Source organism: Epinephelus fuscoguttatus, linkage group LG1, assembly GCF_011397635.1.
Source record: "Epinephelus fuscoguttatus linkage group LG1, E.fuscoguttatus.final_Chr_v1".
NCBI classification, from domain to species: domain Eukaryota; kingdom Metazoa; phylum Chordata; class Actinopteri; order Perciformes; family Serranidae; genus Epinephelus; species Epinephelus fuscoguttatus.
The window spans coordinates 42962477-43250834 of record NC_064752.1 but is presented as its reverse complement, the minus strand read 5'-3'; the positions used below and the strand labels follow the sequence as shown (position 1 = coordinate 43250834).

At 40.6% G+C, this 288358-nt stretch overlaps 6 protein-coding genes and 1 long non-coding RNA gene across 12 annotated transcripts; 3 read left to right on the top strand and 4 right to left on the bottom strand.

Moving 5' to 3' along the window:
• Positions 1–116915: 116915 nt before the first annotated feature.
• On the bottom strand, positions 116916–121914 carry avpr2b.1 (arginine vasopressin receptor 2b, tandem duplicate, 1). Its single transcript, XM_049578783.1, has 2 exons — positions 121048–121914; positions 116916–120060 (listed from the first exon to the last, which is right to left on the bottom strand). Exons 1-2 carry the CDS (start codon positions 121910–121912, stop codon positions 119852–119854), a joined length of 1074 nt encoding a protein of 357 aa, XP_049434740.1. The 5' UTR covers positions 121913–121914; the 3' UTR covers positions 116916–119851.
• Positions 121915–121954: 40 nt separating this feature from the next.
• On the bottom strand, positions 121955–138119 carry trnt1 (tRNA nucleotidyl transferase, CCA-adding, 1). The gene is made up of 8 exons (XM_049578769.1): positions 138000–138119; positions 137675–137804; positions 133661–133854; positions 129540–129678; positions 129253–129379; positions 128941–129134; positions 125428–125681; positions 121955–122862 (listed from the first exon to the last, which is right to left on the bottom strand). The coding sequence occupies exons 2-8, from the start codon at positions 137802–137804 to the stop codon at positions 122617–122619; spliced, it is 1284 nt and encodes a 427-aa protein (XP_049434726.1). The 5' UTR covers positions 138000–138119; the 3' UTR covers positions 121955–122616.
• Positions 138120–138197: 78 nt separating this feature from the next.
• On the top strand, positions 138198–143047 carry arl6ip5a (ADP-ribosylation factor-like 6 interacting protein 5a). Its single transcript, XM_049578796.1, has 3 exons — positions 138198–138443; positions 141863–142080; positions 142452–143047. Exons 1-3 carry the CDS (start codon positions 138265–138267, stop codon positions 142625–142627), a joined length of 573 nt encoding a protein of 190 aa, XP_049434753.1. The 5' UTR covers positions 138198–138264; the 3' UTR covers positions 142628–143047.
• Positions 143048–151569: 8522 nt separating this feature from the next.
• On the bottom strand, positions 151570–212901 carry frmd4ba (FERM domain containing 4Ba). 5 transcript variants are annotated; one of them, XM_049587337.1, is made up of 24 exons: positions 212675–212901; positions 184000–184065; positions 177893–177987; positions 177588–177680; positions 177166–177250; positions 175796–175852; positions 175368–175390; positions 170349–170432; positions 169523–169588; positions 168934–168991; positions 168213–168299; positions 161675–161751; positions 160969–161107; positions 158901–159042; positions 158663–158796; positions 158456–158572; positions 157810–158038; positions 157574–157630; positions 157330–157465; positions 156583–156747; positions 155224–155978; positions 154989–155124; positions 154369–154617; positions 151570–152748 (listed from the first exon to the last, which is right to left on the bottom strand). In XM_049587337.1, coding segments are annotated over exons 2-24 (3051 nt in total). In that variant the 5' UTR covers positions 212675–212901; the 3' UTR covers positions 151570–152747. The 5 variants fall into 5 exon arrangements, with proteins under 5 accessions (XP_049443294.1, XP_049443263.1, XP_049443273.1 ...); XM_049587306.1 differs by lacking the exon at positions 212675–212901 and adding an exon at positions 190364–190614; XM_049587316.1 differs by lacking the exon at positions 212675–212901 and adding an exon at positions 190364–190614 and having other exon boundaries at positions 154379–154617.
• On the top strand, positions 210200–229533 carry LOC125895553 (uncharacterized). The gene is made up of 3 exons (XR_007450186.1): positions 210200–210370; positions 226524–226611; positions 229230–229533. It is a non-coding gene; the product is annotated as an uncharacterized LOC125895553 (long non-coding RNA).
• Positions 229534–241501: 11968 nt separating this feature from the next.
• Positions 241502–277611, top strand: mitfa (melanocyte inducing transcription factor a). Its single transcript, XM_049587455.1, has 10 exons — positions 241502–241629; positions 247991–248240; positions 271090–271302; positions 271392–271487; positions 271642–271750; positions 272154–272237; positions 272625–272681; positions 273176–273251; positions 273474–273621; positions 276321–277611. Exons 1-10 carry the CDS (start codon positions 241616–241618, stop codon positions 276720–276722), a joined length of 1449 nt encoding a protein of 482 aa, XP_049443412.1. The 5' UTR covers positions 241502–241615; the 3' UTR covers positions 276723–277611.
• A 5099-nt stretch (positions 277612–282710) lies between these two features.
• On the bottom strand, positions 282711–287891 carry eevs (2-epi-5-epi-valiolone synthase). Of its 2 annotated transcripts, none has more exons than XM_049587467.1 (5): positions 287692–287891; positions 285027–285660; positions 283996–284235; positions 283505–283757; positions 282711–283285 (listed from the first exon to the last, which is right to left on the bottom strand). In XM_049587467.1, exons 1-5 carry the CDS (start codon positions 287832–287834, stop codon positions 283188–283190), a joined length of 1368 nt encoding a protein of 455 aa, XP_049443424.1. In that variant the 5' UTR covers positions 287835–287891; the 3' UTR covers positions 282711–283187. The 2 variants fall into 2 exon arrangements, with proteins under 2 accessions (XP_049443424.1, XP_049443433.1); XM_049587476.1 differs by having other exon boundaries at positions 283505–283754.
• Positions 287892–288358: the final 467 nt, after the last annotated feature.

Below are 288358 nucleotides of genomic sequence, written 5' to 3'. Positions count from 1 at the left end.
AAGGCACAGTGACATGCCATTTTGTAATGACACGGCGGGGGAATGAATGATATACAGCAAAACATGTCAGCCAATAGATTTCCACATTATATGTTGACAACATTCATCCAGTGCTACCAGTATTAATTTTGTAAATGGAGACTTCTTTTTTTTTCAGGAGTGAATCTAGAAAAATGTCCATAGTTTTTGTTGTCTAAAACAAGACTAAAAAGACACAAATCGAATTACTAAAATTGTACTAAAACTAATAATAATAAAAAAAAAAACCCCTCAAAATCAGACGCCAAAATTAAGACGGAAGTGGTGGGTTTTGTTTCAAAATATTACAATACACTACCAATACCAATACCTGGACCCTTAAAGTTATACAGAGACCAGATAGATAGTTACTTTTATTTTTCCTTGAGGGGAAACTGGTTGCAATAGAGTACTTAATTCGATATCCATAATCTGAATAAAGTGGTGTGTGGTTAAGCCATACTTTCAACAGTTTTGGTTGCATCTTAGCCCGCTGAACTGCCAACTCCATTAATACATCACACTCGCCTCCACCACACCACACACTGTAAGGGTTGTATCTGCTGCTGCAGGAGTGTAGGCCTAAGTGCTGTGGTAGGGACAGAAGTCGACATGGTCTGGAATAACACCCCTGGCGCAAAAAAAGATCAAATGCAGGTATTGTTTGAGTTGAGATGTTTTTGAACTACTTGGTACTGAATTATTTATGTCAACATCTTAAAATGTATCAAGTACTGATACCAGCCCCGCTGAATGCCAAAGTTTCCCACGCAGCAGTTATGCAGCCAGGGACTGGGTTTCACCAGATATTCATAAGTCCATTATTATGTTTGTGTGTAGTGTCCTTCCTAGGTTCTTACTTGTTGGTTTCAGACTAGTGATTCGCTAAATGAGGTTGCAGTGTTAAAACTTGAACTATCTCTTAGTTAGATAAGCTAAGCCTAGCCTAGCCTAGCAATGAACTAAATAAGGAGTTGCCGGCATCACAAGCTGTTGCATAACTTCCTACATTTACAATTTTAGGGTGGCAAACCATACGCTGCCGAGGCTTTGTAAATGTAGGCATGATGGCATAAAGAAATCAAATATTTTGTTGAGAGTTTGTCGTATTCAAGCTGTTTAAAATGAGTAGGATAGGCTATATCCAGTCAGAAGTTATTAAGTCATTTAGCATAACATTTTAATTTGAGCAATGTTGTGTTATTTATGTGTAAAATCTTCCCAGTTTCCATTATTAAACAGTGTTGGGTCAGATATGTTCACCACATTTCATATTATCTCTATTACTCTTTAAATGGGTCACATAAGCAACTAACGTTAGTTGGGTCAGTTTGCTACACAACATTTACACCTGGCAGTTATTAAATATGTAGCAGCATATAATCTCTATGTAAGAGCTAGCTTTAGTGGTGCAATACTCACATACTGACTAGAAAAGGCTTGATTCTACAACGAGCTGACACAATCTCTAACTAGTTCAGACTTATGAAGAGCACCAGCTCTAGGCTAAAGGGAAATAAAGACATAGCCTAATAAAACTCTTGTCCCTGACGATTATTGTACAGATTCTTTACATAGTGCTCCAGAGGTCTGCAGTGATTAATGAAGACCTATAGCATACCTCAGAGAGAATCATATGGGATATAAGCTCCCCTTCTGATTCCTACAGTTAACTTTATTTAACTGCTGCAGTATATCACTTTTTTGACTGCACCATATTTGTCAGTATTCCCAGCGCAGACCCCAACAACACATTAGTCACTGTAGGGATTCCCATGTGGAAGGAGGGAGTATTTCTGCTCAGACTGTGCATGTATGCGTGCATCCTTCTGCGGAGGAGAGCTGGCTGTAAAAACGAGGGCATGGTGCCATTGTGATGCACAGCAAAACAAGAAGTTTGCCTCACAGCCAGAGCGGGGGAAAGTTCTCTGTGGAGAGAGCTGGAGTGTGTCTCCTTGAAAACTCATGTTGCTGAGGCAAGCAGAACAAAGAGACAGCAAACACAAGCTGGGAGATGACACTGAGCATTGTGTGCGTGTGCATACATGAGAGCAGACAAAGGATAGTACTGTCATTTACACACCTGATAGGATCAGTCTTGCAGAGTGCTTCTGCTCGGCACATATTAGCTCACTCGACTCACAGTATTGAGTCTGGACAGGCTGTCTTGTGGAATATCAAAACTGGCGACAGACAACGCATTCCGCGACAATTAATGTAGCTGGTGATATACTGGGATCCCAAATACCATTTCATTCCTGGAATTACATTGTTTACCGTAATCATCTAATTCAATTTTCTACCAGCACAAGCCTTATTAACTAAAGCCCCCACACAATTCTGTGACAAATAGGATTGTCAGTGTCTGCAGGTGGTCTGAATATCTGTGTGTGCTCCATTCTCTCAGCACAGTCGGGGTGCTTCAGTCTCATCATGCTTGTGTCGTCACCACAGCCCACAGGAGTCTGGCTCGTGAAGCTCATCTCTCACCACTGTCTCAGGTGTCTCTCCATAATGAAAATATAATAGTGTAAATAAAAAAATCAGAAGGGGTACATGATAGGTTTCACTTACTGGCATAATTGAATTGTTTAAAGGCGCTGCCTGTCAAAAATTCAATTAAAAGAGCAATCAAATTAAACTATTATGACAGTGATCCTGAGATGGTAACACAGCTGCTAACACAGGTGTAAGACCAGTGTCTGCAGTACATTTTATATTTTGTACTATATGGTCATGTAAATGTAAATGGTAGACGTGGCAGGGAATTAGCTGCAAAAAAAGGGAGATTCTGTACCAGACGGTAAACCAAAATAATGATATACAGATAAAAAAACACACCTCTTAAAATATTTATCCCCTTTAACAAGAAATAAGGCACTTAGCAAATTTTCTTTCTCTAGAAAACAGTAAGATATGTGGATTATCCAGAGTAAGTAGGACACAACTACAATGTATAGACTAAATCACAATGCTGGTGTACAATAACTAAACCCCTGCATCAATTACATAAAATAAAATGGTGCTGGGCTCACACTGCCTCAATAGATTGTTTGCAGTCATGTGAATATTATGATGCACAAAATTCATATAGAGAGCAGGAAGTGATAAATCCATTTACTGCATGATGTGGAAGTAGAGGAAAGTGACAAAAAACGGTTAGATGAACCAGCAGGCAGCAGGTTTCATCATATAATTGAAACTCATGTTGGTTATGATCTGTACAAAACGAATCAAAGTGATTTTCCCACAATTTGGCAGATTTGCCTAGTGTGGACACGATCATTGTTAGAAATAACTCCTAATGTTATCAGCGTTACATGACGAGCAGATGAAAGCGTAAGAGTCTAATGGAATATAACTAATTTGTGTGCGGTGTGATCCACGAGTGAAATGAGTGCCAAGTGAGTAAATGTGCTTGAGTATAACATCATAGTATTTTACATTTCAGCTCTGTATATGGATGCACCGCTGTCTGGCTAATGTTAGGCTACTGGGCAACATTAACTCTATGTTCTACTTTTTCAAAACTTAAAGTGGCCCTTGTTTTTCCCCAATTTGATCGATTGGAACAACTGTAAAGAGCTCAAGTCATAGACATTTGTGCAGTGTTTGTAGTCTTTGCCTCCAGTTGCCTGCCCTCCATCTGGACAGCGCACTGATGTATGATGTCACATGCAGTGGTGTAAGGCAGTTATGATGGGCCACAGTGCACGCTATTATGACAGTCCCTTGTGCATCCTAGTTACTAGTTATGAAGCAGTCATGAAGAGTTTTATGCGTTTACATATTTTACCAAAAGTGTGTCTTACTGACGCTTTTATTTCACATCCACTTGCAGATGTGTCCAGCTTGTCAGTCTAGAGAGATTTTACACCTAAACTAGCTACTGTAAACCATATCGTCTTGTTACATGATTAAACAGAGACTCAATAATGGACTACATCAACATCTTCTTTGTACATGGGCATATTACCAGGTACCAATCTCTCTCCTGTACCTCACAGGCCCCATCTCTGACAAAGAAAAACTGCAAAGAAAATACTGATTCGTTTTAAGCCACCTATCAATATCAGTGTGATTGTACGCTATGTTTAGAAATATTTTTACCACTTTATCTTGTCCTCAGACAGCCCTTTCTGACAGGGTACTCATGCCCAAAAATAGTCATTTTACTTTGTAAAATGCGAGAATTCCTGGTCTATGACTGCCTCGATTGTGAGTAAGTACAGCAGAGAAAATATTTCAAATATAGCATACACTTAAACTGGCATGGATTTTATAGGTGGATCTTTTTAGGTGGCTAAAACACATTTTGCTGTGGCCTCTGTCCACAGCAGTACATTGTTTAGCTTCTGTACCGGTAGATTTGGTATATCAAAGATGGTAACAAAGCAGCACAGTGCATAAAATAAACACAGCAGAGACATCAGATAGGTCGGACCACATTGTTTAACTACATATCTTAATTAAAAAATACAGGTATGGCTGAAAATGACAAAAGAAATAAACAAGTTTGCTGATTTCACATTTCTACACAATTAAAATCAGTTGCCAGGTGATTGCTGTTGTTGGCGTGACATGATGTTACTTCAGTCTAATAGTGTGGAAATTTATCAAAACTTGGCCATAAAACGAAAGCTATCTGCATGGTCAGGTTTGTCAAGTAAGAAAAAATCTTTTCTTTTTGTAATATGTGTGAACTGAGCCTTTAAATTCCAATAGACTTAGAGCATGAAGTATATGGTGTGGATTTACAGCACATAAGGGCCAACCTGCTGTTCATTTTTACATTCAGTAATATGAGCAGTAATTGCACTCCTCTTATCTGGGTCATGATGTCACACGCACAGCATATACTGTAAAGATGGCAAGGACACCGTGCAGACTGAAGAGCTGCATTAACACCAAGGATAGCAATCACTCCATCATAGAGAGAAGCTCAGTAAGCCCAATGATAATCAATACTATCACTGTCAGCTCCTCCTTACCTGAGGGAAGGACATACTGTAACTGCAGCTCATCTGTTGACTGTCCTACTTTCCACATCCAAAGTCACGAATTTTTCCCTTTAGGAACCAAACTGTTGTAGTTTTTAACAGACTGGCTGAGCAAAGTGAAATCACCAGTGAACCGAAATGAAGATTAGAAGGTTGATTATTAACGTGGTTTGTGACAGCACAAACTCCCTCCTTTGGAATATTTATTAATTTGGTTAATGTTTCATTCTCAGAGAGAAGCAGGCCACTGACAGACAAGCTGCTGCAGTTCCTCCTTCCCTTTGAGCAGTCACAGGTGTGAAATATCTCCAGCCCGTGTGCTGCCACAATCACACAAATAATGGCCGTAAGAAATGCAAATAGCATCCATCAGTGCAGGTGGCCTTGGAGTGATACAGCGTGACCAAAGGAAACAAATGATCAGAGCAAAAAATACCCTCTAATTAGCCTTGTGCAGACCTGAGCAGATGTCCTTCATATTTCCTCTTTCAAGGGATTACAATGAGAAATATTTTCAGAGAGTCAAACCACCCACCAGATCCACATCTCTACAAACACTGACTATTCATGCAACGTGGTGCCTTTCACCTGCCATACTTTTCTTTAATATGACTCTATTTGGATGCTAAATACACCACACTAACACTGAGAGCTGAGCTTAAAGCTGTCTGTATTCCAAAGAATCTGGAAGCCGACTCATCTAAGGCCATCATTTTCTACTATTTCATTCTGTAGAAAGAAAAAAAAAGTTCCAGTGATGGCTCTTACGCCTCATTTTATTGGTCCTAAAATAGCTAACACGTACTGTACCTACACCAAATAAGACTACATCTGTTAAAGCCTAGTTTCATCATCCTATGACCCGAGGCCTTTTATTTCCCAGGAGACCTAAATCCACCTCACAACCAGGGATTTGCTTCCACCATTCAAATACTTTCCTCCTAGCAACTAATGAAATGCTGATGTTACGTTATCTACTTTAAAGGGACACCACTATGTATCTATTCACAACCCAGATCGCATAAATTAATAAATCTGCATACAACATGTAAGATGACACCGGCCTTTTGAAATTTTAATATCAAAGAGGTTATCATTTGCATATGAAGTGCTGGTGTTTCTACTACTGATACTGAAAGAAAATCAAAGATGAATGAAGCTCCCCCCCCCCCCAACCTATTAATCATAACCTGCACTGACAGTATTTACAGTATGAACGCACTATCATCCATCATAAGGGAGTAGATAAAATAAGTGTATACTTGATCTTGTCTGACCTGAAGTAACTGTCACACTTCCTTGCCAATGTTTTCAATGTGAATATGTGTCTCATCTTTGTCTGGATGCAATGTTCATTTTGGCATCTGACATTAATCTTATTTGAGTGTTGTCACAAAATCTATTTGTAAATGTCACAGTTTAGTTTTGTTTATTGTTAGGATAGATGAAAATAAAGATATCTAGTCTGGTTTTTGTTCCAAAATCCAATCAGATATTTATTTATTTTTTGTCTCTGTAGCATTCTTAGTTGTTGCCATCTTTGATGAATGTGATTATAATGGGTGGAGGTTTTCTTGTTTATTGTGCTGTTAGCAGTAAACCTGCCTATACCATGCTGTAGTGGTTTCTGTACAACACTCTCTCATACCTAAACAACAGAACTGGTCAATTTCCACTGACTTCCAAATCGACATATACCTTATATATACATATATACGACAATATTTTCTAACTTAAGTACAATTTTGAAAGCAGCCCCTTCTCATTCGCTGGTCTTCAAATACCTAACCTATCATTCCTCTTGGCATGTGATATCAATGCCAAAGGTCTTTATGGGATGCCCCAGACTTTCAGCTACCTCGAATGTAAACCCATCCATGATATATGATGTAGTATAAAGACTGAGAAGGTCCGCATAGACGGATGCAGGGCTGTGCCTGACCAATTTGGCACCCTAGACAAGATATTTGCTGGCGCCCCCCCAACTCACGGTTCGGTTTAAACCTTGGTTTTCAAAAACTACTGAAGAAACATTTCAAAAACTTCCTGAAAAAATGTCTGGATTTTTTTAATTATTAAACAAATGTTGCATTGCAATAAACATGAACATTACTTAAGTTATATTAACTTACAGTTCACAATAAATAAATAAAAATTTGTTAATCTCTTAACAGTCTACATTCTCTAAATAATCTTATTTCTCCACTGGCAGTTTGTGTGTGGGAGGGAGATGCACTTGAGGCTGCATCACTTGGTGCTGAGGTGGCTGCAGTTACATTAGTGGGCCCAGGATTTGCAGAGGTGGGGGACAAATACTTCAGAAGTGCATCTAAAAAGAGGAGATACATATATTTGACAAACTGGGCTTTTACAATATATTAATCAAATAGCTGTTGATTGTGAAACCATCATGGAATAACCATAATAGCACCTAACATTACAGCCTGCCTTGATCTAATGACATTTTAAACACAGCAAACAACCAAAATATAAAAAATGCAACTGTAACATCACAAATTGCACAAATCTGAAAATTGGAAAACATAAATATACAGTATATGAATATATGCCTGGTTGGCAAACAGTGAGTGGTTTGTGCAGCAGCACACTAAACATTAAAAGAAAAGATAGGCCAATATATTCAATTATGTTGCTTATTCCTTCCATCAAACACTTTGAGTCTTTCTTTCCAACTTTCTCTAAGATGGGAGCAACATTAACTGACATTAACTCTAGCTGAATGCTGAAAGTATTCCTAAAACAAGTGGCTAATGAAGTCGCAGTACCATTGACGTTACGTAGTAGTAGCCTAACCGCTAATTATTAGCGGCTAATGAGCTGACGTTAGCTTGCAAGTGCTTAAGTAACTGTAACTTACGTTGTGTTTCTACCATTTTAAGTGAAGTGCTCATCACATCACATCATTACCTCGGTCTCGTTCACGTTTCTCCTCCTCTTCTTTTCTTTGTTTTTGTACTGCGCCCCAGAGGGCTTTTGCCTCTTCATGACGACGGCAGCCTACAGAAGACGGCAGGTAGCCGTCTTCTGTAGGCTAGGGACCGTGGCGAAATTGATGCTGCCTGCCAGAGAGGCAGGAGGATGCCAAGCAGGCAGAAATTTAAATTAGAAATATTATTTCATTATTATTTAAAGACGTATGGCTGTATGTACTGTTGTTGTTTTGTAGTGTATTCTTGACTAATTTTTCGAATGGAATGGGGAAGAAAAAAACCCCAAAACACCTCACTACCTGGCACCCTCTGACATGCTGGCACCTATAGCATTTGCCTAACCTGCCCTATGGGCGACACGGCCCTGGACGGATGAGTCAAACAAAACTAGACTTTCACTCAGGAAACCACAGTTTGTGTCCATAGTGAAACCAGAAGTCCGTGTTGTTTTTAACACTGGTTGTAGCGCACTGTCGCCAATCTTGTTAAATATTTACGTCATGTATTTATATCACATTATGTTACAAACGTACATATTTTACCTCAAACATGTTCTTTTTTCTAAACTTATCCAAGCTTTGCTGCCTAAACCTAGACATGCTAAAGAGTGCCCACTTTATCACTATTAGATGCAGAGGGGCACGACAAAGTGTCAGCGTTTGATGACCTGGGAAAGAGAACGGGCTGACTTTTTTACACTATGGTATTGCTTTTACATTAGTGAGTATTTCTCTGACCCCTTTCATCATAGTTTTGATTTTGTTTTCAAATGGTTTTCATTTAGTTTGTGTCTTGTTATTAAAATGTATAAATGTTGCTAATAAGTCTTTACCAGAATACCTTTTGTTGAAGAAAAAAGCTGGATATTTTATGTGAGCTTGGATAGCCATATTCAGGCATATTTAATTTGTGTTTCAACTCTATTTTTAGGCTTGGCATGCTCTGATGGCTCTGAAGGCTCTTTTCATGTGTCTTTGATTCCTGTAGAGGTGGCTCTTTGTCCCGGCCAATAAATGATGGTGGCCAATCAGCAGCAGACTGTGGTTGGTCACTAGTTCCACTCTCTGCTGTTAATGGGTGGATATAATGAGGAGAAATGGCAGTACAAGAGGACACACAGTGCTCTATTATGATAGTGCTGGATTTGGGATCGAAGTTAGCGGCTCTGTGGATCTCTGTGGCCTGATAGAGCACAACACAGCTGCTACTTGTGCTGCTTTCTGGCCTCTGGCCTGCCACCGTCTCTGATAAGCATTTAGTATTCAGCTGGGGCTCATGGACTGTTGCCCATAAACAGAGAAGCACTCAGAAGCAAAGACTGCTCTCTGACTACTTGCACCAAACCAAAAGCTGGTTGCTTCACATGAAATAGAATATTCATCATATCTTTTTAATCTGCCTTGGCTCTCAATATCAAAAATTATGCAGCTGTTGAAGGTCTCTTTCCTTACTGACAGGTGGGGTGTGAAAAAAGTCCTCTTAACAGCAGACACCAAGGTTTATATGTGAAATGGGGAGTCCCCTCACGTCCGCGGTTTTGTGATTCTTGAAATACTGCTTTCAAAGTCATCAGGGTGGAGATGTTAAGAGATGAAATGGTGGTGCTTCCAAAATGATTATCTGCTCTCCCCCAGATGGGCGCAGGACGCTGAGCAAGTTAGATGAGTTACAGCTTTGAGAGAATGAAAAGTTCATTGAAATTAAACAGTAAATTAGATTTAGGATGATATGATGAGAGCTGCAGCGAGGAGGAACTCATCGCTTAATACCAGTTGTCTGAATCATCAGCAGCTGTTCACTCCTCCCTAACCCCCACCAAGAGATCTCACCAGGCAGTCTGGTTTTATCAGTGCTGAATGATCACCCCAATAACTGCTACCTCATTAACATCGAGGCACAGACGTCTGCAGGTGGAGAGGGAGAGAAAGAAGGGGGGGTTACAAAGTTGAAGTTGGAAGGGAAAAAAAGTGGTTGAGACGTGTTGACAGGGCCTTGGCTGTGATGGAGGGACCCCATCACTCCTCTTCCCCGTCTTGTCACGCACTCCTCCCATCATAGCGGGGCTTACCGTCAGGTGCAAAGCAAGGCAGTGTGGGTGAGTGATGGCTGCTGTGTCATTCCTCCCCTCCTCTGGTCCTGTAGATTGATTCCCCTGACAGGAGCCCCCCCAGGAGTAGAAGGAGAGAATGATGACAGGGATACAAAGTAAGTGTCTCAAGCAACTTTGGTCTGAAGTATAACAACGAAAATCAGTTCAGACTTTAAAATTTGGAGAAATATCCATAAGGTAAACAGGTTAGTCAGAATATCATCTCAAATATTAGTATACTGTGGTTCATTAAGTCTGCATGCTGCTGCTGGTTGGGCTGAGTACCTAAAGAGTCTCTGAAGCTCTCCATTTGACATTTAGAAAACACCAACGCATGCAGGGCAGAATTTACTTGATTGACTTGAAGGTAATGGTGTTTGAAGTGTTCTTCACAACATAGTGCTGTAAATTAATTTTGAGGCTGGTACACACTGGTTATGAAAATACACAACAGAGGAATGAAGTCTAAATAGCTTCATCTGTGCACTGCTCATTAGGCTCAAAGCTGCTTCTTTTTTGTTCCACAGGATGTTTCTTGTATTAAATTGTGACAGCCATCACAGCTGTAATGGAAATGTGGATGCAAATTCACAGCTTCATCAGACTAAACTCTCAGAAACAACTAATTAGAGTGAAGTGGAGAATTAAACACTAATTATACGAGCAAACAATTTGTAGCAAACACAATGTTTTGAAATTTCATCGCACCTCAGTGTATCTATATTCAGTTTTACCTGTCCTATTATGTCTTAAACATTTTAGCAAACATTTTAAAGTAACTAAAATGTGCTTCAAATGAAGAGTTTGTCAGATTGTCTAACCTCTTCCTCTGCACCTTTCTGATGCAGGAATTGAGGAGTTTTCTTGGACAGTTTATGTGACTTTCTGAAACCTTTAACCCAAGTAGCACATTGTGCAGTGAATGCTACATTCTGTGAAGGTAAATAATGGACAAAGTCATCCTGACATCACAATTGGTTTGTGGACTCTTGTTTTGATGCCTGGTGTTTGGCATTCTGGCCGTCTCCATCTTGGATTTTTGGAGCCAGAAGTGGCCATATAGAATGCTCCAGGGATGACATCTTCTGTACGCAGACGCAGAAGTTAGCATAGCACGGGTTCCCTCATCAAAAAGCCTTTTCCATTGAATTTTGAAATATTACAGAAAATAAGCTCTGTGGCAAACAGGCGTTTACCTACATGTTTTGTTCAGCAAGATAACCAGAGACGGCTGGTATAAATGGGCTAGTAGGGCTAAGCCCTGCCTATCTTTTACAATAAAGACGAGAAAATGATTACATTTAGGAAAATATTAAAATATTAGTTTATTGAACCTTAGAACTGATTGTATTTGGTGGAACCTATAGCAGCAACAGCACTAAAATAGTCACAAAAACCCAGGATTTATCTAAATGGGCTGATTTTTTATAGCCCAGGCCACTGACTTTTGGCCAATGACAGTGCGTGGAAGTACAGTGAGGGCCTGCCCGCTGTTACTGTGGTGGGAGAGTGAGCGTTGAGTCTTGCAAATTGAGTTAGCATCATGCTGAACAGGTGGATTATTTTAAATGTCTATCGAGCGGGACCTCATCCAAAAACATCGGACTTAAATGACTTGGTGACTAACCTGTTTGCATCCCAGAAAGGCCGTCGATGTGAGCTTCTCTTCAAATAAGGTAGACCCAAGTAGGACTGGGGGTATTTGCGGTGACGGTAACTTACCGCAGTAAACATGGGGTCTGTACTGCTTTTGTGGTTACCTTCATACCGCAGTACTCCGGCTACGGCGGCAGAGCGGGGCCGGTGGCCGGCACCTCCCTCGCTACGTGATGGAGGTGGCCTGGCCGACCGCACCAAACCCAGGCCCGGGGGAGAAGGGGGCCCTCCCTCCTCTCTAACATTTATACATACTATAAAGTTTTATACACAATAACAGATGGATTAGCAACCTTCTGACGATTAAATAGTTTCCATCCTAGACTTGTATGGCTTTTTAAATTGTTTTATTTAAGTTTAAAAAAAAAAGAAAGACGATACTGCGATATCATACCGTCACCGCATCCCCCCCAAAATAATACAGTGATATTGATTTTAGGCCATACTGCCCAGCCCTAGGCCCAAGCCCTAACCTCTTATTAAAGGAATATTACTACTTTTCTTTCTTTACCATTCCTGTCTGTGTGTACAGTGGAAATGTGTGTGTGTGTGTGTGTGTGTGTGTGTGTGTGAGAGAGAGAGAAAGAGAGAGAGAGAGAGAGCTTTTGGCATCAGAACATTTTTGTAGTTAGCCTAATTTCTAGTTTTGTTGTGGTGCATTGTTGCTGTAACCTGGTACTGTATCTCAGTGTGATGTTACTGTTACTGCAGCTGAACTATTCATCAGTATAGGCCATAGGCCTAATGCGTGAGCCCTCCCACCCAATTTCACCACGATCCGCTACTGAAGATAATCTTCATAAATGAACACCACTTTCAAGATTTTTGAATCTTTAATGTAAAAAGCTAATGTTAAGCTATAAGCAAATACACTACAGTCGCATGACCTAATGTCACCATCATAACAAGACTGTTAAGCCATGTTCGGCGTAGTTCAGTGTGATGACGTTCTGTAATCTCATTTAGCCACTTGTTAGCTACCACCATTTTTAAGACAAGTAGAAGCTTCAAATTTCAATTTGAAACTTCAATTTACCAGTGGGGTATTGACTGATGTATTTTATGTCATAGAACAAAACACAAAAGTCACTTAAGCTTGTGTTAACCACAGACCTTATTTCAAACATCTAACAAAAAACCCATTCAAAAAACCCACGGACTTTGAGACGAGGGAACCGTGAGTGGTAAAATGCTAACTCATTTCTGGGGTTTAGGACTCATTCCTGGGCTACTCTATTTGGACAAGTGCATGAAAATAACCCCAACGCTAGCTGCTAGCTTGGTTAACACAGTGCATTTACAGCTATGGTTTATTGTGACAATACTAATAGTAATGCTAATCTTCACTAGCAACAAACAGGCTTAAAACAAAATGTCCTGTCTTTTAGTGCAACTAAATGCTGCTTTTTTTTAGGTGACCAAAATGTCACAATTAACTTTACTGCAACGAAAACACACTAAAATAGCAACAGCTACAGCCACACTGTGTGCATCTGGGCCTACACCATGGCTATGTGACCTAGCCAATGTTGTCACCATGGTAGTGACTTGTGGTAATGGTCCCCTTACCCCTGTACAGTATAGAATGAAATTAGTCATAGAAGCCAAAGTTTTTTGTACATTTTTTGCACCAGGCTGTAAACATTTCTGCTGTAAAGTTGGGCATTTTAACATGGGGTCTATGGGGACTGACTCACTCTTGGAGCCAGCTTCAAGTAGGCAAGTCACTCGAGGAACTTCAGGTTTTGGCACTGATTCTTCATTTTTCAGCCCTGGAGGTTGCAGCTTGCTTCTGTGGCTCCAGAGGGAGCTGCATGAAATCTGGGATGTCACTTGAATCAGGGTCAATTGGGGCTGAAGACCACAAGTTTGTGACTGAAAAAAATCTGGGGGTTTGGAGTTGGAAAGAAGTGAAATTACCAGACCTCTGTAGCCTGCTCCTCATCTCTGCTTGAAGCTACATTAGCTGCTATTACCATAACACACCCAAATTGCAGACCAAACTGTCGGTGCTTGAGTTGCATTATGGGTAATATAAGTGCCAGGTTTTGAGAAAGAAGAGGATTATGTGGAACAAAAAACAATTCTGGCTCTACTCTACTTTTTGGGTAACTGTCTATTGGGAATTTGACAGTATTACAGGAGTGCAATGCTAAATCAGTGTAGTACTCTTAATTTGTGGCTACAGGTATCCATCCTAGCATGTAGTCAACCAGGTTACAGGTACATTATCATAAGCCAAACATACTTTAAACAGTTTGATACTTAAACCAAATGAAAGTTAAGTATCACAGTAACAAACCGTTTTTTTTTTACCAGGTTTTAAGTGGTGACAGTGGCTCTGACACAAGACCAAGGGAGGCACATGACTGGATCATGTATGGCAGATCCAGGATCAGTTTGCTGCAATACCTTACTGACATAGTTTGATTATAATGAAAAAGTCAAAATTGTTGTACATTTAGGGGTTTATGGAACTGACCCTACATTAAATAAAAGGCAGCATTATTGTACAAATTAGAACATTATTGTACTCGTAGTACTCTGAATTCAAACGTCACTGTCAGGCTCTCTTTTTTCATCATTCATGCAACTAATTCCATCAATATTATGTGTAACACCACGTGGTAAGTGAACACTAAAAATGTGAGTCCCTATTCCCATTTATATGATTCATTGTGTAGAGACTATGACACACAAAAGCCAGAATTCTTGGAGAGAGATCAGGGAGGCAGTGGGGTACAGGCAGGAGAAGGCTATATCCTGTCTTTGAGCGTGGCCATTCAAAATGACTATAAACACATTTGCCTTTAGATATGGTCAGATGACACACTGAAACCTTTAGCTGTTACAGCAGTCAGAAGTATTTACGACTGCTACAAAATGACAAGTGTTTATTTACCTTTGCATCTACCTTGTGCCTTTTTTGTTTCACTGCTCTGATATCATATTTAATTTAACACACACTCTTAGATACAGGGTAAAGAGAAACAGAGAGGCAACACACTGGAATGAAAACATCCTTGTAGAAACAGATTAGTGGTGTGATCCGAAAGTTTGTGGCCGCTAAAACAAAACATTTGCCCATGTTCTCATCATCTGGACCAAAGCCCAAACTCGCAGATGAAGATCTGGAGGGTGATGAGGACATCTGATCCCAACAGTCTATCAAGACAACTCTCCTCCAACAGGGACTGGTGATACTAGGCAGCCATAAATGCTCTTTTATGGGATCATTTGGCGCATGGAACCCACAACGGTCCGTAAAGACTGCATTGTCTCCATGGTGATGTAATGGGGACGGGCCCTGTAAATCAAAGTGAGTAAAAATGGAAGCTGATTCACATTAGTGATGGCTAATTAGCTCATAGCAATGACGGCTGGAAGCTGTCTGCTGCTCGCTGAGGCCGTATGTCTCCCGAACAGAATCTCGGGAGGCTCAGGAGAAGCTCCAGCTTTGTGTCTTCATGGGTCATTTTACGTGTCCCTGGGGTGCAATGAAATGACACAGTTTAAGATCTGTTTTTGCAAAACAGAAGAAATACACTGATGTGAGTGAAGAGCACAAATGAGAACAAGATGACCTCATGCTGTTCGTCCCATAAAAACACATGCTTGGTTCTTGTCAAAAAGGCAGCTAGCAGGGTGGGAGGGTTTCAGCTCTTTTATCAAGTCTGGCTATGACTTCCTGCTCTCTCAAACCACCTCCTCGGCTGTTCGCCTCGCCGGCAGAGGAAGCAGCATCCAGGAGGACTCTCAGCGTGGATGATTAATTCTGAAGGCACTTTCTTGTCAAGAGGACCTTTACTCAGCTGATAGAGGCAATGTGCTCTGTCAGGCCTTTGAAATTCAAATGATGTCTTCCACTTTGTGTCCCACTGACGGCTTTGAAAGTTCTCATAAAAGGAGAGCAACAGAGATGGGACCGACACGAACTGGAGGAGAACAGAAAGGCAAAATCAACTTCATCCCAAAAATAGATGACAGCGCCAAACCAAAAAGACGCAAATAGATAATCAAAAAGCGACTTGACTAAAGCATGTCTAAGGTTTTGAAATGTATAGAAACATGATTATTTTTGTACTGACACTAACATACAGTGTTGTCTACCACCGGCCTATTTTACAGTTGTTAAGAGAAATGACTGAAAAATGAAAAATGAATATTTCAGTATGTTTTTTCATATCATTTCATTTGGGCATGTGATTAGGATGCCCCTTGGGCGCTTCTTGTTAGAGGTGTTTCAGGCACGTCACACTGGTAGAAGGCCACGGGTTAGACCCAGAACACGCTGGAGGGATTACATATTTCATCTGGCCTGGGAACACCTTGGGGTCCCCCAGGAGGAACTAGAAAGCGTTGCAGGGGAGAGGGACGTCTGAGGTGCTTTGCTCGGCCTGCAGCCCCCATGACCCTGGATAGGCAGATGGAAATGGATGGATGGATTTCGTACCAAGGTACCAAGGCCCCCCAGATTACAGTTAAATTTTCTTTTATGTCAGTGTCAGTGACAGTGTCATTGAAACTCACTGGGACTACTGTATTGGGATGAGGTCAGATACAGCAGGTTGAAAAAAAAACAGTGCATCAGAAAGGCATAGCCTTAGCTTCTTCCAAGGGTTTAGGTTTTGTTTCATCATTTGGAGGAGACACATAAGAAGCGCTGGATGTGTTAAGTGTCAAACACTTCATTTCTGGCATTTTAGTGTTTTTTATGCACCAATTTATGGTGAAAAAACAAATTGCAGGCAGCAGTGAACAATTCAAAATATGAAAATATAAAGAAATGTGATGCAGTTAGGCTCTCTGGGATTCTGTATTGCTTTCAAATATTTTATTTCTCATGTAGTGTTATCTCTGCTCAGTCAACACACATGTCGGCATGATTTACTCTACTCCTCTTTTGTTTGGGAACCTAACCTCTTGAAATGTGCATGTAGCACCCATTCACCTCATTGACACATTAATTCACTTTAATTACTTTAAAAACCCCTGGACTTAAATAGGTCATATGTGTTTTCATCTTCATGAAGAGAGAGAATAGAGCACCTGGGAAAGAAGAAATGATCAATCAATTAGCATTTTACAATCAGTAGGCAAAGGGGGTATTCTTTTTTCTTTTTGAGCATATGTTAGCTTTTTTTGGACAATACACATTTGTTTCTTCTATATTTAATAAACCTTTTTCAAAAGTCATATCTGTTGACATGTTTTGGTGCAAGCTATTTTTTAGAATATTTTTAATAAATTAAGCTTTTAAAAGTGATGGGGACAAAATCAGCAATTTCAAACTAAAACTATGAGTTTAACTAAATTAAACTGAAAAAAGTCTATTTTCAGTTTGCAGGCTACTTTCAGAACATATGTGTCTGTCCATAAGACTTTCCCAATGCTAGGCTAGGCTAGGCTAGTATATGTGACACAATGAAGCTGTGTGTGTGATAAATATAGAATGAATAAATATAACAGACTGCTTATATATGAGGTACGTGGATATAGCGTGCTTGGGTTATGTTTGATAGACAATTACATGTTAGTGTTTAAACAACGTATCCTAATACGGTATACATGATATTCTGCAAATTTGTCCCCCATGAATGACGTTACATCCTTAACATAAGTTTATGTAATTATCAGAAAGTTACGAAGGTTAGGTTTAGGCATGTAAAGTTACTGTGGTGAAGTAGAGGTTTACATTTTGAGGACGTACTTCAAAATGACTCAAAGTTTACCTTGAGTTTATACGGTGCAGAACACCTGTCTCCTGAGGGAAAGTCCTGTGTTTTGTGACCCATCCACCGCCCTTACCTTACCTACTTACCTGACCACTCAGGACCACTGCCTTCTTTACACCTGTCAGTGCATTAGTCACGTAATTGCAGCCGTCCAAAATACGTGGGTTTCATCCAAATTACCTGCTCACCAGTACATGGGATATGTATGAATTCTGGTGCATTACTTTTTGTAGAAAAATGTGCAAATGTGCATGAGAACAGCCTGATTTGAACTATAAACATATATAATTTACCGGTAAAGTGGAGGCTTGGTGTTCCAGTGTTACTCCACAGGTATTGCTCCTGACACTGGACTGTTCATCATAGTGGCGGCCTGTGGAAAGAAACTGTCTGGTTGTCTTGGTGCACAATGTTCTGTAGCACCTACCAGAGGGGAGAAGTTGGAACAGGTTGTGTCCAGGGTGTGATGGTCTGCAGTGATGCTACCTGCACATTTCCTGACTGTATAAATGCTGGATGGAGGGTAGGCTGGCATCTATGATTCTTTCTGCAGCCCTGACTGTCCCTTATAGTCTGTTCCTGTCAAAGCCATTATAACCCCAGCCTGCATTCAGGATGGTCCTTGGTGCTAGATTTGAATGGCAGTCTTGATCTTCCTCTGGCTGTCCACTGACTCTTCAATGACTCTAGCTTTGTCTCAGTGCGATGTGCCTGGTGGTCCCTGTTGAGGTAGTAGTGTCAGTCCTGGTCATAAGTTGGAGTAAGATTCTCATCATCCACTCAGACATGCTGCATCTCCCTCTCTCCATATTCCTCTTCACTAACATATTCAGCTCTGTGTAGAAGGTTTCTCACCATTGATATTTAATGTGGTAAGTGGTGGTTAGAATTAAAATTGAGATATTGCTCTGTGTCATGGGTTTTCTGTACACTGTAGACTATATTCCCCTGTCAGTTGTCACATGAACACAGCTGTCGAGGAATGAAAGCTTCCCAAAGGTCAAAAATGAACTTCCATGCCCAAGTTACATAATGGCTTCATGTTTAATGAAGCTTTATGTGCTTTAGAATGCTTTGGATGATTAATATTAGATGTCTGGCTCTAGGGTGATTTAAACGTTTTAATTCACATTACATTTTTTTTCCGTTTAGTTCAGGGTCAAACTCTCATCTTCTAATATTTTAAAGCTTCTCTGAGAGATTTTGAAAAATAATCTGCAGAACTGATTATCCTCCTCTTACATCATGGAGTACACACATCCAAGGAGATAGTGTCTTGTGAAGAAGAAACTGTGATACATTTACTAATCATATTTATACCGACAAAAAGTAACTAATTTATATATAACCATCATAACTGTGAGCCAGGAGGCTGTGATCATGTGACCTCTGCGCTGCAGGTGTTGGGAGCAAAGGAGAAAGTCAGGTGACATAATGTTAATGGTGACCAGGTCCATGTAGGGAGGCAGTTGGGGTAATGGACAAGTCAAACAAACACAGAACTTTGACCAAGGAGATTGTGTCTTGTGTGAAACCAAACGTCAACATTATTAAAGTTATTTTACGCCATGTACTGTACATATGTAATGCCATGTAGTCACTCAACGTCATGCCATGCCACGCCATGCCAGCCATGCCACGCCACGTCACGTCACGTCACGTAATGTCACGTCACGTCACGTCAGGTCACGTCACGTCACGTCAGGCCTAGGGTGATTTAAACATTTCAATTCACATTACAATTTTTTTCTGTTTAGTAGGGCGTCAAACTCTCATCTTCTAAAATTTTAAAGGTACTCTGAGAGATTGTGAAAATGAATCTGCAAAACTAAATATCTCCCCTCTCTAACATCATGGAGTGCACACATTCACACATTTGTATTTCATTTTAAACTATGACACAGAGTAAGAATCTGAGATACAGAATGCTTACCAAACCAATATGCAGTTTCTGTGCTGTTCCTGTCCACAAATGACACCCCCAGTACTAAATCAGAGATGGGGAGTTAAGCGTCAACGTACTAAGAATGAAAAGTGTTAATGTTTGTTAATTCAGGAAACGAAGGGAAATACACTGATTCATGGCAAACTTTTAAATAACATACTTTATAATCATTAAGCTTGGGGGACGGTATCAGTTATTGTCAGGTCAAAAAGCTCAAGCCCAAGGGAAGTCACAAGTCATCGGCATGAAAGTCCAAGACGAGTCGCAAGTCTTTTTTGATCTTGTCAAGCCCAGTCTAAAGTTCTTAAATTTAGAACACGAGCCTGACTCAAGACCAGGTCATGTGACTTACTGTAAGTCCTCTCCTCTGCTAAATACTCGACAATAGTTTGAGAAGTATAAATAAAGCCACATTGTGAATGTATTTTTAATCTCTGCAGCTTGGTTGAAAAGCTGTATGTCATAAATCAAGTCCTCATAGAGTTGTTCAATGTCAAGTCTTTGTAGTTACCTGAAAATATGTACAGTACACAGCAGAGGCAAGAAAAGGCAGTTAGGGAGCTTGAACATGAAGATACATATCCAAAACAAGTGGAGTCAGTGAACTGCTAATGGCTTCACTTCATCATCTGGAGTCAGCAGAGCTGTAACAGGGCTCCTGCTAACAATGTACTGTTCAGACCATGGAGACAACTACTGTAAAGGGGTAGTAGACAGACAAGCTGGGAGTAACATGTCATATACACTCTGTCTGGTGCTCTTCATTTTTACTTTCATTCGCAAATGAAGAAAAATTCTGGCTCTTAGTTGCTTGCTTGGCTTTACAGCTAGAAGACAGCAACTCGTTGCTGTAAGTGGAAGATGTTGATGAGCGCAGAGGGACAGAGGCAGCATGTGTCTTAAAAGCTCCCTTATGGTGGCTGGTAATGGTACATAGTTTGTCAAGCAGACCACACGGTCGTATTCCTGGAAAAGCTTAAATATCCCTTTTAGAATACACTCGGGCAATTTTAGAAGCCATTAACATCAAAAAGAAGAAAACTCTGTGGCTTTATGGATCCTAAATGACTAACAATTAGACCAAGCCCAATTCATATGACTCGTGCAGAATATAGCCCCACTGAGCAATCAACACATACTGAAGAGGCCTTTTTCATATCAGTCAAGCTGTGAAAGAAAAGCAGGATAAAGCCTCCGATCTGTGAAAAGGGAACTGAATGATATCCTCTGTGCTAACAGATTCCACCAAACAATCCAGTGGCTTTAAACACTCCGCAATCCATATGCGCTTTTCAAGAGCTGCGTGTAATTATTGACAGCCTCCACACACATCACCAAGTACACAATGACTGTCATTTGTTTGGTGTGTTTGATTTCAGCTCTGCATGGAATCTTGCTTACTGATACAGTTTATACAATAAGTCTCCTTCTCCAGTGGGTTTCATTATAGAGGAGAACATAACCGCAACAGCGATTTAATTTGCAGTTTCATAAGCACAAACAGCCTTAATGCAGTAAAAGAGAGGATGTCAGGTGTTTGAACGTAGACATATAACATCACAGTATTCCTGTATGCATGAGTCACATGGTCAATCATTTCTGACTAGCATTGAGAACTGGAAGATGGGTCTCATGACAGAATGAGCATGAATAATCAGTGTGTTTCTAGCAGATTCACCAGTGGTGTTAGCGACTGCTTCAGGCTGTATCATTTACTGTTCATATTTATACAGACAGAAAGTAACTAATTTATATATAACTATCATATCTGTGAGCCAGGAGGCTGTGATCATGTGACCTCTGAGCTGCAGGTGTTGGGGGCAAAGAAGGAAGTCAGGTGACATAGTGTAAATGGCGACCAAGTCCACGTAGGGAGGCAGTTGGGGTAATGGACAAGTCAAACAAACACAGGACTTTGACCAAGGAGATTGTGTCTTGTGAAAGCAAACATCAGCATGGAGTTATTTAAAGTCATGTACATATGTAACGGCACACAACATCATGCCATGTCACAAAACGTCATGCCACGTCATGTCACACGATGCCATGTTGTTACATTATGTTAAGTACGTAATGTGGTCCTAACCCCTAACACTAACCCTACAACCCAACAAATTCAGCATGGTTAACATATCCTTGCCTGATGGGAGGACTTTGGGCATCGCCCCCTGAATAAATATTACGCATAAATTATTGCCTTGACTACCGCCAAACTAAGAAAGCCATGTCTTTCAGGGCATTGCCCTGTTTGGAGCTCATAGATAATTTAACATACACGATAGAGAATGTCAGCCGCTCAAGATCACGACTGGGCATGCCGTGTACATGGGTAAGACTGACACTTTTCCCTATGTCATTGACCCTGCTCAATTTTTTGACAGTGTAGCAATACATAATCTGCTTAACCCTATGGGCCCTAGGCGTTTTGGGGGTATTTTTACTGCCTTTACTTTAAAGCTCATATCACAGTCATTATAAAGGCTACATACACATGCTATATCTTGTTTTGTTTTTTCAGAACAATGTGGGCTATCCAGATTTGCCATCATTTCATGTCCTTCTATGTGCCTGTATTTTATATTAATGTTTATATCAATGGAAAAAACAAATCCATGTTACTAAATTCTTACATTTTTACATGTATCTCACCATAGCAAGTTGGAAGTTGACATATTCTGCCATATATGAAGAGGGGAGACTCTCTGGAATCTGGCAATATAAGAACCATGATGGTGGGACATTCTGTCACTTGACAGCTGTCCAAAATGTGTGGACATGTTTGCCAGTATTTTTTCATTATTGCAAGAAATTCCATTGACTCATTCACAAGTCAAAAATGTGTTTTATCTGAAAGAAACATGCAATCTTTACATCTAAGATAACAGAAAAATAGTCAACCAAGTGCAATGATGTCCTCCAAGATAATATTTGTCACTTTGTTTTCAGTAAACAAAGTTTGTTGTTGTTTTTCAGTTTCAGTTATATATTGGAGGGGCATTTTGGGCATTGGGGGGGACACATGTCCCCATCAATGTATATGGTGACTACAGTCCTGTCATGCATGCATAATTAGGCTACAGTTGTCTGGGTGTGCAAAGGTGAAGTATGCTTGTCTTGTCATACAAAGTTTGATGGAGTGTCAACTGGACAATATGGAGATATTTGCATCTTGAAAGCCGGACTACAAATGTGAATAGACAGGGAGAAACACAGGCAAGCCTAAGACGTGGTAAGATACGATATTCCTTACTATATGAAGTGACTGATAACAAGATCTGTATAATGGATTGTAAAGAAATTCGTCAGGTTTTTATTTTGTAGACAATCAATCTGTATTTATAGCGTGATGGGATGACAGTACAATGATGTGTGTGGTATCACTGGAAAGCTCTGCTCCTGCGCCTTCATGTGATATGTGTGGCATTTCTGTGCGAGCCTGCATTCGAGAGTAATCCATCCAAGAGTAATGTGTGTGCAAAGCTGTATGAAAGCTCTGTTATACATCATTTTAGTCTAACTTTATCATTCTTTTTTGCTGTGAAAACACTTTTACTTACTACAATTCCACTGTTTCACGTGATATGCATGGCTTCTCGCTATGATGCACGGTCGCGGAGAAAATCAATAGAGAAAAACAGGTGTGAATTTGGACGCACTATGCGTCGTTCGGGTCCATAGGGTTAAAGCAAAACCTGTGGTCTTGTCAGTTGTGGAGAATTGAGAGTGGGGCCTGGTAAAGACCATGCAGTACCTCACCACCATTCTGAAAAAGTATTTGGCATCCAAAAAGTAGATGGGAGGCTATGCAGCTTCCTGGAAGGCCTACCAGGCTGAACTGGCCTTGGAGCACCTACTGAATGACCACCCTCTCTCTCCCATGGATCTCCACTTCAGTGCATCCTTGGGGACATGCTCAGCAAACCCCAACAGCCTCACTCACTGTCATTGGTTTCGGGGTTTGCCTTTCTGCAACAGGCCTCTGTAGCAGAAGATCCTCCACCAGTTTAGAACTGGACAAAGGATAATGTCCTTAAAAGGAACATCATGCAGGCCGTACAGAGAACTTGGGTGCAGAACCATCACTGGTTGATCACTGCTCTCCAAGAGGACCTGTGAAAAGCTCCAAAAAATGCAGTTTCTTCTGTGGTAATGAGGGCTTCAAAAGAGACCAGAAGGATGGATCCAGAAGGGATCCATGACTATAGAAGTGAACCAATTGAGAGATGCCTCTCCTTATCCACTTACCTTTGGTAAGCTAGGGAAATAGCCAACAGGCCATGATGTGGCTTCTTGTCTGCAATCAAGTTCCAAGACTACAAAAAAACAAAACACAACACAACAAGAGAAAAACAAGAGGGTCAAGATAAAGGGCAATGAATTTGTCAGGCCCTGATCACACAGAAAGCATTTTAGCAGCTGGAGGCAGCTTTTTTGATTGATTTTAAAGCGACTGAAGCTTTTTGCCTGGGGTTTTTGCATTGCGGCGCACCTCGTGTTTCTGCACTCTAGGCGCCTGGGGGTTTTGCCAGAGCACTCTGAATTCAAGTTAAAAAAACTTCAACTCATAAAAGCATAAAAACTCCCCACGTCATCTCTTTTTTCATCATGGTCATGACAACAAGTTTACCATTGGTAATCAAAAAAAAAAAAAAAAACTGGTGTTAGAGGTTGCTGGATACCCAAAGCTATACGGCTAGACAATAGACAGAAACTCAAATTTTGCCTCACATTTTGCACCGCCTTCTGTGCAGTCTCAAGCCGATTCAATCATAGGAGGCATGTACTGTAAATAAAGAGGTACGGCTTGGAGTACCCGTGTACCCTGGCAAGGTCCAAGGACAAGCCACTGCTCCAGTCCATACTCCAGAAGCATTTGATCGTGGAAAGGTTTCTATTACCTCAGGTCTTTGGCCTGAATTTTTGAATGTTTCATCATTCAGTCCCAAACAGGATGGACCCTAAACCAACCACCACAGGACCAAAACCTTCAACAACCATCCAAAAGATCTTCAATTACCTGAGCAACAGCCTGAGGATGTACAGCTTATTGACCAGTACACATGCAATCAGTAGGCAGGACACAAACATTAACCAAAATCACATGGGCTAGTAAGCTTTAAGGAGAGTCTCAACTCAACCTGTCAGCTCTATTCGTCAGGACTGTTGTCATCCCTTACATAGCAAAGTCCAGCTCCTTTGCTCTTGCCATCGGCTTACAGCGCCTAGATGCAGAGCAAAACGATACAGAAATACTTTAATATCTGCAGCTATTGCACTACTGAACAAAGCTAGTACAGGATGCACTCCACACTTTAAGCTTTGAAGTGAGTGGGTAAGTGTTTGTGTGTATGTAGAAGCACTTTGTCATGACATTTTTCTTACACTTTGATATTATTTTGGTACTAGATTTAATGTACTTTTGTTTTAATATCCTTTAATGTCTTCTTGTTTTGAAATGCTTAATTTCTTAATTTTAAAAGTGTCTGTGTTTTTGACTGATGCCCCCTTGGCAGGGCAACAGAGAGACTTCGTAAACAAATGTAAATAAGTGTGCTGGAAACTGTAACTTACAAGCTAAGGACAGCCAATACCTGTTGAAGCTCCATTAAAAGTAAGGAACACAGCATTTAGCATGTAAACTGTCTGTTTGTAACATTGGAGGACATTGCTGTGGCAGCATGCTAAAGTGCACAGGGCTTGACGCTAACTTTTTTCCCAAGGAGCACATGTGCTCCTAAGTTGAAAAAGTAAGGAGCGCACAAAGAACTTTAGGGGCACAATGTAAATTGATCAAATAATGTGTTTTCCGTAATAAACGTGATGCAAATAGACATTTACAAGCAAAATTATTTAATAAATTTGTATACAACATGTACTGTAAGTTTTCCAATAAAACCTCTCTGAATCCACTGGAGCTTATGGCTGACGCGTGTTATCCAAAAAGTGTGTCCTCCACAGTATTATGTCTTTTATAATTTTATTGACAAAAATGCAAAAGGAAAAGCTTACATGTTCCACGGGCCTCACTGGTATAAACACACAAAAAAAAAAACGTAACACGGTCAGGAAAACCGTGAGCTCCTGCCGTCTCTCCTCGTACATCAGCCTTGAACATCACCTCTTAAAGATACAGGCGCTAAATTTTATCTGCCTCTCTGAACATAATATCACCATTTTTAAATGCAATTAATTATTAAACTATTATGAAATCCATAACATATTCCATTGGGAACTGACATGACAATGAACTATTTCATTCTGTAATACGGCACCTACATGTACAGAAAGGTAAAATCATCAAGTTTTGAAAAAGTATTGCAATTTAATTTTGTCTTTAATGTTATTATCTTTGCAATATGATTATCTTATATAATGTTATTACTATCCTAAAACATTCTCCAGGTCCTCTGAAACTCTGCAGGACTTAAGCCTCTTTCATACAGAGCTTTCGTGGCGCCCACCGTGGGGTAGGGCGCAGAGGACAGGATTTGGGGGAGTACAGGCTCATTCAGGAGCTACAGCTCCATGGTGACCGCTTTTGGGTCTACTTCAGACTCTTCTCTGCTATTGGACGCGCTAAGGTGTCGTCACAGCGCGTTGCGGTGAAATTAAAAAATGTTCAACTCGAGCCCAGGCTGGCAGCATGCAGACGCCGTGGTATGCGCCCTCTCGCGTGCCGCCTAGCTCGGCGGTGCTCTTGCGCCACGGTAGCACATACACAATGAATGGGTTCGTCGGCGGAGGTCTGCGCTTTGCATGCTCTGTGTGAAAAGGGTTTGACAAAGCCGCACCGCTACCCTTGGCGTCGTGCACGATATTCATTGTGCCGACAGTGGCTTGGAAAACCGCCCATAACCGTGTCACACGGGGAAGAGGTAAGGCGGCTGGAGTTCCTCCAACATTTAAGGTTAGATTATCATATTTTTTTATTGACAAAAATATAGGCTGCTTCGGCTGATTTTTTTATGTGCACATGTGCCCCTAAATATTTCTTACAGTTCGCACACACCTATTTTTAGTTGCAAATGCCAGTGAAATGCTCGCACTGTCGAGCCCTGGTGCATCTGTGTCAGAGTGCTTTTCGCAAGTATACTGTTTACAGTTTAAAGTTGATTGGTTGTATGAAAACAAGTTCTTATTCTATGCTGACAGAGATAGAAAATATACATTTCTCACTAACTAATTTTCAAAGACGAAAATGGGACATGTGACATACAGATCAGCTATAGCTGCAGCAGGAAAACAAGCAGTGTGATTTCTGTTGGACTGACTGTTAAAAAATACACCAGCACACTTAATAAGATTTATCACAGAAAATGTTTAGAAACCCAGGACATGTTTTTGTATATGATAAATGCATTCAGATGCACATTATCCACTACACAGACTGACTGGCCTGCAGCAGCTTATCATAAACGGTCTGATTAGGGCAGCCATGAAAATAGATTCTGTTCCTTTAGAAGTATTTTACTGTATCATAAACCATACAACAACAGATCAAATCACTCTCGAGGCTTGGCAAGTCTCCAATGTGATTAAGTAGAGGCTGCTTGAGCCAACAAATTACACATACAGTGTCACTTGCTGAATCATCGGGATAATATTTCACCCAAAACACCACACACGCATACACACAGTCTCTCTTTAAATAGGAATGTGACTCAGAATAAAGAGCTTCTAGTGTCACACATTTGGATTAGAGCCAGGCAGCTTTAAATGCAGTCCATAATAGACAAATATGGCTCTATAAAGCACTTTACTGCAGTGCCACAGCTGTTTTAGTGACTGGTAGAGAAAACAGGCAGACTTGTAAGCACTTGTACAATAAGGGCTGATGGCACTGCAGTTATAACACCTCTGTAAGCACACTTCACAGGTAGTATCTTTAATGAAGACTTTGGAAAGTGCAGAAATGGACTGTGAACATACATGTGTGAGAAGCTGTCAGCTGCCTGGCAGTTTTCCCCTCCAGCTCCTGTTCATCTCAAAATGCAACGCTGCAACACACTGACACCTTCCCACTGAGAAACCCTAACACTGACACAGACACACACACACTCAAAAAACACCCATAATATTTTATTCATTCATTCATTCAGTAACACTCATACAGCGCATGCACAAAAACAAACAACTAACTGTGACAAGCAGCTGTGCCACTGCACTGTAAGCCTTCTCAACTTTAACCCTGTGGTCACTCTTCTGCACAGCTTTGTCTTGTCCTGTCTGTGCTGCTGTCCATCAACACAGGGGCCTTACAAAGACACAATAATCTGTATTTAGCACACACATGGAGGAAAAACAGGGCAGTATTGCTTGTCTGGTTATTGAAAGTTGCAATCTGGTTGACAAGTCTAAAAACAACAAACGCTGAAGTGCTTTTGATCAGTCGATGAAACACACATTGAGCATTTTACAGATATAATGTGGTAGCTATAATATTCCACAAAAACTGACTGCGATTCAGTCAGGCTGCTCTCATGAGTTTTTGTACATTTTCCTACAAAAAGTAATCGCCCAAAATTCATACATATCCCACATAATCATGAGCCAGTAATTCGTGCATAACCCACACATTTTTGAAGGCTGTGATCACGTGACCAGTTGGCTGACAAGAGTAAAAAAGGGAGCAGTCCCAAGTGGTCTTGTAAGGAAGCAGGTTGGGGTGGTGGCTGACTTTCCCCTGGGACTTTTCCTCAGGAGACGAGTTCAGAACCATGTGAACTTTGAGTGAACTTTAAGGCGGCAATAAGCGGAAATTCATCATTTCTAGATTGAAGGAATTAAAAAATTGCTATGTGAAGAACTAGAGGTGTAATTTCATCTGGAGTATAGCATGACATCACACACCCTCGTTCTGTGTTGATCTCCAGCCCATTATTTACAAGCCGGTCCGGCTGCGCGTTCATGTACGTTCATGTGAATCGCCGCCTCCTCCCCCCTGTTGGAGCCCTTGGCCCTCCCTCCCTATAAAAGGCTACAGCCAGTGAGTAATGGCAGTGTGTATTTTCGAAGGGAAAAGGCAGAGAGCGGAACGTCCACCTGAAGACGACTAGGATCTGACATTACCTCTAAAGAAACAATGGTCGTTGGCGAAGAAGTTGTCGGATAAAGAAAGGGACAGAACCTGGATTAACATTGGCCTTGCAAAGAGCTAAAGGAGCTACAATCTGACTCAGAGCTAGCTCTTCTTCTCCTGGACAGGTACAACATAAAGTCAAATGTCTGTTTTAATTAGTGTTACAGTAAGGTTGGGCACATGTCACTATGTCGATTCAATTAAATTTAATGTTACAGTCGTAGCATGGGTTAATGTCCGGAGCTTGAGTTATTAGTGGCTCGGTCCCAGCAATGGGTCAGGTGTTACGGTTGTGTTAGGTGAGTAGCCCGGCAGCCCAGCTAACATTTGCAATAAGCATTGTAAAACATAGCCTAAAGGCTAAAACATCGCTCTCATTCACGGAGAAGAGTAGGAACGTTAGCATTAGCTTCCAGTATTAGCACTAGCCGGGATCCGGCGATGGCTCTAGCCGAGTCGGCTGCCACTGGCTACTGGAGTAACTTACAGCTATGGAGCGCTTCTACCAGCTCCTCTAGTCACTGAGCCTCGCCTCCATCTCAGCAAATATATTACATTTATTACAGGTACCATCATCATTGAAGCAGGCAGGGGTAATAGCTAAACACAGCAGAGACCGTGAGTGAGTGAAAGACCTCGCTAACTGCTAAACTAAGTTTAGACGAGGCGAGTGGGGGGTGGAGAGCAGAGGTAGAGGGAGGTGTGGCTCATGACACACTTTGTTTTGGTCTACAGGCAGTGCACAACAGCAAACCTATCAGTGAAACAATTTGGCTTTTTGCCCCTTTAAGTGATTTTAAGGTTCATCTGCACCCTATTTCTTTTCCTAAACCCAACCTCCGTAACTTTACATTAAGGACATCATGTCATGTGTGGGGCACTAATTGACAGGATATCATACAAACCATTCTATGATTATACATTGATTCAGTCTCATAAAAATATATTTATATACTACCAATCTGTAAATTTGAGGCAGGAAGCTGGTGAAAGATAGAGGAAGAGGACAACGAAATGGGTTGCACAAGTTGTAGTCCCTTTATGCTACACAAAGAAAAAAAGTATTGTTTATGGTAGAGTATGGAGGCTGGGTTGAGACATGTGATAACATCCCATGTTTCATAACCCTATGCCCAGTTCACAGTACAAGGGTAGTGTTTCCCCTGGGCAGACTTTTTCATCGTGGTGTTATCAACTGCACATTCCCAGTCACAAATGTACATTTCCTAGGATATCAGGGCATGACCTGCAGAACTTTCCCTCTGATTGGCTAGTACTTGTTGCTTTCATTGGTTGTGTTGATTAGGACTAGGGAATAGGAGTAAGATTGGTTAAGGTTAGGGTTGGAATGTCAAGGTAAGCCAGTCAATGGCATAGTAAAGGCCTTGGCACACTGAGTCTGTTTTTTTTTTTTCTTTCATCCGAAACTGTTGTAGTGTGGAGACACTCTGGAGACAGAGAGGGAGGACAGCCCAGCCCCTTCAAGGAGCTGTGGTGTCTAATCCAAGACACGGGGAGAGAGTGACAACAGCCCAAACAGGTAACTCCAGTGAAGCGAAGCAAGTGATGTCTTTTCATTTTGTCTCGTACAGTGAATTTTCGCAACAGATAGAACAATAAAACACACCAGACTCAGTGTGAAAGCTTTCTGTGTGTAACATTTTTCTTTTTTTTTTTTTGGATGAAGAAACAGACAGATTCAGCTAATTGCTAATGACAACAGTGACTCCTTTCAACACATATTAATTTCAAGTAATCATAGAGGACATCCACTGTTGAATTTCTGAGTCATATAAAGTCTAAAAACCCCCACTGCTGTTCCATGTTGGATTTCACTGTTTCTGAAAGAAGTACGAGTTCCCCGGAGCTCTTGTTAAAAAGCTGCAATGGTAAAGAAGCGCAGGCATTCAAAGCAAGTTTCTAGATCACAACATTCTCTTGATATTCTAAAAATAGTAAGTAGTGAAATATACTTTGATGTCACATGCAACATTGTCGACCTTAGGACACACAATACCAAAATTGCCTCCTAACTTAACATATGACCGATTGCTGACAAGCAATCTAGAATTTAAAAGGCTATTTTTTTTTAAACAGACTACAGTTCATATTACTAACTCCACATAAAACACGATATTACATCACTTTAGGCAAACTTCATGGACCAATGAAATTAAATTTTAAATGAATATTCTCTGGTTGAGTTCAGCCATCTACATCATTCACTTTACCTCTCCAACTGACTCTACTTTTGATAACAGACACTCGACTGTCCTGCTGTTATTACAGACGTAAGGTAATCACAGACACTTGCCTTGTTCATGGACTCACTTCAGTGCACCAAGGACCCTCAAGACCTCTGGGATTGTAGGCAAAACACTGAGGACTTCGACCGTGACTTTCCACTTGCCAACAGTTTTTGGAGCTCCTCAGCAAAAGCCCCACATCAACGCTTGCAAATCAGCTTTCAAGCGCTATGTCTGAACTTTTCAAAGACACTGCACGTTCATCACAGACATATTCTAGATAAAGTGGGCTAAATATCTACCTGCCAGGGACCTCAAGGTAAAGCCAATGAGAGCACAAGACGTGGGTTGAGGACAGGACTCTCCAAGGTGTGTTTGTGTGTTAAGAGGGACAGAGAAGGTGGTATATTGCACTCAGTGGGTCCCATTCATGAAACGTTAGCAAATCTGTGAGTAGATCTGCACATAAACCTACACTGCATTCATGAACGCCGCAGAGAACTCAGATTTGATCGTAGGCACGTGTGTATGTTCATGAATGCCAAACAATCATAAACTTACAGCGCACTCCCACTAGTCTGAAATTAGCATACATCCCGCCCATGAATAGCCAGTGACCAACATATATGGAGGTGATAATGACTATGGATAGGTACATCCTGTCGACCTGTGGATATGGAGGAAAGAAATAAAGAGAGAGAGAAAAAAAGAAAAACATTTCTGAAGCTGAGACTTGTTTTTTTGAGTGAAGTAGGGTTGAGAAAAAATATTTTATTATCTTATGTTAGTAGTGGTGTAGCTAGTGTTGGGCTTGTTACTCTCACACACCCAGCCACAAGCTTCAGCACTTCTTTGTAGCCTGCAGCTGTCCACGATTGAAGTCTAGTTTTGGTTGTTTGGCCAGCACAGGTGGGGTGTATTTCCTGGAGTTTCACGTTGTTGTGTTTTCGGTCGTAGTAGCCAAGGTGTTTCAGACCAGAGGTTTGAGGATATGTTTTTCACATTGGAAAGAGTTTTAGTCTGGCTACCTGCAGCAACAGTGTTTTTGTCATCTTTCCTCCTCCTGACAAAATCAAAGTCATGGGAATATTTCCAGCTGTTAAGGTAAGCATTTTCAACTAGCTTGTGTCTGCAGCATGATTACTAACCTGAGTCCCCTGATGTGATCGTTGTAGTTCAAGTAAGCAATAAAGTAATGTTGTAACAAGTTGTTTGGTTTTGGAGTAATTGTAATATTATTGCTGAAATGTCATTAATAATTAGTTACACTACTCATTACTGGAAAAAGTAATATTATTACGGTAATGCGTTCCTGACAGAAAAAATCCAGGAAAATCCAAGGCCTGGAAGAGGTAATTGATGCCGTTAACTCCCTGTCATCTGTTGTAAGAACAATTCAAAAAGTTAAACTAAAACGGTAAATTATGAAATTTGCTGCAAGAAAAAAAAAGCATAAGTACACACAACAAAAACCACAACAGCTACAGGAGGCTTTTCCCAGTCATAGCTCTCTGCTGCAGACGAGTGCATTGCTTGCATCATTGGAGAGACCTCTCTGTCTAGGGAGACAGCAACATGCCTCCACTGGAGCAGTCAACAGCAAACTCAGAAGGTATGGTGATGGCACGTGCAGAGATGGACCCCAGGTGATGCTCAAGTACCTGCCCTTTTGCCCTCTGCTAAGATAAGTGCCCTTTTTGCAAGCCATGTTTATTTATAATTTCTTTTTAATAAGCTGATCCAGTTTTTAAATTTGGCCCATGGCATCAGTTCTCAATTAAAAATGTGTTGTTTGCCTGACAATGGCATTCGAGTCAGGCCCCTGCCCCTCCCTCTTCAGCTTCCCTTTTGGCAGCTGCATGCAAATCAAGCACCCTGCAGAGCAGCATCACGTCTCCCTAATCTGCCGTCATGGACAGCCAGGTAACGATAGTGTTTGCTCTGAGCCTCTGCATTGTTTGTCACTGTTGTGAAATGAAACCATCATTAAAACATCTTAATACAGGCAGTCTAATGTGGGCAATAACCCACCATTAAGTTTAGTCACACTGTCTCCCTCCAACTCTCTGGTATGTTTGGCTTCACCAACTGCCCGGTGTGAGCGGAGACAGATGCTGAATTGCTCTCCACAAGTCTTTTCAAGCCAAAACTCAATTTGAAATTATGTTTACATCTCCCACGCAAGACTTTTTCGTCGCCGGTCATTTTGACCGGCAGGGTCATAAAAATCCGGTCATAATCTATTTTTATTGGTCATTTTAATTTTCCTTTAAGATATTCAGAGATATTTAGTTTTCATTTGTTCGTTTTTAATAAATCCTACAAGCAAGTTATAAAGTGTGCATTAATAAGGACATGAACGAAAAGATGAACAGACATCCACACACCTGTGCCATTCTGGACACACTGGACGCAGAACCGAAGCGCAGCGCCCAGCAGTGGAGGCAGTTTTCAATTGGTGCCCATGTTAACCTATCTGACTGTCCACACAGGCCGCTGAGCAGAGCGGAGTGCCTGTGGAGGCAGCGTTTCAGTTCGACGTCTGGTCTATTTTTCATGCGAGCAGTAAAATACCGTGTTTATAATTTAAAATAACACAACAGTGCGTAACCGAACACATTTTTCAATACCCTAATCACTTCATTACAATTTTAATTTTGTGTCACCGAGCCTACAGACATAACTACATAAATAAAATGGTCAATAACAATATGCCCAGTGTTTATCCAGCACGCTCAATACATGGACATGCAATGACAAATTGTAATTACCGTAAAACTTGGTGTATAAGTCGCACTTTTTTTCCGCCTTTTTTTTCATCTAAAAAGTTGGGTGCGGGTTATAGACCGGTGCGACCTATAGACCAAGGTAAATGCTGACATAGGTAATTTGACCCACAAGATGGCGCTACGTTAGGCTGACCAAACGTCCTCTTTTGCCTAGACATGTCCACTTTTCACCTCCCGTCCAGGGCGTCTGGGGGTTTTTTATAAACTGATGATAATGTCTTGTTTTCCGTGTGTTTGTGTGTATGTGTGTTAGAGCGCGGCACGGGCCGCATATTTCTGTCCGAACCCGAACCGAGCCCGACATTATTTAATGACCAAAGCACTGAGTTTGTGTCACACAGTGGTTACAGGCTATTTAACAGGCCGGGCGTGCGCCGTGGGTGCTCAGCTGCGGAGAGGGAGACCTCCGTGTTTGAGACGGGAGCGGGAGGCGGGAGGTCCGACGCTTCTAGCGAGAGGAGAGGGGGACATAAAACAAAATAAGATAAAATAGGAAAAACCTGTCTCCCTCTTTTATTTTATTTTCAGCGTTTAATCAAGGCTGAGGCGGGCGGCTGGAGGTCTGAGACTTCCAGCGAGGGGAGAGGTAGAAACAAACAGCCAATGTGTGTCTGTGTGTGTTGTGTTCAGGTGTTGTCACGTAAATAACAGTGCCCAAGCAATAAACAGGACAGACAATAGGATTTTATTTATTCTTACACTATTTTTTCACTGAAAGCTGACCGATGTTGTTATACCGTAATTTTATTTCCTGAAGAGGTTGTTTGGAAAATTGCAATCTGAAAAGTATCCAAAGCTGCTTAAGAGGTTATTGTGTTTTGAATGTGTTTCAAATTAAAAATAAAGGGAAACAGTGTAGGAATAACTTGTATAACGTTTTTATTAACAAATAGTAATATAAAACCTTGTTTTCCCTGTTTGAGACCTTAAAAAATAGACTGCGACTTATATGCCAGTGCGACTTATATTCCGAGTTTTACGGTAACTTATTATGTTATAAAAAACGATGAAAATATGGACTTACCCATGTTTAAAATGACCTGTTGAAGTGAAAAACAAGTACTGACGGGAACAGACGAGTGGAGTCGATGTTTAACTGGCGCGGAGAGCGCAGGAGAAATGCGCTGCCTGTGTGGACAGTCAAGCGCCTGCGAGTACACTCGCAGGACTTCCGCGGCACTACGCGTCCGGTGTGTCCAGGGCTCAACAACGCTACATGAAGCAGATGAATGACTTTTTCTCTGCAGTGTGAAAATGGCAGCCACTAGCTGTGTACTCGGCCGCCATGTGGGCAGGGGTGGTAATTGCAACCGGTCAAAATGACTGACGGCCTTCAGATTTTCCGGTCATTGCTGTAAAAAACCGGTCAACGACCGAGAATATCCGGTTAACGCGACCCCTGCTTCCACGTCGCATTTCTGATAATGAAATTAAACAAAAATGACATACAGTTTGAGGCTCTGTAAAGAGGGCAGAGAAAGAGAAAGAGTACATTGGTTCATTATTTTATTAATTCAGAGAACAGAATTTTCTAATTTTGTATTACATTGGTACGTTTTTAAGAAACCTAATCTGAGGCTTAAATTGGCTAAATGCCAACTAATTTAGCTAAATGTGTACATTTCAAATCTCTTGGCATGTTTAAATTACATGCTTCAAAGGCATATTGTAATTTCTAAAGATGACAAGCAATATTTCTGTGCAATCATTATTTACAGAGGCACTACAATTAGTCAGATGCAGGTGTGGATTTTGTTAGTAAATAGTAAAAGATAGGCTACTAACATATTGATAAATGCCGAAATACATGAAAATTTCCTTCTGCGAACAGTAAACACAAATTTGTTCTACTCATGTTTCATGAATGACACCCATTGTTTCTATACGTTAGTAACTTACTTGTGATTCTGCTTTGTCACTCTCAACTGCCTGTCCCAACCTGTGACATATTCCCGTAAGCTTACTCGGACCCGCAGGTTATGAATCTACCTGTGTATCACATACTCGTCAGGGATGCCTCCTGTAGCCGGTCAGTCATGTAGTGTGAAAACCATGACTTTAAGACTCCTGATTGCAAGATGGCAAGTTTTGTAGTTTGAACAGTAAGCCTAGAGTGATCTGATGACTTAGTGTGAACTTAGCACTATTTGGCCCGCTCTCATTCAGTGATCATATCTGTGGCTACAGCAGTGATGTAACTCCCCATCCGGGAGGTGGCCTGTAGGGCTCTTTGTTGTTGAAACTTGGAAATGTAAAACACCTCCAGCCGCTGCAGGGAAGCAGGAACCCTGAGGTACCCCAGAAGATAACAATCCCCCTCTCAATTATTCAACACAGAGAAGAACTGAAAGTATATGAAGCATGTGATCAATTATTAACCCAGCTCCATGCATTATTGACTTGGCAAGCTGGAACATTTATTGGGACTTTGTTTTCCATGTTTGTCAGATGAAAACAAGAAAAACCTGCAGCTATTGCTCTTGTATTTCTTTGGATGGACCTCACCTTTGTGGAGATAATTTTTAGAGGAGTCAAGTGTTTGATGGAGTGTTTGTGTGTGAATGAGTGTGCGAGTTCAAGCTTTGATCGCCTTCAATTGCTACACGTTTTGTCGAGCTAATTTGTTTTCCTCCCCGCATTGATTACCACTTGCTCTGGGGCAGATCCAGCACATGGGACAGCCTATCATCTCCATCATCAATATGCATGTCTGACTCTCCTGACCTTGAAAGGGTAAACAGACGAGACGAGAGGAAAACAACTTCCTGAGCACACTTCCTCATTTGTTTCCTAAGGGCGCGAAGTGATAAATAGCTCTTCCCCTGCGCGCAGTAGGTGAACTCATACAGTAACTGTGTGGGGTTGCATCACCAGGGATTCTGCCATGCTCGGCTAATGCGATTTGAGGCTGTGAGTTTAAGGAATTTCTAATGAGAGGAGCGTCTTCACAGCAAATCAGTGTAAGCTTCAGGCACATCAAAAGGGGCGTCGGATTTGAGGCGAACTGATGAATATTCTGCATGGCAACTGCGACTTTGACAAAGGCAAAAAAAAGTGCCTTTTCAAGTAAGTTGTGCCCGCTGCACCTCAACTTCACAGCAAAGCACATTCTCTATTCATTACCAAAGAAGACAGGAGTTTGGGCCCGCTGGAACAGCAACTCATACATTTTAGAGAGGATGTGCTGCTGAATTAATATTTGTCTAACTTTTCATTTGTCTGTTCTTTTAACTTTCTCCCATCATCATTATAATTGCAAGGTAGTGATACAGAGCAGAGGAAAAGCTGTTTGCTAAACCCCTCCTCCTAACAGCGATTGTCCAATCATAGCTTCACAAGAGTAAAAAATGCGTTTATCTTACGGTGATCATATATTCAAACCCACACACTGGGACCCTTAGGTGTACTGCACATTGATGCACACACATATACATGTATGCAATTCTACAAACACCATAGGTGTTTCAGCATTTAGCACATCTGCAGAGCGCATCTTTCAACACCATGGATAGTGCCTCAACGAAGCAATGAGATTGGCAAGAATAGTATGTTAAAATGGATCCTAAGAATCTCTCTCCTCTCAAACATGCACCAGATTGGATCTGTCATATCTCAGGACAAAACATGTTGTGTAAATATATTCTTAAAATTATCAGATCCAATCGGATCTTGAAATGAGCACTGAGGTCTGTTAGGGCTCGGAACCGTCATCTTGGCCTGTCAAGATCTGCGCCTATTCAATGTACTCTCATACAACGGTTTGAATGATATCCTACGAATCAGCGCCCCATGAATTACGTCGCATACATAACTCTAAGTTACGTAATTCACATAAAGTCATGGAGGTAAGGGTTAGGCAATTAAAATTACTGTAGTTAGGTTGAAGAAAAGAAATATAATGAGGACATACATCAGAAAGTACCTTTTAAACCCTAAGCCTCTTTTATAGGCCTCTGCTCGAAAATTGCTTACCCATAACGAAATGAAATATCTCTGCCACCACAAGGTCTATTTGAATACTTTTGGTGTCATGGTAAAGGGAACACTTGTGAGATTTGTTAAGTTGTGTAAATATCAGTATATGTGTTATATGTGAAGAGTAAATGAAGATGGCACACAGCACAAATGAAAAAGCTGAGGTTCCCCTAAAAAAAAAAGAAGCATTTTCAGGATGAGTATGCCTTTGGAATGATGCAGCTGCAGCTCTAAACCTCTATCACATCATAGTACAATATGTGAACATTAGCTCTGCAAAGGTTGATTCTGATAAAGTGAAGAAGAACAATATTAGAGAGGTTTTAGTACAGAAAATTCAGGTGAGCTCTCCAAAATTGCACCATGTTTGCATGTGATTTTTGTCATGTACAATCCTATATCTTTCATGTTTTGTTTCTGTAATTCCCTGCTGTCAGTTTCAGATGGCTGTCACCTGCCTTTGCTCCACTGAAGGTAAGGGGTCGCACACATGCCGATTTTATTGTGCCCTCAAATTCATTGTTTTTTAATGTAGATGCACATAAGGTGTGCAGATAACGTTACATTGTGTTTATCTCATAACGGCATTGTTTACATATGGAATGTGCTCTGTCTGTTGACCTGTAATTTCTCCGAAATCAAAAATATTTCCACATTGCTGATTTATCCCTGAGTTAATATCTTATACTCATCGTCTTTCTCTTGGCTGTTTGCCATCTGCCTGCTCCTGTTTGATGGTGACATGGATTACCCTAAAGATGATACAGGTATATTTTCACTTTGAAGAAACTGGATCGTCAATCATTAAATTGATACATTGATCCCGATCGATGGATTGTTTCACCCCTATAATGTTGTAAACCATCTTGTTTTGGATTTGGGGATGTATAGCCTGCACCCCAGCAGCTCCAGCCAAAGTAACCCAGGATAGTTACTTTACAAAACACACTGGTTAATCCTCATTCTAAATGTCTTTTCTCGTATAATGTTAAAAGTGTGCTGCAGTTCCTAGCAGCTATAGCTAGCTAGCTAAATAGGTAGCTACTAGGGATGTGCCATCTAAGGTACCTCACGATTTGATTCATCGATTCAGGGTGCTACGATTCTGCGATGATAACAACTGGAGTGAGTGGGTAATTTTTTTCACCACTGGGTGGTGCTATTGCATTATACCAGTAAAGCCCCAGTTATCTGAATACCAACCGAACAGGCCATTTAACTAACGCGCCGTTTTAATAGAACGGAGGACGCAGGCTACTGACCTGTTGCCAAACCTGGTCTCACACCATTTCTTGTCATATTCACAGTTGTTACCGGCCAGCCCTTCGCTTTAGAACGGTGGCTGTGTGGGTGTGACGTAGAAGATGTTGTGGGAAGTAAAGCGGCGTATAGAGTGTACAGCTGGGAATGCACCTTGAAAATAGTAATAGGCTCCAGTTACAGCATAGTCTCTGTGAGAAGGCCCCTGCGTTATGTTATGTTTTTCTGTCGTAGAGGAGAAATAAATGTTTTCTTCAAGCAGAGTTGGTCCGGACTCCTAGAGCTAGTTACCAGCAACGAGCCAAGTTGTAAAGATAATCTACAGAAAACCAGTGTCTCCCAACTACGGTTCGGAGCGCAGACTGGAGAAGGTAACACAGTCTATCAGTTAGTCAACAATTTGTATCATCCCCCTCCCTCCTAAAAAAAACCCAAAACGTTTTTCGTGTACTAATTTTTCATAACCATTTATTATCTCAGGACTCACCCCTAACACACACACACACACACACACACACACACACACACACACAAAATGATGTTTCCATACACTGGCTTGTAATCCCGGAGGCGAGTGAATTGCTCTTTCCTTGCTTTTTCCAGTGCAGTCATCATTTGAGTCTCACCTGTGCTTCTGGTGGTCCGCTTGCAACTGGCTAAATTGTCCAGGTGGCGGCGCGCTCCTTTTTTTTTTTGTTCCGGGCGCTGCGCGTGCTACTTTTGGGTGCTGTGGCTGTGTTGTATTCAGTAATTAAAGAATCGACGTTAATGAATTGATGTCGAATCGTCACGTGTCGCATCGCGATGCATCGCAGAATCGATGAATCGTGCACACCCCTAGTAGCTACAGCTGCTGAATGGTGCCTGCAGCAGTTAACAACTGCCACCTGAAATGACAAGTCTGCTTTTGTCTACCGCTGTCTGAAATTAAAGATGAACTGATTAAACCATTAACTGAGAATTTTAAATTGTAAATCTGGGAATGGTCAAGTTTCCTCTGGCAGAGAAGGACAGTTTTTACCCGGTAAGTTGACTTAGAAGAGCACAGTACTGCACATTACAAAAAACTATTCTTACAGTTTGGTTAAATAGTCAGCATTGCTGCAGAATTATAGTTGAACATCTCAAAGTGTTAAGACAAATAACCATCCGTGCCCTGAACACACAGTCTAAACTATATCAATCACATTTGAGACTGAATGACTTTCATTATCATCACTCACTCTGCTTTTACTAGGTTTTCACTGGAGATTTCAACAGTCTCCATCAATGTACATTCACCTTCCTCATCTGGCATACAGCCGAGGGTTCTGAAACAGCAGTGTCCCGTGGGAGGTAATCTCTGCTGGGAGCCCAGTCAGAAATCACACTGTCAATTTTACACATGTCGCGTGGGCCACATTGAATCACACCAGGCAATTTCAGAGTTGACTTCCTTGTAACCAGTGTTTCAGTGGCAGTAATTGGATAAGCTGTCAGCCAGGGCTTCACGAAAAGAGCTGGGTCTTACTGTACTTGTTGGTGTGTGTTATGTGTGCGTTGCAGTGCTGATTTCTTTGTGTACAGTATGTGCATTTGAGCAGAGTCAAATGTTAGTACACTACACATTATCTACACTCATTATTGTCATCACTCTGCACGAGTTATAAGTTATTTTGTTTTGTTCACAAGGATTAGAGCAGTTTTTGTTAATAATTGTTTGCTCTGTTCATGCAGTTCTGTCTGCATGTTTTACTTACTTTTTAGTAAGCTGGCAGAAGTGGGTCAAATCATATGTTACAACTCAACACATCTAGATATTCATTTAAAAAAATTTGTAAAATATTTCTTGTCTGTCTTTCTTGCTGTCACACATTGGCTTTTGTACAAATCAAACAAATGATGTAACTTATCGATTAGCAGTAAGCTTTAGAGGTGCTGGTAGGTGGATTTTGTTTCCCCTGGACAGAACCAGGCTAGCTGATTTCCCCTGTTTCCAGTCTTTGTGCTCAGCTAAGCTAACATATTAGCATATTAGCTAACATACATAAACTTATATATTTGCACACAGACGTGAGAGAGGCATTGATCTTCTAATGTACCTCCATGGGGGTCTATGGGGATTGACTCATCTTTGGAGACAGCTTCAAGTGGCTGTTCTAGGAACTGCAGTTTTTTCATCCTTGAAGGTTGCCGCTTTTGTAACTCTATGCAACAAAGGAAAAAGGTGATAAAACAGTTTAATGAAGGCCTTACTTACATTTGTATCGTCCTCAACCTTGCCACTCATCATTTTATACATTTTGAGTATGATACGTGTTCCCAGCAGGCTTCTTCCTTTACGGAGAATGTACATGGTAGTCAGTTTGGATTCATGTAGATTACAACATAAGGAGGTTTTACCAAGCTAAATATCAAAACAAAGTTGCCATACCCCTCCTGCAGCATAATCCATGACTCTGTTCTCCAGACTTTTATCATATTTGTATTAAAATATGGCTCATTAATGCTGTTTCTGTCTCAATCCTTTTGGAACCTCTAAAATGAAGACTTTTGAAAACGCTGTTGTGCCTGTTGTAGCTTGACAGACATTCACGTTTGCTTCCCGATTGGGTCTTATCAGTAACAACATGTTGAGCCAAAATGAAGCTAGGTCTACATACCTTTTGTGATTTGTCCCTTCTTGTGTGGGTACTCCTTTCCCATCGCCATGACTTCCTCCGGCGATGGATAATGCTCCCAGTACCTCCCAGTCACCATATTTGCTTTGAAATGAGACTCAATCTGTTTTCCGTTGCCTTGACTGCCTTATACTTGTGTTACCTTTAGTAACAGTTCCACTTCGTTGTTGGTCCAAGTAAAGAGATCTGTGGGCTTCATCCCCATAGTATACTCTGTAATTAAGCAATTAACTGCAGAGTAGACAGTCTGCTTTCTGTGTACACCCACATACGCATACTCAGTCTACATGAATGGTCATTTGATACATGCTTTCAGGCATGTTATATGGACTGAGATTATTTCAGAAACGTTGTTAAATGCTTGTGTGTATGGAGATCTTTCTAAAATGCTGTTTTAAAATAACGTGTTTATGTGGATGTGACCATAAAAGTGTACTTAAAAAAAAAAAAAAGACGTTTCTCCAGAGAAAGGCTCTCTGACCTCTACCTATGCACCTAATAGCCCAAATCTGAGAGATGTAAATTTTGAATGTGAGGTTTTATTATAAAGTTTTCAGCAGATGTGCTTCTGTGTCTGATTTCTTTATTAACATTTATCTCAGTGGAAGAATTGTGGGAATATTCATACTCAGATGAAGATAATGAATAAATTCAGCAGATGCGATTCATGTTGGAAATTCTCATCTTTGCGTGGTGCTGAGCTGCTGAAGTGTGAGAGCATTTTTTGTTACAAGTTTTAATGAGATTTCAGTGGGTTGTTTTGAAATTGTATCCCCATACAGTAATGTGAATTTGATAGTCCATAGTCAGTGTTCACCAGCTGAAAATATCTTCATTAAAACTCAGAGGGTAATTATTACGATCTTGTGAATGCTATTTTAAAAACAGATTTTTGACATGTGTCTTCAGAGAGCTGTGTTTTTCTCTCCAAAGATGTGAAAATGAAACACCAATCTTTCTATAATTAGAAGTGATATATACACAGGGTTATACTCTGCTCTTACCTTCCGTGACTGATTTAGTTAAACTGCAAACTTAAGAAACCATCAAGAGCTCTTTAAGATCAATCCACAAAGGGGTTTTGAATTTCTTCTTATTTTGTTCTAATAGGTGTTGAATTAACTGTGCCAGGACATCTGATACATCTCTGCACAATTCAGTGATCAAAAAGAACACATTACTTTCAACACAATGCCAGTTGTTGCCAAATGAAAGTAAGATTTTCTGACAGCAAGGCGAAAAAAAGTGGAGCACACAAATAAAAATGTCAGCATCCAAAAAATGAATCCATCACAGCACTGCTTTAGTTTCTCTTTCTCTGTCACTTTTCTCATGTTTTGTAGCATGTGCAGACGCAGGGAAATGAAGTCATCGGTTTAGGCTAGAACTTTCTTTTCTGTTGTAAATCTGTCAGAGCAGCACAGACATCTTGGTGAGTTATTTAAGAGGGTACGTAGGTAGGTAGGTTTTAATAATCACAGCTAGGAAAAGCTGTAAAATAATATTCAAAAGTTATAAACAGTAACTAAAATAAAATTGGGGGACTTTACATGTGAGGTGTGGGCGGCACAGTGGTGTGGTGGTTAGCACTCTCGCCTCACAGCAAGAGGGTTGCCGGTTTGATCCCGGGCGTGGGAGCCCTTCTGTGCGGAGTTTGCATGTTCTCCCCATCTCAGCGTGGGTTCTCTCCGGGCACTCCGGCTTCCTCCCACAGTCCAAAGACATGCAGATTGGGGACTAGGTTAATTGATAACTCTAAATTGTCCATAGGTGTGAATGTGAGTGTGAATGGTTGTTTGTCTCTATGTGTCAGCCGTGCGATAGTCTGGCAACCTGTCAAGGGTGTACCCTGCCTCTCGCCCGATGTCAGCTGGGATAGGCTCCAGCCCCCCTGCGACCCTCAAGAGGATGAAGCGGTTAAAAGATGAAAGAAGAAGATGAATACATGTGAGGTAGACATAGTGTGTGTAGTGCAAATTAAATAGATCAAATGGCTGGATCAGATAATTTCATTTTAAAGATGATGAAAAAGTGTATGCGTCCAGGGTGACGGTGTCTGTGGCAGGCCTAGTCTACACGTACAATGGCATGCAAAAGTTTGCGCACCCCTGGTCAAAATTTCACTGACTGTGAATAGTTAAGTCAGTAGAAAATGAACTGATCTCCAAAAGGCATGAAGTTAAAGATGACACATGCTTTTCAACATTTTAAGCAAGATGTATTATTATTGTTTTGTACAATTTTAGAGTGAAAAAAGTAAAGGAGCAACATGCAGAAGTTTGGGCATCCCAAAACATATTCTGACTAACTAATATTCTGACTGCTGACACCTCATCCTGTCAACCAGCAGCCATGGGCTCCTGAAAACTAAGATAACTGATGCCCACAAAGCAGGAGAAGACTATTAGAAGACAGCAAAGTTCAAGTTCAAAGTAATTCATGTCCAGTGTAAACATTAAGTGCAGTGCAAAAAGGTACGTGCCTGTGATGTAGCAAGGCATGAAGTGAGAATATGGATGTTGGGGTGGTGGATGGGAATGTAGCGTATCCATATTGCACAGACCTACAATTAATGTAGAAAATTCATTATATATATGCTGTATATATATGTTACATTTTGAGAAATTTCCTTTGAGAATGAAATAACGCAGTGGGTTTCTTCATACCTTGCAGCAAAATAAATTGTCAGCCACCCCCCGGCCCCTCAAGCAAATCACATGAGCATCAAAACAGAGCCCTGAGTCTGAGTCACGTACCCCTGGGCTCTCTTATTGCACCCAACCCAAATGACATCCCACAGTGCATGGAGACAGTAATCGGATTAGCTGTGGTCTTGAGAAGACAAACATAACATGTTGTGCTCTATCCCAAGTCTTCCCCTTTAGCCATCATCAGGTGCCATTGTCCCTTATCTCCTTCCCTCAGTGCCTGTCCTCCAGCTCTGCTCTGAGGCCACAACACTCGCAGCCAAACCAATTTACCCACATCCAACAATCCAATCACTTCCACAATGTACCTATGTCAGTGTCAGAGACAGGGGAGACTGCTGTCCAATGATCTTTGAAATGCAATGCATAGCTTGGAGGCAATAATTGAATTGCACACTATAAGTGGCTAATCTGACTGATGGCAGTCAGCAGCAGTGAAATGATCCCTTGATCACCTGCTCAGAACTAAAAATTAAGATACAGCTTTGTAAAACCACTGCCTCAATGATTCCCAAACATCTGTTTTACTCAGCTCATCCTCCCTGTATTGCTTTTGAAACCCACTAAAACCCTGCAGGGGAGAGACCGTATTGATTGCTATGATGGCTGCCTGAGGAGTACTAGGTTGTAATAACAGCTTGAAGGCATGTCCCAGCCTGACTCCGCTACCCCTGCAATGCCATACTGCGATGAGCAGGGCACAGGGCAGGAAGCACATAAATAATTCACTGTGATCTCACTCTGGCCCACATGTAATTTAACTTGTATCCCCGATGGCTACACCAAAAGACAGAAAGCGTTCTGTTTTACTCATCCAAAGGGAGCCCTCCGCTGTGATAGGAAGCTGTGGTACCTTCCTCCAGACTAAAGGTGGGTTAGAGCAAGAAAAAGGTGAGAAAACTACTGGACTCATCAAAATGCATGCAATACATGAGGCAGTGCTGCAGGAGGGGGGAATCACAGCATGGCTTAACAATTAAAGCATTTGTAGCAGGAAATCATGCCAGGAAACCAAATCAGCCTTCTCTAAACTACTGCAATGCTAACTATCACTACATGTAGCCTAGATCTATTACAAGTTTTGTCTTTTACTTTCTTAAGTTCATTTAATGTATGTTGCTTTTCTACCAAAGTGTAACACATTTACTTAAGAAAAAAAAATATTTTCCCCGTTTTTCAAAATTATCTCTTAATTATTAAACAAAGAAAAATTATGAGAATATTTTTTTTAAAAAAAAAATCTGCTCTTGGTTTTTGGGGTTATGGATGTAATCATTTTGTTAATTAAAAAAAAAACTCAAGTGACTTCAGTAGGCTTCTGTGCTTTTCAGTATGAGTTAAACACATGAACCATTTCACATACTGTATTACAATTGTTACAGTTTTTAGGGGAAAGGCAATTTGCATATTTGGCTGGTCAAAAAAACCCCAAAACAGTTGTAAGCTACATGTTAACTTAGCTCTTTCTCTGTGGTATCAATTAATAGGTAGTCCCCATGTGTTTTTTTTCCCCCTAACCCTAACCTACGTAACTTTAAATTGTTATACTTAACTTTACATTAAGCACATAACATGATTTGTGGGGCACTATTTCATTAATTAAAACACTGAGTGTGCGTTTTTGTAGGCTATCATACAAACTGTGGTATGTAGATATGTTGCCGCTGATATTGGTGACAGCATCAGCTAAAAGAATTAATATCAAAACAAACATTTTACATGGTAAAGGTTGGTAAATATGTATAATTTTGTGACAGCTAGCACAAAGCTTGTACATGGTTGGAGGGAGACTGAACCATTGTTCCGGATGACCCAAATACAGAAAGTGACTTTTGCTCCTCAAGACTTAAAAAGGTGATTTTAGTCAAGGATTGGACTTTACTGTGAAACCACCTCTTAAGCGAGATTAATACTTGTGCGTCAAAATCTAACAATTACAATACAATACATTATTATTCATCTAAGTATCCAAAACTAAAAGCTCCACCTAAACAGACTTTATGTAAATTCTATTATATTGTGATGATGATATCTCTCCTGAATGCAGGACTTTTAACTTGTTTGTACCATTAATAATTTTACTTAAAAAAAAGTTTTAAATAGGCTACTTATTCTATCACTGCCGGTAGCCTTCCAACATTCCTAGGTAGAAGGTGAAAATATAGCAATACAGCACAGAATGGCTGGAAAAAAGGAGAGACAGAGCGATGCGTCCTCGTTTGAATAAGTGTTTTTCCACTTGCTGAACATTTCAATCAGCAGAGACTGTATTTATTTACATGTGCACATAAGTATGACAAATGTGATAATTCTTTGGCAATTAGACCCCATTGTGATGTCATCTATTGCAGGAGGGTAAAGACATAGTAGATTAGGGAACCCCCGCTATGGAGTCTAGACGTTGGTGGTGATGAGATGAAGAGGTATCTGAGATTCTGGATGTGAAGTAGAGGTGGGGGAAAAAATCGCAATATTGTCCCGATACACGCATGCCTAGTATCGATCATTATTTTTTGAAAATACACATTTTAATACTACTTTTGGTACTAGAATAATAAAATTAATTGCTTTTTTGATCCACTAGATGTTGCTGATGTTTTTTTTCCTGGTGAGGAACGAAAGATGGAGGCACCTGAGAATGAATTCAGAAATGCACCATCAGCATTTAAATCAAATGTCTGGACTTGGAAGGAAAAAATGATTTGGATATGACCAGTGGTGGAAATGGTGGGGAATGTGCTGGAACAGCATTCCAGAGCACTATTCAATGTATTTATAGGGGAAATCACTATAGCTGTTTACAGTGTTTCTAAACTGCACGCTCCTTTTGCTGAAAGCACCTAAGCGCATCCATCTGCAGCCCGTACAGCCAATGGGAATTCATCCCTGCCAGCGCGAGACAGCTGCATTTTTTCCAAAGTGCGTTGTCTGAGGAGAACTTGACAGACTGACAGACGAACAGCAACAGTAACGTTAGCTAACAGCAGGTAAGTTATGAAGCTGTTGATGGTGGGAGTTAGCTTGAATTTCCTCAAACACTGGTGGTGTCTTTGACATATCTAGTCTTGTATGTAGCCTGGTCATAAAATGAGGAGACCTGACACAGAAACTACTTTTTGTGGGTCTTTTACTCCCCGACTGCCAGAACTCAGCAGCTTTAATTTATTTAATTTTGAGACAACAGACAAAATAAAAAGAATAGCTTTAGGCTTGCTTTTCTAGAATAAAGCAAATATGTCTCACCACACTTTCCCTTACAAGAGCTTAATGCTGTCTCTTAACTCTAAACAGTATTAACAACAGTGTCAGCATCATCAAAAAGTGCTATCAAGGCAACAATGGTATCCAAAAACAACAGTAGTGGCTCAGTCCTGAAAATAAAAATAAAAAATAAAAATAAAAAAAATAAACACAAATAAATACACTTCTTGAGCCACATAACACACAGTCACCTTACATGAAAAAGTATTAATTCACAGCCAATTTATGTTCATGAACAACTGGAATATTTTTTACATGAACTCCAACAAATTGTTTAAATCATGAAATCAAACTCACTCTCACTCCGGTGTGCTGCTTGCGCGCCAAACACACCCGGAAGCAAATCACGTATTTCTTCTGTACCTTTTCTCCCCTCTAATTCGGTCAGGAACATACACAATACACAGTCGGTTGAAATAATCAGCATACTATGACATGACCTCATCTACTGTATATGTGTACATTAATAGCACTCACGCTGTCCCGCTGTTCAGTTTTCCCTCAGCACAGTGGGGTTCACACACATTTAGGACACATTCAACAGAACTACAGACATCAGCAAAAATACAAGATCAACCCCTGTCAGTTTTAGCTTACTGCATAGTTACACTCTTGTCTATGGGCACCAGTGACATTTATGTATCTTAGCAGTGTTTACCTGGATATTTCCTTATAAAAGTGCAGGAACACACACTCCAAACTACCGGTAACCTCCCGACTTCCTTTTTTCTAAAGTCCGCGACAGCTAGGCCTAGTGTGGGATCTGCCAGGAAGAAGCTCTTAAAGCGACAGCGTCACCTCAGCAAGGTAACCAGTTTCCAACATATGAAATGATGTGACAGATAACATAGTATGAAAACAAAAATAAATACTCACTATAATACTGATCCTCCAGGCAAATCATGTGTGCGTATCAGTTATACTACTGGGGCAGCTCAAAAACACTGTCTGCCTCTAGTTCACCTGGCTACATGTAAAATAACGTTAATCTTGACTGTTTGATGATTCTGTGTTTATTGTAGCATATGGCCCGCGGCATAGTGTACTGTGTGTAAAGCTAGCTAGCTAACATGCTTGCTAGCTTGTTAGTAATCAGGGCTCGACAGTGCGAGCGAGCCCATTTGTGACTAAAAATAGGTGTGTGCGAACTGTAAAAAATATTTAGGGGCACATGTGCGCATAAAAAATCAGCCAAAGCAGCCTATATTTTTGTCAATAAGAAAATATGATAATCTAACCACAAATGTTGGAGGAACTCCAGCCACCTTCCCTCTTCCCCGTGTGACACAGTTATGGGCGGTTTTCCAAGCCTCTGTCGGCACAATGAATATCGTGTGCGACTCCAAGGGTAGCGGTGCCGCTTTGTCAGGCGTTGCTGCCCTCTCCATAGACAAACAATGGGACAGCCAGCGCAAAGTGGTTTTACAGCTGATCATGTGTAGAGGGAGGCCTTTAGGGACCGTTTGCCACGGTACTGCTGCTGGGCAGGGTGGAACCTCCACTGATGAACCCATTCATTGTGTATGTGCTACCGCGGTGCAAGAGCGCACTGCTCTGCCGCCGAGCTGAGCGGCGTGTGCCGCCAGCCTGTGCTCGAATTGAAATTTTTTTAATTTCACTGCAACACGCTGTGACAGGAGGTACGGTGGTGTGGTGGTTAGCACTCTCACCTCACAGCAAGAGGGTTGCCGGTTCGATCCCGGGTGTGGGATCCCTTCTGTGCGGAGTTTGCATGTTCTCCCCGTGTCAGCGTGGGTTCTCTCCGGGCACTCCGGCTTCCTCCCACAGTCCAAAGACATGCAGATTGGGGACTAGGTTAATTGATAACTCTAAATTGTCCATAGGTGTGAATGTGAGCATGAATGGCTGTCTGTCTCTATGTGTCAGCCCTGTGATAGTCTGGTGACCTGTCCAGGGTGTACCCTGCCTCTCGCCCGATGTAAGCTGGGATAGGCTCCAGCCCCCCGTGACCCTCAAGAGGATGACATGGTTAGAAGGTGAATGAACGCGCTGTGTAGTAGACCCGAAAGCGGTCACCATGGAGCTGTAGCTCCTGAACGAGCCTGTACTCCCCCAAATCCTGTCCTCTGCGCCCTACCCCACGGTGGGTGCCATGAAAGCTCTGTGTGAAAGAGGCTTAAGTCCTGCAGAGTTTCAGAGGACCTGGAGAATGTTTTAGCATAGTAATAACATTAAGATATATAAGATTATTGCAAAGATAATATATATAAGATAATAACATTAAAGACAAAATTAAATTGCAATACTTTTTCAAAACTTGATGATTTTACCTTTCTGTACATTTTGTATACAAATTCATTAAATAATTTTGCTTGTAAATGTCTATTTGCATCACGTTTATTACGGAAAACACATTATTTAATTTACATTGTGCCCCTAAAGTTCTTTGTGCGCTCCTTACTTTTTCGACTTAGGAGCACATGTGCTCCTTGGGAAAAAAGCCCTGGTAATGTTAACGTTAGCTTACCAGCTAGCATGGGTAACAGCCTGATATGGCAGCCAATATACCAGCCAAGGTGTTAGCTAGCCGTTATAGACATAGAGTAGCAAGCCTTGCTGGTTTAATTAGTCAGAGATATTTAGCCACTTACTCTATGTGAAGGTTTTACATGAGATGGGCTAACTTATCTGCTGATAGAGGACTGAAAGCTTTCGACTAGCTAACGTTACCTAATGTTATTTTCATTTGCTAGCTTGTTCCTTCATGTCTGTATGCACGGTCTATTATATAGTGAATAGGGAAGGCTGCAGATAATTACAGGAATAGTTTCACTGTTGATAGGTAAGTTACTAGTTAATTACAGTTACTGATGTTTAGTCAGCCTGCAAATAGTTTATTAATATCAACTATTTTTTGTATTTGTTTGTCATTTGTCTTTTACAGTGAAGAGAGAACAATGCAGTGGGGAGCAGAGCAGTGGAGAGAACTGAGGGGACTGAATGAGTAGAGCAGTGGAAAGGATGCAGTGTCAGCCCTCTGTTTTTAAGAGGTAAATTACATTTATTTCATGATGAGAATTGCAGTACATATGAAGAGTTTATTTGGTAGCCAAACTATGATTTCCCATTGTCATTTGTCTTTTACAGAGAGGAGAGAACTGAGGAGATGTATAAAGCTAACTGAAGTCATCACTGTCATCAATGTGATTCCCCTAAATCAAGTAGGAACGTTTGTTGTTTCCATGTGCCCTGGGGGAGTGTTTTAGCTTCGTACCTTTTGGGCGCGTGTTCACTGTATTCATGAGTTGAATGTGGGTGTAAATAAATTGCACACGTTGTTGTAGCTGCCTGAGAGAAGTTGTTTCGACTCGTCCATTTAGTGACTCCTTTACAATATAATAATAGTTAATAAAATAAGGGAGACATAATCAGTAGATCTTGGTAATCTTTTTTTAAGTGTAGCTTTCATGGTAATGCGTAAAAATCAACTGAGGAGACTGAATGCAGAGTAGAGCAGTGGAGAGTTAATTTGAACAAAGAATATCCTACATTATTGTGCAATGCAAGAAAGCATCATTTGTTTAATGATTATCTTAATTTTCCGAACGTGGGGATGCGGGTAGGGTCCGCGTCCGCTGTCCGGAGCCCATCCACCCATATCCAAGAGTCTGGCCATTTCCACCACTGGATATGACACATGCCATTTGCAAGCAGTGTCATATGAGAATACTCTGGGAGTACTACGAACATGAGGGCTCACCCCACACTCCACCATCCAGAGATAGCGTTAGCCGGTGATGGCCAAGCTAACGCTAAACCTGCTCTGCCGGAAAATCAACCAACACTGGACACTTAGCTTGACCAAACGGGAGCGTTGTATGTTTCCTAGGTTTCCTAGGTGAAGCTCCCACAACCTTCAGTCTGACATGGCTTCCATTGAAGGCGATTTACAAGGGGGAGGGAATTTGATTTTTTCCCTAACCAATCAGTAGAGATCATCGACTCACCCAGAATCTGACGTCATTAGTATCCATGCCTCGGGGGTGCTGAAAACAAGTGAGCATTGCCCGTTTAAAATGTCTCCGTTGTCGTGCACGCCCAGCTGCATCGCTGTTAAATCCAGTTTGGTCCTCCATTAACATGAGTAGTGGCGGAATACCTCGATAGCAATGTTAATGTGGTCTGTAGGATCTGTAGCGGTCGCCATCGTTGCTATCCTCACCAGTTACCCACCAGCTTGACATCAGCGTGGCGCTGATTGGCTAATCGCTAGACCCGCCCCCACCCTCGGCGTTCATTGGTCCGTCCAGCGTTTGGATGAGATAAATCACAAATTCATTAAAGTATGCCAGACCAGAGATGCAAGCCTACTCAGTTGAGTGGGCGAGGTCTATGGTCTGGAACCAGGCTACTAGGTTCTATGTTTCCCAGGTTCTATGTTCCCCACTCAACCAAGCGGGAAACATAGAACCCTTTTTGGTTGAGCGGGGAACATAGAACCCGGGAAACATAGAACTCTGGAAACATAGGGATGTCCCCGACAAAACTACCATCCAACTAGAAGACAGCAAAGAAAATAACACAGTCCATTACCTACTTCATGTACAAAGATCTGCATTCATACAGCCTTGTTGAAAACGAAGGCTTTTGTTACATGCTAAAAACACTCCACTGGTATGTGACTCCATCCCAACGTTTTTTTCATCGACACAGCTGTCCCAAAGCTCTACAGGGAAGTGAAGCATAAAGTTGAGGAATCAGAGTACAGCAGGAAGGGTGGCATTAGCTTGTGATGCCTAGACTTCAAGGTCAGTGGATTCATATGCGACGGCACATTATCTCACAGAGGACTGGTGACTGTTCTATCACATTCTCCAAACGAGAGCAGTACACGAAAGTCACACCGGAGCAAACATTGCAGACCTCCTGCAAAATGCAGCACAAGACTGGGGGATTGTGGTTGTAACAGACAACACTTCTAACATGTCTGTTTCATTCAGTTAGCGGATACCTGCATGTGAAGTGTTAAACTCATTAACACAATCTGGCCTCACTGAGAGTGTTTAATCTGCCAACAGTTCAGTTTGTCAGGTGTATGTGGCATTTCTGGCAGGTTTTATGATGGTGCTGGTCAGTCAGTCTGCTTTGCATCACATTTTGCTACAATAAAAATTATTAAAGTCAGATGAATGGACTGGAAACTTTATCTCATTAGGTAAAATTGAAGTTGACAAAGTTTTCTTTGGGGAAATAATTTGCAGTTGTAAATAAAGGTAATAAATTGCGATACATCGCAATGTATTTTGTCGCAATACTCAGCACTTGTGTGTTTCCCTGCCTGTTTTATGTCACACCTGTCTCATTAGTCAGGTTCCAAGAGTCATCCATTCACACCTGTTCTGTTTTAGTCTCGTTTGCTCCACCTTAGTGTTCCCCTCCAGACCCTTGTTGTTAGCCAATCTCCATTTCCCTCCTTTTGCCATGTCTTCCTATCCAGCTGTGTGTCATTCTTGTGATTAGTCTTCTGTACCTGTGTGTTTCCCTTTGTCCTTTGTCAGTTTGTTTCATTTCATCCTTTGTTCATCCCTGTGTTGATTCCTGTGCTCACCCCTGTGTTCTTGGTGTCATTACCTGCTCCATTTCCTGCCTGTTGTTCTGTTTGAATTTTGGATTCGAGTTCATCTGGTTGGTTTTTAGCTTAGTTTTGCTTCTGTTTTAATTTGGACTTTTAGTTACCTGCCTGTGCTGGATGTTTTCTACCAGCTGCATTAAAGCTCACTTTTTATTAAAAAAGCAACCTGTCTGTTAGTCTGCATTTGGGTCCTCTTTGAACTGATACGTGACAGGGACTGTGTGATGATAAATTTATTGTTAGAGAAAAACAGTGGCATCTGCTCCAGTTGTGCCATTGCTCAGGCACCTGTGTAGTGGTATCTTTTGAAACTTTACAACCTAAAGCATCCATTGGTACCAGTCATGCCATTCTAGGTTGGTGGGAAAGGAGCAAAGTAACGCTTCAAAATTAGGCTCCATTTTGGCAAGGGAAATACTGGCATGGTGATTTTCAAAGGAGTCCAATGAAGTCTCACCTCAAGACATCTGAATGAAAATGGGTTCTGTGAAATAAGAAACCAATGTACATCAGTATGTGATCCTTAAAGGGATAGTGCACCCAAAAATGAAAATTCAGCCATTATCTACTCACCCATATGCCGAGGGAGGCTCTGGTGAAGAGTCCTCACAACACTTACGGAAATCCGAGGGAGAAGTGGCTAGCAGCACAACTGCACACCTAATGGCTGACGGTGACCCAGATTAAAACGTCCAAGAATTGAAACCATAAAATATCTCCATACTGCTTGTCTGTAGTGATCCAAGTGTCCTGAAGCCCCGACATAAAAAGTTGTTTGGATTAGTAGATGATGACTGAATTTTCATTTTTGGGTGCACTATCCCTTTAACTCTATATATTCACATAGTTTTCAACAGCATAATGGAATTCATTTATGGCTTTCAGTTTTGATGCATCACCCCAATATTTTAGGGGCCCCATCTGGCCACACCACTGCCAAAACACACTGCAAAAGTGTTTAATATGTCAATTACTTCAGCCTGAATTCCATTCCGCTAAATCAGGCTGAGTATGTTTCTGAGGAAACTATCCTGTGTGTTTAAGGCTGATACTGTAAGACATGTACATTTTTTATGAATGCCTCACCTCAGGATGTCTGGGTTAGGGACTGACATATGCAAGTACCCACAGTCAGTTTTCCCGTGGCAATCAGCAGCTCTACTGGGAACATAGTAAAGTCGTTTAGTAACCATCCGCAACAGCCTCAAATCTAATCAGCAGAGCCCGACAGAATGTTGTTCTTTCAACCTCGGCCGCTCAATTTGTCAGATTCAATCTTTGTCCAATTTTACTCATCTTTCATTGAAAGTCAGGGGTGCTGCTAGGAAACTGTAATCCTGTCAGTGCTGCTCACCTCCAACAATTACTTGGATCTGAATGTGTAATCCTGGTGTTTTTGTTACATCTACCATCACACAATTCCAGGAAAGTTTTGCTGTGACACGTGTATGACAGCAAAAAATAAAGATACAGTAACTACAACTCTAATTTTTCCACCATGTTTACTCTTGGATTAATAGACAACATACTTGTTATCCTTTGTCTTATGTTGATATCTCTCTCCTACATTCAGTTGCACAGTTGTGTGTGCTGTTTGAGAAATTATTTTAATATAAAGAGTGCTTGTATAAATTTAGGGTTTTGTGAGAAGAGAAAACCAGTCCTAATAAAGTCTTAAGGTACAGTACAGATCTGATTGTGCAGAGGAGCTCATTATATGAGCTGCAAGAATATTTTGTACTCTGAGCAAATGGAACTTCAGATTCAATGAGGAGGGCATGTGTGGGTCTAAAAGTTTGTACATTTTCCCATGTCTTCTCCAGTAAATAGCCTGGTAACAGATATCGGATATTCTTGAGTGTGTAACGTACAGATTGTCAATTTTATTTCTACTGAATATGTTGACATTTCTGCACACAATAATTTTTCTAAAGCTACATAAAAGTTTTGTGATATACTTTGGGGGCAGCAGAAAAAGCTGTAAACACAACTAAAATACAGTATTATCACCTAGTAAAGCTGATAAGGCGAATGTGTTGGAAAACAGTTGCCTGTTTAGATATCCTTCAGACAGGGAGCAACTGTAACATTCATCTGAAGTCAGTGAATAAGTCCAATATTTACTCTGTGTCAGCTCTGTTTTGGTCTCTACCATCTGCTGGAGATAATTTTTTTTTTTTTTTTTTAACTGCCAAGTACTCCACGATCTCAAGTCTGGTCGGACTTGTCAGAGACTTTACAGAGACCCAACAATTCAAACAAATTTCCACTGAAAGCAAGCACATTCCTTTATAACAGGCAGAAACATTGAGCAGAAGACTTTATAGTGGAACGCCATCTGCTACAGGTGGGTTGAGAAAGAAAATGACAGATGCACAGCAACAATAATAATAACTGTAGTAATAATAGAGATATGATTAATGATATTAACTATAGCAATGGATATAATAAAACACTGTTAATAGTGGACCAGCCTAACTAGGGAATGGTTTAAAGCAAGCCTGAGCCAGCTCTAACTATAAGCTTTATTGGAAAAAAAAGAAATAACTATTATAGTGTAATATTAACAGCAATGATAGCAGTAATGGTAATAGAAGTATGACTAATTATAACAGTAGCAGTGGGTGTCAAGCAGGAATAACAGCCAGTGCTTCCACGATCCAAGAAACCCGCAAAGTGAGAAAGCACCAAAGCTCCAGGGAAAGGCCAAATTAGTAACATGTAACATCGATAGGACGTGAATGCATGCAGACAGAGATAGAGAGAGAAGGAGGAGAGAGAAGCTTAGTGTATAGGAAGTCGCTCAGCAGTCTATGCTTAAATAGTAATGGTCATGTTTGAAGCCACGCCTGAGCCAGCCCTAACTGTAAGCTTTATCAAAGAGGAAAGTCTTAAGCCTACTTTTAAATGTGAAGATGGTGCCTGCGTCCTGGATAGAAACTGGAGGATGGTTGCACAGGAGAGGAGCTTGACAGCTGAAAGTTCTGGCTCCAATTCTGCTTTGAGGGACTCAGTAACCACAAGTACCCTGCATTTTTTGAGCGCAGTGTTCTAGTGTGAAGATCCACCGTGTTCACAAACTAGTCGCTAACTTGATTTTTGGCAGATAATGTCTAGTGAACACCAGAATTTTAACGTTGATTCCTTGTTGAAAGTTGGTTGATTTTTGGTGTAAGGGTCTAAGACCTCTTTTTGCTGTCTTTTCAACCAGCTACAATATTGTTAAAATATCAACATGTCACAAAAAAAAAAGTTTGATTATGTTGATAATATGTTAAGTTGTGGGTTACAAGAGAGATGATATTGATAAGTATGCAGGTATTTCTCCAAATTTATATTGCACTGGTGGGTTAAATGTGGTTTACAAGAAGACCTAATTTCAACACATATGATATTTAATATAAAATGTTATACATATGGGACTATGTTGCCTGCTGTAAAAGCTGCTAGAGAGAAGCTTTCAGGGCATTTTCAGTTTCATATCTGGACATTCTGTACAGTCAGTAATGTACAATAATAACTTGCGCTTACTGCTGTAATGTGCATGAGCACATACTTAGCCGAGCTTTGATCATTGCAAATGTACAGACGTTTTGTGGCCCACCAGGACTCTTGAACCGAGGAGAAGGAGCTTATGAAATAAACGTGAGTCTTCACGCTAACTTTATACTAAGTACCTGTGTTACTCTATTTCAATACCAGAAATGAGCACTATCAGTTTTATTTTCATGCCACTCACGATTCGGCCTAGGCAGCTGTTCTGGCATGCTAGCTTGGTGTTAGCGTGTTAGCTTGTAGCGTGATGCGGTGTGGACCAACAGAAAACATGTTGCCAGACTATTTTCACTGTGCGTGTGTAATGTTGGCTTGCTCCTGTAATTGGCTTTATGGACTGTAGGGCTGCCAAAAGCACCATGAAATTGAGTTTGAATATTTTCGAATTAATTTAGTAGAGTTCGAATAATATTTGAATTTATTATTATTATTTTTATTTATTTATTTATTTATTTTTTTACAAAAAATCCACAAAAAATAAAATGCTTATTGCTGGCGCAATATGAACATGACACTCGCATAAAAACACGCGTTCTGACCTCACTGAAGTGCCAGGTATGACCAACTTCTGCCTCGCTATTTGAGCAATGTTCGGATACTTCAGTGCGTAGTTTTCCACCACAAGAATGGATCCTGATCGACTCGTGGTGGTGTTTCATTCTGGTAACGTTTCATCTCTTCTTCAAAAAGGGTAGGCAGGGAAGCAGCAGGTCACACATTGCGGAGAGCGCAGTGGGTGGTGTTGGCGCAGCTGGCTTCTCCGTCGGCGCCTCTCCCCCCGTTGCTGTATCCCTCTCTGGCCCGGCTTGTGCACGAGCCATCTCTGCCCGAACGGGATTCGCTGTGATATACAACATTATTAATAGTATTAATTAATTATTAATGATATACGAATTATCAAATTTAGGTTCGAACTTATAAAAAAAATATATATATATATATTCAAATATATTTCGAACTTCAGTTTTGTTTTTTTTTGACAGCCCTAATGGACTGTTGCTGTAGCCTGTAAAATTGAATGTTATTGGGGGGGAGCAGATGGGAAAGAGAGTTAATAATGTTACAGTAAAGTGATGTGCAAACAAGAGGGCCAAAACATTTGGCTTACAGCAACATACAAACGGGTCCATGTCATCGGTCCAACATCCCATTAGTTCGACAGTCCGCGGTGCTGAACGGCTCCCGGCGGGCGTATTTCTGCCTTGATGGTGCACCGCGACCTGCTCTGGGTCAGCTGGGAAAGGCTTGAGGCGAAGCAGGCTCACGGCTTATGTGTTTGTCACTTTCTTTTTCATTTTAACCTACATCATGATCTTTTCCTGACCCTAACCAAGTGTTTTTTGTGCCTAAACCTAACCAGAGTTTAACCACAGGGCATCATGATGATTTCGGAACAATGGGACTTCGGAACAATCGGTTTAATATGGTCAGAACAATGGGATGTCGGACCAATGGGCTGTCAGACCAATGGGCAGTTCCCCATACAAACAACATAGAGAATAGTACTGTGCAATATAATATTTTATTCTTAGCTGTGCATTTCTGCAATTACAGTGTGGTGGTGTGTCACTCTGCAGTTACACCATCCAAAATTGGCGGTGGAGGACTGTGTTTAAGTGCTGTAAAGTTTAGTTGACTCAAAACACACATTGAACATGGCTTAATAGGGACAATTTAAACCACAAGTACACAGATTGGCTTCACCATAAATCGCAGAATTGACAGACAAACATTCGTCTTTATCTGGACCACCAATACAACATGCTAATGATATTAGCGCCAGCCTTTGGCATTTTACATTGTATACATCAGCCTAGCAACGAGCGGAGATTTCCTCTGCTCATATGAAGCCAGGATAAATCCCGAAGTATAAATCCCTGAAGGATAAATCACACACAAGACTTAAAATGTTATTTTAGTGGAGGCTTTACTGTCTTCACAATTTATTGTTTCTTATCTTATCCCTCCATCCACTGAGGGATATGGTGTCAGAAACTGACAGGTTTGCGTCACCGTGACGCTGAGCGTAGGGTGGGCGAGTTCAACTTTCTGTCAATAACACAGGTAACTTAGCCTGTCCCCCCCAGCGCAGGAAATAGTGGATTAATCCTGAAAAGCTGTTGATGTAGCACTTTCCTCCTTATGAAAGTAACACGGCGATTATTCGACCAATGAGAATTTGGTCGGACAAGAGCATATTGACCAAATAATCGACTAGTCGACCAGGACACTACAGCCCTAGTTCAATCAATGTCTTAAAATAGCCAGTAAAAAAAAATCACTTATGAAACAGTTCTGAACATCTTTTCACTGGTGATTGTAGTCGTTTTTTTAAACATCTTTTCGATGGAAAAATGCTCACCGGGTGGGTTTACCTGATGGGTTGCTGAACACAGCTGGCTGCTGCAGCTTGAAACAAGACTGATGAGAGCCATGAGACTGAACCAAATAGTAAAGTAGCAGGATATAAAACCAAAACAATGAGCTCAAAGAGGCTAAAATGTTCTGCAGAGCTGAGGGGAGCTGAAGAATTGGGGATTAGTGTCTGTGATCATCACGGGCACACCTTTTCCATTAGACCACCATTTAATCCATTGTTAACACAAACATTGATCAGTGCAGCTTTAATTGTTACTGTGTTTATTCAGGTTAGTTCCACTACAAAGCTTTCATTGGGAACTCGGCTCAGGCACCTTCATCAAACTGACATCAGTATTGTTAAATGAATTTCCCAAAGATCCATTCAGACTCTTTCAATTAATTATATTGATAATACTGTCAGCAATAATCCTATGTTCTTAATCTGCATGTCACATCAGCATTCACCTTGCAGAATAAAAATGAACATGTTAACATAATAAAATCATAGTTCTGAGTCAGAAATCAAATCAGATTATCAGATCATCATGTAATTGGCTGTAATAATGGCCCATCAGTAGCTAAGAATGATAGCATTGCTGGAGCTGATCTACCACACGTAGCGAATGTTGGCACAAGTGTGTGTGTTTCTGTGTTACTGTAAAGGAGGAAGGGAAATCATACTTTATGAATAAACAAGTCTAATCTGAGCTCTGCGGCAGATTGTTACACAACCGCTTTGAAAATCCTGGAAATCAGTTTATTCATGCGGTTTCGCAGCGGGGAGGGATGCTTGACATGTTCACTGGAGGAGAGCAAACTTCTGAAATATTTTTATCTGATCAGCTTTGTTGTGGTAAAATCCCCTGTAATTGATGACAGAGACATGTTCTCTCCGGCAAATCAGTTTAAAAGGAGATGACGGATGGAGACAGAGGTTGGTGGGAAAAAGCAGCTCATCAGTCTTCGCTCTGCCAGGGTGATGGGGGCATGAAGCTGTCATTTTCATTCGCTCTGCTACTTGCTCTTCTCCTCCGCTCACAACTCAATCCACACCAGCCTGCTCCGCTCCAGTGTAATGCTGGATTTGTGTCCTGATCTGCAGTTTTGAAATATGTATGTGATTCCTGCACTGCAATCTTTTTTTTTTTTTTGTCATATTTATTTATGCTGTGAGACCATTGTCATGTCTGTACAGTTAATTTCAAGCTGGAGACAGTTAGTTATTTTTTTTCTTTTAGAGTTAAACAGCATGACATTTTCCCAAATTGTCCATTTACAGAAGCCTTTCACAAACCCCCTAACTCTGTTGTTACTGTTGGACAAAGCTTTGCAACTGAATTCCTGCTGGGTTTTTTTTTTTTGTTTTTTTTTTTTGGTTACTTGTTTTTTCATGCTCCTGAAGCATCAGCGCTCCTCTCATGCTCTAATTTGCCCTCCAGTCTTTACACGCCCTCTGTGGCTGGGGAATGGTATTGAAAGCCTAATATGTTGATATTAGGCCATTTAACTTGATAAGAACTTAATGCTCCTGGACCCATACTTGGTTTTATGGGAGTTTATCAGAATCCTGCCCAAAAATCCCAGAGCGTTGCAGTGAAAATGTGATGTGAACCCTACACTGTCTGCCTCAACACACTTATCTTAGTTCTCAGTGTATTATACCTGCATGTTGTTGGAGATATACATTTATGTTAAGGTCTTTAGGAATTTGGGACAGTGGTAAAGTGACAGTAATTGACAGCTGATGCCACAGGAGAGATGACAACAGAGGCTGGAGATGTACACTACATCCTTTTAAAAACATTGATATGATTTATATGGAACATGCAAATGTTAGTGGTTTGCAATATTTTCAAACCTGGTCCAGACGCCCAAGAATCACCACATCATGTAGGGCGTTTTTCTGTGACCAGTCATGTCTGTATAAATCTTACCTCTTCCACAAAGATAGAAATATATCAAACCCAGATTTTTTCATATGTTTTTGACTCTTAGATTTTGCAGTGATGTAGTAAAAAAGAAAACACAATCTGTGGCATATTTGGGTTAAGACACTGATCCCAAGCTTTTCTTTACTGGCTTTGTTTGCATGTATTGTGAATTTGGCTCGGTCAGCAGAGGATCAGCACAAGTTTCCTTACTCGCGTCTGTTGCTGGCTGAATGCAGCCCTGTGAATAATCTGGATAAATAATGTACACTAAGTGGCAGCCCCGGCCTGCCAGCTGCAGCAGAGCCTCCTCTGCATCCATCACAGGAGCTGATTATTCTGGTCCTCTCTATCCTGCTCCACCAGCCTAACATGCTGGCTAAGATAATAATATAGCTAATAATATTTGCTTTAGATTTAAGTAAGTGTACTTCTTTGTCTGTCAGCTACAATACATCATTGCAGTGGGATAAATGTGCATCTGATGGAGACACACTGGTGGTGCTGCCTGTTGACAAAATGCTGAATCATGTGTAGTATTGACAACCTGGGCGCTGACCTTGGGAGGTGTCTACCGCTGCCTGATTGATGGCAGATAGATGCCAAGCACAACAAAGATAGAGTGATCGATCTGGCCAGGACTCACCAAGCCCTCACTGATCTCTGCTGAGGCCAAGACCCACAAAGTAAAGAGGAAGTGTTATGTCACATTAGCTTGTCTTGTTATGCTGCATTATTAGTGTGTTTTGCTCTGTTATTAGAATTCAAACATCAAGTATTTTATTTTACTTGGCACGCAGTGATTGCACCTGAAAACTCATTGCAAAGATGATCAGTGACATTTTGTCACATTCAAGAAAAAAAACAATTATGTGATTAAAAAGTACAGTGCCTAAAGTACAAAAGGCAGATGACTGATATTACATTAAATTTGTTCAGTTGTTTCTGTATCCTTTGTTGTTTTCAAGATCATGACAAAAGCTCGGGAGGAGGGATTATCTTTCTCACTGATCCATTTATCCACAGCACCCATTCAGAGGATCTGTGCCTCTGTTTCCTTGTTCTAAATGACAGCACTGACATCTCCTGGATGAAGAGAAAACCTGTAGGACTGAAGATACAGCAGGCTATATACACCACAGTGTTAACTGTAGTTAAATCAGATGGCATAAAAATCTATGAATAAAAGTTTATGGCCCTGTCATGATTACTGCAATTACAGCTCCATCTTCAAGAAAGTTTTTCAGTATTTTAACCACCCCCTGATATACAAGATCATTCCAAAAGCCCAGTGCAGACTGTTGGTTGAGCTGGTCATATGTAGAGGTGTGGACAAGCACTCTCCCCTAGAGGGCACTCTTATCTATTCTTTCACAGACCAGTAAATTATACAGTTTATAGAGTTTAGTCACTTCAGCAAACATACAATATCATCTGATCACAGGACACCAAGATTTTGTTGATCAGTACATCTGAACCTTATCTAAAATTAACTTTATATACTAAAGCAACACTTGCCCTTAAAGAACCATACGTGCTTTTGAATCTGTATTTTATATACTGCTGAAGACAAGACGTGTTGTATTTTTTCTGATTTTAGAATTTGTTTTTTAAATCGCTAAAGCTGCCTCTGTCACCTTCACAGATTTCTATACTGCAGGACCATTATCGGCAGTATCAGTGCAACCCACTTGCCAGAAAAAATGTTGGCATCGTATGTTTCGGCAAACCACAGATACATGACATCTGTACATTATTATGTAGTGGGTACACTGAAAGTTTACATTTCTTTACTTTTCAGCAATGCTGCACTTTTAACGTCCTGCAATTTCCACATGTGCATTTGGTTATGGTTATGTGCTGGAAAGGCAGCAATGTCTCAGTAAAAAAAAATGAACAGCTTTTTGTTGCACTATCACGCCAAGAAATTCCAAGCTGCAGACCACTGTTTGAGACCAACAAATATGTGAACCAGTACTTTATGAGCAAGTCAATGCTGCTTTTCCGCTGACTATTGAATGGTAAATTGACTGCACTTGAAAAGCATTTTTCTGGTCTTCTGACCACTCAAAGCGTTTTTTACACAAAATGTCACATTCACCCATTCACACACTGGCTGTGGCTACTATGCATTGTGCCAGCTGCTACTCAGTATCCATTCACACATGCTCACACACAAATGGAACAATCATCAGAAGCAATTTGGGGCCCAGTATCTTGCCTGAGGATACTTTGACATGTGGGCTGGAGGAGCCAGGGATTGAACTGAAGATCTTCTGATGGGTGGACAACCCGCTCTACCTCTGAGTCACAGCTGCCTCATTTTCAGACCCTGAATGTGTTTTTTTAGCAGGGATAGTGACACTATTTTTTCCTGAGACATTGCTGTGTTTCCTGTCAGGCTAGTGTCACAAAAAAGGTTGTTTTTTACAGAGACATTGCTGCTTTTACAGCGGGCATTCTGCCCCCAAAACTGGGTATTTTTATTTTGCTTTTCAGCTCCTCCTGGGAGACCCCGAAGCGTTCCCAGGGCAGATGAGATATGTAATCCTTCCAGCTTGTTCTGGGTCTGCCCTGGAGCCTCCTACCAGCCCATGGCCATAGGTGAGGGTTGAGATGTAGATCGAAGGCTTTTTCTTTCGGCTCAGCTCTCTCTTCACCACGACAGCCCAGCACCACTGTTATCCAGCAGAGAACCATGGACTTATACTTGGAGGTACTGACTCTCATCCTGACCACTTAACACTCAGCTGCAAACCACCCCAGTGCATGCTGGAGGTCACCATGCGATGAAGCCAACAGAACCACATCATCTGCAAAAAAAAGCAGAGATGCAATTATGAGGTCACCAAACTGGGCCGCTTTTACCCTCCAGCTGAGCCTTGAGATCCTGTCCTGGTTTGTGTGTGTGTGTGTGTGTGCGTGTGTGTGTGTACACTTGCAAATAGCCCATCGACATTTCCAGTTAGAAAAAGGGGGTAAAGTAAATCAAGACGTTTGCCTGGGGTCCCCAAATCACTAAATCTTCCCTGAAAAATACACCCAAGTTGCATCTACTTGCTGTCAGAATAACAGGTGAAGTACACTAAGTGGATGTATTGTGTTCACACTGAACATGATGCAACTGTTTTGCATGGCGAGATTAAATACAAAGTTCACGATAATACAAGAATACACACAAATTTGCACAGTTCATTTTTACAGATGCTCTTCGGATTTTTAAAACTGGATTGTTGATTACTCACTTGAGCTAACATTAGTTAGCTGTTTAGATCATGTATACAAATATAAATGTTTACACTTTTGCCAATACAGAGATGCTACACATTATTAGCACAGGGCACAGGGACGTGATCAGCTCTCCTGCTCTGGGTAAGACCTGCCTTGTCCATGCCACAAAGCTGACACACCAGCTCCACCATGAAGTCTTTGTGTGCCATTGGCTGGACCTGCTTGGCACTGCTCATCTCAGTGTGCTAGATGATGGCAATGTCCAGGAAGTGCAGCAGCATGGTCCTGTACCAGCGAGCAGTTTTTCTGTGGGTGGAGTAGTATTGAATGAGCTGGTCTGACAGGTCAACCTCACCCATATTCTTGCTGTAGGCCATGATTGGTGTGGGACAGAGAATGTCTCTCACAGCCCAGCGTCCATCTCCATCCTTCACCCTTCTCCGCACTGCAGGATGGATGGTGGAGCACACAGACACTTTATGTGTGTCCATCCACTTCACAGAAACGAGTGGGTCTGATCCATCTCACAGATCCTCTTCCGCATTTTTTGGTGAGAGCATTTGCCCTCCCTCTGGGGCATCCTTTTCTGCTCTCCCTATAGATGCCACATGCTCCAAACCTCATGCTGGCCATGTCCATTAACAGTTTGGGACTGGTGTAAAAATTGTCCATGTAAATATGGTACCCAGTGCCAAGAAAGGATGGCTGAATAAGGTTCATGACCATATCATAAGGCAGCCCATGCTCACTTGCAGTTACAGTCTTGCCAGTGAACATGCTGAACCTGATGGTGTAGCCACTGCTTGACCAATACAAACATTTCCCATTTAGTTGGCTTGTCCTTCATATATTGTGTCATGCCCGTTTTTGCTTTTGTCACCACCATCCTTTCATCCACTGCCAGCTCCCTCTTTGGGTGTTAAAAAGCCTGGCAGGCACTGAGGATGTCATCATAAAGAGGCCTGACTCTAAACAGTTTGTCATGGCCTGGGGTTCCCTTCTTTCTGTCATTGTGTACATCCTCCTCAGGATCACTGAGGTGGATGTTCCAAAATATGGATTAGAACCTGTCTCTTGTCATCACTTTGGCTGGAAGGGGCAAAGACAAAATGTGGTTCTGTCTCCAGTAGTCTTGGAGACTTGGCAGCGACACCAACGACATGTACATCAGGAGACCAAAAAACTTGTATAGATCTTCCATCTCTATGTCAGTCCATTTGTTTTTCTTCCCTAATTCCTTGTTTTTTGCAGCATTTTTGTTGGTGTTGCTGCAGACTGTCCTGACTGTGTCAGTGGCAAAAAACAATAGAAAAAGGTCTTTTGGACTATGAGGGGGAAAGTGTCTCTACCTTGACTCCTGGTGTTCTCTGTGGCTGGAACCTACTTACTGCTGGGGCAGTGTCAGCATTCTCCTCGGTCTCCCAGGGCTCAGAGCTGAGGCATGGCTCTGCCGCCTGAGCTACCGGAGATCTGGGCCTGGTGGGCGTGCCACACCATCCCTTCCTCTGTGCAGACCTCCAAGTAGCACTCTGTAGCACGTCCGAGGCTCCTCTTCCTATCTCTCCTCTTCCAAAACAAAATATGTATTATCCACTTCATCATCAAAGTCCTCACTGTCTGGCTCAGACTCTGGCTCCGCCCTCAGCTCCTTCCAGCTCAAAGAGCTGCAGTGCCTCACATTCAGTAGTCGCTTCATTGTTTTGACACACAAAACAAAAAATTCTTACACTACATATTAAACACACTACATTACACGCTAAATGTCACATGTCTCTCAAATCTCAAAGCCCACTGTCGCTGTCTCTCTTTCACCACCGTCACTCCCACAAATGTTGTTCTTCCTCAGCAACCAAATGCTGCACGTTGCCATTTATTTTATTTTATTTTTAAAATAAGATAAGATATTTTTTGGGCATTTTTGCCTTTAATTGATAGGTCAGCTAAGTGTGAAGGGGGAGAGAGGGAATGACATGCAGCAAAGGGCCACAGGCTGGAGTCGAACACGGGCCGCTGTGGCAACAGCCTTGTACATGGGGCGCCTGCTCTATCCACTAAGCCACCGACGCCCCAGTTTTTTTATTTATTTATTTTATTTTTTGATTGGTTGATGTGGTGCATTTTTCCACCAATAGGAAAGGGGGTGTCATGTTTTTTTATTGCTTGCAAGGACTTTCTGCTCGCTAGCACTTTCCTTAGAGTAGCCCATTTTTACTGTTTCTTCCTGCACCAAATGCGCTCCAAACGTGACGACAATATTCAGGAAAAAGCATGGCCTTAATTATTTATCATAAGTCTGGTTTTACTTGGCCTGTCAACACAATTTAAAAACTGGTATATAGTTTGAAGTTCGCAGTTTCAACACAAGTTGAAACAGAGGCTGCCTCTTGCTGCTACTTCTTTTTTCTTTTTTTTTCCAAAGTAACGGAAAACACATCAGTGCAGCAGAACACATTCTCTTGAACAATTGCTTTTTCTACCTTTTCCATTTTGAAGTGACAATTCCCTTACAAATTTCAAATGTTTCTAAGGGTAACATACGATTTATCATTGATGTTGTACATGTCCAGGGACTGAAAGTCCCATTTGACTGCCTTTTAGTAAATATACTTTCTATATATTACTTTCTGTATACTCTGTGTATATTTTCTGAAAAACCCAGTAACCACTGTTACTGTGATGTTACAAAAAACAGCTTTCTGCTCTACCCATTACCTGTGCAATTTTATACAAAAGCACAAAAACTCAAACTGAAGATACATTTTCTACAAAAGCACTTAAATGTACTGACCACAATTTGTATTTGATTATTTACATTCACTATAAATTAAAATAAAACAGAAGTTCACCTGGTAAATCTTTTGCCAGCATTTCCTCTCTTGCTTCAGCGTTTATTTTGGCCAGTGGGGATTTCTCTTGTGCTTGACCACCTTGAAACTGTCTTTCCAGCGCCGGCACAAGTTCTCCGCAGGGACTAAGGCTCTTCCTCAATCCCTCAGTGCACATTTATTCTATAAACAGTTTAAACATGGTTTCTAAGGTGTAGCTGGTGGACGGACTATTGAAACTGTTATTCATCGGATGTGCAGTCCACCACCATCAAATTATTAAAGATGAGTGTCCACACTTACACCATCTGTGTTAACATGGGCAGATTGAAAACTGCATAAAATTGGTAACAAAGGACTAAATTGTACCCCCAAAACTCCAAGCACATGGACAACGTCTCATCATCTCAGTCCTCCACCTGAAAAAACATAAATGGCCCATTTAGGAGGACTACATTCCTACTTCTTCATATTTGTTCAGGATGATTGTCTGCTCCTCACTTGTAAGGTACGCTGCTCTGTGGCACTTTGCCATGGCTCCAACTGGCGACATGCTGCAAACACATCCCCTTTTACATTAATGCTTTTATAACTAGTAAGCAGAAATCCCTCTGCACAGCCAGTCTGTGCTGGTCGGCCGCAGGAGCATCTCAAATCTTAACATAAATCACCGCACACTGAACTGAGTTACTGTGATAATAAGATCACACTAACTCAGTTCAGTGTGTGGGGATTTATGTTAAGTGTTTATAACTAGATTTGGAAAAATTGGGTTGATTTACCAAGTTGATAACCACCGCTGTGTGACCTTAACTTGATTACAATTGTTAGGGTTGGTTGAGCCAGATAATGAAAAGATATCTTTGGTTAGTTTAACCGGCTTCGTACTACAGGCCTCCGATCTGAGTCACTTTGGTGTCACTGCCTGAAACTCTTTCCACACTGGTCACAGTGGTAAGGCTTCTCTCCACTGTGGATAAGCTGGTGAACCTTCAAGTGCCCTAATTGCCTGAAACCCTCTCCACACTGGTGACAAAGGTAAAGCTTCTCTCCAGTGTGGATATGTAGCAGAGCAAAACAAAATACTGCTATAAATAAAATATGTCCATATAAAAAAATGTATGCCTGTCCAGGGGTTACAACTTAATTCAAATTGGTAAATACTGTAAAAGGAAAAGGGAAAATAGTCAATTAGTAAAATTCATTACCCCTGAAATAAAATGTACTGTTTTACCTAGGTGTCTCACCCTCTTGTTTGCATGTAAACATATACATCTCTTAAAAAAAACAAAAAAAACAAACCGTACATAAAATAACAAGCTCATTTTCATGTTAGGCTACTCATCTAATGCAGTCCTTCCTTAAAACATTATAATGTCCTAAAACACACTCCACACTGGTCACTGAGGTAAGGCTTTTCTTCAGTGTAGATTTGCTGGTGAATCTTCAAGATTACATCAGAAAGATAAACTTACTGAACAAGTGCGAGTTCAGCCCAGAAACTTTTAGCACTTCAGATCATTACATCAGAAAATAACCAGCAGCATAATATCAAAACTAACAAATTTTGTGACTCCCGTAGCTGTTTCCCTCCAGATCCTAAAGGAGAGGATACTTCACAAAAAGTGCTTTAACTACTTGCACATATTCTGCATTAGTGGGATATCTGTGAGAAAGATAAAATTATGAATAAAGCTAATTATACTCTACCAACAAACTGCCATTTAAAAGACAACTGTGACAACACTGACTTACAGTACATTGTGGACTGCTTCATAGAGAACATGAATGATCCTATGTCGATCTCTAGACGACTTCTGACATGCTTCTTTGTTATAGAGTCGGGTCTGAAGACCAGCAGGCAGTCTCCCTCTTGCCTTGTGGGGAAGGGAAGGAATGAGAAACTTGTATTAACAGTAGTAGGCAGATCAATCTTAAAATAGCACATAATTATAATTAGCAACCAAGGCATCAATATAGTCAGTGTTATACTCCATAACACTGTGTAATATCTACTGAGACATGTTCGTAATTCTCTATAATGTAAAACTTGCCTGTCTGTAGTTAAAGGCTGCTCAAAGTCTTCTTCTGGCACAGGTGCAGCACTTTATGGACCCCATTGTTAATCCCCGTCATGACAGAGGCATTGTCAGTCCCCATCTTTTCTCTTTTTTAACACAACACTTCTCAGGATAGCCACAACAGCATGGGCTATGGATCTGGCATCTCCTCCATCCAACTCAACAAGCCCCAGAAATGTTGACATTAATTGTCTGCTTTATCACAACCCAACGCTTACATCCGTGGACTCATGGAGGAGGAGGCTGAAACGCTGGTCACTCACATCTGCGACCAACTTTATCAGAAAGTATGACGCTAGAACACTAACTCACTCATTAATAATTTCTGTGCACTTTGACCTGTGCATTTTGAAGTGGGTAGCAGCTGTGGAGTCTGAGAAAGCAGCTCTACATGCTTTTCCAATATGATCACATCCCAGCATGAAACAGTGAGCCATGGTGGCCTCAGCGTTTTTGCAGAGTCAGTTTTTTTAACCATAAATGGCAGCTTGTTTGGAGTGGAACTGTTATAAGGAGTTGTCATGTTTTTTTTTTTTGTTTGTTTGTGTTTTTTTTACATCACTAAGTTTGGCATAGAAATCAGCCTTACAATACAGGCAGGCAGTATGCCCATGTATCATCTCCAATAACCAGCTTCAACCAGCCTTTGAATTCAGGGTTTGATTCCCACTCCTTTCTGTATTTTTGAGTGTATAGTTGAGACTGAGATATGATGAGCTAGCCAGCTAGATGTTTAGCTTATGTCATAGAGAGGCACACACACGCGTGTCTGAAGCTGTGTGAGTCAAATGCAGGGATTTATTTTAGACAAAGAAAATTTTCCATTTACATCCAGCCCTGACTATAAGCCAGAGCGGGATCAGCCAGCGGCGGCTTCAGGCATGCGTGATTCATTTGCAGTCTGGACACGGAGGGGTGCTCCTGCTCTGACTGCAGCTGGGAGGGACTGCTGCGCTCAGGGGCACCGCCAGGAATTTTGAGCCCCATGAAAAAAAATCACACTGGGCCCCCCCTGTGCAGCTGTTGTCACCACATCTCTAGGACCTAACTGACCCATTAAAAGCTTTACATAACTCTAACCCTGAAGGCTTGCAACTGTCTTGCTTCTTGTAGTTCAGTACTACCAGTATAATATTTACTGCTAGTGAGTTGTACTGTACATGCAACAGTCTGCATACAGTATGCAATTCACTGTTTCATGCAACATTACAAGCCGCCATAAAAAAATGTGCTAAAGGCCATCTTTTACAGTCTAAATGTAATTTTTATTGTAAAATCCCAAAATGGAAAATTTTCTTAACATTAATGAAAGACTTAAACAAAAAAAACTTGAATATACATTAACTTTTCAATCAAAATAAATTAAGATCATCATCTCAAAGTAATGAAAACAGCAGATTTTTGAACTGAGCTGTTTTTTCGCCACTGACCGGTTCGGATTGCCAGTGCTATCTCTGTAAATAGCATGCTAACTTAGCCTTTCCCTTACCTCTGGGCTGTGTGATGTCACGAGCTTTGCTCCACTGTGTCTGTAGCTCTCTCAACTCGTGGGGCAGCCATTTTCTTGAGAAAGAGGTGTTTCAGGATTGGATGTCTTCTCTTCTTCAGCTGGCAGTAGTCATCTTAGGAGAAGTGAGCACTGCAGACCCGATGGTCTGCAAGGCGCAGTGTCTGGAGAGGAGTGTTAGCATCCATTTGTAGCACAACTAGCCACAACTTCAGCATCTCGTCGTCCGACAAAGGCAGCCTGTGAAAGCTGTAACTCACGGGGTGTTGCGTGACATCCTGTTCTTGTGTTTGGGAAAAAGGCCCGTTTATTTGAGCACTCCAAAAACTCCAGTAACACTCCAGGGGGTAGCACGTATAAGACTCTGACTCTTCTAGCGTAACACACACTTCACACACACATACTCATTGACAATACCGAGCAGGGACACATCCGCCTCTCTGCTCCAACACTGACTGACAGCTGACTCCACTCATTCACACTCACCACTGCCCCAGGACCGCTACAGTATGCTATCTACAGAGATAGCACTAGTGATCTGAACCGGTCAGTGGCGAAAAAAAGCACGTTTATACAGGACGCGTTTGCCCCCATTACCGTTTTAGCTTGTTCCACGGCTCAATACTGAACCAATTTTAGAACGAGTGGTACCCATGAATCACACACACACATACACATGGGGAAATAGAGCCCAGGTTGAAAAATACCGAAGTTGTCCTTTAATGTTTCCAACTGTCAGGCATCCAGTACAGACAGTTGTAGGCTGGTTTCATAATAATCATTATGTGGAAAAATAATTTGTTTGAATTTCTGTCATTATTTATTTATTTATTTATTTTGTAATGGTAAAAAAGAGCAAGAGAGAGAGAGAAATTCCCACAGACTCCCTGCAATGATGCTAACTGGCATGTCATTCAACACAATGTTGCTTACCTTCTTCAATGGGATGGGGATGGGTAAGGTTATGGGGAGACAGGACTGCTGCTTCTGACTCATCTGATGTTGAGTCTGGTAAAAGGGGCAGGGACAACTGATTTAATATGAATACTTTGCTAAACATTTACCTGCACTGATTAAATGTAGGTAAAAAGGAGTGAAATGTGGGCTAACACTAGTCTGTAGCTAGCTTATTTCACTATGGACATTAAGCTAACAGGTTCATTTCTACCACTCAGACTATAGGCTACCCACCTTTCTTGGAGAAGAACTGGCTCACATATTGACACCCTTTCTTTTGCCTCTCTCTCCTTTCTCTCTTTCCTTTTGTGAAAACCGAATTTTCTTTTAGTACTCAGTAGCATGATGATGACCATAGTGTTCTAGCACAACTGCTGACTGCTACTAGGCACTGTCACCGTCAGTGCGCTAAGGTAGGACCAAACAATTTCATGCAGATACAGGGGGGTGGTCAGTCCAGTCAACATGGATGTTTACTTTTTGGTCAATGGGGATATTCAACTTTTACTGCCAAAAACAAATATAAACAAAGACATCATTAATTTTGTTACTATATATATATATATATATATATACATTCTGAATGATGATGGTTTAATAATTTTAATTATCCTAGAGGGCAACATGTCATAATCTGAAAGCCACGCCCTCAAAGGGGAAATGAGGCCCGCTTTCCCCTCTGCTTCTTCAATCATTCACTGTCAGTCTGCCTCCGCAGCCGCGCCTTCAAGTCTCCACGACTGAATTGCTAGCTAGCTAAAATTATTAGCTATAGCTAGCTAATAATTAGCTAAAAATAAGATGGCAAAACACTTTACAATAAGGTACACAAAAATAGAGTAGTTACTGAGGAACTAATAAGGAACGAATGAGTAGTTACTGAGGAACTAATGAGGAACGAATGAATAGTTACTGAGGGACTAAGGTACACAAAATTAGAGTGGTTACTGGGGAACTAATGAGGAACAAATGAGGAACTAATGAGTAGTTACTGAGGAACTAAGGTACACAAAATTAGAGTAGTTACCTCAAACAACTGTACTGTGAACAACGGTGTGATCAGTATACAGTACTTTACACGCAGTCCCCATGATAAATTCTTTAAGCTTAGCCTACCTAAAATGTGACACACTATCATATTTATTTCTAAGGCATCATCGTACAGAATAACATGGATGGTCATATTAATGTGTATGTGGTCTGAAAATAATGAATAAAACTCTTCTCAAGAATCCTGCTGTCTGATTATTTTTGTTAAGGAACTAATTGTAAAGATGATGATGAAGTAATGAAAGACTACTCATTATGTGTCACTTTACTTTAGGACATAAAAAGGTTAACTAATGGACAGGTTATTGAGTCATGATTCTGTACTGATGAAGTAACTAGTTCACTAATTATTAAGTCGTGATTAGTCTCGCTCACCAGACCTTTCTCAAGAAAAGAAAGGTCTGGCTGGGTCGACTCTCACTTTAAGATTGGAGAAAAAATGCCCCGGTTGCTTGTATTTCTTTCAACCAATCACAATCGTTCTGGGCGGTGCCACAGCAACGGTGGCTTGCAAAAATATTGCCGGGGGGAAACAGATTTTGGTGTAACACGCCCACAAAAGGACGCGAACCATGGCAGAAAAATGGCTACATCCCCGCAGGATCAAACGCCGCAAAAGTTAGTAAAGGATGTTTGTTGACTATGAGAACCGGAGGTGGTAGGGCGGGACTTCAGCAGGTGGCTCGTTCCGTCCAGTGAGAGGCTGATCTCTGCAGCGAACTTCCGCCCACTCAGACTAAGTCGTGATTAACTCCTCTATGAAATTTGATCATGAGTTAATGAAGAACTGACCATTAACTAATACTTAGTTCCTCATTAGTTCCTCAGTAACTGCTCCTCTGAAATTTGATCATGAGTTAATGAAGAACTGACCATTAACTAATAGTTAGTTCATCATTAGTTCCTCATTGGTTCCTCAGTAACTACTCTAATTTTGTTTACCTTAGTTCCTCAGTAACTACTCATTCGTTCCTCATTAGTTCCTCATTTGTTCCTCATCTGCTCGTCATTAGTTCCTCAGTAACTTCTCTAATTTTGTGTACCTTAGTTCCTCAGTAACCAGGGCCGGACTGGGACAAAAATTCAGGCCGGGAGTCATATATCCACCCAGGCCACCCAATCCACACATTACATGCGCACACACATGCACACGGACACACGTATGGGCTAAGTAATCACCAAAAATCACCAAAAATCACACAACAACTCTATTAAACACAACTGTAACAGCAACCCTACTCATAGTCCTCCAGTCCAGTGCTTTTCTCTTCCCTACCCTCACCAAATGTGCCCCTCAATAAACCAAGACTCCTATATGAATGGGTATTATGCTGAACTAAACAACATGATTATATTATTTTGTCTGTAAGTTTATGACATTTGGCCGTCTCCTCCTAAATGGCCCTTTTTTTTTTATCTCTCTCCCATTCAGCTCCACCTGTCCTCTTTTCGTGGTCCACTGTAACGGCGCTGCTGAGCTGCAGAACTCCTACTGCACAGTCTGCACACACAGGCACACATACACACCCTCTGTTCTCAGCTCCACCTGACTCTCCACAACCAAGCTGCTTTCAGTTTACAGGCGCGCTGATTTGGGGGCGGGTGTGGGCGGAAAGCGAAACAAACTAATCACGCCTTCAATCTACAAAAAAAATACCCTTTTGACCCATTGCTGTGACAAATGCTGACAAGCACCTATCATTTCTGACAGCGGACGGGCTCTCTGCCAGCCGGCATGGCCACCTGCGCTGCGCTGCAGAGCGCACCTTAAAAAAAACAACAAAAAAAAAAAAACAGACAGGCAGGCCAGAGCAGACCACTTGCGGGCCAGGCCACCGGCTTCTCCCGTGGGCCAGTCGGGGCCTGTCAGTTACCACTCAATAGTTCGTCAGTAACTACTCTAATTTTGTGTACCTTATTGTAAAGTGTTACCAAACCACAGAATATAAAAACCAAAACAATGAGCTCAAAGAGGCTAAAATGTTCTGCAGAGCTGAGGGGAGCTGAAGAATTGGGGATTAGTGTCTGTGATCATCACGGGCACACCTTTTCCATTAGACCACCATTTAATCCATTGTTAACACAAACATTGATCAGTGCAGCTTTAATTGTTACTGTGTTTATTCAGGTTAGTTCCACTACAAAGCTTTCATTGGGAACTCGGCTCAGGCACCTTCATCAAACTGACATCAGTATTGTTAAATGAATTTCCCAAAGATCCATTCAGACTCTTTCAATTAATTATATTGATAATACCGTCAGCAATAATCCTATGTTCTTAATCTGCATGTCACATCAGCATTCACCTTGCAGAATAAAAATGAACATGTTAACATAATAAAATCATAGTTCTGAGTCAGAAATCAAATCAGATTATCAGATCATCATGTAATTGGCTGTAATAATGGCCCATCAGTAGCTAAGAATGATAGCATTGCTGGAGCTGATCTACCACACGTAGCTAATGTTGGCACAAGTGTGTGTGTCTGTGTTACTGTAAAGGAGGGAGGGAAATCATACTTTATGAATAAACAAGTCTAATCTGAGCTCTGCGGCAGATTGTTACACAACCGCTTTGAAAATCCTGGAAATCAGTTTATTCATGCGGTTTCGCAGCGGGGAGGGATGCTTGACATGTTCACTGGAGGAGAGCAAACTTCTGAAATATTTTTATCTGATCAGCTTTGTTGTGGTAAAATCCCCTGTAATTGATGACAGAGACATGTTCTCTCCGGCAAATCAGTTTAAAAGGAGATGACGGATGGAGACAGAGGTTGGTGGGAAAAAGCAGCTCATCAGTCTTCGCTCTGCCAGGGTGATGGGGGCATGAAGCTGTCATTTTCATTCGCTCTGCTACTTGCTCTTCTCCTCCGCTCACAACTCAATCCACACCAGCCTGCTCTGCTCCAGTGTAATGCTGGATTTGTGTCCTGATTTGCAGTTTTGAAATTCATATTATATGTATGTGATTCCTGCACTGCAGTTTTTTTTTGTCATATTTATTTATGCTGTGAGACCATTGTCATGTCTGTACAGTAAATATGACCCTGCAGTTAGAGTCAAAAGTAGTAGCGCCCCTTTCTGTGACCAGTCATGTCTGTATAAATCTTACCTCTTCCACAAAGATAGAAATATATCAAACCCAGATTTTTTCATATGTTTTTGACTCTTAGATTTTGCAGTGATGTAGTAAAAAAGGAAAACACAATCTGTGGCATATTTGCAAAAAGATATTATCAGCGCCACATTCTCCAAACAGAATCACTTAATGACTGCTTGATCCGAAGCTTTTCTTTACTGGCTTTGTTTGCATGTATTGTGATTTTGGCTCGGTCAGCAGAGGATCAGCACAAGTTTCCTTACTCGCGTCTGTTGCTGGCTGAATGCAGCCCTGTGAATAATCTGGATAAATAATGTACACTAAGTGGCAGCCCCGGCCTGCCAGCTGCAGCAGAGCCTCCTCTGCATCCATCACAGGAGCTGATTATTCTGGTCCTCTCTATCCTGCTCCACCAGCCTAACATGCTGGCTAAGATAATAATATAGCTAATAATATTTGCTTTAGATTTAAGTAAGTGTACTTCTTTGTCTGTCAGCTACAATACATCATTGCAGTGGGATGAATGTGCATCTGATGGAGACACACTGGTGGTGATGCCTGTTGACAAAGTGCTGAATTATGTGTAGTATTGACCTAGCGCTGACCTTGGGAGGTGTCTACTGCTGCCTGATTGATGGCAGATAGATGCCAAGCACAACAAAGATAGAGTGATCAAAAGTGATTTACATTGAAAGACAACAGATAAAAGAAAATAATATAACATAGGTCGCATAAACATATAAAAATAAAGTATGAGCATTAGTCATCAACATGAGCATAATAATATGGAGAACACAAAATCATCAACACGATCAAGCGTGAGTATACACACGCACACAGACACATGCACACACAGACACACTAATTAACCATAAGCCTGTAAGAAAAAGTAAGTTAACCCTAAGCCTATTTTTCTCTGCTCAAAAATTGCATACCCATAACGAAATGAAATATCTCTGCAGCTACAAGGTCTATTTGAATACTTTTGTTGTCATGGTAAAGGGAACACTTGTGAGATTTGTTAAGATGTGTAAATATCAGTATATGTGTTATATGTGAAGAGTAAATGAAGATGGCACACAGCACAAATGAAACATTTTGAGGTTTGCCTAAAAAAAAAAGAAGCATTTTCAGGATGAGTATCCCTTTGGAATGATGCAGCTGCAGCTCTAAACCTCTATCACATCATAGTACAATATGTGAACATTAACTCTGCAAAGGTTGATTCTGATAAAGTGAAGCAGGTGCGGGTCCATGTCATTGGTCTGACATCCCATTAGTCCGACGTCCTGTTGTTCCGATATGTGATTATACTAGGCTATACTGTATTTGTGTACCATAGAGAATCAGCAAACGCAACAAAAGTAGGCTACTGGTCAAGAGATAGTGTTTGTTGTGGTGGTTTCATTCTCTCCTCTCATAGAGAGGAGAGAATGAATCACCATAACCTCCTGTTATTAACTCTGGGGTCTGGGTTGTGTGGGGAGCTCTCCGCAGTGCTGAACAGCTCCCGGCGGGCGTATTTCTGCCTTGATGGTGCGCCGCGACCTGCTCTGGGTCAGCTGGGAAAGGCTTGAGGCGGAGCAGGCTCACGGCTTATGTGTTTGCCACTTTCTTTTTCATTTTAACCCACACCATGATCTTTTCCAAACCCTAACCAAGTGGTTTTTGTGCCCAAACCTAACCAGACCTTAACCACAGGGCATCATGATGATTTCGGAACAACGGGACTTCGGAACAATGAGTTTAATATGGTCAGAACAATGGGCTGTCAGATCAATGGGCAGACCCCGAGAGATTTTAGTACAGAAAATTCAGGCGAGCTCTCCAAAATTGCACCATGTTTGCATTTGATTTTTGTCGTGTACAATCCAATGTCCTTCATTTTTTGTTTCTTTTTTGTTTGTTTGTAAATCCCTAATGATGTTTAGGATATACACATACAACTGTCCAATTTTTTTCATCTATTTCCCACTCCAAACTGACCAATACACACCTACTACATTTGAAACTGATTTTCTATTCTGAGCTTTAGAGGCCCACATCTCTGTGACGGCTTGGTTGATTTGAGTAATTGACACCTGGTTTGATTCGTTAGAGCCAATAGAATGACGCTATACCCACCAAAACGAGATTGACAGCACTGTAAACCAATCAGAGTCAGTGGAACGCATTGTGGGGGAGATGCTGGCTGCTGTGAGTGGTCATTGTTATGCTTATCCCCTGAACCTGAAGGCCGTCGAGTTTTTCACCTGGATTCATTTTAATGATGGACAACATGTTGGTCAACGGGAATGAAGCGTGATTTAACGGCAGAATGAACTTTTCATGGCAAAAACAACAACATTAAGAGAAATATTACAACTAAAGCTCAGCGAAACGATTTCTGTTGTTCTTTGGCCTCTATCTCTCTGATGCTTTGGTGTAGAGTGCTTTGGCGCATATGTGTGGAAACAATGGAGTCTCAGCTTTCATTTGAGATGAATGGTGTGTGTTTTGAATAACATGTGGTCAAGTTAGAGCCCAAAATATACCGAGTGGGTCGGGATATCGGTGTTGTACTGTTGTTGTTTATTTAGTTGTTGAGCTGTGATGGGGCATGTAAAAATGTTTTTTACAGCCTTGTAGCCCAGGCTCTGCTGTTTAATTTGATGTGCAACATCACTATATTCTTTGTGATCAGTGCATTGTTTCACACTGTGTTTGCAAAGTCGCTCTCAAAGTCCCCCAACTGGGGGACTTTCAGTTTTAAGTTTGCTTTTAAATGTGATAGGTGAGCTGGACCTGAAGTCAGCAGGCAGTTTGTTTCAGAGAATAGGACCACAGTAACTGAAGGCACACTCACCAGAACTAGATCTAATTCTGGGTACAGCTAAGCCCTGTTTCCACTGAGCAGTAGCCTACGGTACAGTTCAGTTCCGTAGACGTTTTTTTCCTGTTTCCACTGTGAAAAGGCTGCAATACCTTAACACCTTAAATTTCAGTGTGACAACTTTGACCATTCCATTAGTTTTTATTGTCTCTCTTGGATGACATACAGTTTCAGTAATGAGTGGATCTTCAAGTATTTAAAAAATGTATTATATATTCTAATAAAATAAAAATAAAAACATTGTGGAGTGTCGTTGCTGTGGGCTCCAGCAACACTAAACCTCTGCACTTGCCTGAGAAGGACTAAATGCACAAACCCACTATTTTTAAATATCTCATCAAGATAGACTCTCACTCCAGCCTGTTCTATTTTGTTTTGAAAATGTTGTCGTGTGTCTCCATTCTGTGGACAATACATTTGGTGCAGACCTCCCTCTGTGTCACCGGTGAAGAGCCAGTGAGTGCTGGATGGAGCAGTGACTGACAACCACCCCGCCCACAATTAAGTTTTAGTTCTGTTTGCAGTGGAAATGCTACATGGACCTAGGTTCTGGGTACAATGTCTGAAGGTTTACTTTTGGTTCCAAAGGTACTATACTGAAGGTGTTTGGTGGAAATGGGTTTCTAGAAAACCTCTGCCTGATGACCTGAGAGGCCTGACTGGGTTATAATCAGTGAGCATGTACTGGAGAGCCAAACCGTCAAGTGCTGTTCACAGGATTTGGAGGGGACTCATTGTATTGTCACTGTATTACTGGGAGTCAATGAAGTGATGTTAGTACCAGAGTAATATGTTCAAATTTTCTTGTAGGTATAAGGTCTCTGGCTGTTGCATTTTGAATGAGTTGGAGCTGTCTGACTGTCACAGTCTACTCTGCTCTTCTGCTGCTGTGGGAGTTTCTACTCACCCTGCCTCCATCTCTCTCACCACCTCGCCACACCTTCTCTTCAGCAGTATCACTCACCTCTGTTGCTCCCAGCTGGTTCTCATCACCAACCCAGTATATAAGCAGCCCTGGTTCACTCACCCATTGCCGAATTGTCTTTGCGTATGCTTGACTCTCCAGCACTCATCTGTGGATCAACTTCTGGTTTCAGCTCAGCCTGCTTCTGACCACCTCTCCTCGTCTCTGCCCTAAGTAAACACAACAGCCCTCCGTCCCTGACTTCGAGATTTGCCTGTGTGTTTCTTGGTTTTCGTCTGCCTATGGCTATGTGGCAATTCACCACGCTGGCTTCCTCGAGAGAGATCTCCTGTCCACCTCCCATCATTAAAGCTTTTCGCCAAGTGAAACATCTTTCCGGTGTGAGTGCCTTGGGCTTCTCCTGTCATGTTGGTTTATTGATCCTCCGCCTGTCCACGACAACTCTTCTGCCTGCCTTCCCTGGGTTTGTCTGCTCTGCTGCCGGCCTGCCTGTTACCGACTCTGCCTCCGCATCGACCATGAGTCCTGCTTATTCCTCAACGGTGCCGTAGCCTTTTGCTCAGAGTTATAAGTGTGTTTACTACTTACCTGAAACGTTTACTTACCTGCCAGCTCGCTGTTCCCTGGATTCCCCATTGAACTCTGAACTGTTAATAGTGAGTTTTGCTCATAGGCTCACTTTTCCTGCTCACACATTCGTTAACAAACCATATCCTGTGAGCGTGAGTTCACCTAAGCCAGCCCACAAACTCAGCTCAACTCAAGGACTTAAGACTGTGCATACCCATCTGAACCAAGTCCATACTTACTTGTTATCTGTTGATCTTTACCTGTGCACCATTCAACCTGCAGAGAGTTTTCATTAAAAGACATTACAAACTGTTATTTGTGAGATTGTGCTGCATTCGGGTCCTACCACTCCCCCTGACAGATTGATTGTTTGGATAATTCTGCAAATAGTCTAACCTGCTTGAGATGAACACATGAACCAGTTTCTGAGAGTCAGTTTGAGATATAAATGCTCTTAGTTTTGATATATTTTTTAAACAGTAATACGCTATTCTTGTGATATTAGTAATGTCATTTTTCAGTAATGCCAAGGTTTCTGATTTGCTTATTCCAGAGACAACAAGTCCAAGTGTGATTAAGTTTTCTGTCTCTGAATTTAAGGACCAACTACAAGTATATCAGTCTTGTTTTTATTCAGCTGTAAAATATTCAGCAATTAATATTATCAATGCAGTTTACTAGTTTGTTAAAAAGACTGAGATCATCAGAGAAAAGTGATATGTACAACTGTGCATCATCGGCATATGGATGGCAAGATATGTTGTGTTTCTTAACATAATGATACCAAACTGGAGTATGTATAAATTGAAGAGTAGGGGCCCAAGGACTGACCCTTGTGGAGCCCCAGAGCAAATTTTTGTTTGTGCAAGAACAGGACCTGCTAAGCCAACTGAAACATGGAGCCTTTGAATTGAGATATCATGATCCACAGTGTCAAAAGCAGCAGTGAGATCAAGCAATGCTAAAATTTGAGGTTCTCTGTGAGTTACTGCTGATCTTAAGGTCATTGATTACTTTTATGAGAGCTGTTTCAGTGCTATGATTGCCTCCGAAACCTGATTTGATATGTATCAAAAATATTGTGAGTTTAAACATCGTCATTTGTATACAACTTTTTCAAATATTTTACTAAGAAAAGGAATATTGGACATTGGTGTGTAATTATATGCTAGATTATTTTTCTTTAATAGAAGTGAGATTACAGCATGTTTGAAAGAAGCAGGGACAATGCCAGTCTACAGGGAACTATTAATAATGTTTTCTATGTTGTTACAGTACAGATTGGAATATTTTGGTAGGGATGGGATCAAGAGAACAGACTGAAGCCTTTAGGTGCTGAATTACTTCCTCCAGATATTTGGAGCTGACAGGTGAGATAAGGATGGTCAAAAATGAACAAACAAATCTTTTTGAACGACTCTTAAGTGTCTGATGGTATCGGGTCAGCCTGTCGAACGTCCGAGTGCTCATGAATCCCTCCTCCTACTCACAGTTACTGTAGTGTACTGCTCACACTACCTGTGAGTGAACAAGATGTGATTGTATCAGACACCATTTCAGGCAGCCTGGCAGCTACACTCATTGAACGAGACGGAGTGAAACATTCTCTCGAGGTGGGACATATTCTGTTTGCACGAGAAGAACAACAAATCGATGCAGTCAGATCATATTTCTGCAACATCTGTAGGGCTTATATGGCCTACATACTTACAATCACGGGCTCATTACTTACATTATACATTATATAATATAGATAACTTAACAAAAGTTGAAAGATATAAATTGGTGAGGGGGTGAAATGGGGCTAGATGTATGAGAGACATTTCTCTGAAAGAAGACAGCAACAGTAGTCCTGTCTGACAGATTTCATGTCTCTGTTGTAGCAGTAAAGTGCATTTTTAGAGATCTCAAAATCAACCTGTAATTTATTTTTTTCTCCATTAACATTGAGCTCTCCCGCAAATTATTTTTTTAATCCTTACTTTTTCACTGTTTTTCCAAGGTGCTTTTGGCGGTGCATGTATCTTTATAGTTTTGGCAGGAGTAGCATGATCAGTAAGACAAAACATTATAAAATTATCCACTATCGCATCACATGATGGTAAGGTGGGTAATACATACTCTAAAAATTCATGAATAAATATATCAGCTGTAATGTTTATTAATTAATCTTTCAGTGCTCATCCTTTCAAATAAGCATATTGCATCAGAAAATATGCTATAATGGTCGGAAACTGCAACATCAAGAACAGCTGTAATTGGAGTATCAAGATGTTTGGAAAATACAAAGTGTGTGACCCTTTGTATGAGTGGACCGAGGAATCACATGATTCCAGTAAACTGATGAATTGTTCTGTATCTGAGTTGTTGCTTTTATCAACGTGAGTACTGAAATTACCAGAAATTATATTGCTGTCAAACTCAATTGTGATTTTGAATAAAAGCTCTTCCAGGAAACCACATCTCATTAAGGAGGATGATAGAAAGCAAGTAAAAGTACAGCTGGTGATATGGATTTAATAACAAGACCCAAACATTCAAAACTGAGGTAACTGTCACAAGACACAGATTGACAGCAGAAAATGTCCTTATATAAAACAACAATCCCACTGAGAGCAATGTGCAAAATTGTAGTTAGCAAATGATACTTTAATCAGCTCCTTATTAGCTGCCAGTATGATCAAGCCAGGTTCCTGTTAGTAGGATATACAGCAGTCAAATGTTTAACAGTAGGCTGGCTCTGTTTCCTTGTTCTAAATGACAGCACTGACATCTCCTGGATGAAAAGCAAACCTGCTCAAGTGAAGATACAGTATATACACAGCAATCTCAGTTGTAGTTATATTTACAGATTTTTATGCCATCTGGTTTAAGTCTATGGCCCTGTCATGGTTACTGTGTAATGACAGCTCCATCTTTAAGAAATGTAAGTATTTTAACCGTCCCCTGATATGGAGGCTCTTTCCAAAAGCCCACTGCACACCGTGGGTTGAACTGTCCATATGTAGAGGGGTGGACAAGCACTCTCCCCTAGAGGGCACTCTTATCTGTTCTTTCACAGACCAGTAAATTACACAGTTTGTAGAGTTTAGTCACTTCAACAAACATACAATTTACCTGATCACACGGCACCAAGATTTTGCTGTTGATCAGTACAACTGGATCTAATCTAAAACTAACTTTATAAATTGAAGCAACACTTTGCCCTTAAAGGACCATGCCAGTGTTTTTGACTATATTTTATATACTGCTGATGCTAAAACCACGTATATATTATATTTCTACATTATTATGTAGCTGATATGTTGACACTTTACACTTTTTTTTTTTTTTTACTTTTTGGCAATGTTTCGGTTAAGGTTAAGTTTAGACAGAAAAACCTCTTGGTTATGGTTATGACAAGATTTTGATTTGGTTGTAATATCCACTTTTGGGGGCAGAATCCACACTGGAAAAACAGCAGTGTCTCACAAAAAAAAAGGAAACGCTTTTCATGACGTTATCCAGGCAAGGATCATGGCAATGTCTACGTAAAAAACATCTGCTTTTTGTGGCACTATTGCATCAGGAAACCCAGCTGTCTAGCCCAAATGTCTCTGTAAAATAATCACTTTTTGTGGCACCATCCCGGCAGAAAATTCAGTGATGTCATTATGAAAAACTGCCATTTTTAGTGGCACTATCATGTCAGGAAATCCAGCGCTGTCTTTGTAAAAAAAACAACAGCTTTTCGTGGCACTATATCTCGGCAAAAAACTTGCCGATGTCTCAGTAAAAATCAGTGGCTTTCATGTCACTACCCCAGATGGAAACACAGCAATTGGTTTGTCAAAAACATCCACATTTGATGGCTAAAAAGCCACTGGAAAAAAAGCAACTTGTTGCTAAAACACAACTGGTTTTGTTGTTTGATGCTCTCAAACATTGGTCTGCAGTGGTCTGATGGCAGGTGTTGCCTTGTGTCGTCCCCTCCACATCCAGATGCCAAAGTCAGCTCATATACTACCTCACTTTAGAAAAACCGACACAGTACATATGAAACATGCAAATGTAACATACTCATGGTTTGCAGAAGTGTTGGATACCGGGCTGACGACTGAGTGCTGACAGTTGTGAGAGCAGATTTATTTGAAAAGCCTGCACTGTAGCACTACACAGTATCTCTGACCACTAAATACACATATGATAATAATGGAATACCAAGCTAAAATAGACCTCTGCCCAGTATCATACAGGAACAGTTACAAAGTAAATAATTTAATCCAATCTAATGTCAATGTCCAGTGCCACTGTATATTGTAGTGTGTCCTTTGTGTAGCAAAATCAAAGGAATGTGAAAATGTCACAATTGTTGATAAGCATGTAGTGCTTTGAACATTCACTCCAGACACTTGACTTAGTGTCCCATTTTGCTTTCATGCATCACATGTGGCTGTCTTGTGTTTGTTTTATTAAACATCCTTAAATGTGAGTCTGCTGTTGGCTCTTTCGCAGTCTAGTTGCTTTGCTGCTCTGTTTGTTGCTGGAATGGTCATGACATTCATTGCAGACAGAACATTTTGTGTCTTGTTGCTCCGCTGGTTGCCTGTGGGCAAAGTCTGCTGCATCATTTGTATCAGCTGAGTCTCCAGAAGAAAATGTGTGCATTGTACATCTTTGCAAACTATGAATATGTTACATCTGGATGTTCCATATGTGCCATATCAACATTTTGAAAGTGCATGACCAACAAAAAACAAAAACGTTTTTGTTTTTTTTTTTCAGCAGGGATTCTGCCTCCAGATCAGAGTATTTTAAACCAAATCCTAACCATCCTTTTCCTAACCATACCAAATAGTTTTGTTGCCTAAAGTTAGGTTAACAACCACATTGTTGAAACTGAAAGTTTTAGTGTATCTGCTACATAATAATATGCAATATCGTGTATATATATATATATTTTTTTTTTCTGGTGACTGGGTTGGTACGCTTATTGTCTGTGAATTCATTTCATGTAGCAGCTGAGCTTATTTCTTCGACTGTTTTTTCATAAATGTGTTCAACATTATTTCTGGAGGTTTCTAATTGGCTTGCAACCATATTGTATACTGTAATATTTCATTTACATATAACTTCCTTATCATATTGGCTTCATGGGAAACGTGTCTTTTATCACACATGGCATAAGTCACGTCCTCATTTGTGTTTCATACTTTATAATCACCTAAGCTTAGGAATATATATTTACTCAAAACATTAGGTTTATGGGACAACTTTTTAATGTTTATATCATAACTTCTTTTAAGTAGCTGAGCTGTGGCTCTGGCTTTCAGAGAGGCTTTCTCAGCATAGGGCAAAATACACGGTGTAGATATGATTTAGTTTTGGAACATATCCCTTGTATCAACATACAACATGGAAGATAGACAGCAGTCAGCAGTTACTTGTTGGATGAGATGAGGTTTGTCAGCATTTAGCCCAACGAGAAAAAACCCCACCATGGTTTTCAGAGTGGTTTGAAGCAATAAAAAGGGTAAGTGACTCAAAGTAAAGGGGCAAAAACATACAGCATCAGTAATGACGTCCTTTAAGACCTTCATCTTTAGATGAGAGTAAAGCAATTGATCCAGAGCTGGCTGTGTTCTATACTAAGAAAGCAGTGGGTCATTGTTTAGTGGGTTGTTTTTTGAAGATCTCCACGTGATTGATTCCAGCAAAACCTGCACTTTCTCTCTATGTCATTAATTTGTTGTTGTGAACATCATAACCTGCATTTCACTTGTAAATGTCAGGGAACAGATGTCCTAGCAGCTACGACTCATTTCTGGTTCCTGTCCTGTGTGGGATTCATAAGTCACATATCATTTTAACAGCTGGATTTACAATCAGACCACACTAAGTTGTAAGTGTCATCCTGATTATTGCTGATTATTTCTTTTTTCCACTCAGTCTTGAGTGTGCTGATTGGAAGGCATCCTCCCAGTTATGCCACCTTCAGTTCTTTCTTTTTGCAGCTTTATGCAAAATTTTCCATTGCATATATAGAATTTTGCAAGGGTAGTGTTTGTGTTCCAGAAATGTGGCTGTAGGACTGAACATACAACTGAAGATATGCCTTATTTTATCCATTTTAGATGTCAAAATAATTGTTCAAGCTTACATTCAGAATCGATTTCATTTCTCTGAACTCCCCATGACAGCAACAAGGTCTTCAATAGATCCACAGGACAAAGAAGAAAGCAATCTGTGTGGCAGTGGTGATGTTGGATGAGGGGTTGAAAATAGCATCCATCTGCACGATGTAGGCTGCACAGAATATATGCCATTAGGGCAGGGATACTAAACCTGCATTGCCCAGGGGCCACTTTTGCAAAATGACAGGAGGTCAGGGGCCTAGAAACATTTCTGCATGTACGCAGGAGCATTTCTAGGATTTAAGGACATTTGTGTCTTAGCCCGGACATCTGTCAGAGGATCCGGGGTATCCTCCCCTAGCACTTTTTTTTGATAAACAAGCTCTATTTTGATGCTTTTTTGATGCACTCTGGCACCTTGGCTGGTGTCACACTGTCGTGCAGTAATTCGCAGCCTCCAATAATTTCACTGAGGGGAAGACGGCAGAGGGGAAGCAGTTTTGAACATAGCAGTAGGGGTATGAAGCAGTTGCTGCCCACTTAAATGTGCACAGATAATGGTGGTGTCTGAATACCCACAGTTATACAACACAGCACTAGCAATTTATAAGGACAACCAAAAGAAAAACTGGGCCATTTCCACCAAACTTAAGAGGATTGCCCAAATATGTAGAAATCGTTGGTAATTTCAGTGATTTTCCATTGTCTTGCTACAGTATGCTGTTATTTACATAGCGCCAAGTTTTCATGCACTTCAGTCAGTGACATTCACTAAAGCCCCTGCCTGTAATCACAGCCCTGGATTGAAGTTTCAGCAGCTGCTTTTAAGAATGCTTTGCTTCTTTGGGGAATGCTCTTGCGGATAGGCGGTTGCCGTGCAACAGTGAAAACGCAGCTTAATGTATATCAGAAGTAAAAAATAAAAAATAAATCCCAGTGTGAATCAAGTTATTGTCCCTGTGAATTATGTTACATACTTGAAAAAAAATCTCAGGGTGAATGATTATTTTCTTCCTTTACTTTGCTTTCTCTGTAAAATGCACAGACATTGCCGTACATCGTTAAACATTTCTGTCCAGCCTTGCTTTAAGCACTACAGTGCAATGCATGTGCCTCGTCTTTGTTCACTGTATTTACAGTAAGGTACAAGCAGTTCCAAAGCACAATCAAAATGTCAGTAAAGATTATCAGTCATCCAGGTCATGGTAATCAAAAGTGCTATATCGTAGACAACTGGACTCACTTGAGTTTCTTCAAGACGTTTTGCAGCTCATCCAAAAGGGCTTATTCACTTAAAACTGACTGGTGTGGAGTCGCAGGCTTTAATCTCCGTGTGGGTGTGAACCCTTAAGGAATGATCCTGTGTTTCCTGCGTGTCAGATTAAAACGCAGGTGGCTCCTGTAATCAGCCAGCAGGGGCCTCATTTATAAAAGAGTGCTTAAGATTCATACTAAAAGTTGACGTGTGCCCAAAAGCTGAAAATGGCGTGCGCCAAAAAATAATCTGATTTATAAAACCATGCGCACGCACACTTACACGCAATGTTCTCTTTATAAATCACAGACCTCCTGGAGTTGTGCGCACCCAGATCCGCCTCAAATCCCGCCCTCTACACGCCCTAGTTCAACCATAAATGGTCATGCAAATCACCTCATGAATGCGATCTGCATATAAATAAGCTGGCATGCGAGTGTTCTCTCATTGTGTGAGTCACGGCGACGGGTGAGAAACGAACCAAATAACGTAATTTCTCTGAGACTGAGCTAGAGACCCTTTAACGGGAGGTGGAGGACTGAAGAAAGATTTTATCTGGTGGCCACAGCAGCGGGATCACTAATAAAAGAAAGCGGAAAAAAGTGGCAACACATCAACGCTGCTGATGCTGTCAGCTGTGTCTGTGGGACTGCACGGACAGTGACAGAACAAAAAAAAAAGTGGTCTGATCTAAAAGTAAACCAAATATTTCTACTCCTTTACCAACATGTAGTTAATGTGTTGCTTTTAAATTTGAGGATGTTTGACATTGATGTGCGACATAAAGAATCACATTTAATAAAGGTGGAGGCAAAAAGGAGTATGTGCCAGTGCCATCTTGCGCAATTACGCACGAGGGTCACCGCAGTAAATATGTTTATGGCAATTAGTCTGATCAGACACCCGGCCTGAATTACAGCATGAACCAGTTGTATCCCTGTCCCAAAATACAACGTGTAATTCGAAATACAATTGCAGTCGCGCCGTCTTCTCCCCCTCCTGCGCTCACAGAGTGGACAATGAGACGTTAGAGGCAGTGTGGATTAAATACGTATTTAGAAAGAATTTCAATTCAGGATTTGAGTTGGATTTTACAACGTTGTTATGAAACAATTATCACTCACTCCAAGCGCAAAATAAGGCTGCTGGATTTAATTTCAATGATAACATGGATCTAAGGTGGATATAGCGTGACATTAAGTTTGTGTGAGATATCAATAAAAATCTGACTCCACTTCTCCACCTCGCCATCTGCATCGCCACTTCCCAGTGTCTCCAAAATGTGCGCACTCATGACTCAGAGTTTGCTTACAGGTGCGCACATTCTCCCGCCAAGTTTATTTTTATAAATCACAACCTTTGTGGAAAGTGGCGTACGCCACTTTCAAACTCCGTTTTGTGCGTGAGCAAGCTTTATAAATCAGGCCCCAGCTTCCTAGATGTTTTTTGGAATTCCCATACCAGTCAAAGGGCATTCTTCCCAAACTGACTGGCAACATGTCAGTTAAGATTCTCAGCCATCCAGGTCATGGTAATCATAAGTGCTGTGTTATCTTTCTTGAGTTTCTTGCGGAGTCGCAGGCTTTAAACTCTTGGATGAGAGGCGAAACTCCGGAGTTTAAAGCCTGCGACTCCACACCAGTCAGTTAGAACTGAAGAAGCCTGGATTAAAGTAGGCTGGATTAAAGTAGTCGAACAAGCCACCAACACTGCCACCTCTTGATCATACTGATAGCATAACAATACTACTCCATGTTCTTTGCAAAAACTGCAACATTTTGGTCCCGGACGTATTAGAGTCATATATGGCATATAGGAGACAGGGAGGTGGTCAGGATGGGTGGTGAGTAAGTGCACTTTGCCACCAAAAACCGTGGGTTTGCTGTGAGGTCAGGATTAGCTACAGAACACTGGAACCCACAAGAACTAAAAGAAAAGCAACTGATCAAAAGTGCCCATTCAGGAAATCTTGCTGGTATAATTTTACACAGGAATTAATCATGGAAATAGTGCCTGAGAAAGTCTATATTACCTTTCCACCAAAAAAAAAGGCAAGAATCCATATGCAGTAGAGCTTGGTGGAGCCTGATAGGACACAGAGGCATTAAGAATCATCTCATATAACAAAAGCTCACAGATTCTTAACATTTGATTCATGTTTTTCTTTCTTCAGGTTTTCAAAATGCAACAATTTTAATGTGATTAAAATCTTACCTAATAACAGACACACACTTTTATTTACTTCTGGGAAGTGTACTCTATCACCAGCTGAACTGCTAGCTTAAAAAAAGCTGTCCACTCAGCTGGGTTAGGCATTTTGCCATGTTTCCGAGGTTGATGTGATATACTATGATATACTATTATGGTTCCATGTGTGTTTTGCAAAGGAGTCATATGAGCATGGTTGACCTATTTGTTTTTTCCCTATACATGACCCTTCCAGCGATTATCCTCATTGAAGAAGACGGATGTTTTCCCACTGTGGGATTAGTAGCCTACAGGTTGTTGTCAATACAGGATGCTGTTAGTGGTCAAGCATGAATGACCTAAAGGTTATACTGTATGTTTTCATTTGATTCTGGTTCATGTTTTTTTTTTTTTTTTGTGATAACCTAAAGGTCAATACATCCTAATGCTTCCCGTCATTGCTATAGCAACACTGTGCCAAAGGTATTAAGGCTATATGTCAGCTTATGTTCAGGTAACAAAAAGGGCCTAGAGCAAGACAAAGATTACATCAGCTGCACGTGGCTAAAGGCTCAAAATGAAAAAAAATTATAGACTTATGTGTGTGACTTAAGTTATGTGTGAATGAGTTGGATGCAAAATGTTTGTGTGAACAAGATGGGAAAAAAACCTGACTCAGAGTATATGGCCACACTATAGTTGCTCTGTGAGGCTCTACTTATGTTCAGCAGTGCTTTGAGACAAATGCTAATGTGATGTCAACATGCTAATGTGATGTCAACATGCTAATGTGCGCACAATGACAATGCTAGTATGCTAATGGTCATCAGAAGATCCCTTTGCTGGAAGAGATATGGACCAGGAACCCCCTGCTACACATATTGCATAAAATTGAGTTGTACTACAGATAATTGTGTGAATATTTTCGGGTCTTCTCTCGTTTGCATTTGCCTGTAGCTTTTAAGTCCACAGCAGTTTTAGCATAGCTAGGTACATTAGTCTCACCCTCTGCACTTTGGTTAGTGGTTTCTGAGGTGTGTCAGAGATTCTTGCTCAAAAATTTACAAAATGATCCAATGTGGCACATAAGAATGTCCTTCCAGCTGACATACCAGTAATACTACAGCTATTAGCCATTATGTGAAAACAAAAAAGGTACCGCACAGTGATTTAGCATAAGCTATTTTACATGATTGCACAAGGATTCACAGATAACACTTAGCCTATCATTAATGTTGTGTACTGTAAACTAAATAGGTTTTATGAAAGGCCAATTTATCTTTGCTAATCATCAATGGACTCTCGTAATATGCATTTTAGAATCTTACTTTTTGAAATAATAAATAAATAAATTCAAACTTTAATAAACATGCAATACAACTGGTCTGCCAGTGCCTATTTCTGCTTATTGTGCTGTCATTTCTTGGAGTATTTTCAAATGCTTTATATCCCTGAAATCTGTGCAACCTAAGCTAAAAGGTTAGGTAAGTCAGTAAACCATAATAATCGATAAAAGCATTGAAACTGTGTTATAAAAAAATACAAAAGTTGCATGTTTCTTCATCAGATTTTACAAAATACCGAAAAAAACAAAAAATAATTATCCAAAATATTTTTAAATGTAGAGACATAAACAAATCATTTGTTCCAGCAGTTATTTGACCTTTGTACATTATTTGGTTTTTGACGTGCTTATTTTTATAAGTAAAGTGAAAAGGCATTGTGATAGATTCATTATGCATTTCTGTCATGGACAGGTGCGCAATGATCAATATGATCATACAACATGATGACACGGAAGACAGAAGTCTTAGCTTTCTACTGCATAAAGAATGAATGCTCCAGCTATTATGGTTTTTATTTCAGATTGATATATATTGAGGATTATGCAAACAACAACCTCCAGCAGCCATGATGAGGAAATACCAGTGTAATTACAGGAAAAATATCACCTTTGCATGGCATGTAAAGTAAGGCAATATAACATCATGATGTGATGAAGACAGAAGCATGAGCTTTCTGCTGCATGAAGAATGAAAGCTCTAGCTGTTATGGATCCTTTTTAGTTCTGTTAACACTGAATCATGCCAACAAAGATCTCCTGCAGTTGTCTGTGGGAGGTCTGTTTTTGAATGGCAAAATCCTCAAGAGGTAATTTGCCAGCCCCCCTACAGTAAAGGAGCCCCTATTGAAAAACTACGCTTTAGCGTGTTTGCATGCTAACAGAAGGTACCGCTGAGGCTGATGGGAATGTCATACATTTTACCAATGATTTGGACAAATTGAAATGATGACCTGATGATGGCGCTAGACTAAAAGTTAAGGGACCACCAAAATTATTACCATCTCTCTTAGGGGAAATCCATTCAATGTTGGCACTAATGTCAATGTTAGAGGAGAAGTCATCACCAAAGTCATTATAGCTGTCATTACAACACAAGCACACGATATAAAACCTCTGCACTCTTGAGTGTGACCGCGAGTGCTTTCCATTTCGCTTCCTCGTGCCTTCCTTCATATTTCTGACATATTCTGATCATAGGGTGGCCCATCTTCACAGCATGAGAGACCAACCAATTAACTCTGCATGTCTTCTGACTCCATTGGCTGTGTGTGGGGAGGAAATGTAATGATGGTTTCAAATCTCAGCCACTGCTTCAGTCACCTCACAGCACTGATGACGCACAGCTCTACAGGCTATCAGTCATGGCTTGATTGTTATTTTCGATACAGTGTCCTTCCACACATTATGCCAGATGAGAAAATGAAAGAAAAATATATTGTCCCTTGTTAGACTGAGCATATTGAGACCCTTTAAAGGGCTGTAACAGTTTAAATGTTCATAATGTTATGCAGAGCTCAATACAGCCTTTTGATCCTGCAGGTTAAATGATAATGTCAAGTCAGGCATTATGACATTTAAAGGGCTGCGTGAAAATTTGTGGTGAAAACACTTATTTCACAAGTACTAGTGACCATTCTCCTCATGTCTAAATTAACATAATAATCCACTGTATGGTGTAGATGTCCCGTGATTTGTAGAAATGTTTATTTGGTATGTTTGTTCTATACTGATTATGGATCTATTGTTGGATACACATACTACCAACATGTCATCAACCACAATTTTCTGTGGTGCAAAGAGAACAACCTACTGCTCAATGTCAGTAAAACCAGGGAGCTGATTGTTGACTTTAGAAAAAAGGAGGCAAAGACACATAACCCTCTCTACAACGGCATTTAATGTTCCTGGGAATCAGCATCACCGAGAACCTGACATGGTCATCTGACATCTCCACCTTGGTTTTATGCAAGCTCAGAAACGGCTGCATGTCTCAAGGAAACTTCAGAAAACAAGTTCCTGTGCCAAGCTCTAGTCAACGTTTATAGCGGAGCAATAGAAAAAACCCTGACCAGAAACATTACAAATTGGCATGGGATGTGCAAGGCCCAGGACAGGAGGGCTCTGCAGCTGGTAATTAAAACCACCAGAACATCATTTGTCTACCAAGCATCAGTGATATCAGTGTAGTGAGGTGCCTGTGCAGAGCCAAAAGGATACTACAGGACAATATCAACCCAAGCAACAACCTGGGCTCCATTTCAGAGAGCAGGCTCAACAAACTCTGAGCCTAATCCTAATCTCCAAGTTGACTGAGCCTGAGCTGGGAAACTCTGATACTGTGTCTCAAATCTTGTACTTCTGTACTTACACTTACTATTTTGAGTGCATAAGTGGGTTCACACTGAGGAGTATGGAAAAATGCAGTGCACTATGAGTACCTGGATGGTACACTCAAAACGGTCAAAAAGTTGAGTGTGGAACTACGGTCGCCATCTTGGCTACGTAGCTGAAGGGGAGGGACCACTTTTAAAACTGGAAATAGCGCCCAAGGACTGTGGGACCGTGAATGTCGCTGCATTGTACAAATACATGTGTTTTTTGCACTAAGCACCACTATACTGTTGTCGGGTATAAGGTAGCAGTATGTTTGTTGGGTTAATTTAGCAGTCTGTAATGATTTGGTACCGCGAACGATAACGCGAATGCTAATGGCAGTTTGCTAACTAGCTAATTTGCAGTCGTCATTTCCGGTGAGTGCACAACGGCCGTGTTTGGTTTGAGACAACACTACCCTGTCGAAATTTGCGCACTACGCCAATGAGTACATAGTGCACATGAGTTTTTGGTTCCAGAACAGCTTCAGAATTAGCTCAATCAACTCTGAGTATGTTCAGACTGAGGGAAGCGCGTTCACGGTGAGCACCAAAAGCCATCATTAATGCAGTGCAGATTACATTATTTTCATGGCAGAAAGCGGAGTTAAAAGCAGAGCCACTTACTTCATTCCAGCTGAATCTGAGATTTTTGGAATATTTTGCTTATACTTATGTCATTCTTGCAGTATTAGGCTTAGATTAAATGAATTGCTAAATTGCTGTGAAATGACTTCCGATTCAAGTAATCTTCTTTATTCTCAGATGGAGCTATGATGGGGTGGTGAGTCCCATACATGCAGCCTATTACATCATGGAATCTTTGAATATATGAAAAGTATTCATAAATCATTGCATAATGTATAGATGTAGATTAATTTCTTATTAACACTGACAACCCTGCAGTTCTGTGGAATTCCTCTGTGATGATCCTTTCTGATTTGGGAAAACCACAAAAACGGGCCAGTCTTCACAGAGCCAGTTACAGTCTGACAAACCTTTGCCTTGCTGATGTGTTCAGTATGTTATAAAGAAAACTGCTGCAGAAGAATCAAAGGGCAATGCATAAAATTTGCTCCGATGATAATGCAAATCCACGATGTGTAATATTTGATGTATCTGGTTGGAACAGATTGTTAAGATAACTGATAGAGTGTGAGGTGAAATTGTATATTTCATATAGACACTCCTTTGGGTCTAATCACCTTCTCCTTATGCAACAGCCCCTGAAGAATGTGTGCCTCAACGTCCACGGCTTTATTCACAAAAGGACACGCCATGTCTCTTCTTCCTGCTTCACGCTTAGCGGACAATCAATCTCAGGCTTAGATGAAGTAAACCTGCGAGCCAGCAGATTTGCCTCACAGAGTATATTGCTATAGTAAGTGACTTAGGATTACACTGAAATGGCTTTGTGAAACGGAAAAGTCAGAGTTTCCCTCATCTCAGGCTTGACATACTTAGAGATTTCACAAATCCTGCTTTCTGAAATAGGGCCCTGTTGACCCTGCTGCCATATGTCATTCGATACAAGAGTATCTGCTGTCGTTCAAAAAGACAAAAGCTTCTTCCCTCAGGCTGAGACTTCTTACCTCATCCTCCGTATTCCAACTTTTTTTTTTTCTTGTGTAGCGTAAAGGGGCTGCAACTTACATTTCATTGTGCAACCCTTTGTATAGAAAGATACAACCTCAAACCTTGAAATCTCTTTGTTGCCGAAAGAACAGAACACACGTAAAAAATCTAACAATGCTCTAAGTATAATCTATAATTCCGCTGTAAGGCTGCAGGTACAATGGATCTTTTTGAAGTGTAGGCTGGCTGTTATAGGAGCAGCCTAAGCCTAAACATACTAAGAACAACTGACTCAATGGATGACATAACATGAATATGAATACAGACTCTCCTTTTACTTACATACTTACCTGATTGCCTTAATGACATTCATACTTTTCTGTTTTAAACTTGTGTCTTTATCCTGTGTATTGCACTACATGTTTATAACTTGTCTTGCATCTTGTTTTGTGTGCACCTCATGTTTAGTCTGAATGCTGTGCTACTCCCACCCAATGTTATATCGTTCATTCTTTTAGTTTCCTACCAGGGACCATAAGAAAAACAATCTTATTCCTCAACAGTATATACTGTACTGCACTGTCCACAGAACACTCAAGTCTCTCTTATCCCTCTTGTCTCTTGTGTGTGCAGCCAGAAGTCATTTCAATTTTCAATTGTACATAACTATAAGATTGGTTTATCATAATGTGTAATGATGTGACTCTGCGCACCCCTGGTGATACACTGTATAAATTGTTTATGTTCACTACAGGCACACGCTGGGTCTGAATAGCATGAATAAATGCTAATATACTCCTGGTGGATCCTCCAGCATTGAGTTTAACGTGTGCTTAGGAACTTTTACCTTCAGTGGGGCATCAGAGGACTTTCTCCTGTTTGTAAAGATAATCTCTAATGTAACTGCAGAGCTTTATTAAGATCAAAACCATTTTGAAAACTGTTTGAGGAGCATAGTGCAACAGAGAGGCTGAATGGACTGGTTACAGTGAGACAGAGGCAAGGTGGACTGGTTATAGTGGGACAGACAGGCCTAGTGGACTGGTTAAAGTGGGACAGAGAGGCTGAGTGGACTGGTTAAAGTGGGACAGAGAGGCTGAGTGGACTGGTTGTAGTGGGATAGAGAGGCTGGGTGGACTTGTTGTAGTGGGACAGACAGGTAGGGTGGACTGGTTATAGTGGTACAGAGAGGCTGAGTGGACTGGTTACAGTGGGACAGAGAGGCTGAGTGGACTGGTTGTAGTGGGACAGACAGGCTGAGTGGACTGGTTACAGTGGGACAGAGAGGCTGAGTGGACTGGTTATATGTACTTAGAATTAATAAGCAGAATAGTGCTTGTTGCACCCACCACAATTTATAATTAATTATCAGTTGTCTGCACAGACTGCAGAGTTTTTACTTGAGTAAAATATGCTCTTCCCACCCCTGCAGAAATGCTGCTTCAAGGCAAACACACCACTTCAAAGCTGTTCCTCTTTAAATGGTAAATGCAGCAAGATAAAAAGCAGGCTCCTGGGGAAACTGTTTACTCACATCTTTTTTAGATTGTGACAACAAGAAATTATTTGAACAACATTTAAAGTCAGGCACTTGAACCTGGCACAGTCTGATGAATAATGAATGAGCTGGGGAGAAAAATAAGCCACAGCAGGCAAACAATGGATGATAGCATGTGTAGTCAGTATTTGACTCCTACTGAAAGAAACTAAGAGTGTAAACAGCTTCTTAGAAAGCAGTGTGGTGAAATATGATTATTTCAACATGGTAAAGTGGGTTGCTTCTGCTCGTTTCCTGCCTAAGGTTATACACGTGGCAGTGATGGGTAATTGGGTAAAGAGCATCAAAAGAGGCTTTCTCTCCTACTAATGTTGTCACTGTTTTGAATGATTTCTCCTATAGGCTATAGATGAGTTTGATAAAAACAGAATCAGTGATTATAATCATACACTCTGGAAAAAGCAACATTGAGTTTGCAATAAATAGACTGGCCTTCGGCTGAATTTTGGTAGGGAAAAACAGTTAATATAATTACAAGTGTGAGTTGTCTTTAAGTTCTCTGTAAGGGCTCAATCTTTAATCTTTAATCTCAATTTCATCTTTATATAAGGCTCTTGACATGTGACAAATGTAAATGACATGCCATGGTATAAAAAGCACAGGAGTGAATAATAAGATGGATAATGGCTGGATTCTCTATAGCTGCTTCAGTTTTAGGGTCATTTGTCATAATGTCATGGCTTACTGGGGCAGTAAGTGGAGACTTGAGTAGAAGGGAAATGTTATAAGTAAACCAACCAGCCAAGTAACACTGGAGCTGCATGCGCTGATGGAGGTCGTTCCATTCAAATTCAATTCAAAATCAACTCTATGATAACTGCCACTGACAGTTTACTATAGACATAATTAAAGCTGCAGTATAAAAACAAAACAAGTTGTATTTCTACATGAGTTGCAATGAGCTGCATTGGTATTGCTGTAAATGGGTAGGACAACTCATTTAATGTAAGTGTCAATCAGAAATTGCAGGCAATATGTCACAAAGCGAAAGGTTTCTTTTGATGAATTACTACCTGGGCATTTTCTCATATGGTATCTCCTTATCAGATAGTTATGATGATGTCCTACTTGGTGACAGAAGGGACCTCTGCTAAGGCTCTTTGATGACCCTGAGTCCTGAGCTTGAGCTTGGGCCCTAGCAAAGTCAAGAGTTTCTTTTCCATTGTTTGCTAACAGTTAAAGGTTCAATCTGTAAGATTTAGGGCGGTGTAGTGGAATCTAGTAGTAAAGACACTGATTACAGCAGTTTCACATTATAAATCAGGAGTTTTCCAGTGATGCTCGTTGCAGATGGCCTTCTAACTACAGGGACTGACGCAAAAATGTGAAAGCATGAATGGCCCTATAGAGCCAGTGTTTGGTTTGTCTATTTTAGGTTATTGTAGAAACATGGCTGTGCATCGAGTCAGTCTCCATAAACAAAGACTGGTTCCCTGCGTAGATATAAACAGCTCATTTTAGGGTAAGGAAAACTTTTAAGGAAAACATAGTGATTATTATTTTCAGGTGATTATACGCTAAAGAAAACATACTTATTACATTATGTTCCATCTCTGCCAATATACACCCCTAATCCTACACACTTGACCTTTAAGTTACATCATCCACCTTAGGACATCCACCTCTAGTTGCTTTTCCAGTAGTGGTTTTCTCTTTGTTATGTAATTTCCATTTAGAGATTGTATTTTCCAGTGTGCTTTTGCAAATTGACCTTTTTGGTTTCTACACAGGCAGATATTATTATTACCTCAGCCAAGTGTTTTCACCGGTGTTGGTCTGTCTGTTTGTCTGATTGTCTGCAAAATAACTCAAAAAGTTCTGAACGGATTTTGATGAAATTTTCAGGAATGGTTGATAATGGGACAAGGAACAGATGATAAAATTTAGGTGGTGATCGTTTGAAGCGAAGTGGATCAAATAATAAAATGGTGGGAAATCCAAGCTGCTTGGCGGAGGTCTGTACTGTGTATATAATACATCAAAATATGATAAATAATATCCCTCTGTAGGGAAAAGATGGGAGAAAAGAGAGAGGAGACCAACATGAAAACATCGATCATACAGTTTTTGTAAAAATCACACTGGAGTTGACCTCATATCTTATTTCATGATCCTCTACTTAGAGAGTCCACTGTGAATATGAAAACAAATCTGGCAAATCCTTCAAATCATAAACTGTCTCTTCTAAAGTTTCATTCTTAGAAACCTCATTTACCATTTCATACTTAATCATTGCAAGAACATTACAGTCTGGACAAATTGTCTGCTGTGCAACTCTTTGTTAAATATTACTTCCTTTTGACAGGGAGGAGAGATCCATAATGCTCCCTTCTGCCTCATCTAGCTGCTATCTGTCTATCTCAGCGGTTCGCAGGGGTTTGACTGTCTGCGTGCAGATGATGCGTGAGGGTGTCCTGAATCTGACAATTACATCTTGCAATTGAGTTAGATGTCTGAGCCAACGCACGCCTCTGCTTTCCATGTAACAGGAAAGATAGAGAGTTCCCGTTGGGCGTCTGGGAGGAATCAGTTAGCGATGTGTGTGACGTTAGTGGCGATGAATAAAGACACACAAAAGATCCTGGTTTGCAAAATTAAACAAAGGCATAGTCTCAATCCTTTTTTGAATTGTAGCAATCAGACACCTGTTATTGAAACCATGCTGTAGTCTCACAGGAACAGTACAGTGTCCTTCAACACTGTATCAGCCTTTACAGAATTATTTAGATGCTGGTCTCATGCTCTGATGACATCTTTCATACACGTTGCTTTTTTTGGAACACAATACATCAAGATGTTGCTGCTGTTGATTTTTTCCTTTTCCTTTCATTTTACACATCTCTAGTTCCTGTCAGGCTGTCAATCTCCTAGTCTGTTAGATCACTGTACACCAGAGATATGTCATGAGATGAATCACCACTGGTTGGAGAGGGTCCTTTCTGTATAGATCTGCTTATAGACCACCGTGGGGTAATTTGCGTGAATTAAATATGTTCTCAGTCCAACTCCATTAATAAAAACATAAAGTAATCCTGCTGGTGAGGACCATAACATGATGCTCATTAGAGAACCAGATATTTCCCTTGCTTCTATCTAAAATGTGTTACAGAGCTTCTGTAAATTCATTTTAAGTAATTAAGTAAGGGTGCTGCTTACACCCAGGCTTGGATAGAAACATCCAACAATGTTTGATCAAGCAGCTGCAGAACAAATCTTTCTCTATCCACAGAACTCTGGCATGTGGAGGGGCGGATTTCCTCCAGTAGCCATGCCAACCACATACATCTCCAGGTTTCAAAGTAAATGACGTATGGAATAGTGAGCAGCATAATCCCAAGAGCCACACGATGATGATTCTGTATGTACCATACACCCAAGACCCCACACATTTTATACAGTGATGTGAGTCATATAAAAACGCCATACTAAAATGTGTGTAAACAAAAGAAATGCACCAGTGAAAACAAAACGTGACTTTTTTAAAAAAAGAAAAAAAAAAGACTTGTCCTCCCAAGCATTAAATGCATGAGGTTTGCTGTTTCGAACGGTTTGACACAAACATCCATCCTAATTAACCTCTGCAATGGACCAAGTTCATTTACATGCAGCAGGTATTTCACTCCGGCTTCTCTTCACACTTCACCACTGTGCTGCTTCTTCTCTCAAGCTCCACTACTTCTACTCCATTCTTGGCTAGTGGAGGTTTTAATTGCAACCAGTGTCATCTTGCAGTGTAAACAACAGCCTAGTATAGAGGACCACTATCATGATGAAGATATCCTGCTTTTAGCTTCTCTCTCTGTCATACAAACCTGAGGTACTGATGCTGATGATTGCTGTTGGGTTACAAGAGACCCAACAAGTGCATTGTGCCTTAGTTGCTTTAGCTTTATGCAAACATAATGTCTTAAGGTCAAGATCTCTTTTACAAGAAACACTGGAGAACAAACTGCATACACACAAGATCACAACAAGATGAGACGGTAACATCAAATCATCTCAGTAATTAGAACTTTAAAGCTCCTAAAGGAGTGAATGTCTCTAACAGTTTGCAGAGGTGGGACCAAGTCATTGTTTCCAAGTCACAAGTAAGTCTCATGTCTTTGCACTCAAGTCCCAAGTCAAGACAGGCAAGTCCAGAGTACTTAACTTTGAGTTTCAAGACCTGAACAAGTCATAATGCACACTAAAACAAATTTGTCATTTTAACAACTGAGTAATAATATAGTAACTTTACAGAAATCTTAAATGTTTGTGCTCGAGGGAAGATACCAAGTATTTTCAGGGGCTGAAGTCCAAGTGAAGTTATGAGTCACTGGTGTTAAATTCCAAGTCGAGTTGCAAGTCTTTTTGATTTTGTGAAACTGAGTCCAAAGTCAACAAATTTGTGACTCGAATCTGGCTCTAGTCCAAGTCATTGACTTACTGGAAACCACTTCCAAGTTTAAAGATGGTATAAGGAGCTTTTAAAGCTACCCTCCCCTGCAATGTGACCTTATGACTGTTCACTTTTCCCCTCTCCCTTCCCACACAGCTGTCTCTCAGACCCATGGTCAGGCCTGCCAGGGGTCAAAGGGTACAGATGACCCTGACCCAACCCATTGGGCAAGTGGTGGGGTACACCCTGGACAAGTTGCCAGACTATCACAGGGCTGACAGACAACCATTCATGCTCACATTCACACCCAGGGCCAATTTAGAGTCACCAACCTGCATGTCTTTGGATTGTGGGAGGAAGCCGAAGTACCCAGAGAAAGCCCATGCTGACATGGGGAGAACATGCAAACTCTGCACAGAAGGACTCCCTCCTGTGATCGAACCAGGAACCATCTTGGTGTGGGGCGACAGTGCTAACCACCACACCACCATGCCGCCCATTATATAAATGTAATTTTATGATTAAAACACATTTCAACATGCCATCTGATACTACTCTGATACTAACTGGGTATGACTGGAAGTGAGAGCTGAAAGCCATATACTCTTTACACCATTTCAGTTCTGCACACAGTTTAAACCAATACTTAATTAAAGTAGCCCTCTAGATTGAATGAATAGGCCTAAATGAAGGAAAAAAAATATTTGTTCACTCTGATTTTATGATTTTATGATTTCAATCAATGTTTGATTTTACTTTTCCCTAATCATTCATTGGAGGGCATTTATTTGGCTCAGGAAACACATGTGATTACCTCTACTTTTGTGTGGAAATATGATTAAATGGATTATATATCACAGAAGATCACAGGACCTCGAAAATGGAGAGACAGTTACAGATATGTAAAAATGGTTTGCCACTGTACTTCCACAGGACCTCCTGCAGGCAGTCTGATTAGATTAGTTAGTCTTTCACACTGGAGTACAGAAGAATCGAGTCACATTCTTTCAGCTAAATTCACCCTTGATCCTTTTTAACATTCCAGGGAGGAGGTACTTAAACCAAAATTCTGGGATGTAGTTATTATTTTAAAAGTGTGTAATACAAATCAAGATCATTTCCAGTCCAGCTTTTAAACCTTGTGTCATATTTGCTCGGCAGGAAGTCAAAGTCACAGGCAAACTATTTGAAGTTTTCGGTCCTGCACTTTAATTGGTGTTTTTTAATTATTTCATTCCATATCTTTAGGGAGCTAGTTATCCAAGCATTATTGAGGTCTGCAAGATGACTGGTTAATGAAGGGTCTGCAACTAATGTATTTACTGGTAGTTCCTTCTGCAATTAAGTTTCCTATCTCTTTCCATCTTGATCTCTACAGTTAGTTTTTCAGTAGTCGACTAGAGGCCAAATTAGAGCCACTCCATAGTAATCCTTCAGAGCTAACATCTTTTGTATACCAGACATCCAGATTCATGGAAGTATCTAACTTGTTTGAAATGAAATCTGTGTGGCTCCACAAACAACCTATAATAAATATCAGGGGGCCTAATATTGATCCCTGGGGGACAAGAAGTCTTATTTAACAAACTAATATAACTCTTCAGGGATTATTTGTCAAAATAAAAAAATGTATTTTGCCTTCCATCATCAGAGAGAAGACACTGCAGCTGCAGTCATAATCTATCTGTTCATCTTTTGGTGTTTAGTCCATTTCAAAATTACGAATAATCAAGGTCTTTGCTTGTCACTGGCCATGATCAGGCATTTTAAAGTGGTATAATGTTTTATACATAATACTGGGATTCCTCCTGCACTTGTTGAAGACCTTTACTCGACTATAGGCTGGTAAATTAATCCTCCACAGCGCTGGAATAGTCTATATATAATTAACAAAGACAAGATGAATCGACTTCATATGTGAGTGACACTAAAATAGAGAGTGACTGCCATTATTTTTTCATGATACAGATGGGTTCAGTGTAGGAAAAAGTCAGTTTTCCCCTTATAATCAGAAGGCTTTCAGTAGGTAGATAAAAATAATAAATGAAGCTTAATATGAATCTTATTTGGAATTCATCACGACTTCAGTCTTACTGATATGCCATACCACAGTTCTGGTTCTCATTAAGTCTACAACATTCAAGTGTGGTCTGACATCCACATGCTGTTCTCTTATTGATCACCTATTTTCTCTTGTGTTCTGCCAAGATCACCATCAATATTGCCTCGCTCTAACACATATTGGACAGCGGGTAATCCAGTCAGCTTGAGAAGTCATCAAATGGTAATATAGATGAAGCCTGTGTCTATTGCAGTACAGTGTATGGAACATATTTACAATAGAGTCTTGATCCCTGATATGAGAAAACATGTTATACCTATTTTTTTTAAAAAAAATATTTTATATATAATTTCTAGGGATGTTTTGTACCATGTAATTATTTATATTAATTTTATTCTATCCATAAATGTACTGAGGAAAAATAGGTAAAATATGGCTGAAATTACACTGTGATAGACACAGTTATTTGATGTAATTTCTGAAGTTGTTTTTCATCACTGACTCATGTGGCTCTCAGCTTGCCTGCCATCAAGCAAACAATTTCCCAGTCAGTCTACCTCTGAATCTCTTACTGTGTTATTGTACATACAATCACTGGCAAGTCTATTACTCTGAACACTGGCTCTGACCTCCTACTTTACAACACAGAGCACTGAGCTCCATCACAAACCAGTGAACCCAACAGGTCCCCCTGATGGTTCTGTCCGAGTTACAAGAAATATCAGGACTCTTAAATGAAGGGCTTGCTTTAGTAGGAGTATTGTACCTTATCTTACACTGGTTCAGTTCAAGTTTGCAATACAGGGAGGAAGTCATTGGCAGTGACAGTCTTAGGCCTACGACTTCTTGTGAATGGGAATGAATGAATAACTGCATAGATGGAGATTTTGTGTATTGATGCTGCTATGTGTTGCTATGTGTATGTTGCTATTAGGAATGAGCAAGTACAGCATTATCTCTAACTGTATTTGTATCTGTTCAACCAGTTAAATGATCTGTATCCATATCTGTACTAGAAATGGGCAGAGATTAACCTGGAAGTGAGTGGGACTTAAATTGGAAGTGGGTGGAGCCTAACTATAAATTGTTATTTTAAGCCTGAAATTGATGTGGGTTGATCAGAAGTTGCTACATGTATTATTCATTTTAAAATTGTTTACAGAGCAATCTCAAAATTGAGCGCCAGATTTTTTTTTTTTTATCACAAGGGTAAGAGATTGAACACAGCCACCCAAATAAGGATTTTCCTTTATCAAAAGGCATTTACACATTATACTCAGATCATACAATAATTATTCATACAGGATACTCGTTTAATTCACATAGGGAATTTAATTTTAATTTGAATGTAAAAAGGTGCCACAGTTCATTAAAAAGCATTACAATAAAGCTGGTTTATAAAACAAAAAGTGCAAAGGGTGGACCCCCCTGCCCCCTCGAGAGAGAGGTCTGGGCCAAGCACTGAATGTCCTCAAATCCTAGAGACGCCCCTGTGTACACCTGACCTGTGAGGAGCTGCTGCAACTGGATTTACCTCTTGAACAGGTTAAAACAAACAATTAATTTATTGTTATTATGTAAAGATGTGGGCTAAAGATAGGTGCATCTCCACTTACCCCCACTGTTCAAAAATGTGTGGTTGATGTCATTTGGAGCCAGAGTCTACACAGCAGCAATCACTGGTATCACTTGTCCAACCAGTCACAAGCAGCATCACTGATATAGACCAATACTGACTGGCAAACACAGCTGTCAAACATCAAAATACTAATTAGAACCAGACTTGACAAGAGCTACCCAAAATGACAGAAACCATTTTTGGGAAAACTGCATCTGTTGTGTACTTTGATCTTTTAGTTTGGCCCGTGTTCCACCCACTAACAGCGGGGGGGGCGAGGTGAATGACCTGTAGTGCAGCCAGCCACCAGGGGGCAATCAAGAAGATTTAGCTTCACTTTGGGGGAGCTGTCACATCGTCTGTCTTTATTATACAATCTATAGTATATACATATATGACCATTGTTGTCACTATTTATTTATTAATTGGTCTCCTGTCATACTGCAAAAATGCCCTCTGTGCAAAGCAAGTTGAGCATGTAGTAGAGGTACCTTCAGGGTAGATCTGTGTGAACAAGTCTGTGTCATCTTTGCTTTTTCCTCATTCTTCTTTGCAAAGCTGCAGGAGCTGAGTCAAACTGGGATTGGAAGTGAGGCACAATTTTCAAGTCACTGTAGCTTTGGCTTTATATTACCGGTTGCTGTTGGAATATAAATTATTTACCAACTTGCAATTCTCTTGCAGACTGCAGCAGGTTCTCCTCCATTTGTTTCCTGTGTTTTGCTGCAGGCATTTTATCCTTCGACACTGGTGGGTAGAACATTGAAAATCCATACTCAAGTAAAAGCACAATGACTCCTGCAAAAAATGAGTAAAAGAGGAAAAAAGCAATGTTACCTGATTAATTAATTACTCAAAGTACAAGTTACTTTTAACTTTAATATTTTAGGGTGTGCATGCCAGTACAACATTATGAAAAATATAGCACTGCTTTGTTTTGGGGTTTTTTTTAATCAAATAAAGCAGGTAGGCTAATCAAACGAACCAGGACAACCTACACAATGGAGATATGAACAATCTCCCACTACTTAATCTGGCTTCTCTTTGTCAATTTCCCTAGCTATAGCCTACCAGAGTGGACAAATTAAATGTCATTGCTTAAAATAACTTTACCTAGCTAACTACATTTCCACCTACAGTGTATGTGCAACTTATGTGCTTGCAGAGGTTGGAGGAGGAGTTTTTAAAGCGGCAATCTCCTAGTTTTTCAGGAGGCACAGCAAGCACATCATCATATCTTTTTTAGATTTTTAGTATAAAAAATGATCCCAGATGTAGTCAGGGATTGTTGCTGGAAGCTGCCTTGTGCTCTGGGTTTTGCTCTGTCATCATAGCATCGTGGTCAAAGGACAAGTGGTGTTTCTTTCTGTTTTCTTTTTCTTCTTTTTATGCCAGGCAGCTGGTAACTTGGCAGTAGAGGTGCTCCTCACACACTCCCCGCTGCACTCAATCTCCACAATTAGCCTAGAGCAAGCTCGTTTTGGTATGAATGGAAAGTGTAGTGAAGTGAAAAGTCGATTACTGGGTCAAACATATATTTGATTAAAGTGCAGAAGTTAAGTTTAAGAAAAGGAACATGACAAGTACTCTTTACCTAAAAAATTGTTTTACTACCTATCCCTGCCCTTTAACAAGCCAGACTGTTCTCATTGCACTGTCCGTATGTAGAACTACAAAAATTAATGCACCACAAATCGTATATGGCCCAGAATCATGAGCCAGTAATTTGTGCATAATCCACGTGATCTTGAAGGCTGACATCAAGTGACCAATGCACTGACAAGAGTAAAGAAGAAAGTAGCATAAAGACCAAAAGTCAATGTAAGGAGGCAGGCTGGAGTGGTGGACAAGTACGTTTTCACCGTTTTTTTTCCCTAAACCTAACCAGTAACCCCTTCTTTCCTGTACTTAACGTACATCATTTCTGGGGCGCTAATTCTTCAATATTATATGAACCATTGTATGTGCATTTCATAAGATATCATATTAACCATTGTGTGAGGATACAAACATAGCACTAAACAACAAATAGGTTCAATTGTGTGATAAATTCCCAAAAATGATGGATGAGACACTACAAACAATCAGATTATACAATTATACAATTAAAGAAACTTTCTCATACACTACAAGCACAACAATATACAAACAGTATACAGATACAACTGCCCTAAAGTAATGTGTATCGACATTAACTATCATCAAAGCAAAGTCAGGGGCAGTGACAGGCGGGTAGGGTAGGCAAGGTAGGCAGTGCCTGTCCTGGCTCCCTCGTAAAATACATCTTCTAAACCAGTGATATTTCATATATTACAAGGAGTTATGCAACATCCAGTTTGAAAATAATAGTGAAAAATGCAGTGCTTTAATCCTCATTCATTGTGAATGCAAGCAGTGTTGTATGATCCTGTATGATAAAACATTATCATCAAAAAGGATATGTGAGCAGTTGGATTACTTTCAACATGCGAGATCTCATTGTAGTTAACTTATGCCAACATCAATGTTATCATGGCGGCGGTCGTGGACATCTCTGAACTGAATGATTCTGAAAAAGTGGATTTTCAAGGCAAAAAGGGGATTATAATGTGAGGGAGCCTTAACCAAGCTGTATCACAAAAGGGGGAAAAAAGTGTTTTTACAGGGATGGGTACAAAAGAAAAGATCACTTGTGGCTTTGCAAGCATTCAGCAACTATACTTCCATCCCGCCCGTAAGGACACATGGAATCATTTCGATTTGACTTGTATGTTTTATTGCTGCTGAACTCGAGGCAGAAACGCAGTTGGCTGCTGTGCCATAATTAAGGATACGGTTGCATTCTAAGGCTGAATATAAGCCACTGGTGCTTCATAGTTACATTTAATTAAACACTGTTTTTATGCCACTAATAGACTGTACATGAAGATGGATGACGCGTCTCTACTTTCTTCCACTGTACAAAAATGACGCCAAAATATCACAGATATGGCCACTGCCATCTTGCGCCAGTAGCATCATTTGGAGCCAGAGTCTTTGCATACACCTGTCCAACCAATTGCAAGCAGTGCCATTGCTGATGAGCATGCTGATTGGCACACACAGCCTTCAATCATGACCTCAGTGCCCCCTTTTTAATGTCAAATTACTAGTTTTAACCACACGTAGCAGAAAAAGAAACCCTTGAACAAACATAAGCTTCGTAAGAACTACCTAAAATAACAGAGACCATCTTTGGGAAAAATGTATTTGACATGCACCTTGAGTTTTTAGAAGGCCTGTGTCCCAGGCTTTATGACCTGTACTGCAGCCAGCCACCAGGGGGCAATCAAGATGTTTGTGCTCAATTCTGGGGAGCTGTCGTGTTGTCCATCTAGTCTATGATGCCACTCTTGTATGCAAATCTAGCGTCATCGTTGAGGAGAACTCGCTTGATATTGACCAGTTAAAGACGAAAACAAACACTCTTTATTCTGGCTTTCGTAACAGAGTGCCTACCCTATTACTGACCTACCCACATGTCACTGTGCAGGGGACATGTCCTCTGTGTGCCCCCTTTAAATTATGCCCCTAAACTGGTGAATTAAGGCAGTGAAGCTTATAGATGTATTAGCTGGACTGGGTTAGCAACAAATGCTCTCTAATATACTCACTGATCCTGTGTACTTCCTGTTCTTGAAAATATGTACATGTCCAATTTGGATATGCCCTCAGGAATCATTCTCTTTCTGAAGTTGAACTCATGACGCACTACATATGCCCTGCCTGCACTCCAGCTCATGTCTCCACGCTATGCACCAAAAGTAACATGGTGTGCTCCCTGCTATAATAAATGTCCACAACTAAAAAATAGCAATAAATGCAGCTTGTTACACAATGTTTATCAGCATATAAACTCAGAGGACAAGCCAATGCACGATGAAGCTGCTTTGAAATAGAAAAAGACCACAGGATTTTTTTCTTAGCCAAATGCTACCTCACTTATTTATTCTACGGAGCAACATCCACCACGGGAATCAGCTGCTGCAGCTCTCCCACCACCCACTGACCCTATCTCTGCCTCTTCATCCCCACCTCTTTCATGTGTCTTGTTGTCATGTGTCCCCTCTCCCTCTATGATTCTCTCTTTCCCTTCCTTGGCACTTATTTCACACTCTCTTCTCTCCCTCTGTCTTTTTTCACAATCCATTTAGGTTGTCTCTTTCTAGTCCTTGTTCTCTCTGGGATGTTTATTGACAAATAGCGATACTGAAATGGCAGTGTGAGAGTGTGAGACACAGCCTGATCGCAGATGTCTGTCCCCAAAAGAGTGCATTGGAAGTGGGATCCTTGGATCCTCAACACATTCCCATGGGAGCAGATGGTTTTATATGTTGCAGGTGAGGCTGGGCAGAGCTCTACTCCTGGTCAGTGTGTTAAAAGTCTGTTTCTTTACAGGCCCTCTCCATGTTCCTGTCATTCAGGGTGTGCATTAAAGCATGCAGGCCCATTGACCTGTCACAACCAAGTTAGTTAAACTTCTGCTTACATCATAGGCTCCACCATAGCCTACTCCATTGCTACTATGGCTGTAAAATGGTGGATACATTGTTTTGAGTGTCAGGCCGGCAAAATTACAGATTTCACCATTGGAATTTGATCAATTTCGTATGATAACCGGAAATAACCGCCTTAGTGAGCAGAAGTCTCTGGTGTGCATGCTCTGCCCATTCTATGAAGGATAACAAAAGAAGTAGCTGGTTTTGTAGCGTTATTTACCTTAAGACATGACAGAAAATGTGATAAACATTTGCATTTTTGTGTAAGTTAGCAAGGCAGAATGCTGATACAGTGGTTAGCACTGTCACCTCACAGCAAGAGGGTTCTTGGTGCGAACCCTGGGTGAGGGGTTTAAACCCCAGGGTGGGGGAGCCCTTCTGTCAGAGTTTGCATGTTTTCACTGTGAAAGCGTGGATTTTCTCCAGGTACTCCGGCTTCCTCCCACAGTCCAAAATCATGCAGGTTAGATTAATTGGTGACTCTAAACTGGCCCTGGGAACATGAATGGTTGTCTGTCTCTATGTGTCAGCTCTGTGATAGTCTGGTGACCTGCCCAGGGTGCAAAATGTCAGCTGCAATAGGCTCCAGCCCCCCCACAACCCCTAATAGGGTAATCGGTTATGGAAAATGAATGAATGAATGAATGAATGACTGTAAGTTAGCATTACAATAATCACAATTACATTAACACCTGCCCCATCCCAATCCATCTTTATATACAGTTCTATGGAGCAAACACACAAACTGCAGGAGCAGGCACTGCTGGTCAAAAATCCATTGGGATTAAGATATCAGTCCCACACAGGATTTTAGATCAGCCTGGAACATGTTAAACTTTAGTCTTAATATCATGTGTGTAGGAATCAAAATGTATGTTTACTAATATTTTATAGTTATCATTGTAAAGTGCATATGTTCTACATGCAAACAGACAGCTTGAATGACAGAGCAACAGTAACTAAGGAGCTAAGGAGCTTAGCAAATGGTCAGCAACTTTGTGAACCAATAAATCATGAAACCACTCTGTGACATACAGTGTGTGCTCACACTGTAATTTCCTGACTTTCCTTCCCATCAAACCTACAAGGAGAAATATCTCAGAGCCACTACATATGGGTCTAATCGCAGCTCTGATGAATGGACGCATCCCTCAGGCCCGGGAAATGATGAGGAGACGGACCTATTCCTGGGACTAGCAGCCATCATGAAATCACAGCCCCATTTCATTTTAATTAAGCTGAGGTCAGGAGCATGAATTATACAGTGCTTTATTAATCTTTGCACCCTCTTTAAAAGTTTCATGAGAAACTCTGGCCTGTGTGATATTAAAGTCCCACAGCAGCTTCGCTGTAGATTTTCCTCTCTTGTTGAATTTGTGTCTTTTGTGTAAATAATGCAATCACCCAATAAGTGTTTTACGTGTCTTGGTGTGTTTGTTTTCTTCCTCTGCTCCCTGTGTCTCTCCAGGTGTCGCTCTCCCCATCCTCACTGTACAGTGAGTGCTTCAGCACACCGCTGCTCACCGTGCTGATTACAGATGTGGTTGCTAAAAGACTGGCAAGTGGTGCAAGTAGGCAGTTTGTTGTAACTCAAGTTGTGCTGTATCGGGAGCAGTATTACCATTCCTGTCCAGTGGAAGTGTGTTTAGTGATTGGTATTGCTTTGTTTAGTTTCACAGTTTATTTCTTATTCAGTTAAACAGGCACAGCTTTCCCCCTGTTAGAAAGTTGCTTTCAGTTGGTGCCTTTTATTTCTTTATTGTTAGGAAATACTTTATTTTGCTGATATACTATCAGCAGTCTATCTTGATTCTTCATCCCTACTCCCCTCATCCCCTCATCCCCTGAACATAACACTGTGAAATATGCATTTTCATAGGTAAATATAATTAAAGCGTGCCATGTTTCACAGCATTTCAATACACATGTGTTTGGTTATTCATGGAATACTAATGAAAGCTTCCTCTGCATGACATACGCAGCTTAAATATCCAGGCATTGATCAACATGTTCTCTACATGTCTGTTCTTTCTATGTATGTATGTATGTGTGTATGTATGTATGTATCTATCTATCTATCTATCTATCTATCTATACACACACACACACACACACACACATATATATATATATATATATATATGTGTGTGTGTGTGTGTGTGTGTGTGTGTGTGTATATAAGGTTCTGAAAGAACATCAGATGCAGATGAGTATGGTATTTAGAAAATATAATATCAAAAACACTTCATGGTTTGTGCCTATGTTTCTCATGTGCTGGCAACAGCTGTGGCCAGAGGTATTATGTTTTTGAGTTGTCTGTTTGTCCATCCATCTATCCATTCCTCCTTCCATCCCATTCTTATGAACATGATAATGCAGGAAAATTAAGGAATTTTCTTAAAATTTGGCACAAACGTCCACTTGGACTCAAGGATGAACTGATTAGATTTTGGTAAATGGTAAATGGACTTAAACTTGTAGAGTGCCTTCCTAGTATTTTGACCACTCAAAGTGCTTACACAAAGCACAATCACCCATTCACACACAAACATTTATACTCTGGTGGCCGAGGCTATCGTACAAGGTGCTACCTGCTACTCAGTTATGCATTCACACACGCTCACACCAATGGCACAACCGCTGGGTGCAGTTTGGAATTCAGTATCTTGCCCAAGGGTACATTGACATGTGGACTAGAAGAGCTGGGGATTAAACTGCTTATCTTCCGATTAGTGGATAAAAGGTCAAAGGTTGGGGGTCAAAGGTCAAGGTCACTGTGACCACATCTGTCTCATTCTTGTGTGTGTGCTATCTAAAAACACATTAACAGAATGTCTTGAAATTTGGCACCAACATCCACTTGGGCTCAAGGATGAACTGATTAGATTTTGTTGGTCAAAGGTGAAGGTCACTGTGACCTCACAAAATATGATTTTGGCCATAACTCAAGAATTCATATGGTAATAATGACTAAATTTCACACTGATGTCTAATAGGATAAAATGGTGAGGTGATGACATTTTCTATCCAAAAGGTCAAAGGTCAGCTTCACTGTGACATCATAATGTTCTGCAAAAACACATTACTGGCCATTATTGAACATCATAACTCAGAAACTGAAGGGGAGACATTTGGTCAGATACTAAAATTGGTGGCACAACTCTTGGGTGCCCACCTTGAAACTGTGCTGATTGTATAGATCTTCTGTGCTGCTGGGTTGAAGATGTGTGTGAAACATCTTTGCATCTTTGCAGCAACATCCATATCTCAATCATTGTCTGTTGCCATGGCTACATATGAGTCTGGACAGACAGGGATGAAAACTAAAAGCATACAACCGCAAGGTGGTAATTCCAGTTTTCAAGTGAATATCAAGAGCCATGAGCTTTCCTGATCAAGAGAAATGAAAAGAGATCATCAAACAGGTCAAGCTATTTGATTGTCATCTGACTAATTGGCAGCGGTTGCATGCGTTCATGAACTGATTTACTTCATGCTTCTATCATTTCAATGTACTTTCTATCAACAGGTGTCTGTCAATTCATTGAATGTTGTTAACCTTGACAGTGGCCTGAGTCCTCATTTACATAAACACTAATGCACTTTTTTTCCTGATGTATGCGGTGAATGAAAAGTGGTGGATTGTTGGTCTGAACTGAAAAGCAAGTCTACAATCTATATAAGTGGCTTCTTATGTAGACAGCAGTGACTCATTCAGGACACTGAGTCATTTGGAATTTGAACACGTATCAGCTCAATACAGCTCAATACATCACTTTACCACAGCAGCAGGAGGTAAGCTCAGGCACATAATTGAAGAGTTTGATTTATTCATAATTGCAAATAAAGGCCTGTATTTATAAGAATGGTGAAAACCAACATTTTACACACAGTCTTGAAAACCTGTCCTGATTTGACAGGTTCAGATTATACTCAGCCTTTACTCTTATTGATTTATTCCATTAAAACAAAAACGACAATGAATTTACACCACCAACTAATTGTGTCTGTGTGGCCGCAAACTTATATTGCTTCTGTGTCAGGCCATAGTTCCCCAATTTCATTCAGAACCTATTAAAAACAAATAAATATGCAGTTCTTTTGCATCTTGTCATATGACTGTCCTGTGAAGAGTATTCCTCTTAGCTCGTCATCATGAAACAGTATAAACACAGAATTTCGTCACCAGGAGTGCTCAGTCTGCTCAACATTAAATCTCCAAATAAATACAAAGTTGTTCTTTAACATGAGACTACTGACCTTGTTTTCAAACGTATAAGGCGCATGCTTTGTTATTTAGCGTGACCCTATGTGATATGGAAGGATCTGAGGAAGAATGAGGCTCATCCAAAATAAAAGTAAAAGCCTTTAAATTATGGGGTGCTGTTTGTAAAGTGGCTCACGCTGAAAATAACATCAACATTTTGCCACATTTAGCTTCAAACAATGTTTAAAAAAGTGTTGTGAATTTTTTTAACGTCACCTTTTACCACATTTACAGCAATATTTGTTAACTTAGAAATATATTAAATAGTTAAATCTAAATATTAAATGTGGCACCTAAATGTTAAATGTTAAATCTAAATATTAAATCTAAATCTAAATCTAAACGTTAAATCTAAATGCTAAATATAAATCTAAATATTAAATCTAAATCTAAATGCTAAATCTAAATATTAAATCTAAATCTGAATGTAAATATTAAATCTAAATCTAAATGTTAAATGTTAAATCTAAATGTTCTGGGTGAAACTAAATATTTAGCTAATTTGCAAATTCACACTGCCGGTCACCGGAAGTACCAAAATAAAAGCTCCAGATGGTCAGACTGTGTTTATAGAATCAAATGACGAATTAAAACCAACTTATCGGGGGAAATGAACACTTGAACATACATTAGCGTGATAATAACTACCTAAAATAACAAAAAACATGTTTGGAGAAATTTTATTTGACGTGTACTTTGAGTTGTTACTGTTCCTTCGGAGGGAATCACCTTGTTGTTTACAAATACTTTTGGATAGAAAAGCTAGCAAAGCAGTTTTGTGTTGTGTAGTTATTATTACGCTAATGTATGTTCAAGTGTTCACCCGATAAGTGGTTTTAATTTGTCATTTGATACTATAAACACAGTCTGACCATCTCGAGCTTTTATTTTGGTACTTCCGGTGACCGGCAGTGTGAATTTGCATATTAGCTAAATATTTAGTTTCACCCAGAACATTTAGATTTAACATTTAGATTTAGAGTTAACATTTAACATTTAGATTTAGATTTGGCATTTAGATTTAGATTTAGATTTAACATTTAGGTTTAGATTTAGATTTAACATTTAGATTTAGATTTAGATTTAGATTTAGCATTTAGATTTAGATTTAACATTTAGATTTAGATTTAGCATTTAGATTTAGATTTAATATTTAGCATTTAGATTTAGATTTAGATTTAATATTTAGATTTAACATTTAGGTGCCACATTTAATATTTAGATTTAACTATTTAATATATTTATATATATTTATAGTTAACAAATATTGCTGTAAATGTGGTAAAAGGTGACGTTAAAAAATTCACAACACTTTTTTAAACATTGTTTAAAGCTAAATGTGGCAAAATGTTGATGTTATTTTCAGCGTGAGCCACTTTACAAACGGCACCCCATATTAAATGAGTTTTGAAGCTGTACTCAGACTTTCGTAACATTATGGTTGTATCAGTGGTATTATTCATTTCACATTCTCCACTATACAGTACATACAAGATGTTCTGAATGGTTAAAAATCAGCTCAAGCTTTTTCCTAGATATACCCCCTTTCATCCACCTACATACTGTATGTATTATAGTCATCATTAGAGCTGGTAAACACCTCATTTATGCACACTGATCCAGCCAATACCCTGCAACAACCTTTGAGTTTGATGTCTCTGTTGTTAGGAAAGACCTTTGAAAACAACAAAGCGTTCGGAAATGGCAGAAAGAAATCCATAATTCCACGTGATCAGTCACTGTGCTCACTACGAGTGAAGTGGATTCTCTTCAAAGAAAGAATACTTTGTGGGGACAGAGACAGAGACATTATATTAAATCTCAAGTCTCTGGCTCATTTTATGGCTGTCTTCGAGGCACTGAAAGTTCCCACTGAGGAAAATTGGTTGGATTGCTATTGGGTGCAGATGAGAGGTGCTGGCCAAAGGCAGGAGACGTGGCCAAAATGTTACAGGCCACTGAGCCACAGAAGCAAACACAGGGGCAATATGTGCTGCAATATCTGAGAATGTTGAGAGCATACATATTCCCAGTACTGGCCCATACAACACCCAGAAACTCATGAACAAGAGAGGTTTGGTATGGCATGACTTGCCAACTTCTGTAATCCTTTGGGATAATGTAAGCTTCCTCCATGCAAATATCATCAGGGAATGGTTTGCTGTCGACCAAAGGATGATGATGTTTCTCCCACCATATGCTCCTGAATCCAGTTGTTCTTGTAATCCTTTCCTGGAAAGTGTATGATCATTGGTCTCAAGACCAAATATCTCTGCTTACTGCAATGGATGCTGCTTGTAATGACATCACAGCAGAACATTGCAAGGGATGGTTATGGCATGCAATTAGATTTTTTCCCTAGGTGCATCACGAGGAAAAATTATGTCAGTTTTGACTGTTCAGGGATGGTGTGTCAATTTGTGCTTGTTACATACATTCTCTTTCTAAAACAAACTTATGTTTTCCCAGGAAATGTACAGTTTCTGCTTGTTAAATGCATGCAGTATTATTCCAAATGAACTTGAAATGTAGATAAAAAACTTTAAGGTTTACTTCCCTAGGTTTAGGCAACAAAAGCACGTGGTCAGGTTTACAGAAAAAACATCATGGTTTTGCTTAAAATAAGTTCACCTTTTACTGATGTAATATCACATCAAATGACATATATCATTAGCCTAATGTGCTACATATACTTGCATACTATGTTGTTTTTTAAAACAACTTGACTAATGTGTGGTTTCACACTGGACACGAACAGCAGGCTCTTAGGGTGAAAGTCCGGAGTTTGTTTGACCCATCCACCATCCATCCCAATGTGGACTTTCATGCTTATTATACCACGATAGTGGCTCAGAGCATCTTAAACTGCTGCTAAAGGGTGCCCTAGTACATCAGTAGCTGATGCAGATGGGCCACTGACCAAGCCTCAGTATCTGAGGAGACAGGAGTAGGACCTGGGTGGATAGACAGGAGTGACAGTATGTCCAGTGAAGTACAGTACTTCGTGTAGCACTCTAGCTTTACAGTGTTACAGTGTAAGGCTATACATTATTTTCCTTTTTTATATATATTTATGTTGATATATCTTTGTATTATACTGCACCAGGCTGTAAATATGTTTACTTTTGCTGTAAAGTGAAGTGAGCATCTATGGGGATTGAGGATTGAGGATTGGGGATTCAAGTGGCCATTTTAGGAACTGCTGTTTTTGGCACTTCTGACATTGGCGTCATGTTTCAGCCCTGGAGGTTAGCGCTTGGTAGCTGCTGAGGACGCTGCAGTAGTGGCTGCTGGTCATTCTGTTAGCGTTCAAGGTTAGAGTTGAGTCGCATCCAGCTGCCAGAAAATCTCTGATTTCTGGTGGATTTGTCCGTGCAGCTCAGTGAAGGCACAGAAATTAGATATTCAAAACTTTCATGTAGTGAAAGAAAAATGCCAGGTTGCTCTGCAGCTAGTGGCACACATGGTAATCATCGGGACAAAACACAGCAATTTTCTTTGAAAATATGTCTCTCTGCCTGTCTGTCACCTGGTAGTTTCAACATGTTCCCATTCTCCAAATGGAGCAGGTGAAAACTTGCAGGTGTCATACTGCAGAAAAACAAGATAAACGGTAAACAAAACAGAAGTCTGCCCTTTCAAGATTTCAAATACGCATTTCAACAGTAAATCCAAGGGGACATTTATCTCAACAGGACAGTGCTGTTGAGAAGAAAGAAAACACACTTGTGAAAAGTCAGTTTATTTGGCAACACCTCAGAAATCATCACTCCTCATGGGCTGAGAGAAAAAGGTCTTTGAAGAATGTAAACATGTTGTAACATTGATCACTGAGCATCTTGCTGCATATTTGAAGTTACTTAACAAACACAGACTCGTCTGTTGTGTGACAACTGACTATTTTAGCCAACAACTAACACATATCATATATGATCATATATACAGATGTAAACTCAATAATTAAATTTAGCCTAAAGGGCATACAACACATGTGAACTGCTACATTTAACAAGAGAAACCGCATTGACATTTGAATGAAACACTTTAAGATCACACAGCACATAGATGAATTATTAAAAATTACAGAATTATTTCTCATCATTTCACAAGTTCAACTGTTACACAAACAAGCATTACACAGAATGAAATATACTAACAACTTTAATGCAAATGGTGTCTGTTTCATGATTCTTGTTAATATTTATGTCTTTCTGATAAAATAACCTGATCCATGTTGTGCTGTGCTAACGGCTCTGTGAGGATGTAAAAAGGCTTTGTGCTAAATGCTAACATCAGCACACTTACATGCTCATATTGACAATGCTAACATGTTAAGCAGATACAATGTGCACCATGTTCACCATCTTAGTTTAGTGTGTTAGCATGCTTGCATCATTTCCTGATAAGTACTAAACACAAAGTACACCTGAGTCTGATGGGAATGTTAGTGGTTTTGCAGGTATTCAGTCATTAACCAAAGAAATGGACAGTTTCATTTGAAATCACAAATGTGAACCTCATGGTGGTACTGGGAAATAACAAAGTCAGTGGGATTCATCCTCTGGGAACCATGAATGTCTGTTTGTTTCATGCCAATCCATCAAGTGGATGTTGAGATATTTCACTGGACAAGTGAAAACTTTGACCTGCTGGTAGCACTATAGGAAAAGTCAAGGAATCATGACTGTCTTTGGGATTCATCCTCTTGGGAACATGCATGTCTGTACAAAATTTCATGGAAAATCATCCAGTCGTTTAGATATTTCAGTCTGGGTCAAAGTGACTGACCAACACTGTCATCTCTTGAACCATATAACTAACGGCTAAAAACAGTTGTTATAGTCGCTAGTTGCTGTTTTTTAATGTCAAAGGATTACTGTAGATATTTGGCAACACTTTATATGAAGATACATATATTCAGCATGAACTAGTTGCTTATTAGCGTGCATATTAGTAGCACATTGACTCATTAATAGTCATTATAAAGCTCTTATTAATGCCTAATTCTGTATGACAATGTTCTTAACCAGGCCATTAACTGACAGGTTTCCGTCAGTAACCTCCTAATTCTGCTTACTGTTAGTAAGTAAGGAAGTTGTTGCTCATGAATTATGATCTAAATATGCTTTGCTCTGTATGGGCCTTACAAGGTGGTAGTACCACAAGGATAGTCATTCTACCTGAATAACACTTAATAAATATGGTCTATTCTTATGTGGCAAAACGATAAATGTTCATAGTGTCCAATTAATTCTAAATTAAGTCTTTTTATTTTAAATATATTCTCCATCTTAAAGTGAGGTCTTGCTCATAACTAATTCACCTCTGCTGTCACACTTGTAACCCACACAGGTTCCCTATTCTAAAGTTATCCTCTATTCACACTTAGTAAATATACTATAGCATACAACTACTTAAGGGGAACTACACCAATTTTCAGAATTATAGAATTATAAATAAATGAATAAATAAATAAAAAAATCACTCACGTTTGTGATGTCATCAGCATATTAAGTCTGAAGCCCCTCTATACACAGTGATCTGGGACAGATGTTGTAGTTGACACTGAGAGCGCCCAGAGGAATGTTGTGAGTATATGGGTATATTTTGTCTATTGGAACTGAGAACACTAAAACAGAATAAAGGTCATTTTGAACAGTTTGTGGGTTCACAGCTCCAGACTTTATACTTGATGACATCGCATCAAGACTTACTCCTCTGTTTTCTGGCTTTGAGAGAGCTGCTCATGTTCACAAATATTGACTGAACCTTCCTAGGCCATGGAAATAACTTATTATTAGAACTTATTAGAAATTAGAATCTTAATTTAGGCGGTGTTCCCCTGTTAGTGACCAGGCAGAACATCTTAATAGCTTTGTAACCCATCACATAAGCACAGGGTCTGTTAATTGTATAAGTTGTGTGCTATAATGGATTTACTAAGTGTTAAGAGGAGGCAACTTCAGAAGGGGAACCTATGTGGGTTAATAAGTGTCAGAATACTAGTGAATTAGTTATGAGCAAGGCATCACATTAGAACATATTTGGAGGATATATCTGGTACTAGAAAGAGTTAGTTTAGAGTTATGTTGACACTATTAACACTTGTGGTTTTGGTTTTGTTACAGAAGAATAGACCATATGTATTAAGTGACTATTCTTGTGGTACTACACCTTATAATTATAACAACTCATAATGCATGTGCAACAACTTCCATACAATCAATAAGCAGAAATGGAGAGGGTTGGTGAGGCAAGACTCTTAGTTAATGGCCTATAGAATACAGTCATCAGAATAAGTGCCTTATAATGACTAATGAAGAGCCAATATGCTACTAATATGCATGCTAATAAGCAACTAGTTAATGTTCGATATAAGTATCTTCATATAAAGTGTTGGTGAAATTCTACAGTAATAAAAGTATAAACGTGACTTTATAGCAACTGTATCACACTTAATGTTTCTCTGTAACGTCCCTGTTAAGACTCGTGTGGTTTCAGCATGAAAGCATTTCATAGATTGTTCATTTCTCTAACAACAGCGAGCTGTAGTTCTGTTATAATGTTCGTCCTCACAGATATTAGAGGGTGTCAGTCTTTCTCCAAGGGATCCATATTTTATACCATGTTCACCAGGCTGGCCTGAGGTGAGACAAGCGTCCTAGGCTTCAGTACTTTTATTTGCAGTCCGATATACTCTTAAGGCTGATGTACAGGGAGCTGACCATGGTGGCGTCTTCCTGGATGGACTCCTTCATATCAGGCTGACCGTCACACATCAGGGCCATGAGCGACTTGGGCAGCTTCCCGCTGAACAGCAAGTAAATGCAGGGGTTCGCACAGCTGTTGAGACTGGCCAGAAGCATCAAGATGGTGAAGGTTGCAGCTGGAAACACAGAGGAGGAAATGAGAACAATTATTAATATTAATAATCTAATATTTTGATTTACTTTATTAGGGAAGACCAATTTCTAGATACATTTTTCTAATTTTGGAGGGTCATAAGTTAAACTCTGTTTATCCTGATTTTCATGTTAAGCAATAAGGAGCAATGACCTCTCTGGGACAGACTATATTGTACAGCTTCTATCACAGTAAGTGTATTCAAGTGGAGACCCTTCCATGTCTATTGTTATTATTAAATGAACATGTGTATTGTTAAAAAAAAAAGACAGCTTGGTTATAATTTATATATATATTTTTTAATTTATTTAAAGATGTTACCTTACATGAACTCACTCACAGGGAATCTGAATTACAAAACAATTACCAAGGATAATGGTATCCTACTGAAGACAAAACGTCTAAATAAATAAATAAAAGAATAAATGCTGAAATTAATAAGGACAGACAGAGAGAAAGGAAGCAGATTATAGGACCTCCTACCTCTTTATCATACAGCCACAGAAATATAAAAATAATGTTGTACAAAAACGTTGAAATAAATATACGTATGTATTCTTTTATGCATTTATGTAATTATTTTCATATTTTAACATTTGCTAATTTATTATTTTTATTTATTTAGAGTTTCTCATATCTGTGTTTATGTCAGTGTTTATTATTCTTTTATTTATTGCTGTATTTATTTTCAATATTAATTTATTTATTCCTGCATTTATTTATACATTTATTTCACTAATTATTATTTTTCTTCCTGCAGTTATTTATACATTTATTATACTTAAGTCATTTTTCATCCTACCTAGTGCTAATAATACTAAATAAAGGCTTGTTGTTGTTGTTTTCACGGTTTTCCTCACGCTATGGAGTTTATAACCAATCCTTCTCTAAATCCAACACATCAGAGCCGATGATGTGCAGTAACCCGCGCCACGCATTCTTATGTGAGTGTGTGTCCCGGTGATCTTACTCTGAGTGGGCGGCACAACGTCCCAGACAGACCAGAGCTGCGCGGTGAAGAAAGGCGCCCAGCAGATGATGTAAGCGAGCACGATGACCACGGTCATCTTCACCGTCTTCACCCTCGCCTTGGACACCCCTGCCACGCTGCTGGCCCTGGAGGACAGCGACTTACTGGCCGCTTCTGCGACGTGCTGTGTCTTCATGTGAAAGTTGATGCGCACGGTGCGGCAGATGCGCACCTGGCACACGATCACCATGAGAATAGGCAGGACGAATATCACGAGAGTCGTCCAGGTCACGTAGGCTCTCGGTCCCCACGGTTTGATGAACTGCGCCCAGCAGTCGTATACACCGGGAGCGACCTCGACCCGGGAGAAGATGAAGAGCTGCGGGAGGCTGCCGATGAGAGAGACAAACCAGGCGGCGCACACCGGACCGTTCCAGCGCGCCCTGCGCTTCTGGAAAGTCACCATGGGGTTGCAGATGGCTTGATATCGGTCTATCGTCATCACTACGATCATATAAGTTGAGGCAAACATCCCGACCACCTGCAGGTACTTCACTGCGCGACACAATATATCTGGCCCGACGAATCTGTCCGTGATGTCCCATATGAGCTGCGGACAAACTTGGAAGAATGTGACCACCAGGTCGGCGACGCACAGGTGGAAAACAAAGACGCGCATCCTGGAGAGCTGCTTCCTCCGCTTCCACAGCACCAACAAGAGCCCGAAGTTTAGGATTCCTGCAGTGATGAAGATGATGGACAGAATAGCTATTTCTATTTTAGCCAAGCGCTCATCTCGCGGCTCATCCCCAGGTAGCACGCTCTCCAAACTGATGTTACTCATGTTTACAATGAACCAATCCATGTTTCCACCCAGACCAGTAGCTGTGCACCGTTGACCATTCCAGGTGAATCCAGTTGAAGTTGGGGGATTTAAGAACTACCAAAATATGTAAGCAGACAGTCGAAATTCAACTTCTGAATATTTTATGAAAAGGTCGTTCCTTGGGGAAAAATGCTGTTGGAATTTTAGTGGTTAAAAGTCCAGTAAGCTACAGGTGTTGAACGTCTTATGGCGGAAAGTGTAGCGATAGTAAATCCAGCAGAGGCTTTATATCTCCTCATCTGTGCAGGAGGAGGAGCAACCTTCCCCTGGCACAAAAAAATATTTCTCACAGCACACACATATGGAGTAGATTTAGCTTTGTATGCTGCAGTGCATGCAATTCAACTTCAGAATCCCAATGCCAGTATTTAATAAAAAGTAGAACCTTTTTATAGAACACTGTTCCACAGAAATTATCCACAACTGCAGTTAAACTGAGGAGAAAACCAAACGCAATCAAGACCAAATGTTTGCTTCCACATATAGGTATAACAGTGAAAATAACACTTTTCTATAGTAACTGCGCATCAGTACAACAGTTCTTTATCCAGGGACTTTACATATCATTCATCAGTGCATGTCTCAGTTCTTGTCCTTGTCTGCTCAATTAATATGAATGAGAAGAACAATCACAGTGCCAAGTGTTCAGACTGTTACTGTCCTTTGTGTTGTGTTGTTCTCATCTAAGACTTGACGTAACTGAGGAGTTCATCTTTGTCCATCTGATAACCACTTCTCTTCCAGATGTCGCGGAGCTTCTGTAAGGTGGTGCCTATCTCCTTGCCTGTCGTGATGCCCATCTTCCTCAGATCGTGACCGCTGACGGGGAAGCGAGGGATTGTCCACCTGCTGAGCTCTGCCAGCAGCTTCTCCTCACCTTGATACTTCAGTAGCTCACAGACTTTACTCTGAGTGTCCAGCTCCCGACTCTGAAAAGATACAGTATGTGTGTGAAATAAAGCCCCTGAAAACTCGATTTCAGTATTTCTTTTTTGGGATTTTTGCCTTTATTGGACAGGACAGGTAAAGTGTGAACAGCTGCTGCTGCTGAGCTACTGGGTGCCTTGATTTCAGTATTTTCTTTCACATCAAATAATCATGACTAAATAAGCAACAGGTTAAGTTGGGTATTATGTTAGAGTCTGACATTTTAACACTGCCCTGCTTCTTCAGGACTGTGTAGGTATGATTTAATCACATTTGATCGACAGCTGCCGACAACATAAGCAAGCGATCACATTACTGTCATCACATTGTTATTAAAAAATTCCTAAATCATGATTGATTCACTTAAATTTGTAACATCACATTTTTCTACTTGAGCTTGGACCACTTCTAACTGGTAAGAAGAGCACAGAGAAAAACAAACTGTGTGTAGAAATCCTCCTGTAATAACACGCCCAGTGAGAAAATACAATTAAGGCCTTTGGAATATTGTAGTTATTCTGTAGTGACGTGTCGTTATTTATTTGGTGTACTCTCTCATCCTGCCTTGTGTAGCTCAGTAGAAGGTAGCAGTAAGCATGAACAACTCTCTCTCAAATCCAAAAACTAGAGTGCCAAATGTCACATTTGTGGTTTTCTCAAATATAAAGTGTGGAGCCGCTCCATAGACAATGACTTGGGAAAGATGTCATGGACCACAATGACAGCACCCAGGGGAACGTTCTGAGTGTATGGCCACGTTTAGTGTTTCAGAGCTGAGAACACTACAACAGATGAAAGCTCATTTGGATGTAAAGAAGAAAACAATCATTCTGTGGGTCCACAAAATCAGGCTCCTGTTCATGGTCTATGGAGCAGCTCCAGAATTTATACCCTATGACATCACAAGTTTGAGACTTACTCCTCTGTTTTCTGGCTTTAAGAGAGCAGCCAATGTTCACAAATTTTGATTGAACCTAACTAGGCCATGGAAATGACATATTGGGATTCATAATTTAGGTGGTGTTCCCCTTTATGTTACAAATTCAACTGTTTTGAGAAAAGGCGAAGTACCAAACTAAGAACTGAAACTTGTTTGTTAGATAAATGACCAGAATGTTCTTGTATTTGTTTGTTGCTAATAATAAAAGGAACAGAGATTATTATTCAATTAAGATATTTGTTGAAGACCAGAACAACTCCAAGTATTTTACCCACTTGGAACCAAATCCATTTTGATTTGGCTTTTAGGGCTCAATTCCAGTTACTGATCAAAACATTTTCTAAGCCCTTTTCTCATGGGACCAATGTTACCAGGGGATCTCATGTGATCTAGAAATGACCTTCCATGTCTGTGTTTAACGAAGCACATTCACACGGGACCAGCGAAGTCTGTATTTTACATGCTTTTACTGAAATCATCGCCTGGATATGATGTGCACAAGCATTTGTAGTTCCACTCTACATAACACAAACAGTGCACACCACTACTAGTGAGGATGTACAATGTTGACCTCCTCTTTTTCTTTTCAAATGTGGGTTAAACAAACAGAGCCGACTCTGCCACACATTGTAACGTCATCCATCTCATAATCTTTCAAGATTTTGTTCTTGTGATTGATTTGAGATTGTTTTTTCTGAGAACGGGTCTCCATGCTGTGTGGCGAGACTCCTGCACCCAAAAAGCTGTCAAAGCATTTAGTTAAAATTGCCAACGCAGCCCCTATAATTCTCTTGACTGGTACAGAGGCAGAAAAGAGGGATGAAGAAAATAAAATACGACACCAAATCATGGAGATGCTGATTCTTATGGGACTAATATTATCAACAAGACCTCTGTGTTTGGCCAAGTATGGTTGGTAATTTGCAGTGGAATTTTTACTTGACCAATTACAGACATGGCAGATTGGCACAGGATTAAGATCACAGATGACCTCCGCAATTATTTCAAATTACCAGTCGTCCCCAGGTAATAGCAGTCTTGTGTGAATAAGGCTTAAGAATGCCTTTCACCAAGCACTATGGGTTTGGGTGGAAACATGTTGCATTCAGGTGTGGGTGAAAGATGGAGGTGGACCACTGTCGGATAAGATCACAGCGGTGAGTAGAAGGGGCCGATTTAAAGTAGAGCTGCAACTACTATTATTTTTATGATTGGTTAATTTGCTGTTTATTTTACTTGATTCGTTGTTTGTTCTTTGAGGAAATGTTGATCATATTTTCCCTGATTCCAGCTGGCGGCTTCAGTTTGCTCGTTATATCTAATCAACAGTCTAAAGCCCACACATACTTTATTCAGTTTACTATCACAGAAGACTAAGAAAACAAGCAAATATCCACATTTGAGCAAGAAAAAGTTTTGGCATGATTATAACACTACATACCACATGCTTGTGAATAACCCTGCCTGTCTAGAAAAGGATATATGCACTCTTTGAATATTCATGGCTGAAATCAATGACCACATTAAATCCCAACAATAAATGTCCGCCACCCTTTTAATTATAAAACACATGAATAACTGCCATCTGATTGTTTCTGTGGACTAACTGGAGGAAGCTGAAACTTACGTCAATGATAAAGTCAGTGAAGGGTTTGAGGCTGTCTGGCTCGTCTTCACTCTTGCGAAGCTCCCGTCTGTGTTTGATCAAGAACAGAGCAAGAGTCCTCTCCTCCTTGGACACCTTCAGCCGCAGATCCATCTTTTCCACCTCCTCTGGGCGGCTAAAGAGAGCAGCCAGGATGGTCATGGGTTTGGGAGAATGATCTTCGGCGTTCTGACACACTCGCCTCATTTCCTCAACATTGCCATCTGGAGGTAAACCTGGAGACGAGCAGGGATGGGAGAGCTGATTTTAACAGCTAGAGAAACTAAGTCAGACATAGAACCCAAATGTACTACAATTTATTGGTGATGACATGCCTGAAGTATTGGTACCCTGGTATACGTCCTTTGTGGTTACTAGAAGAGTTCAATAATCAAGACTCATTGAATTATCTCTGTCTAGTGCTGATGAGAACCAGAGTTCACGGCACAGAAGTCAAGAGACATTAAATCCACTCCATCTCAGGGCCGGAAATTGAATTTTCCCCCATTTAGAAACAGCTCCTAATTGCATGATTCTTGAAAATTGTTGAGCTTTTACACTACTGATCCCTTTTACAGTCTCATGCCTGTACTTGGCAAACGTAATAGCAGGGTTCAGTTCTCTCCGACCATTTTCAAAAAGGAACTGAGCGATGACAAAAAGGAATTTATGTTCCAACAAGTGGGCACATGTTTATCAAACTGGGCTACATGGGCAAAAAGTAATGTTTGCATAACACTTATTTCAGACTGGCGAGAGTCTCAGTGGTATGAGTGCATCCATTACTATATGTGATATTAAAATGTTTAGGAAACACATTATACGTATTCCCATTTCCCCCTGCTTCTAGTCGTTATGCTGAGATAAGCCAATGGTCTCATGGTTCAGGCTTCATATTACAAAACTGAAATTACTCTCATTACTGCCTTCAGGTCATCAACAGTTTACTCAAGTGCAACATTTCCTATGGTGTTCTGGTGGCCCTGGGTTTTTAAAGAGATAGTTTGGATAATTTGAAATGGGGTTTTAAGTGGTACTTATCCATAGTCAGTTATGACATACAGTAGATGTCAGCTGGCATGCCCCAGTTTGGAGAAGCAGACTGGAGTACAGACACACAAGCAAAGCAATGCAGTGCTGTCGATGGGGAAGTATTTAGAATATTTTCACTGCTCTACCTTACTGTCAAACAGTGATTCCTGACAGGGACATGAAGCCATTTTATTGCTCTCTTCAAGGACAGAATCTACTGAGAAGAACAATGATTTGACATAGCTTAACAGTAGAGCTGCTGGGGCCTGTATCATGAAGTGAGATCAACCTTTCCTGGGTTACCCAGACCTATCCTGGGTTGACTAACCCTAACAATGGCAATCAGGATTGGATACGCTGGATATCAACTCGGTAACTCAACCCAGGGTTGCTTTATCAAGAGCCGTGAACGCGCACGCAGTGGACCAATCACAATCATGAGAGAAGTGCAGCGTCACTGAGCGTCACTGAGCGTCCCCACAGAGTGCCATATGTGAGGGGAAAAAAGTATTTCTTGTGAGGATCAGAGATTAATTCTACTAAAATATGAGGAGGAGAAAAGCAACACTACAGAAAAGGCCAACACCGTGGCAGCTGCAGGAGGAGGAAACATGCATGGCAATGCATAACGGGATGAATAATGTTTAGTTTTAGTTTAGATTAGTTTATTTGCACATAATGTTAAAAACAGACAATATAAAATTTACAAGATTAAAAAAAGAAAAGTGCCGGAGAGGTTAGAAGCCACTCAAAGCTTATCAAAGAAATTCCCCTGTCAAAACATCATTGAAATCACATAATAGAGAAGAAAAAAAAAAAAAACGGGTAAGGAAAGAAGAAATAGAGGAGGAGAGAGGGAAAAATCAAGACAAAACAAGGCAAATAAAAATATGTGTAGGTTAAATTACTCATCACTGGTTCAAGTAGCTACAGTATCTGTACCTGTACATCTGGCACTGATCACACCCTTGAATCCCATGAAATCAATGCTGCGCAGATGAATTGCGTGTATTACAATTATCGTCTAACATCATTGCATCTGATAAATTGGTCTTCTTTGTCATAACGTTATATATGCTACAATAAAGCTTAAAGCTGACGCCACAATTAAATCATATCAACACCAAATTGATAGTCTGAATAAAATCATCCTGATATTGAGCTGTGTTAGAAATTAACAGCTGCGCAAAAATATACCTAGTCTCCCTCTTTAAAAACAAAAAGGAAAATCCCTGAAACACCATGAAGTGTAGACATGATAGGCTAATTTCCACATTTCCAGCAGCAAAGCTGTCAATTAGGCCCATTATCTTTAACAGGGATCATTTCCTCCAACAAAAAAAAAAATGTTGGCACTAATTAATGGTGCTATTAAGTGTCCGCAAATGATCAGTTTCTTTCTTATGAAGGGGTGGGATGAAATTTCGACTTCTTTCCACTCCTTTTTGAACAATCTTTTCATTGTCTGTTGTTGTTGCTTTCTTTTCTTTTTTAATGTTCAAAATAAACTTTCAAATCAAAATCAATCAAATGAATTAAACTTCCCGTCATGACTGGGCTGCATTTCTGTCAGCGGAGTCATTTTTTTCCAAACAGCTGATTGGCCAGTGGGTGGTGCTTTTTATAGGATCAGATTCAACCCTGAACTTACCCTGCTCCGGAGCAGGATAGCCGTTCAGAGTAAGTTACCATGATGATCTACCCCGATAAGAACTGAACCGGCTTCGTGAGACCGAAAACCCAGGGTTAACCCTGAAGTTACCTCGCTAAGACATTAATCCTGCTTCGTGATACACGCCCCTGGTCTATTGCTGACTTGATTGATTATTTTTGTTTGTGTTACTGTGTTACTTTAGCATTTAAAAGGATTAGTCTGGATACACCAATGTCACAAAACAATCCAACTGATTGAGGCAGCAGTAGACCAGCACCTCCCATATTCAGTGAGCTAAAATAACTTTTTTTGTCAGTGGAGTCTGGTGGCTTTGACGAGAACATAGATGAGGAAATGAAGCTGTTAGCAGCTTCCCCGTCTGAACGGGCTGTCTGACAGAATGGTGAAGCAGTGGCAAATACTCTCAACAAAGCATACACTAAAACTATTTTTGATTTTTTTAGGTGAAACTTTTTTGGGTGGCCATAATATGTTTTGCTGCTGTCCCCTATCTACAGCAGTAGATTGCTTAGCTTCCATGTTGCAACTTCAGCCTAGTTCTCCAAACTGTGAGCATGCCAACCAACACGTACTGTAAGGTAACACAATGATTGTAAATAATTACCTAATACAACCCCACTTCAAAAAATCCAAACCTCCGTTTAAGAGGCTAGCCATGAATCAGAATGTCCCTGGCCTGAATACAGCTGGGAACCACTGTTATGTCTCATATTATCCTTCATATATTTTCCCCTCACATGCCAGGAAAACATACTTTGAAATCTTTTGTTCCTTGCCTACCCTCTCACCTATGTACTGGGCCAGTTCCAGACTGTACATCAGCTCCAGCAGATGAGCAGCATGGTTACCAACAACCATCTTCTTTAGTTCCTGCCAAATCCGTTCTCCTGATATTGCTGCAAGTCCACGACTGTTTTCCCTAATAGAAGCCAGCGTCTCAGGCTCGTGATTATCAGGCTCCGAGGCCACCCTGCCATAGAACCTTGAAGTGAAATGAGACAATTGAGGTAAAGAGCTTTAGTGTCAAACAAATAGGAACAATGTTTTTTTTCTTTGGCTTTCTATTTATGCTAAGTTTGAAGTTAAATGAGGCAACTCACCGAAAATACCGCAGTATTCTTAAGTAGTCCTCTTTGATTCTTTGATCAGCACTGCCAACAAACCGAACTTTACGGTTCTGCAGGTCTTCATATCCTTTGAAATAGTCATACAATGTGCCATCAAGCCCTGTGAGAGGGGAAAAGTCAACAAAACATAATAAAGAAGTCTGACACAAGTGTAATAAATGTCATAAAATAAGTGACAATGTCCCCTGAACTGATACCACATGCTGGGCAGCTCCACAACACAAGCAAACACAGAGGTGAGTCATTGAACACACCAGTACCTAAAAACATGGAATTGATGGTGAGGTCTCTCCGCTCAGCATCTTTCTGCCAGTCAGTGGTGAATTCCACCTCTGCATGGCGTCCGTCTGTCTGAACATCCACTCGCAATGTGGTCACCTCAAAGTTCTCATTGTTTAGCTGTGAAAGATGTCCAGTAAACAAAACACAGATGATTAGAGGCACAGCAAACTGCACTCACGCTGCTGGGAGACAATCCCATTGACATATACAGTACAGGCCAGAAGTTTGGACACACCTTCTCATTCAATGCGTTTTCTTTATTTTCATGACTATTTACATTGTAGATTCTCACTGAAGGCATCAAAACTATGAATGAACACATGTGGAGTTATGTACTTAACAAAAAAAGGTGAAATAACTGAAAACATGTTTTATATTCTAGTTTCTTCAAAATAGCCACCCGTTGCTCTGATTACTGCTTTGCACACTCTTGGCATTCTCTCCATGAGCTTCAAGAGGTAGTCACCTGAAATGGTTTTCCAACAGTCTTGAAGGAGTTCCCAGAGGTGTTTAGCACTTGTTGGCCCCTTTGCCTTCACTCTGCGGTCCAGCTCACCCCAAACCATCTCGATTGGGTTCAGGTCCGGTGACTGTGGAGGCCAGGTCATCTGCCGCAGCACTCCATCACTCTCCTTCTTGGTCAAATAGCCCTTACACAGCCTGGAGGTGTGTTTGGGGTCATTGTCCTGTTGAAAAATAAATGATTGTCCAACTAAACGCAAACCGGATGGGATGGCATGTCGCTGCAGGATGCTGTGGTAGCCATGCTGGTTCAGTGTGCCTTCAATTTTGAATAAATCCCCAACAGTGTCACCAGCAAAACACCCCCACACCATCACACCTCCTCCTCCATGCTTCACAGTGGGAACCAGGCATGTGGAATCCATCCGTTCACCTTTTCGTCTCACAAAGACACGGCGGTTGGAACCAAAGATCTCAAATTTGGACTCATCAGACCAAAGCACAGATTTCCACTGGTCTAATGTCCATTCCTTGTGTTTCTTGGCCCAAACAAATCTCTTCTGCTTGTTGCCTCTCCTTAGCAGTGGTTTCCTAGCAGCTATTTGACCATGAAGGCCTGATTAGCGCAGTCTCCTCTTAACAGTTGTTCTAGAGATGGGTCTGCTGCTAGAACTCTGTGTGGCATTCATCTGGTCTCTGATCTGAGCTGCTGTTAACTTGCCATTTCTGAGGCTGGTGACTCGGATGAACTTATCCTCAGAAGCAGAGGTGACTCTTGGTCTTCCTTTCCTGGGTCGGTCCTCATGTGCCAGTTTAGTTGTAGCGCTTGATGGTTTTGCGACTCCACTTGGGACACATTTAAAGTTTTGCAATTTTCGGACAGCTGACCTTCATTTCTTAAAGTAATGATGGCCACTCGTTTTTCTTTAGTTAGCTGATTGGTTCTTGCCATAATATGAATTTTAACAGTTGTCCAATAGGGCTGTCGGCTGTGTATTAACCTGACTTCTGCACAACACAACTGATGGTCCCAACCCCATTGATAAAGCAAGAAATTCCACTAATTAACCATGATAAGGCACACCTGTGAAGTGGAAACCATTTCAGGTGACTACCTCTTGAAGCTCATGGAGAGAATGCCAAGAGTGTGCAAAGCAGTAATCAGAGCAAAGGGTGGCTATTTTGAAGAAACTAGAATATAAAACATGTTTTCAGTTATTTCACCTTTTTTTGTTAAGTACATAACTCCACATGTGTTCATTCATAGTTTTGATGCCTTCAGTGAGAATCTACAATGTAAATAGTCATGAAAATAAAGAAAACGCATTGAATGAGAAGGTGTGTCCAAACTTCTGGCCTGTACTGTACATGAAGTCAGTAAACTTACTCAGGTATATTTGAAAAGTAAAGCCACCCTACTTGATTCGAACACTGTAGGATTTTTATATTCATCAAACCTTATGGAGCCATATATTCCAGTGCTCAACCTCTGCTCAGTAGACCCATTATTTACATATTCCAGGAATAAACAAATAAACCAGAAGTAGAGCTTCCTTAATGGGCTGCTTATCTGTGAATGACCTCCCACAGTCCACAGACGGCTGATCCATTAAAATCTTTAACTCATGAAGTAAGACTCACTTGTATGGTCGATCAGATTGAGTGCACATAAAAGAAGAAAATGCTAACAGCTTCCCAGGATGCAACTGGGTAGCCCAACAACAAAACCAATTACAATGATAGCTGCTGTGCAGTGATGGGTCAGGTCTGGGCATTTTTAGGCAATTCTGAGCAACAAGCAGAAGAATTGTAAGACATTTAGGAATTTAGCAACACAATCTGCCTTTTGCATCAGCTGAGGCTTGAACTCACAACCTCTGAGACTAAGAATCAATTTCTATTTCACTGAACTAATTAGTCAATGACAATTCATGTGTAGCTTCACAAATTGACTAAGCCAGATGTGCAGGTTTAGCAGCCATCCATGCATGGAAAAGCAGATTTCAAACCACTGTAAAAATTCAGTTATCTGAATCTGAAAATACACATATTGCATCTAGACAGCATGGAGATGTTGGTAATTTGTTTGTAACAATGATTGATTTGCTCCATAAGTGAAAAACTGATGTTTAAAATTACCATTTTTACATTGACTCCAATTGTTCACATTAGAGCAAAAATCAAAATGCTGTCAAAAATTCAGTTTTTGAGATAAAATTCTGAAATTTTCCACACATCATCTACCATGAACATTGAAGATTTATTTAGCAAGAATGTGCATGTATATGTTTACAGTACTATTTACAGTCAAACATATGGTAAATCAAAAATCTGAGAAATGTAGTTTGTGTAGGACAGTCTAAAGATGCTCTTTAGCAAGTTTGGTATCAATTCAGCAAAAATTGTGGGAGGAGATAGGTTTAAGAAGTTTTACAGTTTTTGAAAAAAAAAAAACAGAGTGATGAACTTCATAATTTTTAATAGGTTTAAGTGTACAAAAGTTTCTTCAGTATTGGGGCTACAGTTTGATGAAAGTTGTGAAGTTGTAGCACGGTTGATTTGTTATGAATTTTCAAAGTTTTGAACTTTAGATGCTTGCTGTTGGACTATTGGCTTGAGTTTACAGCTGAGGATATCTGGCATGAGACTGGACCTTTGTGCAAAGTTTGGTGAGTCACCCATGGGAGGTATGATTTCCTTGGAAGAAGAAAGAAGAAAGAAGAAGAATACCTAGGATTACAAGTGTCCTGGCAGCTTAGCTGCCTGGACCCTAATGATCTTTTTATCACTGTTGCCATTTTTCTGTACCATCATATTTTATATAAATGCAGTATGTTCATATTCACTTTGAAGTCTCTAGGTTTAACATCTGTGGTCATGTTAGGGTTGCCAACTGTCATGAAAAACACTAAATAATCCCGTAACTGGAAACTGAAAGACGTGTTCCATATTGTACTTAAACAAGATGTGCTTTGTTCTGTATTTCTGAGAATCAATTTAGTGTAAATCTACTGGAGAGAAGTATTACAGGTTAGACTATACAGACTGTGATTTGTATGAGATAGAAGGAAAGCCTCCTGCTCTGTCATCTCTCAGCCGGTCTGTTGTGTTCTGTTCCACTACTCAGATAATTGATAATGCATGACTCATGATGACTTTCTCTCGATGACCCTCTCTGAAAGCAGAACAGTACCTTTCCTCATAGAAATATGAATCAAACTGGTCATCAGATGTAAACATTTACATAAATAGTTACATAAATACACTTTTATGTAACTGAAATCCAGCTGACTTGATCATGTTTATTCATGTATAAAGGAACATTCATTAACTGATGATCAATATCTTTAGTCATTTTACTCTGTGACTTTGTCTCCCCTAAAATTACCGTCGAATAGTCTGCACCAATAACTTGTCCTTTTTTAAAACCAATGCCTTGGTTGCCTTGCCAAGCTTTGAAACATATTTTTTTGAAAGCAGTATGAACTATTTGTCACCCACTGACTTTGCTATTCTTCTATGAAAGTAGAGAACCTAGCTGCAGATAGTTTAAGTAGTCTTTAAATCTTCCAAACAGTGATTTAAAGGAAAAAAAGCAAACTACAGCTACATCCCGCCTGCTCAGACAGCCTCTTACTCTTGCTGTAATGGTCCCATGCTTCTCTCCTTTATTGTTGATCATCCTGATGCCAGCTTTTTGGAACATTTCTTTCATCTCCTCTGGAGTAGCTGTGGTGGCAAAGTCCACATCTTCAGGCCGCTTCCCTGACAGCAGGTCTCGCACAGCGCCTCCAGCTATCCTCAACTCATGCTGGTGCTTCTCAAACACCACTGGAAAGAACAAATATAAACTTACAGCAGGTGGGAAACTTTTTAGACAGGCACTAACAGTCTTTCTGGTTAAATGAGTCATACGTGCAGGGACAGAGTCAGAGAAGTAACTTTCCAAGTTACTGGAATTGTCACGAAGCAACACAAAAACACTTCAATTCTTGTTTCTCCCCTTTGTTCTTACTGCTGTTATCACTTTGCCAATTAGCCAGAAAGTTGTTTTTTTACTCTGCCTGTTGATTTTTCACTCAAACAAGAAGGACTATTGATTACTAACAGAGTAGCTTTGGAAATGTGTTTTAGCCTAATGTAAAGTGGTATTTAAACCAACAACCCTAAAATCATTAGGTCCCACGGTGTGTGTGTGGACCATATACTGTGTATAAAGATGGACTACGTGTCTCCACATACTCCCACTGTAGAAAAAATAAGCCTAAATATCCTGGATATGGCCACTGCCATGCTGCGCTAGTGACATCATGTGGAGCCAGAGTCTGCACATTAGCGATGTCCGCAGTATCAAGTTCCTGCCCATACACCTGTCCGACTAAACACGAGCAGTGCCACTCAACGCAAGCACACCAACTGGCACACACAGCTGTCAATCATGTTGTAAAATCCCCTTTTAATAGCATCAAATAACTAATTAAAACAAACATATCAGAAAAACAAACACCATCTATGAGAAAAATTTATTTGACGTGTTCTTTGAGTTTTTAGTTTGGACCATAACCCATCCACTAACATAAAGGTGGCAGGTTTTATGATAGCCAGCACCAGCCATAGTTACCACACAAAAAAGGTCCAACAAAACAATTTTCTTGGTTGCATTATGGAAAACGTAGGATCCAGATTTTTTTGGCATTTGACCCATACTTGGCAATAAAAGTCAGAATATTCTGGCGTTTGTGGCATCATCTGTCCCTGGCACAGTGCTTTATGGAGGTGCAATGCTAAAAAGCTGAGGTACCCCTTTAGGCCTCCGGCTCTTTTAGAGCTCAAAACAGTAAAATGGCAAAGCAATTTAAAATTGTCTTTTCAGAACAATATTTAGGATTGAGTGAGCTTTACGACATGGCCTTTAGCTTTGGATTTCATAGAGCTTGACCAACACTGGATTTTTGAGGCAGACACTGGTGTTGATATTAAGGGGTTACAAAAATCAGCTAACAACATCGAAGCACTTTTTTTTTTTAATTAAAGCTGCAGTTATAACTTTTATAAAAATAACTTTTTGTCATAGTTGATGGAAATGTCACTATATCCTGACAGAAGTAAATGAGACAGATAATCTGTGAAAAAAATCATGTCCCTCTGTCTCTTCCTCTTAGCGCTTCTAATGGCATTTGCAAGATTACATCACAACTGAAGGAAAACAACCAATCAGAACCGAGGAGTCTTTAAGGCAGCTGTCGATCATGTCAATCACTGCTCCTGAACTACAGTCTAACTGTCAAACTAGGCAGCACTGATCATATATGAATCACGTGTATGTTACTGCATTGCCTACTTGTCTCAGTGGCTACAGTTACATGATGGCTTCTCATTCGGAATGAAATAAATCTGAATGAAATCATTCGGAATTAACATGGGAAATATTAATTCCGAATGAGGGTTTACATGGGAGATCAGTTCAATTGCCTTTATTCAGGTCTGCGCAAGGTTTGGGTCAGGGAAGGTTTCTGATTGGATAGGGGGCAGGTGGATGTTACGTGTTTACGTTTACTGGAAGAAAACACTGTAGTCCTCACTCCGAATTAACAAGATATTTGACGATGCCGTTCTTCGTGCGTTTTTCGAGCGTGTTTTGCTTATATTCTTGAAGCAGCAGTACGACAACAACCTTGTTCTGCTAATGCTTCGTCTGTTGAGGAGGAGAAGGGAGGTAGAAGGTCGAGAAGACCGTGCTTTGGCGAATGGAAACCAGTGAGCGCAACAAGTCCGACTGCTCTATCTCAGCCTGTTGCTATGCAGCCTGTTGCTATGCGCGCTATATACGTCATCGCGCCAGAAGGGCAAGGAAACGAGCATGCGCAGAAAGACCGGAATGAATTTAAAGAGGAATGAGTGTATACATGCACACAAAATTCTTTCATTCGGAATGACAAACGGACTAAACCACCCCCTTTAATCGGATTTAATTTTCAATCAGTCAGTACGTTTACATGGACAGTTTAATTCCACTTTTAATCGGAATGAACGGCCATTCCGATTGAAAATTAAATCCGTATATAGCACGCATAGCAACGGGCTGCATAGCAACGGGCTGAGCTAGAGCAGTCGGACTTGTTGTACTCACCGGTTTCCATTCGCCAAAGCACGGTCTTCTATCTCCCTTCTTCGACCTTCTACCTCACCTTTCCGGTAAACGTAAATACGTAACATCCGCCTCGCCCCCTATCCAATCAGAAACCTTCTCTGCCCCAAACCTTGCACAGACCTGAGTAAAGGCGATTGAACTGATCTCCCATGTAAACCCTCATTCGGAATTAATATTTCCCATGTAAACTACCTGGACAGACTTTAATTTAGAATGATTTCATTTCATTAAACTGTGCATGTAAACGTACTGAGTGTTTTCAGAAACATAATTTAGTGGGGGTATCGGAAACAGTCGAGCCCAAACGAAGCAGTGCCCACCAGCCAGAGCAAACCATCTTATTTTACACCCAAACAGAACACTAAAATATGTTTCTGAGAACATTTGAGGCAAGAAATAGGAAATGCAGTAACAGAATCTTCTTGGGCCAAATGATAATCGTGAGTATTCTGATCAATATTGAGATCATGATTGTTTGTCTAGATTATTCATTGTTTTCAGGGACATATATTTTTTCATGTTCACATTTGAATCAACGGAGCACTGCTTTCGCTTCCATGTTGTGCTACATTCCTGCTACCGTACTAATCTTTGCATCACAAAATAATGTTCTTCTTCACCTGAGTTCAGTGCATCTCCTACAGTGATGGTACTGTGACACACTGAAACATTGCTATCATGACTGAGGTGACACTGGACAAGGACAGGGATTCAGTGGGGTAACATTAGTGTCGTTATTTTTCTTGGCCTTCATGCACTCATGTTACTGCAGATTATACTTTTTTTTAGGTGGTTTAACAATGTAATCGTATTGCTTTGCGGCACAGACACAAGTGTTATGCACTCTTTGCATATCATTTCTCAGTCTTGGTGGATTCTAGCAAATGCCATTAGAAGCACTAAGAGAAGGCAGAGAAACATGATTTTTCCCACAGATTATCCGTCTCATGTACTACTGTGTGGATGTAGTAACACACAACATACACAGACATTTCTGAAAAGGATCCCTAACATCAGTTCCTTTACAGAACTTAAAAGGGACATTTCACAGTAGAAAACAAACATGCCAGTGCTCTGTGGTGGGCAAACTGTCTCACACACACGCACACACACACACACACACACACAGACACACACAGACACACACACACGTTTCTGTGGTGTGTTAACTGTTGTTGAAGGCGACACATATGCTGATATTGTATTGCAATGAGCCAGTACCTACCTGGCCAAATAAGTGGTCTTGCTCTGATTATTTCATTGAAAATTAAGCGTTGACAAAATATGGTTATATGAACTCATCAAAGTATTGATGTAAAAATCAGATCATTTTGAACTTTATTGCTCCCTCTCAAACGTTTAAATTTCTTCTTTCAAATTTCCCTCATTTGTGAAACACTAACTACTTTTACTCCCACTGTCTCTGAGACAACAAGTGTAGAAGGGTAGAGCTGTAAGTGACCATAACTGGTCAGGTGTCTGGTCACAGCTGCAACTCACCTGCTAGTCCATTCAGTCCTTCAGTGAACAGAGACTGGAACTCACTGGTTTTCAGCTGCATAGTGAAGAGACTCCTCCAACAGAAACCTGTTCTACCAACAATCCGAGGACTCAATATTCTGCACCACATCTGTACAAACAACAAAAACGTCGTCAGGTGCCTGTTTGAGCTTTTATCGAGTTAGCTAACGTTACATATCACTGAAGTCATGCTCGCGAGCTTTAGCGGTCCGCGTGCGCTTGGCACACGGCTCACACACTGGCAGCTCGTGAGCAACGTCAACGTGTCAGTTCAGACTCACCAAACATAACAGACAGAACTGACCTGCTACTATAACAGAAGACTTTATAACTGGACAGCGTAGTTACCGATTCCTTACAACCTTCTCTGCTCTGAAGCTTTACAGGAAGTGTTTCGATATCGTGCAGTTGCTGGCCAATAGCGTGTGGTTTCATCAGCTCACGGGGCGTGGTTTAAAGGCATGTGCGGTCATTAGTTTCTCGCGAGACTGTAGTTTGTCTGTTGGTGTTTTTTCCGGCTGATGGGCTGGTACTGTTGGTGTCAGAACAGTTAGGTGAGCAGGAGGCTAATGGCTAAAGTGGAGCTGACGCCGCTCAGACCATGGGATGACTTCTTCCCCGGCTCGGAAAGATTCGCTAAACCGGACTCCAGAGACTTGGCGAAATGGAACAACAGGGTTGTCAACAACCTGCTTTATTATCAAACAAATTATCTAGCTTTGGCCATCGTTGTTTTCCTCGTTGTCGGGTAAGTTACATGCAAATAACATGACATTAATACAGTAGTGTTCATTTGGTAGTTGACAGCTGAATAGTGTTCATTGTTTAGGTTGTTCATTGACGTTTCTGCCCTGAATGTTAGTTGTATGTAGCCTGCTGTAAAAGGATTAAAAACGAGGGCACAGACAGGATGTAGACTTCGTTAATGTGAGGAGGAGGATGAACGGAACGATGTGCCAGCTGTCAAGCTATCATGTGATGCACTGATGTTCTGTCACCGTGAACTCTCCTTTCTCTCTCATGGGAATCCAAGTTAGCAACTTTTATCCAGTTTGTGCTTGTTGTGTACGAACAAAGTATGAAACTTTTTCGTTCATTAATAATATTAAAGTGTTAAGATTCATATATGATGACATGAGGCCCCTGTGACGTGGAAGCACAGACTGACATGAAAATAAAAAGAGGACTCTGCAACCACTGATGGGCCTTGACTCATACACATGAGCCAAAATCAAAATTTCCATAGGCCTGAAATACAAGTAACGTTACAAGCTATCTAGACTACTGCAGACTGCCTGATGAACCAGTCTGCTCTCTGATAATGTAGATACAAAGTTAGATTCAATCAGAACAGGGAACAAAGGGTTAAATCTCTCATCTAGGAGGTATCTTGGCTCCAGTTGGCACTTTGTTCCATCTAAAGCCCAGCATACTAAAAATAGTCATGCCCTGTCATGGTCCATCTACTGACCGGTATGATGACATACTGTTGCTATGGTCATGAAGGCCTCATAAGCCCTTTGTCTTGTCAGCTGTTGCACTGCAGATTGCACAGCTGTGAGAAGACAGCAGCCCCTGTACCCCTGAGTAGGCAGATCACCCAGCATTGGAAAATTTCTCAATGAGTCAGTCCTGAGTCATCATTCATGACCCTAAACCAACAAGGCTGAACTTTGACACATTCAGTTTACTTGTTTCATAAAACCTAAGGTTGATATCCAGTTTGTAAACAGTTCAATGGGCCTCTGCATGGACCTCTTCTGTTTATAATAGTCTCACAGTGTTTCCCAATGAAGAAGAAGCTTTTTTTTGCTGTGTTGGCACATTCACCGTGTGTGTGTGTGTGTGTGTGTGTGTGTGTGTGTGTGTGTGTGTGTGAAACAGATATGCAGATGTCAAATCTTTTGACTCTGTAATCAATATGAAGTCACATGTAAAGGGACTTGCCTTGTTGGTCACCTGATATTTGTTTTAAAAATAGAGGCCGATAAAGGAGATATAGGGAAGTGATACTCAACTTAAGGCCCACGTGCCAAATGTGGCCCACCATAGTGTGCAGAGTGGCCCGCCAGTAGTTTTTTTTTTTTTTTCTGTACTTTGAATCTAAATAAAGTGACGGAGTGCATTAAAAAAGTATCAGAGGAAGAACATCTGTTCTTATGGTGCGTTCCAGGCAACCCGTAACTCGTGTTTTCACAACCTGTAACCCGTGAAAGTGCACTGGAACGGCAGTCAAACCCGTAACTTCCCACCCGTGAACTCGCACCAGATCGATGTACTCCCAGTTACGCTTTCTGACGTCACACAGCCCTCTAAACCAATTACCTTACTCCTCTAAATAACAATGGCAGCCCTATGGATGCCGTATTGATGCAGGTGATACATGGTGAGAAATAGACATAAAATAACCCTAAAGTTAACGCATTACTGGCAGCCGCTCTAACAGCTGGTTTCCAGTGCAAGAATAATCAATACAAAATACGTTTCCAAACACACAGATAACGTAAAATAAAAAGTATAATAGCATCTGTGACCTTGTGCGCTGTTTTCCTCCTCTGATTCGCTCAAATGAGCAAGGAGCAGGCACCTTTGGCGATAGAAATATTGGGGAAGCACAAACATACGGTTCGCCATGTTCAGCGTTAAACAGGAAGTAACTGGCAGTTTGCCGTAACTTTCCTGGAACGCTACAAAGTCGTAACTCGTGACTTGAAGTCGTGACTTACGAGTTCAAAAGCCTGCCTGGAACGCACCATAAGCCCCAGATGTGTTCAGATCCTACAAACATCCCTGCATAGAACAGATGTTGAAAGGTTGAAAGGTTTAAAACAGGCAATTCAGTAGTTATACATACATATATATATATATATATATATATATATATATATATATATAAATGCTGTATAATAATAATGTTTGTTTATTAACTGGCTCTTTGAGAGTGGGTATCCCTGGTGTACAGGATGTATCCAGCCAAACTTCTGTTTCCAGGATAATTGAAATGCTCGCTTGTGCTTCAGCTCATGAACTTTGTCTTTATTCCCCTTCACCGTGCCATTTTCTCCTCAAGTGCCTGATCGGTACTGCACATCTGCAGCTCTCAGCAGAGATGAGAAGGAAGCGAGATGGTTCACTCCTTTGCTACTTCCATCATCAGCTCCAGAAAAAAGGATGTGTTTAATTCTTTTTTTACTACTTGAAAGGGAGTTGCTGGATTTATTCGCCCAATTCTGCATTTTACTCACCCTGGGCAATCGAGCAATCCTTATTGTTGAGCCCTAATACAGCATATTGTTCAGTATATACTGTTTTGGCAATCAGTATCATTTGTTGCAGAAGAAATTCAGGCAACTTTGAGGGAAATTTTTAGTGGATTTCTTTTGTATAAGGTCTTAAATATGTCAGACAAATTGTCCTATTGGCAGGTGGTGATAAAGGAGGACTATCTGCACACTGTAATTGCTTTATTCATGCAGCATTTTCGGATCACGTGTACTTTGATCCAGCCTTGTTTTCTTTGAGTTTTCTTCAGCTTTTTGAGCCCTGTTATCCAGGATCACCAATGCTTGTGAAGCCAAATAGCTCAAAGAGAGCCTGAATAAGTTTAACTGAGTGGGACAGGCCACACACACTGAGGTCATTAACTTGGCCTGATGACATCACAGCAGTCATGCCAGACTGGATTTATCCCACAAAGCTTTTCTATCCAAGGTGTCTGCAGGGACAATACAACAGTCAGTGTTGATGTACATGCCTGCAATGAATACACTGCCTACAATATACGGTTCTTTTTATTTTTTTGTGTGTCAGAACTAAATTTTTGAAGTTTTGAAATTTCCCTCAAGCCAGATGGTGCCTTTAAAATCCTTATTTTATCCGACTATCAACCAGAAACCCAAAGATATTTATTGTTCTATTATCTGATGCAGCAAAACAGCAAATCCTGGTATTTTTGCCTAAAAAAATACTCATTTATTAATCTGTGGTTCTGTTTCATTTGCACAATAACAGTCTGTGATACTACACTAAAGGCGTCTTGTTGTTGTACAAACAACATCTAACCACTTGGTGGAGCCAGTGACCACACACACACACTGTGCTCCAGTTGTAGAAGAGCAGTCTTGTGCTGACCCCTCTGCTCTCGTGTGTTGTGTTGCTGCCCTGCAGGTTCCTGAACCCTCTGGGGATGTTCACAGCCATGGCCGTGGTGTCGACCGTCTTCCTGGGTTCAGTTTGGGCTGGAGAGAACAGAGCTGTGATCAGCAACTTTAAGAGACAGAATCCCACAGCGTTTGTGATCGCTGTCATGGTGGCCAGCTACATCTTAATCTCAATGCTGGGGAGCGTCATGGTGTTTATGTCTGCAATCACTTTACCTCTGGCTTGTAAGTTTAAGATGGGGATGTTGAACATTTGCTAGAAAGAGAATTTGTATCACATACATTTAATTTATATCTGCTGGGGCAGTATTATTTTGGCAAGACTGTAAACAGACTAATATGAATGTTATTAGCTGATTAAATATGTTGTATGACATAGTAGATATCTAGTTAGAGTATCATGATCAGTGCATTTGAAATATGAAATGAACTTAAGGCAACACTGTTCGTTTTAAAATCAGTAAAACATGTTTTGGATTGAACTCTCAGATTCTCTGAGACTGATGTTCTTATAGTTTGACTTGAACAACAGTTTATAGGTTTGTTTTTGCCAAACATTGAAAACACTAACAGTCACTTTCCCATCTGCTTTTCAGTGATATTTGCACATGCTTCCTTTCGCCTGCGCAACATGAAGAATAAACTGGAGAACAAGATAGAAGGAGCCGGACTGAAGAGGTCACCCATGGGGATTTTGCTGGAGGCTCTTGGTCAGCAAGAGGACAACTTACAAAAAATCCAGAGCTTTCTGGAGGGAAAACTGAAGGAGTGATCGGACTTAATGCACACGTGTTCTTCTGGCTGACGCAGCTTGACTTTTTTTCTTTGGATTATCTGTGCACGTCTCAGTCTAAACCTCTTCATGTTAGTTTCACATATGATGTTTTCAACTGTGTGTTTGTTTTGAAAAGACAGCTTGTCAGAAGGGCTTTATCTTAACCTCAGGGTATCTGTCACTCCACCCAGAACTTGTCAGGGCACTTTTCTTAAACAGTAATGAGTGCACCTCACATCTCTGCTATGCAATGTGTCAGTGTTCCTGTGCAGCGCAGCTGCAGACTGTAAGAAGTCTGTGTTTAATAAGTTTCAGAACAGAACAGCCGTCTGTCCTGCCAGTTTACGCTCGGCTAAAAATGTGAAAGCAAATGCAAGTGTTGATTTCTAACAAAGACGAAAAAATTGCCCACTAAAAGCTGGACTGTGTCGAGTTTTTCTTCTCACATAAAATCCAGTGTGTAGGATTGAACGGGATATATTAGCAGAAATGAAATATAATAAGTTTTATAAGTAATTTATAGTTACTTATAGTTTATAAGTAATATGTTTTATTTATTGTCTAATCACTTGAAACTAAGAATCATCATGTTTCCTTATCTTGGAATGAGCTGTTTATTTCTACACTTTCACTGCCATGCTTCTACAGTGGCCCAGAGCGGACAAACCAAACACTGGCGCTATATAGGGTCATTTGCGTCGGCCACCGTAGTTAGAAACCCCTCTGTGACAAACAGTGTTGAGAAAGCACTGATATTTTTAACATGAAACTACTTTATTCAGTGTTTTTACCACAGACTGAATATAAAGATGGATGACATGACAGCAAAGAGCATGGTTACCAAGAGGCGAAGCTCAATAGAACACCCCATGGCAACAAATTCCCCCATGGTTTCGTCCTACCGCCGCCATTTTGGACTGTCAGCAGACCACAGCAAAACCGCTCGCATACAAAAACAAACTGAAGTATATCGCTATTAATTATGCTTACAATGCTACTGACCTCGTGATAGCCTGGTCACAGCTGCTTTTTTACGTTTTTGTAAAGCAAAATATAGACTAAAAAAACAAAACAAAGAAAAACGGCCTAGGTGGCATCTCTACATATTACATCCACTTATGAGAAGATTAACTTAATTACTCCTTCAAAATCACACCATAAGCCAATATACAAAAAAAAAAAAAAAATCAATATTTTAACTAGAAACACATTAATGGCGACATCATATAGTCAGGAATAAAGATTTATTTTATTTATTTTTATTTTATTTACAGTTTGTACAGTAAGGGCACAGTAATAATAATGATAATATATAGGCTATTTCAATATGATATATTTTAATGCTAAAGCAGTGATCAGTTCTGATATAAATGGTCCAAGAGGCCATATATATATATATATATGTATATATATATATATATATATATATATACATATATATATATATATATAGGTAGATTGGCTTATGGGGTGATTTTGAAGGAGTAATCAAGTTAATCTTATGTAAGTGTTATCTTCCCTCCAACACTGGCATATTAAATTGATATTAAAACACTTTAAAACTTACACCTCAGGAGTTCTTACCTGTCGGGATCCTTCGGGAAACGGTGGAACGCCAGGTGCGAAGTGTTCCACTGATAGTTGTTGCAGTTAATTGCACTACACTGTTTTCTTTTACTTTTTTTCTCCTCTCTCCTTGACATCTTGCATGTTGTCTGGGCGCAACAGTCCAAGCTCAACAGTCCAAAATGGCATTAGCGCCCCTAGTGGCTGTTGGCAAAAATTCAATGGCGCTTCACCTCTTGGTATCCATGCTCTTTGATGACAGCACCTCATAAGTGAAGCCACAATATCTCAGTCGCCCCCTGGTGGCTGGCTGCAGCTTAGGTCATAAACCCCGCCCCCTCCATGATAAGGGATGCGACATGTGCCAAACCAAAAACTCAAAGCACACATCCAATAACTTTCTTCCAAAGATGGTTTCTGTTATTTTAGGTAGCTCTCATAACGCTGATGTTTGTTCAAGTGTTTGTTTTTCTGATAAGTTTGGTTTTAATTAGTTATTTGGAAGGGGATCTGACGACACGATTCACAGCTGTGTGTGCCATCAGGTGTGCTGGCATTCAGTGGAGCTGCTTGCGATTGGTCGGATAAGTGCATGGGCGGGAACTTAATAACGTGGAGATCTCTACTGTGCAGACAGTGGTGCAAGATGGCAAGGGTCGTATGTGGGACATTTTGGCTCCATTTTTGTATGTTAGGAATAAATGGAATCTGCTGGTTTGTTTTGGCGAGGAAGAGACATCTGCAGATAATTTGGCTCCTGGTAAAAAAAAAAAAAACTGAACATCTGGATCATAAGTTATCAGAGAAAAAAGGTGAGCATGCGTTATCAGGTGCTCGACTAGCAGCCTGTATCTGATGAGACAAACAGTGTAGGAGAAACGTGACTGCTTTATTCAGTGTTTGTAGTGGTGTATATCCCTGGGTCTGTTGGTTTTGGAGAGCATGAGACCTCTCAGCATAATTTGACTCCTGATGAAAACCTCCTGAAGAGTAAACACTTAAGGAATTCTAACCAGGAGAAGTTTTAGCTGTTTCCAATCTGCAGTCCTCACCATTAGATTCACCCTAAATCTTACACACTGGACCTTTAAGTATACAGTTGAAAGTGACCAACCGCATGTCCATGCAGATCAAAGCACTGCTTTGTCTCGAGCTATGAAATACATGTGAGTCCAAACACTGATCTCTGTGTCAATATTTGAAACAAAGACATCAAAGGAGTGTGAGGTCCTAACCCACGGCCATCAGTATTCCTCCTGCACCTCTGACTGTTTAATCTTGACAGTGCCCCTTGGGTGATGGATTGGCTAACTTCACTCTCCTCTCCACTTACCCCAATGCTAATCAATGGGCTGCAGTAGATTAAAGCGTAGAGAGCTGACGGAGTGGATTCATCTGCAGTCATTCTCCAAACCCGAGTTAGTCGCTGTGTCAGCTACTTCTGCTGTTTTTTTCTTTATTGGATTCCATTTGAAATTGACTGCAGATAACGAGAATCCACATGGAACACAATGCTCTGTTATTTTGTCTTTAAGTGACAGCGTGTAAGGACTGGGGGAAACATGAAGATAAGAATGATAGGCAATAAAAATAGTAATCACTTTAAAGTACTGGTTTTTCAAACAAAGTGTTAAGCCTCAGCTTTTAAAATCCATTTCAGGAGGCATCATTTCTCTGTGAGGTATGCATGGTATTTTTTTTAAACAGACCCTTAACATGACCTCTGCGCACTGAGGTGTAACAGTATTCCAGTGGTTCTCCGCTTTAACTTTGACTTGAGCAAGCCCCTACCACCCCCCACCCCCAACCCAACACCCTGCTACAGTAGTGATTTATGTCCTCTCCTGCGGCGCCTCATCTCCATCCACATTGTGCAACTTGGAGGTGTGAACGCAAGCACTGGTGGCAATAAACTCCAGTAAAGTCATGTCTCCAAGGGCACAGTGGAAGCTCTTGTTCAGCTGCAGCTGCCGTACGGATCCTACCAACATGCGTGTGCTGCTGCTGCACACCCAACAGGTGTGTATCTTTGGTGTTTTCTCCTCAACAGACGTGTAATCCACGAAAGGAAGTTACACACACAAAACAACACTTATCTTCTCTAGGTGTTTTTGCATGAATCACTTAACACTTAACTAACTTGTCATTTGGAAATAACTGCTTCTGAAGGTAATCTTCAGTGAGGCAACAGAAGTGATGTGACACAAAAATAAACCTGTGTACTGTTTTTGCACGAGCTGCTAAGTAACAGCACAGTTCTCCCTGTGCAGGCATTTGACTTGCAACATCTTCCTCATGTTTAGTTTCCACAACACAAAGGCGTGGGACAGGGAGTCATCTAGTATACTTATGTTGTTTGGTCATGCACACTTTGACAACACGCTGCCTTTGGGTTGACCCCTCCATCCCTCAGCTTGCCTGAGAGGCTTTGGCTTTTGGCTGGCCAAGCTGGTTAGCTCGCCTCATAACTCAAACAGCCCGTCAGTCAGCAGATCTGGCTGCTTCGACCTACACTACAGCCGATCATGTGACACATTAACGATGACCCACAGGGACCTTTGCAGTCTGCTGTATCCTAATGAGAAGCGCTTCAACCTTCCAGTACACCCGCACTGCTTTCACTGCCTCCTCCATAGAAGGTCATCTGTATTAGCCCATGTGACCAGCCAGCTAATCCAACTATTCACCCCTCATAACTTGTCAGAGCCATTACTCCCTGGATCGAGGAAAGTGTGCTGATCCCGGGGAAACCACGGCACAACAGCCACTTTAATCTGAGCTTGGCTGAGCCCTATGACAGGGCTGACATGTGACACCTATCTGCTCTGTGGGTACTGATAAAATGTATGCAACACTATTGCTGATTCAAAGCCAAACTTTAAGCACAGATACCAAAACAATACTTGTTTTATGTTTGTCTACAAAAACCTTTTTGCAATTGACAAAAAAGTCTCAAATGCTGATGTTTAAACACGCACACATGCATATGATTGGCAGAGCTCTTTTAACTTTAATTGGATTTAAAGCAGCGTTAAGAGATTTTTTCGCCACTAGGGGGCAGAACAAAATACAATATCGATTATTTGTTTAGCCAGAAACAGCCCCGTTATCGCCACCGCCAAACCCCACCAGACTCCATTCAAATAAACAGTAATTTTAGTGTGTATAGAGCCAGAATATTTTCACATCTAACTTGGTGAGTTAAGGGTTTCTGTTTCAACCAAACCAGAGTTGGTAATTGTTGGAACAGTGGAGAGATAAACCAAGATGGCTTTAGTGAGTTTTATTTTGCATCTGTCAACTTTGTATGAAGTGTGTTTACCATGACAAAATTACTGTTTATTTAAATGGAGTCTGGTGGGTTTGGCGATGGCAATTTTGGGGCTGTTTCTGGTTAAACAAAAAGGATCTTGTGGTGTATGTATGACAAAAGAACAGTGCTACTTTGGATCCAGTGCTGCTTTGGGGTGCCGTGTTGTTACCAGTTGTCGCCACAGGGTGGTGATAGGGTGTTTGGGGGTTCAGTGTCTACTGGGAGATGCCCAATGGCAGACGTGTTTTCATGTCTCCAAATAACGACGCCATCAAAGTTGACAGAACGTCTCTCTTTCATTCTTCACCTGAGATATATGTATTTCCCACAATCTGCTTGATACACAACAGATCTTACTCTTTCATTAAAAAGTCTTCATTGTAGGGACCTTTTCAATGACCTTGTCAGTGGCAAAAACAAGAACTTTGACTAGCCGTAAACTGAAGGTGCTAATGTGCCCTGGGTGTTTGCTCTCACTCAGTACTTGACCAGTTTAAAAAAAATGCTGCTCCCATTCATCACTTAGACACAAACATGGGGAAAACAAGTCCCAGGTTGAAAAAAAGGCCACCATTTAACTCTGAATCTTTTGTTTATTTGATGTGCACACAGCAACAATTCTTTAGCATGGAAGCTAATGTGGTGTTTTCCCCCTTGGTGTAAAAGCATGCGACGTTTTGTAGGTGTTTCCCATAAATACCAGCTGTGTCATTTATATCACTTCAAAAAGCTATGGCTAAAGTGTTAGCATACACCAGGCAACGTTAGTTTGCATTTAGCGTAGTATTATTGTCCGCCAAATGAATTCAAGTCACTCTCTTTTTAGCTCTGAGGAGTCCAGCTCCTGAGGGGAATATCTGGCTCTTAAGCTGCTAAATACTACACTGTGTTTGCTAACTAGTTGCTAACCCTGTCTGTTTGGTGCTGGGCAGCTAGCATACAGTTAGTGTATTAGAGCCTTTTTGCCACAACAGCTGCCTGCTGCCACTGAAAATGGGGCTGATGAGAATGGTGAGACAGAACCAAAAAGTTGCGGACCGTAAGACCAAAACAATGAGCTGAAAGATGTTAAACGCTCTGGAGATCTGAGGGGAACTGAGTCAGGCAGTAATTCTCATCACTATGAGCAACACCTCTCACATCACACGTGATTTCAATCAATGTTACCGTAGAATTATTGATAGTGGGTTCCTACAGCTTAAGGCAAGTTATAGTTTACATTTTAAAATACTTTTTTAATGCCACTCCTTTTACAATTTTACAATAACTAAAACTGGTGGGGGAAAAACAGACATCAGTAACTTTGGGCTTGGGACAATTTTATCCAAATGTTGATTGTAACACAAAACTGGGAGATACCTGGCATTTGTTGGCGAGTTCTCTAGGAGATTTTGTTTCTCACTCTGCATGTGAGATTCCACTGCTTTGATTCCCATCATGCAGAGTGAAAAACTTTTTGCATGAAATACACTAAGTCTCGTATGCACGATGTCTTGGTTAGAAAGGCATTTTTTGTCAAATAAGCACTTCTCCATGTCGTCCAGAGTTCAGTCCAGGGTTCAGTCCTCTGCATTGAGCATCCCAGCCTGAAACAAAATATGAGTGTTGCTGGTTCGGCTATCCAAATCTCCATGACGTTACCGCAAGAGGCATTTGGTAAATTGCATACAAACTAAAAATAGATGTTAGCAATTACTCTGAGATTTTACAATGCAACGCTGGAAAAAAGGATTCACTCTGACACTTTAACTACTTCTGAATGACTCATCAAAGACAGTTAATACCAATAAAGACCTTATTCTTACACTGATCAACTCAGTGCCTTTAACTACTTTTTAAGGATCAGCAGGAGCCCTGTTGATTAGAGCAAATTTGAATTGGTAACTCTCTGTTCAATTAAACAAGACCACGAGTGTGACCAGATGTTTGATGAAAGCTTTCTTTACTTTTTCTGATACAGTGTTATGGTCATATTTAAGTACCGTAAGTATCAAAGTATCAAAGTCTAACACCCAGCCCTGACCTGCTCCTCTCCTTATCAGAGATTTGTGTGTGGTGTTTTTAATGAGGGGAAAGTACATAGGAGCCTATTGTTTATGTAGTGGAGTGTCAGCTGGAGCAGCCTCGCCTGATGTCTGGCTGCAGCTGGTGTGAAGCAGCAGAGACAGAGGGAGACAGCTGGATACAGAGCACTCCCCCTCTCATCGCCTCGGGTAAAGCTGAGGAGCTGGAAGTGTCTGAGACCTCCCCTGAGCGCGCTCAAGAAGCAAAACACTGCCAGGGCACTGCGAGCAAGTAGAGCTGCTCAACTGTGGCCTTCATAAAGAGGCGAGCAGAGGCAGGATACTCTTCTAGCAGTAGAAAATGTGTCCCGGCTGGGGAAGGAAGGGAGGGAAAGGAGGTGAAGGGTTAAAGCGGAATCTACAGGGGAGGGAATGCATGTGTACAGCAGACTTCAATAACGAGGAGGCCTACAGGGAGGGTTTGGTGCAATAAACACTAGCTTGTCATTCGCAGGGAGGACAGAAGAACAGGTTATAGCCCATAATGGGTGTGACAGCTTTTAAAGACTGGTTTGGTCGGTTTATGGCTTAAGGGAACAGAAAACCAGCCTGGTGACACAGCGGGTAGTGGGAACATGCAGCAGAGTGACAGAGCTCTGCAGCAGGAGACCATTTCTAAAAGCAGATAATTTCTTCATAATTAGCTCTCATCGTGACTGATTGCAGCTCAGCATTCATTCTTACAAGCTCGAAGAACAATACAAAAAACAAAACTGAAAAAATGGGCTGTAGGGAGTACTCTGCAGTTATCTTTCCAACTATAATCTGCTTCCTTGAATGCACCGCACACCATTTATATGTGGAGAATGTATTTTATGTGTTCCAGTTGACCAAGACCGCCTCCGAAGCCACCGTGACAAAGCCTGTTCTTCAGAGCAATAAAATGTAAATGAGAGACTTTAGGTTGTTTTCTTCTGTAAGTGGTGGCAATCACTGTACTTTCTTCAAACCCCATTGCATTAACTGAACCGGCTGAACAGACGTTCAATTACCTAATTTAATGGATTTGGGTTTAAATCCTGTTTTCCTGCGCTCATATGGACGGGACTTTGTCGTTTGATTAAATTTCCCTGAGAAGATTCAAAGTCTGTATGCTAGGATTGCACCGTGTGAGATTTGGGGCAGATACTGTAAATAACAATTCAGCCATTAGCAGATATCTTTTTTGTTGTTGTCATTGTTTATTTTACTTTTGTTATTTGTTCCCCATTTTGTGCAAGGGAAACAAAGAAATCATCATTATAAAAAAAAATAACTGAACTGCGTTTAAGTCATTCAGCCCATCATTACACTACCTTTAAATTAGCACGAATCCAACGATACAAATTTGTGAGGCAACTTTGAATATAACCTTATTTCATACCACTATATATCTATATCTATCTATCTATCTATCTATCTATCTATCTATATATATATATATATATATATACATATATATATCATAATTATCTCTCTAATATTTATATTGCTGGGGAAAACCAACAAATTTCTCCTTAAACAAGTTTCTCGCCAAAATTAAAATTTTACAAGATAACATTTGAACGTTCCATTTTACCTTCACCCAGTACTCATTTATACTGAATAGAACTTGAACGCATCATAATGTCACTCAGTGCAGCCTCCAGTTAGCTGTTAGTTTGGGCCACCAGCAGCTAACAGTTAGCTTTAACTAGCTCTTCTCCTGCCAGTTTCAACACAGACTTGTTTCTCCCTGTAGCATTAGCAGGGAGGCAACGGAGCGCTTACCCTGACTCATCGATGACGAATTTACCACATCCTTTCATCCTGAAGTTGAACCAAGGAAGACTGTGCTTTGGCCTAAACAATGCCAAATAGATGACACAACAGAAAAACATCTGCCACTGCCATCATTGAATTATTTGCTGATAGGCTGATGGCAGTCAGCAAAGTGAAATCAGTCAATTACGCTGCTTGGCCGATTATTTGGTACATACTTACTGCTATTCTTATTAATAAATATGATCTACAAACTGTACTGATTCAAATGCTGATTTTTTTTAATTCAAACAAATGCAATTATACAAATTACTAAGAACCAGCTTAACAACAATTGCTTACTATATATTACATGCTTTTCAAATACATAAAAATGCTCTAAAAAAAGACGGAACCAGTGTATTTACAATACCAACATTTACATACAGCTTCATTCTCTTGAGAGAAATTGGGAGCACCAGTCCATGATTTCCAGCATGGATGAAATAACCATGTTAAAATAAAGTAAAAAAAAAAAAAAACCAAACACAAAAGTGGATTTTCTGTCTTCCTGCAGTAACTGATCAGATGTGGCAGTGATATCAAAGTTGTTGACTTCTGATAATACTCAAGTGGTGACAGAAGCACTTGGCTCAATTGTGTCCTAAGTACTGACAGTAAGATAGATTCAATACTTGGTCAATGACAAACTGGAGCACAGTGTGGTAGTTAGAAGCTATGCTGTGATAAAACTGTATCTGGTGACTGCAGAATGTTCCAGGAAGTAGCCATCTTTTTGACTCATTTTTAACGAGTTCAATCCTTCATTTTGATAATGTCCTCATCACTCTTTGTCCAATCCTTCATAGTTACAGTGTTCATATGTGTGTGTATGTGTGTGGCAGAGCATTGTTCACTGCGGCTCAGTATCCTCTCACAGAAACAGTCCTAGTCCTTGGTTTGTGAAGCCCGAATCTCTACTGAGGAACACTGGAAAAGTTTAATCCACATTCCCTTTGGCTATACTGCACAGTCCACAGCAGGTCCTGGTATAGTTTCAGTGCACAAGTGCCATCACCACAAACACTTGCAATCCAGACATGAAGACACTCCCATGGGGTTATGATTTAAACGCAAGGTTGTGGGTCAGTTTGGCAAATGCGTTCAAGAGAACAGAAAATGAGAGGACTTCATTTCCTTTACACGCCGAATACCACAGAGGTTAAGTTCCTTCATTCTTTGGATCCTCTTATGCAGAAAAACAGGTAAGTGCAGTCTAAGGCACAATGACAACTTGTCAGGGTGAAAAAAATCATACAGCACCATGACAAATAGGCAACTACACTATTGTTCCTGGTTTTGAGTCTTCATGCCAGTAAATCTGGTCCTCTGGCTCCAGGTTAGTGTGCATTTGGTTACTGATGTGTGAGTCCATTTGGCTGACATCTATGTAGGACCTGTAACAAACACACAAGATGGGAACACATTAGACAAGTGGCAAACTGAGTGTAGCTTTTGACTGGTTAACCATGAGTTTAGAATGAATTAACCCTGGGCTGTCCAACCCATTGGGTCATATATCAGCTTTGTTGTGTCAAGATCAGGAAACTAAATAAAAGACATACAAGAAACATTGAGCCTGTTTATACATGATAGTAACTCGGGGCTGCACCCTGAAAGTAGGAGCTTAGTAAGCATTCTTCGCTTTCACTTTGCTCTTCAGTAAAGGCAGCTGCAGACATGGAGGCAGTTGGGTACAGCCTTTGTACTAACGTGTTTCAGTGATCCAAACACAAGTGGACAGCCGATATGCTGCCGCTCACACCTTTGTCAATCATGCGTCTCTAGCTGACCACAAGTCAAGGGGCCCAACGCACAGTTATTGCATCCACACTCTTGCTAGCTGCTTATTAGCATGCTCACAGTTGTGTTGGTACAGCTGCAGATATCGTTGTCTGTAGAATTCAACATATCTTCTTTCATAGGGCAAACAGTGGATGGTCATCCAACACTTTGTCCAAGTCGTAGTAAAACAGTTATAGAGTGTTAATGCACCAAAACAACCACCATGTCCTGCATTGATGACATTATCCTTGACCTCTGAATATGTCCCAGGCTACTTTGTCAAACATTTTGAGTGACTGGGTCACAATACGTCTTGGTGGTCATTAACACTCGAATTTAGCACTGTCCACTTGTGATCTGATCACCCAAGAAGCATGTTAATACCAGTTATAAACAGGCTCATTCATGTACGAAGTTACCTCATATGTTTCAGGCTTATTAATGTCAGTAAACCCAGGGTCAAACATTCTCACCCAACAAAACAGCAGACGCACACAGACATTATACAAACAGGCACAGCCTTCAAATGCGACAATATTCAGCGGTCACATTTTTTTGCTCTGCCGCACAAGTGCACTCCCACCACCACAAGACACCCAGAGAAACAGAGCAAAAATCAACCAGAGTGATATGACATGATTTGGAGCTTTCTGTTAGAATCATCACCATCACCATGATAACCACGTGGGGAAATTTTACATTCTCGTCTCTCACCCTTTCTTCTGTGCTGTGACTGATAATTGGGGGGAAGGGGTTAATTTTCCTGGTCAGTAGCATAGGCAATGGTACCACATCTCTCTAAAGGCCCCGCAGGGCACGCCATCTTATCACAGCTCCACCACTCAAACTCTGGGACACATCTGCACATGAGAGGGGGCAAAGGTCAGGGGTGAATGGCAGCACATGGGCAGGGAGCCTCTGCACGGGCCATGAGGAAGGCAAACAGCAGAGGCAAAACAAACTATGGAAGGCACACTGCAGAGAAATGTGACCACTGGATGACAATGTGCCAGCTGGAGAAGGAAGTAGGGCAGCCAAGTTTTTTTTTTTTTTTTTTTTTTTTTTTAAAGAAGCCATGCAGTTACCTATTCATACATGACAATGGCAATTCCGTCAAACATCTCAAAAATGCAAAGTTCACTTCAAAACATCAACAAGCAGACTATGGAGTCACGGTGCAGACAAACTGAAAGAAGCAGACGCACAGGCTCAGGCCGTTGCTGTTTACTTACTATGAGCTACCTTTAGTAAAGGACACCTTACTGAGCCTGTGCCCTCTGGAGGATTGTGGCTGTGCAGGGCTGGAGGCCACCTGCCTGACCCGAACGCCGGGGGAATAGGAGGAGGAGGGAAAGGAGGAGGAGGGCAGGGAGGAAGTGGAGGAGGAAGCTGAGGAGGAAGAACTAGCAGGAAAAAAGGCACAGCGCCTCTGGCCATCGGGGCTGTGCCAGGAACCCTTAAAAGGCTGGGAGGCGCCATATCTACAAGAAAGCAGGGGCCAGTGGACAGTTAAGGAGGAGAGCAGAACCAGTCTTAAGCTCTGAGGAAGAACGGACTGCTGCCTGCACAGATCCTATAATCCTACTACTGAACCACACTGTCATGTTAAGCAGATGGATGTTTTCTGATTTTCTAACTTAAGGATGAAGTTGAAGAAAAGGTAACATTGGCTACATGTCAGTCCACAGTAATGTTGCGTGTAACGGATAACTAAACAAAACAGCAGCTTATATTTTCTGTTGCCATCCATTCTAGGTAATTAAACAGTAGCGCTTAGCTCTGGGGATAAGGAGGATCAGTGAGTGGCTTATTGGATAAGGAGCTGAGTTGAGGCCAAGTTTTTTTTTCTCACCTGCTGTGGGCGGAGTGGCTGAAGGGGGCTGTACTGTAGGAGTAGGACTGCGGTGCATGCATGGGCATGTCGTATTCCGACATAGCACCACCACTAATGTGGCTGTGCCAGTTTCCACTAGAGGATGCCGAGGACACTGCAGAACAAAATGGTACAAGTCAGCAGCTGTCCCACCTACATGTGGAACCAGGGTCAACAACATAATGCACCAGAGACTGTAATACAGTGATCTAACCTGAGGAGTAGGCGATGTTCCTGTTGTTGTGACTGTAGGGTGAAGGCATGGTCTGGTAGCCCAGGCTGTGCTGGGAGCCTCTGTCGTAGTCGTAGTTGTATGACGCCTGCTTCTGTGCAGCGTTGCGATGGTACCAGCCTCTCAGGTGTTCAGCCACCAAAGCTTTCTGGATGTTCTTGCCAACCTGCTCATTGCTGCGGGGCGCCTGACGATTCCTGGGTGGCCGCAGTGTGGCGTACGGGTTCTGCGACATGCCGTCTATCTCGTCGGTACCGTAGTGACTGTGCATGTCGTGGCTGTGATAAGCTGTGTGATGGTACGAGGGATTGACGTTATAGTGTCCCTCCATCTCGTTGTCATACATGTAGACTCCATTGGAGTAAGGCTCTGGCTCTGCGTAGCTGGGATAACCTGTCACGTAGTAGGCCGTCGTGGTGGGTCTGGCCCGTGGCTGGTAGGCGTAGCAGCGGGTGTCCGGCTGAGCAAGGTTAGGCATGCTGCCCGTGTTGGCGTACATGTCTTTTCTGTGGCGGCCGCGAGCCCTGCGCCTGTGGGTGTGGTTACCGGGGACGCTGTACTCGATGCTGGACTGGCTTGTGTAGGAGGAGCCGTCATCGAGGACCTCTGTGCTGTTGCTGCGTCGGGCTGGGGACAAGGTGAAGCCTGGCATAACAGGTTCGGTCTCTGTCATGAACTGAGACTGGGACTCGAGACTACCACTACGCTGGCGCAGATGTTGTGGAGCATCCTCTGATCTACAATTGTAAAAAAAAAAAAAAAAAAAATGTAAAAGCTTTTTACCAAAACACAAATGTGAAAAGACTCCCATTTGCTTCAAACTGACTGTTACAATGAGAATGAATATTTTCTCAAATGTATTCATGTTTTGGTGAAAATTGTTGGTTATTTTCCCCCAAAACCCACAATGATGATGCTGATGTCTTGTTTTGTCCACAACCTCAAAGATATTTAGTGTACTTCATAGAGGAGTAAAGAAACCAAAAAATACTCAAATTTAAAAAGCTGGAATCAGAGAATTTTTGTCAATTTGATTAATAAAATCATTCAAATTAGTTGGTGATTCATTTATTAGTTGACAACTTATCAATCAATTCTTGCAGCTTTCTTGTCCTCATTATTCATTTATCAGCAGACAGACCATAGAAGTGTTCTAGCATAGATTTGTTGGAAACGGCACACACAGCCAGGGTGTGAAGAGCATAATTGGTGTGTGACACACTCCAAGAGCTGTTGATGAGGCAGATGTCTAAGAGTTTAAAAAAACAAAAAACAAAAAACACACACACACACACACACACACACACAAAAGGGAAATACACAGATGAATCTGGGCCCTACCTGAGCTGGGTGCTGCTGTAGGCGTTGCGGGTGAGGAGGGGGGTGGGGGGCATGCTGCGGGCATCACGTGGCTGTCTGGAAGCCGGTTTAAACGGGCTGCTGTGGCTTGATAAGGCATCGCGGTGACCGTAGTGGAGTGATTCCTGGACTTGGCCGTAATTTAATCTGGAACAAAGATAAAAACGATGTTTTCAGGGCAGAGCACCTCTACCCTCTTTTCATCTGCACTCAAAACTGAAGGGAAAAAAACCACCTTGGGTTTGCTTTAATGCAGCACTTTGGTCATCACTTACACCTGAATGACTGCCATTACATAGTCCACTGATCTTTCTTTTCATGCAACAGCAAGCGTTATGACTTTTTAAAATGAGATTAAGTCTCTCAAGTTGAGGGCAACACATCACCCATATAATTTTGTAAACAGCCACAAGTAGCTGCCATTAAAACTAAGTTTCCAGGGCCACTTTCCTGTTTCCCTTTTCCTCTCTCAGCTTTGAATTGTTGTCTGCTCCTTCACAGGCAGCGACATGTTCTTTTCCATCTATTTTTAAAGCCGGTGCATTGGGCTGATAAGGGGGAGATTGTTGGAGAGGCAGGAGAAGTAGGGAGGAGGTGACTGGCAGGAATGTAGTTCTGGATCTACCCTGCAGGTCTGTACTAGCTCTGTGCTTAGGGCATCTACGAAAACAACTGTCAGACACACTGGAAATTCAAATATTAATTAAGGTGTTGGTGCTGGCTGTATACCTGCTGTCTGCATGCTGGTCATTGGCAGAGGCCCGTCTGTCGTTGTTGTAGTGGATGTCCAATGTTTCTGCGTGGTGTGGTCTTGGGGAATACTGGACCGATCTGGAGCGCTGCCTCTGAGAAGTGAGCTCATCATCTGGGAGATTAAAGTGATTACTTGGTTAAAACTGATCTAAAATGCACTGAATGAGGGAGGAGGGAGTAAACACATGTACACTGAGCACGGCTATGCCTGGGCACTTACCATCATCCAGAGTGAGGCTGTCAGACAGAGAGCTGAGGTCTGAAGGGTTGACATCATCTGGTGACAGGAGAGAGAAAACGGTCCTCAGAGACGCCTCTGATATTCCACTTTCCACAGAAAGTGACAGACTTTTCAATCAGTTACCACTTGTCAAAAAGTTCTCAGTTGTTAAAAATAAGCTTTGATTTGCGAGCAAAGCTTGTATAGTTTTTACTGAAACTGCTGATGACATTTACCTGCTAAGATCAGTGAGGCTCTCTGAGTGGGTTTCTTTCCTTTCTTGATCCTGTAAGCATTGATCTCCCTCTCGATCTCCTCCAGCTTCCTCATTGCATCCAGACAGTTGTTTCTCCTCTTTTTCTTCACAGTCTTGCAGAGGTCGCCCTCGTTGGATAACTTTATGGCTGCTTCCACGATCTTTTGCTGCAAGGCGAACCTGCTCTCTAGATTCCTCAGATGTGGGTCCTGCAGGGAAACACGCACACAGTTAACGGGGAATTTCCCAAAAATAAAGATAGATCCTGTCAGCTGGGGTGCTCTAAACAAAGACACAGACTTCAAACCTCTCCAAGACACAATATATGTGAAAGCATTCATTTTCAGTGCGCTGCCAGTTTCATATATATATCATAATTCCTATTCATTTTCCAAATTTACTTGCAGAAGGAAACCAGCTATAACACACATCAAATGTTTCACTGAAAGCATTATGTGATGAAAGCCTCAAAATACATATGGAACTCTTAAAACTCATATCAAAATGTCAAATGATTTAAACGATCTCTAGGTGAACACAGACAGTGGTGTAAGAACCGTGTTTCAACAAAGTGTGACATGCTAAATTACATAATAGAAACACATCACAACACAACAACAGCTAACCTCATCATAGGGGAACAGGTCATCCAGCTTGAAGGCCGTCCCAACGCGGCGGCGCACATGAGGAGCCTTCTCACCTGTGGCTAAGGGATACTCTTTAGGCAATTTGCCGGTAAGCTCCTGCAAATGAGAACAACAGCCAACAGTCAGCTGAGTGTGTGGACGTTTTAACCCATCACTGAAAAGTAACAGACTGAGAGAGATACTCACGGCTTCTCTCATGCAGATTTTCTTCAGTTCCTCAAGTTTCCGTGTCAGTGTGTCTTGAAGGTCCTTTTCTTTCTTTTTCAACTCGGCAACCTTCTCTTTCTTCTGTTCCTCGCTGACTTCGGAGTCAGCAGAACCTGGAATAAGCACACGTCCGATTAACTACAAATTACAGCAATAAATCATCACTCATAGTTCTAATGTGGAACAGAAGCCATTAGCTGATTAACTCTCTGCTTACCAGCTGAGATGAGGCTCCCGTTGCTGGCCATGATAAGCTGGTCTCTGCTCTCAATGCTGGAGAGTTTGGTGATCCGCGGGGCGCAGATCTCTGTGAGGTCCATGGCGATGTCACCTGAACTCCTGGTTGTGGTCATCTTTGTCTGTAGAGTAGAGATGAGACAGTCAGGATAAGGAAATGGGGACAAGGAGGAGGAAAAAGAGTAGTGAGGGAGGGATTGTGTGTACTTCATTTTAATGATAGCGCACTGTGATAGTGGCGGCTCCATTTGCATGCTTGGTACTCAAAGCGCACTGCTCTCTCATCAATCAGTGTGGGCTCTATTCCTGGATGAGCACTGACACACCATCTGCCTTTGAGGGAGACAGTGGCTGAATAACCTCATTTGACTGCAGCCACACACACACTCACACTCACACTCATCCATCTACCCCACGAACTGTGCATCGCACACTACTCATAATGTATTATAGCCTCAATGCTCAGCAAATATGCATCATAAACACAAAGCCATGGACCACAAGTATATCTTCAGGGCATGTGGACAACTTTTAACACTCGCTCAAGGGTCTGGGCTAAGAACACACTGTCTTCTCCTATTTAATGTCAATGGCGTGGGCGTAAAATATGTATCCCTTCCAAACAAAACACTTTAAATCTTTTAGGGCAAATTGTAGTTTACTTTGAATTGAATATTTTTTCCTCTTAAGCCACAGAAAAGACAAAAATAGGCATAATAATAACAATAATAATAATACCACTCTATCATTCTGCCTACTATATAAGCAGATTACAGGCTGCCGTGCATTTTCAATTTAAAGGAATACTTACACCCCATAAATGATCAAATGTATGTAAATTACAGTTACTGTGTTACATTGAATCCAGGATTTTTTTGTTTTGTTTCTCGCATTCCTCAAGAGTGAACAAAGAATACAGAAACTGCTTGTTTAACTGAAGTTATTGGAGACCCTGTTTAACAACAGCAAAACTGTATCAAAGCAACCCTTCACAAATGCTTACATCTCATACAGAATAATACAGTTTTGCAGTTATGCTATGCTCAGTACTTCCCAAACACATGTATTTTTGCTAAAACTGTAATATTTAAAACACCCTAGCGCAAAAACAGTTCACGTGCACTATTCCCTGTATGTCAGACTGTTTATGTGGAAGTGTTTTAAATTGTAAGGTCCTCGTGAAAATGCATGTGTTTGGGTACTGAGCATATGAATGGATAATTGACACTTAATTTATACTGCATGAGTTGTGTGATAGTCTAAATAGACTAAAATTTAACAAGAATTTTCTGGTTTTGGATTCATCGTGCACTGTGGAGGGATGCGAGAAAAACAAAGTTTTCTCCACAAATTCATCACAACACAGGGTGAGTAACTGACATACACACTGGGGGTCATGAGGGGGTGAAGTATTCCCTTAAGCTACCTAACCGCCTGTTTCTTCAGGTTCAATAGAGAAAAGCAATTCTAATCCTTTTAAACTAAGGATGCAATGATTTACCAACATCAAGCTGATCAGCACAGGACCTATTCAAATTACAACTGGTCTGTCATATCCCTTTATTAAGCTTCAACACAGGCATGGGATATGGATCAGGCAGTGCATCACATGATGCACACTCACCACTGCACCATGCTGTGACACTTAGACAATAACCCTTTAAAAGAGAAAGACAGGCTCAGTATGTTTTAATCTGCCTCAAGTCTAATTTTGGTGAAAACGACCAAATGATGATAAATGTCATCACCCCAAATTAAGTTCACAGTAGGGTCATTATTGACAAAATGATCTGTGAAGAACACAAACACATTATATACATCAATCTTTTAATTTGCTCCTCCGGCAGCAATGCTTTCCCCCCATGGGACCTCCCTAACACACACAGACACCTGACCCTGATCTGCAGGTGGGTCACCTATGCGTGTAACTCAACATGAGGTAAGCTTTCTACACCGGTCAAGCCCTAGATTACTCGACTGTTTCTACATTTGAGTTGGCAGGAAATGTGACCGAAGTAAAGTGAAGTGAAGAGAAAACAGACACTCACTTTGCTTTGTTTCCTGTCCAGGTAGAACTGGTGTTGACTGATGGCCATCACCCAGATGGTTTTAATCAGAGAGTGGCTGGCATACCATGTGTGGATAACCAGACCAGTCTGTCCGAAAGTTCGCTTGGTCACTGTTCTTCTGTAGAAAAGAACAAGTCAAACATTCAGTATTTGTGCTGATCCAAGAAGCAAATCTGTTCAGCAGCAATAAAAACACTGAGCAGCCGACTGTAAATAAACAAGGCTTTAATTATGATAAAAAAAAAGTGTTAAGCAAAGATTAGAAAAGAGTTCTTAAAAAAACGTTTGTCCAATTAAATTTGTGGGTGTTTGTGTAATAATATACTGAAGAGCAGACGAGCCGCAACATCAGACTCATTTTGAAACAGACAGTAGGATTTAATAACAGCTTTAGAGGCTGAAAGTGTCACATTAAAGCCTGTGTGAGAGACGAGGTCTTATACCAACCTTAGAATAATAAAGTGGCCATTAAACAGCAGGAAAACACTCATTTCACAGACAAGCCACAGCTATTAACATGGTGCTCTCAATGGGCCACTGGCTGCAGATGCCCTTCACAGTGTGTAAGGTGTAGGATAAGGACATCTGAAGCAAGCAGCAACTAAAATAGGAACACTTCAAAAACAGCTAATGGACCTATTAAGATCAGCTGAGATAGGTTAAGCTGTTTGCTGGTTTCTCTGACCTTTGTGGGTCGTTCACTTCCACAGCAAATTTCTTCTCGCGAAAATACAAATTCTCCAACTGCTTCCACTGATACAACTGCAGAGAGAAAGAGACAGTTTGGCAGACAGGGGGGAGGGGAGGGAGACATTACACATCACTGAGTACACAAGCTAACACAGGACTATTGATTAAAATGTGGATTTGCACTACATAAACAGAAACGTCACTTGATACGCAAAGACTGTAAAATACACACAGTCGCATCAGTTTCCACAGAAAAGGTAGAAGCTCCCCAACCCACTTTGTGTCAGCAACAGCAGCAGGCCTTTTAGCACCATTTTGTTCTGGTTAACTTGCAACATTAGCAGAAACAACAAAACAGCTGAAGCTGTGAATGGGGCTCAGCGGGCCAACCAGTCAGGTGTACGTTCGGGCTAACACAGGAGCAATTATAATGCTGCTGCAACTGCAGGGAGCAGAATCGTGCCAGGCGGCAGGCCAGTTTCTCATTTCAGAGGCAGGACTTCTCTGTGTCAGAATGAAACATCTGCTCCGCTGATACTGGGCTCACTAAACAGATTTAAAGCCACTTGCCTGTGAACAACTCCTCCCTGCTCTCATTTGGTGGAAAGAAAAGACTCTACACAACAGTGGGGCTGAGATCAATGTAGGAGAGAATTTATAAACTGCTGTTTTATCTGATACCATACTATAAGGTAACAACCTCAGTAACTGAACTACAAATACACATTACACATCTCATACCCTGAGAGAAACTGTGGTAAGGAATCACAATAAGCTGACACATCGCCCCTTCTGCTGGGACAAACATATTTGCTGAGCATATATTATACCCAACACACCAACTAGAACACATTTCATATTTTCCTTTACAACAGTGTGCTTCACTCAGTGACAGAGTGCCTGTATCCAGGTCCTATAAAGCAGGTACAATACCACACTAAAGAAAACATTCACAGGAGCACAAGGAGAAAATAAAACATCAAAACCCACTGGCCATTTAAAGCAGCTGGACAGGTAATAGTTGGACACAATGAAAAGGCTTACCGTGAAGGGTATTTTTTCACTTATCAAATCCCTGCTGAATTCTCCTGGGTTTGTACTGAATCCTTTGACTTTGAGTTTCCCACAGGGCTTGAGCTTCCTCGAACAATACTCTCTCTTGTCTGTTCTCAGGCAGCCAGATAGGTGTTGCAAGAGTTTCAGCTGAGATGTACACGCCCCTTTAACCACCCCCCTCCTCTGACATCACAGATACATCATAGATACCTCAGGCTGCCTTCAAGGCTCTGCTCTGCACTGCTCCCTCTCTTTCTCTCTCCCTCTGCTAAACAACTCACTTCCTTTTTAGTCAGACCAGATGAGCAGGTTGTTCACAAGTATTTGCTAGGCTAGGTTTTTCCTGGTTTGCAGACTTTTAATCTCTGCTCTACTTCCTGGCAGTCACAGCTAAGTGATCAATCCTGCACAGACTCTGAATACTGCACTTCCATCTGGGAACTTCCTCTGCTTTTCATATTGTAAATACCACGGAAAGCACTGCTGTGTGGCTGAATCCACTAAAACCATCTTCCCCACCAGGGCAAACATGTCAGGAATCTGCTACTATGGTCTAATCATTAATAGCAGGGGCTCACTTTGCTATAATGTGGCCAAAGAGCACTCTGTCAGGCCACTTGAACTGGCAAAATGAAACATTATGTCCTATGTTTTTACTAACACTAGCCAACAAGCATGACACCTAAAGCTACATGGTTAATCCGTCTTTGCGTAGACTTTTACAGGAAACTTTGATGTTCTATGAACTTCAAATGTAGAAGTTTTAAGGCTCCCACACATTTTCATGCACAAAATATAAAAACTATTCCATGACTTTTCAAGGACCCACAATGACCATTTTTCTTGCCCCACCTGCCTGATGTTTTCATCATTTCAGCTAGCTGGCATAAATGGAGGGAGAAATGGTTTGCAAGGAGAAAATGGAGAGATGTATGCGATAGTAAATGAACGTCACACATCGACATATTAGAACTATGTTACGTCAACAGCTACAGAAAATATATTTGGCTTTATGATATGTAAGATTACTGTGACAATTTCATTACACACAACAAAATTCCATGACTTTTCAAAACTTTCTCCAGCTTTTCCATGACCGTAGGAGCCCTTTATTATCCATGGCAACACTGAATGCAAACGTTTTATTTCTTGTCAAAGTATGCCAACACTGTCTTTACAGTCGTAGACATTACACAGTCAGCCTTCCAGTGAAATTAAAATAATAGTACTTGAAGAACAATGGGAACCACCCAGCAGGACACTTTCTAAAAGCTCATCCCAACGTAAAGGGGACCCCAATTCTCACCTTGTAGTCACCTTCACTAGCATCATTTACACTGTAATGACAGATAACGAAGGTTGAGACAATAGATATACATTTTCACTGGCCCATTCTTCCTAGAATAGAAACTCCACACCTGTGTGACAGCACACTGATGAAACTCATGAGAGGACTCTCCTGTGACTGCTGCTAAGACTGCTGCCAAAATATTTCAAGGATGTTGACACACCTCAATCTCTACAATCACGAGACCACAAGCAGTCCTCTTAAAGAGCAACATGCAGGTTGAATGTCTTACTTCCTGGTCTCTTAGATGCCTGACAGACTCATAATAATAAGGTTGTGGTCCTTTATCTGTGTATGAATCAGATTTATAATTGCTTCAGTGTAAAAACTAGCGTTGGGATCCATATTTATTCTTCTTAAACTTGACCTAGCTTGGGTCATATTACAAAAAACAACTTCAAATGTTACTGTAGTGTATACAGATGGATTTTTTTCTACATCATTTTCCTAAAAGCTGATCCATTGGGGTTGTCTACCTGAGAAATCATTCTGCAGAAACAGAGACTCATCGATAAAGCGCCGAAGTAGAGAAGTAACCATTTTCTTAAAAGGAAACACTGGTTTAACAGTACACTTATGATTTGAGTGACTACACAGAATTTCTGTATCTTCTATCTTTAGTATTTACATCTCCCTTGTTTTTGCCAAACATTTCATTACAGGCAGGTGGAAGTGAGCCAGAAATGCCTGTGGTTTCAGATGGGATCAGGCTGTTCAGATCCAGCTCACACCCACAACCCAAGGACCCCCAGGGCCACGAGTCCACAAAATCATACATGGATGAAAAATGTGTTAAAGGCTCTGACTCACACGCCCGTACAGAAAAAGATCTGCCCCACCCTTTGCATAACACGTCAACTGGATCTGGCTGGCTGGCAACACTGTACCTTTCCACAACATGACGTACTACTTTAAGTTGTAAAACTGTGACAAGGAGGAAAGGATCTTTATTCTGTTTAGATTTGTGAAGGGGTGAGTTTAATCAACATAAAAATGACAAGCGGAAAGGATCTCCTCAGTTTTTATTAAAACTTCCTTTTAACTTTCTTTTTAGTTAAAGACACTGAGCAGTTCTTTCAGCTCTCTCATATCATGTCATTATTGCCCACTGACACTGTCACCCATAATAAACTGGAGATTTATTTTGGAACTGCTGGCTCATCATACATGTAGCCCAGCATGTGGTCTTTAAGAGTGTCTCATTACTCACTAGGAGAGAGCCTGAGCGACACACAGAGAGCAAGAGACAGAGAAACCTGCTGGTTTAATTCAGGAAGAATTAAATCTTAACTTGCCATCTGCCTCAGTCCCATCGCAAGTCCTGAAAACACATTTTTCATGTCTATGCAGCACTGTTTTGGTCCTAAATTTGTTTTCCGTAATTAAAAAGTTTCATGAAGGTTTCCCCATCCTAAATAAAATGTTGTTTCTCCTTTTAGCATCTTTTATTCATTCTTTGTCCCCTCCAGATCTTTGAAATAAATAGCCTGTGCCCTTTATCTGTATCAACAGTGCATACTTACATACACTGCTCCAACCCGTAATGGAAATGACAGGGTATTCACATTACTAAATGTGCCACTTCTCTCAAACACAGCAGGGAGAGTGGGCTTTTGAGGCCCAGGCTTTTCAATATGGAGTGATGAAACTGGCATGCATGCAGAGAAGATAATGTGAGGTTAAGCTTCGGCAGCGTCTTTCAATGATTTTTACAAAACTTAAAGATAAAAACATATTTATAAAAAAAAAAAAAACTACACAACTGCTGACCTCCTATTACCCCTAAATCTAGCCCCCAGCCCCCTAAACAGATAGTTGGTTTGTATTGTTTGATCAATTGTGTTCCCTCCAAGACTCACACACATACATTACCATAATGAATGCAGCCTGCTGAGAGGGGCTGGGCAGAGGGCAACGAGGGATGGGCTGGGTTGAATACAGGGGCTGTGAGCTGAGGCAGGAAGCACTATCTACATTCACTACATAGAGAGGACTCCCTCCAAGGCAAAAGGAAAGCAGCCATACACTTCCAATTATCAGTTAGAGCAACAAAAAGGTCATTTAAAAAGGCAACATTTTTCCCCACAGCGGCCAACTCTTGAGAGGTTTTCATGTAACTGATTTGGAGAAGGCAGACTAGTTTTGAACCCTCTCAGCACCCCAACACCCTCACTGCTGTCCCCCAACTCCAAACACACACCAACCCCCTGGCAGAGTGCCAACCCCAGTCCCAGAGGCCTGATGCTTCCCACAGAGAGCCATAATTACACCGTCCTCTTGGAGGGTCGGGGAGAGACGAACTGTGGCTATGCACATGAATGCCTCGGTGTAACAGCACACCCTGCTAAGTCAACAGGTTCCTGCCATGTAACAACAGCAATGACGAGTCTAATGAAAGAGGCTGGGGAGAAATGCTTGCTTGGGACATAATCACATAACACCTCTCAAACAAAGGGGAGGGTAATCACAGATGCAAGTACAAACATTGTGGTACAGGAGCCTTACTTTTTTGTAAAAAGCATACTGTATTCACAGGTGCACTATAACAAGCACATGACGGGCCCTCTGCAGACTACAGGAGTAGCTTAATATCCACCATAAGCTTAAGAAAGTTATGTCTAGGCCTTTCATGCTATTTTTGTTGGACAATTTACAATCCCAGAAATAACTGTGATTATAAACAATTATATTTTATTTTGAGACCATTTTATTCCACTGATAAAATAATAATATAATAGCATCCGGGTTCGGATAACAAATCAGAAATTTTGCTCGGGTTCGGTTCAGGTTCGGCTCACTTGACATGCTGCTTTGTTGTGCTATGGCCTATTCAAGTGCTGGAATTTGTTACTTATGTGACAACACCTGAACCCAACACAGGCTCTGCTTCACTTGAGTGTGTGTGCTGTGCTGCGCTGCTGTGTGTGCATGTTTGACTGTGCGTAACAGCAACCTTTTGATGGTCATTTACACACTGTCAGAAAGGCTGTTGGGTTCGGACCAGGCTCGGTTTGGTCCGGAATATGAGGACTGAGCCGTGCTCTACTGGGAAAATGGCAGTTACCTCCACAGTCTGGCTGGTGTGCTGCAGTCGGCTCCCAGGGATGGACAGCCTGGGAGCCGGGCAGTTTGCTGGTGGATTAACAAAGTGGAGGATAAAGTTGTTGGAGGGTAAAACTACAAACGATGGACTTTTCGGCTTGTTGCCAGGGGTTCCCAAGCTAACATCTATCATGGCTGCGCCTCTTCTACTCCAAAAGTGCGGCTGCAGGCGATCAGTAAGCTAAGCTGTGTTGTCTTTGAAGTGATGTTTCAATTTTCTTCGGACTCACACAAGTAGGTGGGAGTAGAGAGGGGAACAACTGGGAGAACTGTTGCACCCAACTCGCATTAGCTAACATTTTGGTGTTGTGTCTGATTTTTTAATTGGTTCTGCCTGAATAAAGGTCAAAGTAAATTAAATGCTAATTGTTTAAAAAGATAAGTTTAGACACTTACATACTTGCATTTTCTCAACTCTCAAGACTTCCATTCATTCCACTGTTGCTAGTAGTGTACTGTATTTGCTCTTTTACACTAACAGCCTTGACTTCACACAGCGCATGCTGATACTCCCAAATATTTTCCCCATCTGTCTTCCTCTTTCTCCTGACTGACATGGGAACCAGGGTCTTAATTATGCCTGTTTACAGTGTGGATGGATCATTAACCAGCTAACAAGAGGCACTGTGATGAAAGCTGTGTTTTCAACCAGCAATTTAAGTATTTATATAAAAGTACTCAATGATACACACTTCCACAAGAAGTTAAAAGCAAGTAACTTCAAAAAATAAGTGTGTTTTACCTGTTTGAGTATTTAATGTTTCTGTAAGAAAAGCAAGTTGAGTTTATTAACAAAGGCCAAACCCCATGTTAGTCCCAAAAGGCTTTACAATTTGTATGACATATGCAATCCTGTAACCTTAGCTTGCTGACATGGATAAGAAAAAACTCTACACGAAAGTAAACAACTAACAAGAAAATGCATTTCATGTGGTAGACCTTTTGCTTTGAAAAACAAAACAACTTTTCAAATGTAATCTCACACAGTTCAGGCAAATCAAGCAGCTGTAAAAAGAGGTCAACCTACCTTTCTCGGCTTCAGCTTATCTTGCAAATCGTACTGGCCGATGCCTTTGTAGCTGACTCCAAGCCACCACGGTATTCCTTGCTTGTCCTGCATGAAAGCACATACACATACACACAGCACCGCCACTCATTAGAGGTAGCTTTATTGGTGGGAGTTTGAAAAAAAAAAAGGCCTGTTACCAAAGCAATTACCCCATTTGGCTCACAGCAATAGCAACACAAGAAGACATCAAATACATTGAAGGCCTTAAAATCTCTGCAAGCCTGACTGAGTCGTTTTAACGCCACTGTTTGATCTCCTCAGACACCTTGATTTAATAAGATTTGGTTGGGGAAAGTTAGAGGGTGGAAGTAAAAGCAGGGAAAGTTGGAGGAATCACTTATACATGCTAAATGAAACGTGCTACAAGGGTTTACTGGATTTTGACTTAATCATTTTGAATTACATACAGTGCAATTCTGTACTAAGGCAGTTCGTATTCTCTTATCCCACTTTAACGGTCCCTACAGTAACATACACGTTTTGCTGGTTTAGCTGCAGCACAGAGTTTTTAAAAGGAAAAGGCCTCATGATTAAAGCATCAAGCAAAAATGTTTAACAGTTAAGTGAATTAAGGTTAGATTGATGTGCTAGATTAGATGAAGAAAGAAATGAAGACAGCATGTTGACAGAGGCTTGTTCAAAGGTTAAGCTACTTTATGACTCAGGGCACCACTGTTACCTTCACTTGGTAATAATGGACTCCGTATGTCGGCAGTGACTCCACCAGGGCCAGATACCTTCAGAGAAAGAGGAATAGGTGAACAGGAATTCTTCCATTTACACTTCATCACTGTCAACCCGTGGCTGTTGTTCAACAGACAGAGTGGGATTTAAGCTACAGTCATTGAGAAGCCACAGTCATTTCTGGTGACAAGCTGATCGATTTGTTTCAGGGCCATGACAGAGAAAGGGGGAGTCCATTGATCAGTTCAAGGGCACAAATCATCGGAGTGTAAATGACCCAGGGTTGCTCTGAGTTACAGTCCCAGGAAAAACACAGTGGAGGACTTACATCCTCTCAAGGCTGGCCGGCTGCCTACTCTAAGAGCACCTCCTCTAATTAATGACACATTTTGGCATGGTGACAGCCACCCCTAACAACAACAGCCACCACCAAAGTGCAGACATATGAGGTCAAAAAGGAAGGCTTGGTGAAGGTGCTGGAGAACTGAGGCATCAGAAGGAGCAGTGCATAATGAGCACAAAAGTTAACTTACCAAACTCAAATCATTTTAATCACAAACATATTATAGTTGTTTTTAACTTACTGCACAATGGCCTGTCCTCTGGTCAGTCCTTTCAGTTTCTTGTAGTGTTCAATCACTTTGTCCTCACTGCAAATGGATAGATAAAACATTTAATGAATAATCCATCAAGTGTTGCACATTCCAGCCACAGAGGGATTGTGTGAGAGGGCTCTTTCTTTGACACACATTCTGTCTGCTCATGCAGAAAATGCAGTCTGGCCTACTGGCCTGCTGATGGCTCTCATCTACCTCTCCTGCAAATGCATCCCATTTACTTCCCACTGTAATCATCCCTTTTAATAGCATAGTGGGACCGCAAACTCACTGCGGCTTAACAGACACAGAGAGACAGACGTGTCCATGTGCTCACCCATGCACCGTAAGACTATAATTTTAATTTGGATATTACACTGTATGTAGCCGCTTTAGAGGCTGCAGCAGCCTCAGATGACTGTTTATCCAGAAGAGGAGGGGCAAGCAGAGGAGCAAAAACAGCAGCATGAATTGAGGAGACAGACAGCAATCCTTTAGATAGCCAGTGGCTGTCAACACCTCCCAGTGTTCTCGCGGGGCTAATGGGCAAACGTAATTAACACAACCCAGGCATTAATTAGTCACCTCATCAGAGGCAAAACAATCTGCCAAGAACCAGGCAGGTCTGACACTGTACCACCCAAAACTGCTCTTCTGGGGAAATCACAGCTCTGTATAATCCAGTGGTACGGATCACTGAGGTGATTTAACAGCTGAACTGTGAGTGTATTTTTTAGAGGAAGCGCTGTTACAATGGTTGAACCACAACTGTCTATAGGTGTGTGATCCCAAAACACTCACCCCTCTAACTTACCAGTAATTGAGAGATGGGTGCTCCCGTAATACTCTGGTGGGCAGAAGTGGGAGTTGCTTCAGGTCTGATCTGGCAGTCTCAGCACTGAAAAAAGGTCATATACAAATTTTAAGAACAGCAAGTTTAGTCATTCATCTAATTACTCATCTCTGCTTTACAGCAGGAAGAGACACGACAAAACACCAAATGTACACTGTTGATAAATGAGTTATCATGGTCCAATTACTAAGTCCTCTATACTAGGGATGCACAGTGTTATTGGCGAAACATTGGTATCAGTCAATATTCGCCCTATTGACTGCCATCCACCTATCAGCACATAAGATGACATTCACCGATGGGAGCAGCTGATATTTTTCTGTTGTGTCACATCAATTTTGCACAGGCTAGAAAGCAGGGATTTAGACCAATGTCATCCTGGGGACAATAGAAAAGGGTTTTGGAACTAACAAAAATATTCCCCAGGGATGTCTTCAAGGAAAACAACACAGTGAACTGCTATGGACGGCTGAGTGGGTGCACCCTATATTTCCCATGATAATACTACATTGTGAACAACCAATCTGTGTTGAAATCAGCAGGAGGGGAGCCAGTTAACGTTAGCTGTTAGCAGCTGGTGGCTGCAACTAATGCTGTGTTTCCATTTACCTCAGACGTTGGAGGTCAGAGCTGAGAATGGTGTCACACCCAAGTTGACTGAATTCCAGTACAACAGGTTGTAAAACCAAGGCATCTTTCAGCAACACCAGTACTAGCCAAGTTGGCCATTGTTATCAGCACTAGTTGATAACAACACGTTACACTGTATTTTGTGCATACAAACACCACAGTATAATGTCCACAGATAGAAGTTGGACAGGACTGCGTGTGTGACTGTTTTATTGAGACACAAATATGACAAAAATGCTAATAAACAGTATATTACTACAACTGTGACTAATAATAATGTGTGGAGCAGCCATCTTGAATTTTGAGCTTGGGGTTGGTGAGGTTCCTCTGACCTTTAGAATTGGAAATCTCATCACATCAGGGGGCGTTCCAGTTGAAATGTTTTTTGACTTATGACTCTGAATATCTGACTTCCTAGCGCAAATGGAATGCACCATAACAACTAATTTGTATTTTTAACATTGGTATCGGCCCCGAATTTCACAATCACTGCATCCCAACACTATATATGAGAATCTCTACATTTTAACATGTATAGCTCCCTGTAACGACCCAAACTGAGCGCTCCAAAGCAGCATGTGGACCATAAGGATCATAAAGGTAGATGTTTACTCAAGAATCTCAACTCAAAGTCTAAAAATGAGTAGAAAACATTTCTCCCCGTGTTTTGTACTTTCACAGCGTGGTTTGAATTTCTATCTTAAGGCATGACAGCAATAATTCATGTTTGCAAACCTTTAGAAAAGGTGCAGTGTCAGGATATTGTTTTCATCTTTCTTATCTATAAAGAGAAGTTCTGCTTGCCAAGACTAAACTTGAGCTTCCCTCATGTCTTGCCAGACCTAATTTATAAAAGCACATACAGGGCCTTAAAGTCATAGGGAGCCTTTTAAGGGGCTTGGCAAGAAATCTTTTCAAAAATATCAAAGCCATTTCATGCAGGTTCTCAACGGTAATGCACTCCATAGTTATTCTATGTACTTTGGGTTTACTACTTTATATTGATTCCCCTTCACAGATGAGCTAATGATCACATCATGACTGATGCAACAAGTACAGTTGGTCTCACCCACAAACTTCTGCCAAAATGTTAAACACAGAGGTTTCCAGTAATAAGCACTGAAACCGACCATGCTATCTGTGCAGACAAACTGTGGTGTTTGTCACTGTCAAGGTCGATGATAGTGAACTATGAGTCACTCCAACATCATGTAGGAGGGAGCACTGGGTCTACAGTTTCTGCTGGACAAAAAGGGCTCTGGCTTGGCGGACCAGTGCACTGGAGACCTGCACAAAAGCCATTCACAAGCACTTGGCAGCCTCACCATGTGTTGAAAAGTACTGTACAAGCCCCAGCACTGTAACAAAACAGGCCATGGCCTCTCAGACAGAACTGAAATGAGTAGGTCAGACCATACATGATATAAACTATTAGAACATCCACCTTTATTGTACCAGCCATAAAAATAACCTAAATATAATAAAAATAAGTAGTACATGATTTCAAGCCATTTGACCTTGAACATCAATGTAAGTCTTCTTTAAAGATTAATAGAATTTAACAGCCGCTGACATGGTAGGACAGAACCATAATGATCCAGTTATGGGAATCAGCTTACTAAACAAAAATAAGGGTGAGCCGCTGCAAGGGCAGAGGCACTTGAATCACTCTTCCCTGTAGCTACCTCTCCTAGGTTGACTGAGTTTTGCTGCCACGGCACTTTGCCGCGTGTTTGATGGCACACATTTTATGGGGAGCTGGGGCCTGGCGTTGTCGGGGTGATCTACTCCACAGCCACGCTGCCCTGTCAGCAATCTGGAATTCATTACTACGTCTGTTATCTCCCCACAGCCTGCAGCGTGGGGGCAATTCCTACTCCCGGTGCAGCCCAGCCCAGCCAAGCCCAGTGCAGCCTACCCAGCGTGGGGAGAGATAATACTCATGTGTCAGCTATTCCACAGGGCTGAGACATGGTGACTGTAGAGGGAGTACAATGAGAGAGCCTGTTGCTGTGAATGAACCACTAACTACAGGCTACACCTGCAAATAGAACTGAGGACTAAAACTGTCTGGGTGTAATACTGGTCCATGAGGGTCAAATTTGAACACAACTGACATTGTGTTAATCTAAGTGATTTAAAACTAAAGCAGTCAAAATATTGTGGCATAAACCATGAATGTTTTTAGCTTACATTTTAAGTTGAACTGTACAAGACAAAAAATCCCTGCACGCTTAAACTGTTCAGCATAATTAAAGACATCAATCACTTCAGTGATTTCCTACGTTTTCTACAATCCCTTTCATCAACCTTCAGAGAGGAGTTCTAACTTGCATTCAGCAATGGATTATACCTGCAGGTTGTGTAAATCAGTACAGTAAGAACCAGATACAATGCAATACGGACAGCAAAGAAGAAGAAAGAATTCTGATAGAAGTACAACGTGAAACCTGATGGTGCATTAATTCAATGCACAGCAGGGGGCTGGCCCACACTACCACAATAACACGACTACAGTGAGTTCTCCTGACGCCAAGTTGTCTACCATTGGACAGTGGGTCTGGCTCATCCCTCTTAAGGCAGCTGGCTGTGGGAGGAGGAGGTCTCCCTAACTCCTTCACAGCTAATCTCACTGCTCCAGGGCCCTTTGCTGATACAGTGTAGAGCAGACACATTTGTATTATATTCTTTATGAGGAGATTTACCGGACCTGTTCTCTCAAAGAAGTAGAAATAAAGGACATTGCAGACAGGAACACAGCCACAAGACAGCAGGGGATGCACCAGTATATCAATAGTGTTAGATATTTGAGCCAGTGCTATGTTCAAGCACCTGAAGTTTGAGGAAAAGAGCTCTATTGTGTGTTATTCTTACAACCTAGTGTGTAGAAAGCATATTCAGAATGAGCAGGGGGAAAGTAGCAATGTGCAAATAAAGAGAAAAAAGACAGCTCAATTTGGACACACTCCCGTCCTCGCTGATTCTACCAGATTTGTTGGCAGGTTGTCTTGTATTGTGCTTTCAGAGTCAGGACAAAGTACAGCCTATCCCCACACCCACATGAGCTGAAAGTTCAGACCGCACACTACACTTCAGGGTGAAGCAGTTTGGATTCAAAACATTAGAGACATAAATCTGTACTAAAGCTGCAATGAATAATAATTAACATTTATCAGGTCAATCATGCCTGTAAATAATGGGGCGCTTAATGAGCACAGGCAGATGCAGCCAAGTTCTTTTCTTTCTTTCTTTCTTTGCAAAAGAACAAAGGCAATGGTTTGACAAGGGGTCAAACTGCATTTTCAGCATTGCATGTATTGCCATTCAAACCATACACGGGCACAAATCTTTGTGTTCACATAATGGACTGAGAGGCCTTTAGAGGCAAAGCACTTTGACAGCACACAGGTTGTGCTGCTTCAACCTGCTCAGTCACTCACTCAGCTCAGACAGAGCTGTGTTTACTAATTACAGCCAATGCCCTTCATTCCTTCGGCTGGCAAAAAAACAACATACCTTATCAGCAGGTCAAGCCTCTGAGAGCACAGCCCACTATGAAAACATTATCTCCACTAGTGAACAGATTATCGAGGTTGTGTACAAAGTCTCCCACCAGCATCAGACAAAATCATGCACACAATGTCCATGTATGTGTGCAAGCAACATATAGGCTGCGTTTGTCAGGATTATGTGACATTTATTAAGAGGTGATGCAATCGCAACATGTCAGAAAAGAACTGCCTTTGTAGAGCTTTGTTAAAACTGTAAACACTATTAATCTGAAAGAACAAAAGCGTTCTGATTTTAAAGGCAATTTGTTTGAACCATGTGGATGGCAGCTGGCCAGCAAGGGTTCATTTGTTCAATGTTTCAAGAGCAAATCAAGGGAATTATTAACTGAAGGAAGTACAGCGTAAATTAAAATCTGACCTAGTCAAGTTGAACATTAACTGGCTACACACATCATTTGTAAGCTGAGCACTGACCAAACAACTTGACAAACCAGACCCTGCTTCCTTGTCAGAGCACAGAAACAAACACTTAATAAATTGTGCAGGGTTTGCATTCAATTGCAGACATGAACTCAGGAAAAGCTTTATAGATGTCTGTGTGTACCAGCGCAGGAAAAATATCAAAAGGCTAGTACACGATACCTTACAAAAGACAAAAACAAAGCATCTTTACAAGTGACTATTCGTTCACATTACTCTTTCCTACCCAGCTAATTTACTGCACATTTAATACTTTTTAAATGACAAGTCAACTTGATGCGACAAAAACCATATGGGTAACACCTTTCTACATTTATCTCATTAAGGGCTTTTAAGTTTTAATTTAATAACTTCTTACCTGCTGTAATCTCCTTTGGCCTCCTTAAAAAGAAAAATAACTCAGTTAGTAAAAGCAGTATATGGAAATGTAAGACTGACTCAGTTGCCCAGTAACTTAACGGTTATGCTAATATTAGCCACCTGCACAATCTGCAACAAAGATAACGCTAAAGTTAACGTTACACGACATGAGCACGTATTTCATTTGACTACATTTTCATTTCTGTAATTACTCAAATTAACACTGCCTAGAAGTACATTCAAATTTTAAAGGCCATTATTGATATAACGTTAAAGAAGATAGTTTCTTTGACAATAGCCCACCCGACCAAAGTAACCTCAAGAGACAACTGTTTTCAAATGTTGCTGCCCCCGACCGTCTTCATTCACGTTTGGGGTGAGTGACAAAATTTCAGTGTAGAAAGCCTGCGACAAACTCTTTCTTACCTGCAATGCGAATGCGGCTAACTTGAAAACATTTTCACTCTCCACTTCGATGGTCTCCTGTTGTAAAAATGGTAAAATTAATGGGGTCTTTTTAGCGAAAACACGCACACACAAAGTGCAGCCTGTCCTAAACACTTGACTTGAGACAAAATCTTCCCGTCCCGTACCTCGGTCCCACCGTTACCGACTGAACCACTGCCACAGAGACAACACGGTGTTTGAAACTGTCCGTGAAGTGTGTTTACTTCAGTTTTTCGGGACCTGAGTTAGCACGACTTTTTCTATAACGGATAAAACACACACGGGTGCATTGAAAGGTTAGTTGAAGGTCTTGTCGGAGCTACAGCCCCCTCGGTAAAGTGGTACGGTCCGAAAGCAGGTTCAACAGTCTCCGTCTCCCATGGAGACCAGTCTGCTCTCCCCGCGAAAGAAACTGCACTGCAACGTTTGATCACATGCTGCATTCACATGCTCCTCGTAGTACTAGTCCATGGGTTTTAATAGTCCATCAAACTGTGCACACCTGATTGCCACTTTATCATTTCATAATATTTGACAACATTTATTACTAGACGGACACGAATAGTAATCTTTCAATCTGACCTATGTTATCAAATTGTTTCCAGGAAACACTTGGAATCACTAGTCCTACTACGACTCTTGTCAATGAGTAAACGTAACTTATTCACACTAAGTTACACAATCAGTTTTAAACTCACTGTGATCAAACTTCCCAAACCTCATGTTATCTAAATAATAGCCGGAATCTCTAACTTTTCACCATGCTATGACTGTTGTGTGATTTGTTTGAATGAAATGCGAAACAACTGCTTTAACAATAACATGTCGCTCGCATGACAGTGAATCATTAACTTTGCGTAACATTGTGAAATGTCCAACAGCACTTGAAAGCAGCATACTGAACAGTGTTTGAGAGGTCAGTTACATACAGCAGCAGTAGGAAATCTTAGGAGTTTCAAAAATGTAAATGTTGTGAAATTACAGAGATAGATATTTCCTAAATAAACAGCATGCTACGAATCACATATAAATCTTATGCACAAAAACTCAGTATAGGGATAAAAGAGGACAAAGTTATGGAAAACAATGGACACACAATGTTGTGTGTGACACATGAACAATATTTTGCAACATATTGATCATCTAACCATCGACTGAATGAACTCTGTTCCTCATGAGTCTATAGTAAATTAAGAATGATGGCAGATCAATTGTTGGATTATGTGTGTTCCCATAAGGCAATCAGCTATTGTTTTCAATGATCTGGAACTAAAGCATATGTCAATTTCACTGGCCTACTAGAATATGTGTCACAAGTTTTAAAATAATAAATGCTTTACAACACTTACATTAAACACTAAAGATTTAGCATTCATGAAGAACAGCTCCACTGTTGTGTTGTCTTTCAAGAAGGTGATCTTCTCGATATAAAACCTGTGAAGAGTTTTTTTTGGGTTAGCAAGGTTCGCTTGAAATAGAATGTCAACATATCTTGCCAGTGCATCAGCATTATTCACAGATTTAATCTTGTTCAGTTTACAGTAGCTCAACACGCAGCAAGTCTTAAACTGTGTTCCATCACTGCCACCTGCTGGTCAGCACAAGTCTTGGAGGCTGTGAAGCTCTCAATACACCAATGTGCTTGGTAATAGGCTTCTGCTATTCACCAGTCAGTCTAATATAAAACATTAAGGTTTTCAATCACCGGTGTGGACGGATGTTTCTGATAAAGCACAGCAGTATTCCACATTTGGCAAGCGAGAGCACTCACCTCACCAGGAACTTGAGTTCCAAAGGCCCTGAAGACTTGGAGAAGTCATGATCAAGGACTTTACGATCCAGCTGGAGCCAGTTACTCTGGCCACTGATCAGGAATACAAGAACAAATCATGTGTTACTGCTATCGTAATGTCCCTCTCTTCTTTTTTTGTCCTCCCTTAAGGCTTCTGTAAACAAGGATTAGTTCTAAATCAACCAATCCCTTTGATTAAAAGAGAATGCAATGCAATAAAACACAAACACACACTAGGACATAGCGCTTTTTTCATTAAATGCCTTAAATGGAAATGTACTTACGTGTCATCTATGAAACACAACCCAAAGTATTCTTTCTCCTTTAGGTTAAAATGGGAGGCCACCAGATCCAACAGCTCACGGGACAACAGCTTGGGCTGGAAAGTTTAGATTAAAACACAGCCATGTGTTTGCTAACTCAAAAGTCATGTGTTAAACACCGTGAAACACAATAAAAACTGTCAGAAGGTGAAAATCAAGTGTAGGAGAGAGTGGGGTCAGGTGGGACACTTTTGTATTGATATAAAATAACCTTCCATTATTCACAGACTACTTGAACAGTGATTAAACTAATTTGATCCCTGAACAGACCCCATCCCAACTAGGCTACTTAAGGAGGTCTTTCCTTTAGTTAACACTCATATATTAGATATGATCAATATATCCTTATTAACAGGCTATGCACCACAGTCTTTTAAGGTAGCTGTAATTAAACCTCTACTAAAAAAGCCCACCCTGGATCCAGAGGCGTTAGCCAAATATAGACCAATATCTAATCTTCCCTTTATGTCAAAGATCCTTGAGAAAGTAGTCACAGACCAGCTTATTTGAGGAATTTCAGTCAGGATTTAGAGTGCATCATAGCACTGAGACAGCACTAGTTAAAATTTTGCAAATGATCTTCTGATTGCTTCAGACAAAGGACTTGTCTCTGTACTAGTTTTATTAGATCTTAGTGCAGCGTTTGACACAATTGACCATCAAATTCTACTGCAGAGACTGGATCACTTAATTGGCCTAAAAGGTTCTGTACTGAGCTGGTTTAAATCTTATTTATCTGATCGTTTTCAGTTTGTTCACGTTCATAATGAATCGTCCTTACGTACCAAAGTTTGTTTTGGAGTTCCGCAAGGTTCTGTGCTCGGACCAATCCTATTTACTCTATATAGGCTTCCTTTAGGTAACATCATTAGAAATCACTCTATAAATTTCCATTGTTATGCAGATGATACTCAGTTGTATTTATCGATGAAGCCAGAAGAAAGTAATCAATTAACTAAACTCCATAACTGCCTTAAAGACATAAAAACTTGGATGAGCACCAATTTCCTGATGTTAAATTCAGACAAAACTGAAGTTATTGTTCTTGGCCCCAAACAACTCAGAGACTCTTTATCTGATGACATAGTTTCTCTAGATGGCATTGCTCTGGCCTCTAGCACTACCGTAAGAAACCTCGGAGTAATATTTGATCAAGATTTGTCTTTTAATTCTCATTTAAAACAAACCTCACGGACTGCATTTTTTCATCTGCGTAATATTGCGAAAATTAGGCCTATCCTGACCCGAAAAGATGCAGAAAAATTGGTCCATGCTTTTGTTACCTCAAGGCTGGATTACTGTAACTCTCTATTATTAGGTAGCTCTAGTAAGTCCTCTCTCCAGCTACTTCAGAATGCAGCAGCACGTGTACTAACAGGAACTAAGAAACAAGATCATATTTCTCCTGTTTTAGCTTCTCTGCACTGGCTCCCTGTAAAATCCAGAACTGAATTTAAAATCCTATTGTTAACTTATAAAGCTCTAAATGGTCAAGCTCCGTCATATCTTAGAGAGCTCATAGTGCCATATTATCCCACCAGAACACTGCGCTCTGAGAGCGCAGGGTTACTCGTGGTCCCTAAAGTCTCCAAAAGTAGATCAGGAGCCAGAGCCTTTAGCTATCAGGCTCCTCTCCTGTGGAATCATCTTCCTGCTACAGTCCGAGAGGCAGACACCGTCTCCACATTTAAGACTAGACTTAAGACTTTCCTCTTTGATAAAGCTTATAGTTAGGGCTGGCTCAGGCTTGCCCTGTACCAGCCCCTAGTTAGGCTGACTTAGGCCTAGTCTGCCGGAGGACCCCCTATAATACACCGGGCACCTTCTCTCCTTCTCTTTCTCTCTCTCTCTCTCTCTCTCTCTCTCTCTCTCTCATATTCTATTACTGCATCTTGCTAACTCGGCCATTCTGGATGTCACTAACTCGGCTTCTTCTCCGGAGCCTTTGTGCTCCACTGTCTCTCAGATTAACTCATATCGCAGCGGTGCCTGGACAGCGTGACGTGTGTGGTTGTGCTGCTGCCGTGGTCCTGCCAGATGCCTCCTGCTGCCTCCTGTCCTGGAAGAGGGATCCCTCCTCAGTTGCTCTTCCTGAGGTTTCTACCGTTTTTTTCCCCCGTTAAAGGGTTTTTTTGGGGGAGTTTTTCCTTATCCTGCGAGGGTCCAAAGGACAGAGGGATGTTGTATGCTGTAAAGCCCTGTGAGGCAAATTGTGATTTGTGATACTGGGCTTTATAAATAAAATTGAAAAAAATTGAACAGATAAAGGTGTCTGCTAACAATTTACCAAGGTCTTTTGGAGCCTTACCCAAACCTAAAACAGTTATGTTAAATGAACAAGAAGTGCATTGTTCACAAAAATATGGAATCTGGCTGTCTTCTGAGTCTTCATTTCAATAGCACCTGTCAATAGGTTATGTACATTTATGTAGCCAGGCATAGGAAACTTGCCGTTCTGGAGACACATGAATATGAATAACGGTTATTTTTTTAACATATTAATTTCTATTTATCTATGTTGTAGGCCTAAAGAAATTCTTACACTCTCCAACTGTAAAAATATGAAGCTTATATACCAAATAAAAAAAGTTTTTACATTTAAAAAACTAAAATGTGTGTAATACATCTACTGCCTGCCACATTTTCCTTGAAATTTTGTTGAACCTCAATAGCAGTGGCTCATCTTGAGTCTTCCTAGCTGGTTAGCTATGGATGCCAAATCCAAAAAAATAAAAGTTTCTGAATGAAAGATAATTTAGCAGTGCATGGACAGATTTGTTTGCTTTCACAGCTGCTCCTACAAAGTTTAAAGGGGAACTAATGTTTTTTTCAACCTGGGCCTTATTTTCTGATCTACTTTTGTCTAAATGAGTGATAGGATGTTCACTATTTGACATTTCTCCAGTACGAAACTAGGGCTGACCTGCCTGCAGCCCATGAGCACGCGATATATTAAATAATAGGGCACTCAGACAGCGGACATGTTCCTCTGCCTGTTGCAATGTTAGTATATGTGCTACCAAAGTAACACTGCTCCCTCTCTCCTTGTCCGCTCTTCAGTTTCAATGAGCTCTGCATTCGTGTACGTCCGTGTACGTCCGTGTTCTAATAAATACGGTCCATCCAGATCCAGTTGGTCAAAATCAGGTAAAAATTCAGCTATGTTTGTTGTGGCAAGTCAAAACACTCAGAGAGTGAAAGTCTGGCTCTGAAATCTCACGTCTCGTGAGGAAGTTCCCGCTGGAGTGACCTTACAAACGCGAGGAGTTACCCTGTTTGGAGTAGTCATGGCTGAATTTTTACCTGATTTTGACCAGCTGGATCTGGATGAGCCATTTGAATTTGATGACCGCAGAACTCATTGAAACTGAAGAGCGGACGAGGAGAGAGAGGGAGCAGTGTTACTTTCGGTAGCACATATACTAAAATTGCAACAGGCAGAGGAACATGTCCGAATCCAGCTAAAGGTAAACACAGACGTTCATTTCTCCTTTCCGTTATGTTGTCGGATAATTATACTAACAATCCAAGCCTATCTGTGTGAAAAAAATGTACTTTTAGTGGACGTATTTTGACGCTGTTTGACGCTGTCTCAGTGCCCTATTATTTAATATAGCATGCGCTCACAGGCTGCAGGCAGGTCAGCCCTAGCTTCGTACTGGAGAAATGTCAAATATTGAACATCTTATCACTCATTTAGACAAAAGTAGATCAGAAAATAGGGCCCAGGTTGAAAAAAACATTAGTTCCCCTTTAAGTACCAAATAACCATAAATAGAGACACCTTGTGGTAAAACATATTAATGAATGCTCATTTAATCTACTAGTATAGGCTAATTCGGACTTAATAGGCTGTTTTACCTTCATTATAAGGCTAAAATATGTTTTGTAGCTCCACACAGATTTTTATTTTATTCTTTTTATTTTTGGTCAAAAATGGCTCTTTTGATAGTAAAGGTTGCCTACCCCTGATGTAGGCTGTTAAAGGGATAGTGCACCCAAAAATGAAAATTCAGCCATTATCCCATATGCCGATGGAGGCCCTGGTGAAGTTTCTCACATCCCTTGTGGAGATCGGTGGGGGCAGCAGCTAGCACACCTAATGGCAGACAGCGCCCCAGACTAATGTCCAAGAACACAAAATTGAATCCACAAAGTATCTCCATACTGCTCATCCGTAGTGATCCAAGTGTGCTGCAGCCCCAACATAAAAAGTTGTTTTGAAAAACGTCATATGAACTCTGTTTTTAGCCTCACTGTAGCCTGCAGCTCTGACTGCTTCTCTGTGCTCCATGCTCACGTGTGCGCGCTTGCGCGCGACCAGCGAAAGTATGAGCTTTGCTCACCCGTGTTTACATCACGTGACACGTGCACCGCAGGGGGAGACAACAGTAACCACAGAGCTAAAAGATAATTTGCACTACGGTCTTTTAGCAAAGGACAGCCCAACATGTCTGAAGACTTTGAAATTGAGGAGGAACAGCATTTCTTTGTGGAGCCGTATTTGTTTGAGCCCGAGCATACGGACGGAACTCAGGCTACTGGACGAAGCAGCCGCCGCAGCTCATGAGCCTGACCCTCAGCCAGCCGCAGAATACTGGAGTCGAGCACTGGAAACCTGGTGGTGTAGTTGTTTCAAATGCAAAGCAATGCCAGCAGATGAGGAAAGTCTTTGCTGCTCAGACTGGGAATTGGCGATGCCTGCACTTGAGAATCTGGACATCAGTAGTGACGAGACTGCTGCTCTTCAGAGACCGTGCATCACCGATCACATTGAGCGCGCACATGTGAGTGCGGAGCACAGAGAAGCAGTCAGAGCTACAGGCTACAGTGAGGCTAAAAACAGAGTTCATATGATGTTTTTCCAAACAACTTCTTATGTCGGGGCTGCAGCACACTTGGGTCACTATGGATAAGCAGTATGGAGATACTTTGTGGATTCAATTTTGTGTTCTTGGACGTTAGTCTGGGGCGCTGTCTGCCATTAGGTGTGCTAGCCGCTCCCCCCGCCGATCTCCGCAAGGGATGTGAGGACTCTAAAACTTCACCAGGGCCTCCATCGGCACATGGGTGAGTAGATAATGGCTGAATTTTCATTTTTGGGTGCACTATCCCTTTAAGTTTGTTACATTTTGCAAAACATGAAACATCAATAACAACTTCAGTATAAAAAAGTTAAATAGTTGAACCCATTAATTCCACTAAGCAGTCTCTGTCTCTTAATAGGTTAAACATACCTTAAAACAGAGACCATAGGCTTTAACCTAAAGCAAATTCATTAAAACATTTTATTCATCTTAGCAGTCTAAATTTCAGGCTAAACATGACTCAAAACATGGTGCACATGGGCTATAAGCTAAACCGAATTAATACAATTATTCAATTAGGAAAAGCCTTTGTCTTGTTTTTGTCTACTTATGGTTGATTTGTAACAAGGTAAAAAACAATAGTGTACCACCCCTGGGTAACAGTCCCAACAGTACCAAAGAGAGAAGACATACTTTGGACTCCTGTGCTACCAACAAAAATTCTGACAGCTAATATTAGCACCAAACGACAGGACAGAAAATCAGCTTTCCAACAACATATAAATATTTGTAGGTGGCATAACTAAAACAGTATGGTAGAAGAAAAATAACAAAAAAAAGCCAAACATTTTAGTTCACGCTGTAGCTAGACTTCAAAATTCTGAATAAAATGTGAGGTATAGTCAGACAGTCTCCACTTTGAGGTTGAGAGTGAAGAAGGTGTGACAGAGTATGAGCATGGTGCATGGCATAGGCATAGCTGCTTTCCATACTGCTAAAAACACACTGTCCATACCGTCCCCGTGTACCAACTGACCCCGCTCTCCCCTACATGTGACACTGGCAAATTAAACAAATAAGATCAGTTTGCCAAGAAATAAAAGCAAAACAGGACCCCTGGGAAATGAAGATTAAGACTTCTTTATAGTAGTTAACAACACATATTATTAAATCCAACACACATTCAGTACATCAGCATAATCTTGCAGGGTATGTGGCATAATTTGTGCCTGAGTGTGAAAAGAAGAAAGTGTCCCATACCTGAACCAGCAGCTCCAGCTTCCTGCCATCGAGGAGGTGAACCTGGCACTGACGGCCCTCTGTCATCTGGAAGAGGACAGATAACATGAGACATGACAATTCCTGCAAAACACAGTAACTGCAACAGCATACTGTCTCTACCTCCACCTGAACCCCTCCACTCAAAGCCGTGCTCCCACTATTTTAGTCCAGGGGATAAAATGGCTGCTTTCTTTCTGGAGTTGAACAGTGACTCGCCTCGCTGTCATGTTTGCCTTTGTGCTGAAAGAATAAGTAAGAGGGGCCACTAGGCAAGTGTCCATATGGGACCCATGCTCCCAAACATCAAAGTCACTGCATCATCATCATCCTCTTTATTTCTATAAAGTGTTAAAAAAAAAAGTGCAGCCGTGATATTTAAGCCATAAATCAGCTCTTTATAAGCGCAGCGTGAATCATAAACAAAGAATCTGAGGTTCTTTTGCCATTACAGCTCCACACACACATTGTCTGTCTCACACACATATCCTTCCTCTGCAACAACACTGGTCTAATGAAAATCCCTGAAATGTCAACATCCCACGTTTTCCTCTGCCGTTAAGAAAAGAAACCGAAAGACAATGAAGTCCTGGTGCAGAGTTTAATTGAATTCCCGCTGTATTGTTAAAGATGAATGGCTTTAGGGCTCATTCTGTTGCAGTCAGCAGAATTGCTTTCAGTACAGGACAAGGTAGAAATAATATCTATTCTATTAACATTAGTCAAGTCATATTTCAGTGTGTTAAGCTGTTGCCAGCAATCACACTCATATTCTGATTTTTAATTATTTATTTATTTATTGGTCTTCTCTGCCAAGTAATCTTGGTGGCTTGGATGATATTTAATAAATTGTCCCTGTATTGTAAAAAAGCTCTGTATTTTCCCCTTAGTGGCGTAAGTCAGTTTTTCCATGGCTAAACAGCTGGAAAGCCTGTTAAACTAATGTCCAACTGCAGGTGTCTGAGTGCTTTTCCAGGCAGTTGCAATACAGTGTTTAGCCTGAGGTGAGCATAAAGTGACTGTATTTCTATTTGCACCTCACAGTCTGAATCCAATAGAGATAATATCAGTAGAGACAATATCAAATATAGTTTGTATGACCTTTTCCCAGATTTTTTCTGGCTCTTTCCTCTTAATGCAGATTAATGTGCCTTCTTCTAGGTCGCATTTACATACATGAATTGTGATTATTATTATTAACAAAACACTGTTGCAGGGACAGAGTAAAGTATGTATGCATACTCCATTTAAATTGTACTAGTGTAAATCTGTTGTTGATAGTCTGGCTTTGTGTGTCTCGGCAGACTCTCTTCCATCATCTTTAGAAATTTCTACATCCAAGTCACTAGACCAAGCCAATCTATTTCTGTTTGAGGATTCTTTCGAGTTATCTACAAAAAGTTTAGACAAAACGGAAACCTGGCCACGACCATGTATAAAATCTATGATGGCCTTTTCAAGGCTAAACAGGGGAGGTCTGCATGGGCATGTCATGGAGTAATGACTATTGGAGAACTGTTGTTGAAGTGAAATCTCAAGACTACTTATTACAAATTATATAGAAAACTATTTGTAATGTAGAACTGTGGACTATGACTATGGACAACACCAAATATCATGATATTTTTGACCAAATATCTCAATATCGGTATTGCAACAATATTGTAGGGTTGACTATTGGTGCTTTTACAAAATATTTACACAAATAATCATCAGCAATATGACTATAATGACTAAGTGAGTAAAGTCCAGCCTCACACAATTGCTGGCCCTTTCTGGCAAAAATAATTGAAACCTAACATCACTGTCTTAAAGAAGCTGTGGCACATTTTTTAAACTAGCACGCAGACAGTGGTAACTTGTGAAACCAGGCAATCAAAGGCATCCATTGTCATGCTAGCTTGTCAGGACGGGGGCTAAATAACACTCCAAAGGCAACATTTTGGCACGGGAAAAAAAAAAAAACAGAAGAACATTTTCAAGGGGGTCCCTTTAACTTCCACTCGAAGATATCTGACTGAAAATGGGTTCTATGGGTACCCATGAGTCTTCCCTAAATTTGAGAAGGCTTGTCCCCAGTAAATGTTATGTTCCTTACAATCAATATACTCCTTCAAAATAAAGCTATATATTTGTCTTTTTAAGGAAACGAACAACAAGCCTATTTGAAGAAAAAATAATTGCCAAACATGTATTTAACATAACACATTAAACAGAATTATTGTTGAACTCATAATGTTAACTGTACCAGTATTGGTCTATGAACATAGGATAATCAATAATAACGACCAAAAAATACCAGTAGGCCTATATCAGTATGCGATTCCTTAACTTTCATATTAATATAGTTTTAAACTGGCCTATAAACTTCAACAGCATCATTGGATCCTTGAAATTCAGTTATGGCTTTTGGTCTTGGTGTGCCACCCCAACATTTTCAGTCACCCCATCTGGCCACCACTGTGAACATTTCTAGGGACAACACTAAACACCAGTGCCTTGAAGTGGGCTAAAAGCACCGATTTTTACCAGAACTATTCAATGTCAAAAACTCATTCCATCAGAAGAAATAGAAATGTGCTATACGCTCATTTAGAAATTTTACACTGTAGTTTTACTGTAATAAAAATACAAAGTGCCAGTAGTTTATAATGGTTGGGAGATTAGTACTGAGTCAGAAAAGGGTCAATCCTGCAATGCTATTCCATCATTCTGTGAACCTTTTGTATCCTCACATTACAGCATCAGCAGTGTTTTACTACTGTTTGATCTCAGTGACACTGTGCAGAAGTGTTCATGTTGACTGGATGCTGTTTGCGGCCCAGGAATGTGTCCAGGACGCCTTTTATTCCTGTGACTCCAGTAAAAAACATGTGGCATCCAACTGCTTGGCTGCTCTGCTGGAAAGTGAGGGTCATGTTAACGTCCAGCATGACCGCAGGGCGGGAAAGACGCCTTCTGGCGTTGTGTTAAACTTCCATCTACTAGGACATATTGTTCTCTGCACCACAACAGAGCTGTCATTTCACTTTTATATACTGCAAGCTCCTCTTCCACTTTGCTGTTTTTCAACGCCCTAAACCTCAATGAGATTTATGGTTCTTTGGACAAAACTGTACTTCTCAACAAAGGATTTCATTTGCAGTCACGCTAAGTTGCTATTATGCTAACGTTTGCTCTGAAGCCCCAGATTTCAGCACCATACCCTCTGCATCTGCTGTCTGGTGTGGGCTGCACAGCAGGACTGTGTTAAGCTTCATATCTCACGGGTTCAGAGGAGGAAAGAATCTTTGTCACTAAATATAGACCTACTGAAGCTGACCTCAATGAAAACCACACCTTCATTGATTTGTCTTGATAGGGAAAACAATTGTGGTTGTTAATTACATGTTATATAGTTTAAGCTGCGTATTAATCACTGAAGTAACCCTTTCATGAATTGTTGTTGCTGTCCAGGGCACAATCCATTCACATCTATCAATGCTGCATTGTTGTAGAGCAGTGACATCAAAACATTGAGAGACAGACAAAGGGCTTTAGTCAACAGTCTGATTTCAAGCTCACAGCTGGCCACTGAATTTTAGATTCACCTTCAAAATCTGTGCATGTTACCCCAAATCCAAGTCTTTTCTCCTTAATGCTCAACCATGTTTTAAAGAATTCATAAAACATGAAATGAATTCTTAAAGGGACAGTTCATCCAAAAATCAAAATACATACTTTTCCTCTTACCTATAGTGCTATTAAACAATCTAGATTGTTTTGGTGCGAGCTGCCGAGTGCTGGATATATGGGCCATAGAGATGAATGTAATGGAACTTGATGGCGCTCAGCTTGTGGTGCTCAAAGCGTCAAAAAAATACATTTGAAGAACTCAAAAGCAAAAAACTCTTTCCAGAAATAATGACCTGGTTACTCAAAATAATCCACAGACCGTGTTGTGAGTTATATAGGAACTGTTTCAATCAAACTATACTGCTAGCTCACCTTGCACAACTGCACAAGCTAACGTTACAGCTCAGCCCAGGAGGACGCCGTTAATATTTACGTCTTGTGCTGTCACAAGCGTAAGCCTCTCATCCATGAGTAGATGCACGCTTCCTTCTGTGTGGTGCTGCAGTTGTGGTTTGGTGGAAAGAAAACAGTTGCTCACAACAAGGTCTCTGGATTATCTTGAGTAACTGGGTCATGATTTCTGTAAAGGGACATTGCTGTTGAGTTTTTCAAATGTGTTTTTTGGTGCCGTGAACACTACAAGCTGAGTGCCATCTAGTTCCATTATATTCAAGGGAAGGCAGACACTCTGTGGCTGATATCTCCTACACTCGGCAACTCACACCAAAACAATCTAGAATGATAAATAATACTGCAGGTAAAAGGACAACTATGTATCTTTATTTTGGGGTGAACTGCCCCTTTAAAATACTCAAAATGCGGATTAAGTGTACCTTTTTAAGTGGATCTACTGTAAAATATTCACAATTGCATTAGTGAAGCTGCAGTGGCAAAGCTACTACTGTTCAAAGACAATTTTATCCATGTTTTTAGAGGCTGACAGAGTGCTGCCCTCAGTCCAGCTGAAGAGATGAGCTGAGCTTCAGAGTGAGGTCCCCAATGGTATAAGAAAGGTCAGGTCTGTGTCAGGGAGGTCATTCCCCTGAAGCCCTGTCATTAAGGGCCCTGATGGTACTCTTTTCACATGACCCCCAGCCACACCGACCTGCAGGCTGAGCTGCCCCAAACTGCATTTATACTTAAACTCTGCTGCATTTCAGAAGGACATTTTGTACTTTTTTACTCCACTACACTTATTTAACAGCTAATGTAGTTACAGCTTACTTTTCACATTAAGATTTTACAAACAAAACTTATGACTGGTTTAAAAGTATGCAAAGCTGTTACAGTAATATCATAGTATAGCACAGACAGGGGCTATTGTGGATAATGAGAACTTTTAGATTTGATACTTTGAGCATATTTTGTTGCCCCCACCTCTGTACCTTGAGTGAAATTAGGAATGCAAGACATTTAGTTTCTTTCAATAGAGTAGTATTGCTACTTTTACTTAAGTTAATGTTCTGAATACTTCTTTCACCACTGTGTATGTAATTCTTAAGGGAAATAAGGTACAAGGGATTAAAGGGATCTGATACCTCTTAGAACTCTTTCAAAGAAAAAGCAAGAAACTCAGAGGGCTGTTTAAGGCTACAGCTGGCAACTTTTACAAAAATAACTTTTTTGTCATATTTGCTGAAACTGCCACTATATCCTGATAGTAGTACATGGACAGGTAAAAAAAAAAATATCATGGTTATCTGCCTCCTTGTGGTGCTTCTAATGGCATCTGCTAGAATCCACTGCGACTGAAGGAAAACAACCAATCAGAACAGAGGAGGCTCTGACGCAGCTGTCAGTCACTGTGAACTGCAATGCTGATCAATTATGAATCAAGATTCCGTTACTGCACTACATATTTTCTCACCAAATTTTTTCAGAAACATATTTTGGTGTACTGTTTAGCTGTAAGAAGAGACAGTTTGATCCAGCCTGAGGGCGGCGCTTCATTTTGGCTTGGCTGTTTTCATGTGTGCCAGGTCACACACTGAAATATGCTTTATCTGTCTCATGTACTACTGTCAGGATTCTAGTTCAAGTTCTAAACAAACAAGAGTGTCTGGTGTTCTATGTCTTTTTAAAGGGTAATGCATACCTGAGAGAAATTATATGTGTATTGCAATGTTTCTTATGTATTCTTTATACCTTTGTAATTGTATTAGTAAAAGAGTCCCAGGTGCCATGTCATACAAATTACATTTTCACATGGCAGTATGCTGGGAAAAAGCAAGGAAGAGGAACACTTTCAAGTTTACACAGAGGGCATTTAATGTGTTAACCACACAGACAGTGTTCAGGTGTTCCAGCAACAATACATTTCAAAGACAACTTTGAAAGTTCTCCTCATCAGCCAGACAGTGAGATCAAACGGCTGGTCATGCTGCTTTCTAATGACTGCCATATGTGCTGAGGGAGAGACCCTTGTTAAAAAACAGGCTTTGTGACTCACCGAAAAGCAGCCTGCCTCTTCACACTCACACAAATAAACACATGCATGTACACTAATGAGCCAGATGAGAAAAAGTACTGACTCACTTCACTCAGAGGAAAGTTGAAGAGAAATTAAAGGTAATCGAAGCCATAAAAATTCAGTGGATAATCAAAGAAATCCATCTGGCATTCAGTAATGAATCCCATGTGCTGTCAATAAAGCAATCACTAAAACCGGCTATATTTAAACTCCCTTCTACAGTATTTATTTATGCTGCTGTGGCTCAGGGAGCTGTCATACCTGGTAGCATTCTCCAATCCTGAACCAGGCTTCTAGCAAGCGTCTGCACGGCATCAGCCCACGATTGTACCACCTCCTCAGAGTCTGATGTGCCATGCTCCAGACGAGCTGGCTGCTCGATGCCACCAGGTCTTCTATTCCACGTATGATGCGCACAGCCATGGTTAGCTGCCTTTTCTCCCTGACGGCCACTTTCTGCCTCTACTGATGACACCTCACCGTTTCAGATCCAGGAGAAACGATGATCACAGAGCACTTTGTTTTGCTTCAGAGCAACAAGCTGAAAGGAGCATCTACACTCCAGCACACACACACATAGTCTACTATGTCTCCCCAGCTGATGTAATGTCAGTGAGAGTCGGAGCTCTGGAGAGGCTGGAGCGGAGCAGCGTGCCTCAGGCTTAGTCCTGGGCCCCGGTCCAAAACACTGCCTCATAGAGTGCAGGGGAGGGCAGGACAGAACCACGAGGCCCCTGCTGCAAAGGCTCCGTCTCCCCTCCACATAAACACACTTGTATACAAACACAACGCACATGGAAACAAACTCCAGCTGGCCACTCGACCCTCTAAAGTCATAAATACTTTCCTCTGTGACTCACAGGAACATAATGGTAAAAATGTTTTAATTTTTTCTTTTCGAAGAATGAAGTTGCACCACAATATGCCCTTTCAATTTTGCTTAGATAAGACGAATGACTTAATCTTTTATTTTAGTGTTTAGTTTCAGCATGCATTTCAAATTTATTGTCTGAAATGGGTGTGGGAATGGTCTGTCACTTTTCTGGGATGTGGGAGCAATTTCCTGAGTAGACCAGACATCTCCACCCATTATATTCTGCAGGAACACTAAAAACAATCGGCCCTGTTTGGATCAGCAGGGATAGTAGACCTGACGGGGCAAAACTAAAAGTGAAACTGCAGGGAAAAACATTCAGAAAGGCTTTGATGTAAGAATATAGAGGCTTGAGACTCACGACCAGACATCTTCCTTTGTACAGCTGCAATTAATAACGAATGTTGCACACAAGGCGTACACCTGACTCAGATAAACAAGTCAGGGAATACTGAGAAAAGCACTGCAGAAGGAAAAAAAGAGATGGGACAGCTCTCAGCAGAAACAATATCCTGCTGTTTGCTTGTGTGACCCCAATTTCCAAGAATGCTTAAGTGTCCACAGTCAAAATGGTGCTGTTTCATTAAACACGATTAGCGTAATTGTCTCAGAGGATGTAGACTAAAGGTTAGAGAAGCAGACCTGTCATGTTTTTAATTAATAACTCCCAAAAACATGGCAAGGAAACCTATATGAGTGATGTATTCTGGCTTATCAACTATTATTAAAGAGGCAGTAGAGCTGCTCAGTCTGTGGCAAACTGTTATAGAACTTCACAAATGTGCTCAGTCACCCTACACCACACAAACAAATAAACAAACGCTTAGCTTCAGTAATGATCAGTCATGCCACTGAATGCTTTAGTGCATGCAGTAATGCATGTAATGTAAATTCATTCCAAAGCACTCATGCTGGAAACAAGAATATCAATTACAACGCCTATGCAGGCAGTGAACTGGCTAGTGAGCAGCGGCAGGCAGCTGTGACACTGGGCTTTTTTAAAAAAAAAAATAAAAAAATAGAAGCATCAAATGTATCCTGGCACAAGTGATCCATGCACTGTACTATGCTCTCAATGAAAAAGCTCAGCATTTTATGCAATACACTTATTTCTTTCTTGCCAAAAATTAGCTGAGGAAACATAGGCTTACCATTCTTTGTACATGGAATATGAAGCTAAAGACAGGTGAAAGTTAGCTTAGCTTAGCCTAAAGACAGGAAACAGGGGTAAGCAGTTTGGTTCCGTCCAAATAAAAAAAAATCCACCTAACAGGACCTCTAAAGCTTACTAGTTATGAAAATGTATCTTGTACAGCATTGCTGGGCAACTAGATGAGACTTCAGGAAATTATTGCACTCGGCCAAGAAATTAGACTAAGGCTGTGTCCGAAATCACTCACTACTCACTATATGGTCCACTATATATACAGTGGACTCAAAGTATCCCACAATGCACTGTGAAAAGCAGTGTACAACCAATGGTCACTTACCAAGTCATATATCCCATCATGTTTTGAGCCAAAGGAACAGACAGACTATATGGGAGACAAACCGAGATGGACGAGGGGAGAAAGAGCAGCTCCATTACCACCTGCTGTACATGTTTAACTTATAATGATATATTGAAGTTTGTTTAACCAGTTTCTTTGCCAAACTGCCAATTTCATGCATAGCCGGCACTCCCCGATAGGATAAAAATAAATCGGCAATCGATCTTCTCTAGTGCTTAACAGTTTCCGATGTTCGGACAGGGTAGCCTACCTTCGGACTACAAGAACAAAAACATGAGCTGAGTTGCTCTCCTCCCTGGTCTATAGTTCATAGCACTGGTTAGCATCATAGCTAGGCTAATGTTAGCATTTAGCAAATGCCTGGACCGGTATAGCCAATCAAAGGCAGAGTAGGGATAGGTCTTCCCGCAAGGCATACTGGGTAGGTGCGCCCAGCGTCAGTTTAGTATCTCCCACAGAGAAATAACAAATAACCAGTGTTAATTCACCACATGTTTTAGTCTGCCTTTCTGTGCAACCTGAATTTTACACCCACTTTATACGGCTCAATCGACAGGCCATGATGTGTAACTCACACGAGGTGTAAATGAAGAACCCTCAGTCAGATTGGCCCAGTGACAATTCCAATAACCATCCTCAACAATGCTGACAAAAAAATGGTATCAATCCTCTCATTTAACTCTCAGCAAGAACGTGAATAGGTAGGCTGTATTTTCTAAAATCTAAAATGACTCTTTTTAATCTCTGGAAAATATATCCCAAGATGTCTGACTGGCAATGAATCTTCTGATATTCTCTTTATTTTAAATATAATAGGCACTCAGAGCTTCTTAACATTCACTGGTGGCCCCTGGGAAGTAATTTAAATAAACATAAGAATAATAATGTCCACAGTTGAACCAGAAATAATACTGACACAGCAAAAGTGCCGTTACTCTACCATTCAAGTGAACAGAGTTCATTCCTTTCGAGTATAAAAAATGTCCTAACAGGATTAAATACTACTGATGCTGTAATACACCACTGGAAGAACTGGGTGGATCTATTTCTGGAGGGCAGGATTCATCAGCAGAGACCCATTTTAAAGGTATGGATGCACCATAACCAGCTAACCATGATAAACACAGACAGATGTGCGAGGTCGCAGCTGCCTGGAGCGATGGAGGGCAGGACAGCCAAACATATGGTAGACACAAGCTGCTGCTTATCATACACATGATCGCCACGTGTTCTGGTCCACATAATGTTAATAAATACATCTGGCAGCACAGTATTTCTCAGTTGAGCTCGCATGCAGTCATGAAATTTTTATTTTCAAGTTTCTGCCAACATTCCACTTGTACGATCACTCTGACGGAATGTCAGAAAGTTTCATTTGGAAATATGCAATCAACATTTAATATAAACTAAGACTTTAAGACGATAAAATATATTAAATGACCTAAATAAAGCCTATGCAGTGCAGTGGAACAAAGAATGGTTATATTCCAATCTTGGCATGCAGGCATTGTCTCTAGAGCCATGCACACTTCTTGTGAACACACACACATACACACACATATGCCAAATGCCTGCAGGCGGCTGATAATCCCATTGATTTCCACGCTCTATACTGGGGGTTTCGGTGAGGTGAAGATGTAGGAAGAGGCAACGACCTCAGCTAGAATCAATCTGTGGGAGTCTACGCTCAGAGAGGGTGTCCCGGGGGAAAATGGGAATTAACTGTCTGTGCTAACTCTGAGAGACGTACAATAAGCAGTCTGGTCCTCAGGTGTCCATGTCTCAGTGCTCTCTTTAGTATCTTTTACTATACTGTAAGTATTTATCATTACCTCATTAAAGCCTTATTAACTGATTAGCCACCTCAAGGCAGTGGAACATTTGATATATTATCACCCCAAAATTAAAATTGAATATGTTAGCTAACAGTTATACTAATACTAATATACTACTAATACTAGTTACTAATTTTCTCATCAAGAAGACCAATATCAACATTAGCATTCATTTGGAGTCCTGTCTTTCGTCTTATCTCCTGCACTAGGCAAATTTAAGTCCAATAATTGCTCTCCTTTTAGCTCTGGTTTGGTCTCTACCAACTCCGGAGGGAAACATCTGGGCCTGTAGCAGCTAAATTCACTAGCCAGGCGCTAACTTTGTCTATCGAGTATATGGACTAAATGAAAGGGATGACAATGAACCTTTCACAGTTTATACATCCAGCAGACAGGCAGTCTTATTTCTGGACAGCCGACAAAGATTCACCCTCTTTTTACACTGCCAAATTCTCCACTGTGTTCACCAGCTGGTTGCTAACTTTGCCTGTCCATTGCTTGGAAGCAATACCTTTTCTTTAATGAGCTGAAACAGGCTAATATTAGGGCCAGGTACTGTTTTAAAAAAGTACGATACCACTACCAATACCAGTAACCTTAAAGTGATGCCGATACCAAAGTTTAGAACACATTTTGAACACATTAGACACAGCAATTTGATTTATTAAAATTTTGATGGTAGCAGCTTTAAGCTTTGTGTATTAAATAATCAGTGTCACCTAACGTACATCACAAAGGGTTCTTTGTCTCCTGGATGACTTCTTGTTGACAATTTCACAATTAAATGTTCCAGCTCTCAAGCCAAACAAGATGTGTTGTAACTTTTTGGAGTACATTAACAACACATGTCAACTTTTTGGGGGAGTTAAGTGCTCTTCTGATCTTTTCACAAGCAGCATCCATTGCCTATGTAACTCACATGGCAGCTGTCTCCCACCTCTCCCTGTCTCCAGCCTGGCACCACGGCTGTAAACACCGTGACCTCACACCACGGTCCGTCACCCCCTCTGATGTCACTCCAGTGTCACTCCAGTTCTCTACACAAGTCATGTGCTGCACTCAAGATTGTGCTCAGTTAAAGGCTCATTCTTCTCAAGCTGGTGTTACACTTTGTCCCTGAGTACAATCAATTGTTGTGCAAGCGCAGCGGTGGCTGACATACTGAGTGTTCATGCTGCATTGCCCCTTGATAGCCAGCAGATGGGGAAATTGAGTCTCTCACACAACCCTCAGGGACCAAAAGGGGAAATACATACATTTAGTGCTGGAAATTATTTGGTAAATTATGCTGTCTGGAGGGTTTTCCTATTAACTTTACGCCAATGTCATGCCCTTTCTCCTGCTATAAGGGCCTCATTCCACTTGTGATGCCTGGATTGAAAGTTTAATAGAATACAGACAGACAGGCTGTTACAATCTATCCTACAGCTTTGTTCAGTCCCACAAGTTCAGTATTAATAGGCTTGAATCTGTTGAGGATACAAGGCAGGGCACGACAGGGGCAACCACGCTGCCAAGATCATCACAGTTCCCTGTCCCTGGGCTCATTTCAACATGGGATGGCAATTACCATGTACAGTAAGTGGTAGATTAATTGTCTAAAAGGGGAAGGCCTCCGAGTGATCATAACAGAGCCTGTACAGGGCAGGGAAACAGCTGTCATCCGCACGGGCCTACAGCTGACAAGCTACGCCACATACTGAGACTGCAGCTGACAAGCTGAATGGAAGTCATTCTGTGCAGTATGCCTGACACACTCTTTAACACACACACACACACACACACACACACACACACACACACACACACACACACACAGGATTGCTATAAGATATAATGTGCTCTCCTAACAGGAACCTGCCTGCTCCCTTGTCAAGCTTCCTGACTGTCATTTAGAAATGGAGCAGGTGGACACAGCTGTCAGAAATCATGAAACTCGAAAGGAGGATGATTTGTAGTCATACATCATACATGAATAGATTAGGTTCATAAAACATGAAAGAGGGCCATCTCTGGTCATGCATATAGCATGCCCCACCTTTAATGGGCTTTGCTACTGCAAGCCTGATCCAGAAAATAAAATATCATGCCTTCTGTCTGTTTTTGCTATTGCTGATTCTCTCCCAGACACGTGCTTTGACAGCATTAAGTCAACACAAAGGGAATTACACATTTTAAATATGTCTACCCTAAGGTCTTTTTGACAGCTGTGCCAGTAAGTGAGAGGTTGCCATTATACATCTTGACAGAAATCATGGCTGCATCTGTTTAAAAAACCACAAGACGTCTTAATTACAGCCAATCAACACCATGTGATAAAGCTCCATTTGGCAAATGACTGGCGAGACAAAAAAGCTTTTTGTGTGTTTAGGCGGTACAGTCAAGCCCAGCTTTGTGTGGCCAGGCAGGGGGTGGAAAAAGAAAAGAAGGCTGGGGAAGAGACGAGGGCCCGAAGGCTTCTGGCTGCCACCATTCACCTTTAGGCTTGTCGGGTGCATCTAGGGATTTGTGGCAGGCTTCTCTTGCTGTACGGGACAGCGCATGGGGGCTCGCTGGAGGCCACAGACCATGACAAACCATGTGTGTGTATAAACCAGATGCTATGAAGAGGAGGAGGTCAAAGCGGGGGAAGCGTGCGAAGGGCAGAGGCCGCGGTGTCAGCCTGCAGCCCCACACTGTCTGCTTCAACAAAATGTTGCCCTGAGGGACTGTGGTTGCCCAGATTTGTCCAGACATTTCTTAGAAGAAGCATAAAGAGCCTGTGTCATTAGTTTTCAATATCATAGCCAAGTGATGGAAAACATGAATGGCCACTGTGGACATCACCACAGGCGTCCAAATGAAACAAAGAGAAAGCAAGAGAGATGAAGCAGGGGAGGGGGAAGGGAAGGGAGGAGACACCACCAGTGAGAGGCTATAATGAGTCTTAAGGCGACAGAGGGGGTGAAATTATTGCAGGGAGAGAGAAACTAAAAATAATTTAAAAATTGTTTGGCTTCTGAAGACTATTAAACTGGTATGGTGTCTGAAAAAAACAAATAGATGGGGCTTAAAGGTAGGGTCTGGAGGATTTTCCAGTTGCTGTTTGTAAGCACACATTCAAATTCTGCCCCTCCTATCAGGCTCAACTCTCCCGGGTGTAAGGAGCCTGGAGGTACGGAAGAAGGCTTCACAGAAGAGATTCAGGCAAGGCTCGCGTTGGTGCACACTCGGACACGCTCGGGCACGGCACCTGTGCTCTCTCATTGGCTGGGGAAATCTCCGCCCAGAAGTGGTCCGAGCTCACAAAACATCAAAATACAGTTCAAGGGCAGGAGCTCTGCAAACAGAGTCACCACCACACATGAGTAGAAGCCCATAGGTGATGATTAAGCAGGATTTCATTTGTATATGTCTATATTTTGTTTTGTTTGAAAATCCTCCAGATCCTACCTTTAAAGGAATACTTCACCCGCAAATTCATTCATCATTCATGTACTCATTACTCACCCTGTATTATGTTGAATTTGGAAGAAAAACTTGTGTTCCTCGCACGTCTCCACGGTGAATGAGAATTCCAAAAATGAAGAACATTTTTTACGCACTGGAGTAAAAAGGACCTGGTGTCTTAAATACTCAAGTGAAAATGCATGTGTTTGGGAAGCACTAGATAAGACTTGGACTATACTGCACAAGGGGTGTGACACTTTGTAAACTTGTGTTTTGATATTATTTTGCTTTTGTTTAGAGCGACCCCCTTTTACTTAAACTCATCAAGAATTTTTGCCAGTTTTGAATTCTCCATTCACTATGGAGGCATGCGAGAAAAACATGTTCCTCACAAATTCAGCACAACACGGGGTGAGTAATTCTTATACAAATGATCATCTTGTGGTTGAAGTATTCCTTTAAGGTCTGAAATGAAGGAGCTGTTTAAAAAGCATTCCCATGTTTATGTTTTATGACTCCCTCTAAATAAATGTCATGCGACAAACCATCATAGTTCACTCATGGTTCACTTTCAATAACAGCACAAAGCTGTTTTCATTCAGACCTTAACTGGGAATTCATAAATGCATAAGAATTACAATCCTTGGGAAAATATAAGTGAATTAAAACCATAATCTGTTTAATTTCCATCCACAATTGTGAAGACTGCCTAAGGGATAGTTTATGGTAGAGCACAAAAAGGCCACAGCTCATAATAATCCTCTTAATATGATAGTTTCAGAGCTCCACAGGCAACACTGAACCCAGCTTTTAGCTAAACAAGTCTTCAGCCCTGCATTCTAGCTGCTCCTTGAGGCTCTGTGTAGGCACAGCAGTTCTTTAAGCTAAATGCTAACATCTCATTGACAATGCAAGCATGCTGATGTTCAACAGGTGTACTGTATAGCCCACAGTGTTCATCATTAATGTGTTAACATGCTAACACGTGCTGCTTAACATTAAACACAAAGTGCAGCTGAGGCTAATATTATTAGTTTTGCAGGTATTTGTTAATGAAAGCTCACTGACCTGATGATCGCACTAGATAAAAATGCGAGGCATAACCAAAGTTAATACAATTCATCCTGACTGGGGACATGGATGCCTGAACCTCATCTCATGCCTATCCAATATTTATTGAGATATTTCAGTCTGGACCTGAGCGGTGGGCCGACTGACCAACAAAATGACATTGCCATCCCAAAAGCCACACAGCCAGTAGGGATGAGCATGAGCACTCGAATACTGGATTTTGCCATTTGTTAAATGTGTAGCTTAGAGTAACTGATGTTTAACCTTCCACATGTGAACTTCTCTATTTGTTTTTCGTTGTTTAGCTTAGCACCTCCTTAAACAGCTGTCGCTCTCTCTCTGTTTATCATTAGACATGATACTACTGCTGCAGTAGTGTTTGCTTTATTGTCCACAGCTAGTGAGTGTTCACCCCCACCCACACACAATGACAGGGCTAATTTTTTAGCATCACACGGCTAAGCTAACCTAAAGGTTCTTACTGGGATCAACAACAGAATTGAGCTGTTTCAGTGTTAGTGTGAGTTTGTTGGGACCATTAAACAGCTTGGTGTTGGGTGTTAGTCACTATTGTGTTAGCTTGTGCTAACCGGGCAGATGTTAAACTGATGGGAGGAGAGCCGTCTGAAGATGGGCCCTAAGCACTGCATCTAACCTATGTAACAGCAGCAACACAAAGTTTGATGATTAACTTCAGATTCTATAGTTTGATTGACTAATTAAAGCGTGACTGTTCAATTAATGAATTTCAAATTGCACCTCTATTCCATTGTTGGTCAATTTACATTCCAACGTTAGATTTTTTCCTTTCTGGTGAGTACTTGAATGGCCTACTCTACAGAGTGCTCCAGGGATGGCGTTTTTCTGTAGGCTGACCTGGAAGTTAGCATTGCCCTGGTTCCCTCATCAAAAAGCCTGTGGGATTTTTCCATGGGATTTTGGATTATTGCCAAAAATAAGCTCTGTGGAAAACACACATGTATGATATTTACAGGTTTTGTTCAGCAAGATTATCCTTTTAAATGACAACAAATGAATTCCATTATCATGACAAGTGAAGCCTAAACGCAATCGTCAGAAGTAAAAAGCCAGCATTAGGCTATAAACAAACCACACTATGGTTGCATGACCTAACGTCACCACCTTAACAAGACAGTAAAGCTGTGCTCAGTGCAGCTTGGCATGATATCATTCTGTTGTCTCATTTAGCCACTTGTTAGCAACAGCCTTTCATGGGTGGAGTATCTACTGACTTATTTTATGTTGGAGAACAAAACATGAAAGTCTCTTAAGCTTGTGTTAACTGCAGACCTTATTTCAGGCATCAAACCAAAAAACATTTAAAAAACCCACTGACTTTGGGATGAGGGAACCATGAGTGGTAAAATGCTAACTCAGTTGCGGTTTTTAGGGCTAATTCCTTGCAGACTCTACAGGCTAAATATTTAATACAAGTACTTGAACAGGGAAATTAAAAAAAGCCCACCCCCGATAGGCTCCTCCCTGTTTTGCTTGGTGTAAAAAACCTATTTATGGATGTTCACTTTCATTTCTAACATGTTGCATATTGGTTCTTTGTTATTAGGTTTTAGAAATGAGGAAATGGTTTAAACCAGAAATTATGCCTTTAACACACGCAGAGTCACAAACACTAAAACCCCCTGCAAGAGTTATAGCTTCCTTCAATTAAATCTCTACATTTACATATATACTGTATGGACACACTGAAGTGTCTAAATCCAGTTCGCAGTTGAAACTCTGTAATGAGGAGAGTTCTGGATCTGCATTTAGATGATGTACAGTAATGAGACCCCCTGGCTTATCACTCTCAATCCAATTTACTAGCTTGATAATCAGATCACTTACATGCTGTTATCTGGCCAGAAGACAAATTTCTGCGAAATCACAACTGATCCACATACAGCGTGTTGAAACCTGCCCTCTACTAGCCAATGTGCTGTGAAGATACACTGCAGAACCTGCGTGGCACAAGTGGACATCACTGTGAAACAGAGAGTGTAAAAGCCTCTTGTCCCTAGCCGCTGTCCTGTCAGTATTACCCCACCAATGTGACAGAAAACCTCTATTTTTGTCCTGCTGTATGAACACAAAAGCTCTTGTGGGCTGAAAGCTCTCAAAGATTCCAGCTCTGTCAGAGTGATTTCAAGAGGTGTCATGATTTGAAGGGAGGCTGAGTTCACTGGGAGTCAAATGGGGATTTATAAGTAGGTAGAGCTTGTAGAAGAAAGAGACTCAAAACAGGGCATCTGTTCCTGCTTTACTGCTGCTGGAACATCTAATTCAGTCCTTTTACTGTTTCTATGCCATCACATATTCTGAAACAGCTGCTACACTGCAGATGGAAAACATGTCTCATTGCTTTTTAATATTTTATTGGTTAGAAGAGACACCGCATGTGAACAAATTAAGTTTTTAACTGTAGAAATTCTCTTAGAGGAGGAGTTGCTGTGAAGGCAGAACAAGCCTCATTGGCTGACCTCAAAGAACAGTGTTTTTCGTTTTTTGGTAAAGTAGGAAAAAAGGCAAAAAGTATCACCAGATCAGGCTGCAACTAGAAACTTAAAGCTACACTTATCAATATTTCTATATGCAGAAAAACCCCACAGAGGATTAACAGTTATTTTAAGACCTGTTTTGGTTACTCTTATGGCTCTCAGCTTTGTTTTAAGTCACATCAGGCAGCTGTTATATGCCACCTGCCCAGCACCAAATGCCAAACAGAAAAGGTGACAACTAGAGAGTGAGAAAAGTGGACAATCTAGCCAACAGCAATCACATTTAATGCGGTCATATCAATACTGTGTTGTGCAGTATAACAGTGTACAAAAGCAAAATTTCAAGATTTTACAGAGGAGTAGCTGCTTAACAAACCTTCTGTTCTCTACTGAAAGTGAAGTATTTGATTGAATACTGTGTTCTGTGTAGCAGCCTTAGCTTGAGTCAGTCTGTATGCAGATCATTGTTGCTCACATGCACTGTGAAAGTATCTGGACAGAATTAGTATTACAGGGAATGCCAGTAATTTCATTTCAGCCATTCTTACAGATCATCAGTCATCTGGACAGTTAAACAAATTACGTTGGGTCCATGCTAATCAAGGGATGAGCCACATAATGTCATCCACAGTGGAGTGAAAAAGGCCTAACCGCTTCAGCAAATTCATATCAGTTTCACTTTCATCACACTAGATATTTGCATGGCAACTAATATATTTATGAAAGATTTCTGCAATACCCTAAAACTCTCTAAACCATCAAAATATCACGTATAGTGATAATCTATTTAACGCCTTTGCAATGTGGGGCTGCACCCAATGATTACATTCCTTTTGATATAAGAAGTATTTCACTGCTGGGACGATTGTCTTACCAATGAAATGGTCTGTCTATGCAATAGAAAGACACAAATACTTTTGAAACTGGTGCTACATGACCAGAGAAAACAGAGAAAAGGGCCTGTGGCAAAACCGACAACTACCAGAATGCACTGTGCTCAATGACAAGGCTCAACAATAAGGTTTGCCTCATTGCTCGGGGGAAAGTAAAATACTATGTTGGGCTGGTAAATCTAGCAACTCAATTAGTAGATTGGACAAGTGGTTAAAAAAGAATTAAACACTGTGTTTTTCTGGAGCTGATGATAGAGGTAGCTAAGTAGTAAGCTTACTTGTTGAGAGCTGCACATGACCGATCGAGTAATTGTGAGAAGATAACTGCTAATAAACAGAACACTTTGTATAGGTGCCAGTAAAAATTGACTTTGAACAGTAAAGAAAAAAAAAACATTAATGTTGAACCTTGAACAATATTATGGTGAAAGAATAAGAACAAACGAAGTTAAACAGTACACTACTATATGTTTCTGGAGATTTTAAGCAAGAAGCAGGCAATTCCATAACAGATTCTTGGTTCATATTTAATCAGCACTGCTTAGTTTTACCATTTGATCTCAGAGGGGTTTTTTTGCCTCTGTTTTTACAATCCAGGAAACAGAACTTCCTGGTCACAAATTCTTGTATTACAGCCAAACAGTGCACTAAAATATGTTTCTGGAAACATTTTAGGTGAAATATTGGCAATGCAGTAACATAATCTTAATTGATATTTGATCAACACTGTACAGTTTAACAGTTTCATCTAAGTTTGGTCTGAGTTTGTTCCAGTGCACTAAAATATGTTTCTGGAAATGTGGATGTTCCTCACTGATAACCTTGTATGATCTTTGTGGTCATGGTGGCAGCGGACATACAAAAACCAAGGCTAATCAACAAAGGCTGCAGAATTGTAATTCTCATCCATATATTTATTTTCCGTATAAAATATATTCCCACTCAAGGCCGACTGCAGCCATGTTCTATGATAGTGCACCACCTATTGAGCCTTTCAGTAACTTTAGACCAGATTTCACAGTGTATGTGTTGTTCCCCAATGATGTGACATGATATGACTCCTCCTCTTTTTAACCTGCTTGACAAAAATGAAGAAGTACAATCCATACTTTGAGTAACAGTCCAGCAAGTGACATGTTGAGCTGGGAGGTGAGCATTGAGATCTGGGTGCTGGTAAGATGGAGGAAAGTTTCACATAGTTAATTTACATACACCACCCACATTGTTGTTGTGACACAAGGCTGGTTAAAAATTGGTAATTTGAGTATCCCTTTAATTGACTGTCATTCACTCTAACACTAAATATATCAACTTTACAATGATACAAAACTGAGAAAAGCAGTAAATCTTCACATTTGAGAAGAGAATAAGTATTTGGCATTCTGCTCGAGAAAGCAGATAAATGATTCCTTAATTATCCTTCGACTCATCAGTTAAATAACAAATTCTTTCAGCACTAGTGTCGAGGAAACATTTCCAAACCCAGTCCAGTCTGGAAGGCATAAATAAATGTATTTGCACATATGCTAACACCACCATTCATTTTCCCCAGCCTAACCAACCACTGCCTTCCCCTGGGGATACAGTATTATCTTTCCTCACAGTGTGCTTGACACCTGTTATAACTGCGCCCTGTCCGCCACCCACATATCAGCTATCTATCAGAGTCCAATCTATAGTAACACTGTCATTCATTTCTGCACATTGGCTGTGACTACAGAAGCCAATGTTGCTGACGGGCATATTAAGTTGTTGTGTTAAGAGGGCACGCTTCTGTAAATGTAACCAATCTGGCTCTAAGAGGCAGGTGTGCTGCTGTTACAATAGAATACAGTGCAGTAGGTGAAAGGGCATACACACACACACACACACACTCATTTACTGTATATAACCCATGTATTTCAAAAGGAAGTAGCCAAGTCTCTTAGGAACACAATGCAACCTTGAAAAGACCTCTGGATCAAAGATGGCTTTTTCTATTGAATTACAGGCTATTCTGTGACACATCTCGTCATTGTATCCCCACCACATCTTTCCTCCATGTTGCTGCTAACATGCAGTCTTTCTCCACAGCCCTCTGTCCCTGTCACAGAGCTCAGAGCGGCCTGTCTGAGTGGACCAGCGGGGTGCTCGGTTTCGGTCCACAGGGCAGGTGATAATGACTTCCCTCCCCTCCCTGCTTCTCCTCCTCATCCCAAGCTGCAGCGGTGAAGGTGACTGCAGCTGGATGATTTCTTTCTTTCTAAACTGCAGGGGATATGAGTTGTGCGTATGTGTGCGTGGGTCTAGGTGGGGGTGTTGGTTCCCAGTGTTAACCCAGTAAGAGGAGGCTCACATATCACTCCATTAATGATGAATCCAAAGCTCTAGAGGGTGAGCAGCTACTCAATCTCTATTGTCAACCACGCTGCACCCTAATGACACCCACACTACAAATCCACTATGAACCCAAACTAAATTAACTCATCGAGGCAAGGTTTGCAAGAAGAAATTACTTTGTGGGGGTTTGTGAGACTGAGAGCATCCCATATTCACAGAGGTGTTTCTCCTTACCATGTCTCTATCCCTTCTGGCGCTAAACATGTGAAACAGCGCTGAGAACTATCGATCACTGAGGATCTGAGGCTGTGGGGTACGTCTGCTGCTGTGTGTCGACACCATGTACCTCTCTGTTTGTGCCTGAGAGGGTAATAATAGCAGCTCGGGCCTCCACCCCCTCCTCCTTTACCTTTCACTCACTCGCAGTGCAGGGAGTCTCATTCTGGTCATTACCATTCAGGCTTTCAAACATCCCCTCAACATCATCATCACACAGCTCTCCTGGTGTGTATGTGTGTGTGCATGTGATCTGTGTAGCGTGTGTTTAAGAGGGAACATAGGAAGAAACGGAGAGTGATCACAAGAGAGGGATGGATGGATAAATGGAGAGGCACACAAGCAGCATAATTAAAGGGAAGACCGTCCCTCCTCTCTGCCTGTTTCCAAAAGCTCGTAGGCAAGCCAGCAACAGCACAGACACAGAAAAAGGTGGTTGAGGGCTTTGCTTTGTTGTGATTTTCATTTTCTCAGCCTCACAGCAATTACATCCCAGTCTGAGAGACACATGAGGAGGAGGAGGAGGAGGAGGAGGAGGAGGAGGAGGAGGAGAACACAAACAAAAAGAGGGATATTCTGCTCTGGAGTGTAACGTTGCATAGATGTGTGGGGTTCAAGGCTGTCTCCACTGCCTGAGGTTGTGGATAAACCCACAGGGGGGCAGGTGCTCCCTGTCTAGGATCTATATCTCACCTGCCCACCTGTGCAGCAGCACACTGTATTTAGATTTTTAAATACTGAATAGTTTGGTTAGGAAATCTAGATGCTGATCTTCAATAGGCACACAACAACCATTCTGAACAAAAGGGTTTTCATTTAAAAAGCATTTCTTTTTCTTTCTTTAAAAACTGTACTTCTAAGTTTAAACTTACAGCTTTGCCTTATCCCCATATATTTCTAAGCTGGGGTAGGCAGAATTCTGGAAAAGGCAAAACAAAACAAAGAACAACAAAAACAAAGAACAAAAAAAGGCAGAAATAGAAAATACCCCCTCCTCCTGCAGCTCTCCTCTCTCTGTCCTAAACCACTCCCACCAGACGACCACAGACATACGCACGTGCTTCATACAGTAACCCAGTATTTCCCCTTACCCTTACCCCCCACTACTGTGAACTCCTTCACTGGAAGACAGTAAGGAGCAGCCTGGGAGACAGACCTTCAGTCAGCAGCTGTAGTGGCTTGAATTGAGCGCACACCCCCTAACTCCAGTTGTCACAGCGGGCTGGTGGCCAGCGGCATTGCCAGGTTTAACATGTGATGGCAGCAACAGAAAGTTTGTTGATGGGGAGTCAAGGCTGTCCGGCCCCACAGAGCTGGGGTTTGTGCTGGCTGGATTTGAGTTGCTATGGCTGCTGACAGGGGGTCCGTCTCCGGGGCTGCTCTCCTCCTGGCAAGGTGGTCTGTAGCAGCGGGGAGTGAGGTGGAGGACACACTGTGATTTGAGGCTCGAGCTAACATTAGCTACATAAATGTGAACTTGAAGCCGCAGCAGTAAGCCTTTGGCTCCAGTCAGCAAAAGGCTAAACAATTACCAACAAATTCTCTACATCTCTGAAACCATTTGGCAACACTGATATTTGTTTTATTTTATTGTCAGGCTCTCTTTTAGACTCTCTCTTTGGAACGGCCTCTCTCTCTGAAATTACCTGTGATCGGCAAAGTCACCTGTCAAAGCCTAGATTTTCTAAAGCCTGAAAATAGAGCCAAGAGGAGGTGCAGACCACTTGAATTACAAAAGGCTCAAAGTTTGATTTTTCCCACTGACGCCAGAATGAAAAGCCCAGTTCAGACCAATGATTCGTCCGTTTTAGAACGTTGCAGAGAAAAGTTGCGGCTGTGTGAACTGACCGGTCTGAGCTTGACTCAAGCTGGCTTATGGTGTCACTCGCAACTCAGCTGGTCAAATCGCCGGCGGCTGGGTTTCAGAATGTAAAGTTTGTCACCTATTTCAACAGCCAATCAGCTTATAGAGAAGTCCGTTGGTTAGGTGACAGGTGCTCTGTCCCTGCTGAGCCCCTTCCATCCTCATGGTGTGCCGTTGGACAGTGAGTTCTCACTGACTGATTAATTGGCGCTAGTTATTTATATTATAGTGGCGTATTGATTATGAATACAGTCCATCTGATGCCCCTTTTGGTTATGTTTTTTGCCATTTTATTACTACTACAAATGCAACTCTAGCCAGTATCTCACGCTCACTACCCTCATTCATATTTTAAGAAGTTACAAACTATATTCATCCACAAAATAATTCTGAAAAGCTGGAACAGAAGTACAGAGAGTTGTTGCATAGAGATGATACACCGTCTCATCTAGTTGCAGTTGTGTGAACCTGCAGGTTTTTAGAACGTTGCAGAATGGCGCATTGCAAGTATTTGCCTGTTTCAAGTCATCTCAAAGTCATCAAATCTTTGGCCTGAACTGGGCTAAACAGCCCATCCCAGCTTAAACTTTGCAGGTGAAAACACATAGTAAGAGATTTAAAGGTTCAGTACTGGGTCATAAAAGCTGTCAGCCTGCGTCTTAAAGCTAAAGTGTTTATACCTGCTGTGAACTAATCGTACAAATGGGGATAAAATGGTGAACTATTTCAGACAGTCTCTCCTCAAAGACATTCATGGAGTTTCACTCATACACATGTAAAGTAACAGAAGTAGTTGTGTGAATTGTGAAAAATGAGAGCTTGAGACAAAGGTTTCATTCTTGAATACTTTAAGAGGAGAGAAACAGAAGTGAGGAAAGCAAACAGTGATTGTAACTAACTTCTTAGATTAAAAAAGTTAAAAGTTTTTTTTTAATAAAACAGTTAAATTATTTGTAATTGTTTGTGACAGTAAATACGCTTTGTTCTTTTAATGTTAGTTTGTGTTATTAATATGGTAACTGGCTAACAAGCATTTTGAATCCGTCCTGTCGGTCTTCTGGTTTCCCTTTTTGAATGATGAATACAAACTATCACCGCCTGCAGGTGTGGACAGTTAGTTCCTCTTATGCAGGCGCAGAACACAAGTGCTAGTTGGCAGTTGGCTGTAATCTTTGCGGTGTGCTCAAGTGCAACTTTTTGGCTGAGACACAGGTGATATGAGGTGACTCAACGGTCAGCATTCTTTGCCACTTGTTCTTAGACGTTGGGTTGGTGTGTCTGGGCCTTAATCCACAACAGTCTTAGGTCTGTGGGACTTGAACTGCTCTGTATACTCAAAAATACCAAATAAATAACAGTATTACATTTCTTTAAATACACCATTCCTGTTAAGACAAATTGAGTGAACTGCGCAACATACTCCTGAGCAAGGTTATGTTGTCTGGCTGCATTTTTTCTAATTGGCATGATTATAAATTAAACACAGGATCTTTCAAGTATTCCTTATGAATAATGATTTCACAATCTTCACTTTGAAATACTGTTTACAACATAAAATAAGTTTCAATGTCATCCAAAACAACCAAAAAGACTGAAGGGTTATTGAATTTTAACACTATGGTGAGATTACTTTTAGGCTTTATATCATCTGTGTTTATGTTTTTGAGAAAATTAAAAAAAAAAAAAAAACATAGAATCATATAGCTATCATGTCAAGCTTTTTCGTCAGAGCAGTTGTGACCATGATGATGTATAACCAGCCCACTATTTCCCCTAATTCGTATAGGTTGTTGTATTGACAGAACGCACTGTTGGAATTGTGATTAATTTCCCACTAACATTCCCCCGGGACAGGGGGCTTTTACTCTGAAGTGTTCGGGTCAATAGCCACTGATACACATGGGTAACCTATAAATCCATCCTTGTGCACATTTTTTAAATAATTCATAAGGAGGTGGGTTTGAGCGCTGCATTTTGAGGGGAATCTGTCCACAAACTGGCAAGTGTCTGTCCTTAAACAGATTGGAGCTTGTTTTAATGCAGTCTCTTTCATCTAAATGATATGGAAACCAGCTCCCAGAGGAGTCCGTAACCAGCTGAGAGCCAGTCTCCAGGGCTGACACTAGTGTTTTCTGATGTATTCTGAAGGGGAATAAACACACAAACCAACCCTGAACATCATTATTCACCACAGCACCACATTAAAGGACCGAATCTCTCAAAATCAAACAAAACACAACATTATTTTTGTCTCATAAAACCCTCCACACGTTGTATTTCGTGTATCGTAAATTTTGGAAAGCACAATGAATGCAGGACATTTCACAATGTCTGTGCTTTGCATGTGAGACTAAGGCCCAGACTCTTTGTTTTACTCAGGATGTCCTGTCTGAGGAGACAAAGCAGACATGAAACAAGAAAAGGAGATGTAGTGCCTGTACTCTGCTGAGCTGCCAATGAGGAACAGATTCCTGTTGACACAACTTTCAGTGTGAACTGTGTTTGCAGTGATTATGTTACAGGGGGCTCTGGAACCACTGAGGACATTTACAGCAAACACAGGAGCACTGAGACATTTGTGGTAAAACTTTTTGGAGCAAATCCTTTTACTAAACACACTCAGCAGCCTCTTCATTTAGTTGCCCCCTCTGGACTGGATCCAAATTGATTTCCACTGCTAAGTCTATTGATTAGAGTTGACCCACAAACACATTATCTAGAAAACACTCCAGTGCCTGCCCCTGAAATTGGCCTCCAGCAGCAGGCCTGTTTACATACATTAAAGTGCCAATCCACAACCTCCATGTTTTCCACCTCTGACAAATGCAATGCACTGTTTTTTTGCCTTGCACTGAGACATCATCTGTCTATCAAGGAGTAATGTGACATCTTTTTGCTTACTATGGAACTTAAAAGAGAAGAAATGACTTTTTTCAGATTTGCTACTTTTCTTATTGTGTTAATTTTAACAATAGCTTAGCATTCTCCATAAATACTAAGGCCACATCCACACTACTGTTATCATAATAATTGTCATAATACCGGAAATTCTAACTGCGATACAATACCTTGAAAATACTGATATTCTTTACCATTTTTGATACCACAGGGGTAACTGATATAAGGGCATAGAGTTTTGACTCTTTTGACTTTTCTTTCCGTGGTTAGTAGCAGTGTATCAATACTGCAAAAATGAATATTGAAACCGTTTCAAATATTCACCATATATATCGACAAATCGATATTTTTGACAACCCTAAGCCACACTAATATGTTTTCGTTGTGTACACACGAGTGTTTTAGCACCATGTCAGAAATAATCTCTACTAACGCTCCAGAAAACGGATATCAAATGACTCACATACACTGGACATGCGTGTGCCAGTATAAACAGGAAGCAGATTGTCTACTTTGTGGTTGATTGCCTAGTTTCAGAACATGCTATGAAAAAAGTGAAAAGTAAGACCAGATATTTCTTTACTCAGACCAACGATGAGGTGGATCTGCTACTGAAAGTAACACGAGTATATGGCAGTCAAGGCAGTGGAAAACAGATTGGGAGTTGTTACAAAGAAAATCCCGTGGCATATTAGAGCAGCACCGGGAGTATTATCCATCGCCGTAGGAAGCCATGGCGATGGAAAAGGAACAACTACACAAGAAGGACCAAATCACAAAAGGTATGAAGACCGAGCTATAATGTTTTAGCTTGACGTGTCGTGACTTATAAGACCCATCGGGAAGCGAAAGTGGGTGTCTGTGTCAATTTTTTCAAAAGTCTTTGTTTCCGTCCGTCCAGACTGAGACGCAACCCTGAAGTTTTCAAACTAAAATGAGATCAGCACTCAAAGGTCTGCATTTTAGAGACTGTAAAACGCCAGAGAAGTATGGATACAAAGCGTATATGTAGCAATAGTTATGTGTATTAGAACAAAAATGTATTAGTGTGGATGTGGCCTAAATTACTGTTTAGCTAACAGGAATTTAGCATTTAGCAATGACTGCTGTTCAGCAGTTATCATCTTGACTTAAAGATGCATTCCAACAATTTTACAACAATGTCCTCTGTGGAGGACACTGTGCTCTGGAGGGAACACTCCAAAGTCTCACTCTGATGATGTCAAGAGGGCTAAACTGATCCAGTGGTTTTGTGTGGAGCTTGGCTTATAGTGAGGCTAAAGGTCAGGATTTTCTGGCCTCTGCTGCTTCAGTTTTGATTGTTGTTGTTTTTTTTAAAGTCTGTTCCTTGTGAGTCCCTCAACTTTATGTAGGTGCAATACTAAAATCTCTGCAGTACCCCTTTAAGTTTTCATGTATTGTATCTTTTAATGTAGTGTCTCTCTTCTGCTTTGATTCTGAACAAACTGCATGCCAGGGACTTTCTCCCATGAAGCACCTTCAGACACCAGTCTGCTTGATATAGGTTCATTTTCTTTATATAAAACATGTACATTAACTGATACTGTTACCTGTACATCAAAACAGCACATTCCCACCTGTCACATGCCAGACTTTGATCAAGAGTTTGATCTTTCTCAGCAGAGGAAATCTGTTGTCAGAACCAGTCTGGCAGGAACTTGCTCTCCAGCAGAAGTGTTGAATTGTGTGAACCTGCATGACAACAGTATCACATAGCCTAACTGACAAAATGCTCTCATTCAAATCTCTGTGAGAAGAGTAATAATCAAGATGTGTGTGGGAAAGGAAAAGAAAAATGCTGATGAACAACTTTTAACACAAAACAGAGGCTTTGAGGAGAGGTGGGAACACACCGTCAGCTCAGGTCACACTCCACAGGTTGACTGGATGTGGGCTTTAATCCTGTTTACTCTTTCATAGGCCGCCTATATGGATAAGGTCATTAATGGACCCTGATTGGCAAATCACTTTTATCTGTACCGAGCCAAGCAGCAGCGTTGGAATATTCTGTGGTGGTTAATAGCTTTATTGAATCGGAAGCGCTGACCCCATTAAAAGCAGCTGAACATCCCAGACTAAAGTCAACACAAAGCAGCGCTGCCTTTGCAGTTTGTCTCTGTGTCAGAAAGAAAGAGAGACAGCACATGTTGCTCTCATGGGGTGCAAATTCAATAATGTCACCTACACAAACCAGCCCTGGGCCTTTGTTCTGTATCACTCACACGACTCATGTCACAGGGTTTCCTCACGCCAGTGCTGCTGTGTGTCAGAACACATTACTTTATATGTATAATGTGTATTTTTAGAGCTCTGTATGAAAGTGTTCATCGTGTTGTTTGCCAACCTCAGCATTACACACACACACACACACACACACACACACACACACACACACACACACAAGACCCATACAGGATATCATATGCCTGCCTCCCCATTGTTTGTTTTGTCCAGGAAACAGGATATTCACACAGAGGAGAGCAGACTGGCTGACCACAGAGCCAAAGCAGACAGAAGATTCAGTTTTTACTTTAAAAACATCACAGAAGTACTTTCCTCCCATTCTTTCAGTTTAAGGTGCATAATGTGTCCACAGTCTCCTGTCAATGTGCCTTAACTGTTCTAAAAGTAACCAATACAACTCCAGTAGAAGTTTCTGATCAGCAAAGCACACATGCTGACATGTCAACAGTAGCTGACATTCAGGTAACAGAGGGCAAGTAAAACACATGTATGTTTACAGGAGGCGTGCGTCCATTTCTACTCAGAGCATATGAGCGGTGTTTTGGATGAAGTGAGTAATAATGAGCACAAACGACGTTTCTCCATAGAAATGCTGCATAAAACAGAGCATTTAAAGTCGACAAATAACGCAAATACACGTTTAAAGTGCCCAAGCCTTGGAGAAATAAGTGTGCAAGTTATTAAAAATGCAAGATAACAAAACGAACCTGCCAGTAAAGCTGCTACAGGTGATCACAGAACAGGATGTTGTTCTAAAACAAAAGATAAATGCCACATAAGCTCTGAATTGTTCTGTTGTATGGAAATGACTCGTTTCTCACCTTATGTCTTTTGTTGTGATCTGATCGCTCCCACTTATTGTCTGCGCGCAGCGCGTCAGCCGGCACCGGGTCAGTCAGATAAATCCACCTCTCTCCCTAAAAGCGGACTAACACTGAATAAGAGGTTCGCGAGGGAAGAAGAGTTGGTTCTGCAGAGTTCATCAGAGACCGAGCTGAAAAGTCCAGGAAGGGAAGCAGCTGCCTGTTCGGCATAATAACCTCGTCTCCCGCACTCCACACAGTCAGTCAGTCAGTCCCATCCATCCACACTCTCCGCCTCCTCCTCCTCCTCCTCCTCCTCTTCCCCGCTGCCGTCCACACAGTCAGGATGGGACAGATGAATCCCCCTCTGCCGCTGCCTCAGTGCGCAACACGGCTGTTGGCCAACTGGGGAGCGCTGGCTAAAGAGATCAGGCGAAATGGTCATTCAACAATTTCTCATTTTATCCTGTGTGTTATAGTTTAAGGTTTACATTGCATTATGGAAGTTTAACCCGTGTATAGATTAACTGGTAGGAAACATGTCCGTTCACACAAATATTACACTGTGCACACTACATGTCGACTGTCTTTATCTATTACTGTGTCTGAAATGTCTAATGTGCCCTTTATAGGACATATGCACAATGTATTTATGCAGTGATAAAGCAGAGACCTACTGTGGGGTATTATTTTACAATGTTAGAAAAATGTTATTTGTTTTCCATTGTTGAATTATGAGGCTAGATTTGCATATATTTTAGCTGAGAAGGAGCTTTGGGTGGTAAAATGGCCCATCATCATGAACTCTGACTTATATAGCTTAAAGTATTTTTCAAGCTGTACCAATATGTTTACATAGAGGTGAAGTCCCTTCCCTTCCAGCAAATCACCATGGGACTTTTTTGAGGTAAAAATATATTGGTCGTTAATGGCAAGAGAAAAATTGTTTTTTGATCACCTTTGAACTGTAAGCCTGCACACACCCGGTCTCATGTGGAAAGTCTGAGACCAAATGTTGTTATGATGTTATGTGGTTGGAGTGAGAATGTGTTGCCTGCCAACGATGTTTGTCAATTTGAAAGTTAATTTCACATGTCAAGAAAGTTGCAGTCCATTGTACAACTGTTGAAGTAAAGGCTGTGAAAATAGGTAGTTCAAATGAAGTTGCAGTTATGTCATAGCTTTGTCTCTCACTGAACAACCCCGTCTCACTCCGAAGTCATTGAAATCCAGTGCTTGGGCAGTGACTTCTGGTGTCAGACACTGATGAAAAAAGCTGTCCTTTCATGTTGGCATGATATGCAGCTGGCATCAGAGGGGAACGTGGCGGGACAAGAACGAAAGTTAAGGTGGCGAAAGTCCAAGTAGGGTAGGTGGGAGGTGTAGTGGAAGGGTCTAACAGACCTTCACCTGGGAGGCCAGTGTTCACTTCCCATAAGATTCTAAAGCAAATTCCTGTTCTTTTTTCCTAAACCCAGCCACATGCTTTTGTTGACTAAACCCATCTATGTGTGAGTGCTGGCAAAACGTAACGTGCGTTTGTAGTTAAAGGAAAATAGACGTCAATTTGTGATGTTGTTCCAATGTAGTGTATTTATTTTGAAAGAGACTTGATGTAAACTTTACATTTCCTGTGAAAACAGAAGTATATTTTGAAAAAAGACGATGCATGTAACGAGCAGAACTTTATGTGACAAGGTCTGAGTGTGAATGTGATACCCTGACGCTATAATGCCGTTTCGATATAGAGTTACCCACATGAGCAATATGGTCTTGCTCATTCCTTTGGTTCTCAAAAAGAAGACAAAGAGCTGCTGTGTAACTGTATAATACCTGCTGGATAAAACACATCAGGTACTGTATCTTACCTGATGTGTTTTATCCAGCAGGTAAGATACAGTTACACTGTACATGGAACATAGCTGAGTAACCTAACTAGCTAACTGGTGTTAGTTACGTAGCCTAATTGTACAAGATGAGTAATATGGTTTACTGAGCTGAGTTTTTCACACATAACTAAATGGTATAACAACAAACCTATATCAAACTGTGACTTTCTTGACTTGTAAAAATGATCTTTTAAATCGACAAATGTTACATGTGTAATTCATAGCACAATTTAAATGGAAAAAAAAAACAGTTTAAAAAAATAAAAAACTTCACCTCTCTATTAAGCCCCCTTTCCCCTTTCACAAAAAACTCACTATGACCTGCTAACATCGGGCTTTTAAAGGTTACGAATGGCATGGCTATTTATCTGCTCCGTCTTTGATCGTAATTGATGGAAATACATCACCCAAGTTAACGTGCTAATTTTAGCTCCTTGACAGGCATGATGCAATGGTGTGCCACCTCAAAATACTGTCTATCTCTACCCAAGCAGCACTCAAACATTGTTCTAAAGTAGTCTAAACTGAGTTTGAAAGACAGACTGAATAAGTAAGGAAAATATAAAAATAAGTAGCCACCGTAACATTTTCACTGACCTCCAAGCTGCTTTCTGCTGTTTACTAACCTGTTTTCCAGCCTGTCCGTGATACCAAATGTGAAACACAGTAAACAAACAACAACAAACAAACAAAGAAAACAGGAATGCATGCTTGTCTGCACTACTGGTAATGGACAAAGAGTCTACAGTGTATTTTTTTAGCAGGTTTACCCATGTTTAAAAAACCCATATACGCACTAATTTGGGTGGAAAAGGGGTATTAACAATGTATCGTACAGCCATGTGTAATGTAAAAGGGATCTCTTCTTGTGCCAAACCCACACAGAATTAGCACCTGACTCTACAGAGCATTTTAGAGTCCTTGTTTTATTTTGCAGCTGCAGCTTTTTGTTTTGGTTCACTCTCACAGCTCTCATCTGTGTCATTTCCAGCAGCAGTAGCATAGCTGCCTTATCCATGAAGAAAAAGCTTTGATAAACCCCACTGCACATTACCTGCAGACACATTAAATGAGACCAGCTGGTAAACATTGTGAAGCATTAAGCAGCTAAAGAGCGAGATATTTCCCTCAGGAGTCGATCCTCTCTCCTAGAAATTAAACCTGTATGTTATCAAATTACTTACTTAATTATGCTGTTGTGGCAGTGTAATCACTGTCTGGACTATGTTCAGAGACAGCATTTCTTTAGTGTAACAAAATACTACATTTATGTACCATGTACGCATCATAAGGAGTTGTTTGGGGAGGATGGCGGGTGTACAAAATGCAGGATTTTGACACCAGAACCCTGGGTTTGTGTCTAGACTCCTGTCTTAGGTTAAGGCAACAAAAGAACTTTGGTTAAGGTTACGGAAATGTCATGATTTTGGTTTAATGTTAAAGCAAAGTAAAAAAAAAAAAAAAAAAATGTATGAGTGGGTAGTGTATTCCAAAATAGCTTATTTTGGTGGAAAAACGCTGAAATACATAGCCAGAGAACATTTTGTTAGTATGTTCAGTATCAAAAGTTTTGTGACTTGCTGGGTACATTAAGTATCAACATTTCCTCATTATATTCATAGAAAACATAATTCGCTCTGCATTATGTTTCACCCTTTATTGAATTAAGTGAATATGAGTATAATTTCTCAATGCATTCTCATCTCACCTTGTCAAGATCCCTGCTTTGTCTGTGGTCTTGCGGGTCTACAGATGATGTGCTAGGAAGCCTCCTGCATCTGTTGTTGACATAAAGGACGCTGTGTCAATTTATGTTTGTTACATGCATCGTGTCTTTTCAAAGTACACTTCTGTTTTCACAGGAACTGTGAAGTTTCTGCTTCTTAAATGCATATAGTCTTTTTCAAAATAAACTTACAATGTCAGTAAACACCTTTTTTATGATTATTTCCTTGTGCAACAAAAGAAGACAAACAAAGAAGAAGAAGAAATTAACAGACAGCTCTTGAGTGAAAGTTTCAGGTTTGTTGGACCTATCCACCTCCCCTCCAACCTCTCTCTGGGCTTTCCAGCTACATTCATTACACTGTTACTGATGGCGGTTGATGTGTGTCATAACTCTGCAGAAGGTGCCTTTGCGTGTTGTTATCTTACGTGGACGTACACTGACATAGCGCTGGTATTTGATGACTTGGGTTTGTGATCACTGTGTTTACAAGTGCTGCCACCCAGTGCGTATTATACCGCTGCGAAAGGTGCTTTTGTGTGTCGCTATCCAACACCCACATCACTGACAAAGCAGCTATTTGACGAGCTCAGAATGAGAACATGCTGAATTTCTCAGAGACAGGGCTGTAGGTTGTTGGTGGAGACCAAAAACAGAGCTAAAAGAGAGAAAAAATTTGGACTTAATTTACCAGTTAAAAAGAAAGACCACTCCAAACGGGTGACAGTATTACGCTGTTTTCAGTGGTGTCGTGGTTGTTGATGAGGTAGGTGTACTACAAGGTAGATGGATAGGTTACTAAAAGGGAGGTGGGTATACTGTCCTATATATTCTATAGTCCTATCTATCTATTTATCTATCTATCTATACTATAAAAGAAAAAAATGTACCCAGACAAGTTGTCTCTTGAAGTCATAATCATTGTGGGTTACAAGGATGGCTTTACAGGTTTGTTAGAACATTATATGTACCATGCAGACACACCGTAGATTTTCCAGTGACTGCACAGTAAGGGGAAGGAAAGGAGTGCCACACTGTTGTGGCTTCATGACAGGCTGAACAATGGAAAAGCCCGGTAATCCACAGAAACTGCAGGAGCAAGGAAATGGGAGGAATGAAACTGTCCACTTTATTATAAACCAGTTGAACCAAGTGTCAGGGCAGCTACAAGGTGACGTTTCCTCGGCTATCTCAGCTGTGCAACAATAAAAAAAGAAAAAGAAAAAGAAAGAAAAGATGAAGCTTCATGTCTGGGCAAAGGCCGAGTGTGTTACTGGAACAAAATGCTTTCTTCGAAATCTAAATGAGTCACCCCTGGGACAGCCCCCATCCCCCTCCCCATTTGTGAGGATTTCTGCTAGCCCGTGATTAGGCTCACCCCGGTGCCATGTGTGCACCAAGTACGCCCCCCCCACCACCACCACCACATGCACACCAAATCTCTGCCTGGCCTCAGCTCCTACTGAGATTAGCCTACTAGCTATTGTTCTGATGACACTTCTTATCAGCTATACTCTCATTATGATAATACAAAGACAGCATTGCATTACTGAGTGATAATGGAGAATGAAATATATGCAGTATTCGTTGGGGTTTGGTTTATATAGTGCAAAAGTACAAATTAATTACAGAAAAATATGAACACAAAAAAATCCAGACATGATCCAGTGAGCAAAGCTTTTATTTACATCTTGTTAGATGTGCTAGATACTTCATTTCTCAGATGATTATCAGAAAATGTTGGTCATTTATTTAATACAATTTAACAAAACCACAGATCTGTAGTTAATGTTAAACAATTAAGGATACCAGAGAATGCAAACAGTCTAAGAGGGGAGCTTTGTTTGTGCAGAAGGAGGAAACGATGAATTTTAAATACAAGGGGATTATGTTGTGCTTTGGAACAGATGTTAACATGGAGAGGTCTACCCTCCTGAGAGCGGCCCCTGACTGACACACTGTCCCAGAGTCACTGGCCCATTGTCAATGTGCATCCTGTCTTCTGAGTCTTTAGTTGCAGATTGCCCCCACCCCCTCCAGGACAGATTAACTCTGCCCCCTTCCCATCAGCCTTGACCTTGATGGACTGGTAATGTCATCTTCTTTTGTGCTTTGACAGACATTAGCCCTGGCCAACTTTCATGCTTCCCTTTAAAGCAAACTTTATGCATTCATGAATAGCTTGACATAAACAAAGGATAGATGACAATAAGTAACATCAACAATAAGTGAGCACTGACCCATCCATCCCATCTCTCATCAGACCTTGAAGCAGGTCATCTGTTGTGCTGTTGTCCCCCGACCACCAGTCCTCATTCTTCTTGATAGCTTGGTCATTTCAGTGTGTCTTTAGTATTTTCCAGGTCATGGTGAATTAATTAAGTAGTTATTTACCATGTGTTACCCCTCCCCCACACCTTCTTGTGAAAATTAAGACAATTTTCTTGAAAAACTGGGGGCAGGAGTATGTTTATGTGTAAAATGTTCTTGATACAACCCACAATCCATGTGCAGTGGCAGTTAAATATAAATAAATATATGAATTTAAATATGTTTTAATAATTTAAAATGTAATATATGAGATAGTAGAGTTATGGGAACAGGTAGAGGGAAGAATGGATTCAATTAAATTCCAGCAAATTCTGGAAGCAAATATCCCACCATCGGTAAAAAAGCTGAAGATGAAGAGGGAATGGCTTCTGCAGCAGGACAATGATCCTAAACACGCCTCAAAACCCACAAGATTCCCTTAACAGGCAAGAGTTGAAGGTTTTGCCATGGCCCTTACTGTCCCCCATCTAAACATCATTAAAAAAATTACAGTGGCAACTTTATCACATAAATCTGAAAGAAATTTTCAAACATTTTCAACTTGACACAGAAGTAGTGTTATCATTTCTAGCACACAACACAATGACTAGCAGTAAAAAACTTTATAAACTGTATCTACCTAGCATTAGCTAATGCTAAAACTAGCTAATAGCATGCCCCTTGCCATTGCACGTAATGTAGGTTAGGTGAGAATACGCTTTGATCCTCTTCGTGTGCTTTTCCACTAACAATTGACCTATGGCTAAACCCCGCCCTCAGACGCTATGAGACAATTTAAATTTTATAGGGGAAATTCAATTTTTTCACTCTTTTTGTCATTAACACACAGGTCAGAAAGACACACACATGCACAAACAGGACCTATACATGCACAAAGTGGAGAGATGTCAGAGTGAGGGGCTGCCTTGGTCAGGCGCCCTGAGCAGTTGGGGGGTGTTTGGTGCCTTGCTCAAGGGCACCTCGGCAGTGCCCCAGGAGGTGAACTGGCACCTCTCCAGCCACAGTCCACGCTCCATATTTGGTCCGAACGGGAACTCGAACAGACGACCCTCCGGTTCCCGACCCAAGTCCCTATGGACTGAGCTACTGCCGCCTACAGTGTGTATAGCCATTCCCAGACACTCGGACATTCTCTGCCTGGACGTTCATTGAAATGCATTACAGAAAGTCAGTTTCAGTTTCATTCAGTTTTATGAGCTTTTACTGAGATTTGAAGTTTAAAAATGGTCAAATGGTGTGCATGGGGTACATGCAACACCGACACAAGGTATCCTGAGAGGCTGGGCGACAGGGTGTATTTTTTACCATTTCCTTAACCACATCTCAACTGAGAAAAGTGTTTCCTTTGGATAAAGTTGTGCAATAGGTAGACCACAACATCAACTCAATGTGAATAAGATTAACAATGATGTCCTCATCTGTTTTAAGGTAAGACAACATTGTGTTTGAGGCAACATATTGTCACTTTGCTGGAAAGAAATATAAAGTTATCTTTAACATCTCTAGCTAACGTTAGCTGAAGTTAGCCTAACGTTAGCTCCTAGCTGCAATGTTCATCATGTCACCTTGTTTGCTAGGAGTTCATTAGCCTGTTTTGTTCTAGTTTTGTACTTTGGTGATCGTACATCATTGTTAGCTGTTGTCCAAAGGGCTCTAGTTAAGCTAACGTTAACTTCTGGAGCTTAGCTTCATTAATTTATCTATAATCGCAGAGATAACAAAGGTTGGCAAACGTTATGCTGAATGATTCAGTGTAAATACTGTAGCACCAAACTAACGGAGAGACACTCTTGGTAAAGATGGTAAAAAGGCCGTTATTCTTTTCTCATATTCTGAGCCAAAAACCTTAACTTCAGTGGAACATTGCTGATCCTTTATCTTGTTGTCTTTGATGGTGATGGCAACAAGATGCGGTTTATCACGCTTACACTGCAACCTGTAAATTTTGGCTTGTAATTTAAGCTTTTCATTGACCTTCTTCATTGACAATGATTAATATATCCCTCCAATGCGTAATTTAGGCCCTTTTGGTTACTTCTCAATGACATCTGATCGTTACGTCTCTAAAAATCATCAATTCTCTCCTGAGAAATGCCGTGTACTGTGGCACCTGCCATAGCGCCTGGTCACTTAATGTTGATATTTTGTCTGAGTGAGTGGAGGGGGGCGTGGCTTAGCCATAGGTCAATTGCTTACCTACTTGAGAAACAAGAACACAGAGTATTTCCTGTACACTTTATAATACACCACCTAGGCCAAAGTTGCATCACCCCCAGCGGTCAGGGTGACGTGTCCACAGACTCTGTCATGCTGCTCAGATTTTACTATGTTGAATCATTACAACCCACACTAGCAGTATCAGCCTGGATTTGACTAAATAGCTATCACAGAAAAATCAAGCTGATGTAATGATTTAAACAAATATACAATACGATAACATGATATTTATCACAGACACTAAAGTTTATAATCAGAAGACCCTCTGAAACTAAACCACATCAACATATGAAATTATCTGTAAAAAGTTCACCATCGGGACACATGCCAAGACTTGTTGGAGGGAAGCCACCTGAAAACATCTGGTACTGAAAACTGCAGGGATTTTTTGGAGTTCAGCTCCGTGCTGGATATGGAGGAATCACAACTTAAAATGTGCTCTAGAGAAAACCATTAAAGGATTTGATGCCTTGTCTGGAGGACTTTCTTCGGGGCTTATCCTGTTAACAATGAACTTTGTTCCAATATTCAACTCAGTCTGAGGCACACAGTGTGTGTGAAATAAAAAAATGGGCTCAACAAAAATCATTTTTTTACACCAAATCAAGCAGTAACTATTATTGAACTCTAAGCATTTAAATGAAATCACATCTTACAGTTGCCTTATTCTGCTCCGAAATACTGTATGTTGCCCAGACATGTGTCAGCCTTTGTTTTCAGAACCAGTCACGTGTGTAGTCCCCTGTGTGACTTTGCCTTGTATAGCTGCTGAGGGGACCTTGAGTCGGTGTCCTCAAGTGTCCTGACTCCTCACGTTGTCTCTGTGTAATCAGGTTATCATGCAGTGAGAACTAAAGGGCAGACTGCACAAAGTGTGTAGGACTACTGTAGTGAGATGTGTAGTTTCTAGGCAATCAAGTCTCGTGACTCTGACTTTATCCTTGGCTGCTTGTCTCAAAACACAGTGTGATCACACTGTGGGAGAATTTAAACCTTTACATGGTTGTGGATAATCAGGACAGAGCCGGAAAGACATTGCACGTCATCAGGAAGCTGAGTAAGGATGAATGACTTGTAAAAGTGAAACCGACCAGAAGACACATCTGACAAAATAAGATACTGTACTCAAACCTTTGTCAGCTTTGTTCATAAATTTGTTTCATTCTTTCTAATCTACTTTCCTTTTCTGCTCAAGGGGACAAACAATGCTTGCATACAAACTCTGTGCTTAAACCGTGTGTACAAACATTTCACTCACTAACCCAGGACTCATCAATATTTTATTAACTGAACTTATTCGTCCTCTGCAAACAAATTTAGAATGGCCTCAGACCATGTGTACACACATGGTGTCTTAGAAAATGTAAACACACACCTTTTAACTAAATGCAAGGCATATTAAAACTACATTCCTTACAAAAGACTTTAATAGATAACAATATTTAAAACCATTAATTTACTAATGCATTGGCCAAATGTATTAAGTAACCAGCTAATTGCATTTACTGCAGATAACTAATGTAAATGCCGAAAGCTGAACTGAATCTCAAAATACTGCTGAAAAGCAGAAATATGATAGAAATTCCCTAAAAAAATCTGAAAAAGCTCATATATGGAGTTTGTACAGTCACCAGACACTTTATAAGGCACACTTTGCCAGTCATGGGTTGGACCCCTTTTGCCTTCAGGACTGCCTTAATTCTTTGTGGCATCGATTCAACAAGGTGCTGGAAACATTCCTCAGAGATTCTGGTCCATATTGACATGATCACAGCATCACATAGTTGCTGCAGATTTGTTGGCTGCATATCCATGATGCGAATCTACGGTTCCACCACATCCTAAAGGTGCTCAGTTAGATTGAGATCTGGTGACTGTGGAGGCCATTGGAGTACAGTGAACTCATTGTCACATTCAAGGAACCAGTTTGAAATGATCTGAGCTTTGTGACATGGTGTGTTATCCTGCTGGAGGTAGCCATCAGAAGATGGGTACACTGTGGTCATAAAGGGATGGACACGGTCAGCAACAATACTCAGGTAGGCTGTGGTGTTTAAATTATGCTCAGTTGGTACTAAGGGGCCCAAAGTGTGCCAAGAAAATATCCCCCACACCATTACACCACTACCAGCAGCCTGAAACCTTGATATAAGGCGGGATGGATCCATGCTTTCATGTTGTTTCCGCCACCATCTGAATGTCGCAACAGAAATTGAGACTCATCGGACCAGGCAACATTTTGTTTCAGTCTTCTGTTGTCCAGTTTTGGTGAGCCCGTGTGAACTGTCGCACCCGGTATGGTCTTCTACTGCTGTAGCCCATCTGCTTAGAGCTTTAACGTGTTGTTGGTTCAGAGATGGGCCTCTAGTTTCGCCAACTGGGTGTGGCCAGGCAGATTTTGCAAGTTTGGCACACCGTGCGCACTGGCATAGCTACAAACTTCCACTTACACCGGCTGCGCTCTGCTCTTCAGTTGGCGAGCTTTTAGCGCACCTTCGGCGAAGCCTTTTGGCACAAAACTGTCACTGCGCCAAGCTGGATCTGTCAACACCTCCCCCTGCTGCCCTGCCACAGCCATCTCAGTGCACCTCGGTCTGCCAAACTACCAAACTGAGCGCACCTCGGGTTGAGCTGCTCGAAACTAGCTCCGCGCCGGGTTCGCCACCCTGCGCCACCCTGCACCGCGCCAGGAAACTAGAGGCCATGGTCTTTTCAGACCTTGGTTGTAATCAGTGGTTATTTGAGTTACTGTTGCCTTTCTATCATCTTGAAACAGTCTGGCCATTCTCCTCTGACCTCTGGCATCAACAAGGTATTTTCACCCAGAGAACTGCCACTCACTGGATATTTTCTCTCTTTCGGACCCAGTAGATCAGCAGTTTCTTAACTTCAGCAGGTCATCTTGACCATGTCTACATGCCTAAATGCACTGATTTGCTGCCACGTGATTGGCTGATTAGCTATTTGCGTTAATGAGCAGTTGAACAGGTGTATCTACTGAAGTGGCTGATGAGTGTATATTGTATGTACGGGTCCATGCCATTGATTTGACATCCCATTAGTCCGACTGTCCGCAGTGCTGAACAGCTCGCGGCGGGCGTATGGTGCGTCGCGACCGGCTTGAGGCGGAGCAGGCTCACGGCTTATGTGTTTGTCACTTTCTTTTTCATTTTAACCCACACCATGATCTTTTCCTGACCCTAACCAAGTGGTTTTTGTGCCTAAACCTAACCAGACCACAGGGCATCATGATGATTTCGGAACGGACTTAGGAACAATGAGTTTAATATGGTCGGAACAATGGGATGTCGAACCAATGGGCTGTCGAACCAATGGGCAGTTCCCGTATGTACTAGCTTTGCCTATTGGACAGAATTGTCAACTCATTACACTCTGTTTCCAACTTCAGTCTGACATTACATCCTCTCTAACCAATTTCTGTGGGGGAGGAGGATTCCCTAACCAATCACTAGAGACAAACACACCTGCTTAAATCTAACGTCATTTTAAAGGCGCTGTATGTAAGAATGTGGCCAAAACGGTTACTGCACTCAAATTCAAAACACTGCTGCGCGTCGTGTCCGCCCCCCCTCCCCTACAGATTCGAGGTTGCTGGACAGTGGCACGCTGGAGACTGATTTGTTTGCCCACGGGCAGCTGCCGTGGCAGGGCTGCGTCACCGCGTCCTTGATCTAAGGGTTTTCCAGCGGACGGTTTGAGCAAGTCCGCCTTCTCTGCTGCTAACGCTGCTGCTGGGATACAGCTGAGGAGGAGCCGGCTGCTAATGCTATGTACCGGGACACTGCTAATGCTGCTGCTGGGATACAGCTGAGGAGGAGCTGGCTGCTAATGCTATGTACTGGGACACTGCTAATGCTGCTGCCGGGATACAGCTGAGGAGGAGCCGGCTGCTAATGCTATGTACCGGGACACTGCTAACGCTGCTGCTGGGATACAGCTGAGGAGGAGCCGGCTGCTAATGCTATGTACTGGGACACTGCTAATGCTGCTGCCGGGATACAGCTGAGGAGGAGCCGGCTGCTAATGCTATGTACCGGGACACTGCTAATGCTGCTGCCGGGATACAGCTGAGGAGGAGCCGGCTGCTAATGCTATGTACCGGGACACTGCTAATGCTGCTTGCCGTGCTGCTGTAGCTCAGTCGTAACTGTAACTGATGCTGAGACTCTACTGAGTGTGTGACTGGTAGACGGCGGCGGGTGGCGCAACAGGCCAAAACACAAATTCAAAACATAAACATGATTTGCGGACCGTAAATTGTTTTTTTAAATGCGAATATTCTGGCCGTACTATTGTTGTCGGTGAGATCAGTATGTTATATGAACATTATTCCTTCGTCTCTGTGACATATTAGGATGATTTTACGACTATTTGCTTTAGATTATAACTCAGCTAATACATAGTCATGCCAACATGCCTGTTTTGCTGGGTATGCAGCATCTATTGTGTCCACAGCTCTTGCCATTGTTGTTATTACTCCTTATTGGCTCTGCTGCACCGCTTGACAATGCTTGACAACATTTTGACACTGGCATTAGTCCCTCTGGTGGCACTCATTGACTAATTGAGTCAAAATGTGGCGCTCAGTGGTTGTTGTTTTTTTTTGTATGTTTGTTTTTTTATCAGACTGGGTGGAGTGGGTGGATTCAAAAGTCTGGACCTAGGCAAATACTAGCTTACTTTATAAACATTGATGCTACATTAATATGCAACATATAACATATGTAACAGGCTGGTGTGCACATATCATAAATCCAATGGTAATTCTTCATGCACACTTATTTTGTGTGCATAGTAAGATCATTTCTACGCACGTTAGTGAATGAGGCCCAAGTTTAAATATTTCATAAAGTTTATTAACTACTGGTAGTCTTTAAGTAGTATTTCACAAATACATTTAATAGATTTTTTCTTCTGTGACATTATATTTTTATGTTTCACATGAGTACCCTAACCACTATTTGACTTACCACGATAATGAGGCCACTTGTCAGTAGTGATAGAAACTGCCCACCATGTGGACCTTCTGACAGCTTCTGTTTATTTTCAGACTTATCTCTCATCCCATCTTCTTTTTTTGTGTAATAATCTACTGCAGTTTTACCCTTTCAGCCCTCTCTAATTCATAAGAGTAATATGAACAGTTTGAGAAGGGAAAACACACATCAAATGAACTACTCAAAATTTATAGACAGGAAACTTCTAGATTGAAGATATTTCACCAAAAGCGATGGAGGAAAGATCGGTGCCATACTATGGCAACATGGTGTGGCTCACGCTGTGTGTCTGCTTGGTGGGAGTAATAAATATTCAAAATCTAAGGCAGCAGAGTTTAGTTCCATACCTTAAAAGGAGAAATACTTACTGAAAATCATTAGCAACTGTGAAAAAATGATTTTTAAAAAATATTTTAGTGAAATAATCCAAAGAACTGAATCAAATCAGCCACCAAACCAGACCTGAACAGACTAAAACAGACAGTCAGGACTATAAAAAAAATCACTGGTGTCAGCCTGCCCTTCATCCAGGACATTTACACCTCCAAAGTCAGGAAATGGGCAGGTGATATCACTGCAGACCATCACATCCTGAACACAACCTGTTCCAACTTCTTTCCTCTGGTAGGCACTATAGAACACTGTACATCAAAACAACCTGACATAAAAACAGTTTCTTTCCACAGACCGTTTCTATGATGAACAGTTAACACCAGTCCAGTGCCAGGAACAATGTCTGTGAAGCAACCCTGTAACACTGCACTCAACTTACAGGTAAAATATATACAACCCTGAATCAAATGTCTTGCATGTGCGCACGTGCCCTACTTAGCAAATAATGCTGATTCTGACTCTGAAATTTTAAGTGAAGTGGACACCAATAGTGCTTGGCCTCTCACGTGCAATTGGCGCCCTCTAGTGAGCATTTTTTAGCTATAGCAATAAACAGATTTTAAAAAATCATCTCAAAACAGTATTGTTTTCTCTAAACTGTATTGTTGAAAAAAACTGTTTGTGTTCTTTGTAACAGCACATACTCACTTACACCAACCAAATTTTCTTCTGGAAATTCTGGAGCAGCCAACACACACACACACACACACACACACACAGAGTCCTCAACTCGATCAGCCCTGTCTGACATGGCTTCCAGCTGCATGACAGTCTGCCTCTGTAAGCTCCCACCTCATGCAGTCTCTCTGACCCTGAACCCTGAACATCCAGACATCGAAGACAAAATCTCCCCTTGGGTAATATATGAGACATAACAAAAATATCTCTTTTTATTGTGGTTAATGCTCTGTGTTTTGTGTCCCATACTATCTTTGCCCCACATCATCATTACAACAGTTTTTACTTCTTGCTATACACAGACCCTGAAGTAATGTTTGACTGTCAGATGAACTCTCTCATATACAATAGGCATTGATGCAGTGTGTGCAGCAAGGGTAGAAACATGTGACTAACCCATATAAAATGACAGGAATATTGACTGTGTCAAAACATAACTCATATCTGTTCAACAATTTAATGCAAAAGATGAAGTGAACAAAGAACTTTTTTTCTGTGGAACAAGAAGGGAAATAAAATAGCAGGACACAACTGTCTCATTTACGTCATGTATGTATATGAAACCTGACTTTAAAGGGGCTCTATGCGTAATTCAGAGCATATGACTTGTCTGGACATGGGTCTCATGGTGATGGCTATGCTGGCGGCGAACAGCTAATGGTGCTAACTTCAACAGCGCTAAACAATGGCAATAGTGCGGATAGAGCTAACAGTGCTAACCAGGAGAGAACCAGGAGGTGGGCGCTACACTTTCGTGACTACGCTTTTCATGACTACGCCCTGCCAATATCTGCCTTAACCACCATATGAGCACAGTAAAAAGCAGCAGCAGTGATGAGCTAGCCAGTAGGATATACATGCACTAACATGTGCGCACAGTTGGAGCACCAACTGCAGCAGACCACATGACTTCATTCTATGCTCAGGATGCCATTACTCAACTATAACTTTACATGGCAAATATTGGTTTGCTGCTATATAAATGCCCTGAATGTCACACAGAACCTTAAGGCTAGGCTAATTGCCTCCTGGCAACAAAATGAGAGTATGTCACAAAATGCTGTAATATACCACAAAGCAGGGTGGGCAACATGGCCAAAGCTAAAGTATTCAAAATTTGTATCCATTGTTTTTCCACCTCAAATTGGAAAACGCTGCATATACAGAAACGTGCTGCATATACTGAAATGCACTGCAAATAAGAAAACAAATGCAAAAAGAAAACACTGCATACACTCATACAACGGAAGTGCTCCAGGCCTCTGGAGGGGGAATGGCAGTGCTGAGCTTCCACCCAAGAGACAGACAATGGACGTATCAACATAAAAAGCAGACAAGTGAGCGAGAAGAAGAAAGTTATGTTTGGAGGAAAGTTGGAGCCTTTGAGTTCTACACAAGTAGTGTATCCATAGTAGTAATGTTAGCTAACGTTACTGTAACTAACGTACTTTCTCTGACACCCCAGGGATTTGATTGCATTTAACGTTAGTTTATTTTCAACCTTGTCTCCACATATGATTGGATACTTTATTGATCAGTGATGGGCTTTTGAATAAGAGGAAGGTGGAGAGAGGTGAAAGGGAGAGCAGAGGTGGTGTGTAAAAAGAAATGTAACGGGCAGAGGTGCAGAGGGCAAAAAGAAGTTAAGCTGTGAAGAGATGACAACTGTTTAAGCCACAAAAGCTATTTAGATCCCGATGAGCCTACTCTGTCCTGCTCCTTTTCTTCTGGAGCAACGGAAACAAACTATAGAAACCACGTGCATGTGAGCATATGAAATATGGAATATGTGGACTTGCGAGATGACATCAGCTGGCATTCAGAGCACTCTGAGGCTTGTGCTTTCTACTCACAGGGATTACTTTTACGTATTTTATTTTACCCCATTATTTGAAACTTTGACCATGTATAATATGAGCAGCCGATATTTTAACATCATATACATACATGTATATTATATATATGTAATGAGGAAAAATGTATGCATGCAATGCAATGCACTGCATGGTAAGTCCCCTTTAAAAAGAGTTAATAAAGGAGTAATGAATAAATAAAAGAGTAATTAATGTCTCATTCCTGTCTTTTCTTATTTTCACTGTAGCAGCAAGGTCTGGTGTAGAGTCCTTTCTTAAAATTAGGGAAATAAAAGAGAGGGAGAGAAAGACATTCTTTTCAAAGACATGTTTTAAGTCTAAGAAGGAACAGAAAACAGTGAAGGTATGCTGACACACCAATGACCATGCAGACTCATATAAAGTCAAATGACAGATTATGTAGATGTGTTACATTTTATTGATTTCCATTTTCTTCTCTTTCTTTAGATGGAAATACTTCCGAATCAGATCCTCTTCTGTGGGGCTGTCCGATGCTGACCCTGACAAACAAAGGGAGAAAAAGATAAAGAGACAGCATTTTTCAGCAAGAACAGGCTGCAGCACATTATCCAGTCTGCAGAGAAGACCTTCAGCTGCAATCTGCCATCTCTTGTGGACCTGTACACATTGGGCCTAATTCTGCAAACAAATTTAGAACTTCCTCAGACCATGCGTATGCAGGAATTATGACAGCCTGGCTGTCTTACAAAATATTAACACGTGCCTTTTAACTAAATGTAAAGCATATCAAAACCACATTCATTAAAAAAACTTTAATAGAAGTTTTGAAAGTGTTTTTATGGTGGATTTATTTGATTTGATTTTCCTTGTTTTTAGGATTTTAATATAAATGTAATGATAATCTGTTTCCTATGTTAGGCTCTTGTGTTTCATTTTTATGAATGTATTGTGTTAGATTATTTATCATTATCATTGCTATTATTTATTATTATCATCATAATCATCGTCATTGAGTGAAAGTCCTTGCTGGATGTCATCACTTTTACCTTCATTTTTTTATCCCACTCGTGTATATTTCCTATAATTGCGTTGAGTCTCTGATCTTGGATTATTGCAGCCCATGCATTATGAGTAGCAAAAGTGTTTTTCTGCCCTCCTCCTCAGACTCGGGCAGTGCAGCGTTGTGTCCACGGTACAGACTGAATGGGAGGAGGCGGCGCTCAGTGCTGATAGACAGCAGGCAAATCAGACAAAACATTATTTCATGATTGTTTCACAGCGGTTCAGCTCTAAACACTAATAGATAATATTTAATTTCATAACCCAAAAACTAATATCAAATTATTTATGATATGAGCTGTTAAAAGTCTATAATGAATAAGTTTATAATATAATCATGACCTCTGCATTATATATTAAGAAGTGTTCAGAAAAGTAGGCGTCTGAACTGAAACCCGGGGTTGGCCCGGAAAGTAACGTTAGTTACAGTAACGTTAGCTAACATTACTACTACGGATACACTACTTCTGTAGAACTCAAAGTCTCTAGCACACTAATGTCAGCTGTGTAAATCAGCTTCACTTTCATTATACAGTAAAAGATGAGGGCCACATGTGAAAAAACAAGAAAGAAAGAAAAATAAAAAAGGATACGTACCTTTCTGTGTTGCCTGTCCCGGCTCCAACTTCCCTCCAAACATAACTTTCTTCTTCTCACTCATTCGTCTGTCTCTCGGGAGGAAGCTCAGCACTGCCCCTAAAGGCCTGGAGCACTTCCATTGTGTGAGTGTATATGTAGCGTTTTCTTTTTGTTTCCTTACTTGCAGCACGTTTCAGTATATGCAGCACGTTGCAGCGTTTTCCCGTTGCATTTGTTTTCTCATATGCAGCGCGTTTCTCTATTTGCAGTGCGTTTCTCTATTTGCAGCACGTCTCTGTATTTGCAGCATTTTCCCTTTGCATTTGTTTTCTTATACAGTGCGTTTCTCTATTTGCATCGCGTTTGTCCTTGTCGGCCACCGTATTCTTTTTCAGCCGTTTCAGCATGTTGAGTCAGCATCAAACCTTGCAGAGCCTGTCGGGGAATGCAATGGCGGAGCTTCCTTTAGGCAACACAAGCAGCCACCTAGGGACTTGGGAAACCTTGCCTAGGGTGCTGAATGTGCTAGGTTCAGCACAGGGTGAATGAACTCACTCTGATTGGCACTTAAGCTCAGTGAACAAGAAGAGCAACGAAAATGAGGAAAGTAAAAAAAGTGGCTAAAGCCAAGAGGGAGTAAGATCAAAACTAATATTATTTTTTTTAGCCATTGAGCTGTTGAGCAGAAATAGTTTGTAATTGCTTGTATTATTATTTGCTAGTGCACAGTAAATATATTTTGTACTTTAAACTTCAGGTTGCGTTGTTAATGTGCTGACTGATTACCTAGTGTCTTGAATACTTCCTGTCAGTCGTATGGTTGTATTTTTGAATGGCAAATACATACTATACCCGCCTGCTGGTGTAGAGAGTTAATTTCTTTCACACGGGCACAGAACATATGTGCTAGTTGGCTGTTGTCTATGGCAAGCCGTTTGAGCATTTATTCCATATCCTTGATATCAGGTGTGTCGTTCACTAGTTCGATTATTGTCAGCACTAGTTGGACATCTGGTCACACTAGTTAGACATTTTGTCCAACTAGCTGAACAAAGAGTCTTACTAGTCATTCTTTTTCAGCAACTAGTGACACTTTTGTCAAACTAGTAACAACTTAAGCCTGACTAGTGAAGCCACAGAGCCATACTAGTGGCACCAAAATCCAAACTAGTCAGCTTTTTGACAGACTGGTGGCTCACTGGGCTGAACTAGTAATGCTTAAAGTCTTACTAGTGAACTAGTGAGCTGCAAAAGCTCTGACTTGCTAACTAGTAGCAGCTATTAACCTCACTAGTTTGCTAGTAACCTCAATTTTTTTTACACTAGTTACACATGGAAGAGCCAAAATCATCACTAGTGTGACTAGTAAGGATTTACACCTTACTAGTTAAACTAGAAAAAGTCTCATTGACCTTACTAGTTAAGTAGTGGGGCTTAAAATGTTTACTAGTTTAACTAGTGGAAGCTGAAATACTCACTAGTTACTCTAGTAACACCTTATTGAGCTCACTAGTTAACTAGTGAGATCTAAAATGTTTACTAGTTGAACTAGTGATGCTGACATGCTTACTAGTTGAAGTGTATTTTGACTTTTCTAGTTAACTAGTGAGGCAAAACACGTTACTAGTGGAAGCCAAAATGGGCACTAGTCACACTAGTGACACCAAATGCTAATGAGGAGGTGGGTAAAAACATAAATTGAGGCTTCCTATTTGCTCTCCAGTTCAAAATAAAAGATACCTACGAATCAGGACACAGGATTTTGACGTTACTCCACCCACTTCTTGCCATAGTTGTCTGTAGTCTTTGCAGTATGTTCAAGCATAACTTTTTGGCCAGGACACAGGCGACGTGACAACATTTTGCCTTCATCACCACTAGTTCTTTGATGACAGTTTGGTGTGTCTGGGCCTAAACTTGAAAAAAGATGTCAGGCACACACTCTAAGACTCGATGCAAAAATGTTTTCTTTTATTCAAGTAGTCAGGGTACCCTGATGAAGACGGTCTGGTCGAAACGTTGGTACTTGAATAAAAGAAAACATTTTTGCATGGAGTCTTAGAGTGTGCTCCTGACATCTTTTTTCAAGTTTGTACATTTTCATCAATGGTCAGCACCTCTCCAACCCTGGTGTGCGGTCCTCCTCTCTTCATGTGTCTGGGCCTAAAAACATAATTGATTTTGCAAGATAATTATGCAAGAATAAGAAGAGACAGACAAATCTGGAGAGAGTGCATCCTGGAGAGGGAGAAGAGAATGTGGAGAGTAGAAGAACAAATTGAGAAGAGGAGGGGAGAGGAGAGCGCACTGAGCCTGACTATTGAGACAGAACGCAGGCCTACTCTGTAGTTTGGAGGGTAGATTACCATTTTGTTAATTCAGTTACCAGCATTTTACAATTTTGTGTCAAGATTTGTAGACTGTTGTGAATATTTACTTTATAGAGCACTAAATCCTGCACAGTGTGGCATTGTTTTCTTTGCTGTTGCCTGTTATAAATAAATGATACATGTAGAAAGTGAATGTGTTTGTGTAGCAGCTGCTAGGTGTACATAGTATAGATATGTAGACACCACTTAAAAGTAAGCCAGACAGACATTTTTCCTTCTTGTTACTATGCACAAATGTACTACTTAGAAACCCTCTGGTGCTTCCAGATAGAAACCTCCCAGCAGGGTGCACTTTACATGTGCACTTTATATTCCTTTTCTTTTTGCACCAGAAATTTGCACATGAAAAAAATTCCTGGAGGAAATATCTAAAAGGCTGGGGTGTTGTTCCTGTACAGTTGTCCATAGGAAAAGTCGTGAACGACAAAAAGAAAATCAGACATGCCAAATTTCCTGTCGTGAAGCCTCCCAGACGTGACATCGGTTGTCGTCTACTATGACACGCTACAAGAGATGAAACAATGGATAATTGCATACGACACTCATTGTCATTCACCGATCCAAGCCGACACCACACAACGCTATAATCAGGCTGATATTGTGTAGTGTGTACCTGGCATTACGCTATGTCAGTTGCTCATAATGTCTAATATTGCCCCAGATGGGTTTACATTAAAGTTAAGTCTAGTGTGTCTCATAAAGATGCTAAAAGGTGCTTTGTGTGATGTATCAGATGCTAAGGGACATGACAAAGTGACCAAGACCAAGTTGCGGTAAACTATGGCAGGCACATGCATAGTGTAATTATTCACATCACAGTTTACAAGATGGTCATTCTTTAAGACAGCTAATGTAGCACCAACATAACATATATACAGTATGTTGCTTTTTGACTAAAATTAACCTTTTAGTGTATGTTGTAATAACTTATTTGAGACATTTTAAAACTATTTGTCAAGTTTATTCAATATAACAATAATATAACATAGAATTTAATTACATTACATTACATTACATCCCAGAGACAGTCATGTTGACTTTTTCTTTTTATAATGTAATATATTGATACAGAAAAAAACAAGACCGAGTATAGAGCCTTGGGGGACCCCAAGACAGATTGGGGCAGAGGAAGAGGACAGTGAAAGATCTGTTGAATGAATACAAGAAATCACTCTATTCTTCAATTTCTGGCTGTAAAAGCCTTTTAGTTAGGGACAAGGGCCATCTGTGCCACTAATTAACTATAACACAACATTCATAAGCATGTAGGCTCACAATAGTTGTTTTGAGCATTGCTGTGAAGCTAAATGATAGAAAAATGAACAGATACATAAGGTGCAACAAAACAGACTTGGTAGTATTTTGCAGGCCTAGACCACACATTGATGGGATAGATCATTTGGAAAAGGAAACATTATCTGTACTATTCTGCGTTAGATCCTGTGAATAACTCATTATCCTTGGGAAAGAACACACAATGCTGCTTTGAATTGTCCTTTTGTGTGCAGACAACTGCCCTTGTAATGAGTTGCATCCTCACACATCAACCAGCAAAATTAATATTTCCAGTTATGGAGCAGAGAGACACAGGGAGCCTCCTCCAGTGACATATTTTTCAGCTCCACACAGTCATGATACATTATTCAGAAATTACATTTATATACAACTAATTTGAAACAGCAAATACATTTGAGGGAAACGTGATGCTGAGCCAATTATATTTTCTATTACCATACTAATGAAATGTTGCTAACTAATGTACCTGGTAAGGTGCAAAAAGATTGACACAGAATCAGTGAAATGCTCACTGACAACATATTATATTTGTTTTCTGCCAAAACAGCCTATTTTGCAATATACTAACTATCCACTTGTAGCAACTACAGCATTGTTTTTTATTATCACCTTTTTTTTTTATTAAGATTTAAAGGCCCAGTGTGAAGGATTTAGGTGGATTATCCTAAGTGTATAATCATCTGAAAATAAGATTATTTGTGTTTTCATTATGATAGAAATAAGCCATTCATATATTCATATGTACATAGAAAGAGGGTCCTTGTCTACAGAGATAACCGTATTTCTACAGTAACCCATAACAGACGAACACTGGCTCTAGATAGGACTATTCAAGCTTTTGCTTTAGCCACCATAGTTAAATGCCCCTCCCAACAAGCAGCATCAGAAAAACACAACTTTCTTAAAATGAAACCGCTTAATTCAGTGTTTTTACCGGTATATTTTACTGGGTCTGCTTGTTTTGGGGAGAAAGAGACCTCTGAGGATAATTCAGCTCCCGATGAAAACCTCCTGAATGTGAGCACACTTAGCAAGGCCCTTCTGCGATGTGCCAAACAGCGTAGAAGAAACACAGATTTGTAATGTGTTTTTACCAGTTTTTATCACCTGGTCCGTTTTTTGGAGAGGAGGAGATCTCCGCGGATAATTTAGCTCTGGGTTAAAAACCTCCTGAACAATGAACACTGAAGGACTAATCAGAAGAAGTTTCAGCACGTTGACATCTGAAATCCTCACCGTTAAATGCCACTAAATCTCTTTACATTTTACACATTGCTCCTTTACAGAAATCATGATTTGTCCCTTACCATAACCAAACTGCTATTGTTGCCTAAACCTAACTACAGACAGGAGTAACATGAACCTGGGATTGTAGTATCAGAGTCCATATGGCCAGCATCCACCCCCAAACCTCCCTGTGAATTCAACGTTGTTAATTTCATTAAATCAAAAAAAACAAAAAAAAAAACATTGTCTGAACAAAATCCAGGCTGCGATTACGTTGTCAACACAATGTAATAATGAAAACAAGATACTAATATACAAATGTAATTTAGAGGAGACAAGGTTGAATTGTTATTTGATGTGTTGAATGGTGATTTTTGCACTGTATGTGAGAATTTTGCTGTTAATTAAAAATGATGAAGAGTACCCTAAAACATATTTCTCCAATAAAAAAAAAACAAAAATAATTTGAAGTTAGTGAAACAAGACAATTCTCAACCTGTGCCAGAGTTTTATGTCGCTCAGCGGGATTCCAGACCTATGGAAACCCTTTGAAAAGTTGAAAGACTATGTTGATGTACTGTCAAATAGGTTTAGCACTACTGCTATATTGTTAAATCCTTTATGAAGGTACTCAATAGTCTCTCAACCCATGCAGCTGGGAGGAAGGTGATGAAACCATCTGGAAAAGAAAGCACCAATTTTAGAGCTAAGTTTCAGAATGGAAATGGCTGAATCACAATCCATGCTTCTTGTTTTCAGTGGCTGCAGTAGCTGTGCTACATTTACATACAAGCTTTGAACGGAAAACTGCAGTCAGCCATGAGTCATATTATCAATATGTTACACATGCATTTGTCCACGGGTAGGCTATATTTGCAGGGGAGTCAGGGATCTTTGCTTTGCTGTGCATCAAAAAAAAAAAAAAAAATCAGATAATACACACATAATTTCCTCACTTAGAATAACTGTAATTTAATAACAATATGGGACAGTAAAACATTTGTACAAGAAATGACTTAGTGGAGACACTAAACCATAATTCCCTGACGATGACATGAGTCTAATTTCATTCAGTGTATATATATACAGTGAACATGAGCAAGCTAAAACTAGAAGCGAGATAAGGATTGCTTTTGCAAATGAACAAGGACACTGACCCCGTGGAGTAAATAGCACGGGTTGTTTCATGGCTCAGATCTGGTATCACCACTGTGAAACAAACCTGTGTGTCCAAGCTCAGCAGACACAGAAGCACATCCATTGATTACAATCATTGTGCTTTTCGTTCTCATTGCATTTACTCCAGAAAGAGTGAGAGTTCTTCACACTGATGTTATTTGAGCGTGATAATTCTGAGAATACAGATTAGTCCATGAGAAGTTTGCAAATAGAAATAGGCTGAAAATGAAGCGTTGAAGCAGAGATTTGGCTCTTTTTATGCATGCTTTCATGAATTCTATTTCAAATAATTTAATAGCACAAATGGGCTTTTGTGGAAGGTTGTGCTAACACAAATGGACAAAGCAATGCCTACACTTGCAGAGTTTGTTAAATATAAAACTACAGCCAGGAGATAGATAGCATATTAGCACAGAGGATGGAAGAGACACTTATCTACTCTCTTGCTGAGTGTTACATGGGAAGATTGATACCATTCAAATCTGTCCATGAAATCTAAGGCTACAGCCAGCAGGCAAATAGCTTAGCAGCAGGCCGTTAGCTTGACTGGCAGTGGGGAATCCAGCTATTCTGGCTCTCTGAAGGTTTATAAAAAATCCACCTATCAGCTCTTCTAAAGCTCTCTAACCTCCCCAGAAACCAAAGAGTAAAAAAAAGACACATTGCAAGTTATAAAGTACTAATTAGTGAATTTGGAGGTGGTAGAAGGCGGACTGTATTACCTAATGACAGAGCCAAGCCCGCTGCTTCCTGTCTTCATGCTAAGCCAAGCTGCAAGAACTTTCTGCCAGAGAGCCCTTTCTAGCAAAAATCTTTTTTATTTCAACCCAAACCACGATCTTTTTCCTAAATCTAACCAAGAAGGGCCACCATCCCCACACATTTTCAGGGACAAAATTTTAAAACTTTTTTCACAACTTTTCAAGGACCCCCCCAAAACTTTTCCAAACTATTCACAATGTATAGCACAAACATTGCTCCATCTAAAAATTCTAAAACTAGTAGTGGGGCATAGGGGATACGTATTGGGATTCATGATTAATTGTTGGTAAACTGCGCTGTCACAACACCATTTCTTCTTATTCATACTAATCACATTCAAACCTAGTCAAATGTAAGTACATCTAACTGGCACACATGGAGGGAGACTTGGAATGTGGGTTGAAAATGAAGAAACGTGGTAAACAAAACTTCACTCATCAATGCATATTAGAGCTACATTATGTCAACAGCTACAGAAAATAATGTAACATTAATTTCATAACACACAACAAGTTCCATGACTTTCCCTGGCCTGTGGTGACAACACAAGCCAATGACTCAATCACTCAATTTTTCTGGCAAGACCTTAAGTAATCATTTACTGTATTTACTGTATCAGTTACTGTACAATACACATTTCTCACTAGAAATATTTTCAACATATTTAAATGCCCAAACTTTTTAAAAATACTGCATTTTCTGCTGACAATGAGTGTCGACCTTTTTTGTTTTGTTATCACAGAAAGACACTTGGCAGTCACAGGAGGTTGACGCAGGTCAATAGAAAAGAATAGACTAAAAAATGAAAATACAGGTATCTCACAATTTTAGAGCTGTAATTGTGAAACTAATATGTTAAATACTCTAAATCAATGTAGCTAAAACACATTTTGATGTGAGACTGTGTTGCTTGTGGGACTGTACAGAATTTCAGATTAATATCAAGTTTCAGCATAATCCTTTTTCTCTCTGTAAACACAGTTTGGGTATTTTTTAGATACTCATGGAAAATGCACCTCGAAGACACTCAGCTACAAAGTCCTTTTTTAATAAACAGTTATTTTGTCTTCTGCCTTTCTTTATTATGACTGTTAACATTTTCCTTCAAATAGCCAGTGGATACAGTCGTGGTCCTGCAGACACTGAGATAGCGCTTAAACGTTGACCCCTTAGCTGAAATATTAATTAACTTGAGAGATCTGCTTTTAGCTTCTGTGCTCACTTTACATGCAACACCCTCCAGTGTACTTTTAAAAAAACAAAAACATTTCACTCCAGTCTGCAGATGCTTTAAAATTGTTCAAAGGTCCAGTGTGTTGGATATCCTGGCAGAAATGGCAAACAATATGATAAATATGTTATCTTCAGTGTATAATCACCTGAAAATAAGAATTCCTGTGTTTGCATTACCTTACAATGAGCTGTTCATATCTACATACAGAGTGGGTCCTGCACCTCCATTTTCCTACAGCAGTTACAGGAGAGCGTGAGGAAAAAAGGCAGCACAGGGTGACTGATGCTCCTCAGGACGTGACGCAGAGAGACAATGGAGCTCCTGGAGTTACTGTGACCCTCTGCCCACAGAGGAAAATGCTTATGTTTTAGAGAGTGGTTCGTGTTTGCACATTTCTGACCTGTGCCAAGAAAAGGTGGAGTTACACTTAGAGCAGTAGACTTTGTTGGATATAGAGGCGCTAAAGTTTTCGCTAACTGTGCTACAAATGGATCCTAACCCTCCTGTCCATACATTGCACATGAAGAAATGCTAGTCTGCAGTGACCACCAAGATGACAACTGCCTGTCAAAGAGGAGAAATCCGGAGCTTATTTTCCTAAGGAAAACTGCAGTTCCAAGAGTGGATTTACCTAAGTGGAGGTAGGCCAATGCTATTAGCTAAAGTTATTATGTTTACATGGCATACAAGCACAGCAGGATAACGACAAAAACAATCAATCAATCAATGATTAGGAAGCACAAAATATCAACTGATTCAGTCTGATTATAATAAATCTGTATAAACTGATTCCCCATTTTCATCAGCTGCCATCAAGTGCTATCAACAAGCTAACACTATGCCACAGTGTGTGTGTTGTATGTCATATAAGCCCCTATACATTGTCTTTTCTAATAGATAATCATTTTTCATTCCCACAGCGGAAAAATTTCTGGTGTTACAGCAGCAACGAGGATAGTGTAATAACAAGAAGCACCAGCAAGATCTAATGAATATATAAACAGTAAAATAAATACCTCCGCTGCCTTTTTTTCTCTCTCCTCCTCTCTTCATGTGTATACTGTGTCACAAATAAATATGGCGCCCTGGCTTCGCACTACCAACGTTTTGTGGCCAAGTTCACCAAAAAGTATGCACGTTTCAGCTCGACTGAACTGAAAAGCCGGCTGACATCAGCATATGTCCTTGGCTACCCTCTTAACAGTGGTGAGTTATTCCTTGACACCGACACCAGTGACTGGGGGAACAGTCCTCTCCCAGGTGCAGGGGGGAGAGGGGTCTAGCCTACAGGAGCAGGCGGCTGTCAGCTACAGAACAAAACTATCGCACCACATGTCAAGAACTACTGGCGGTGATGGAATTCACCTTGCATTTCTAGCAGTACTTGCTTGGGAGGTTGTTCACCATCTGGACTGACCAGATGACCGACTTTGGTGTGGAGAGGACCCTCACTTTCCTCAAGACCAGGTACTGTTGGTACAATATGAAAGAAGATGTCACCTTGTGGTGCAGCACCTGCTCCAGCTATGCTGCTAAGGTTCGCCCTAAGAAAACCCCTCAATGGGGCCCCTAAACAAGACGAAGAAGCACAACCACTTCATACTTGCGGTACAGGATTACCTTAGTAAATGGGTTGAAGCATAATGCAGTCCCCAACGAGCAGGCATCAACGGTGCCCAAAAAGATTGCATCTGAGTTGATGTATAAGTATGGAGCCCCCCAGTCCTCCCTGCACAGCCACCAGGGTAACAACCTAAAATCAGCTGTGTTCCAGGGAATGTGTGAGGTGCTCACAATTGAAAAGACATGGACCACCCCATTTCACCCTCAGTCTGATGGTCAAGTTGAGTGCTTTAATGCCACTCTACAGTAAATCTTGTGGACCACTGCTGAGCGGTGCCACTGGGACTGGGATTTTATGGTCCCATGTGCAGTCATGGCTTATCGCGCAACCAAACACAGCTCCTTTGTCCTGGTGACCAACATGATGCTCTTTGGACGGGAAATAACTGAGCCTACAGGTCTAGATCTCGTGACATCTCGTGATACTTTTGCATAACAAAGCAATAACAAACAGACCGGATCAAATGAAAGGTAAAGAGACACAGTAACAATCTGTGTCAAAAATAACCAATCTGAATGGACATACAGTGACAATGTTCAATTGCCCCATGTGCTTCTATTACAGCCTGTTGCTTGGCTGCCGGCTGCTGCTGGCTCCCCCAGTACTGGACCAATTTCAAATATTGTTGTTCACATCAGTCTCTTTGACCAATTTACACAAGTAAATAGGGTTCAGATTGAAAAATGCTGAAGTTATCCTTTAAGTTATAATGGAAAACAGAGGTGAGCACACATAGCAGGTGCTGGGCGAGTGCCCTGTCGGCGACATGCCAAACAACTTAGTGAAAACACTGTTTTGTGATGTGCTTTATTCAGTTATTTTACTGGTTTTATTCACCTGTTCCATTTGTTTTGGAAAGGAGCAGATAATTCAGCTCACATTAAAAACCTCCTGGACAATGAAGATTTTTTTTTGTTAAGATTATTTTTTTGCTTTTTCACCTTTATTTGATAGGACAGTTAAGATGTGAAAGGAGGAGAGAGAGTGGGGATGACGTGAAGGAACTGAACCTATGGCACGGACATAACCTTTGTACATGGGACACCTGCTCTACCCACACTGAAAGTATTCTATCCAGGAGAAGTTTCGGCTGGTTGCCATCTGAAATCCTCACCCCTGGGCGCCTCTAAATCTCCCTTAATCTTACACATTGTTCCTTTGATTGCTCTCAATCATCCATCTAGATTAAATGAAGAATGAATGAATGAATGAATGAATGAATGAATGAATTTTATAACCCACAGCTCAATTAGCTCAATTCACCAGCAGCAATGAATGGAGACAGTGAGCTAGATGACTGCTCCTATTGCAAAACTGGTGAACTGCTCGTCCTCCTTCCCTAAACCAATTGTCCAATTAAACCACAGAAGTTAAGCCATCTGGGACTCGTCATTGTGTCAGCTTGCAAGTGAGACAGTATTGTGTCACACGAGGAAGTCCTGACATCCTAATGTGGTTTAAAAGGACCTAATTCCTCATCTGCAGCAATACTGAAGTGGGGACCCTTGAATCCTTGACTAACATGAAAATAAAAAGGTAAGAAACGTCCTTTATCCTCTGAAAGTTTATTTGCACGTGTTGTTGTTTTAAACAGTTTTTTACAAGGATCTTCATTAGCTGACAAAGGCAGCAGCTATTCATCTTGGGGTCCACATAAAGGTCACAGATGTTTACTGGCTTCTCATTTGCCTTTTTTTCGTGTTTAACGAATGGGTGTTGATGAGCAACTGGATAAATCTGTCATGCTTGAGCTCTAACATTCCCACATCCTAACAATTGGCAACACATCAGCTGTGTGTCTGGGCTACACATGCACACTAATCATTTTCCTCGCCCTCTGTTAAATACAGATTGCAGAGAACTGTCTTTCTGTGTTTTTAACACAATCAACAGGCCATTTCTTGGAGACTGCCAAGTCATCTTGATTTGACAAACACAAGTCAGTGGGATAGATTTGGCTGTAGACACAATGTATTTACTCATTAAAGCAAAACATTTCAACATGGCGTGGCATGATTGACACTATAAGTGGGTCAATACGTTGCTGTTTGGTCAGGAAATGTCAGTGGATGCAACAAATCAGTGTTCTGCGTATTTAGAGAAAGAAAGAGCAGTAAACAGTCAACAGTAATCTGCTGAGTTATGTGTGCGTGCAGCTTTGAGTCTGAAAATTGGTTATACTCTTCATTTTTTTGGTTATGGGTGTAGTGGATATTTAGTTTTGAGTTTAAGTGACTTATATACTTCCTAATACAGATGTGAGGAACAAGGTAACCACAGTGGATATGTGTAGAGCATGACTCACTCTATTTCTCTTCTTTCTTCTCTTTTTTTTTTCAAATTTTTTGGCTGGTTGTGCTAAGACAAGAGTCTTCATAAACGGTAATAAAATGAAATCAGGCAATTTCAGGACACTTTTTGCTAGAATACCAAGAAAACCACCTAAAATTATGAAGACTATCTCAAGTGTTACAATACCTGCTATATTTCTATAAAGAAAATATGTTGCCAAGTAAAACACTTTGGAAAATTTGACCTTCGAACACATCGAGAACCCCTTCCTCATTCCAATGACATGTTGTCGTAAAATGATTTAGGGGTATATAGTGGCAAAAATGGAATATAATATAGTAAGTATTTTTTATTAGTGTACAGTCACCTGAACCTAAGGATCATCGTGAGCCATTTATATCTACATACTGTAGGAAGCAGGCCCTCATCTAAGGAGATCACTATGTTGCACTGCCATGTTTCTAGAGGAGCCCAGAACAAAAAACCAAAAATTCCTGAATGTCTTGATCTCAGGTTATCAAAGACAAAAGGTGAGCACACATTAGCAAGTGCTAAGCTAACAGCCTGTCTTGGACATGCCAAACAGCATTAGAGAAACATGAATTCAGCTCCTGGTAAAAACCTCCTGAACACTGAAGGAATTCTAAGCGGGAAAAGTTTCAGCTGGTTGCAGTCCACAATCCTCACAGCTAGATGCCACCAAATCTCCTTTAATGTTACACTGTGCTTATTTAAATGGTTAAATACATCTATCAGTTCAATCACTAGTTCTTGAAATCAATAATGTAGCCTTACTATTCATTAAAAAAGATTGTCCAGCTTTGCTGCTATACTTTCAAATCCCTGTTTCCTTGGTGCTATATTGTCTGCAATGGACGTGTGTGTGCTTGTGTGTATGTAACAATAATGGCTAATTCTCGACCATTGTGGCTGACATGGACGAACTGCATCATATTTGATATTTTTTTAGTGACAAAAATACTAAATATTTCTTATATATTACAGGGTGGCACACAATAGGACAACTTGCGCTTTTATGAAACCTTGCAGCCTGAAGACATGCTGGTTTCACTTTACAAAAATGCCACACTTTAGCTTAATATTGTGCCCCATTTTCCCTGAATGCATTAAATACTCACTTAAAATTAAAATAAAACCCATAAAAAGTAAAGTGAACAGTGAAAATATTTTGATTATAAGTCAAACAGCTAACAAAATGCAACATCCTACTATCATTTTTGTTGTTATACCCTTTGTGTTAGCTCCAGTAATCTACTCTTATTTCCAAAATGAGTAAATCAACCTGCCACATGACTGTCTTTGCAAGTTCTGGGACCATTGATTTGTTAAATGTTTCCTCTGCCCATCCCAGTTATCTGAAACCAATAATTGGTCATGTAAAGCACATTTGTAGTAACAGTGCAATAACATGTTTGGTGACTAGATGCTAATATTCAAAGGCCCCAAGAAGATGAACATAAATAAAAATAATACAAAGTGCATGTTTAACATTTTTAGTTTTCCTGGAATGCATGCTAGGTCAAGGTCCTGTCAATACGTACATATATTCTCACCTATTTTGACTAATTCATTGTTGAAGACTACACTAAAAGTGTAGCTGTGGAAGCCTAACAGGTGCAAGAAAAGTTACAGGAAATTAGTAGCATAAAGACCAGAAGAGATAAATTTGCTTTCTTGCTGAGAGTTAGAAGAAAAGATTAATAACTCTCATACACACCTGTCCATTAATTGTCAGCAAATATTGAAATATTGAATGACTGTTACTTAAATGTCCAAACAACAACAATGCCATGTAATATTTGAAAATAGTTCCAAAATGAAAGCTGATGTCCACAACGTTAACTGACTGTCAGGTAGATGTCCTTCCTGAGCCTCCTAGCAACATTGAAATACTTTGTTAACACAACTAAACAATAAACTAACAGTGACTCACACAGGACTGTAAAACCAGCCTTCTGGGTGAAAACTTAAGTACTTTCTCCATTCATCCACCATGACTTACTATCTATGTAGACTTTGTTGCTTGTTATATCGCGTCACCTGACTTTCTGGCAAAAAGACCAGAAGTAAAAGGTCAGTTACTCCATGTGTGAACAAAGACAGCTCAGATAAAGACCTTTGGGTCTTACAAACGCCACAGGCTTGAAGCGGATGTCACAGTGTGGCTGTCTGATCACAACCATTTCACAACCAAACAAATAAGTAGTCAATAAAATGTTGTATTTCAAAAAGATGCATGCATTTGCTTTCTTCATAGCAATTATATGATAAATTTTTGCTGGTTTGAAAGAGAATTTAAAGGGGCCATTATTGGACTTGGAAACAGCCTTACCACCTGGCTGTCTGCCTCATAACTGTGTTGCAGTTTTTGGCCTTGACTAGGACCATTTTTGGCAAGCGACCCGATGTCACCATCTGACCAATGTTTGCTGGTGTAAGGCTACATTCAGCATACAGGTAGCTTAAAAATAACATGACTGGAAACAGGGAAAAGCAGCTAGCTTGGCTCTGTCCAAAGATGAATTAAAAAAAACTTTAAATCTTGTTTGTTTAATCAATATGACCTTCAATTAATTGGTTTGACCCCAAGGTTGTAGTCTTCTGGCGTGTTGTAGAGGAGGAATTAGTCTCCAGAATATAATTTACACCATCTTCTCTATGAACATATTAAACATGCTGCGGCTTGACCCTCTAATTACACATCTAATCCAGACTTGGTAAAACAACCAACTACTCAAAGGGAGGAGTCCTATTAGTTTCTCCCAGTGGGGGAAAAAAGGAGTTCACAGCTCAGGGAATATTTACAATGACACTGGTCTCCACTCATTCCTCATTCCAGGACCTGAAAGGCTGTTATGACCTCCCAGGTGCCTCTTTCCTCTTTTACCTACAACTTAGATCAGCCGTTAGAGTTTATGTGGTCCCATGGAACCAGCCATTAAAACAAAACCCATTTCGTAACCTCATCACTGATAGAAGAAACACCAGAGGTTTTATCTCTGCTTTTCATACTTACCCAGTTGAGTCCTCTTATAAGGACTTCCATTTAGATAGACTTTGGACGAAAGATGTCCCAGAATTGAGGCCTGGATTTGATTAGAATTCGGTCTGGGCTAATCTTCTGATGGCATCTCGTAATCCCAATCACCAACAAATCCACCTGAACTATGCTCATAGAACTTACTTTACTCACAGAAGGCTGCGACTGATGTATCCTTTGTAGCCTGGTGGCTCTTGGTATATTCCTCCACATGTTCTGAGAATGCCCACTTGTTGCTCATTTATACAGGGGGTCTCCTCTGAGTTGTGAGATATATTTTTCTTGACTATGCCTGTATCTGTATCTGTAACTGCTTTACACCTGAATGATATAGCTCACCTGCTGGCTCCTTGGAACCAGAAAAGACCAATGGTACTTCAGTGCTGTGAATCTTTTGCATCAGTCTAGGAGTGTGTAGGATGTATGTAGGTAAAATGGCACAAGTCTGGAACAGTACCCAAAAGAACCTCAGAATTTTAAGAAACACGGTGCAGATTTTTGTTAACAATTAAGATATCCTGGAATTTCTCTGCTAGTGTTGCCATTGGGGATGTTGAAGCGATAGCTAAAGACCAGAGTTAGATTTGACATGCCGGCCTAATTAGTACGATTATCGCACAGCTGCACGGGCTGAGAGGATTTGAAGTGGTTTTATCAAAAGGATCATTTTCCCGGGGAATGCCTCATCCTGACAGTGTGTGCACTGTCAGATCCATTTCAGTTTGGGATGTGCAGGCGCTGTCCGTTTAAATATGCTGCAGACTTGAAAAGGTGAACTCAGAGTGGACAGGAGTGAAAGCACAGTGCTGAGTTTATGCTCAGTGTATTATTGCACATGAGTAAAGCTGTGAAGTGATTAGATGCATTCTGTTTTCCAAAGAGCACAGGTACTGCCTCAGACCTCACAACAGACCAGAAGTCTGGTGGCACATAATCACAGCAGCTTACCCCCAAATCATACTCTTAGCTGGCAGAGCATGGAGGGTAAACCAAATTTAGGCCTAATAATCTTACCAAACAGATTTGGCCACTGATGGTGGGCTAATTAACAGAATTAACTACTGATGTAATACCTCAGTTGAGCTGGGGGATTTGCCTTTCCTTCCTAATAAAATTGTGCTCTGATCAATATTTCTATATGAAATAATGGATCAAATCACTGTGTATAGCAGACACATTGAAACTTTACATTATACAATGCTTTGGTTAACATGTGGTTAGATTTTGGCACAAAACCCACTTGGTTATTGTTAGGAAAAATATTGTTTTGGCTTAATATACCTAGCTTTGGGGGCACTACCTATTCTGGAAACACAGCGACATCTCTGTATAAAAACAACTGATTTTTGTGCCACTATGCCGGCAGGAAATAAAGCAATGTTGCGGTAAAAAACAACTGCTTTTTAGGGCCCTATCCCCACTGGAAAAACAGCAATGGGTCCTTTACAAACACCCAAGTTCGAGGGCTAAAATGCAGATTGAAACACAGCAATGTCATGCTTAAAAAACAGAAGGCGAAGTCACGAGTGCGCTTGCTCTATGGGCCCAGTGATGTGAAAGATCTGGATAATTTTACACCAGGAGGTGAAACTTTTTTGGCTTCATACGCCACTGCACAAATTCACGGGAATGAATGGGGACCAAGCAGCAACCTCCCTGACAAATGGAACCTATGCGGACTTGTCACAAACTGCAGTTCGTCCAGTGGCCGCTTGACGTTGGCTCAAAAACAATGTGAATGCTCATAGAGACACGTGGTAAAATGTCCTTTACAGCAGAAATAAACATGTTTACACCCTGGTCCAAAAAGTCACAGCAATCTGTGAGTCAGATCCACCCCTAGCACCTCCACAGCTCAAACCTCTCATCCTAATTTGGTCACTTCTGGCTCCAAAAAACCAAGATGGCGACAGCCGCAATGGCAAACTTAAGGCTTCAAAATGGCAGTACGCAAACCAGTGGGTGATGTCACAGAAGCTACGTCCATTATTTTTATAGTCTATGACGAGGCTCCACTCCAGTGCTGTACGCACTTTATACGTCTATGGTGGGAATAGGCTACTGTTTGCTACAACAGTTTGCCTCATTAACTTTGAAGATGTTCATGGCTTGTCCCTGCTGCCCCCAAATGGCCCAAAAAAAGTAAATGTACCTTTAAAGAGATATTAAATAAAATATCTCTTTTTCTACAGCAGTACTTTTTATATTATTGAAATATTCAATCAGGGCCGGTCAGGCCACTAAAATAATATAAAACCCATGGTGTTGATGTTTAGCACCCATCATTCATATTGCTTAACCTCCCTGAAACATAAATACATCTTTAATCCTTGTTCAAAGAACAATAACATACTCTCAGTTAAAGATTCTGTGGCCTCACTCTCACTCAATCATCATATTGTACTCCACCACAATACCTTATACTTCTCAGTCTTAGTCAGAAAAATTCCACTGGCCTTGGACGTACACACCAGCATCTTATTCCGCCCAGTCTCATTAACTCCTCCCTTCTCTGTTTGCCCTTGGGTGGGCTGGGGTCCTTAGTGCTCCCCCGGACCTGCATGGCCTCTACAAGCGCCTCCAGAGCTCCCACCCTCTACCGGCTGTGACGTCACAGGTCCGGCTCCGAGACCAGCCAGCGTTCGCCCATTGCCAGGGTCAAGAGCGCAGAGAGGACAGAGAGAAGAGGACCCGGGACCTTCTGCACCACAGCGCCAAAAACATCTCCAACATCCATGTCACACCTACCTGCTGTCAGCCTGCTGTGAGCCAGACGCCCATGGAAGTTGTGAAGGTAAGCCCACCAACACACTGGTATACCTGTATGAACAGCTGGTGTGATGCTAAGAGTGACCATGTTCTGTAGGTGACATGGTGATGGAGACTCTTTTGTGGAGCCTTAATTCTCTCTGTTCCTAACTGGATTATACATTTTCCATTTTCCATTAAATCACAAATTCAAAATGATTATGGACTTTGGCTTCAGAAATTCCTATGTCTGTGTCAGATCCTGAGACACAAATACAGTTCTCAGAGAGTGGACTGTGTTAAATCCACAGGGGGATTATCTCCTGACAGAATTCCTGTTTCCAGACATTTGGCATTCAACACATTTAATCCTATTTGCTCCACTACACTGACATATTTTCATTCATTTCATTCCTGTTATGACCAAATGGACCCTGAAAACGTGAGATTATAAAAATGAGCAACTGTTTTTTTTTAGGAAAAAGAATGCTGCACTTATCCTGGGTGTACAAACTCTAAAATGTCAGTATTAGAAAATAAAGATGTGTGTCTGATCAGGACAAGGTATAAGTTGTCACCCCTTCAGAAATTTCAAAGTATTTAGGTTAGTCCAAAGCGTGTGAGAGAAACTTCCAACACTTCATATATAGTCGTTGGTGATGGGTTTACAGATTTTCTGTAGTAATAGATTTTCTTTTGGTATTTCTGACAATTATCAAAGATATGCATGTGATATCATGAAGTCTAATATGTTCTACAAGATAAGTGTGATGTTTCTGCAGTTTTGGTGACTGAGGCATTCTTTTAAGGTCATGACTTGTGTGAAGTACCACTGTCATCTTTAATGTATCAGTGTATTTATTGATAGCAGAGTAACATAATACTTTAGCACTATACCACTTCCAGTTATGTCAGCATGAAAAACAATTCCTGCCAGTGCCACTACTTGGCATGTGTTAATATTTTTATGTGGATTTATGTTCACATGCTTAACAGAAATAGCTGTTTTTAAATAAGTTATATTATTTCAGTGCTGAGGGAAAATTTTGCTGTGGTTTTTATGGGTATAAATTCCCTTTTGCAAGTAGTTCTAAATGATAAAGCAGGAAAACTGTTTGTGAGAACAATTTAGGTGGACATTTTCTCATACTGTATTATGTTCATAGTGAGCCCAGACAAGACCCCAGTTTCCTGGGCAAATACTTCTTGACAGTTTGAACCTAACCTGTCTGTGGATTATCAAAGACCCCCCCAAAGCTGTGCAGGCGAGGCAAAATTAGCTTAGAAGTACCAGGCAGAGCTGCTGGACCATGAAAGTGAAAACATAAAGCTCAGATGAGGTTGTCCAAAAGGGGAGGGGGACCCTTAATTAGCCAGGTTACCTCTGACCCCAACAAGAATGAAGTGAAAAACCAGTTCAAGACAAAAAGTTTTATCTCACACTCAACTTATAAGTCAGCAACAGATGCTCATTTGAATCTTGAGCTCATTTCAGAAAAAGGGAAAGATAAATCTAAATGAATCAAACATCAGCATCAGCTATACCAGTGCCTGCTATCCTTACCATTTCTGTGCCTCCTACTTCCTAGGGAGAACTGTCAATGTAGAAATCTGTTTAGCTTTGTTTTTACAGAATACAGTATTAATTCAAAACAATATTTATGATCCAATTTTTTATAATAATACATAAAATGACAATGTCAAAGGTGCTGGTAGTGATTAGCCTAGAGTGAATTATGACCTGAATCTGCAGCTCCCCTCGGTGTTACAAAGATTTAGCCATGGATGTATAAAGAGAACTGGATATAGCATTGGAGGCAGGGGACCGTTCATTTCTATGAAAGTTGCTCAATGGTGAATGAAGCCAAAAAAGTTTAACTTTCTGGGTATAAATTACTCAGATCTTTTCCTGGATCTTTTTACGAAGTGCAATTACCTGTATCTTTAACATTACTGGGCCAACAGAAACTTTGCTAGCCAAATAGCTAACCTCCTCCAGCCAAGCAAGCTACTTCCAGTTATGCCCTCCACTAACTTGAATTAGAATAAAATGGTTTAATTGTGTGGCTCTTACAGACTTTAGAAATGTTATTTGACCAAATGGATCAAATCCTGATAGTAGAAATTAATAATTTTGCGGGGGTTGTTACAAAAAGAATTTATCCACTGATTTACATACGTATCTCTCCCAATTCCAGTTTATGAGGAAAAAGTAGGTTTAGGCCCAATAGACGTGTTTCTGTGCAATGTCATCACTAGGGTGACCAGACGTCCCGCATTGTGTGGGACCGCACAGCATTTCTGTCTCTTTTCACGCATCACGCAAATTGAGACCATGTCCCGCATGTGTGTTTAAGCGCTAGGGCCCGTCAGTTTGTTTTCAGTCTCCAGCTGTTTTAATTATGATAGATTAATTTATTAAAATGCTTTACAGGTGATCTGTAGTTTATGTTCATGGTTTGTCCTCTATTTGATATGAATTCTCCTGTAAATCAGCATCATATCAGTTTGACCTGTCCCCTCAACTACACAGGCTAAATAAACAGTGTTTGACTATAAGGTTAATATTTTCAGAGGAAAAAAATACAAGACAACAGGTTTCATTAAAGATCAGTCAGATACAGTCAGGGCTTCACATCTGTAGGCTACAGATGTTATTATAAGAATCCTCACATCCCACTGACCACAAGTCTCTGTGTTGCTAAATACTTCAGTAATTGAAACAGTCCAGTGTTAATATACAGTAGACTCTTATGATGAATGTATTTAGTCTCTGATGACTAAACTTCGCGCTGGGGGCGGGTGTCCCACATTGTCCCTCACAGACCTACTCCTTGTCCCACATTTGGTTTATTGGGACCTGGTCACCCTAGTCATCACAGAGATGTGTGTGCAACTAGAGGGCAGAAAGCAGCACTCTTCACAGCACAACAGAGCCAATTTCCAAAGCAAAGGTGACAAGCAGTTTTAAGTTTACACAGAGTTATAAACACTGGGCTTCTCTGCGAGATAGGTGTATGTATCGGGCCATATAATTGCTGGCCATTTGGACATATCTTAATTCCATTAGTTTTCTGGAATAGCACAAGGACCTGGTAATCATGTGCTTTTGTCCCTAGCTGTAGTACTGTGTTATTTGGCTTATTGTGGTGCACATGGAGATGCAATGGGGTTTTTGGAGGCTTTTTACCTTTAATGACCAGACAGTTTTATGCATGAAGCGGGGAGAGAGAGGGGAAGACATGCAGCAAAGTGCCAAGGGCTGGAATCAAACCTGCGGCCTCTGCGGCAAGGACATTGCTTTGTACATAGGGCACCCGCTCTACCAACTGAGTAGTCGTGTATTGATGTAATTGGAGCAATCAGATCCAAGCTACCGAGGATTCCAGTGCCAGCCATGTCCACACCATCATACCTTGCTAGCTAGCTGTCACACGTGTTTCATACATAGATGTATAATAATATAATAATGTTTTGCACAGTATGTTCAAAATCCTTTCAAATATGGCAGGTCATAAACATTTCTAGTTTGACTGAGTTAGCTTACTGATACTACTGATACTACTTACTGATACTAACGTTACAACCATGCTCCTGATATTGTCAGATGAGGAGAAGACAGACAGGCTAAACAACCAACAAAACCAGGTAATGTTTAAAATTTCATAGGATATATCAGCAAGCCGTAAAGGATTTTGTGATTTGGCTTGCTCCTTTTAGCTAAACATGTATTTGAATAACCTACCAAATTTCATTCAGAGACCTGATAACTATGGGCTACGAATAGTCGATTATTGCTAGCTAACAATTTCTATAGTGATGTATTAATATGTAAAAGACAGATAACAGATTCAACTCTGAAACGGCATTTCATTATTGAGTCAACATGAATTTCTCATAGCGTCAAACAGCAGACAGACACAGTTAGCAACTGGCTGGTGAACGTACTGGAGCATTTGGCAGCTATCGAGACAGATGGGCTATTTCCCTCGGGAATGGGTGGAGACCAAAAACAGAGCTAATAGAGAATGAATATTGGACTTAGATTCATCAAGTAGACACAAACACATCTTTTAATGAATGATCATGTTGCGTCATAACTGCTTGATGTGGAAATGAGCAACTGTTCAACTGTCAAATTCACCATGTCAACTTAAAAGTTGATGTGGTGATATATGTCAGTGTTGTATTAAATATTTTTTTTGCTGCCCAAAAGAAGCCAAACCAATCTCTTATTGCAGGTTTAAGTTTTAACTTATTTATTTTTTTATTTACAATTGAATAGCTAGTGGTGCCAAATTGCACAGTTGCACCGGAAGTGATGTGAAAAAGGGTATTATTATATTTCTGATGGTGGATTTTAGAGCCTTTGAGGATGTGCAAACTTTTAAATGCTAATCCTATTTATAACAAGCAGAAAACTCCACACATTCTTTCCACCATTTGTATAGTGAAATTCAAATAGTTAACCACAGTGAAACAGGGTCTCAAAGTTGTTAAAGTCATTAAAATGTAAAGAGACTGTATGATTCAGAAAACAAAGTGGGCTTTCTATATACGGTAGCTAATCTAAACGAGGACTACCCTCTTACATTTAAACGTTGGTCGAGGTTAAGTAAGAGCTTGCTTTATACAATGGGACCTTCTTTGTGCTTCCACAGTGCACCACAGATGGGAAACTTTCCTTGCCTGTGTGCAGTAACTGTTCTCCTTGGAGCTGACTTTTGCTTACATCCATGCCTTGTTGATTTTATCAGGGCTGCTATGACTGTGGAAGAGCTTCAGCAGTGTTAGTGTCTTTAGCACTGGATGGAAAATGATCTTCATTTAGACCTAAACAGGCTGTGAATGTATGTACATACAGAATAAAAATGTTGAATTAAACCTGTTGTGCAGTATATGAACCATAATTTTAATGATGTTCTTCACTGTCTTTACCGGCACTTATGCAACAGTGGCAACATCTACAGTGGTTACAGGGGACCTACTGTGCTTTTTCTTATTTTTTTGTCATATACATATAATGTTAGTCACATGTTCATATAAAATGTGACTTAAGTTTCAAATAAAAAGGTAAACCTTTTTAAAAGTAATCCTTGTAAGCACAAACCTCAGGCTTCAGACCGTTCTGAACTCATTTTCGATGCTTTGACTTTGAGAAGGTACTTTGATGTCAGCATGTAATGGATTTCTTCATATGCTCATCTGCTCCTGGCACGCTACTGCTAGTGTTTACATTACATAGCCTACACTGCCAGATGTAGCTACATGCTAACTTCGGAAAAACCAGCCCATTCTCACCCCTGGGCATGTGATATTGACACCAAAGGCACTCTTTATGGGGCACACCTGGCTTTCAGCTAAGTCCAGTGTAAACCCATCCGAAGCAATACTTGACACTGGCAGCAACCGATGTAGTGTAAAGAGGTTGAAAGTCTGCATATGGCAGGAGGGAGGGGAGGTGGATGGGTCAAACAAATCTGAAATGCAGAAGTCAGTGTTGTTTTAATGTTGCGCAATTTACATGCTGTCATTGCACACTGAAATCACTCACATCATGTATTTGGGTCACATTACATAACAAACATACCAGTTTTAACCCAAAACATGATCTTTTTTTTTTTTTTTTTTTAAACCTAACCAGCAGGTTTTGTTGCCTATTGACAATTTGTTGATATTTGACGACCTGGGAAGAGACTTGGGAAACATGTAATCTTGGTTGCCAATGTTGTTCATTTCTCACTGATTTCTGATCGTAGTCCTGCTAGAATATGCCCGGTTGTGTTAAGAAACTTCTGTTGGGGATTTTTCAAGGTAGAAAGTGACGTTATTTTTCATTACATTCATTCACCAGCTACAACCTTTAAATGCTGACCAATCAGAGCAGACTGGGCTTCTCAGACAGAAGGTAAATACAGGCACTCCAGGATAGACAGCATGAGGTTAATAAAGTGTTTTTTGACCACTGAGGCATGTAAACATGCTCTAATAGAAACCCCAGATACAATTCTGAACCTGGAAATGAGCATAATATGGGACCTTAAGCTGAAAGATACCTTTGACCTTTACAGTTATATAACAGATGGCAGATGGTGAATGGCTAAATCTGTAATCTCTAATAGTAATAAGTAAGTTAGTGTCTTGTTTCTGAATTTGTGGTCTTTGGAACTGTGTATGTAGTATTAGTCTACAGACTCTTAAACTCAGGGCAAAGAATTCATCGATCCCTCAAGTCTTCTTCCTGAATTGTGGCTTTGAATTTATTCGAGGAATGGGATCAAAGACGGTCATATTACTTGATGGCCCGAGAAAAACCCTGACTTTTAAAAATCACCTGATTCGACTCCACGTGCAGAAGTTCGTGGTTTACATTGACCTTTTCCTCAAACTCCAGGCGCATTGAGCTGAATAATACAACGTCTTTGTGCTCTTTGATTTTCGGGTTAGACTCTGAGGTCTTAAACTCAGCTAAGAGAGCCTTTTGTTTATTAAACTCATCAGAGCATACCTAGAGCTCTGTTCTCAATTTCTAGTGGCCAGTAGATTTTCAAGATAAGGTTCTGAATAGGAAGTCTGCACAGGTTTCAAAATCCACCACAAGAATTTTCTAGCAGTTTGTTTTCCTAATGTAAAATTTGTGCATTTTATTTTTTTAGGACTGCACTTGATCCATAGAATATGTAAGTGCTGAACTGTGTGATCTTTGCCCTTGGGGCTCGTTGGGAACACACAGTATCTTGTTTTACTGTTTCACTCTGTTGTCGTAAGCTGAGCTGATTGCATAGCCCCTCACCAGGCATCATAACGAGGCTCTCTGTGTTTATGTTGCTGCTAAATTAAGCTCCATTGTTTGTCAGTTAAGCAAGTGCATGTTCCTAATCCTACACAGACGGGACAATGTACCTCATTCTTGGAAGAGGATGTTAAATTCTTACTAATGTTACCCTGTGGCCACAGGGTAGGGAGCAGAGAAGACATCTCTTTGTCCCAGGCTCCTCCTCCTGATGGAGTGGCTTGCCCCTGCTGTAGCTGCTATTTGCAAAAGAGGGTTGTTACTAGGGACATGAAGCAAGAAAGCAAAATCTACTTCCTCCAGGCAATGGCGGAGCTCATGTAGTCATTTAACTGAAAATCCCTCCCATCAAAGCCTCAGTGTCACATGTTGACAACCGGCTCATGGATCAGTCTCCTAATTCCTCCTCTCTTCACTCTCCCCTGCCTCACCCCTTTTGGAATGCACTGATAAAATGGAAGTGCTGGTAAACGCTGGCATTAAATTCAACCCCTGGTCTCTCCTTTGTCGTCTGCCTCCAACCCATCCAAACCCAAAGACGATGCTTTCTTCTGCCTGGGCTGGCAAGACTGATAAGTCCAGCAAGGTTTCCAAAAGTTTGTCTCATAAGTCTCTCCACCTCCTCTCTTAAGGATATCTTTATGTTAGTATATTGACAACAAAAGATTTGATAGAGCACAAAAGAAGTTTGAGCACTACCTTTGAGAGCACATAGGCACAGATGATTTCAAAGAGAAATTGTGTAACTACATGGAACCAGCAACAGGGAGTCTCGGAGAGCTGCTTGCATTCACTTTTCGGAAGTGTGAATCCCCTGAGCGCAAACTCAAACTTGAGAGCACAGCGACACCTGTTCAATATGATCCAGAAATGTAGCATCATCCTGTTAGACCCTTCCCTCTTCTATCAAACTAAAAGCTATCAAACCATCAAATGGAGACAAAGAGCAGTATTTAGTGTTTATTATCTTAAAAATCAAAACATGTCAACCAGGGTCTGAAACTACCACCTGCCAAATGTGGGTAAATTGGCCAAGTACTGTGGCTCTCTTGAACAAGCTGGACAAAAAGAAACATGGCAATGCTGGTTCCGACTATATGAGTGTGATGGACTGGGGGCTCATCCTACTCTCCAGTGTGCTATGTGTGAGCTCAGTCCTGCGTGTTCTTTAATGAAGCAATAGGAGAAGATATTCGGTCTCAGTTAATGTAGTTTATTAAGCAGTAAAGGAATAAAATTACAGAGCTCTGGGTCTCAACTTCAAGTCCCTGACGAACAACAAAGGTGTGTCAGTTCACGAAGTCTGACCTCCTGTCCTTTCCCTGACCCAGTATATTTGAGCGTAACAGAGTGTCATTGTGCACGCAAGGCGTTGTCCTCTTCTCATTGGCAGTTCCACTTCCTCCTTCACCACACCACGCCCCTGCCTCGTGTTAATCTGACTCCTTCCCGCTGACAGTGGGGGCGTGGTTCCTGTTTTGAAAGACAAGAGAACAACACAACTCCCTACACGTGCTGTACCTTACTATCTGTACATCACTTTCTATTATTTTTACCATATATGAAACTAATTATCTAAGCATTGCGGTATGTGCTCCTCAGATTTCATGTCTCTTCCTCTCCTGTACTTCTCCGCTTCTGCAAAGCAAACACATTCAGATCAGCTGAAATCATCTCAGTATTCTCATTGTTCACACATCTAAAACTTATATAGTGAAACACAACTGATAGTAAAATGCATAAAATCATTCTATTCCCAACAAGTGCCACAGTGATTAATAGTTTCTAGGCATCCAGCAAAATAGTTTCAAGAAGGACGGCAAGGACTACAGGATGTGAAAGAAGGATATAGTCATGACGTTAACATTTATAAACATGGTAAAATGATGTGAATTGAGGCTTTCGGTCTAAACTGAAAAGGGAGATGTAACGTTACAGACTAAGGATGATAATCAGTCAACATTGCACCTGCACTGTTATGTTGACTGATAATCAGTCAACATTGCACCTGCACTGTTATGTGTCCCCTTTTCCCCTTCAGTAAAGCACTCGTTGTATTTATTACTCAGTACAGACCATGGTGCTGACCTATGGCTTGTTTCGCTTAAAGGGAAATTTCGGTTTATTTCAACCCGTCTCCTATCGTCCTAAATTTGTTTCAAGTCACTAGTGACATAGAAATAATAGTTAGCATGTTAGCCGTTAGCCTAGATACAGCCATAGCGTCAGACCTGTTAAAACGTAATTGAACGGGCATCCTTTCAAGAAAGAAGTCTGCTGGATGAAAGTCTTGTGTTTGTTTGAGTCATCTGCCACCTCAAACCGACCTCCTCCCTATGCAGACTTTCTCGTTCACTCTCACTCTATACTCCTTATGGAGTAAAATTAACCCCAGCACATTGCATGACGTTGTTGAACAAGGGAATTCGTGTCCACCACAACAAAGAATCCCAGTTGTCTCTTCATTATCATTGTTTCTGTGATGGTGGCATTAATTTTTACACATAGTGTGCCACCACCACATAATGTGGGGTGTGGTGTGTAGTCATTTTACACATTTCTGTGGGGTTGCCTAAATACCAAAAGTGAAAGTACTTAGAATGGGTCATTTGAGAATAATATTACTGGATTATAATTATTGTCGTATTAATGTGTTTATAACTTTAATTGTCTAAATCAGTAGTTCCCAACTGATCCAGCCCTGGGGTCCAGATTGCTCCTTATTAATTAATTCAAGGTCCACAAAGTTTAATACATTAAGCGACATACATGCGTTTCGTGAAATCATCAAGGTAGTTTACTGTCCCTGTCAAATAGCTGTCCATTGCTCAATCAATCTACAGCAGGACATGGAAAGCTCTGTGTCAGAAATTCATCGTATTTGTACTTAAAAATAAACTGTATTTTTTACAAATTTGACACATCTGCGAGTCACTTGTGGTCCATTCAGAATGGACCCTCAATCCAATTTTGGACTGCAAACCACCAGTTGGGAACCACTAGTCTAAATGATCTAAATGTTATTGCATCATTTAGCACATAGGCTAGAGTTAAAAGTGGAAGGTAAAATTCCTGAGTGGGAGACAAAAAAAAAAAGAAAAAAAAAAAGCCTGTGCCAGTTACAGGTAGTGACAACACTTAATGACTAAAATCATTGTGAGAGTAAAATTAATAGAAAAAATGTATCATATATCATATCATATCATATCATAGCTACATGTTAACTTATATTTATAGTGGGAATTTGTGAACTTGGTGTAGGGATTTCTTCTTTTTATGTTTTCATGAATGATTTTAACAGAGAAAATGATCAAAACCATTAAAAGAAGAACATGAATGAGTCTCATTGTCACTTCTGAGCTGTATGCTGCTCTCAGAAATCTTATGAGGCTGTTACGGAGTGGTTGGAAAAATTTGATCTGACGCAACTCTATGAGTTTAAAAAAACGAAAGGTTCAAAAAAGTGTATGGGTGGAAGCTGAATTCATAATTACAGCATTCTCAGAATTAGTGTTACACAAATCTGATATACCACTATTAATAATCTAGGTGGCTGTGAGGAGATCATTTACATCCCCAGACTACAGTGCAGATCCACACAGCCACAATAATTGAAATTGGAGGCCAAACCATAAGATATATAGGCATAAACTATGTTAATCATTAAAAAGAAAGCAGCCTGCTGGTCAAAAACAGTTGGCAAGTGACCTTTTGCAATCTCAAGCACTCAGAATTCCTTGTGCCAAGCTGTATTTGTAAACATTGCCAGGTCATGTGAATACTGTGCACACTGTACACAACTGCTGTCTATCATCTGCATAGACCTTTACTGTGTAGTTTTTGCTGGTATTTTAATATTTATTTTTATGGTTGTGGTGACTGATGTTGCTCTTTCTGATCATTCATGGGTTTTCTTTGAGATGACTATCATACACAAATAATGTTCACAGTTAATTAGAAAAGTGACATCTAATGAATTACTCGTTTAGGCTTGGGTCTCAGTCAATGATTCTGCTGATAATTTCAGTTTTTAAATGACCAATGTTATTGGTACCACTGCTCCCATTAAAGTTAAAGTAGATGTAGGTTTCTAGGTTCTAGGTTCATTATGACACCTATCTAGAGAGACTTTGTAATTATCATGTTGAACTAAGAAATATGAGGTAGTCCTTCTCTTTCATTATTTCCAAAAACAATAATAATTCATGTGCCTTATTTGCTACTGCTGACAGTAGCCTGTAAACCTTTACCCACTGGGTCATGGAATGAATTTGCCTCCGTCATTACTGACGAAATTTTAAAAAAAGTATACAAGCCAAGACAAGTCAGTTCCCTTATCCACTGCTCTAAACAGTTGTTTTAGTGTTTTCCAAGCAGGAGTTTGACCAAACCACAGCACAGCACCAGACTGCTCTTGTGAAGGTCTTAAATGACATCCACTGAAACACAGACAGTGGACAAGTTTCAATTTTAGCATTATCAGATCTCAGTGCCGCATTCGACACGGTTGGCCACAGTGCTAAACTGGTTTGAATCCTATTTAAAGGACAGGGACCACTTTGTGTTGATCTGTAATAACATTGCGGAGTTTCCCAGTGCTTTTTTCTCGGGTCATTTCTGTTCAGCATCTACCAACCCGTACTCATTTCCAAGTTTTTAAAATACTGACACTTTGTCACACCCCCTCGGCGTCTCATACCAAAGCAAAGGGCACCCTTTAGCAATGTATGTGATGTACAGTGGTCTCCTGAGTAAAACACATTGTAACACGTGGTTATCGCTGTGAGAGAGTCACAGTTAGGTTAAGGTAACAAAAACTCTTGACTGAGTTTAGAAAAAAGATCAGGTTTTAGGTTAAAATAGGTATGTTTGTCACAAGGTCCCAGTTAGACATAACATAATGTGATGTACCTACACCTGTAACATCAAAACAACTCTGACTTTGGTTTTCCACGAGACACGTACAGTGGTCTCCTTGGTGACAGTCCTGTGTTTGTTTGATCCATCCACCGTTCCTCCCTCCCTCCCTCCCTCCCTATGTTTACCTTCTCACTCTTTATACTACATCATTTGCTCTCAGTTTCAAATACTGCAGTGGATGGGTTTACTCTGGAGTTAGTCAAAATCCCAGTGCATATCAGAAAGATGCAAAAGGGTCCCTCCGACGTCTGTATCACAGGCTGAGGGTGTGACAAAGTGGCAATATTTCACGTCATGGAAATGAAAACAGGCTTCATCTATATGCTGCCACTAGTGCAAATGACCCTAAAAAAGTTTCTTACCATTATACAGACAACACACACATTTATATAACAATATCACCAGGTGACTATGGTCCCATACAAACACAGAGAAAGTACATTCAACATATCAGTGCCTCAATTTGCTTCAGTGAAATAAATATAAATGCGAAATAATTCAGTAAGTCAAGAAGTTCAATAAGTCAGTCTTCAACACCAAATGCCAATGACTCACACCTAGATTTTAACATTCACATTAAGACAAAATCAGACTACCATCACCTTAAGAATATATCAACGATGAAAGGATGTATGCCTCAGTAGGGTTTAGAGAAATGCATCTGTATCTTCAGTGGCCTCAACCAGTGGGATATGGTCCATTAAGGGCGCAGGGAACGAAATACATATTTAAAGAAAATTTGTTCCTGTTATTGTTGTGTTGTGTTTGTTTTGTATCAATGTCAGTTATAACACTCACAGAAATCATACATTGTTACAGAAATGTGTAATGACTAATTTTGTCTACAGTGTCTTTGTTCTGAAGGACGTACTTTTCTCCACCCAATGGCCATATGTGTTATATCTTTGGATTTTCCTGGTGGATCCTGATTGGTCGACACAGCACAGTGAAAATAAATATGGATAAAAAAATATGTGGAATATTTTATGCCCAGAAAATGTTGCCAGATTAGATGATTTTCCACCCAGTTGGGCAACTGTAGGATTGATTATGTTGGAAAGAATTAATTTAGGTGGGGTGACAAAAATGTGGCCTGGTTTAATTTAGTATGAAAGTTTTTCTTACTTTTTTTTTCAAGTTCATGTTCTTTTCTGGCTAATAATGATGTTTTTGAACCAACCTGGCAACACTACAGCAGCGCGAGGAATTTTTGACCAGGCTGGTCAGACCAGCTAATAGCATCAATAGCTATCTTGTGACATCAGACATTGCGAAGGAAAATAACAGGAATATCTGTAATATTCTACATATTCATCAATACATTTTACAACCTAAAAATATAAGATTCTTGTCTAACCTCGGGGGACCTCTACTTCACCGGGACCAACTGCGGTGCACAGAGCTACAGAGAGCCGAGGGTGAGAGCAGGCAGGCGGGTGAGCAGGTGTCAGATCTGTTCAGAGCACTGGAACAAAAGCATCAGCACATCATCATTTAGAGCGCTGAATGCTGTTTGAGTCCAAAGACCAGCAGTCCAGTTATAAAATCTGTACACTGGCCTAAAGAATTGACGGGATTGATTGTTGGTTCATAAAACACAAAATAGTTTATTTCTGATCTGCTGCTCTGTTATGAACTCTCCAGACTTCTCAGATAGTCCGGTTCAGGTCAGCTTACTGTCCCAGGAGTCCAAACCAAATACTGAGAAGTGACTAATGGAGCAATACACCAAACCTCTCTCACACATGTTGTTAGATCAGGTAGAGGATGAGGAAGAACTGAACAAATCCAAGCATAGCTACACTCTTTTGGAAATATTAACAATGTTTTTGCCAGCTGATATCCTCACACACACCTCTAATGATATGTAGCACCTCTGGGCACTGTGAACCACATGCTAAAGTGTTGGAATTTAAGATAGACCGGGTTGGCAAGCTATGGCAAATTACATTTGATTGGGTACATTTATGTATATGTTCCCGAGTTCAAGATGAGTAATCCAAAAATATTTTACACAGGATTAAAACTTGGAAGCTGTATTTTTCAGAGTTTCTTTAAAACTGTTGTGAATTTACAGTATCTTCCCGTTCTGCACATTAGTCTTAAAAAGCACATCAATCTTCGTTTCCTCAGGCTTGGATATGACTCAGCAAAACTCACATGCGGGATGAAGTTCAGTATATCTACTTTTTTCTATAAATGCTTGAATTAAAAGAAAAACTGTAATAAGGCAAAGCTGGCCTGGAGGCCAAGGTTTTATCTGTTGTCACCGTAAAACAAAGAAGCCCAGTACATCATTATATCACGTCAGTGCTCCATTCACTGAAGCATAAATAGCTCCAGGATGAACATTTTGATAATAGGCCTTAGTTCTAAAATCAAATTACTTTTCAATGTTTCTAGTATTCATCTATAAATCTGTAAATAATTAATGCCACACAAATTAGTATCTAGATATAATATGTAAGCCCAGCTGGTTAAAACTGCATGTATTTATTCAATGACATTGATGAAATTTCTCTGGGGTTACCTTCATCTGTATACATATAGTGTCCAGGCCCATGTGACCTCTACTCATACAGAGGAACTTAATGGTGATTTTGGTTACCCTGAAAAAAGCTCTGTCTTACATTTTTATTAGTCATTTTTCCTAAACTAGTTTCAGTCAGATCTTTATTTCCACAGTGAGCCCCCGAAAACCCGTTGGCACCGAAAGTCTGGACACATTTTTGGATGATTTACAGAAGCATTATTCACAATGGTTCCCGACAGGGGAAGTCCAGTCTGTAATTTTATGCCATGATTATAATACGCTCTCCCAGTGATATGTCTTGTGTGCTTTTATCTGATGTGTGGGCTGGAGTGGACTATGACAAATTAGCCTCAGCAGAACAAAGAAAGTGTCTTTACAAGGACAAAAAAACTTTCTGCTGCTCTGTGGTGTAGAATATGGACTGTATCTACTCTCCATCAATGTGAAAAAAGGTTCACTAATTTCAATGTCATTCACTGATATGAAGTCTAAATACCATTTGTGCTAATAACCAGTTTACATTAATCTACTGGCACCTACAGATGCTGATGAGTGCATTGCACATAATGTAATCACTGGGGATACAGTTCTTACAGTACATGTCTGACATGTGTAGTGGTTCATACTACACTCATTTCAAACAACACAACATTTTTTTGAGGATCACTTGTTGAAGTTTGACTCATTGCTTGTATTTAGGTTTTTTTTAATTTGGAGTGTCTATTTTCTTCCTACTGGGAGTAGTCATACTGCAGCTGTTCAGCTATTAATATCCATCCCTACAAAGCATTATCATGGATCCTACTGTGTGTTGCGATTGGCCAGTAGGCTTCTCTTCATGTTGACGTGTTGACGTTGGAGGCAGATGGGAGCAAAAAGGTCATGGTTAGGGCTAGTACTAGCGCATATCTCATTTATTCTCTGAGATTAAAGGGGTAAATTTACAACAAAATACTCACAAATGCATTGCCAGAAAGTCAGTCGATACAGTCCATGGTGGGAGCACAGTCTGGTAGATGAATAGGTCAAACAGAGGAATTTCACCCAGGACATCAGGGTTCAAGTCATGTGTGAGTCAGTGTTGGGTTGTTATTTTTAGACTTTCCGCACAAAATAGATACATCCATTTTGAACATTGTAAACATCACCACCCTCATACTTCCAAGCATCCTCTATGATGGCATAGATTCAGCCAATAGATCGCACTAGAGAGCAGAGTCAAAAGTTTCACTCAACAACAAATCGGGTGACAGTGGAAGAAGTTGGTGTGATGCACCTTTTAACAGAGGTAGCATTGTAGACAGCAGTAGTCTGTGAGGCCCTTAAATACATCGCAACATATGAACAGAGAATTATTTTCACTTTATTACTGATTTGTTCTGTTCTGCCTTTTTAAAATGTATTTATCATCTCCTATGGTCATATCTCAGTTGAAATACGCTACACTGCCCCTACGATCTCTGGTGGTACTGCTCTGTTTTGTCCATATCCGTAAGCTTTAAGAAAACAAATGCTAATAGGGATGAAATGGACACAGAGTACATACAGAAGCCGAAATGAGCCCTGGGTTGACTTTTTATTTTCAGTTTTTAGGATTTATTAAGCTGCTGACTTCACACTGTGATTTAGCTGAGTAGCTGAACAGACCTGTTCTAGTTAATGTCATATTTCAACGTTGCCAGGACATCCAGAAATATAAACCTGGGTGTAGCTTTATTACCTGCAGACACCCGGGTACATCTGCCTGATTTTATGTATTATTGGTTAATGGTTATGTCATTGGGGGTCTGTTATTGTGTGCTTGGAAATGACTTGGAATGTAGTGCAACCGGTCTCATTAACAGGTCATTTAATATGCCAATGATGTCATTTAGGCTAGTGATTCCCAACCAGGAGGTACTCCTTTTAATTCCAAGATCACTATGTTTTGTATGTATTGTAAGAATAAGCAGTCTGCTATAATTAAGCCTTAAATAACATTCAGATTACAGTTAGGGCTGAATGATCAGATGATTAATTGGTAAGTCAACTAACAGATTATTAACTGCCAGCTATTTAAAAGAATCAATTGAACATTTAAATAAAAAAAAAAATTGGTTCCAGCAGAGAAACCAAAGAGGACATTTTAAACTGGTTGGTTTGGTTTAAAAAAAAAAAAAAGTCATTTTACAGTAAAAATAATCAATCCAAAAAATAATCAACAAATTAATGAACAATGAAAATAATTGTTAGTTGCTGACATAACTGAAATCCACTCAAGCCATCACACTTTTAAAATGACAGGTGGTGTTGATAAAGGGCTACTTTAACTCATCTGATCGGACGGTTGAGGTATGTCAGACAAAAATGGTTGGGAAACCCAAGAGTGGGGGAGTGTGACTAACTTAAGTAAATAACTTAACAATTTGGTCCAAGGACCTAGACTTCCTTTTAATTTCAAGTGTATTTTTCAGTCCAGTCGCTAGAAAAAAGTTTTGGCATGAACAAATCTGCAAACCATCTGATTGTCATTATGTAGCAGATACATTGAAACTGTGTTTTCAACAATACTGTGGTTTATGTGTGGTTAGGTTTAGGCACAAAAATCACTTGGTTATGGTTAGGAAAACAGATCACATTTTTGTTTCAAGTGCCTGGTTTGGGGGCACAATGCCCTCTGGAAAAGCAGCTATGTTCTCGGCAAAAAATAAATGCTTTCATGCCAGTATCCTGGCAGGAAACACAGCTACATTTTGATTAAGAACAAACAAACAAACAATCAAACAAACAAAAAAACTGCTTTTCATGGCACTATTCCCTCTGGAAACACAGCAACAGGTCACTTAAAAACTCTCATGTATAATACCTAAAAAAAAATGCTGGAAAGTCACAACCCTTTTTGTTATATGTTGATCTTGACTAGTGGTCTGCAGCTTGGCAGGTATCTCACCAAGGTGACATGCCATCCATCATCCTCTCCACCTCCCGATGACATAGTCAGCTCATATACTACATCCCTTTAGAAACATTTAGAAATTATTATTATCTTATTTCAAATTAAACGAACTGAAATTACATCAGTAAGTATGAGGATTTAATTCTGATCATAGGTAACCTCAATAATGTGATAAGGTATAGATTTCAGGGAGAAGTGCAGTGGATGCATCCCCGTCAATATTTAGAAGATGGGCATGGGTAACTCCCAATACAAACATGAAAGTAGCAAAGCACTTTTATTTAAACGAAATCAAAGAGATTTCCGCAATAAATTGGTGTGGAAAGGGCAAAAATCAATGCTTAAAAATGCACCAGAATGCGGGAAATTTAAGTGTTTGATGTTCAAAATTTTCCAGGGGACGTCCCAAACCCTCAGTTTGATATGTAAAAAAACTTATACCCTTGTGAATAGCTCTCTCTCACTAGAGGTCTGGTTTATATGATTATCTGTTACATGTTATGTATCCACTCATCCCATGTGCACTTGTGATATTGACTTGCGGTGACTTTGATGTGATTTGACAGCAAAGACTTCACTTTAGTGTCTCCTTAACTTTTAGCACACCCTTAATGTTAAGCATCCTCCTTTGACAAAATGCCCCCAAGTGTGGCTGGTTACCAAGGCAGTAAGAAACAGAGTGAAGCTGGCTGCTAGATATGAATGGATCTGTTTCTTGTCAGGGGTCAAGGAGTGACGACTATCTCTCATAATGTTACTGGTCCTCAAGGCATCTAAAACATGGACCCATGTGTTCTCCTTGAGAAGGTATTAAACCTCTGTCTCACAAAGAGTCTATGAATAAAGTGAGGGTTCGGCTTGCTGTAGGGATAAATGAAATGCATCCCTTGTTGTTAGTTCCTCAACCCAAAGGTTTTGCTGAAGGAAAAGGCCACACTGCGGAGGGGAGACAAAGAAACACTCTACTATGAGTTTACAAAGAATGCTTTCTCTGTTTTATCGTAGAAGGCTGTGTCCAGCCAGAGGGCACTTCCCCTATGTTTGTGTTCACCTCTCCAGCTCCTAGTGAGTCCAATAATTTAGACAAAGACTGCTCCAGCAGCGTTACACGAGATGTGGCAGCAGATGCTTGCATTATTTAGCTGCACTACTGATCGTGCGTCATCACGTGTGAGGCTCCTGATAAGGAGCTTAACTCCTCAGATAAATGTTTCTGGGAATAGTTTAGTATTTAACATAGTGATAAAATCAGCTTTTAATTCAGTACATTAACTTTTTCTGCTGTGTGTGCTTTGCTTGTAACAACAGATTCACATCATCATCATCGACAGAGACAAAATATAGGTTGAAATGGTGTAAATAATTGATGCTTCACTTTTCCTGAAGCAAAACTATTGTATGTGCTTGTCCATTAATAATGTGCAGAACTGTGGCATTATACTCAACAGTTAAATTGCAGAGCCCAGACTGAAAAAGAATTTGGTGAGACAACAATGTTATCTCTCTGTGGAGTATTAGTCTCAGCCTTAAAACAAAATTATTGTGTTGTTTGGCACAAAAGCATACACACAGCTTATTCAATGCTGCTGTAAGACTTGCAACAAATAAGTCATTACCAAAGAAATGGCCCAATTAAACATTTGAAATAAAAACAAATGACTCTTTCACTGAAAAGTCATTTGAGTTTACATTGTGCATCTTCATCACATCAAAGTCACACTTGAATGCTTGAAAATGTTTAATTATTTTTGGTAAAATATATAAATACCTCCCTGACTGAAATAAGATTTTCTGTCAGACCAGAGGTGAGTGAGTTTTCAGAAATACAGAATTTATTTTATGGTGACCAGTTTTTATATGCCAGCAGTGCTCCAATTTAGGGAGCCATGGAAGCCACATGGTGTGGGTTGTCTACCACAATTGCTGAAATGATTGCATTAGAGTCAGTGGAGCACAACTGTGTTGCTGTCGGACCCTGGTGTGAACCGACCTGATGCTGTGTTATGATTGGCCAGTCTGCGTCCAGGGGCGGGACTTAGCAAAGAGTCAATTGCCCACCTGTTTTAGTTCAGGCACAGTGGTACTTGCAAATGACATTAGGAGCACTTGGTGCACACAGATTGTTTCCCCACAGATTGTTATTCCTATGTTAGGCTGTTCTCACAAACTGTTCGTATGTTTCGTACATATCCTACGTATTTTGACAGGCTGGGATGACCAATACGCTGACTGAAGTAAACTAGGAAGCAGTCCTGAGTGGTCTTGTAAGGAGGCAGGTCGGGGTGGTTGATGAGTCACAAAAACCTGGACTTTCCCCTGGAGATGCGTGTTTGGATCTCTGTGAACTTAAAGTCATTTAAGGAACATGCTCGCCATGTGTCAGTAACTTTACTTGCCTAAACCTAACCTCTGTAACTTTACATTAATTACATAACTGTATGTTAAAGACGTAACATCATTCGTTAACATTTTATCAATATTACTACTCTTACCATTATTCCTTATCTGTTTGGTACTTTATCAATACTCTCATTGGGTTATCATTACTAAAAATAGCTTTTTTATAAATATTTTAATAAAAAAAACCCATTCTAAACAGGTTTAGAATTGAAAAATTTAAATACAACTAAATGTTTTTTTTTTCTAAAGCAGCAACAGTAATTTTTACAACAGCAAAGTCACTATATAAATAATATTCCTGACTCACAATACTGGGAAAGGTTTTGTTTTCATCCTCTTCTCTTCCCTCCTCTCTCTGCTGTTACAATTTACTGTCTGCAGTTACCGCTGACAGAAGCAAGAGAGGCTGCTTTGTGTCAGTCAGCAGCTGAGTTTATAAGAATTTGCCAAGTTTTGAGGTAACTGGCAAACTAAGCTAAACAGTCTACACACACATAGCTTTCATTTTAGCTTGTTTGTAACAATATGCTATTAGCCAAGCTAGCAGGCAGTGCTTGTGAAAAACAACCATTAGTTGATATGAGACTGCAGACAGAGCAGACTGAAATATTGCTTTCTACAAGCTGAACCCGTGTATTGATAAAGTGTTTGCTTATTACTGGCAAAGGTTTTATTGCATTTAGCAATGAGCGTAGTAGCTATCAATTTGAGTAATGTGCAAGTGATCTTCTGCTGTCTGACTTCACCTCATGTCATATGTGTGTGTGTGTGTGTGTGTGTGTGTGTGTGTGTGTGTTAATGTGGAGTTCAGCCCTGACACAGACAACAGGGGAGAGAGGCTGCAGTATGATAATAAATTACACCAAAATGTACAGATGAAAGAACCGATATTGTCTGAACTTATCAATACTAAGGTTTTTGTCAGTTAGTCCTGGGGCCTGTTTAATACCAGGTTTGGGTACCAATCATAAGTCAGGAATCAGGATATAGTGACAGTTTCAACAAATATGGCAAAAAAGTTATCTAGTTATAATATAGTTTATTATATATGTATTGTTTCTTACTGAACCTTTAATGTTTACATTTCATGTCATGAGCACGAGCCTCTCATCCATGAGTGGCCTCTCTCTTCCTCTTTCTGCGCAGTAATATGGTTAGTGGCTCGGGGTCATCCCTATGTTTTCAGGGTTCTATGTTTCCCGGGTTCTATGTTCCCCACTTACACAAAAAGGGTTGTATGTTTCGCTTGGTTAAGCAGGCAACATACAACCCGGGAAACACAGAACCTTTTTTGTGTAAGCGGGGAACATAGAACCTTTTTTGCAGGGTTAAATGGGGAACATAGAACCCTGGAAACATAGATACGCTCCCCTTTCATTTTGTCAAAGTAAAAATCCTCTGCTACTTTCATGTTTTTATTTGAGGGTACAAATGCACATGATCTAAATATTGAGAGTAACATCTCCCTGGACTAATTGTTGCCTGTCACTGTGAACATTAGATTGCTTTTTAAGGAAATGAGCCCATCCTGTTTCTAACATTGCTACAGTTCCACCATGCATCTCTGACCACAACATTTTTTAAAAGTCAATTGCCACACCCTTTGGGCCCCTTCCATTGACTGTGCTTGGTGCTACGATCAAATGATTCACAAAATGAAGCCTATAAATAGATTTGAAAGAGACAGCCTCCCTTTGACGGCTGCTCTATTAATGTCAGGGTTGATATCCAGTGCTTTCAGTACAGAGGGAGTGGACCTAGGCGGGACAAAAGCTTATCTGAATAGTCAAATTCAATGTGCCTGTAAATCAAACTGCTCACCTTCTTTACCCTGCCAGTGTCACTGCATATCATCTGATGGTTAAATGTAATTAACCTCCAATCCCCAAAATGGGTGGGTTTGGTAAACACACCATACATATGAGTTTTCATATGGCTAGTTTGTAGTGTAACAATGGTGTCAATTGTGTCCCTGGTGCTGAGAACAAATAATGTTTTATACCGGATGAGCAGAACTAAAGATTAAACGTTCATTGGCCTTAAGCAAACTTCAGTTCGCCGGCTTCTGGCCAATTACTAAAAGGACTCCTTTGTGAGCTGGAGGTGGTGACGTCAAATGGGCTGTATAAAGACATAAATTCATAGTTAAACTGGAACAACACAGCAGTGGGAGGATGAGTCTCAGTGTCCTCCTCCATTTCTTAACTTGCATAACTAATGAGCTGTAAGACCTGGATAAATTAAGCAGGACTAGTGACTGTTCTCAGATTTGCACATGCTAACTTGCCATCCACACTGTCGGCTAACAAGATAAAGGGATTATTACTGTATGTAGATTATTTGTATCAATAACTACTCAAATAACATGTTGGAAATGCTTGAATACAGCCACTATCAGGTGAGATGGGTTTTTTGTCTTTGATGTTATTCAAAAAAACAAATGGACAGATGGACTGAAATGGAGTCTGAAGACGAAGCTAAAATTTCATTTCTTTTCTATGGATTAAATACTATTAGTATTTTGTAGTATATATTTTGACCGTTATGAACTGTTACAGACTGTGCCATCATTGTCCATCCCTACATTGTAATTTACGCCTATGGTAACTGAATATTGTGACAGTGAAGCTAATGAATGCTAAGTAGGATTTATAATGCTGCATGAGTTGTTAAGGTGTTGCGCTTTAGATTGTCATAGATCGTGTGAGAAAACCGCACTGCTCTACAATATTCCACGGAAGAGTTTTTGTCTCCAGTAAATAAATCAGCGGGTAAATCAATGATGCTGTAAAATAATCTGCTCTGCAATGTTTGAATTGTAATGTAAGGTAAAAGAGTTAGGTTTGAACACATCGTCACAATGGAGCGCGTACAAAATAAGTCTTTCAGAAAGAGCCTGCCGTCAGCCTCGAAAAGTTGGCTTATAAAATTGTTTTCAGCTGCAACACAGCCGTACAGCCTGTGGCTACTTTGTAATCTGAGTGTATGATTTGGATTTAAAGTCGAAGCAAACATACTGAATCTAAATTGATGTCTTTAGATTTACAGGTTGTACTTATTAGAATTCCACTCTTGTCACTATATTCAAAGCTTTTTTTTTTTTTTTTTTAAAAAAGAAGAAAATCACAACTTCTATTTTATGTTTCCTTTGAATATCACAACCTCTACATCATATTGCTGGTTTTTTGTTCTTTTATGAATTAGCCTTATTTGTGACCTTAATCCTTGTGTTCCAATCTACAATACAAAAAGTAACATTACAATAAACCTGATAAAAGAATTCAGAATTGTAAATTGTATTGTTTACATCTTAGGTGCAGTCCCACCTGGAGAATCCCACCAAGTACCACATCCAGCAGGCTCAGAGGCAGCAGGTGAGGCAGTATCTGTCCACCACCCTGGGAGGGAAAGCCGGCAGCCAGTGCCCCAGCCAGCCCCCCGAGCACGGCATGCCGCCCGGGCCCGGCAGCAGTGCCCCCAACAGTCCTATGGCTCTGCTCACCCTCAGCTCCAACTGTGAGAAAGAGGTATGCCTGCTCACTACCAAACCCCTTCAACTGTATAACATTCAGATACCCTGATAAACTATAATTATTTATTAAAATCCTGTTTATAGATGGATGATGTCATTGATGATATCATTAGCTTGGAGTCGAGTTACAATGAAGATGTTCTTGGACTTATGGACCCAGGACTCCAAATGAACAACCAGGTTACTTCTCTTTAAAATGACATAGTGTATACAGAAATATGATTTCAAGGAATACATCTAAAGCTGCTAGTAGTTCTAGTTTGAGAAAAATATTATTCTTGATACATATGAATTGAATAGGATTTAAATACAAGATGTCTTTAATATTTTGTAGCTCCCTGTTTCTGGAAACCTTCTCGATGTATATGGCAACCAAGGACTTCCCCTCCCGGGCCTCGCCATCAGCAGCTCCTGTCCACCCAACATTAAGAGGGAATACACAGGTAAACTACTGAGAAATTTTTTATTGTTTTTACTATTGATTTACTGTAGTCAGATATCATTTGGCTAAAGTTTAAGGATGTACTCATATAACAATGAGTGCTGTAAATCATTTAACGGTCAGTTTAATGCTCTTTTCTGTGAATAATAATTGATTCTTAGCAAGTAAACCTCACTTGATCTGGTAGTGTAATCCAATTAAAGTACATACTGAGAAAAGTTGCATTTGTTAAAGATCTGATACTGTAAATAATTTTGTTTATGACTTATCAGTGGGAAAATTAACCCATTTCCAATAGAATGTCAGAGGTGAAAGCATGACTTAAGGCCATTGTCAATATTGTGTGCAATTTGGAAATGCACAACATACTATTAAGTCAATTGTTTACCAAATAATTACTCCAGCTCCTGGCATGAAGCAAGTACTGGACAAGCCTGACTCCTGTGGCCTGTATGAAAACTATCAAAGGCCAGAAGGCTTTCCAGTAGGTAAGCAAAGCAAACTGAAGAAAGTGAAATCCATGTTTTGTAAACTGTAAAAGCTTTTTTCAGTCTGATTTACAGAAACTGTATAGAAAGTGTTTTGTGTATGACTAAATCGCACACAATACCAATCAACTGTGATTATGCAGCTGATTACTGTAGACATTTGTCTCCTGTATTTTAGCTTTATTTCACACGTAGATGATATTGGCTGTGGTTATCTAGCATAACATCAAAGATTCTAGTAGACAAAGTAACAGATTTACTATTCAGTATGTGAAATACAAACATGCAGTTTAATTCATTTTATAGATTAATTGTTTCTTTACCCATTGAATTAAATGATGACGTTTTCCCAAAACACTGACATTTATGTTTCTCTTTGCTTCACAGAGGCTGAAGTCCGAGCTCTTGCTAAAGAGAGGCAGAAGAAAGACAATCACAACTTAAGTGAGTCAAAAGGAATTACATTTTCATCATTTTCCCAATGGTTGTCTCCATGGTTAGATAATGTGGTTCAATAGCAACTTGCACTCTGAGAGACCAGATGTTTAAACAGGTTTAAGAGGTTTTCTATGAAATATCAAAACAGTCCCAAATATACCTTTTTTTGGCAAATATTTGTCACTGTTAGCTATATGAAATGTATTATGATTATGACCATTATTATTACATTTTGGACTTTTCTTTTTACTGACTTGTTTTTTTCTTTTTCTTTTTAATTATAATGATTATAATGAATTATTATCAGTAATCAATTGGACAAAAAAGCAGGGAAATTGAAAAACAGTTTTTTTAATTTATAAAAAAAACAAACAAACAAACAAAAGTTAATATATCTGTAAAACTGAAATTTTTGTTTCTTAATCTTATGACCTGTAATTAAACTTCCAATGACTGGTTTACTGGCTGCTGTACTAACTGACTAATCTGACAAATTCTAGTTGAACGAAGACGGAGATTCAATATCAACGATCGCATCAAAGAACTGGGAACCTTGATACCCAAGTCAAATGATCCGTAAGTATGTTGTTGTACGTATTTGTGCTTATGAATGCATGTGTTATTCATCTATTTGTTTTCATATTTATTATCCTCCTCTTCTAACATCCATGTGTCCTTAAAGTTTAATGGCTTATATGCTCAGAGGGGCTGTAAAGGCCCCCTGAGCATATTCTGTGCTGTCTTGGTCAGCTGGTCAGCTGACTCTGACTGTAGACCTTTGTCTCCTGTATACCCCAGAGACATGCGCTGGAATAAGGGCACCATTCTCAAGGCCTCAGTGGACTATATCAGAAGGCTACAGCGGGAGCAGCAGAGAGCCAAGGAGCTTGAGTGCAGACAGAGAAAGCTGGAGCACGCAAACCGCCATCTGATGCTTCGTATACAGGTAGGTTATCTGTCTTTGCTGGAACAAACCACCAAACAGTTCAATAAACCGAGCCCAGGGATGCATTGTATACAAACAGTACTGGTGTATTAGGGGTTTTTTTCCCTCTCGTTTTTCACCAGGGGCTTCTTAGCAATATTAGCAGTGTTAGTTATTTGTATATAATGCCATATCTACATTATATGGCTAATATATTGCTAATATATTGAACAAACTGTCATAAAGCTTAACATAAGATTTTGGTGATGCTCTGACTTTCTTTTGTGACACCATTGATGCTTTTGGGTTGAGTTAAATGTCTCAACTGTTAGATGGACTGGCTTGAAATTTGGTACACACATTCATGTCTCCTACCACTCTCACTCCCAACTTGACAAATGCTGATGCTTGGTCATTTGGCCTCAGTGTCTGATAGCAACACACTGAGGCACCCATCTGTATCTGTATGAGACCAGGACATGTCATTATTAAATTCTCTGAACCAAACTCTTTTCAGATGGAGGTCCCTGAAACAAAATTTTATTAAAAAGGGGTCCATGATAATAAATACAATAACTTTGTTATTGTTGCTAGGGATGTCCTGATCCAGCTTTTTCACTTCCGATCTGATCCCGATATTACAGCCTTGAGTTTTGGCCGATACTGATACCAATCCGATCCAAGCGCGTATTATACATATTCACTTATTTTGTTGTCAGTCATGTTAGAAAAGGTTTGATCAAGCGATATTACTCTAACAAGAACAACTACTTAATCAGGTTAGTTAGAATGATCCACAACAGTTGGTATGAGAAACTGACCTGTTTATTGTTGACAGGGTTAAATAAACAAACTTTAAACTTGAACATTAACATTAAATAAAAAATATAGCTGGTTTGCTTTGGCTGCTTTGGCCCCTTAGTAAACAGAAAATAAATCAACACAAGAAATCTTTAAAATGTCTAACACTGAAATTAAAATAGCAGCAAGACTCCACACACTTGTGCTTTGGCCCCCTAATAAATAAAAAATAGATTAACACCACAAGACATTGTTAACATTTAACAAACAATGTAGCCTTTCCTTTTCAGCTATTTTTGTAGTGTCACTGCCAGCCTGGTGCTGCTGTTTCCTGTGTGTCTGCATGCTGGCCTGGTGGATTGATAGTAAGTGCTGGAGCGCATCACTGGAATGGACTGCTTGAATCGTGGAGCACTGGGCTGGCCAGAAAACCTGGATCGGGTCCTGAGAAACTGGATCGGAGTTCTTGGATCGGCATTTTTCCCATGCAGTCCAACCCGATGCGATGCACGTTTTTTGCTAATATCGGTGGCCAATACTGATCCGAATATCGGATTGGGACATCCCTATATAGCACTCATCTAAACAAGGTCACAAAGTGTATTAAAATAAGACAACAATAAGATTACAATACAATACAATGTTAAGAGCTAAGAAAAATAGTGTACAAAGTCAAAAACACAACAAATACAAATAAAACACAAAAGTTACAAATCACAAAAGTACAAATCAGGCATTAAAAGAAAAAGCTCTTCCTATAAAAATGCATTTTAAGCAATTATGTCAAAAAGAGTAATGTGCTAGCAAGCCAAATTTCCTCAGGCAGAGAATTCCAGAGCCTAGAGGCCCTGATGGCAAAAGCCTGGTCACTTTGAGTAACCAGAATTTGACTTAGGCACGACTAGAGAGGGTAGGCTCGAGGATCTCAGGTCACAACTTGAAGCATAGGTAGTCAGAAGCTCAGCTATATAACTAGGGTTAAACCATGTTGAGCCTTAAAAGTTATTCAAAGAATCTTAAAATCAATTCTTCAATTCGTTAACTGGCAGCTAATGGAGGGAGGCGAGCATTGGGGTGAATTGTGACCTATGGTTTGTCCCACTTAAAATTCGAGCTGCAGCATTCTGCATGAGTTGAAGCTGAGCAACTGAAGATTTCCTGAGGCATGTAAACAAGAGGAAAAGACACAGCTGATTAAGTTTTGGTTATATTTCTCAGGTGGAAGTAGCAGAACTGTATGAGAATGTTGATATGTGGTTCAAAGTTTCATTAAGAATCAAATGTGATTTTTTATTAGTTGCCAGTGAACCAAAAAAAGGTTGTAATTCGCTTGCGAGTTGATCAGTGCCTAAGAGTATTACTTATGTCTTGTCCAAGTTTAGTTGCAGAAAATTACAAGTCACTCATTTCCTCTTAAAAGTTAAACACTCCATTAAAGTGCTCAGATAGCTAAAATTATCTGGCTTTAAAGGACAAGTAGATTTGCATGTCATCAGCATAACAGTGATTAGATACACCATTAAAATGACTGATATTGTGTCCTAATGGAAGCATATACAGGGAAAACAAAATGGGACCAAGAATAGATCCCTGTGGCACCCCACGCATGATTTGAGCTGATCTAATGTGAATGAATTTGCCACAGATAAAGTTAAGAACCACTGACCTGAGTGTCATAGTTTCAGATATAGGGCTGTGTGTCCTTATTTCATGAGTCTGGTGAAAGAAAGTGTTGCCTCCACAGGATCAATTGCAATAACTTTGACGATCCCCTAACTTCAGTATTTGTGCAGCTTCAGCGTTAGTAAGCAAATGTTAGCATGCTAACAAGCGAAACTAAGATGGCAAACATGGTAAACATTTTGTTTGCTAAACATCAGCATGGTCATTACATTTTGTGTATTTCTATAATCATGCAGGAGTTGGAGATCCAGGCCCGTGCTCATGGTCTTACAGTGGTGTCATCCCCATCTATCTGCACATCAGATTTGATGGCCCGAGCCATCAAACAGGAGCCCGTCCTCGGCGACTGCCCCGCAGATCTCTACCAGCACAGCTCGGCTCCTGACATGTCTCCTCCAACCACACTGGACCTCAACAATGGCACAATCACCTTTGACCAGATTCCCACAGACACGGGCGACCCTGGTCCTTATGGAAACCCCAGGACCTGTAAAATAAAGGAATTGGTCAGGGACACCCTGTCGCCAATGTCCCCAAGTGATCCCCTGCTGTCCTCAATGTCCCCAGATGGCTCCAACAACGGCAGCAGCCTCCACAGTTCCAGCTCTAGCATGGAGGAGAAGGAGCATGGCTGTTAGCATATTGACACTTTCTACTTGTAGCATCCCATCCATGAGGCACCTCAACTAAAAGTGACTCAAAACTATCCATGTCACTGAGTGGATAAACACAGAGGTTATTTTTTGCAGATTCATTGCTGAACTCTATTGTTCATATACTGTATGTTAATATAATGTGACTGAGGCATTTCAGTTCCTCAATTGTACACAGTATTTTTACATTCTTCTAATCTTGATGCTGTATAGATGGACTGTTGACAAACATATAAAAGATGACAAATATGATGTCAATCTGCTGTCACAGACTGGTCAACTTAATGACTTTACTGTTTATTTTTGTCTTTAGTAAAACTAGGGTTTTCATATTTGTCACAAATATACTCTGTAAAAAGTGTCTATGGCAGAAGAGATAAACTAAATATGTGAAAAAGTGTTGGTAGTTAAGTGCAAAAAGTGTATCACAATGATCAGAAACTCAATCAGCTTCTTGTAGACAGAATATTAGATTAGTGACTCAATCTGTCGTACAGTGTTAAACCTCTGAGGGTTACATGCCAAGAAAATGCACAAAATATTAAAAGGCCCAGTGTTTAGATCTAGTCATCTAGTCATTTAGGCATCTAGTGGTAAGGTTGTGGATTGCAACCAAATGAAACTCCTCCCATGTGCCAACTGGTAGAAGAACTACTGGCTGACGTGAACACGCAAATGCCCATATCAAGCTGGTATTGGTTTGTCTGTTCTGAGCTACTGTAAGAACAACATTGCGGACTCCATGGAAGACGACCTGCTCTGTATGTAGATATTAACAGCTTACTCTGAGGAAACAAAAATATGCCAATTCTTTCAGGTGATCATACACAAATGAGAACATATTTATGAATGTTTTATTTCATTTTACCTAACAGAAACCACAACCCCCCCCCCCCCACACACACACACACACAAACACACAATACCTTTAAAATAGTAATAATAATAAATATTAAAGGATCAAGTATTGTATATTACTGCATCTTAATTAATTGTTTCCAAACAAATTAAAATGTTTTTTGATTTTTTACCTCATTTTCTTGATGTATTCTGAAGAAACAAATCAGACATTGACCATATGAAAAGTATTATTATTGTTATCATTAAGAATTATATTATTGTCATTTATTTATTTTGGGTTTTCTTTTATTCACTGAGAGCTCATTTTGTTTTTTGAAGGTTGAGATTTTCAGTATTGACATTGGTTTTCTCTGAGGACCTTTACAAATTATGACGGCCTACAAACACGTAATTGATCTCTCCCTGTTCCAACATTTATGTACAAATGTCGATGACTATAAGCAAATTAGACACAAGAACTCTATGACAATAAAAGGTCATATTACCTTGCATATATAATGTGCTACAGTTTTTTAAACTGTATACGTCAGGTTACAAAAAGAAAAGAAAAGAAAAGAAAAATACAACTTTGTTTTGTGTCCACAGATAAGGCAGATGCCTGGTCCTGTTAAACTTAAAGAAGTCCTGACATGATACATCATAATACTTTCTTTAAAATAAATGTTCAATAAAACTGATTAATAAATCAACTAAAATATGATATATATGCTAACAAGGGCTCACAATTTATTAATTGATTTGCAGGCACTGATCAACTACTGATTTCATCTTTATTTTGCATAACTCAGAGCCGAGGAGATGCGTACAGAGGGGAATCCTCTATTTTCATTTTAGGAACTGATTGTTACGTTATGTGATGTGTTTGCTCATGCTTGTTATCTCTTGCCAAGATTGTAAATAAAACACGTTCTTGTTGTGTGTGATAGATGCATTGATCTATTTACCCATGAATATGTATATCACGTGTGGGACAGCATGCCTTATATCAGACTGTAGTTGGGATAAAAGACCTCAAACATCAGTTCAGTGGTATTTGTTACTCTACTGTAATGTATATATATGTCTATATATATATACGTAATTTAAAAAGCGAACTTATTATTCAGCCTAAGAAAACTGAACTCAGACTTAAATTATACAGTTTAAAGTCCCCCCTCAGACATGTTTCAAGTACTTATACTAATATCACACACACACACACACACACACACACACACACAAACACACATACTACATTTAAAATAAAGGCAGCAATGCACTGGTGTACTACTGTGTCTGTACAATCTACATTTACAGTCATCAGTTAGACTATATAAAATACTAACTGAAAGTAGTGCAAGAATACGCACATATTGGCGGGTCAAAATGATCTCCACTTCGTCATCCTCACCAACCCTTTTCTGACCAAAGCAGCTAGCACTAGCTTTAAAAGTTGCCAGAAGTCATCAGATGATGGCATACGCTCATTTGTATAATGGCCATGTCAAACAACCATTTGCATATTGATTAGATCATCGTACATTGAGGGCAGCAAGGGAGAAATCGAGGTGAGCCATTTAAACAGGTAGATAGATAAATCTCTGTCACTACAGGAACTCCCTGTATTAGCAATAGCAGTATGTAGGTGCTGCTTGTGAAAGCAGGGAGGGAGTGCTGGTGTTCCTTATTAGACTCTTAAAGGGCCAGTGTGTAATATTTGGCATGGTTTATTGTCAAATCTGAATCTGAATCTGAATATTCTACCCATTAATATATTTATATAAGTGTATAATCGCCATGAAATAAAATTTGTTTGGTTTTCGTAGCCTTATAATTATGCTTTTATGTATATATATATATATATATATATATAGCAAAGGCCTTGCTTTAGAGAGGTCGCCATCTTGTCATGTATGTAAGGCAGCCCGAGCGGACAATCCAGCCAGCCAGAGAAAGCGTTTCGCGTGTATAAATAAACCAACAAAGACAGCGGAAGGAAGGAAGAAGGAGGAGGAAACAGCAGAGAGTGTTAGTAGTTCGTCGATAGAGAGTAGTGGAAGTTTTTTTAGTTATAAAGTTTGCGAATGGACCACGCTTACCACGCAACAGGAGAGAATGAACCCGAACCGTCATCTGCAAGGAAAAGAAGACGCAACTTCAGTCCTTGTGATGCACTCTCTGCAGCGCTTTTCCTCCTGATGATATATCTCCCCAACGATGGTAGCAGTAGCACCGAATCCCATTCTGTGCAACCAAATGGGAGCGGAGGATTCAGCCTCACTTCTCGCCCGCTCAGCATCCAAGTTTCTCATCTGTATGCTCCGGCTCAAACAGGTATGGCTCTGGGTCTGTGTCCGCTACAAGAAACTCTTCAAAATCACGTTCAAAGTCGTCCATTGCAGCAACTATAGTCTGGAGATATTGCTAATCTAAATAAACAGCTGAGCTCTGTTTACCGGCTACGCTGTCAGTCAGTGTGCGGGCTGGAGATTGGTGGAGCAGAGAGGGGAGGAGGTGCCCGCTAGGTATTGTAAATGAGTATGTGTGTATGGAGTGTGTGTGTTACGCTAGAAGAGTCAGAGTTTGGGACGGAGTCTTTTACCCCCTGGAGTGTTACCGGAGTTTTTGGAGTGCTCAAATAAACTGGCCTTTTTCCCGAACGCTACTCTGGTCTCCTGCGCGTGAGGGATTCATTACAATATCGTAACATGGCTTAGATTACTAAATAAACATTTACCTCGTCACTGGATAGACTACTCCTGAAAAACTCGTGTCTGCGCAAGGCTTTTTGTCCCTACGAGGCCACCGTCATTTACCCGACAGGAGGGGTGAGTGAGTGAGCCCTGCAATCTAGAATCTGACCACTGATGTCACTGTTTTCAGCGGTTTTCAACCCATTTTACACAGTGGCCCTTTAACAGAAATGGAAGCATTTTACAACTCTGCTGAAGTAGGTTTTACAGAAAAATTCTCAGCAAAGCATTTGAAGGCATTTGTATGGTGGCCCTGAGGGTCAAAAAACAACAATATTTCAGAAAACACACATAAAAAAAAGGACACTTGCCCAAACACTACAGCACTGCAGAAAACACCACATTTGGTGAGACTCAAATCAGAAAGGGTTGGTGCTATTGGACAATGATTTCTTGCTGCTGACTGGATGCACTGTCAGTCTGTGACAAAAATATGCACTCCCTCTGTTTGAGCTCTGGTCGACTGGATGGACGGCTGGATGACACATTGGACTGATTGACACAATGCTCACTCTCACAGGTCAGGAGTACAACATAAATAAATCTTTATTTACTTCTAAACAGTGTTGCCAACTTGATGACTTACTCATTAGATTTAGCAGCTTACTTTGTAAAAGTGACGGTGACAAATTTAACTTATTCATTTATTCACTTATAACTTATTCAAATCACCGGGGCAAAAGCAAGAAATGTAGTCAAATAAATGTTATTGTATTTCATTCCCATGCATGTGGTGCAAAATAATCACAGCTCACAGCGCCTCTGCCGAATGGGGGAAAAACCCTCTGGTGTGCTGAACCCAGCCTTGACAAGACTCCATAGTTATATCATCACAGGCCTGTTCCATTGCCTCCAATAAACCACCCGAATTTTCTTCTGGATAAATAAAGTTCTATCTAATCTAATCTAATCTAATCTAATAAAGTTTCCCTGGTGTAGGTCTGTCAGTCATAGACCTTCCACTGCCATGCAGAGAAGAACTCCTCTATTGGATTCAGGAAGTAGCTGTAAGGTGGAAGGAAAACCTTGATGAAGCACTGGTCAATGGTGAACCACTCACGTATCAGGACAGCACGGTGAAAGCTCACATTGTCCCAGACGATGACATATCTAGGATGCACTGCTTGATGATCCAGCTGCTCACACACAGCCATAATATATACTGTAGACCACCCAGAAACCTAAGGAGATATTCAGTATTATTTGGCCCCAGGTTTGCATGAAGGTGGAGAACCCCCCAGTTACTTATGGCTGCACAAAGGGTGACATTGCCACCACGCCGGCCAGGGACTTCCACAATGGCACATTGAGCACTTATGTTCTTGCCTCTCAGCCTCCTTTTCGCCAGATTGAACCCTGCTTCATCTATAAAATTATATTCATGGGGCCTTTCCATGGAATCCAGTTCAAACACTCTCTATAAAAATAGATAAAAAGTAGCTTAGTACGGTAAGTGATTCAGAAAGACAGACTTCTGCAATAGTGTATTTACATTATGCACTACAGATTTATGTAAATTACAATATAGTAATATTGTAATATTGCCTTTCTAAAAGGCTTGTCAGCCATGCCTAACAAGCCTTTTAGAAAGGATACTCAACCACCACTAGTTAGACAGGTAGCTTGATTAGGGGGCTCTGCACCAATTTATGGCTTGTTAAAAACGGGTGGAATTACAAACCAGGGAATCTAAAGCTGGACTAATCAATATCAGTTTGGTTCAGTCTCACCACTCCCATCAATTTTTTTTTTACAGGAAGCAAAAAAGCTCTGATAAACCTGCCCAACCTGCCAAAGGGAAAGTGACTATTGGCCAGAGGATTGCTAGAATGTTGCTTTGCCTGCTGAATTTGGAAATAACCAAATGTTTGCTGGCTTAACGTTAGCCATATTAACTTTGTCACAGCTGTGGGTTTGTTTGTCTTCTGCCCTGTACCCTATCTTTTTTTTTGTTTTTTTTACTTACATAATGTTTTTCACATATACATACTCATGTGGTTGGTTGTGAGTTAGTGGGTGATTTTTTCCCCCAATGCTAACAGAATAGATTGGTCCAGTGAAGCCATCTTAGACCAACTTGGATGTTAGCTGCCCCAAAGTGTTCTTGAGTAAAAAATAAATCAAAAATAATTAAGTGTTGCAATCAGTAGGCTAATCCACAGTGCCTCTTACCTTAACTGAAAATGAGTAGGACTATTGGATGGCAGTATCTTTGCTGTTATCACAGTATCAGGTTTGTGTTACAAATGTAGCTTAGTTACATGTGATTGTTAAAAAAGTTCATGAATGGAGGATGTCAATATTAACATCTGTCAGTCTGCTACCCCATAAAACACACAAACACAGTTATTGATAAATGGTAAAAATCTTTAATGGGACATGTTTACAAATATATTTGACACACATAATAAGAGAAGTCTGCAGGCTGCTTGTTAATACTTTCAGTTGGTGCTATTTATAGCCCACATGATGTTCAGTAACAAAAAAAGTGTCAACTCTTACAATCTTTTCTAATTTGATCTGTTTTACATGCCTTTGAAGTTCACTGACACCTTTGGCATTATTTAGTATTGCCACTATTTGCAAAGAGGTAAGAACACATGCTGAACAGAAGCCTTATAAATAAACTTTAGCAGTGCTTTACCTAATATGGTTACCCCACATTTGGCTCTTGTTGCCATATTGTGAAAATACTGGAGGTGAATGCCATCAATCTGAACAATGACTGTTGACTAGAGGACGTCAATATGAACAATGACTAGGGTATGAAACCAGAAGTACATATTACACCTCCCTACAAAATGTAATCATTTTCTCTTAAAACCAGATTGACAGATGCAGTTGTGATACGGGCAGGTTAGGAGTCACAGTTTCTGTCTGCGGAGACACTCAGCTCATCACACCATTTTGCATAAGCTCTGTGCAAAATCTCACAAGATGCTTCATTATAGATTTCTGAAATGACAGAAAGGAAAGCAAAAAGTTTATGTTTTAAATATACCAAACAAACTGTGTATTACATGAAACTGGAAAAAGAACTAGCTCATACAAAAACTCTTACAGGAAAAAATAAGTTGCTTGTCAGTGCATTAAAAAAAAAAAAAAAAAACATACAAGCTAATCTGGTGCCTTGTGTTTTCATGGAAAGGACGGTCTTACTAATGTGATTCTTACCTGCTTCCCCAAGACCAATAGGCAGAGGCATTCTGACCAGGCCTCCCGAATGCTTCAGCCTGTCCTGCAGAGACTTCTGTATGAGCTCCATAGTACACGCTTCATGCCAGACAGGCAGCTCCAAGCCCACCATGCAGCTGATGATTCTTTGCTTTTCATCTTCTGTCAATAGACCACTCTCTTTGGACACGTAAACCATGTAAGACATATCAATGTTTACTGCCTCACCATGCAGCAGAGATGGGAGGACCTTCTGTATTAAACAGAGACAAAGATAACATGAGGATGTGGTTATTTGTCACTAAAAAAGGAATGAACATGTGAATATCAATCAGCAAGACTCACAGAAAATCAAATGTACTACCAGTATATACACTGTATATATACAGTACAGTATATATACAGTGTATATATACTGTACTGTATGTTGAATAGCATGTATCATCAAAGGATTTAAGTGTTCAGCTATGTCTGCCATGAGGATCACTTACCATCTCTAATGCTGGGCTGATCAGGTGCCCGAAGTCCACAAGTCTATTTAAGTCATCCTCCCAAAGGTTTGGGGCAAGTTCCTCCAACATGGTTACGATGGCTATATGAGTTGCTTGCGATGCAACCTGTAAGCAGTTGCATCCGTATACACTGTTGTCAGCCTGGAATTTAGTGTCCAACAGCATACGGCCGTGTGTCTCAAGAAGCTCAAAGAGGCCTCTGTGTTTCATCAAGGCCATCTGCAAAGTCCCAACAAAAATGCATAGAAAACTTTAATTAGCAGTTCAACTACTTCTACTACTGTTATACCCCTTTTCCATGCACACAGAATGGGCTCCTGTTCACTCAACAAAGTTTGATGCGTTCGGAGCATCTTGACCAAAAATAAATTGGTTTGGAAGTTGAAAATTTGGTTACCAGTTAGAACCAAAAAAATGCAGGATTTCCTTGACCTTAAGTGTGAACAGTGACTAAATCAGTCAGCGTGTAAATATTCTACAGATTGGAATTGGAGGATAGAGTCTTGCAGGTATTAGTCTTCTACTTTTTTATCATAAATACTTGGTTCATGCATGTTTTTTGATTTAAAAAAAGGCAAATATTGCATCCTTGATTCTGATGGTTCTGCTCAAAACTACTGAAAATGTGGCCTGGTTCACTAGACAGCACCAAGGTTCCAAGAACCCCGAGCAGAAGTGGTTCAAGAACCAAAGCTAATTTAAAGGAAAGGGGTATCAATGGAATTTGAAACTTCCCTTTGATGACTCCTGGATTAATCTGCTTACCTGGCTCTTTTGTACTTTGCACTGCTGCGCATTCATGAACCAAAATACTAGATACTTGGAATACTTAGAAACCCCAGTCCAAGACCATTCCTTTGCACTTTTCATTGCACTTGCACAGTTTAAATAGGGCTCTAAATGTTAATTTTGTTATGGATCCTGTCCTGCTGATGATTACACTGATACCGGAATTGTGTGTGTGTATTATCTTTGAGGTAAATATTCCACAACCAGGGACTTTAATGTACCTTTAAAATCTCTGCTAGCCCATTGGAGATGTGTCGTCGTGGAACAGTTTGTATGAAGGACAGGTCAAGGAAGGCGGCGGCAGGTGGGATGTAGGCACCCAGCTTGTTCTTGCAGTTTGCAAAATTGACCCCTGTCTTTGCTCCCACACTGGCATCAACGTAGGAGAGCAGTGTGGTTGGGACCCTAATGTAAGGGGTGCGTCTTCTGTAGAGTGAGGCAGCCAGGCCCACTATATCCAGGCACACCCCTCCACCAATGGCGATGATGGGCTCTGTGCGGCGGTCAAGGGAGAAGTTGTTGACCTCTTCTAGGATCTTCAAGGCCATTGTCATGGATTTGTTCTCCTCAGTGGTGGGGAGAGCCAAGATCTTATACAGGACATTGTTGGCCTGAAAATATTCAGTTATTTTGGGGCCATAGATTTCGTAGACTTCTTGGTCGATGACCACAAAGCGTTTGATTAGCTTGTTTGATTTTTTAATGCCCTCCAGCTCTTTCGGGTCAGTGATGTGGCCCAGCAGCAGTGTGTCGTTGCTTGGATCCAGCAAGTTCCGGGTCTCAGTTACCTTGTAAGTAAAGACGATGGGGCTGACCACTGTCCAACTGGTGCCATTTTCTGTGATGCTCTCATAGCTGCCACACAAAACACATTAAAGAATTATTATAATGGCATGGGTTCAAATTATTGTAGATGTTTTAAAGGTTTTTTTCTTTTTCTGTCAGTGCATTGCACTTCATATGCTCTACTGCAAGTTTATTAGGTACACCCTAGCTAAAACTGATGCAGTCCTATAACACACAAACGTTACTGTATTTGTGAAATAGATGCACAGGATGTACAACCAGTGACAGAGGCCTTATTTTTAATTTCTGAAAGCACAACAGTGACTTCGCTCACTTCACCAACGAGCACCACTGGGGGACTCGATAAGCCAATCAGCGCAACAGCTGGGATTAACGCCATTGTCAAGCTTTTGTCAAGCACTGTTAAGCGGAGTGCTGGAGCCAATGGGGGGTTAAAAAACAAACAATGGCGAGGTCAATATGCAAGATAGATGCTGTCAAGGCTGTGCTAAATCAACATGTCCTCACAATATCCCCCAATATGAGTTTGTTTTACTTTGCTCTTGTCTACTCTGAAAACCCCAACATAACAAGTATGTTGGCATGGCCACACATCAGTGTGGACTTAAAATGAAGTTAGATTCAGATGGACATGTGGATCTTTAGTGACTGGGTAGGGAAAATCAAATTCCAATGTCAGACTGAAGATGGAAACGAAGTGAAACAAGTTGACAGTGACTTCAGTATTTGACATTAATTATGAGGCAACAGGATGATGACAACAGGACACAGACACTTGAATAAAAAACAAAGCTGAAGAGAAACATTTGAACTGCAACAAAACTTCTAAATTAAAGATTAATTTCCAACACATTTTTAAAGTGCCTATGACAAACTGCAGCCAAATCAAATTGTCCATTGATATCAGCAACCTTTCCTCCAGTCTAAAGCTCAACGACCACATTTAGCTAGAACACAGTGAATATCTTTCTGCACCCCCACTAAGAGACTAAACAAAAAATTCTTTCAAAAAATGTTGTGCCTGTTTGGCTGGAAGCAGATAAAAGAAGTTATCATCAGACCATTCTTTTTGCAAGGAAGCAAACAAGGAAAAAGGACCCTCTCGAAAATGAGGTGTTTCACTTCAAGGGGTTTATCCTAATAAAATAAACTTAATCATCAAAAACACTAAAATATTTCTCTCCAAAAGTCACAGGATAGGCAGATCAACAGTTCTTGCTGTGGTATTTCTCAACTTATTTTTTTCTTTAAACCTGGTTTGAGACAGCACAGTACTTTTGGAGGCCCCCATACATACAAAACTCATATTCTATTTTTGAAAAGTGTCAGTATGACTGGCAGCAAACATCAGAATAGACATGTATTCTAGAGAAGCACATATTGACCTTTTGTTTGATCTCATGAGGATTAATGATTATATTGGTAGCATTGAGCACTGTATCCACAGAGGTGCTGCAACGGTTGTTTAAATGTCAGAATGACCTGCGCAAAGCGTCTTTTGGTGAGAGGTCAAGGAATGGTGGCATTACACAGCATGCAACCTGACACCTGAGGACACAGCTGAAATGCAATCTCCTATCAGGATGGTTCATTTCCTGGAACTACAACCACAATTTTCACCTAACCTTAACCAAGTAGTTCAGTTGCCTAACCATACCGTTACTGCTTTTTTGCCCTTTCCACCAGATCACACCATGCATTATCAGAAGAGTAGCAGAGATATGTTGAGTATATTACAAATAAAAACTTGAGATAAAACTTGAAATAAAAGAGTGAGAGAGACTGTAACTAAAAAAACAGTCACTGGGAAGAAACAAAGAAACACGTTCAGTGATGTTTTCATAATTGTTATGTCAACTATGCAACAGCAAACCTTTAATCATAAATTCATTTAGAAGAGAGTCAGATATAGAAGAACACTTTTACATAAGACCAGTGAACAAATGAAAATTAAGGCAAAGAGGAGATAAACAGACCCAATATCATACATCACTTGTATTTTGTGACTTGCCACTTGTATTATTCTCTGTAATTACAGTCGATTAGATTACTGTGGGTAAACTACAATGTAATACTCACATTTTTGCAGCAGAGACACAGTCAGCTGTGTCATTACTGACCTTCTTTCCCAGTTTGCGCTTCCAGGTCCCTTTGACCCGCACTAAATTAAACTCGTTTTTTTTTTCATTGGTATCATTATCCTCCAGACTGACCTTTCCCATTATTGTGGTGATGAGTGTATGTTACAGGAGTGAACAGCCTTTACACGATTCCCACTGCAGGACTCTTTAAATAGAGTAAAGTATTTTGAGGATGCCTCTTACACAAGGGAGGGGCATTGTCATTCAGTCTGCTTCACGTGCAGCAAGCATGTGCTGAACTGTTATACAAATTTTGTGTAACTGTGAGGTAACACCTGCCCTGCTGCCTAAAAAAACCCACATACTTTGCATCAAGGCACCATATTACGTAGCTTCATCGCATGTTAATCATTAAATTTGACAGGGGGAAGGCGCGGGGGAAGCGGATAAGTGTCTTCATGGTTAAGAGAATGGCATAACATGTTTAGTTTGCAAATTATATTCATAGGTAAGTACATAATTTGAAATGGAAACTGATCCACTCATAATTATTCAGTTTTAGAATATCCCTAAATTTTTTTTAAAGATTTTGAAAAGAAAGGGGAGTTTGGAGATTAGTCTGTAGTTTTTGAGCACTGAAGGATATAGATTCTGTTTTGTTTCTC

Coding starts and splice junctions, on each gene's coding strand:
- frmd4ba (XM_049587306.1), bottom strand. CDS start 190,525: ATGGCTGTGCGCATCATACGTGGAATAGAAGACCTGGTGGCATCGAGC. Junction 158,573..158,662: donor AAATCTGCATGAGAGAAGCC/GTGAGTATCTCT, acceptor TCTCATTTGCAG/GAGCTTACCGGCAAATTGCC. Junction 155,979..156,582: donor TACAGCAGCACCCAGCTCAG/GTAGGGCCCAGA, acceptor TTACAATTGTAG/ATCAGAGGATGCTCCACAAC.
- eevs (XM_049587467.1), bottom strand. CDS start 287,834: ATGGGAAAGGTCAGTCTGGAGGATAATGATACCAATGAAAAAAAAAAC. Junction 284,236..285,026: donor GGCTAGCAGAGATTTTAAAG/GTACATTAAAGT, acceptor GGGACTTTGCAG/ATGGCCTTGATGAAACACAG. Junction 283,758..283,995: donor TCAGCCCAGCATTAGAGATG/GTAAGTGATCCT, acceptor TGTTTAATACAG/AAGGTCCTCCCATCTCTGCT.
- arl6ip5a (XM_049578796.1), top strand. CDS start 138,265: ATGGCTAAAGTGGAGCTGACGCCGCTCAGACCATGGGATGACTTCTTC. Junction 138,444..141,862: donor GTTGTTTTCCTCGTTGTCGG/GTAAGTTACATG, acceptor GCTGCCCTGCAG/GTTCCTGAACCCTCTGGGGA. Junction 142,081..142,451: donor AATCACTTTACCTCTGGCTT/GTAAGTTTAAGA, acceptor TCTGCTTTTCAG/TGATATTTGCACATGCTTCC.
- trnt1 (XM_049578769.1), bottom strand. CDS start 137,804: ATGTGGTGCAGAATATTGAGTCCTCGGATTGTTGGTAGAACAGGTTTC. Junction 133,855..137,674: donor AGGACTGAATGGACTAGCAG/GTGAGTTGCAGC, acceptor TGTTCTTTCCAG/TGGTGTTTGAGAAGCACCAG. Junction 125,682..128,940: donor GGAACTGGCCCAGTACATAG/GTGAGAGGGTAG, acceptor GCTCGTCTCCAG/GTTTACCTCCAGATGGCAAT.
- mitfa (XM_049587455.1), top strand. Junction 271,488..271,641: donor GACTCCAAATGAACAACCAG/GTTACTTCTCTT, acceptor AATATTTTGTAG/CTCCCTGTTTCTGGAAACCT. Junction 273,252..273,473: donor ATACCCAAGTCAAATGATCC/GTAAGTATGTTG, acceptor TGTATACCCCAG/AGACATGCGCTGGAATAAGG.
- avpr2b.1 (XM_049578783.1), bottom strand. CDS start 121,912: ATGGATTGGTTCATTGTAAACATGAGTAACATCAGTTTGGAGAGCGTG. Junction 120,061..121,047: donor CGTTGTGCCGCCCACTCAGA/GTAAGATCACCG, acceptor CTGTGTTTCCAG/CTGCAACCTTCACCATCTTG.